The 288,358-nt window shown below is 35.8% G+C and overlaps 1 protein-coding gene and 3 long non-coding RNA genes across 6 annotated transcripts; 2 read left to right on the top strand and 2 right to left on the bottom strand.

Moving 5' to 3' along the window:
• Nucleotides 1-12,877: 12,877 nt before the first annotated feature.
• LOC149919426 (uncharacterized) lies at nucleotides 12,878-15,106 on the top strand. Of its 2 annotated transcripts, XR_016463568.1 has the most exons (4): nucleotides 12,878-13,014; nucleotides 13,535-13,621; nucleotides 14,693-14,768; nucleotides 14,863-15,106. It is a non-coding gene; the product is annotated as an uncharacterized LOC149919426 (long non-coding RNA). The 2 variants fall into 2 exon arrangements; XR_016463567.1 differs by lacking the exon at nucleotides 14,863-15,106 and having other exon boundaries at nucleotides 14,693-14,828.
• A 5,925-nt stretch (nucleotides 15,107-21,031) lies between these two features.
• On the bottom strand, nucleotides 21,032-26,367 carry LOC149919423 (uncharacterized). The gene is made up of 3 exons (XR_016463566.1): nucleotides 26,343-26,367; nucleotides 22,467-22,540; nucleotides 21,032-21,383 (listed from the first exon to the last, which is right to left on the bottom strand). It is a non-coding gene; the product is annotated as an uncharacterized LOC149919423 (long non-coding RNA).
• On the bottom strand, nucleotides 22,973-26,200 carry LOC149919424 (endogenous retrovirus group K member 5 Gag polyprotein-like). 2 transcript variants are annotated; one of them, XM_090136494.1, is made up of 2 exons: nucleotides 24,057-26,200; nucleotides 22,973-23,542 (listed from the first exon to the last, which is right to left on the bottom strand). In XM_090136494.1, exon 1 carries the CDS (start codon nucleotides 25,769-25,771, stop codon nucleotides 24,275-24,277), a length of 1,497 nt encoding a protein of 498 aa, XP_089992620.1. In that variant the 5' UTR covers nucleotides 25,772-26,200; the 3' UTR covers nucleotides 22,973-23,542; nucleotides 24,057-24,274. The 2 variants fall into 2 exon arrangements, with proteins under 2 accessions (XP_089992620.1, XP_089992628.1); XM_090136502.1 differs by having other exon boundaries at nucleotides 22,973-23,495.
• On the top strand, nucleotides 23,862-24,090 carry LOC149919425 (uncharacterized). Its single transcript, XR_016464564.1, has 2 exons — nucleotides 23,862-23,943; nucleotides 23,994-24,090. It is a non-coding gene; the product is annotated as an uncharacterized LOC149919425 (long non-coding RNA).
• Nucleotides 26,368-288,358: the final 261,991 nt, after the last annotated feature.

The following is a 288,358-nucleotide window of genomic DNA, read 5'->3' as shown; positions in this document are numbered from 1 at the left end:
GAGCGGGCTTTTCAAATGCTTTACAAAGCATATATTTACAAAGGACGTGTTATAAAATGCTATATAAAAAAGGAAGAAAGATAATAAAATGTGTGCTTTTTTGTCTATTTTTCTTCTTGTTGTTAACACAATGGAATCTAGTACCATTTTCAGAACTGTAAATAGGCATTAGTTTGGATCTCTGCATATGTTCATCTTCTCTAGATGTGGGAAAAATTCTTTTAGAAAGCATATATTACTCTTTCAAGTAGATATATACCAGCACTTAGATGCAGAGAGCATATTTGTCTGTATAATAGCGATAAATTATGAATTGTAAAATTCGAGGCTATGTTCTAGTTGTGTGCTCCAGCCATGAAAGTCACTGTAATGTGTCCTTATAGCTGACTATACAAAGACAGTAGCCCCTTCCCTTAAGGAACAAACATTTTAAACAAGAAAATTGCATTTCTTTTTCTTGCATTAAAGCAAGAAAATCGTATTGTCACCTCTTCTATCTCTGAATTTGAAAAGACAAAGAAGATCTTACAATCTTAGAATAATCATGCAACCACAGAGTACCCTGAGATGAAGGGGACCCACAAGGAACATCAAGTCCAGCTCCTAGCTCCACACAGGACCATCTCAAAATCAAACCCTGTGTCTGAGTGCACTGATCTTCAACAGGTTTGCTGACATGACCACTACCCAGGGAGCCCATTCCAGAGCCCAGCCACTCTCTTTTTGAAGAACCTTTTCCTGATACCCAGCCTCACCCTCACTCAATGCAGCTCCTTGCCATTCACTTGGGTACTATCACCGGAAATCAACATCTGATCCTCCACTCCCCTTGTGAGGAACCTGTAGGTTGTCATGAGGCCTGTCCTCAATCTCCTATTCTCTGGGCTGAACAATCCAGGGGACCTCAGCTGTTCTTCCTACACCCTGTCCTCTAGACTCTTCACCATGTTCATTCTAGAGTCTTACATTTGAATGAACAGATTCTCATATTTCTCACAATCTCAAGGACTGGCAGGATATCAGCACGCGGTGAGAAGTTGCATTATGGATAGACAGATAGATAGGTATCTTTGCTATTTTTCTTTTCTTCATTCATTTTCTCTTTTGGTAAATAGCTTTATTTTTTTTTCCCCCAAATCTGCTCCCCATCTCACTTGGAGGTGGAGAGTGAGCAAATGTCTATCTAGCGCTTAGGTGTCTGCTAGGTTAAACCACAACACTAATAAAAGTGTTTTAAATGACTCTTATCTGTAATGGATTTTTTTAATATACCTTGCATTTTAGGTTTTTGTGTTAGACATCATTGAAGTTCTTCTTCTACTCTTTCTGTTAACCTTAGCCTTTCCTTTATGTTTTTTATTACAATACTTAAAAAAAACGCATTTGTTTGCTCTGTGTGGAATTTATATTTCAAGTTTTAGCCATTGCCTTGACTTCTTTTGATACCTTTAAAGGTCTTTGCTACCTTTACAAGGTTTTTAATAAATACTAATATTAACAAAGTATGAGTCAAAGTATGCTATAAATCTTCCCTTAGAAATCAAATCAAATGTTAAATGTTTTGAGACCTCAAGTTCTTGAGCTCATGAGGGTACTCAAAGAGTGATAGTGTAAATATTGTGATAAATATTTGGAGATATGTATTCTGTTTTTATTCCTCTGTGTAAGAGGAAGAGACGTTCTGCTGGAGACACAGCAGAATCTAACTTATACTTGGCTCTAGTCGTATTCAGAAGCAAGCATAGGTCATGTACTAGCAATTTACCTTGTTATCTAGCTTAATTCCCACTGCTTACAGTCTATGAACTAAAGAAGCTAATCAATTTTTCTTACTACTAATTGGATAAATTAATAAATAATATTTTAGGTTTTAATTAAATTAATATAATTTGTTTTAATCTACAAAAGAACAATAGAGATAGTCTTCCAGCTCACTTCCTGCATAAATGAGTTTGTCTAAGAGCTGGTGCTTATTCTGAGCTCTTCTGAATGTGAATCACATATGCAAGTGTTTAAAACAGTCATCTTTAAAATTCTCATTACTTGGGAATAGCTGTTTCACACTCTTGTAGAAAATAATGCATACACCTTTTACATGCAGCTGCTTATTAGAAAAACACAAACAAATCCTTTTTGTTTGCTAATGTAATCTGAAAGAATAAACTACCTCTCTCAACATCATGGAATATGTTTTCTTTAAATCTAATTCAGGTAATCGAAGGCACTTCACTGTTGTATTTTTTTAGTATTGTTGTTATTGACATTACTTCACTGCCTCGGACCAGGTGCTATATGTATTGTACAAACATAAAGAGAACACCACCTCGATTCTAACATATAAGGTACAGTTAATAAATTGATAAAGACTTCAAGTAAACAGAGGCTTAGAATAAAATGCGAAAGTGGTACTAATGGTCAGTGACCCAAAACATGACAAAGCATAAAAAATCAGAAGTAATATAAAATTCTTGCCCTTTAAAGAATGCTCATAAAAAGTATCTGCTGCATTGCAAGAGAATTGGGAGACATAAACTTGAAGTTATAGAAGCAAAAAATAGCCTTTTGATCTTTGACTTTCCTTAGTTGCCTCATATCCTCCAGGTCTGTCTTCTCTTTTTTTGTGCTTATCTACCTGTCTTTTGAACATATTGATATTTTTTGCTTCACTGCTTTAATGGCTTCTCTCTTTATATTATTCCATATGGTAGACTTTCCAGTGTTTACATAATATGCACTTGCTTTTGTATTTCTTGTTAAAAGCAGTGCCTGGTAATTTTAGAAACAAATCTCAATGAATCTGTGTAAGAATTGTTTTATCAGTGATATCTCCTTGGAAGTGGTCATAATGATTTCATTTTAGTTCATTCTTTCTGAATCAGTATCGTAGAATCATAAAATCATAGAATGATTTGGGTTAAAAAGGACCTTAAATTCTATCTAGTTCCAATCTCCCTAGTGTATGTGGGGACACTTTTCACTTAGGTGGCTTAAAACATCATCCCACCTGGTCTTCAACACTTGCAGGGATGGCTGCATGCATCCACAACTTCTCTGGTCAGCCTTTCTTAGGATTTCTTCCTGATATCTAATATTCAGATACTTTCTTCTAGATTAAAGCCAGTATTCCTTTTCCTATAATTATACTCTCTGATTTTTAATAAGACAATTTCATAGTCACTGATTTTAGTGCAAATTCCATTCTGCATTCTGAATCACCATCTGAAATTCATATTCATTTAACAAAATACATTTAGTGTTTATATTCCGTGCATCTGCTTTAGATGAACAACCTCTTTTTGCTTTAGCATCTTTCAAATTTTGCATTTTCCAAACATAGGGTTTGCCTCAGAATCCACCAAACTATATTGAAAAGGTGCCTATATTCTTTTCTCCGTATGGAAATAGCCAGGCTCTGAAAGTTGAAATCTTATGTTTTTTGGTTTTTTTTAAATCATTATCAGAGTTACACTGCCTGGACTTTTCGCTGATAACATAGGTGGGTAAACTTTGATCCTAATTTACAGGTATGGAATGGAGAGGGAAATGAAAAGAACTTAGAAGGGATGTTCAAGGAGTTCTGGCTCAACAGTGATTAAATAAGGAAAAATCCTTCCACATGAGGCTGTCCAGAATGATGTGGTCTCATTACTGGGAGAGGAAAAGAGAGAGCTGGGTTTGTCAACTATAAAGCAGTTTTAAATCTAAATATAACAAAAAAATAGGAATGAGTTTCTTCATGACTTTTTGCTTTTCATGGTTTGGTTTGGTTTGTTTTTCCCAAATCAAATACACTGCTTCACAGGAAGAATGTACAGGGAATGCAGGGTTTGATAACAGAAAACCCAAACAAGTGGCAGCAGTTTCATTTGTCCTTGTTTAAAAGAACACTGACACTTTGTTCCTTCTCTTTATTGACACCTTTTCTTATCGGCCCTCAAGACAATTGTTTAGTTTTGTTTTCAATTAATCGGCCATCTTTTCTTGTCTCTTGTGACTGTTTGCAATAAACATTAATCTCTGATGTGGAATTTTAACAGGTGTTTCCAAAAATCTAATTTGTACCCAATGCTCTTCTCCCTTTACCATTGGTTAGCTGCTTTTGGCATATTTTTGACTTTTTTCTTATTTTCCCAAAATGCACATTAAAAATTTTTCATTAAATTTTAGATATTTTTACATTTAATTAATTGTTGTCTGGGCTGGATACAGTTTAAGCTTGTTAGAATTTACCTAAATTATTATTGTCTAATCTACTGTATTTCTTAAAATTCTTTCATAGAAGCTGAATTTCTACATACACACTTTTCAAACATTAATAATTGTTGCATAACAGCAGTTTGAATAATTTTTCCAAGGGCATTTTAAGATCTATATTGCCGATATCTACAGATTTTACTAGCAACGTCATAACATAGTTTATTTATTTTCTGATGGACCATTAATAAACTACGTAAGGATATTGGCATGTTTTAATTTTTGTGGTACCATGTCAGTTGTTTCTGTAAAAGAGTGAGCTGAATTTATTACTTAGGGCCTCCTTCTATTCTAGATACTGAATCTTCACTGTCTGGAGATGGCAATTATTTCAAGATCAGACTTACAGCTTTTTATTTGCTTTATTATTTTGATAACATTACATAACACATAGCAAAGAATGGAATCAGAAGGCTGATAAATCAGAACTAAGAGTGATCCTGCAGCCCTCTGTTTTCTTGCAGATCATGAGATCTACATGGAATTGAAGAGACCAGCATCACCACGTGGTTGGCATACATACTCTCTCCCATACATGGAAAATAGATAAACTGTATCAGTAGGAAAGAGAGAAGTGAAAACACCTACTTCCAGTGCACTGTAGCAGCTAAAGCAGGAAGGTACTCTCGATAAAGAGCTAGCTCAAATTAAATCCATTCAAGAAAAATGTGAACAAATGACTGGTTTTCTCTCCGTGAACATCCAAATATAGCTTCTACTCAATGACATATTAAACCTAGTTTAGTGCAAATGTTTAATTTCAGTATAATATTTAAAAATATTCATCTCAGTCTGCCTCTTGCACATTAGCTTGAAACAAGATATTTTTTATTGTCCAGCAAACAGAAATGAAGACAGGGCATAAGCAAAATGAAGAAAGGGCATAAGCATAGCCTGTGTCATCATGAAGATCAATTGGAACAGAAAGACCTCAATATTCTCTGCAGAAACTGTGGATAAGGAGAGAATTGGCTTGTATGTTTACAAACTGTAATACTGAAAATTAAATAGAACATTGTATATACATCTTCTGTAGGAAGATATAACTCTTCCCTATAAGTAACATTCAGCCTGAACTATATTTAATCCTGAAAATACAAAATACAGATCTCTGGACATACAGTCCATAATGAATACTCTGAAAGAACAAATGCAGAACAAATTCACATTCTCTTCCCAATATCTCAAGATAATACTCTGGAAAGCATACAATTCCAGATGAAAAAAAACTTACATTTATTCTTGACACAAGGCACTCTCCAGTTCTTTTGGCTGATGAAGCTACCATACGTGTTTTTCTGGCTATAGTGTAGATATGTTTTCATGAAGGAGAACAGCTTCTAAGACAGCTAGCATGGATAAGCATGCACATACCCAAACATGGCAGAGATGCAATTAATGTGCATCAGAGTAGCCCTTAGGCCTCCACAGAGAAATCAGCAAAACCGTGAAGTCAGACTTCTAAGTCTAGTCAGCACCTATACGTTGCTACTGAGGACAACACAACTGAAACCTGCATAGTGACAGATTAACTGTGGAAAATGTGTGGTATTCCTTTGAGATCTAACACAATAAGGCCGAGGTATGTTTATGTTTAAATGCTTTACAAATCAGATATTTTTTGTGAGTATTTCAGTCTTTCTAAAAACAGCCTTACACCCTCATTTTAATTCTGTTATTAAAAAAGAAAAAGAAAGAAAAAGGAAGAAAAAGAAAATCATCCCTATCCTTCCTAAACAAAGTTAAAATAACAACTGATGCTAGTTTATTGTGAGTTACCAACACCTGTTATGAATATAGCATTAGTTACAGAAAGCATACAGTTACAGAAACAGTAGCTGCAATGGTATATTGTGTATAAATCAAAAAGCTTCATTTACTAATTTATATTGAAGTATTTTTGCTATATACACTGCAGTGGTAATGCATAGAAACCATATATTTTCTTTTCCTTGGGTGTTATAAAGCTCTGTTAACAATAAATCTGGAGATACAGGTAGTACTACTCTTGTTAGCACATAAATTTAATAAACAACAGAGTTCCTAAAAAATATATATATATATATAGCAGATATAGAGCTCCTTTCAGACAGAAAAGCAATATGGTAAAAATGAAGTTCTTCGTTTGCACAGTCTTTTTATGATAAAGTATATAGCTCCTCATTCAACATATTCAAAATATTATCTTTCACTCTAAATCATCTGGCATAGTATAAAAAATATAAATTATATTATTTTGAAGTGATATTAAACAAAATGTAAGCAATAGGGTAATTATTACTTTAATATCAGTTTCTGATGGTAAAATAAAATATTTCAGAAATTTGATGCCAATTTGAACATCTTTACTGCATTAATCATATAAGTTAAAGAAAAAATCAAGTAAAAAGTGTAGGTTTATAAAAGGTTGTTTTAAAATACCCTGAGGGAAGGATATCTTGTTACACAGAAAATTTGCAGGTTTTTTTTTTGGTTGGTTGGTTACCTTTTTTTTTTTTACTATGATAAAATTGATGCTAAGTGTCCTCTGAATTCAAGTTGTCCAAATACCATTCTTTTCCCAGTGTTCCCCCCAAAAAACTAAACAATCCAAATGCAGAATATGGAGAGGAATTTGACTAATTGTGCTTCTACTGTTGCAGAAAGTTAGATCTATCTTAGACAGACTGCATCTTCAACCCTTCTTTCTCTATTTGGTTCCTCCTTTCTCCATATTTGTTAATACACTGGTATGTGAGCTAGTAGTATACATAACAGTAATTTACAGTTGTGTACATACAGTGGTTAATTACAGCTCACACTGGAGATCAGCATATGGTTTGGCTTCTGCTTCTGCTGTGCTTATGTAGTTCCAATCAGTGCAACAGGTTGCCCAGAGAGACTGTGCAGTCTCATTCTATCCTCAGAGATTTTCAAGACTGAGTAAAATCCTGAGCAATCTGGTCTGATCTCACAGCTGAGCCTTCTCTGAGCATGAGTTGAACTGAAGACCTCCTCAGGTTCCTTCCATGCCACTGTGATTCTGAGTGAGGTTTTAGTATATTCAGATATACACAGTGTACAATAGCATCACACTGAGACATGAGTGAAGCATATCCTTGGAGCACTGTAGTGTGCCAACTAGCTATGATATAGTGTGCCAGTTTTAAGGATATATTCCCAGGCTGGATGTGGCTCTGGGCATCCTGTTCTAGTGGTTGGCAACCCTGCACATAGCAGGGGGGTTGAAACTAGATGATCATTGTGGTCCTTTTCAACCCAGGCCATTCTACAATTCTAGGATATGTAAGTTGCTGATCTTTTGTGCCAGTAAGTAATTGCTTCATAATTTCAGAATGAAGCCTATGAGTTTAGCTGCCTTCCTCAAAGAAACTTGAGGCACTGTTCAGGAAAATTTGCTTTCGTTTCTTACATAAGTGCAATAACAATAACCACTGCTAGAACTGAAGGAGCTGCTCTAAATTCCAGAATTGAAACGTTGTTAGATAGGAAAAATCGTATATAAGGATTCCAATATTTATTTATTTTTACATATAACTTCAGATGTATTACTTTAGTATTGCCTTAATTAACTTCCAATGCATGTAATGGAAGTCTTCATTAAATAAATATCTGTTTTTATTTTCACTCCTACTTTGACATCTGGATTATAAATTTGGTTTTATTCATTTCACCATTTTCCTTGCTCTCAGTTTCTTATCTTTCTTCCTTTCATGTACAAAATGTAGCAGTACATTTTGGCCATGTTCCATCTCCCTTCTTTATGCTTAACTAAGCAATCATCCATTTTCTTGCTGCCATTACGAATAGTTTCTTTTGTTCCATTGCTTCCATTTAGCTCCTGACCACATTATTAAAGGAATTACAATTAATTGTCTGCTCTCTAATTCAAGTTATAATCTATATTAATTTTGGTTTATAGATGCAATTCAGCAGGGCTGAAAATACCTTGAGTGTTCTATCTTTGTTGCTGTTCCCTTGGTTCCCCACAAAATTTTCTGAACTATAAAAAAAAAAAAAAAAAAAAAAAATCATGGAAATTTTCAATGACCAAAGCAAGGTAAAAAATCTGCTATCAAATTGTGAGGATACCAGTAGAGAAGCATCTGTTTGAAGAGTTTTGTCTCTAAAGCTGATTTTTTTTTTAACTGAAGGTCATGCTCATCCATAGTGACAGTGATATGTTGCTCATTGTTTAGAGATTGCTCATGATAAAATGAAAAGGGTTTTGTGAGCTTCTTCTGTCTCACCTTGATCTTTATTTGTGTCAGAATTTGCAAGTGAAGCAAGACTAAATAGAATAGTCTTCCCGTGAAAGCCTAGTCTGCAGCAATGTATGGCGCTGGTAGTCTGTGGAACGCCACTTCTGTTTTTAACTCATTGCCGAAGCAGTGAAATGGCATGGCAATAAACTACTTTGTGTAGTGGAGATCTTTCCCTACCAAAAAAAAAAAAAAAAAAAAAAAAAGATAAAGCCACATTTACCCAAGAACACCAAGAGGTACTTCAAAAAATATAGTATAGCCTCCATGTTACAAATGTTTTATCTGAAAGGAGTTTTTAAAGATTAGTGTAAGCAAATGTACAGTGCTAAAATTTACACTGCCAAAATTCATTTGAATATGTAAATTTAGAGTTGATATAAGCTATATTTCAGATGCAATATATCAGAAGAACAATAATTTCTGTAGAAGCCAGACTGTGGATATAGAAAATCAACAGAGCCTTCAAAAAAACTGCGTATTTCTAAAGCAAGCTTCTCAACACAGTGGAAATAGCTGCTACTGTGAAGCTCCTGTTGACTATATTGTTTGTACATCCAAGTAAAGAGCTGATTGCTTTAATATAATTCAAATTAGCTTAAGTCAGTATATAATCTCTTCAAAAGACTCACTGCATTTAATCAACTGTCAGTAGTCTAAATGAACAGAAACCTTAGCTTTCATTACATGACCCTATCCATTTTATTTCTAATCAGGAAGTATTGGTTTTCCTACTTTGCTTTCCCTATAGCATTGTGATTTCTAAATGGAAACTAACCATTGTACTTCTGTTTTGTTGTTGTTGTTGTTGTTGTTTGTTTGTTTGTTTGTTTGTTTTTCCTGGTGACTTTTCCCTTAAAATCATATTATGGGTCTGATTTCAGCTAAATATTTGACATCATTTGCAAAAGTGAGTTTACACATGGCATATCAACATTTTCTATAGGTGCCCTGCTGTAGCATTTGGAGATATAATGTATCTTTTCTACAGGTTTAAAACTGATCTTAACTACATGGCTAATTCCAGATTTCAAGGAAAAGCTGCCTGAAACCTAACATAAACAGAAGGAAGTACAGTTTTTGATGTGCATCTCAGTGAGCACTCTTTTTTGTTATAAGTGATCCATACTTCTAGAAAGATCGATAATTTATTACAATTAATTATTCTATGATCATGTGTAAACACTAAGATTCAAGCCTACCCAGAAATCTTTGTAAAAATTGATAGATTATATTTTTCTTTTGTGTGTTTTGCTCTTCTAGGTTTTTATTATTTATGTTATTTACTTTTTATTACTTCAAAATTTGTGCTCTTGTAAAAGGTTCCTTGAAACTGGATGTTCTTATAAAATCCTTCCTGAGAAATAAATTCTGACCCATAGTTTTATGGAAGCCCGAGAAAAAGATATGGAAGTCTCTAGAAGATCCATATGGAAAGGTGTATATATTTACTTCAACAGAAGCCTAGAACTGAAAGATGAAGCTAAGGCCTTAGGAATGGCAAACTGGCCTTGTGAGCACAGAAGTCCTAATCTTTTTGGGCATTTAATTAACTAAGCAGTGGAGAAACAGTAGAAGTTAAGGGCTGTTTCATATATTACCAATTCCTACCTTGAATATTTTCTAAATTATAAGCAAAGATCATAGAGTGTATTTCAATATTAAGCCTAAGAAAATCAAGAGCTTAAACTCTGTAGGGAAGGGGCAGATTGATTCAAGACTAAAGTGCATAAAGCCTCTTTGCTGATTTCCAAAACTAATGCTGAAAGAATTAAAACTAGAGAAGATGAGTAGTTTTTCTGTCATCACTGATAGGGAACACAGGTAATAGAGTTGCCTGTGCATTTGTTTTAAATTACTTAATAATCTCACAGTGTAAATCTCAAATCATAAGGACTCTAAAGGAAACAGATCTCTGAGATGGAATGAAGCCCATGCTCACAGTATCTAAGAGTCAATGAGTGTTCACAGCACAGCTGTAGGTAGTACATAAAGACCTGGGAGCCATCAGTAGAGCACAATGTATCTTCTGACTTTCAGCCAGTCCTGAGTTCAAGTTATACTACACTGACAAGACATTGTCAACTGTTTTTTGTCAATTCTTCAGTGACTGCGTTGTTTGTGGGTTTTGGTTTTTTTCATTGTTGTTTTTTGGTGTTTTTTTTTTCAACCAAGTTCTACCCTTCCCATCAATATAGATCTTCCATTTCTTTAGTCAAAACCAGATATTCTTTAATAACTGTCCCACAGGATTCCTGGCTGCAAACTGTATAGCAATTAGTAAAATGGAGTAAAATTGCACATTACCATCTGAACAGTAGCCAAGAACTATAATAACTGACAGGGTTCTAAAATCTGAATTTGACTAACTTCCTTTTTCAATAATTACATTGTAACATATTGCTTAATTTGCTAATTGATCATATAATTTGTTTGACATGCACATACACATTTATCATTGGATTTCGTATGCTATTGTCATGGGCATACTTGCCACAATTTGGAAACCTTCTGACTTGAAAGAATATCTTGAAATGTAGTTACATATATGCATTTTACTGAGAAGGCAGTGAGGCACTGGCACAGGCTGCTCAGAGAAGTTGTGGATCCATGTTCAAGGCCAGGTTGGAGTTTATAATTGGATAGTCCAGTGTGAGAATCCTTCTTTGTTTTTTTGGCTCAAAGCTTGCTTCCTGAGGTATTTCTTGTGATAAGACTCTGATTAATTTATTGAGGAGGCAAGTGATGGGTGCTACCGTGTGACAATCCACATCACTTTGTGGACATTTGAAAGCACCTTCCTCCAGAGCTGCTTGCCTCTGGAAGAGCGTGCTCAGGAGTGTTTACTGGCGGATGATCTGGCCTGTGACTAAATAGCTTCTGCTTGGTATGGGAAAACTGGGGAATGATACCATCGTGTCCTGTGAAAAACAGGATGCAGGTGAGCATCCCTGCTCCCTCTTACCTGCTGGTAAGGCCCAGAAGATGGGAACAAAGGAGTTTCTGCTGAAATCCCAGAGCCAGAAGCTGCCACTCCAAGGAGAGCTGACTCAATCATTTTGGATTTGAGCTGTCACTCCAAAGACAGCTGACTCGACCACTTTGGACTTATAAATAAGTTGGTACTACCATTGAAAAGGGGCCGTCATCGCCGTCACTGTCAACAGAACAACAACGCCTGACGACCCACCACTACTGAAGATCAATGACTGAACTACGAACCACGCTGGATCCATGGTGGTGACTATGTCCCTCTTGCTTCTCATAAAGACTCCTTGCTTCTTTCCTATCTTTTCTATCGCCCTCTTTCCCTTCCCCATTACCCTAATTCGCAATAGTGTCCGTCCTCCCTTTCCCCATCTCCCTGATTAAGATTTGTAATAAACTGGTTGGACCAAGATTTGAACAGTTGTTTCTTAATCTCATGCCGAGTATACAGATATTAAAACAACCTCCTCTCCCTCCTATAAATTGGAGCAAGACATCCAGATGCATAAAACCTTATTTAAAAGTGAAACCTGGCTGTCTAAAGATTCCGTTTTTCTGGGTTTTTTTTCAATATCAAATGTAGTTTAAAAAAAATAAAATTTGCTTTTGCTGCTACAGTTGATTCTGATGATTCTTAGAAAATTCTAATATCTATGTGGTCAGAAAGAGAGAGTAAAGCGAAGTTAAAAGGTTCTTGAGGATGAGAAAGGAAGAGGTGAAAAGAAATACAGAAGAAAACAGGAAATAAGATTAAAAGCAAGGATTCTAGTGAGGCTTAGATTACCTGACAAATAGTCCAGGTGAAGACAAAGGGTGAAGAGAGGCAAGGCCAGAAAGGAAACACAAAACAGAGAAGGAGAGAGAAGTAAAAGACTAGAAATGGGAGGGAAGGAGTCAGGCTTCTTTTGTTTCAAAAGCTGAAATAGATGGAGGATGATATTACATTTACAGAAGTTGAATGCTTTTCTGGAAACCAAATTGTGTCTGTCTCTGCCATTGTGTATAAATGTATTTGATAAGTCACTTGATCTATGTATTTTAAAGGGGTGTGCTCATAATAGTCTGAATACACTGTACCTAAGTTACAGAATTATTGACTGTTCACAGATGTAATTAAAGTTGATTTGCTGTGCTATGAATATATGAGGATCCATTAATGCTAATATTATGAAAAATGAGATCATAGGTATTCTAGACAGAGATTTTTTTAATCTCAGTCTCTCACTGTCTCAGTTCTCCATCTGTATGATGTGACAGTACCTACATGTGAAATTGATTTTATTAATGTTTATGAAGCAATAAGACACTCTAGTAATAAGTGTTGTAGAAATGCTTATAAAGAAATTAATGTTTCCTTCTCCAGAGCAGGTTTTCAGTCTTAAAAATAAGTAATAGAAGGGACAAAATGGAGGAGACCAGACACTGGAAGATGGGGAGAATGTAAAATGTTGAAGAAGCGTGTGAAATACACAGTGATCTTGAGGATACCTGGATCCTAAGGAGACTAGAGGTAATTAGATAGCACACCATAGCACATATATACAATGGGATTGAATTACGGTTACAGTGGAGATCATTATTCCAGCTGAAGTTTTTGGTTTCTTTTTTTTCAATACTTGATACTTAATTTTTAACATCATTCACCTAGGGTAAATTTTTCAGTTAAGAAAACATCCTGCTGCTTCTGTATTCTATGTTGTCTGTTTTCCAAGACCGTGTATGATTTGGGAGGACAGGGGAACTTTGATTGTAGTTGTCTCCTGCTAACAGAACAATTATAACTGAAACCATTATTCTATTATCAGTTACGTTATTTGGCAACTAATATTTTGTAAAGCACTGCAGATAATTTTTTCTCAATTGTATAGTTGGATAAATATAATGACTCTCTTTGTGTATGGGAACTGTTGATCATGGCCTGAACCTCTGATTGACCACCTGAGGCAAGCAATGAGTCAGTCACGGGAGTACAGTTAAAGGCAATTCACCTGTGCTACCAGAAGGGGTGAACCTGGCTCCACCTCTCCTAGATCCCATTTAAGTGCTGACTGCTGCTAAGGAAGGATCTCTTTCTGGAGATTGTTCCTCATGGAGTTTCCTGTAAGCCTACAACACCGGTGAGCATTTCCATTTATTTTGATTATTTCCACTGTGATAATCTTACTAAACTTAGCTTCTTTATACCTATTGATTGTACTCCTTGTAAAAGTTCTGTAAGAAGTACTGTATAAGACTTGAGTATTAATTAATATATTAAACAGACCTTTTCTCTGAATTCATATTTAAATTAGTGATACATTAATTTCTATTTTCATTTGTTTTGATGCAGAATAATAAGTACTTATGTCCTTTTGTAGTTAAATAATGACTAAAACCAGTATTCATTTTACGGGGAAAAAATATTCTCCTTTCCCTTTCATGAGAATATTTTTTGCAAAAATATAGACACTTGAAAATCTTGTCTCTCTTGAATATAAAAACTCAAAATGTTTATCTCCTAAAATAATATTACTAATGAGTCACTCATTCTGTGGCCTTCTAGCCAATTCCTTATTCACTGCATAGTCATCTTCAAATCCATATCCTGTCAGTTTAGAGATAATGTAGTGTGGGACTATGTCAAAGGCATTGCAGAAGTCAAGGAACATTAGTTCCTTTTTCAGTATTGACTGAAGCTCTCACTTCATCATAGAAGGCTACCAGATTGGTCAGGTATTATCTGCCCTTGATGATGCTGCATTGACTGTCTCAAACCTTCTCTTTGTCTTAAATATGCTTTAATATCATCCATGATCTTCCCAGGCACAGAAGTGAAGCTCACTAGTCTGTAGTTCCCTGTGTCTTGGGACTGGGAGTGATGTTTTCCTTTCTCCAGTCACTAGAAATTTCACAAGCTGTGAGTTTTCCAATAGGATAGAGTGGCTTGGCAGCTACACCAGCCAGTTTTTTCAGGACCCTGCGATGCATGTTATCAGGCCTCATCTGATGGGGTCTCCACTTATTTGCAGGTGGCCCCTCTGGATTGGATGCTGTCATGGGCAGTCTGTTGAATTTATTGGCAGTTAACAAACTTTTGATCACTTTTTGTCTCTTGAGAAAAAGAAAATACAAAAATAAAACTACTTTCTTCTCCTCTTCAATCAAACACCTCTTTCCCTCCATCCTGATCTCAGTTTCTCTCATTTTAGGTCAGCACAGGCCAACTCCTGGCTTGTTCCACACCCTACAGCCCCGAACACAAAGACTCTTGCAGATATGTTCAATGTAAACACTCAAATGTTTCCTTTTTGAATAATACATGTACAGCCTATAAAATTGAAGAGGACTTTGAGATAGTTTTCCTTGCCTCTTTATCTAGCTTTGTGATGTCTCTTCTGAGGAACTGGATTATTTCATCTGGGCTGCAGACTGACAGCGTGGACAGTTGTCCGCACTTCTGTGAAGTACAGTTATTAAATATCTGAATGAGTTTTATCCTTATGCCAGGTTTCATCTCACTTCCTGGTGACGTTGCTGTGGTTTTCTCAGTTGCAATTATGAAAATGAAAATATAAAGTTAAAGGGAAATGTGCACAAAAGATAAATATCAAGTAACTGAGCAGAAGCAATAAATGAAATAAAAACAAATGATGGAAATGATCTGTTGGATTAATATGTAGCCATAGGCATGTTCTCTAAAGATGTCCAATACATTCCAAAATGTTAAATTGATAATCTAAAAAAGTAACTCACTATAGAATTTCTACAATTATGGTTACCGTAATACATTTTCTTGACTTTCTTCTTTTCTTTCTGAAAACTGTTGCAGAATCAAAACAAACAAAAAAACCTTTCTGTAAATTCCAGATGAAATAACTGGACAGGAAATTAAAACCAATTAATCAGAGATTAAGAAGGACCTACTGTATTCACAACCAAGAAACACTCCCTTATTCCAGCGAGTGGAACTATATAGCCTATGGTAGGAAAGCACTTGTTTGAGAGACTTCTCAAGAAGTGAAGTATTTAACTGATGTGTCAAAAGGAAAACACTTTAGGACTCTTTCGATGTTTTTGTCCAAATATACTCCATGACAGTATTTTCCAAAGCTTTGACCTCCCGTAGATTCTGAGTTTTCAGAAGACCTGGTAGTGGCCTGCTAAATTAAGGGTTCAAACCTTACCTCCTCTTTCACTGAAGGCTGGTATCTGTACCTCATCCACTAACCCCATAGGACTATATCACTTTTAAGTTGCTAGTCAAATGCTCGTGAAGAGCAATTATAAGCCTAATGTTTTGACCCCAAGGTGGGTACATAAAATTTACAAAGAACTAATGCAAGCGTTTCTCTTTGATTGTGTGAAATCCTGACAGTTGATGGCATATTGGCATAGAAGGCTGCAACTACTCTCACTGAGTTCTTTCAGCTCTAAATAAATTCTTGAGTATTTCCATATGGAGAAAATTGTACTTGTGCTATCACTTTCTTGTTAGGAGAGCAAAATGTTAAGCTGACGTTTACAGGTTATATTCTGATAATGTGTACTAATGGATTAATGATTATATACTAAAATCCTTAATAAGCTTATTTTGTCACACTAAGAAATTTTTAAGAAGTCCATACTTCAAAAGATGGTGTTCAGTCAATCCTTATAGCAAATTATTAGTGGAAGAATCATTTTGAGTGATAAATTATTCATTTACTGTTATGTATTTAAGGTTTCTGCACTGGAAAAGAAAATATGGCATGTAAATTCCTGCATTTTTATACCAGAAATACCCTTCCTCACATGACTTGTTTGTGTTCTATATTTCCTGAAATAGCTGGATAACATGGCAATTGCTCATGACAATTGTAAGATGCAATTACAAATTAAGAATGTGTACAAAACAAATTTTAAAATATCAAAATATTTATAAAAATGTATACATTATTATTAAAGAAACATCTTTTTACTTGTATGCTATTATCATTTAAAATGAGTTAAGTATTAAAGCCCAGTGGAGAAAATGTGTATAATAAAACATGAAGTTTAAAATCTTATGGTAGCATAACTAATATTCATTGGGAGGCAAGAGAAAACTGTATCCTAGGTTATTCAGTTTCTCTTAGATTAATTAATCAAAGTTTATCTTGGTTATTTTGACTTCTCTCCATACACAATTATTTTTTTTCCAGAAATTTTGTAATTTCAGTACATTCTGATGTAATTACTGGACTTTGTGTCATTCAGAAATAACGAATAAAGCAGATCAAACTCTCCCTTTAGTTAATTCCCTCATTTTAGCACCATTATTTTAGCACCTTACAAGCCAGTATCTGGAGGAATTCGAAGCTTTGACTTTCTGTGTTTCCATGACTAACAAGTCTTATTCAAGTCTGCATTCATCTGTATTGTGACATCATAAAGTGCAAATTAAAGTAGGATAAAGTTAACTATCTTAATGTTTCAGTTTGAATGTTTTAAGTCATTGAACAGACTGTCATGCTGAGAATGAGATGAAAAATAGTTTTTCAGCCAAGACAGTTCTAGTAACAACAGTATTCAGATAAATTGACAGTACATGAAGGAAAGAGTAATAACAAGAAGAAACTAAAAGCTTATGTCACAACAGTACTTAAACATTATTGGATTTTTTAAAAGAACAACAAGCATTGGAACAGAGATCAGAACCCATGTCTTGTCTTTCCACAGCCATGTCTATAACCAATGGGATAGAGAGTAAAACTCCAATAAATCCTAAATTGTTTTCTGCAAAGAAACTGCCTTCAGCAGACTAGCTTGATAATGCCACAATAACAGAGCAACTCAAGATAACATTTTTAGGAGTTTTGAGATGTGAATTTTGATCCTTACAAAGAAAATCGAACCTTGACATCTGTAGCATTATACTGGGGTGTCTCCAAGGAACAATTCTGTTTTCTTGCTATGCTTTTTCCTTTTGTTTTGAATACTTACTCTGTTGTTACTGCCTCTAAAGGCTTGAGTGGTTCTATAACAAAAAAAAAGAAGTTCATTTCTTGGCAACTTAGCATTCTGTCCTAGAATAAAAGTCATGCTAGTCCATGGTTAAGTTCAATTTCAAGGGAGGTGTATGATGCACTGAAGTATATTATATTACAGAATGGATACAGAATATATAGATTTGATAAGTCCCTGTGCAAGGTATTTGGTGTCACTTTGTACACAGTAAATATTAAAATTTCTTGTCTAAAATACTTACAAATTCAGAAAGTAGGGTGTTTCTAAAAAATATTACAGATCAGCATTTTTCCCTTTAAGAAAGAACCCTACAGTATTGGTTTGAGCAGAGTATCTGTACTTATTCCACTGCATCAGTAGGATAAAGACATGTATGCATTTGGGTAAATGCTGTGAATGCGGCAAGCAATTAACTAATTGACAAATGAACAAATTAAGACACAAAACCTGACTAATAAACCAATTGGTAAACTGGAAAACTGACAAATTGGCAAATAGCTTGGTAAGAAGGGAGACATGCTTAAGGTTGATTAGAAAGGGCAGCTAAGGCACTGTAGGCTGGGAAAATTGATTTAAGATCCTTTCAGACACTGGTTAGTAATCTTGCATGGAGATGATGTGAATGAGTAAAGGAATAAAATGTAAAGCTAGGAGGAAGGACTTAAGACATGAAAATCAGATAGTAGTCAAGAACTGGATAAACTTCTGTCAGAAAGCTACTACTTTCCTGTATGTAGACTTTTGATAAAGACAAATAACAACCTGCACTTTGATATTAAATAACTAAACAGTAAATTGGCTATAAGGGTTAGCACCTATGTAAATATGCAATCTTTTTAAAATATGTTGTCACAGAGTCACAGAAGCCCCCAGGTTCACTGTTGGCTTCAGCTTTGGCCAGCAGCTGGTCTGTTTTAGAGCCACCTGAAACTGGATGTCTGGCATGGGGGCAGTCCCTGATCTCACAGGGCCACTCTGCTGTTGAAACCTTACTATGTAAACACAATACAACTTAGGGTCACCCAGAAATCCCATCATAGCTCAAACCATGGGCTCTGTCTTCTAATTCCATTTATTTTCCTCGCTTAGAATCACTCAAGTTGAAAAAGACCTTGAAGATCATTGAGTCCAACCACAACCTAACCATACTACCCTAACAAAGTCATGTCCTTCAGCACAACGTCCAAACGGTTCTTAAGCACATCCAGGGATAGTGACTCAACCACATCCCTGTGGAGTCTATTCCATGCTTAACAACTCTTTCTGTAAAGAAGTGTTTCCTGATATCCAACCTAAACTTATCCTGATGCAACTTTAGGCAATTTCCCCTGGTCCTGTCACCAGTGAGAAGAGACCAACCCCACTCTTGTTGGAAGCATTTTTCATGTATTGGAAGAGAGCAATTAGGTCTTCCCTTAGCTTCCTTTTCCCCAGACTAAACAGCCCCAGTTTCTTCACTAGCTCAAAAGCTACATAAACAATCCCATACATCACCATAAACAAGCTGAGGTCATCTAATCCACCTCCCCTGCAATGACCAGAAACATGCACAGCTAGATCAGGTTGCCCAAGGCCTGATTCAGCCTCGCCTTGAAAGTCTTGAGGGACTGGGCATCTACATCATCTCTGGGCAACCTGTTACAGTGACTCACCATCCTTGCTATAAAGGACTTATATCTAACCTAAATCTAACTTTCCCTTATATCTAACCTAAATCCACCCACTTTAAGCCATTTAACCCTGTTCTATCACTACAGACCATGCTGAAGAGTCTATCCCCTTCTTTCTTTTCTTTTGGATAATGAAAGTCCACTATTAGGTCACATTGGAGCCTTCTCTTCTCCAGGCTGAACAGCCCCACCTCTTTCAGCTTGTCCTCATACGGAATTACACAGTAAGAGCTGTGTAATTCACACATTAAGTGAACTACACAGCCATACTAGAAGATATAGCAGGTATGGCCTCATTCTACTTTGATGTATGGGTGATTGCAGCAGATCCTGAGAAGAACAAATATTAAAAATGTTCCACAAAAAAATCATGTCGAAAAAAATGTAGGAGAATTCAAAAGATTAAATGCACTGCAAAAATCATTGAGTGTTGAGTTGTGGACTGTTCCCTTTACACCCCCTGCCATCAGGGCTCAAATGTAAGAACCTCCACTTAGGTGGCTCCATGGGAACGAGCAGAGCTTCGCTGTCAGCATGGCTTTACCCACGTTTGCATGAAAAGGCTGCGTACCACACCCATGCTAGGTATTTTCATGTTCCTTGCTTAGGCAGAGTGATCTGGCCTGCTTTCCTTTCTTACTCTTGGATAGGCCCAGACCATTGCCTTTAGGATGGATATTAAGAAAAACTTCTCTGGAGGAGTGGTGAGGCATTGTATCAGACTGCCTGGGGTGGTGGTAAGTCCTTGTCACTGGAGGTGCTCATATAGATGTGGCACTGAGGGACATGGGTTAGTGGGCATGGATATCGGAAGTTGATGGTTGGATTAGATAATATTAGGGTTTTTTTTTTCCAACTGTAATGATTCTATTATTCTATTCTATGTTTGAAAACATAACTCTGAAAGCACTTCTACAAAACACTGCTTCCAGTTTTACAATGGTTTCATGCTTTGATGATAATTAACTAAAGTAAGTGAAAATGGAAATACCTAGTTGAATGATATTGTAAATTACTTATAGGGGCCAATATTCTACCCTCCAGACTTTTTTTTTTTTTTAAAAAAAAGTGTGAGAATAAGAAGCTTCCAGAAGTTGACATAAGAATGCTGAATGGTGAGCTGTTTATGCTTGCCTTTAAGAAACACTGAACATCAAGGATGGATTCAGTTCACAGGACAAGGCAAACTCTGGTGGTTCATTTCTCCTGAGCTGTTTCCAAAGAAGAATTTGTGTCAAGATCCTACAGTCAGTAATGGGTCTTAGTGGTCCTGAACAGGCTCATCCAGGAACAGCAATGTCTCATTTCAGCTAAGCCTAGAACCATCAGTCCCTGCTTGAGATCGGCAGTAGAGATTACCAGCATTCAATTCCAGTTGCTTGAGCCTGGGTCTGGCCTGCTGGTGGCTTTGTCTATTGACTTCCTGTCCTGACACCCTTGGTGTCAAATACCCTTTTCAGCTGAGCAGTTTACTAAGCTGTTTAGTGTGGAGTCCACTAAACATGTGGGTTGATAGCAAATTACCCAAACATAAGAGGTAAATAATTTTAGATGCATATCTATTTTTCCTTTAAGTCTTTCTTTAGTATTTTATGTCCTGAACTGGATTTAATTATTAGCATACTGCTATTTTACAATTTTTCCTTTTTAGGAAACAGAGTCATGGAATTATACATTACCTTGTATTGGAAGAGATACTAAAGTTCACATAGCTCTAACCTGCTACTGTTCTTCCTTTAGATCAAATTGCCCAGGGCCCCATCCAATCAGGCCTTGAATGCCTCTAGGAATCAGGAGGTGAAGTAGTAGTAAAATAGCAGTACTTGTAGTAATGAAAGAAGACTACTAAATAAAGAGAAGCCAGGAATCACCTGTGACAAATTATTTATTTTATTCAAATGTGGCACAGATTTCCAGATGGTATCTGAGAACAGTATCACTTGGTAGCCAAGTTTTTTTTGATTTTCACATGAGTACTGCTTAGAAGAAGGTATTTAGAAGCAAGCATTTGGAGCCTTCTCCTGGGCTATGCTTCTGTGTAGATTATATAATTTGAGTCTGACACGCTGTGTCTAAGCCATGAAAGACCTTTGAGTGCTTCTCATCTACTAGAACTATGTGCATGACACTCCTATGGCAGCTCAGCATCATAGTGTTAGGCGATGGTTGGACTTGGTGATCTCATGGATCTTTTCCAGCTTAAAAGATTCCCTGATTCTGCGGTCATCCTTCCTGCACATCCTTCCTTCATTTATATGGGGAAAAAAAAAATTAAAAAAATATGCAGAAATCAAAACAATGAGTTTAAACAGTATTCCACTTTGCCCCCTGCCTTTCAGCAAAAACATAAGAGCCAGTTTTCTCATTTCAATGAGTCAACAAAATCCTACTACATATTAATTGATCAAGAAGTGATAAGCAGGGGAAATACAGAGATTTACTCAAACCAATTTTATATAGCTCCCTTCAGAAGTGATGTAAGTTTGATTGGTGTTGCTCCAACATATAAGTTGTGCGACTCAGAGAAGAATTACATGAAACGTCATGGAATAACAGTGTTTCAGGTTTGCTTTAATGAGTTCTGTTAGTATCAATTATGACCTCTGATTTTATATTGTTATCCAATATATCAAGAACACACATATTTGAAATAAATATAGAATACACTGGAATACACTGTGTTGCTGTCAAGCACTGTGTCTCCCCCAAAAGAAGATAACCTAATTGCAAGCTATAAATGTTTAACTACTCAGAAAGTTTGACAGTTCAGGCAAAGAATAAAGCAATATGATTATTGTTTCATTTATGCACAGTAAAGTGCTGAAAACTGGGATTTGGTCTCTGTATGGGTGCCTGACTATTGTTTTTTAATATTTTAGGATCCATGTTTGTTGATGACTTATCACCCTAAATAAACGCCTATCCTGAGAATCAGAACCTTATTTCAATTGCTGCAAGAGGCATTTGTTTTAATTATATTGAAGTAAATGAAACTATTTTATGTTTTCCTAGTCCAATTGGAATGACAGTCTACCCTAAGAAACAGTCTATAAAGAAAAAGAAAATATATGATTTGAAAAAGACCATAGAAGGAATGTAAGTTCCCAATAGATCTCAGTCTGCAGTTGCCCTTCTATGGTACTTTCTATCATTCAGTGATCCTCAGAAGAAGAAAAAAAGTATATTAAATGCATCCAGTGGAAAAGCTTACAGTTTAAATGCTTAAATGTTTTTATTTATAGAATTAACCACAGGTATGAATTTTACACAACTAAAGGAGGAGAAAACACATCATACTGAGAAATTAACTGTGGACTTACCCACTTACCTGAATATAGACACCATCCTTCACTTATTTCAAAATGGTATCACATGGTGGGGAAGAGTCATCAATTTTGTGAGCTAGAAAAAGCAAAAACAACATAGTTGCAGAATAGTGACCTGCATTCTTGCCTTATTATAGTCTTTCTGTTTCTTCTCTCAAAAATCTTTTGTGCAAATTACATAAAAATGAATTTTAGTAGGTATATTTATTGCAGCTTAACCCACTGGGCAACTAAAGAGAACACAGCTAATCATTCATTCTCCTTGCACTGAGATGAGAAAGAGAACTGGTAAAACAAAACTCATGGCTTGAGATAAATGTAGTTTAATAGGACTTTGAAGAGAAAATGGGAATAGAAAATAATAACAATAATAAAAGAATATACAAACCAAGCAATGCACTGTTGCCGTTCTCTCTGCAACACTCGTTTTCCACCCCATAAGGTGCTGCTTTGCCAGCGAAACCGACCCCATACCAGGTCGGGGCCAAATGCTCACACAGACCCCAAGTATAGGTGAAGCAAAATGGCGTTTATTAAAATGTAGCAGGCACTTAAATATTCTCGTCCCTGCTTTGTCTACACCCCTTGCATTCACGCTGTCCTATCGTGGGACAGCACCTGGCAAGCCCTGAGCATAGGGAACCTGACCCCGTCACACACCGTGTCCTCGCTACGCCTACTACATCTCCCCCTCCCTATGCTCAGTAATATCCCGTAACAGCGCGAACGCAAACGCTACAATTGTTCCCGATACCCGTGATACTCTATACTCTATGCATTGGTCCCTAAGCTACTACATAATCCTTAGCAAGCAATTCTGAAAGCGCATAATCACACACGGCAGAATAGTGGTAATACACACAATTACTAAAAGTGCTAATACTATGTCCTTAACGATCTTCGCAATCCAACTCCCGAAGTTGCCAAACGTCTTCTTGAACCCGTCTCCAATGGGGTTGTCGTCCACCTGGATCCTCTCCGTATGGTCTCGCAGGGCTTTCAGCGCTTTATGGATGGATACGCTGTGGTCGCTAAGATTGAAGCAACACATTTCTTCTAGGTCTTCACATTCATGCCCCTGTGCCAGGAGCAAGAAGTAGATGGCTGCTTTGTTTTGCAGCACCGCATGCCGAATGCTGTTTGTGTCCTTTAGCATCGCATTCAATACTAATGTTGTTAAATTCGCCTGCTTAACTGACCAACATGCTAGGCGTTCTATCTGAGCCAAGCTCTGTGCTGCAGCAACCCCAGAGTCGTTCAGAGATTTTATCAAACATGCCGTTTGGCTAGCTAGATCGGTGTTGTTACGGCAGCTGGAATGGTTTGTAGTGTACCTAACAAAGGCTTCTAACGTGTATTGAGAAATGCCCATTAGGCAAGTGCAAAAGAGTGAGGTAGCCGATTGCAAACTAAAGCAAAAGTTGTTTTGGCTCATCTTATTTACCTAAATAACCCGTAAATTCCCTGACAGTGACAAAAGTGAATACCCTGGCAGTGACAAAAGGTGAATACCCTGACAGTGACAAAAGGTGAATACCCTCGCTCCCTGTGATAAAGCAATAACCACCACACACACTAAACATAGCATTTGCCTGATAGAAACGCGTTTTCTCGTTGGCAGCAACGGTTGAGTCTTCCTCCACGCTTCTCCCGGCCTTCTTTCGGGGTTCCTGGGCTGTCTCCTTCTTCTTCGGTGTTAACAGGAGCCATACCTGCAAAACTCAGAGTCCCTTGTTACTGTTCACTTTCATCAGATCTGGTTTGACCTTTCTCGCCGGGATCCACATGACACTTCCCGTACTAACATGTTTTACAGCAGCATACCCTCTATTCTGGCCCTACACTGGGCCCTGATATGGCCCCACTGGCCGCACCTAAAACATGGGCCTTGAGCCCCTTGATCCACTGCCGGATAGCCGGGGTGATGATGACCAAAGCCCCCGTGCGCCATCATCACTCCAGTCACTGCGGCAGCAACCTCACCTGCCACAGACGGATTTGACTTTTGTTTCTCTACGATATACTTGATGGCCTCACCGGGGGTGTGAAACTTTTCCGGTGCCGCTCTTAGCAAAGCACGTACGTCCCCGTTCGACTTTTGATATAGGCAGTCCAGAATAACAGGGTTATGGACCGCCCTAGGAAGGTCTGACCCTTCTACGGCCTTTATCAGCCTATTTGCAAAATCTTGAAATGACTCCGTGGGGCCCTGTGTAATTTCTGTCCACGGAGTAGAGGGCTCTGCATTCCTTGCGAGCCTTCTAAACGCCTCTAAAGCGGCGTCAGATGTAGCAATTAATTCCCCAGGTCTCAGGTGGGCAACTTGTGCCTGGGCAGTTAACAGACCTGGTGCGCTACCCATCAATCTCTGAAGGTCGGAGTTATGTAATACGTTCGCTGGATCGTTTTGCGCTGTAACCAATAATTGTCTGAGCCGGGCCTGCCACTCCTCCTTCCACAATGTATACTGCACCGGCTTCAAAACCATACGCATCAAATTCTCTATATCATAGGGCAAGAGAGGCCCCTGTGCGGTAAGGTTCTCGAGGGCATTCATTGTCAAGGGGGATTTCAAACCCTTTTTCTCAACTGCCTCAAGCACCCTCGTGATCCCTTTCGGGTCTAGAGGAACCCAAATTGGGCCGTCTTCTGAGGCTACAACCGGAAACGCAGCTGGATTCGCTAAGCCCTTTTCTTCTGCTGCCTCTTTAATTTTAGCCCAGTCAGTAACCGGGCCCCCCCACCGGCGCGGGCTCCCTCCCGGGTGCGGGCTCCCACACCGGCGCGCTCCGCCTACCGCCCTATCGCGTTCTTCAAGGGGCGGTTCTGGCTGTGACGTTTTGTCCAAAGAAGGACATAAAGACGGAGCAGGGTAAGGCGAGGGCGGGGCTGTCGGCTCACATGACTGACTCGGCGACTCCTTCTTCTCCGTCTCTCCGCCTCTGCTCTCCGCCGTCGGCGCCATCTTTGCCTCGCTGGATCTATGAGAAAGCAAAGACCCGCTCCCGGCAGCCCCCGTCGCGCTCCGGTCCACCCCGAACCCTCCTTCTGCCTTTGCCGCTTTAAGAGCCTCAAGTATCAAGCCCCACGTTTTAAGCTCTGAGGCTTTTTGGTCGGACATGGCGCGCTGGCACAGCGCCGCAGTGAGTGAGTCCCACCGATTTGAATCGAGCACCTGTTTAGGGGAGTCCAGCTCACCCTCCTTTTCTAGCCGCGATAACACGGCCGCAATCTCCTTCTTAGAAGGAACGGTTTTACCGCAATAAGTTTTACAGAAATGTAAAAATACCTTAATTACTTGATCCATAATTACACACGCGACCTGCCGCCACCTCACAGGTTCCACCGCAGTGTGTCTTCCGCAGGCGACCTGCCGCCACCTCACAGGTTCCACCGCCTTACGGGCACGCCGGGCAGCTACTACTCACAGGGTGAATCACGTCGGGGTCACCATTTGTTGCCGTTCTCTCTGCAACACTCGTTTTCCACCCCATAAGGTGCTGCTTTGCCAGCGAAACCGACCCCATACCAGGTCGGGGCCAAATGCTCACACAGACCCCAAGTATAGGTGAAGCAAAATGGCGTTTATTAAAATGTAGCAGGCACTTAAATATTCTCGTCCCTGCTTTGTCTACACCCCTTGCATTCACGCTGTCCTATCGTGGGACAGCACCTGGCAAGCCCTGAGCATAGGGAACCTGACCCCGTCACACACCGTGTCCTCGCTACGCCTACTACAATGCACAAGGCAGTATTTCAGTCCATGCATAAACTAAATGCATAATCAATGAATATACAGATGTTATAATTATGAAATAAACAAGAGAGTTTGGCTAAGCACGTTATTATACCAACAAAAGGTTAAATAGAGTGCTTACCCTTGTCCTGGGCTCACTGTAAAACTCTAGAGAAAGGACCTCCAGATCCTTTCCCACTGGTAGTCAGCTCTTAAATGGGTCTAGGAGAGGTGGAGCCAGGCTCCACTCCTTCCAGCAGCACAGGTGAATTGCCTTTACCTGTGCTCCCAGGGCTGACTCATTTCTCACCTCAGGTGACCAATCAGAGGTTCAGGCCATGATTCAGTTCCTATACACTAAGGTACAGCCAGATTCTGAGAAGCAGCAGCCCCCCCCCTTGACCATCTCCCTCAGTTTTATTTTTTGACAGGATTCCATATTTAGCCAGTTTGGTTCTCATTCCATCTCCTCAGTTTCTTCTGCATCCCTAGCCTCTTTGCTTCCAGAACTCTGTGGTAAGATGAAAAGTCCTTGACTATTTCATGCTGATGCACCCTCACCTCAAGACCTGTGGGCAGTTTTGGGCATCAGAGTATAAGAAGGTCTTAAAACTATTAGAGAGCATCCAATGAAGGGCTTTAAAGATGGTGATGTTTCCAGAAGGGAAGAAGTGTGAGGAGCAGCTGAGACCCCTTGGTTTGTTCAACCCAGAGAAGAGGAGACTGAAGGAGACCTCCTGACAGCTGCATCTCCACACAGGAAGCAGAGTGGTATTGCTGAGATTTGGTGTCAGCGACAGGGCCTGAGAGAACAGCACAGAACTGTGTCAGGGGAGGGCCAGGTTGGGTATTAGGAAAAGTTTCTTCACCAGTGGGTGACTGGGCACTGCAACAGTTTCCTCAGGGCAGTGGTCATGGCCCTATGCTGCTGGAGTTCAAGCAACATTCGGACAATGCTCAGAAATATGGTTTTATTTTTGAATGGTCCTGTATGGAGGTAAGAGTTGGAGACAGTGATATTGTGTGTCCCTTCCAACTCAGCATATTTTGTAATTCTAGTTGTAACTAAATCTTCAGTGTAGTACCAACAGTATTATTCTCCTAAATCCAAAGAACTGCACCCTTCTAACCACTATGAAGGAAATTGACTATTCGAGCCGAAACAAGGACATTGTTTAAGAATAGAACATTCTTTTCATCAGTTTAATAACAATTACACTTTCCCAAGACTCATATCTTTTGATGAATTGTGACAAAGCTTCAGCAAAACTTCTTTTTCTGCATATTATGAGAAGAGGGTGAGTACAGTTCACTTCTTTGAAAAAAGAGATTCCTTGCACATACTGAAATCAGCGTCAGAAGGATAGAGATTTATGACTCAAGGCTGTGGCTGAATAGCTATGCCTAAAAGAAGTGGTCTTTCAGAAGCACTCTGACCTTCATGTTTTCTACTGCTAAGTGGTCAGCAGTGTCATAACATTAAGTATATTAAGTATCAGTGCTTTGTTTCAAACCCTATTGCAACTTGTATATTTCTCAAGTGTAGTTCAGGAAACTGACAGCATTCTGGGTTCTCTTCCAAGGTCCTATTTTTCTAAAAGTTTCAACATCAAACTGTTAGGAGAACAAGTCTTTTTGGATCTGATTCTTAAAGCAGAAAAGCATACCCTATGCTTCATACTTGTTTCAGTTCCTCATTATTAACTTTATCACCATTTCTGCAGTAACTGAAAACACTAGGAGTTTTTCTTCTATTTGTGTGGGAGAAGAAGGATAGCTTTGATTCCAGTGATATTCAGAATTAAGTAGAACACTTTGCCTTTCAGCAAAATTGTTTCTCTGGGAAATGTATCAATTAAGCAAATTCTCTAATGAACTGTGTCCCATTTAAGTGAAGACAGCCCTACTCCATCCTTCGTACAGGGTAAAAGAAGCAAATGCGATACAGAAACAATGGCACTGAAACTATTTAGTCCTCTAGGTGAATACAATGGATTTATTCTCTTATTCAGTGATCTTTTACTAGGTTAATTGGTTCACAACTGAATATGCATTGCTGATAGAAGTTTGAATATTTTCCAGTGTTTCCCTGATTGTAAGAACATGCTATTTGCCCTCTCTGCTAATTCTTTTGTGTTAAATGCCAAGCAATTATTGATGACTTCTTTTGAAGCTGCCATTGCAAGAACTGCAATGAATTCTTCTTTTGCAAGGTCATAAGATCTCAGAGATCTCTGTTTTTAAAGACTGTTTAAATCTATAATTAACACACTAGGTTGCCTAAGAATCATGCCCCTTGTGTATTCTTTCCCTCTCTCTCTTAAATAATGGCTTTAGTTGTTGTCAAAAACCATAGAAAAATGCATTTTGAAACATCAGTCTTGATAACCGCAGTGATAAAAAAACAAACAGGTCATAGGAAAAAATATATATATATGTGGAAACCTCAATTTGCATTATTGACTACTATTGTCTCAGAAGACTCACTTTAAAGTGACAGACAGCTTTTTCCCTGATAGCAGTATGTAAATGAGGGAAGTGTTGAAGTTATGTATTCATTTTCACCTCACACAAAGTCAGATGTCATTGTACTGTATGTCAAAAAGAGCAGATAGGTGCATATATACAGTCCGTAAGAATTCATATTTGCAATGACTTAAGGGTTTGCCTATGGCAGTGTATCTATATTTTCCCTGTGACAAGTTCCACCAAAGAAACAGTGACACATTTGATTATTACTTTTTTTCTAGGGCTTCTCTTGTTTTCAAACTAAACTAAACTAAGCTAAGCTCAGCTGAAATAAACTACACTAAACTAAACTAAACTAAATTTAACAAACTAAGCTTCAGGGCTGCACAAAATATCGAATGGTCTTTGATTTAATATAAGCATTGCTCAGCAACAAGTAAAACATTGGTATGTTATCAACTTTATTCTCATTCTAAATCCTAAACAAATTATCATTCCACTACTATAAAGAAAATTAACTCTGTCCCAGTCAAAATCAGAACAGGGATCTAGTTTTTCCCTAACATTAGATTTTGACTAACAATTTGTGTATGATCAACTGTTGCATCATAATGGCAGTTGACTTCATTTCTGATCATTGTACACACTTTTGGTTCTATGTGTAAAGTAACTATATTTGCAAAAGAGCAACCTAACACATGTAGGCATTCTTGGTCAGCAGAAGTCCTACTGAAAGTGTCTGCCCAGAAGAAGAGCAATTAGCTGATCTAATAGCAACCAACAGCTGCCTGAAGAGTGGTTGTAAGAGTAGGTCACCCAAATCCTTTTTTAATTGAAGCAGGTGATATAAGAAGGAGCAAAGGACAGAACTTGGTTTGTGAGGATCATCTTGGCCACTGGAAAATATGCTTTTTCCTGACAGAAGTGCAACATAATTTTTAATTATTATTATTATTTTTGTGCATGTACATGATCTAGGCCATGTCTTGTTTCTTTAGATTTAGGCAACGTCACGTTCATTTTGCAACAGAGGACACTTCTTGTCCAATTTGTTTTATTTGCTAATAATTATGTAACTTGCTAAGGTTTTCATCTTTTCCCTACCTGAAGAGAAGTCTTTTAATGAAGATAATGCACTTTAGATTTTATGGAAAGACAAGTGAAGTTCATTGTTATGTTTAATTTACATACACAGTGTTCTGAGAAATGTACAAAAAAAAAAAAAAAAGAAACAGTTACAATAAATGTTTTCAGGACTGCATACTATATGGATCTGTGGTACTCTAGAGATGTCCCAAAATCTGCAATGTAGAGGTAAATGAGTATTCCAGTGGTAGCATTCAGGCACTGTGCATTCAGGAACCATGTTCACTGTAAATTACAGGATCAAAATTTCTTCTCTTATACTGCAACTTTACAGTAACTTTACAGTGAAACTAATTAACGTGAAGAACAGATATGAACTTTTGTGTTTTAAATAGCCAAAATTAAATAATAGGGTACATTTTACATAAATAAAAATTCTTAACTGTGACTTATTCAATGTAATTTCTATTTATGTAAATAATATGTTAACATGCAATTGAAAATGTAATCTCTTGGAATCTGTGAATGCTGTGTCCAGTTTAGGGCTCTCCAGTTCAAAAAAGACAGGGATTTCCTAGGAGGAGTTCACCAAGAGATAAGGGGCCTGGACATTTCCCATACGAAAAAAGACTGAGTAACCTGAGTCTGTTCAGCCTGCAGAAAAGAAGACCAAAAGGAGATCTGATAAATGTTTGTAAATATCTAAAAGGAGGTGGAAGGCAAATGGATGAGGACAGGATCTTCTCAGTGTTGTGCATCCATAGGATGCACATCCATAGGAGCAATGGCCAAAAACTTGTACTTAGGAAGTTCCATACAAACATGCAGAAGAACTTCTTTATGGTAAGGATGACAGAGGAGTGGAACAGGTTGCTTAGAGAGATTGTGAATTTTTCTTCTATGGAGATATTAAAGACCCGTCTGGACACCTACCTGTGCAACCTATTGTGGGTTTTGGTTGCGTTTCTGTGATTCTGTGAATTTCAGAGGAGCTAAACAAGCATCAGATAATACCATTATCATTTCCTAAGTTTCTTTCAGTCACTTATCTTTTGAATAATGATGGTTGGACTGGATGATCTTGTAGGTCTTTTCCAACCTTGGTGATTCTGTAATTCTGTGATTCTGTAATAAAATTCTATTAATTGCATTTATGAAGTGCATCTGATACTTTTTCCTGATGACTTGGCAAGATTTGTATGGTGGAGAATTAACATGGTCAATATGCAAATATACTGAAATATTGTATAATCGCTCTTTAAAATATAAACAATGAAGAAAAATATCAAAATTAATTAAAATTAGCATCTTGTTAACCTGAATTCCCGCAATTAATGTATTCAGATCAATAGAAAGTTTACTTCTCTTTGGTGTTTGAATTAGAATAATTTAAACTGAGGAAACACATGTCTAAAATGAAAATGACTTGCATTTTCATTTTATTTGGGAAAAAAAAAAGGGGGGGGGGGGGGTGAGGGGGGGAAATACGTTTCACCATATCATAAATTATTTGTTATATAATCTTGCTACAGAACTTGGAACAGGTTTGGAGATAAACTTAATTATCTGAGCTAACAATTCAAAAGCACACTTCCAGTGCCCCAGACATTGCAACTTTAAGGCTGGTATATCACTATGCTACATTTAATGTAGATGGTATAATAAACTGTTGAATGTCTTAGATAATATTTGCTATGGAAAGGAAAACATTGTGTTTGAATACCCCTTTCCTGTGAAGAAAAATGATGTGTTATAGAATACCTGAATTCCATATTTGCTATGAACAGATGTTAACAAGAGCAGTCATTATATTAAGCCACATTAATTAAATATTGACAGAACAACCTTAGTAGATGAATTCATTAAAACAGCATGGGGTCTGATTAGCAATTAGAAGATGATGCATTCATGATTTTTCACATGTAACAGCAAACAATCAGAACAGAGAAAGAATATTTACCACATTATATGTAATTCATGTTATCCTTTTCTTCCCACTTGAACCAGGGAATTTCCCAGTGGATTAGCAAACTGATTTAATGGCTGTCTTAAAATGTTCAAAAATTTATGATAATTCTTACAACATTATGTTACCACTAATTCTGTTTAAAACTACCTGTCTAAACCTAACCAAACTGAAACTAACTTATAATATATTTTAGGGTAACAAATTCAATAAGATATATTGGAAAGAACGTCAAAAAAAATATATATATATATATATTTTTTGAGAGTGCTTTTCTCTCTGCAAAGAACATAGATAAATTAGTCTTACCAAAATAAGGTTCCTTTATTATGGGAAGACATTGTTCTCTTTGTTCAGGAAAATGAGCACATCCATGCAATGTTCTTTTTTTTTTTTTAATAACTTTAACCTTTCTCAAGAAGGTTGAGAGGTTTCTGAATGGTTCTAGCTGTGATTATAATCAAAATAATTGGGTACTAGCTGTTGCATTGATTTTAAAAAAAGGTAAATAATCTAACACAATGTTTCTTTGGAATCAACTCTCATTTGAGATGTCTCTGGAAGGTGAATAATTATCCACTCTTACTTTAAATTCATTTTTATTTCTTCTGACTGTAATAGTTTTAGTTATTGCAATTAGGCCATGCAGGAGTACAGCATAAACCTGTGTTTATATTGTTAAGCAAAACTTCTGAATGTACTCCTTTATTGCTGTGTTCATGCATATGCACCTATATGTTCACATCTTTGTTATCCTCTGTGTTTGTTTAAATGGCAATCAAAGCATTCAGTGCCTACTGACAATGTGCACGCAAGAAGCCAATCCACAAAGAGATATCTAGGGCTTCCTCTGCACTACAGATTTTCCTTTCATGGCTAATGAAGTTGCAAGAAAGGTGAAAATGGTGCAGAGTCCTAATCTATGGCTGGTTGCTCCTGAAAAGCGAAGTGTAAAGAGTTGAACTGATAAAGCACCTTCCCAGTTTCCACGAGCAACGTCAATTTACCTGAAGATCCTGGTCTATGATGATACCTCTATAGGAATTTGGATCCAAGAATCTAAATGGTTGTGTGTTTGTTTCTAGAGCAAGTAAGAAGATCAGTAGTTAAAGCAATTGGTGCTGAAGCCCCTGGCAGCTACACCACATGCAGTTCAAAACTTTACTTCCGTTCAGCCTAGATCTATTCTGATGCATTTTATGAAGTATCCCCACAATGCATATAGCTCAAATGTAATCAAAGGACCAATTAATGTTTAATCCCTATGTTCTTTTTAGGTGGTAGAGAGTATTCGGTGTCTACACAGAAAGAAATTTTCATTTCGTTTCTGCTTACTGAAATTTATCTAGAGCACAATAAAACTTCTATTGAACTAAAATGCTGTATAGTAAGGTTGAACATCCAGGAGGCTATCTCGCTCCAATATATAGGAGGGAGAGGAGGTTGTTTTAATATCCGTATACCTGGCATGAGATTAAGAAACAACAGTTCAAATCTTGGTCCAACCAGTTTATTACAAATCTTAATTAGGGAGATGGGGAAGGGGAGGGCGGATGCTGTTATGAATTAGGGTGAAGGGGAAGGGAAGAAGGGCGATAGAAAAGATAGCAATGAAGAAGCAAGGAGTCTTTATAGGAAGCAAGAGGGAGATAGTCACCACCATGGATCCAGCGTGGTTTGTAGTTCAGTCATTGATCTTCAGTAGTGGTGGGTTGTCGGGCATTGTTCTGTTGACGACAACAAGGACCACAGTGATGATGGCTCCTTTTCAAAGGTTCCAAAGTGGTCGAGTCAGCTCTCTTTGGAGTGGCAGCTTCTGGCTTTGGGATCTCAGCTGAAACTCCTTTGTTCCTATCTTCCTGGCCTTGCCAGCAGATAAGAGGGAGCAAGGAGGCGCTGACTTGTATCTTGCCTTCACAGGATACAATGGCATCATCCCCCAGTCTCCCATAGCAAACAGGAGTTATTTGGTCACAGGCTAGATCTTCTGCCAGTAAACAGTCCTCAGCACTATCTTCCAAAGGCAAAGAGCTAAAATTGTCCGCACAATGATGTTGATTGCCACACAACACCACCTGTCACTCATCTCCTAGACAAGTCAGTCTTATCACAAGAAATACCCCAGGAAGCAAGCTTTGAGCCAAAAAGCAAAGAAGGGTTCTCACAGAGGCTTACTAAAAACTTGCATTATTGCTTCAAGTTGAATTGTTAATGTCGTTGTTCAAACAATGTTCTCCGAATAAACTCCTTCCCCATACTCTGTTCAAAACAGCTACTTCAGTATCTATTCAGAAAATCGGGAATAACCAAATGTTTCCCTGTACACTCTGCAGTAATATGGTAGGATTATAGTGGAACTGGAAGAAAGTCAATCCAGGTCAAGGCCCTAACAGACCCTTCTTCATTTTGAATAGATTTGTGATTTATTATTCTATTTTGTTTTGCTACTGACTATATGCAATGAGAAGAAATGTCAGGTTGTGTCTTTGATTCACTTTTCTCGAGGAAAACTGTGAAACTTGTCCTATAATGACAAACAAGTGTAAAGGTTAGCCACAAAGAGGCATTTACACATCATCTTTAGAGAATGTGTATATTTACCAAGAATTTAAGACTTGAGAAATGTCAGTAAAATACTTAATAGTTATGCTAGATGATTTTAGGTGATGTCTGCTGGCTGGAATCCAAAACTCTGTTTGTAAATGTAACAAGGACTTTCAAGCCTTGTTCAAGATATATGAATTCTGAAGAATTAGTGCCTAAAGGTGGCACACCAGATTTAGTCACATTGGAAATGCTAGGTTTATAAGCAAGTTCCAGTATGCTCTCAGATGTGCTCTTCAGGCTGGTGCACAGCATCTCCATCTGCCTGGGTTCTACAACCAGATACTAGTTTCTACTTTACCTTTCACTGGAGAAAAATTTAATGTTTTATGATAAAGTCAAATGAAGGGGCTTTCAGCTTGTAAAACAAACACATTTAAACAGAAGCCATTTCATCTCAGACTTTTATCTACTGAAGTAAATGAAATTTACTTCTCGAGCCCCCACAGCAATGGCTGCCTGCAGGGGCGATAGTAGTAGTAGGTTCTCCATTTCTCTTGTTCAAGTCCTGCGAGTTAGACAAGAATTCAATACACTGTTTTATAAAGAAAGTTAAATCTAAGCCCTTCTGTCTCCAGAAATGCCACCTGCATGCTTAGAGAAGACAAAGACCAAGATTAAGTGCACAAGTGTCTTAATGTTAAACAGCCACTGGGGCTCAGCTATGTCCAAATTACATTGCAATAACAAAATAGATAAACCTTAGTTCAGTGAAAAATGAAGATACATTTTAAAATGACAAAACTATACTGAAACTTAGCTAAAGCAGAAGCTAATATGGCATATTTCTTATTCTGTGATCCTTTTGGCAGAATGACTGTTCTATTACATCAGTGTCCCACATCTCATTTCCATTTCTGACTGAAATTATCTGATTTTTTTTACTTGATCTGTGATATTTTATTAGTACCTTTAACTAGTCACAAAAGATCTATGAAGACCACAGGCATAACAATAAATAAGCAGAATTTGAAATTGTGGAGCTCATCATCTTTGTAATTAAAGGCTGCCATATCTTTATTCCTGTACAAATTTTGAAGCCCACTGGGCTAACTACATGAAAATCATTAATTTTCTTCTCAGTTTGGTTTTGCTTTTTAATAATTGTGTGAAGGCTGGAACTCTTCATATTTCTGTGAGATTCTTCAAAGTAGTAAGAGACGTTGTGGTATGTTTGGAACTCAGCAACAGTAATAAATATGTGTGTATTTTTAGTAGTTCTGGATAGCAGTGCAAACATATGTAAGTCTACGCAGGCTTAATCATTATACTCTACAAGAAACACTCTCTCACATGTACCTACCAAGAAAATACCAAGATAAGAAGAAATAAATGTCAGCAGAAGGTACATAAGCTGTACATAATCTGTAGTGCTCTAATCTCATTCAAGAACAACAGCTATTATTTTGTTCTACAGCCTACAAAATGTGATGTATATGATATGTTTGCAGGGGCAATGTCTCTGAATTAGGCAACTGACAAAGTGAATATTCTGTTGAAATAATTTTTTAATTAGTTCAGGAAAACAGGTGGAAAAAGAGAATTAAGATTTTAAAAAGTAGAAAGCTGAAGCTGAAATAAAATCTAGCTAGATGTTCCTTTCAAAAAGTGAAATTAGCTACAGGTTCTATCATTGCATTCACTCAGCTGTGCATTACAGTTTGATATTTCATGACATCAAAAATAATTGCATAGAATCATAGAATCTCAGAATCATAAAGGTTGGAAAAGACCAGTAAGATCATCAAATCCAACTGTGAACCCATTACCACCATGGACATTAAACTATGTCCAAAAGTGCCACAACCACACATTTCTTGAATACATCCAGATACTTCACCACCTCCCTGAGCAGCCTGTTTCAATGACTCACCACTCTTTCTAAGAAGAAATTTTTCCTAATATGAAACCTGAACTACCCCTGCAACTACTTGAGGCCATTCCCTCTCTTCCTATCTCTAGTTACCTGGGAGAAGAGGCTGACACCCACCTCACTACAACCTCCTTTCAGGTGGCTGCGAGAGCTCAGATGATTTGGTGTCATCTGCAAACTTACTGAGAACTCAATCCTTTTGTTCAGATCATGAATAAATATATTAAACAAGGTGGGCTCCAATACCGACCCTTGGGAACAGCACTTGTTTCCAGTCATCAGCTGGATTTAACTCCATTTGCCTCCACTCTTTATGCCAGTCCATTCAGCTAATTTTTTACCCAGAGAAGAGTGCACCTGTCCAAGCTGTGAGCTGCCAGCTTCTCCAGGAGAATGCTGTGGAAAGCAGTGTCAAAGGCTTTACTAAAGTCGAGGTAGATCACAACCACATCCTTTCATCCACCAGGTGGTTCACCTGGTCATAGGAGAAGATCAGGTTGGTCAACCAGAACCTGTCTTTCATGAACCTATGCTGTCTGGGCCTGGTCCTCAGACTGTCCTGCACATGCTGTGTGATCACACTCAGGATTATCTGCTCCATAACCTTCCATAGCACCAAGGACAAACTGACAGGCCTGTTGTTTCCTGGATTCTCCTTTCAACTCTTGTAGATGAATGTCACATTAACAAGTTTTCAGTTGTCTGGGACCCCATTGGTTGAAAAGGACTACTGATAAATGATGGCAAGTGGCTTGGCGAGCACTTCTGCCAACTCTCTCAACAAAATTATGAAAGAAGAATTCTCTTACTGTAAACATTACTTGCACTGCTAGTGTAATTCCCAAGCATCTTATAAATAAAGAATAAACAGAACTTCAATTTTTTTTTTTTATTTCTACCATTAAAATACTGGACATGTAAAATGTGAGTACAAATTATCAGTAGTGCATAACAAATGTAAAAGATGAACATTTATATTTTAAAATGAATTACAGTAGAGTCCTAAACATGGTAGGCAATCTGTCAAAATCAGCAAAGGTCAGATGTTGCATAGTGTAAGACCAGTATCCTTAAAAATAATAATTAATTTCAGTGTAAGCAATCAAATGGAACCTACAGGTTTCTCTCAGAGTAAATTCAATGAATTTAATGTATAGGTCAGGAAACACTCAAGATGTCAAGAAAAACTGCCCTTCCTTAGTTAAATAGGACAGGAAAACATATTTATGCATATTTGAATAGGATTATATGTACGTGTATATGTATAGTGATTGCCCAGCATTATATTTGATTTTGAAGACTGAGATTGAAGATTGAGATTGAAGACTGCAAAATTATTTATGCTTTTTTACACAAATATTATTGATGAATATCTTTAAAAATATAAAAGAATATCTGTTTCTTGCTCACCAAAAAATGATTTTGATGGAATTTGTTCTTTATAATTATCTTAGAGCCCCTTCTTGCCTTTACGCCACTGTTCCTATTGAAGCAATTATAACTCAGCTAATGACTGATTTTAGGTGTGCTAGAGTATAAACTGAAGGATATGAACAAAATATGAGGAGATTATTGTTTGCAATTTTATTTTTTTTAAAGTACACAGATTTTTCACTTTATAAAGTGGAGATAAATGATGAGTTTCAAATTCAGTATTTCTTTCACTTATGAATGAAATCTCTACAGTATTATCAAAGGTTTATATCTGAAAATACATCATTAATCGTCCAAATATCAGCCAGTTGTTTAAATGCTCTTACAGAATCAGAGAATGATAGAATGATTAAGGTTGGAATGAACCCCTGGAGGCCGTCCGGTCCAAATTCCCTGCTGAAACAGACAACTCAGATCAGGGAGCACATGACAATGTCTGGGCACCTTTTGAGGATCTCCAAGGAAGAGACTCCACAGACTCTCTGGGCAACCCTTGTTCCATGATCTACACAATCTTGAAAGGCTTCCTGATGTTTAAATGGAACCTCTTTTGTTTCAGACTGTGCCATTGCCTCTTGACCTGTCTGTGAGCAACACTCCAAAAAGCTTGGCTCTGTCTTCAATTCTCCCTTCCTTTGAGTACTTACATGCATTTATGATAGCCTCCTTTTCTGCTAGCCTCCTTTTCTCTGAACTGGACAATTCCATCTCTCTCAGCAGCTCCTCACAGGAGAGTTGCATCAGTCCCTTAATCTTCTTTGTGATCCCGCACTGGACTCTTTCCAGTATGATCATGTTTCTTATGTTTTGGAGCACCTAGAACTGCACACACAACTCCAGCTGTGGCCTCACTGATGCCAATTAGATTGGAAGAACCATCTCCCTTGACTTGCTGGCAATATTTTGCCTAATGCAGCCAGGCACATTTTTGACTGACTCATATTCAAACAAAAGAATTGCTGAATATAAATATATATATTTAATATATATTAAACTTATCCAGATTTGTTGATTAAAAGATGTCTCACTTCAACATTTGTTGTTCAACAAGTCCTGAATTACTGCCCTTATGCAAACTACTCCCAAATCATAATAAATACATATGCATATATATACAATTTGTCTTTTCCTTAACTACAGAATGGAAATATTGATTGAATAATATTATTATATTTTGTATCATTTTTCTCTGATAATTAGCCATTGTTAATGATTTATTAAAAATTTTAGTGATTTTCTCCAGATCCAGTGGCTATGCATTTCTCTCTTTTTCTTCAAGAGCATTCTGCAACTTTTAGCTTATAATTTATTCTATGTATTATCCATTTTTTTTAATTGATTTTTTTAACTGTTGCTTTCTCTTTACCTGCAAGGCAAAGATGGTTTTAACAACAGGTGGAACTGGTGGGGAATCTCGTAAAATCTTGATAAGCAGCTCCCAGATATTGATCATATTGTGGCATTTAGACTCTCTTTCAGTGTATCTGGCACATAATTGTTTTCCACTTTGTGAAATTGGCATCTCTAAAGCATAAAATGTGCATATATTGCCACTTGGGATTTAATTTTCTTCTGCATCTGGCAAATGTAGAAAATCCACAACCACTTAATTCCAATCAACCATGAACTTTAAGTTCTGTCATCTGCTCCCCTTTATTTCTTGGAAAAAGAATTGGAGTAAGATTCAGTAGTTACAGAACACGTAGATCCTAGTTTCTCCTTCGATGTAGCAGTTGGTTTATGTAAGTGTTTACAAATTGCAAAAAACCTAGCAATCTCAGGCTTTTAGCATGAACTGAAGCTCCTCATCACACTGTTATTTGTGAAGGTTTGTTTTTGTTTTATTTTGTTTTCCTATATACAGTACTTAATGCATACATCTTCTTCCCGATAGGATGTTGTGATCTTTGCATACATCTTCTTTAGTAAAGCATCGTTTTTATCCATTTGGTTACTATTCTGTAAATATTTAAGACTATTTGGAACTAATTTGTCAATGAGATAGAGATAAGGAATGCCATTTCTTTTATTTCCCATTTTACCTATCTGATCTTTTCTAAGCAGGTTATAATTTGTGGTTTTGACATTGTAGTCATATGATACTACCAAATGGATTTCAGTTAGATTGAATCTATGCTCAGAATTGAGCAATTTATGTGCTGAAATTGTCCTTGTTTAGAAGCCAGTGTTTTGGCAGAGATATATGGGAAATAAAATACAGTTTTCTTTTGATAATAGTATAATAGTGATTTAGTGAATTTTCTTCTTGATGTCTTGAGTCTATGCTGATGCTGAATGATTATTTATTCTTTTTTTTTTTTTTTTTTTTTTTTTTTTTTTTTTTAGTTATGTACCATGTTAATCAACTAGGTGGCCAGCTAGAAGACTTTTCTTCCTTTACTACAACTAAATCTTTTAAAAAATATTTTCCAATTTCTTAAAATAAAGCAAGGTCAACATACCCATGTTTTTTATTTACATACTTTCTGTCAGAACATATACTTCCAGGAAAAACATAAAGATGTCTGTGAAGATGTTCCGATGCTGCATTTCTAAATGATGAGGAAAACTCAGTATCTCAGCTGTTCGTTTGAAATGAATTTCAACTTCCAGTGTTTGCACTTGTAGGGAAGAAAAGACCTTGCTTCATTTTCTCAAATGCCTCTTTATGGTATTCTGAAGAGCTAAGCAGAGTGTGTTGCTTGTTTACAACATAAGCAGAACATTTTTAAGGTTTCCATGATCGTGTCCAGACTTTAAATAGCAGAAATGTAAGATGAAACTATCCTCTGATTCCTTAATCAAAATTTCTGTTTAGAATATACTTACCAGCAGAGATGGAGACATTTGTTATCTGTTCTGGAATCACTTAAATTTTGCAGAAGCAATCTCGGTGGTATTCATTACTTAGCCTGTAACTATTATGGACTTTGTTGTTTACATGTACAGGTTGGAGGTGAATCAATATAACCACCTTAGTTATTACTGAAATCCACGGTCTATTCTTCTCAATCCATTAGTTTTCACCTCTGGATCAATAGTGAGTTCTACAGGACTAAGGCCAGGAAGCTGCATGAATTCTCATACTAATCTTTGGGAGTATGACTGTGAGTCCAACAAAATATTATATTATAGACCTTTCTGATTGATATGCAGCTCTGAACAATTATGACACTTCAGCAAAATACTACCACTTAAGCCAAAGAGATCAGTTGTCACTTCCTGTTCTCTTTAGGCTTCGTTTATTTCTAAGATCTCAAAACTGAACAAAACAGATATTTGCTGGTGTAGCTGTATGGATTTTCTAATAGTATTTATTTACTTATTTTATTCCCACATTTCCTAAGTATTTAGAGAACTGAAACATCAATTCATGTTCTCTGGATATAAAAAGTTCAATTGTCACTTTGATTGACTTTGTTATGGAAACATAATAACTTAGGTCCAACGTTTAAATTGACTCAGGCACCTTATTTCAAATTGCTATCAGAAAAACCTGTTGCAGATTCTAAGGCAGAATGTGTCAAAAATCTGTAGGCAGCGTTCATTTTTTGCTTCATGTTTCAGTAAGCACATGGAATATTTTAAACATCTGCATAGGTTTTTAGTATACTCAAAGGACAGTGGCAAATTCTGTCTCTAATGTAACTATAGAAATTGTTTAGTAGGTGAGACTCCTCTTCTGAAAAGTTCTGTTTGTTAGAACATTTATTGGAGTGAGATCCAGAGTCAGTTACTTCCTTTTCCTGAGGCAGATTTTTTTTCCCACTGGCAAGAAAGGAATATTGTCTATTCTGTTGAGTCTTTTCCATCAGACAAGAAAAAAAGTCCTGACATAAAATACAAACTCATGAAGTGGTTTAAGGCACTGTGATTGTCAGGTGGTGGAAGATGTGGGAAAACCACTTCAGAACACAACACTAAGAATTTTCATTCCTATTTATTTATGTTTAATTACCTTTATTTAGAGGTATCTTGAGTGTGCTGATTTTATGTGTCTCTCAGCCCAGCCTGTTGATCCTTTGGGATCAACCTTTCTAAAATCTAAACTTCCATGGAAATTGTGGAAAATGTAAATAAATATTGTAAGGCTGTGAATTTCATTCAGATATACACTGCCTACATTTTCTACTAACTCTGACTCTCAGAAGGTGTCCATACTGGAGGTGTCTTAGGTCTAAAGCTATACTAAATGTCTTAAGTTTGAAGAAAATTTAAATGAAAATACAATTACATTGTTCTGAAAGACCTAGATTTGAGTTGCATTATTTTCTTTACTCTGTTGCACCATTTAATCTGTTTAAGCCAACACATTACTTTATTTACAATACATCACTACATTTGTCATTCTAATCAAATCTACAGCTGTTTTTCTTAACTGGAGACTACTGACTCCTTCATAAACAACACTGAATCTTCTTAAATTTAAATATAGTACTCAAGACAATATGCTCATAAAAAAAAAAAAAAAAAAAAAAAAAGACCATTCTGTTTCCATTTTGAAGGATGCGTTTGCTTAATGTTGAGTTCTGTAATGTTTTCCCTTGAAATATAATATAGACTGTATTTTGCTGAAAAATATGTCATAATGTTTTCTGATATTTTTAGATGAGCTAAAGTGTATATCTTTTCTTAATCTATTCCCTCTGCTGAGGCAATGTACATCCTCGGCAGCATATTTAACCAAATGGATTTTTTTCCTTAGCAGATCAAACTGAGTTCTGCTGCAGGCACAGAACTTCCTATTTAAATGACAAATGTCTGTGCTTGCGGATTTGAAAACTCACTTATTGACTCTTTCATCTTGTGTAAACAAATAATCAGCCCATCACCACTATGGTGGAGAAAAGGGAAAATAAAGGGGAAAAGAAATTTTTGGGAGTACTGCCAAATATTGCATTACTTGGAATGAAAAATGACTTGTTTGCTGTTAATGTTGCCATTATACACTGATAGTAGACAGCAGTGATGAGAAAGAACAAAGAAAAATCTACAAAGACTCTGTAATATGAAATATTTCTTTACACTTGGAAGGTATTGAAGATGTTGCGTTGTTAGTTTTTTTTTTTTGTTGTTGTTTTAAATGACATCAGAGAAGTTCTGATTTGTTGTAAAATAACTTAAGCTGCTTTCACAGTTAAACTCTAAGAGATGTATTTATTTAGGAATTTTTGAGCTTAGTCTAAATTGTTGAAAGAATTTAAATATAATATTATTTATGTTCCCCTTGAAAAGTCTGAAATTAGCCTGTTTCTGCATGATCTTTTTTCCCGAGAAAAACCTATATATAAACGTGAGTAATGAATGTGCAACATACCATATGGTTTGTTGTCGCTGTTGTTTTGTTTGCTTTCATAATATATTGTTATGAGGAAAATGAAAAGTCAATATGATCTAAAAAAAATAATGTCTGAGTCATCTTTTCACACAACATTGCTTTGAAAAGTTATTGCTGAGCAACATTTACTGGGAAAAAAAAGGGTAATGGAATTGTTCAAGGAGTAAGGTGCTAATCACTGTATGTAAAAGTGAGATAGGTCCATGAAGAAGAAAGGGTATACTGCAGGGTCATAGGCATATTACTGCCTAGTTTATAGCTGCTTTCTTTACAAGAATCAACTGCCTATGTTAAAGAAAAAGACTTTCAGGAGCTGGACTCATAGAATTGCATTGGTAAAAAGCATTTTGGTGATCTGGACCTATAAGAGGTTCCTCCTCAAACTAGGGCTTGTTCAACTCTTAAAAATATTTTTTGGCTATTCTACATTAAGAGAGAGACTTCACAACAACAAACTGGATTTATTCGTTACACCAGAATCACAAAATTCAACTATTCCAGCTGTAATATGAACTTCTGAAAACAGTGAAGAAACACAGATTTGCGGTTACAGTTGAACTCAGCTGCTTTCTAACAAGATTTGTATTCCTTATAATTTATGTTTACAAATGTAAAGCCTTACAAATGTAAGTCTTCTTCCACAAGTTAGTCCATATTGCAATAGATGGATATAGAATAACAAAATGGATGTTTGCCATAAAAAGCCAGAAGTTTACCACAAGAAACATGAGTCATTGCTATCAACTGGTTTATTTACAAAGTTGAAGAACTTAAACAATATGTTTGCTCTGAATCTTTTAGTAAATAAGTTTGCAAGCTAGGAGACAGCAATGTGTTCATTGTACATACTACTGGTCTATCTCTATTTCAGATTCATTTTTCATTTCTGAGTATGAATTGATTAGGCAGACATGTACATTTTAAACAAGGAAACACACACACCCGTACTGGAGGAAAGTAATAATAAATGCATTCTTAACTGCAAATGAAAAAGTTCTTGGCACCATGAAAAATGAATTAAGTGGAGGATGAAAATGTATGTACATATATATGGACATGCAAGCATGTATCTCCATGATGGTTAAAAGCACTTAATCAGAACATTCCTTGTTACTCTTTTAAACACTTTCATTTAATGTACATTCTGATTTTGACTTCATTGCTATTACTAATTGCAGTAATTTTTTGGAATAATTTTAAATAGATTTGTAACAGAGTTGAAAAGAACCTTTACCTATTATCCCCAATAATATTTATATTGTTAAAGAACTCTTGAATCCTCAACGTTAGTTATTTTTATAATTTTTTTTATCCTTATCCCTATCTAGCAGAGATTTTTCTGCCTACTTATAAATCTATCAGTATTCATACTAGAGGTTTTTATGGAGAGATACACACTAAAATGAGAAGAAAATAGAGTTTATGTAAAAAGAAATGTAACTAGATAACAAGTGAAATTCATTGTATAAAGTCAAATTATGTCTTTATCTCAAATGCATTCTGTCTATAGATGTTATACAGAATCAACAGGAATATTTTCCTATTTTCAAAGAGAGAGAAATAAGGTAATTTAAGGGAAAAGTAACTAAAATAAAGTAAGCATAAAAAATAACCATGGGCCAAGGTGTTTTTTTTTTTGTTTGTTTGTTTGTTTGTTTGTTTTTTCTGTCAGATGTACTGATGTAAAATCAGTGTAACCTCATTAGCTTCTTTCTTCATGCTGTATTTATCTTGGAATAGTTAGAATAATATTTTGCTCATAAGACCTGCTACAGCACTACAGCTCAATTGAAATGAAACTGATATATCATGTTAGCATGAGTTAGATCTGGAATATGCTTTTTCCTTTCAGTATTCTTAGAAAATGACAGATGCTAGAAAGTTATTTTGGTGTGTTTTGTAGTCTCTACAGAAAGCTGCAGATAAGCTGAAGAGTTTTACACACAGTAACAGACAGTCACTGTTACTGTATTGAGGGGGTACCTCCTCAATTTAAAATCCATTCATTATTTATACATGATTATCTTGCTTGCATGTGTTCACTGAATAAAGAAGGTAATCAAAAGCTTGTGTCTTTTGCTGTCATCACTCAAGGACTCCTGGACAGAAAGTAATTTTTAGCCTCATCGAGGAAAGTTGAACAACTTACATGACTGGCAACTCAAGTATCTTATTTCATCAAGACTGGAACTCATCTCCCTCTGCTTAGGCTAAATCACATGGGACATTATATATCAGATGCCAAATCTTCAGTTTATTCAAGCTACCTTCCTGCTTATGGGAAAGTGGTCTATGCTAATAAATGCAACAGCTAACATCAGCAAGCATTTTGCTTCAAAAGGCCCTCCAACAATACATTCTGCTAATATCTGTGTGTACACTTAAATCAGGAAATCTCTCAGTATATCTTAAATAGATGGCTTTTATGATTTAGGACTACTCATGCAAGTATTTACAAGGCTCCAAAGCATGGGGTGGAATTTGAAGAGCAGATTAAATAATGTGACTTCCTGACTAACTGTTCGGTATTAGTATTCTACCAGTCTCTGCTTGATCTCGCTCTTAAATAAATAAAATTTAAACATGGAGAAGGGATTTTAATTTTAAATGTTTGACTAGTCAGTTCATCAGTCACCAGCTACAATTTACATACGTTGTGCCTACTTGAATAAGCTCTGTATTAGTCATGCTAATTTTCACTAGGCGTTTTGGTCATCAGAAAGAATGGTAAGTGAAAACCAAGGAAGAGAGAGTTGTAAGTGAAGGGTTTTGTTTACCATTTCCTTTGCAGCATAACTGTGCTGTGTATGAATAAAAAATAGCCAGTACATTCAGAATCAGGAAGGCTGATGCTGTAGCGAACCCCTGAATATAATGGAAACCCATTATCCTTATTTATCTTTCCTTTTATTTCTAATGATTATCCCAACAAAGATATGAATCCCTTCCAAAATAAGACTTTGGTTACATTTGGTTTTCTGTCTGCACAAGAAAGCTTTAAATGCATGTCCTGAAAACAAAGCCATATAACTGAAATATCAGACTTACAGTCTGCACATAGGAAGGTTTGTTTTGTTTTGATTTTCTGTACATTAAAGTCTCAGAGGGGAGTAAAGTGATGCTAACATTTTGGAGAGGAATTGAAGACAACACACAGAGAAAAAGTGCAGATTATTTTTCCAGTGTTGTTTCCTACTCCTCCAAAATTTCTTTTAAGGAACTAAGGGCATGAATTCTGAAGTCTTATGTAAAGTTTATGTTATGTTCTCAATATCAGCTCTACAGTTACTACAATTCACTCAGAAGATGTTAGCAGTACAGAGGAGTTGTGAGAATAGTTTAGAAGTAATGAGTTATCACTTTTCATGAGCTAACAAAATATTATGGTTCAATATGCACTTTCAGAATCTTCACTATGCTCAAAACTCCCTTTTTTGAATCACAGTGTGTTCTTAAATTTTAAGACATTGGTACTTACAGTAATAGACTGTACCCAAAGAAACTCGAATAACAAATAATAGCATACTCTAGGACGTCTTGACATAATAGAATAACTTTCTTGCTTATAAAATGATATGTTATGGTGTCCTTATGCCCCTACCTTTCTTAAGAGCTTCACACAATTGTTGTACAAGTCAAATATTGCCAGGTGTTTATGTATTGGTAAATTAATTTCAGAAAGCAAACATTGCATGACATGAAATTAAAGTATTAAAATTTATTTGAAGTTTGGATAATTTTGAGAAACAATTTGAATGTTTAATGCTAGTTAGTAGGTATTGCTTCAGTGAACGTTCAAAATCTCAAGTATGGATGCAATCCCCTTGTGCCTGAAATTTCATGAGATAATGGATCCCTAGGAAATCTGGGAGGAAGAGCGACAATAAAGCGTAATGAAATCCTCACTAAAGAATATTGCTTGGGAGCATTTTTATATATTCTGTGTGTTGTGTTGCCCAGAGTGGTGCAGAAGTACCTGCACAATTATCTTCCATGGGAATTTATTATTCCAGGGCTCACTGAAACAGGGAAACATAGGCCAGAAAGTTGCAAAGCCCTTGACTGTTTTCAATTAAACAACAAGAAAACATTTTTTTTTTCTTATTGGTATTTTTGGCTGTGAATAACCTCTAGTGCTCTTGTTTTGTATGAGATTTCTCTCTTAAGCATCAGCTGTGTTGTGCTGCCCCTTCATAATTAATATGAGAAATAGAAATACAAATATTTTAGCAAGACTTACAAAGTTCAGGTAGAAGTGTGCCCCACTCTCTCTCCTTGTAAGAGCTTCTACAGCACGCACTTTAAACACACATCAAGATAGCTCCGTGCATTGGGGTAGCAGAGTGAAGAAGGCTATTTAACTACGACTATTTGCACAATTCCAGAGGGAACCAGCTGACAACTTAGTTTCAGTTACAGGTACTTAAATCATAGAGACGTACTCATCTGGCAAGAATGATGCAGAGGTTTGGCATTAACACAAGACCAAGGTTGGTGGCTGCTGAAGTGGAGGAGAGTGCAGAACATCTCCAGCCAGTCGGAAAGTGCTCAGATTTAATACCTTAAAGTTCAGTGCTTAATAAATTACTAGGTGTGTTATTCCCTGACTTTTCTTTGGAATTCTTTTTGATGATAAGCATATTCTTTTAAAATTCGTATAATAAGCTTGTTAGTATCCAATTTTTGAATACTCTTTCATCATTATTGGCAGTGATACAGAAAAATCTCGTAAATAGGTATGGGACTGTGTTTATAAAAATATGCAAAGTCATGAGTTTAGACATGTCCAAATAAACATTTGAAAGAGAATTTATTTCATACAACAATAAGAACTTTGCTGCAAAATTGATGTGCTCTGCATTCTGAATGTTATGGTCCTAGTTTCAGAGACATGTTGCATATCTTGAGAAAGAAAACAACCATGAATTCATAATATTCCTGTCAACAGTATGCTCTACTGAGCATACAAAGGAAGGAAACTTTCTGACTGTCCAGCAAAAGTTCCTTTTTTGTTTGATTTCTATGATCTCGGAAGGAATTAAGGAAGGAGAAAGAGCCACACTAATACTTAGGATGACTTAGGGATATAGTGTTCAAGCAGTATTTTACTCCCAGTTATAATGCAGTGATGCAGATAATGCTCTGTATCTTCTTCCTTGAATTGCTGTTTTGGTAGCAGCAACAAAAGCTTCATTATTATTTGCTGAAATCAAAAGTGACTGTATTAATATATTTTATCTTTTTGAACAAATTATGTGCCCACAAAACTCACTGAAATAAAAAAGTTTGTCTTCAGATACATTTGTAATGCAAATAAAAGCAAAAGGAAATTCATCAAATAAAATAATATATTCTCAGTAAATCATGTCAAATGTTGAAAAACAATGATATGGCAAATAATAAATGACAGATACTTGCTTGTGTTAAACCTGGAAGTACTTTATAGCTATATTTTCCATGTACATTTTCCACTTAAGACAAAAAGTAGAACACAAGTGCGCAGCTGCATGTGAAAATGGAAAGGAATTTTGGCTGTGATTTTATGAGGAGGTCATCTGCAAGGATTTATGAGAATTGTAGTTTATATCTTCTTCCTAAGCAGTTATAACTATCTCTAGCTATAACCACTTCAAATATTGAAAGATGAGAATAAAATTTATACTTAAAACCCTTCTTTGTTTAACTGAATGTTAACTTTTCAAATGCTAATGTATAAAATCTATAGTCTTTCTGAAGTCTGAGAAAGTTTTAGGGATGGCATGAATCAGTAGGTACATTACTTACCTTCCTTTATTGCGTATACATTTTATTGGGAAAATGAAATAAATAAAAAAAAGAAGCTGCATTATTGTTTCACAAAAAGGAAATGAGTATTTTCAGATCAGAAAGAGGAACACACAGAACCTGTTGGCTTATGTTCACTGCCATTTCACATACATAAGTTTTATTACTTTTACCTACAAGGACTCTGTTTGTACTTCTTTCCTCATATTTCACTTTGTATTTAGGACACAATCAAAGAAAATTATAGTGGAACCCCTAGAGATAGATTATTATTAACCTCATCTTGATGAGTTGAATTTATGCTAGTGTAATTTTATAGATTTTGTTATGGCAGTCAGGTTCACTGAGTTATTTTGGTTTCCATTAGAAACTATAAATCTTTCTTTAGTGCTAGAAAATCAGCCCAGGTATCTCCACATTCAGTTCCAATTCACTATCACATTTGCAAGTCAGAAAAGCTCTTTGCAATGAATGATGAATGAATCATTTTCTGTCAATCACATGATAAACTATCTGTGAAAGCCCAGTGTCTACACTTCTATATCTCAGACCTTCACAGCCAGCTTCAGAAAAAATCTAAGAGAAGGAACAAACCCATAGATTGTTGATATTATATGTGACAGTGAAAAGGAAGAAAATATTCTAAAAGTTATATTTTAAAAAAATCTATCTAATTAAGAGAGAAATCATTGTCATAGCTTCAATACTGCAGAAGCCCTTTGCAATACAGCCCCAATGATTTAACAGTTCTCTGAGGGCAGACCTGGTAGCGGAGTACTGCTTCTGCATGTAACCATCTCGGGGGTTCGCTCTGCTACAGACAATTTCGTGGAAGCATGGTCATAGATCTTTGCTAAGGCACATGTCTTTTAACAACAACTGAAGTATAAGAAAATATATAAGCTAAGCCATTCAACATAAAAAAAAGTAAAAACTACTAAGATATGAATAAGAATAGATAAAAGATGCACAGTGAAAAAGATTTACATGAGAAGATGCAAAGCCCTCAGAAGAAAAGCAGAAAAGAAACGGTCAGCAACACTAAGGATCAACTCACTACAAAGAGCAAAGGAAACCAGCCCTTCCCGTCCCTACTAATAACTGCGTGGCCAACACAGTCTCATCAACCATCTCATTGGAGACAGTGAATTTACTAAAACTTCACCTATTGGCACGCTGCAGCTCTGGTTAGCAGCTGTCTTAATCAAAAAATAACTGCTGTGTACACTTTGAGTTGCTAAGATCCTGCTTGCAGAATCTTTTTGTAAGTGGCAGAAGATCCAGTAACTAAAACATCCTGTGAATGTGGGCCAAAAGGGATAGGAGTTCTCCTGAATATATGTTCCTGGAAGAAAGGAGCAAGATGCAGGTAAATTTATTACTCTGTTTGAAGTCTGTACTGGGAGGCTGGTATAAGTCTCTAGAACCTGACTGCACAATTTACTGCAGCCACATATTCTGGGCTTTCCTGCAGCTTCTCCTTCTATATTGACTGGAGAATATAAAGATAATACACCACTTTAAACACCTTTTGCTGTGTCTTTTGGTACCTCATTCTTTCCACTTTTTATTTCAGTCTTTTTGTTTATCATTTCTTTCAGCCCTCTGTGTGTGTGTGTGTGTGCACATCTATCTACAGGAAGGTTCATAAAGAGGACGCAGGGATCTGCAGCCCCATCAGCCTGACCTATGTGCCAGGAAAGGTTGTGGAATAGACAATCTTGAATACGATCACATGGCATGTGCAGGACAACCCAGGGATCAGGACCAGTTATCATGGGTTCATGAAAGGCAGGTCCTGCTTGACTACCCTGATCTCCTCCTATGATTGAGTGACTCGTGGGGTGGGTGAAGGAAAGGCTGTTGACATAGTCTACCTAGACTTCAGCAAAGGCTTTGACACTGTCTTCCACAGCATTCTTCCAGAAAAGCTGGCAACCCATGGTTTGGACACGTATACCCTTTGCTAGATAAAGAACAGACTGGATGGCGAAGCCCAGGAAGTGGAGGTGAATGGAGTTCAATCCAGCTGGCGACTGGTCACGAGTGGTGTTCCCCAGGCGTTGGTATTGGGGCCTGTCCTCTTCAATATCTTTATTGATGACCTGGACAAGGGGATTGAGTGCACTCTCAGTAAGTTTGCAGATGACACCAAGTTGGCAGGAAGTCTTGATCTGCCTGGGGGTAGGAAGACCTACAGAGAGATCTGGACAGGCTGGATTGCTGGGCTGAGGCCAATGGGATGAAGTTCAACAAGAGTCCTGCGCTTCAGCCACACCAATCCCAAGCAGTGCAACAGGCTTGGAGCAGAATGAGTGGAAGACTGTATGGAAGAAATGGACATGGGGATGTCGGATTAAGCTTGTCTGAACATGAGCCAACAGTGCATCCAGATGGCCAAGAAGGCCAATGGCATTCCGGCTTCTATCAGAAATAGTGTTGCCAGCAGGAGCAGGGAAGTGATCATCCCTCTGTATGCAGCACTGGTGAGGCTGCACCTCGAGTGTGTGCAGTTTTGGTCCCTTCGATACAGGATGTTGAGGCCCTGGATCATTTTCAGAGGAGTGAAATGAAGCTGTGAGAGGTCTGCAGCACAAGCCTTATGAGGAGTGGCTGAGAGAACTGGGATGTTTCAGTTTGGAGAAGAGGAGGCTCAGGGAAGACTTTATAGCTCCCCACAACTGCCTGAAAGGAGGCTGTGGTGAGGTGGGGGTCATCTTCTTCTCTCATGCAATTAGTGATAGGATGAGAGGGAATGGCCTCAGTTTGCACCAGTGGATGTTCAGGTTGGACATCAGGAAAAACGTCCTCTCCAGTAGAGTGGTTAGGCACTGGAATAGGCTGCCCAGGGAAGTGGATGAGTCACTGTCCCTGGAGATGTTCAAGATATGTTTTGATGTTGTACTAAGGGACATGGTTTAGTGGGGAAATATTGGTGATAGGTGAATGGTTGGACTGAATGATCTTGAAAGACTTTTCCAACCTCGGTGGTTCTATGATTCAATGGTCCTAAAACATGATTTTATCTACTTTACTCTAACCATTCAGATTACAGCTTGTATAATCCTGCTTTTTTTTAATATGCCAAGTATTTTTTTTTTCTAAATTTATGTCCATTTCTTTTACAATGAAAATATTAATTTCCTTGGATTTCTTGATTTACTGAACACTTAAGAGCACCACAATTACCTTTTTGATTTTAGCAGCTGTCTTGCAGTATTAATCAAGAATCAGAAAGCCATGTGCTTTTGAAATTCTGCAGTTAAAAAAAAAAAAAACCATACCCAATGAGTCACAACTAGCAGTATTTCACTTTTTTTGAACGCCTGATCAAACAAATCTATAATCCATGACTTGTAGATTTTTTCTTTCTGTAAGTGTTCAAAATCTAATACATTACCATGTTTTCCTTTCAGAATGCTATTATAAAATATTCCCTCAGATTTTATCACCTCAAATATCTTACATGTGATTGTTTTGTTCCCTGTGTAGGATAATTAAATCTAGAAACATGAAGATTTATATATATATATATATTAATTTCAATATGAAATCCAAACTTACATTCCTAGCCAAAACCATATTCAATTAGCTTTTATCTATCTTAAATTTAAATATTTCAAATAGTATATAAAAATTTCCAGAGAATTTTATTAATGATTATGCTGCACGTCATTTGCTAAAATCCACAACTTACAATGTAGATGTCCAGACAATATGTGCTTTAGTAGAAAAAATCATAAGCTAAGATGTTAAGTGCATGCAAGTCTTTTGTGTGTTTTTGTGTGTCATACACCATTAAGAGAATGCTCAATCCAGAAAGCATGAAAGAGTATCTTTGATTTATCTGCTTAGCAGGACATTTATGTAAGAAAATCTATTAAAAAAACCAACCTCCATGATTTACCCAAATCAAAAAAATATTCATGCATTTATATTATATGAGAAGTGCACAATAGAAGTGCATAAGACATCACTTTTGGTGCTATCTTTATTGGGAGGTTGTTCACATTTTTTGTGGATCAATGTGCCTGGAGAATGCAATGGAAAAGCAATACATTGAGTGCCATGGTGGAGCTCAGATGGAGCTCCAGATCCACTGGGTGGAGATGACAGTTTGTTCTTTCCTCAAGTGCAAATGAATGTACTCAATCGAAAGAGAACTGATAGGTGAACAGAGAGAGAAATAGATAAATAAGCCTGAGAGGGTGTCGAGAGGAGCAGACCATTCCAAGCAGACAGTGGGCCTGGATGCACAGGAGAATAAAAAACAGAGAGATGTAACAACTAGTACAACTGCACTATCTCAAAAGCTGCTCTAAGTTGTTGTACTAAGAAAAAAAATAGAAGATTACTTCACATTTGCCTTGTCTAGTGGACCTAATTTTCTTCAATTTTAGAAAACTATGTTTTCTATGTATTGGGGTTTCTGCGGAATTTCTTGGTAGGCTCACTTTAAAGACCCAGTGCCCTCAGAGCTATAACCTGTTCATAAGTATAAATCCTGTTCATAAGTATAAATGATAGCATATTTCATTTAACTGATCTTTAATTTTTTGTTCTTGTACTGCGCAACATTTTGCTCAAACCATCCCTTTGCAGAGGGATGGATGAGAGAACTGGAAAAAAAAAAAAAAAGTAGAATTCATAGGCTGAGATAAAAACTATTTAGTAAGATAGAAAGAGAAGAGTAATTCTAATTTTATATATATAAATAGTTACAAAACAAGTGATACACAAACTAATTGCTCACTACCCACCAACTGATACCCAATTAGTCCCCAAACAGTGGCTGCACCCCAGTCCCCTTACATAGTGTTTTCATATGACATCATATGATATGGAATATCCCTTTGACCAGTTTGGGTCATCTGTCTTGGTTCTATCCCATTCCAGTTTCTTGTGCCAACCCAGCCCCTCTGCTGGCAGAACAGTATGAGAAGATGAAAAACTGAAAAATTCTTCATTCTGTTCAGCACTGCTCAGCAACAACTGTAACATTAGTGTGTTAACAACACTGCTCTTCTTCTAAAGCCAAAGCAACTATCCTAGCTGAAACCCGGACATAGTCAAAATATTTTAATAATTAAATTGTCAAATGGTAGAGAAATGTCACTGCAGTTTGAAATCTAACATTTGAGTAGCTGGAGCTCAGGCATGTTTTCACATTTTAGAAAGTATAGTAACTTTTTAATAGTTTAAGTGTTGACAGAAGTAAAATACAAAAGAGGCCAAAAAATGAATGAGAGAAACTTGTTGAAAGCACATATAATTATTATTTCCATTAGGAAATTCTTTCAATAATTTACAAGAGAAAAAGAAACAATGTACCCAAATTCATACTTTCGTCAAAGAGCAATGAAATACAAAGGAAATACAGGATGGAAGGAAGTAAAATTCTAGCCACAGTCTTTTCAGCTTAGAAATACTTTTCAAAGAATATGCACAAAAGCATAACTTGCCAAGCCATTAAAGTATGTTCTCAATGGCTCTCATTGTGGATGGCAACACTAATTTTCTAATTTGGAGTGAGACCTTAGTTTTAAATAGGGTTTTATGTTTCTATCCGCATCTTATTTTGCTGTATAAATTCAAAGGCTGCAAATTAGGCTCAGTCTGAATTAAAATAAACTGAATGGTATGCTCCAGCAGTACCATATGAACTCAAAGTGATGTTTGCTTGTCTCTTATCTTTCTCTTTTTCTCATTCTTCTGCCAGGAAGCACCACTAACAGGAAAAATGGAAGGTATTTTGAAATTTGTCATGGACACTCTGCCTTTCTGATAAATTTGTTGAGGCAAACACGACAGATATGCTCTCTACTTCCCCCATCACACACAAAAGAAGATATATTTTAGCCAAGTGGTAAAAATATTTGTTTCTTCTTTTGCTATGACCATCAGTGTATTTCATTTTCTTCACTAGAAAACAAGTTAAACTGAACTTGATAATGGCTGTTTCATTTCTTATTGTATGAGAGAGCATACACAAGAGGAGATAAAAAATATCAGATTTACTAATATTTAAAATAGCATCCTCTTTTAAATAAGAATAACAAATGTTTACATTGATCCTAATTTTCACAATTGTCAGCCTTTGTAATGCTTACAGGTAATACAGAACAATATTCCCATTGGATAATAGTTATTTAATGGGTTGTGCACTTGAGTAGTAAAGTTTAACATACAAAGCAGTTTGAAGCTGAAGACTATGCAAATGAGTAAACGATGACCTGTCAAGGTGCTCAATAACTAGCTGTTTTTGACAGTACCATACTATTTCTGCAGCATGATTTCACTGATCTTTTGCAGCCCGATAAATATTGATTTCTTAAAATAGTGAGTAATTCACATATAAGGCTCTATAGCAACATGTTTGCTGGATGCAAATAAGAAACAAATCTCGATGATGTTTGGTCTTATGTAGAATCTTAAGGAAAGCTAGAATGTATTGATAACAAATTGTAAGAACCTCATTGCTCAGTTAAAACAATACTCTCAAAATAGCAATAAAAAGACTGCATAAAAATAAACAAACAAGAATAATAATTAAAAATGTAAAAAAACCAACAACAAAAAAACCAAGAAAAAAAGGATAGTTAACCAAATTACCCATTTTTAAACAGCAGGGAGATTATGAGTTATATGCTAGGCTGTAATTACTAAACCTATTCATTTTTCACACATATAACCCTTCTGTGACCTTCAAAAGACACAATTCAGATCCTCCTCACTTACTAAGTAGATGATGATTTGCTCATTACTTTACTACAAAAATGATTCAAATTTTATTAAGCAGAAACAATGAAATGATAGCATTACACAGAACCTCTAAGAAATCAGTTCTTTCTAATATACTGCATTGGACTCAAAGCCATAATTTTATGCACCAAAGGAGGATGCAACCATGTTAGAAATTTTGTGCATTAACTTCGGCGATTTTATTGGTGTGATGAGCATTAAAAGTGTTGCAAAATTCTAAGAAGGTGACAGGTCCCTTAGGTGCTTGTCAGAAATAATTATAATACAAGTAGTGCAGGAGACAGTATTTGCACATACTGATGTCTTTATACTTCAGTGTGATAGCCAGGTAATTCAAGGTCCCTTTTAAAATGTAGAGTCAATGACTGGTTTGGCCCGGTTCCATGACCAGTGGGGCGGAGGGATTTCACAAAATCCACGCCTCCAGAAAAAGGGAACAGGGGACCCCAAAATAATTAAAAACAGCGGCAATGATCTGAGGAGAAACAAACTAATTTACTAAATATAGTATCAGAATGCAAGATAACACACCATAATACAATATAGTTAGAATTGAAGCTAACAAATCAAATATAATGAGAGAGAGAATGTCCGAAAGGCGGATAGGCCTCACCACAATGCTGCCGTGAGATGTGCAGTCCGGTTGAGTAGCAGGGAGACAGCAGGAGAGCCAACAAAGAAGAGCAGACGCAGAAAAAGAGCACATCAGATGACCTTGCCAGGACTTATATCTCCTCTCTGTGACCACAACGTCCCCTGGGGAATGTAATTCTTCTCTTCCAGGCAGGTACCCAGAACATGAGCATTAACAGTTAAACTCCCAGTGCCCTACATGATGTTATGATGTGGAATACCGAAAACCAAAAATCACAAAACCATGACATGTGGTTTGGTTGCTAGTTAGAAGATAGAACATCTGCAAATGCAGTAAAAGAAAAAATGTGTTCCCATCCTTCGAGACTTACCAAGCCAGAAGTTTTTCTATTGCACAGAACAACAAAGCCAAAATATTCTAAAGGATTTTTCAATTTGAGTTTGTAAAAACAATAACTACAATGTAGAGAGTAGATACCACTTCACAGCTGCTAGCTGATGGCTGGCTTGGAGTGCAGAATAAAAAATAAATATTACCAGTATGTTGGTGTAAGACTCAAATATCTGGCAAAATTGTGGGAAGCAAATGGGGACACCAAAAGCTAAGTCAGACTTCATCATTATTTTTTTCATTTTCTCTGGTATGCACAAGAGGACAAAAATATATGGAATTTTTGTTATACAAAACTATTAAAATTTAAACTGTTATTGTAACTATGATTTACAACGAGAATCATTTATCAGAGATTGAAGTAATTGACAGACTCCAAATAAATATACTTTCTAGAACTTCAATTCTGATGTGATAAGTATATCAAAGTTATTCACCCTACATAACTTGATCATCTTATTTCTATTTTTTTTTTGCATTGTTAAAAAAAAAATCCAATTAGTCCAAATTGTTCTTTTTAAAACTTTTCTTTTCTTTTCTTTTCTTTTCTTTTCTTTTCTTTTCTTTTCTTTTCTTTTCTTTTCTTTTCTTTTCTTTTCTTTTCTTTTCTTTTCTTTTCTTTTCTTTTCTTTTCTTTTCTTTTCTTTTCTTTTCTTTTCTTTTCTTTTCTTTTCTTTTCTTTTCTTTTCTTTTCTTTTCTTTTCTTTTCTTTTTTTTCCTCTGTAAAGGAAGGTCTTATTGCTAAAAACTGCTCTGATGATTTACTTGCACACATACAAAGACATACAAAGAAAGTGTGACAAGTTGCTTCCTTGGAAGGGACAATTAACCTGGACAAGGACAAGAGCCAGAGGTGTCAAGCTGGTACAGAAACGAACAGCTGAACAGCCTCACAAACAGAAACAGACAGAATCTTCTGTGATGTTTTGAATATCCAGACCTTAAATCAGTTTTTTGAATGTTTTAAATAAGAACTTTCATAACAAAAAGCTAAGTAACATTTTTGGAGGTTATTTTTTATGTATTTCTTATAGTTCTTATCATTCTTTTTTTCCTCTTAATTGTTTTTAATTTTATGAGAAAAAAAAAATATATATATATTAGAACAATAAGTATGTGGGGGATTTTTCCTGCAGTTTTTACAACTCTCATGTAGTTTGAACTTTTAGAAATGCAGAGCCCCCAGATATGGTGGCAGTCAAGAGAAACTCACGGGGTTTCTCAATGAGATCTTTAGAAGAATTTTGTGTATATACCCTACTAAATTATAAGCATGAGCTTGAAGGATGATACCATCCAATGCCTGTTAAAAGGTGGAAGACTCTTTGGATAATTTCATTGTATAAAATGGGATCTTCAGCAGAAAAATGACTCTGAATATTTGTACCCTCCCAGTATCGTTAAGTATATAAGAACATATATATATATATTCTGCCCCTGCATGTTAAATAGTTTCTTACATAGCTCATGAGTAGAAGCTTCATTAGACATGTTGCTATGGTTTGACCCACAGTGTTTGAAGCTTTGTCATGACCACAAGCAATCTGTTTGCAACTTGGAGAAGTAGCTTTTGAAGATCTCATTTCCAGTATTTACAGGGGATAATACAACTTGGTTTCCCAGCAAAAGGAATTCTGTTGATAATCGCCACTGTACAAATCTTCTGTAAAAAGTTGTCTTATTGCAAAACTAATTTGCATACATTTCATGGAGAAAATAAGAGGAGAACAAATAAATTTGGGATAAACATCATGAATCTCCTTGTCTATAAAACATAGTTGAGGAAGCTGCTGAAAATCGAGGGAAGATACAATAAGAGGTGGTATATGCCTTTACTCTGTTTTTGTTTTCTCTTTCCTTATGAACATGATTCAATATGGATAGTGTTTTGTTTTCTTTACCTTCACTATTTTCATAACATTAGTTAATTTCTGTTTAGAATACAGGATCTAATATAAAATTGGTATTTGTGGAAAATAACCATTTAGAAAAGAAATTTTTTAAAAATCATAGGTTTTGCAAAGTAGTTAGTATTAAAATATATCATCATAAAGAAACAAGCTAATTTTCAGAGATGCACAGAAGTCAAATTCACCAATGGCTCTCTAGGCAGTACAACATGTGTTAAACATTCCAGGACTTGCACAGTACTAGCAATATAAGAATCAGCTTTATAATAAAGACTAGATTCTAATGAAAAATAAATATTTCAAGGCCTTTTCTATTAAGATTTCTTCACAGTTATTTTAGATAGCTAACAACTCCAAAGAAATAAAAATCATTTACTGAAAATTAAGATCAAAAATATGTCACGTGTCTCTACATGCACATGTATATGCAAATCTATAAGTATACACACAATTCTGAAAATGGTGCAAACAAAGTTAATAAACATGTTTTATTTTAATAGACTTCCTGCCACATGTACAGATGCCTTAAATGTCGTATTAAATTTGTTGGAATGCATAGTACACAGTGCCTTACCACCTTAGCTGGACTACTTTGAGAATCCATCTTAGAATGTACTTTATTTCAGCCTGAAATAAATATTCTTTGTTTGCTTATTACAAAGTATTGTGTGCATCTGCAGGAAAAAAAGAAAAACCAAAAACATTCCTTTACAGTGCCATTCTCTCATTTGCTGCAACTGTGAGTAAATCTTTAAGGTTTCAGCTAAATTAAATATTTGTTAGTGGAACTGAGTTACACTTATACAAAGACTGCTGGCAGGGAAAGACTTGTGGGGCCATTCATAAAACAAAAAGCAAACAAATATTTTTGAAATCATGGACTTGTAAAGAGAAAAATTATTGGGAGTGACTGTTTATTTTGTCCTTTACAAAATTTGAAAATCAAAAGGCAGAAATTAGGGGAGAAGAAGCTGAACAGAGTGGGACCTCATTTCAAACCAGTCCTCATTCATCCATTCATATCTTTCCAGCTTTCTTAATTCATCCTGTGGTTCAAGTCCCTTCTTCAAAATTCGGGTAATATTTCTCATCCCCATATTTTTCCTATGAGCTTAAAATCCATTAATTATATAGTCATAAAGACTGTAAAGTTCACAGAGAAGAAAATATCAGCAGAAAAGTATGATGTGTTTATGCCAATAAAATATGGATGATTATTAAATTTGGCCATGACTAAAGAAAAAACTATCAAAATGAGTTGATTATTTTGGAAAACTTTTCTAGTTTTTTATGCATAACTCTAATACTGAGGATATAATTAAGACAGATGTCAACTTGAAGGAAAATTCCAGACTGGTTGTATAGGACCCACTTGTGGCAAATCAGGATCCCTTTTAATAGTTATAGTGAAATAGGTTATCCATCTAAGGATTTGAATTTTATCAAGCCTACTGTGTTTTGTTAGCATTGCCTTCATTTTATCACTCACTTAATTGCAACTAATATTTTTCTTTTATTCAGACATTAAATTCAAAATCTGTTGATATGAGGTCTACTCTGAAAGTAATACTTCCTATTTTATTGTTGGTCCACAATATCAGAGGCAGATGATAGTAGTATGGAGTAGAGGTTGAACCTTCCCACCAATATGCCATCACATTTTCCATCACCTAATAGAATTAATAAAAATCCATGCTATTGAACCTAGTTTTCAGTTGACAATTTATTAAATACCTCTGCTAAAGATTATCCCACCTTCTTGATAACAGTACAGCCATCTGTGCTTTATTTCACCTTAACTATTTTACTTGTATTTGTATACAGGCATTCACATTAGCTATCCTGCTTTGTCTCTGTGTAGTCTTCTTTATTGAAAACTGAGATGAAGTATGCATTTATTTTTTGAGCTACTGTCTTTTAGACACTACCCACTTTAAGTACACTGTTACTCCATTTTTTCCTGTTTTTTAGAAAACATTTTTAACTTGTAATTTCCTTTTAAAGGTCTATCTCTGCTTGAATTTCAGCAATTTTGAATTTATAAAAAAGAATAAAGTGAGGTCCACCCTATGAACAGTTTTATCCACCCACTGAGAGATAGTCCTGCCATTTATTTATCAACAGTACATTTTCTGTTACAAATCTAGTTGACAATGGCTCTTTTTATTCAATAACCTTAATCTTCAATTGCCTCCTGTTTATTATCCTCTCAGTGCCACACATTCTACATCTGAAACAGCAGGAACTTAAAAATTGTACTTAGCAGAGCCCAACTGAAAATAATATGGGAGTCACTTCTACCCAGCTGTTTTGAATTGTGAACTTTGGAGAATCAGCACTGTTCTCCATGCAGATGTTCTGCTTCAGCCTTTATCCACTACCTATTCTTGATTGCAGTTCAGATGTATCCTTTCACTGCTTATTTGCCTTTAGTAGAATAAGACATATAGATATGTACATATGTCATATATATGTATCTGTAGAAGCATAGATGGATATATAAAAAAACAATAATGCCTTTGAAACTGTTTGTGCAGAATATCTGTAATGAAGGAGTCAAAGAAGAAATTGGCTAGATGCAATAGTGATAGAAGATATCAGTGGCTACAGAACATAATGGCCACTGGAGTTATACTTAGCAGAGAATTTGAAAAAGAAGGAAGGCAAGCTAAGATGTTCCTAGTTCTCTGCAGTAGGTTGAGTCTATGAGGAAGAATCTATGATCTGAGATTGCTTTCATTCTGTGTGTTGCATCAGAGCAAGATCTGTGAACATTGACTGAGGTCTTAAATACTTTTACACTGATGTACATCAGGAGTAATTTCAATACAGTCAGATCAGACAGAGAGTGAGAAAGTTTTTGCAGTGACTTCTAGCTGACTAAAATCAAAAATTCTATAGCAAGTGGCAGAAACATGGTTTGGCCTCCTTGGAGGCAAGTTCTAAGCTGGAAATGGGAGCAGAGCACGGCAGCTTTCTGAAGTATGGATGTTCCCTTAGATCACTTGAGTGTTATGAAGCTCTAAGGTATACTCCAAGACTGGACATATTCGCTGTATAAGAACTGCTTCCTAATCTTCAGCCATTGGCTCAAGTATGCTCTTACAGAGAAGCATTTATTTTCTTTTTAATGGCATAGAAATGCACATCTCAATGGAGTTAATACTCTTTTCATCTTTTTAAATGTTATGTTCTTTAAAGTCAGTTATCCTAAGTAAATTATATGTAGTCTCTATATTCTTGTCCTATACATTGAAGAATAGGTATAAAGACTTTGATGTTTTGCTACTGAAAGGGACAAAAGTGTCTCAATATAACTGCCATTTCCCTAGTGGAAATGTCAGACAAATCTCTCTCTGTTTCTTTTTTTCCTTTACTTTCTAATAATACATTGAGAAACTTTTTAAAAGAGCTGCATATTCATCATCACAAATGAAACTTCACATTTTTCTGGCTGTGGAGACGGTAATTATAGGTTTGCACTTCTAATTGAAGCATTGATGAACATGCCCCACACTGTAGCAAATATAAAATAATTGTTAGGCAGACTATGTGGCTTTCTGGAGAGGGAAAAAAAAAAAAAAAAAAAAAAAAAAAGGAAGAAGAAAAAATGTAAAAAAAGTTAAAGAGGAATTGAAAGCAACAGCATGCATCCTGATAATGACTACCCCAGTGGCTTATTTCCTAGTATCATTTACTGCCAGGAGAAATTATACCAGTAGGGTCAGGATATTTTTGCAGAAAATGACAAGCTTCTGGTTCTCCCTTAAATATCAGTGCACTTGACTCTTGAGGGCCAGCTTCAACCACCTTACTCATAGGGCTGTATGATCACTCTTGAAGGTAAGTCAAGGGGGCAAAAGAAAAATATCTTTTTCCTCTCTGGTCAAAGGGTTCCCCAAGAGGAACTGTATCCCCAGAAAGATGGATTAATAAATTCACATATCTTAGAAAAACAAAACCCAATTTTCCACTTACAGCACAGAATATAAGAACTTTGGATAATATTTGATTTCTACCTTTCTCCTCTCATTGCTCACTAACATCTAGATGCTTTCAGTTTGTTCTTCAGTCTAGGACACTTGTTAGCAGCACACTTGAAGCTAACAAAAGAACAATAGCAAAAAAAGAAGCAACTCCTCCATGCTCCTTTTGAGAGAAAAGGAGCTACTGAATCCACAAGTATTCTCAACCAAATTACTTCATTGCACAGTTTGAATAAGGGAGATAGACTCCACCAATCTCTAAAGTTACTAGTAGAATCTCAACGTCAGTTTAACTTAATGAGGTTGCTATAGATTATGCAAAATTATGACAATTTAAATGGAAATCAAAACTCTAGACCTGGATTTTGTCAATTAGAGATAAAAACTGAAAAATATATGGTATGATATAGTTACCTAAAATTTTGCTTATATTTCATCCAAGAAGTTGGGTTTATACAATACTGTCAATATTATCACCACTGCATTTAAACTTGTTGAAATAGATTTGATTCAGAACAACAGAGAAAATAAATGTTCTCTACAATTCTGGCTGTTTCACATTTTCTCCCTTTGTCTAAAATAAGTGCAAAACTGGAGTAGTAACAGTCACAAGTAATTCTCCTGTATGATTACTAGTAGGAAAAAAAAACCAAAGCCCTTATGACTAATTAAAAAGAATAAAAATATTTCAGTACTATTTGAGGTAAAACTAACTAAAAAATCTTTGGAATTATGATGGGGAAAGGTAGGTGTTTTTTTCTGAATTTATCTCATGTTCAAAATTAAAAGTTTTTAAAAATATATCTTTTTTAATAAAAGAATTTCATAAAAAAAAGAAGTCTGGTTAAGTACCTTGAATCTGAAGAATCAGTTAACAAAAAAAAAAAAAAAAAAAAAAGAAATATATACAGTTCTTCCGTAATAAAGAGAAGAGATTGAGACATTCCTGACACTAAACACCATTTTCGAGTAGTCAAAATAAAGGCTCCTCTATTCCCAAGGAACAGCATCATGAAGCACTTCAAGCCACTTAGACTGAACCTCATTTGCTCAGCTGCATGGCATTTTTGACCTAGATAATTAATACCAATATTTAGCATAGGAGCAGGTGGTAAGAATAATGACTGATTTCTTCTCTCTCTTCCAACTCAACAACCACCACTGTCTTTCAAAAATACTGTTCTGCTGATTCCATTTCTTGTTGGCCTCACTGCTCCAGCACAGGGCTGAACAAGTTAACAGCTGCATGAAGCATTCTTCTGCAAGTGGAACAGCTTCAGTTTTGCAAGTATCTAGTCCTAATGTGCTCAAGTTTCCCCCTTTGATGGGTCAAGGATGTGAACTCCTCCAACATAAGGACCAAGAGTACACGTATTGCAAATGTCAGTAGTTCAATTTTACTACTGAATTAAGTAAGCAGAATTAGAAGAGGCAGAGAAAAAGAAGGTATGCATTTTTAAATTATTTTTATAGAATGTATAAGGAAAGAAGACAGGATGGATCATTAAATATCTGTTGTTGTGCAGGAGCTTAGCAGTATAAGCACTCATACAAGAAGATGAGGAATGTTTATAAATGTCTACCCTGAATTTGTATTAGTTAAAATTTGAACTTTTTCACTTTTCTGGATCCATTTGCTTCAATCTGTCTCTACTAAGTGCATTAGCGGTATTTAGCAATTTTGTAATTTATTTTTTGCTGATTTAAATAGTCTTTTCAGTGATTATATTTGTTCTGGTTGGACAAGTCAAAGCCTTTTGTGTCTTCTACGTCTTTAGTTCCAACATGCTCTACGGCTTATATAAGCATCATCTGAACTAAAGAACATAATAAACTTCATTTGAAAAAAATGTATGATCATAGGCCTACCTCCATTGCGACACACAAGAAATATCAATAGGGTGTTACAAGATCCTACTAATAGAAGTGTTAAGTGAACTTGCCTTCTTAGTAATTTAAGAGTGGGCAATTCACACTGGGTAACTGTTACAGGATTTAGTTCTCCTTTGGCCTTGTGCTAATCTCTGACTGGGAATTATCATAGAATCATAGAATTTTTTGAGTTGGAAGGGACCACTGAAGTTCATCTTCTCCAACTCCCCTGCAATGAGCAGGAACACCTACAGATAGATCAGGGTGCTCAAAGCCTGGTCCAGCCTGTCATTGGAAAGGAGGTACTTAATTGAAAAAGGGAATGAATTAATGTGAGTCCAAATTTTTGCAGGCTACATAGGTAGGAAGCTATTGAACATTCAATTTAATTAATTCTGCATAAGACAATTCAAAATTCACATTTTCTTCTCTATTGTGACCATGTGCAAAAATTAATTTCAGAAGAAAAGTTTAGTGAATATACTATTCACACATTTTTAAGTTGCTTTTAACATCCATCAGTAATCCAAAAGTCAAAACCTTCTTCCTTAAATGTCACAGGTTTTTGGTCTTTAAAAGTTTAATACAGAGCAACAGTTCTGAAATCTTGTCAATTATTAATACAGTATGCTATTTGTCAACCTCAAGTGGAAAATTTCAAGGCTCAGTTGATTCCTCAACTGGCATAAAATAATGGAAATTAGATGTATTATAGAAGAAAGATTCACAACACAGTGTTACTTGCATACTTAGGACTGTAAAGATCATATATATTTTTAATGACTCAAAAATAAGAAAGCTCTGGAAAAAAAAAATGCAGGACTATATGAATATATATATCCACATTACGGTATGGAATAACAATTTTGATTCCCTTAAGGACAGATATGCCAGATTCTTCCATTTTCTGACAAAATACTACCAGTTTTCCTCTTACTGTGAAGCTGTCTCTTTAGAGATAGATAACTCAGTTCACTGCATTATAATTTAGTGTCTAGTCATAATAATTCAGTATTAAAATCTGAAGTGTGGCACTGAAAATGGATAATTAATGACAGTTTATGAGACAAGATTTATAGCCCAGTCCTACAGTCAACATTCAACTCCAGCCCATTTTATCTTGATTGGCTTTGTCCAATTAACAAGAGCCCTTGAATCAGTTTTTGAATCTTTCATTCCCAAGACCTATATCCCTTGAGTTTATTCATTCTCTGCTCTTATACAACATGAAAATTATGTACAGTCACAATGTTATACTTCAGTCATTTTTTGATGTTGATGTTCTTTAGCTACTGAGCTTTGGAACTGCATGTCAGACACAGCAGCCACTTGAAAAACCTCTGAAGACCTCTAATTGGGTCTGTAGGCAACTATTGAAAAATAATGTGTTGTGATGTTTATTCCAGAATTTCATGGTATTATTTTTCCATATAATAAGTAAAAAACTTTTGTTAATGTCTAATGAGAAGGAAGATTTATAGGATTTTCAGCCTGCAGTCATAAATGACTGCATTCCAGGAAAATATTTTTTCACATTTGCAAAAAGCTTAAGTTAGTCACCCAAGAATCATTTAAGCAATTGAACAGAAACAATGCCTAATAACTTTAAAAATATAATGGTGGTGTAAATTATGACACGTAATATGTAGCATCAGAAGCTGTCCATTGAGTACGTATATGAAGTGACTAAACGGAAGAATAAAAAATCTATACTACTTTTTGTGTTTCTTTAGCTGTAACACTAGTTATGAATGCACAATGAAGGACAGTCCCATCTGCAAACTGAAATACTTTCTTTTTTATGATGCTGCACAACAGCATATGAGTGATGTATACAAGCAAGACAGGCATACTGTGGTAGAATAAGATTTCAGCTAGAGTCTTTAAGCTAACTTTCACTGCAGCATAAAATAATACATTTAATTTTGTAAAAGAACAGGAAATCCAGGGAAATCTATATAGAAATATAGAAATAAAACAGGTTCATAAATCAGCACAGATCTACCTCCCATGTAACTTTACAGAATTACTTTCTCCAGGGTTGCACTCAGGTAACAGGATTTACAGTCCCCTCCAGGACTTCCAGTGTTTATTTCCTTCTTATTGGAAGTGTGACTTCTGGTTCCTTGAACAGCTCCTCATCAACTTCAGGAGTCTATGTGCCCTGAGCACGCAGAGGTCTAGTTACTGGGAAAGTGCTTAGCATGCACTTTCCCTTAGTATTAATCCTGTTTATCATATCTATTTATTATCTGTACTGTTTATCTTATTTGTAAGATCTACTTTATCAGATTAAAACCAGCAAATGAAATATTGCCGTTGAATGGGTTACACCTATAATACCTTTTCACCCTAAGCTTCTGCACATTCATTCAACTGAATCCAGCTGGAAGATGTAGCATGTTCCATCATGCTGAGGTATGTATAAGCTAACAGAAATACAAGATCACCGTTTTTCTAAATGCGTAGTTAAACTGCTTTTATACTTTTATTAACATGATTAATCAGAGAGGATAAAAATGATTTTTGTAGTTAAATATCAATCTCTATAGTAGGCACACGTATACTTTGGATTATTGGTTGTCCTCAAGTGGATATTATATCACAACAGTCTAAATATATGGGGCTTATTATTGAGTGAATCAGTTAGGAAAATTCTGCAGATGGAAGATGGTGGTTCTATAGCAATTCTATGATTATTATCTGCCAAGACATCTATCTGCAAATACTGTTAACAGAGTATGCCAGATCAGAGATTGCAGAGGCTGCCAGTTCTATTTTGTAGTAATATTCAAAACTTTGACATTTGTTTAATTACACATTGGAATAAAAACAGGATTTAAAAAGCATTTATGTGAAAATGAAATCTCAAATTATAGATGAGATTTTTACTTGGTAAAGGCATATATATATCCTTATGACTTCAGACAGACTCATAGTCATGACATTTAGGTGCTGATTTAGAGCTAATTTTCCACACATCAATTTATACTGACAGGAGTGGTAACTTAAGATCTCCCATGTTGAACAACACAAAATCTACCATCATTTTGCAGAGCACTTAAGCAACTTGTATTGTTTCAGAAAAACCAGACTTTCCAGCAAAACTAAAAAATCACTGAAGCTCAAACACTGAGGCACCAGTCTCACTGCACATTTAGATGACATTTTAATAGTGTGTCTAATCAGTTCTCTCATTCAATTTCAGCTGAATAGAGATATACTTACACTTAAAAATAAGCTAAAATGCATGCAATTTCACTAAAACTTTGTAAATAATGATGTTAAATCTTTCTGTTTGTCTTGTACAATGTTTTTATTGCCTGTAATGCAAGAGTAGCACAGCCTCCCTGTTGATGATTCCTGAACTGTAGACTGTTTCTTCAGAGTAACAGGAATCTATTACAGCACTGTTCCATTTGATCCAACTTGCAGTAGAAATTTGAGATGATAACAAATCAGCCCCACAATTAATGGACTGACATTACTCTTAGTTTCTTGCAGAGTGGGTGTAGATGAGTCAAAAGCACTGTGAGTGTAGATGACTGCATACTGAGCTGTAAACATAGCTTGAGTTAACCTTTATCAATCCTTATATTTTGTTTCAATTTATTAGACTCAAGATAGCCAAAGACCAGAGGTTATGGAACAGTAACACATTTTTTCATAAAACCTTTATTAATGACTGCTAGAGCAGTCATTTATTCTTAAGATAAAATAATCTCTAGATAGAGCAGAAGGCACTGATGGTAAGATCACAGGAGAGTTTGGGTTGTGTAGGAGTCTGTTACCAATGGGGAAACAGTCAACTTAATTACTTGTTAGGGGTATAAGGGAAAAAATTATGCTAAACAAATTATATAAATAAACAAAACAAAAGAAAAAGTTGTTGCTAGCTATTAAGGAAAGATAAAACATTTTTCAGCTGAGCATTCACCCACAGAGTAGAGACAACAGCTTTGATTACTGTAATAGAAGAAACAAACTCATGAGCAAGAGCTAGCCATGTAGCCACTAAAATCTACAGTACCCTTATCCAAATGAAAAGAAAATATTTTTCCATATATGTCCTATTGCAACCAACATTTTTTTCTGTTTCTTGAATAAGTTGCCTTCCATTTTGTAGGCAATGAATGAGTAACAGATTTATAAAGTAAGCAGCAAACTTTTCTTTTTTGTAAGATAATTTCAGAACTGATGAGTATGAAGTTCTTTGGAGTTCTACTTCCACTTACCACTTTGAACCAGCCGCTGGCAGAAATAATTGACCATGCAATTAAATGTCATCTAACAGCTGTTATATTTTAAATATTAGTAGTTTTCTTCTTGAAAGGTGAAGAATGTAAAAAGTAGGATATGCTGTATCTGATTAGACAGTTGAACTGTCACAGTAGTTAAATGATATAATCTTTGCAAGAAAATCCCCTTTAACATGTGGCGAGTGAGTTATGTGATAATATTTATGTCAATAGGTGAAGTTCTGACCCATGAAACAATCAAATGACTTTAGACTGGAGATAATTCTGTCGCTGGAAAATCTTGCTATTTATCAAAAGATCATCTGTTTTAAAAAGTACAAGAGAGAGAACCACTGTACATGCACATCAGTGTGAGTCTTACTTTAATAGTATGTCTTTAGGACGTATTGTTCATTAGTTTGCTAAGCATTCTTCATTCATCATTCATAACATGCTATTTCATCTGAATGCATCGCTGCAAGCTCAGGTTACCTTCATATAAGTAAAAGAAATGTTTCTGAGACTGAGGTGTGCAAGTGTGCAACATTTTCCAGCACTCAGCCATACTGAAATCTGCAGGGGCAGTGTTTCTGTTTGAACTGCTTCACTACTAAATGACGAGTAGAGCACGGGCCAACTGATGTCTTGGAATGTTTGATGGTATGGCAGTATGAATCACTCCAAGGAAAAGTACACAAAATCTTTCCTTTGAGTGAGGATTTTTCCTTTGTCTCTGGGTCCTTCTGCTATCATGGTGACAGTTCGAGAGGAAGAAAAAGAGAGAGCACACGTGGGCTGACCAAGATCTCCTTGCTGTTACTTTCCTCAGGAGCCAAATATTACAACTGAGTGATCTTGCTGTTGCTACCGGCAAACTGCTTTGCTGTTGTGCACAGCTTGCTACACCCAGATAAGAGAGTGAGAAAAAAAAGAGTGCCACTAGAATACAGGCAAGTGAACTAATAAAAACATATACTTTCAGGCTGTTTGTTGTCACTGCATACTATAAAACAACAGTGCTGAACTTTTGCATCATACACAGTTTTCAAAAGCTCAGAGAGACTCACTTTACATCTCAACGACCTAGTTTTTCAAGAGGAATAACTTCATATCATTATGCATAACCCAGCAGTTCTGAAACCAGCTGTAGAAGAGAAATCCAGAGTAATGAGGGGAGGAAGTACTACAGGGATTCAAGTGTTAGTACACTGGTGAAAATGCAACTAAATATGCCTGCAGGCAGTAGCAGCTCTAATGGTTTTGCAGGAGTGAATTAAAACTCAGAGGCAGTCTTGATGGTTGTTAACTACATTATTCCCAAGTAAGATCTACTTTTGTCTACTATATACAAGGAAATGTAAAGAGATGGCCAAAGCACTGTGAAAAATAAATTTTCATCCTCTAGCTAATTTGTCACAGTCAAAAAAAACAGTACCTGTTATCCTCAAAAGACAAATCTATGAGCTCAGATTCATAAATATGATTTCTCAAGTAACATTAGTCTTCTGAAGGCTCCAGCTCCCCTGCAAATGTGTACAGTTATCTCCCTTTGAAAAAGTATAGAACTGTCCCAGCTTTCAAAAGGAAGTTCCATTTACCATCTCTTTGTCATTAGAAGATGCAAGTCCTTCTTCTGACTTGCTCTCTTTCTGCTATTGCACTTTGATCCTCAGTTTCTTCTCATGAGTGAGGATTATGCATGCACCTGGGTAATACAAAGCAATCTTCCTTGGTATGGATTTCTTTTGATTATTTTTCCAAAATGAGCTGAGACAACAAAGAAAAAGATAACAAAGAATGTGTTTAAACTTAGTCAAGTGGGAAAAAATAGCAAATAAACCTGAAAAACAGTCCCCTTTACCTCCCCCCCGCCCCGCCCCAAACCCTTGAGTTAACAAGAACTTTCTGTAATTTTGTAAGTAATTATTATTTTGAGTCCAAACCCATAGTTTGAAAACATTATTTTTGTACATGAAGAAAAAGGAGGGAGTGGGCCTGTAGACCCAGGTGCCAGGGTGAATCCAGTGATTGTTCATAATACATTGAGGAAATGTATTGTCTAAATTAAATTGTGTTAATATCCTGTTTCACTGACTCTGTTCAAGAATAAAGTATTTTCTTAGGTAATTTTATCTTACCTCTTATTTACAGACAGACACCTCACTGTGGAAGAGCAGGCAATACACTCTTCCCACTGACTGAGACAGGATGAACTCTACTTTCGCCTTTTTAACTCATCGCTTCATGGCTAACACTAATAATAGATTAGAACAAGGCTAAATGCAGTAGCTTATTCCTTTCTAACATCTGCAGGGCCTATGTTTTTAACCAGAAAGACAAATTAAATTGTAAAGTCTTTTTTTTTTTTTAGCCAAATACCGTATACCTGCAGTGTCGGAATTATTTAATTGCATTGGTTTAGTTACATCCTAGACTGACTGAGCCCTGCTCCTTTTCTTTAATGCCAAGGGTTGAGTGGGAGACTGTTTGTATAAGAGGCCCAGTACTAGACCTCTTCTGCATAAAAGAAATATAATTTTTGCAGCCTTTTTGTATGTCCTCTGTACTTGAATTGGAATGCTAGTGCTAGGACAAGAATCTTAAATATTTATTTAACTCTGTTCAAATGCCTTAAACATACATATATTGCCTATTTTATTTAAGTATATTATAGCACTGTAAATTCTCTCTGTAGCCTTTGCATTTCAATTTTTCACACATTTTATTTCTCATTTTGATTCAATATCCAGTGAAGCCTCATATTTTTCTGGTTGCTACAAGTTTGTATGTAAGAACTGCCTTTTCCAGAGTCATAAAGACAGGTGGCTTCATGAAAGGTCTTTTTCTCCCTTTTCACAAAATAAAAGTACATTCCATTGATCCTGTGCTCTAAGTAGGTCCTTTAGGGCTAAGCAGTGAGTTTAGAAAATAAGAAAAAAAGATGGATGGACAGAAAAGCAAAAGATTAGGAGAGCTGAATTAAAAATGAATAATACCTGTATTTCTGTTAAGATCACTGTCACTGATATAACAATCAAAAAACACCAACACATTGTCAGTGGTAGATAAGATCTGGAACAAACTCATCCAATCTGTTAATCATGGCACAATGTCCACTTTTCCTCCTACTTCATCCTTTTCATTTAATAAATTACCAAAAACCCTAAATGGTACATATAAAGAGTTTTTTGAAGCCTCAAAACTAATAGGTTGGTAAAGAGCTGCAAATGTAGGGAGCACTTTTTTTTTTTTTTTTTTCCTCCTAGCGAAGGACATTTCACTAATGTACCAGAAATGTCACAGTTTCTTAATAATAGCTGTTGTTGTTATATGTTTTCAGAAAGTCCCTTGCAGTCTGACATGCTAACTGCAAGGACCTGTAGAAGCTGTACCAGAAGCAATGCTGATTATAGTTGTGCTGATTACTGCATTGAATTTTTATGCCCAGATAAATGGACCACCATATCCATTATAACATTATCTTTGTGAAAAGAAGCAGTTGTCCTTAGAAAGGATGTTATCAGAAAGGTGGAAAATGTGTCAGAACTGCCAAATATTTTGATTTTAATTTTTAAAATTTGATATTAATTGTTGGAGTGAGGAAGAGTTTTTTATAATTCTATATAATATATATATATAATTCTTTTTTTCCCCCCCTATAATTATAGATAATCTGCACATCTCTAGAAAAGTTCAATTTTTGAATTATTCTAATTTTGTCTTTGACATTCTTATGTTCTTCCCTCTAGTATGTATGAAGACAAATGCCCTTTTATCAGCTTTTGAATGGATTGCATTTATCACACATTCACTCTTAATCATACTATGCACACAACCCAAAGGCAGTGCTTAGGACTAGGTTAGCCAACTGTCTATATCAATTATCTGCAGATGTGTCCCTATGGACAGTTTTGACTGTGAACAACTGTTGTTCCAAAGAAGTCTTTAATCAGCCTTGAGATCTTGTCATCGGCCTTCTATGTGGATACAATAAAGCAACCTAAAATTCAGAGAGAAAAAAAGGACAAATTTGAAGTTTTTTGTATAGATGAAAATCACTAATGATTTACAGAAAATCTTTAGCTCACTGTTCAACCAATTCATGTTTTATAGCCAGAACATTAAAGAATACAGTTTGACACAAGTCATTTAAATGAGCTTAGATTTTGAAAAAAAAAAAAAAAAAAAAAAAAAGAGGCTCTGTAAATCTTAATTCTTTTTTCTTATTCATTTTGTATGAAAACAAAAGAAACATCTTTTTTTCTTTTTAATAATAAAGTATCTATAATGGTTCTCCCAAGTTGTGTTCTGAAAGAGTAATACTTGAAAAGTGCAGTAAGATATGATAAAAATGAGACCTTAAGAAGCTCATTTAGTGCACGTTATTTTTGACTGTTCCAAACTATTTATTTATTGTTAGTCCTACTGAGCCAGAAATAAAAAGTACAAAATATTTGGACAGAAATTCTCATTATACTTCTTTCTAAAATGTTGGATGTTGTCTCTACATCTAGTTTGCTACACATGCTAAAAAATAAAATAAAATAAGAAAAGTCATATTTTTTTCTTCTTTAAACATTTTAATTTAAAACTGATTCAGGACTTGCATGTGTTTCAGCAGAAGCAATACACAATAATAATTTTTGTAGCTATAGGGAAAAAATAAAAAAAAAATGGGAAATGCTTTACATATCTTTGTTCAAGATGAGGCTCACAAGTACAAATAAAGTTAAGTGAATGCTTGTAAGTGTCCTAGTAAAAAAAACATGAGCCACTGCCAGAGAAAAATCCCAATAGGAAAGATGATTTTTAAATAAAAATTGAAAATTTGTTTCTTGAGCATAAACACAAAATCAAAAAGAAATCTTCAGTCACTCTTGGAAATGTAAGGAAACAAAGTTTCACAAAAGTGAAGTGCTTTAGACCATTTGAAAAAGAGATATAAGATATTATAGCCTCAAATAAGGGAAATATTTCAAAAGGGAAATATTCCCTAAACAAAGAAGTAGTAGATTAATTTAAGGTGGAACCTATAAAACGTCATTTTTTTCTCATTGGATAGGCTATTCTGAACTTCACACATCAAATGATATTAAGAATGTGGTATGCCTCCTAAAAATTTCTCACTTTGAAAAGGTAGCTACATTCATTTGGCTAAGTATTCTGTATTCAAGGTGTGTACACCACTTTGGCAAGGGGGATATGCCAATCTGATATTTAATATTGTTCTAAGTAGTAGAAGTAGTCTCCAGGGGAAAAAAGAAAAGAATTAAATTTAAATAATGATTGATGGCAGCATAAGATGATACAAAAATTAATTTCCTGATTGGTAAAAACAAATTAGTGTGTAATTTTTGGTACTGTTCTTCAAAAGCAGGAGATATTTAAGACTTGATCTTAGACCTGTAGCGTAGACAAAATTCTTACTGACTTTATTCATAGTTTCCGTGGAATTATAAAAACATAGAGTTGTCCCAAACTAGAAAGAAAATATTAGAGAATTTCATATTAAAAAGAATCATCTTAGTAGCTACTTTCATCTGGATAATTAACATACTTTCTGTAAATAACAAATAAATATGTTTGATTCAAGGACATTTCCTGAGCTCTTGTGGCCTTTAAGAAAACACTGATGCTTTCCACACTTACAGACTAACACATTACTATAAGAGACTCACCTGTCTTTGAGTGCATCTGCCTACTTGTAGAGGCAGAATAAATGTACACATATTACTCTGAAAGTAATGCCTCCTATTTATTTCCATGGAAACAACAGGTACAAATACACTTCAAACAGATACAAAACCATGATCTGATAGAAAAAAAATCTCAGCCACAAAATGCTGTTTTTCAACATAGTCACACTATGCATTTTTGCCAGTGATGAACAAGAGCCTGCCTGCTATGCCAGTCAGAATCTGCAAGGCGATTTGTAATATTATCACTATCAGTTCACTATCACCACTGATGAAATGCACCACTCACTGCCTCGGTGTGATCACATTCGCACATCTCCATAAGTGCTCAGCAAGTATCAGTGAATATTCACAGATGCCATTTCTTCCACAAGAGGGAATTCAGTGTGACCTTTGCTTCATACGCACTTTCACTGACACCATTCTCTCAGACTGCCCCTCTGCTGCTATCTGTCACATGGCAACAAAATGTGACGGAGTATTAGTGGGAAGGTTCAACCTCTTCTGCTGTATCACCACCATCTGCCTCTGACGTTGTGGATCAACACAGGAAAATGGGAAGCACTACTTTCAGAGCAGCCCTTTATTTCCATTCATCTAATATTAACTCTTCTTACTTCAGACAGAGAACATTTAAATGCCTCCTCTGGTAGCTAGGAAGTTACCTCATTGCAAAGACTTATCTTACATACTCAGTGATGTAACTTATTTGTGGGGCAAGAGGCTAGGTGGTACTTGGTATTTGGGACAGCGTGGGATTAGAAATAACTCCAATATGTTGGTTTAATGCCTTACTACATAGGAAAATCTCTCAACCTTTACTAGAAAACCAACTGAAAAAGCCATTTAAAAATGTTCTTAAATTTCTATAAAATTTGCTTTTAAATTTTGGATGATTAGTGGCACGCCTCAAAGCAAACTCTCACACTTTATTCCAATTCTTGAAAGAATTAAGTCTATTTTATTTCTCTTGCAAACTAGTAGGTCATTCTTTCAACAGAGAGAGTGGAATTTGGCCTCTATTTCTCCCAGGAGGTTTGCTTTGTTGAAGAGCTGTTTCTCACAGCCCTGGTAAAGTTAATCATAAAAACAGCTTCCTAATTAGCTGTAGGATAAATCGCCAAGAGAACTCAGGGATCTGTGAGTAGAAAAACCACTAAGCAGACAACCTGATTGTTTTAAAATAAAAGTTGAAAATGCAATCATCAGCTCACTGATGGTAACAATCAGGTTATCATGACTCCTACAGACTTTCAGCACAGGTTGCCACTGGAAAACAGAAGAGGAGATGTAGTCAACAGCAAAAAGAAACAGGATCCTTAACAGCACAGTATTGTTTCCATACCTTAGTATTTATCTTGATAATGGTTTCACATTCATTTTCCTTCAAAATTAATTATTTTTTCATTACTGGCAACAATTGGAAACTTCATATGCAATTTCAGCATCTTTGTTTCAAGGGGAAGTGAGTCCTTACACACTGTTATTAATATCTGGCTGTTTGTCATTACATAAGCAGGTGGAGTTGAGAATATGTAATGAGACTGAAACTGCCCATTTCTCTTCAAAATGGCCTCCTGCTGCCCTGTCCACCTGCTTTGAATTTACTTCCAGAATCATAGAAGTATTGCTCAAGTGTTTGCTAATGGGAGATTCCAACATGATCACAGTTTGTTTTCCTGAGAATATAGAATATGGATCTCCAAGCACATCATGCCTTTCTGTATTACTGTAATTTTTATTAATATAAAGTGAACCTCAACTGACAGAATGGCATACAGTCAAATCACACTATAAATAATATCAGGTAAGGGATTGCAAAACCAATTTTCAATTTTCAATTTTTATTTTTTTTTTTCCCAGTGTGGAAATATCTTAACCAAAACAGCTTTGCATAGGAACTTGTGTAACGCTTTTTCTGTCAAATCAGTTGAGTAGGTCTTTTCAAATCAAGGAAGCTTAATGGATGAGTAAAATGGGACTATGCATCTGAATTCATGTTGAATCAATCTGAATGAAGGTTGTACAGCATAGCCCAAAAATAACATGACAGAAAGGGATTTAAATTGAGAAGAGGCACAGTGCATAGCTAAAATGACCCAATTTAAATTTATTTCATAAAATGAAATAATATTTTGATTTCCACAGTCACTGACTTCTTAAATTAGAACATTTAACTTGCAGACTTGCACATCATTATGATTTAGCGTGGCAAATACTGTGTGATGGAACTATGCATCTGTATGTTTCAAGACAGGTAATTGTTACCTGACATGGAGACACAGTACTTATGCCGTTCAGCCTGACACAAAATTTGGAACAATAAAAGATTTTGAATTTACAGAATTATACAATAGGTCATTTTGTGTAACACTTTGCTTGGAGCAACTCTATGTAGGTCACTCTGAAAATAGTGCCTCCTATTTATTTCCAAGAAAATAACAACAGATACAGGGAGCACAATACCACTGACTGAACAAGTAGTCAGACAAATCCACTGTTTTTCAACACAGTAACCACTGTTAGCTGTGCTGTTTTATCACTGATGAACTGGAGCCCACATGCCATGCTCACAAAAATCTGCATGGCAATCCAAAACATGGCTTATCTTTCCTATTGCTGTCACCGCTGCTGAAACACCCTACCCACAGCCTCACTGTGGTCACATCCACTGTTTGGTTTCCCCGTAAATGTTCAGCAAGTGTGGTGAAGTCAATGGGTGCAATTGTTTTCTACACAGAGAAATTCAGCTACACAACTTTGCTTCATATTTTGTTCTCATGATAACATTTTGTCAGACTGCCCCTCTGCTGTCATCTCTTGTACAGCAACCAAATTTAATGTAGTATTGATGGGAAAGCTCAACCTCTACTCCCATACCACCAACATCTATCTCTAATGTTGTGGACAAACATAAAACAGGAAGCATTACTTTTGTAGCAGTCCTCCTACATGTATCAGACCATTTAAGGATATTGCTTGCTGACTATTTAACACCTCCAGTGGTGTTTTTTTCTTGAACAAACCAAAGATGGGTATTACAAAGCAAAAATTTTAATGGAAATACAAACTATAAAGACTAAGTTAGGCAGAGGAAGAAAAAATTGACACAAGTGGGATGAAAACATGAAATAAATGTTTCCTACGTGTGCTTATCTAATTGAATTAGTTTCTGTATTAGACTGAATTCTCACCTGGAATATGTTCAGAGCATAGTTCTCAATTTTTTTTTATTTTATTTTATTTTTTAATTGACTCCTCACTCTGTGTACATTGTTGATATTGCTATCAGCTGCATCCCAACAGAGACTTTCAGAGGTCATCTGAGCACATCAGAAGCAGTTGCATCTGTGCTATCCTTTTGTCTGTGTCCAGTTTCCAGAAGTCCATGACTGTCAGCAAAGAATTTTCAGGATATGAGAGTCTCTGTAATCTAGCACTCTGTAAATGATGCATACTTCAGCTGACATCATATAATCACTGCAAGATAAATGCAATAGCACCAGCTAATCTTTACATGCTTTCTATGCACTATAAAAGCACATAGTTTTCCTTTTTGAACAGGAGAACAGGAAGATCAGTACTTGCAGTGATGTCTGGGAATAGAATACTAGAGGAAAAGAATGAAAATTTTGAGGGAAAGTGTCTATGATAATCATAGAATCATAGAATGACTTGCGTTGGACATTAAAAATAATCTAATTCCAACCCCCTGCCTTTGGCAGAATTGGCAACCACTAAATCAGCACTAAGGATGGTGAGAAACAAATGTCTAAGTTTATAAAACAGACCAGTTATTTAGAGTTGAAAAAGAGTAAAATGTTTCTCACAAGTTCTGTAACTTTAACTCCAGGTCTTTAGTTATGATCTTTATATCACATGGATAAGTAGGAAGATTGATGTCAAGTGAAAGAGACACATTTCTGGCGAAATGGTGGGTCACCATTTAATGAACATGTAGCTTAAGGTAGCAGCTTAAGCTACATGTAGTTAAGGTAGCAGCTTATGCTGAACACATAATTAGTTGTAGTGGCTCAGCAACATGAAAATAAATCTTACTGAGCTAATGAGAAATAATCTTAGAAGGTGCCATCAATCCACTTTTGGATGATTTGTGGAAAACCTATGTCTAGGGGCTGGATCAGAAATTTTGCATTTGCACCACTGTTGAGAATGTTTAGATTTGTACTCAAACTTCACCATTGCTACCAATCTCAAATTAGAGGTATGTGTAGTTCTGCCACCTGTAAATCTGACATTCCAACTTGTGGTGTAATCTTCAGAGTTAAAACTGCACAAGGGAGAGAAAAAGTAGCAGATGGAGTCGTGTCACTTACAGTGAATTCTGCAGGAAAGGCGACCAGATCACTACAGATCAGGGTAAAAAATCCATTTTTGACACTAAGTAGTGGAAGAAAAAATATATCACAGATAGAGAGGGATTGATTTCCAAGGGACCAGCTATTAAATGTAGCATGGAAATTGGACTTTATCAGAAGTTTGCAGAATTTAACTTGACAAACCATATGCAACAGTGAATTATTACTTGAAACTCATAACCCAAGGCTGCAACGCAGGAATAGAGAAGGTAGAAATTAATTACTCAGCAATCTAAGCTGAGAGCAATATTCACTTTTAGATGCCTGTTGAACAGAAGTAAGGACACAAAAAGGACTTACATAAATTATCAGTCACTGGAGATAACAGCACTCAAATCTGTGAAGGTCTCAATGTTAAATGCGGAAGTGGTGTAACAAGGTAAATAAGAAGTGTTTAATGATAACAGAAAAACAATAATAACCTGCAATCAGATGGCTAATAAGTTACAGACAGATGGTAGTTGGAATCTACGCATATTTCACTGTCCCATCTGCCTTCATCTACTGGTATCATTTTAATTGAGATTCCAAAAAAGACTCTTCTATCTCCCCTTCCCATTTGCTTTTTCAAAATACATTATTAGCATCAAGTTGTGTGAACTTTTTCATAGTTTGTTATGATACATCACCAACATGCCTTTGTAGTTTACATCACTGGAAAAAATAAAAAAACAAAAAAACAAAAAAAACAGGGTAATTTCGAGTTTGCAAATTTTTATTTAAAAACAAAATCACAGTTAAACTTACTCTGTCAAGAGCATTTGTATTGCAGAGAATGTATTGAAAGGTTTACCTCAGTCAAACCATTGCATGATTTTGGAAGTAAAGTAGATTTCCCATTCAAATAAATACAATGTACAAACAATAGCAGATACCTCTACAAACAAATAGCATTCAAGGACAAAGTGTATATTCAGACACACTTAGCAACGTTGTCAAAATTACCAATTGATATTTAGCTTAGGTGGAGAACAGGAATTTTTCTGACTTGTAGTAAAAACATATTTTTTGGTTCAAAAGACTAAAAAATGTGTCCTTTAAAATAAATAATATTCTCTATGCATTTTTTTGTTTTGTTTTATTTTGTTTTGCATACATTGTTATTCTCAGCTGGAGTATACCAAACAATCCCTCTTCACTCAAGCCTTACTAGGAAAAAAAAAAAAAAGGAAAAAACCACACGTACTATAAATTTGAATTAATAGGAGAGGGCACTTTCCTTGTGGTACCACTCTTCCTAGAACCAGGAGGGGAAGGAAAGAAAGTGAGAACTTCTACTCATTTGAAGCAGACTGCCCATCAAAGACAACTGCAGTACCTCAGACTTAACCATTCATCATCACCACCTACTAGAAGAGAAAAAGCATTTTATAAGCAATTTAATGAGCTTTATTCCCAAATGTGATGGAGTTTAGCTCCAGGTACCTGAGCTCTGAGATAGTCTTCTCTCGTTTAACATCCTTTTGATCTTCTTGTAAAGTGGGGGTGGGGATTGGGAAAGGGAATTGCAAGAGCATCTCTTGTGTTCCTGTAGTATTCAAGGATAGTGGTTAAAGTTAAGAGTCAGTTTTATTTTGTGCGTACATTCATGCCAAACTAATATGCTAATATCTTATTTAAATCAAGGCATATGAATTTGCATACTGTAGTGTTTCCATATCCCACTGAGATCTTCACTGCCTCAAAGTTCTGAGTTCTCCTTTTGCTTCAGTTTCAAGGGCTTTTTAACCTCTGGAAGAATTTATTATGTGCCTTCCAGATGGAAAGGGGAAAAAAAATAGCCCTGTTATTACAACATATCTAAAAGAATTATTAACTTTTCACATGTGTGACAAGACAAAATCTATGCTATTCATACACCAAAAATCAATAAATTAAATTTTAATTTAAATTGGAAGGGACCTCTGTAGATCATCTAGTACGACCCCCTTGCAGATTCTGTAGAGTAAGTTGCGCAAGAAAGCATCCAAGAGGGTTTTGAATCCAGAGGAGACCCCACAACCTCTCTGGGCAGCTTGTTCCAGTACTCTGTCACCCATATTTTGGGTGTAAAAATGTTTTTTCCTCATGTTCAGTTGGAACTCCCTGGGTTCCAGTTTGTTCCTATTGTCCTTTGGTTTCTCTCTGGGCACCACTGAAAAGAGCCCGAACCCATCCACTTTATTCCCATCATTTATAAGTTTATAAGCATTAATACAATTCTCTTTCAGTCTTTTCTTCTCCAGGTGCAGGTACCTCAGCCTTTCTTCATAAGGGAGATGCTCCAGGACTCTAATCATCCTTGTAGCCTGCTGCTGGACTTTTTCTAGAAGTTCTCCATCTTTCTTGAGCTGCAGAGCCAAGAACTGGACACAGTACTTCAGATGTGGCCTCACTAGGGCAGAATAGAGGAGGAGGTTCACGTCTCTTGACCACATTCTTTTTAGTGTACCCTAGAATTTCTAGGCTTTTTTGGTTGCAAGGTCATGCTTCTGGCTCATGACCAACCTGTTGACCACCAGGACACCTAGGTCCATCTCTGGAGTTCTTCTCCTGGCAGGTCAGCTCCTAACCTCTATTGATGTGTACAATTATTCCTCTCCAGCTGTAAGTCTATATAATTGTCAATGTTTATAAGGTTCTTCTCTGCCTAGCTCTCCAGTCTGTTTCAGGTCTCACTGAATGGCAGCACAGCCTTCTGGTGTGTCAGCCACTCCTTCCAGCTACATATCATCAGCAAACCTACTGAAGGTGGTCTCTATCCCTTCATCCAGGTCACTGATGAAGATGTTCAACAACTCCAAGTGCAAGATCTTGCACCTGGTTCAAGGCAATCCCCAATACCAATACAAACTGGGGGATGAAAGGATTGAGTGCAGCCTTACTGAAAAAGAGCAGGGGTACTGGTGGATTAATGACATGAGCCAGCAATGTGCAGCCCAGAAAGCCAACCGTACCATGGTCTGCATCAAAAGAAGCATGGACAGTAGGTCGAGGCAGGTGATCCTGCCCCTCTACTCTGTGCTGGTGAGGCCTCACCTGGAGTACTGCATCCAGATGTGAATTACTTAGTACAGGAGAGACGTAGACCTGTGCATTCAGAGAAGGACCACAAAGATGATCCACAGGATGGAGTGCCTCTTCTATGAGGACAGGCTGAGGGAACTGGGGGTGTGAAGAGAAGGCTGTAATGTGACCTGATGGCGGCCTTTCAGTATCTAAAAGGGAGCTATAGAAAAGAAGGGGACAGACTCTTTAGCAGGGTCTGAGGTGATAGAACAAGTGGAAAAGGTTTCAAGCTTAAAGGAAGTACATTTAGGTTAGATTTAACAGAAGATGTCAGTCTTTCTTCTTATCACAATTTAATGTCCAGCTATTAAATCTTAATAATGCTGATCTTAGTTATATGAAGAACATTTCCCTAAATTTTTTCCCATCTTTGCTGTAGATATAATATTTTATGATGACAAACCTCATCATTTATTACTTCATTACTGACATTTTCCTTTTGTCACTAACTCCTGTGCCATGGGAAAACCTCTGATCATTCTTTTAGACTAAAAGAAATACGTTACATTCTGTATTTAAAATAGTTTTCTGGCTTAATTTATAGCCTAGATCCCTTTGAGTATAGATGATCTTCATATCAGTCCTGTTTAAAGTACAAATTTTATTGCAAGAGAGACAAATTAAGCATTCTCTGACCTAAACTTCTATGAAGCATATTTTAAAAGCAAGCTTAGTGATGGCAGTTTTTTTGTTTTTGTTTTTTGTTTGTTTGTTTTTGTTTTTGTTTTTCTTAATGCTTTTATACTTACCATCAATACTTTAGATTTTTCTAATAATCTGGCTGCGAGACTAATAATTATTTTACTCCTGATGTTTTGCTGTTTTTTTTTTAGTTACACTTTCCAGATAAACTAGTGAATAATTTGGTTAAATTTTGTGAAATTATATGTTATTAGTAAAACAATTTCTATTCTCATCTTACTTATTTCAACAGTAGAAGATTTTTTTTTTTTTCCCCAAGGTAAATATAGGCAAAATGTAAATAGGTATAAAAACTTTGATGTAATGTGACTATCATCAAGTGTAAGTCAAATTTCACTTCTATTTTGTGAAAATAGTCAAGAAAATCAACTCACAGCATAATTTTTGTGCAAGTATGTGTATATCTGGTCAGAGAATGTGATGGATGGCAAATGCATAATTGACCTATTCTATATATACTCCTGTATAAATTGGTTTGAAAAGTGATCAAGGAGATTCATGGAAGGAAAGTCCATCAAGAATTACTGTAAAGTGAAATGAAGACATAATCTGCAGGTAGGATTATAAGTGGATGAGAGTGGCTACTGGAGGAAACAGCACTCTATCTTGACCTGTTAACTTGCTCTCAACTTGGTAATAGCAGTCATTATCAGAGGAGAGATTGGGCTGAATGGATACCTAAGTAGACTGTCGAGTATTGTTCTCCTGATTATTTTTTTTACTATGTCTGCTGGACTTTTTCTCTGTTATTTTTCATTGCAGTCAAAGTAAATGCTAAAGCAGTAAGTAGATACTGATGCTGTGAGACCTGGAATGAACACTGACATGATGATATCATGACATTCAACTGTATGTCATCATGCTCATCTGATGGGTGGCAGCCCTATCCATGGCAGGGGGCTTGCAACTACATAGTCTTTAAGATCCCTTCCATCCTAAGCCATTCTATGATTCTGTGAAAATACTACTCTGCTATTATATATTTTATCCCATCTCTTTGCCAAAAAATCTTAAATAAGATAGATGTTTACATAGCTTCAAAGGGAAAAAACAGTGAAAGACGATTTCTTACATGGAAAAAATACGCTACTACTTACATGGAAAAAAAATTCTGGGTGAAGAGGCACAAATGGCTGAAGACCAGAACAGTTCTAGGATATATAAAACTGCCTTGTGTGTCTTCTAAGAATGTATGTATTTATTTATTTATTTTAATAACTAGAGGCTGGATACTGGCCCAGGCTGTTCCAGTATACTTCCTGAAATATTCTTCTGGGTCAGAAACAGTCTTCATTTCTGAAGAAGCTTGGATGTTGTATTTTTATTTTTTTGTTTAACTTGACACTATTTTCTCTGAAATTTCCATTAAGGATTATCTATAGAGAAAGGAAGTTCAGACCATAAAGTGCCAGGTTTCCTTTTCCTTTGTCTTACTTATTAATAATTGTGATGCAGCGCACAACCGGGCAGTCATCACAGAAAAGAGAGCTTGATTTCTGGAAAAGTTACATTCCATGAAAAATAAATAAGGTTTTTGAAGACACTGAGAAGTCTGAAAAACAAACAATCTGATTTTCGGCAGAAAAAAAAAGAAGAAAAAATGATGAGATGGCTTGTTTGTAAAATACTCTCTCACCCATCAAGAATCAAAGTTATACGACACATAAAATAAATGATGCAACAATCTGAATCCTATTGTTGAACACCTTTTCAATACTCTAAATAAGTTCTTATTCATCAGCATAACTTTCTCAGATTTCTGTTCAATTTTACTCATGCTTTCAAATATGAATCTCAAAAGCAACTCTAACTTACCTTTAATGAAAAGTATAACTTATCACAACCTAATTCTACCAGAGTGCCAAGTTTTTTTTTGAAAATGATCTTAATAACATTGCCTGTGCTTTTATGTACAAGATAAACTTCTATTTTGAGAAGTTTGCCAATGCAATTTAATGGATCAACTTAAAAGAATGTTGACATCAAAATAAACAATCTGAAGTCTGCCACTGTTTGCATCTATGTAGATGACACTTTGGCACCTGCAAAATAAGATTTTCTTCATGAGTAAATGAATAAATAGCCCTTTTAAACCTTTCTCTCATGTTGGTGTTTAAAGATTAATACATTTAGCCCTGCTCCTCAGAAAGCAAGCTATGAAGTGAGAACTGAGTGAGGCAGACTGTTGAACTGGGCTGTCATTGCTTCAGAAAAACATACAGCACTTCAAATCTTTAATCTGCATTTTGTATTCTTTTGGAAGAGATGCTCCATTCTTATTAAGTTGTGGTTTAGACATTGATACTGTACATTATAGATTTGTATGATTTTCAGCAATAGAACAAAATGTGCCTTAAAACCTACTACATGCCTTCCTTCCAATTTAATGCTTCACATACTGTTTAATACATATAGCAAACCAAGGTAGAGTAATTAAGACTTACAGAAGGAACAACTAGCACTGTAACAGTCAAGTAAAGAATGCCTAGGTAAGCATATAGAAACAAGCATTTATAGATATTTTTTCAACCCGCAACATTTTATGATTTGGATTTACACATTCTGAATATATTTGGAATTATCTTTCTTCAAGAAATTTATCTAATTAATTTTTGAAACCATTTAATCTTTTGGTAATCAAGCATCATGTAGAAAGAACTGTATTGTTTGATTCTTCACATCATGTGAATTTTCTCCTGATTATTTCGTTATTGCCATTTACATTTTTTGCTTTCTCAAGTAGGAAGTTCATATGAATGATATTCTTGATTTTATACAGTTCTATTACACTTCTCTTCACAATAAAAACTTGTAGCCTGTCTACTTTTTTTTTTTCCTTCAGTGGATGTAATCTGTAGAATTAATCTTACAAGGTCAGTGAAATGCTAATACCAGATGGTAGATTTTGGAGGTGTAATTTTCAGGCACTTCCAGTTCTTCTTGTGAATCATATTCCTTTTTCCCTCTCCCTCTGCAGTGACATTTCTATGTTCTTGTCCTGACCTATTACTTCTGCCATATGTGCAACCTCTCACATTCTAAAATGTTGTGTTTTGAGGACCATACATAGTCATTTTCTCTAACTATCTACCATCAATAGGCACATATAGATTATGAACGTCAGTGGCAATCTCAGTACTAATAAAAGTCTTACATTTGGGTGAGTATCAAACTGAGGTTTATGAATCCTTAAAGAGCCTAATGTTTGCTTCTGTTTAACAAAAGCAGTCACTCTCTTTGGAGTAAGTCCAAAGAAATAATGTAAATCTCAGAATACACATTTCCTTTTCCATTCATACATATTTTTACTGTGTAGAAATGAAGTCAGTCTCTTCTAATTTTTTAAAATAATGGATAATTTCAAAGTAAACCCATTGATTAATCTGTCATAGTTTGACTCATAAAGTTTCCTGTGTAGCAGCTTGCCTAGAAACTGGCTGTTTGTTTCATCCTGAAAAAATACACACCTCTCACTGTCTAAGACTTCTTTAAAAACCATGTGAGTCTGTCAAGTAGGAGGAAAAAGAAGGCTAAGTCCCTTCTGGGGAGTCCTTCTGTCAGGTGGTGATGCTAAATTAGCTTTTTTATATGAAAAGAGCTTTTCTTTCCCAGAAAGAGTAGTTGTTCTGACTTTTCAGACAAAATATCAAAAGTATTTTCATTCTATGTAATGCTGGGACTAGTAGACTTTTGCTATCTTTTGATTCTTGTTGCTATTAATTTTTAAAGAATTTTTATTGTTTTATTATTTCTAAGCTGTAGATTTAGTGTTCAGAGCCTGTCAGTGGGCAGACAATACCTTAGAAGTCATGCTAAACTGGGTATCAATGCTTTAGATACATCACATTGGGAACATTTACGTCATTTGAACTGGCAAAGAGCATAGTTTAAATTATCTCATTACAATAGAAGTCATATTCTTCTATGACCAAGATCCAGTTCCAATGAGTCCTGGCAGTGCTAAACTTGATGTCATGGTTACTCTGTCTTTAATTCAGTGGTATTTCCAATTTAAACTACATAAAAGCATCTGGGAGTTCATACTGACAAATAACTGCCTCGGATATTGAGTGTTAAGGACCTGAGGCTTATGTCTTCTGAACTTAGATTTCTAAATTTCACCTGCAGTACTACTGGTTGCCCAAAAGTTTTGCTGCATACCTGCCGAGATGTTGTAAGAAATGTAGAGGAGTAGTAGGTAAATCTTCCACATCATTAAAAATTCTCTTTTCCTCGTCAAATGACATTCAGTATTTCACCTGTGTATAATGTAAGTATGTATTTCAAGATATTTCCTCTCCTCACTTTGATAACAATTGGTCTTTTTATTATCTGAATTGTTATGATATACAGGTACTCATCTTTCTGCTACATCGGAAGAAAAACAAAAAAAAATTCATCTGAGCTGTATTTATTCCCATCAGTTTGGTTACTTTCCTTTTCTAGAGGGAAAAATTGAACTTTCAGAGATCTTCCTATTCTTAAAACTGCTGAAGCAAGGTCAAGCATTTCAATATGGAAATAAAAAGTTAATAAATAGGGACCATTGTCCCACACTTGAAAATTTATACACTATAATAATATGGGATCATTCTCTTCTTGGTTGAGTTCAGCTAGTAATTTCTGACTATATTCATTGCCTAGTGATATATTTCTTTACAGTTAAATATCACTAGCTGTGCATTCTGATAGAAGAAATGCAGACTACAAGTTATAACCTACACAATAATAAGTGAATAGAAAGCTGTCCCTTGGAAGAAATGCTACCAAGTATATAAAAATATAACATTCCATTCCACATGTTTATGCTGAATAGTACTGGAAGAAAACCTCAACTGGAATTCTAATGCTATTTCTGAGCTGCTTCATTGTTACTGCTCTAAGAACATAAAATTGTGATTTATTGACAATCAAGGCAATGCAAGATGAATTCAAGTGCTGCAGAAACCTTGAGTTCATTGAAATTTTGAAGAGCAGTTTTCCATATTTTTTATATTTCTAGGTACTGTGTTATAATAAATGCATTTCCCGTGATACCAATAATGAAAGGATCAGGACCAGACAAGTAAAATAACTGTTGCCCCTAAGATTTTAGTAATTAAATAGAAATCTCTCTGCAGCTATTAAGGCTCCAAAAACACTCTAACAAATTTATGAGATAAAAAAATGGAAGATAGAATATAATTGCTTATCTTGCAGTTGTATAAAAATATTTTTATTTTTTAAAAATAAAGTTGATTAAACTTAAAATTCAAATATGTATATGATGTGTGCTGTGATTCATACAAGAAGTGAGATAATTCTGTAATATCTAGGAACAAAACTTAAGAAATCATACTGCAACAATAGATTTATATGGGTGTGCTGGACAAAAATTCCATCCAGAGTTCCTGAAGAAGTGGTTGGAAAGAACCGCATATAGCAAGGAGATAAAGTGATCTTTGTCCACAAGGAAGAAAGCACATAGAGGTTTTCATTTCTTCTTACATTTGTAGAAACATATTTATGGGGCAATACTACATAAATACTAGAATATAGAATCATGGAGTCATGGAATGATTGGGGTCAGAAGAAACCTGTTTCAACTCCCCTTTCACAGGCAGGGACACATTCTAATAGATTAGGTAGTCCAGGTACCCATCCAATCTAGCATCAAACTCTTTCAGGGACGAAACAGCTCCTTTCAATGCCCCACCTCTCTCTGAGTAAAGATTTTTTTCCCTAAAATGTAGAATTCATTTTCTTTTAGTTTAAAACTATTTACCCTTGTACTATCACTATGCTCCTTCATAAAAAGTCTTTCCTGATCTTTCCTGTAGCCCCTCTTTGAATACCAAAAGTCTACAATAAAGTCTCCAAGGAGCCTTTTCTTCTCCAGGCTGAACAGCCCCAAATCTCTCATCCTCTCTTAGGAGAGGTTCTCCAGCCTTCTGATCATTCTTATGGGTCTCCTCTAAACTCATTCTAACAGCTCCACATCTTTTTCATGTTGGGGATCCTAGAGCTGAATGAGTACTCCAGCTAGGGTCTCACAAGCCTGGAACAGAGGAGAAGAATCATCTCCCATCTTTCTTTTGATGTAATACAGAATACAGTTGGCTTTCTGGCTTTTTGTACTGCTTGCTCATGTTGAGATTTTAATCCAGAAGTATTTCCCACTCCTTTTCCTCAGGGCTGCTTAGTATTTTCTTCTCTCCCAGACTACACTCATGTATGGGATTGCCCTAACCTCAGTGCAGGATCTTGCACTTGGCCTTGTGCAAGTTTTGAGGTCTGCACAAGCCCGCTTCTCAAGCATGTCAGGGTGAACCCCCTGGTATCCCTTCCCTGCAATGTGCAGACAACATCATTCGGCTTGCTTTCATTTGCAGTACTACAGCTGTAATAGCATATTTTACAATGGAAAGAAATGTTGGAAAATTATAGGTCAGAGATCTTCAGAGACACACACCAAAAAATTAATGTTCACAGAAAGCTTTAAGAGTTCTGTTGCAGTAGGCACTAACAAGGTATCAGATTGTGACGCAATAGGACCCCCTGCTGTGTTGTAGTAGGTGATGACAGGGTATCGGGTTGTGACGCGATAGGACCTCCCCCCCTCTGTGAGTAACACGTGACGCATGCTTAAGGGAGTTAGGTGAAACGGGATGTGTATTTAAGGAATTGTCGTGCCTTAATAAATTGTCATTTGCTTCTCTCTGATAGTTGGTGTCAGTGTTGCTATGGCCCTAGCGAATGCAGATCGCTAGCCCCCTGACGGTGCGGCCTCAGACACGGTGGTTGCCGGAGGTAACAAAGTTCAGAGAGTTTATTTAAATAAAAAGAGGACTGAGGAGTTATTTGATCACAGTTTCTAAGTATTTTCACAGGAAGAAAGTACAGGATATTTGCTAAAAGTCTGCTTATTCTATCAATAAACAACACTGTGGGAATAAAATATGCAAAAATTAAGACAGAATTAAATGAAACTATTTACTAGAACTATATATTTTTTTTTCATGCAAGGTGAATATCTACTACACCAAAATGTAACAGCAAGGGTAGATTCTCCATATCTGGATGTTTATAAAACAAGATTGTTTCCCTGCAGCTCTGTTCAGAGTGCCAAAGTTGAAGCCTTGATATAAAAACTAGCCTAGATTTGTTCTAATAACTTTTGTCTTGAAAAGTCCTTTCTCATTTGGAGTTCTAGATTACCTTATAAAATATTGATAATTTTTTCCTTTGCATTTCATTCACAGTTTTTAAATACTGCTCTTATTCTGTTCACTGTTTATACAGAGGTAGATGCAGAAACAAGCACAGAATCCATTTTCATATCTATTTTGTATTTTGGATAAGTAGATCTATGGATAAATACATGCACCTAAAAGCCGTGATTGTCAGATATTTACAAAAAAATGTGAGAATGTAATTGTCAGCTTCTAGTAGATTACTTAGAATAAGAGAAAATGACTGTTCTGATCCTTCTGATCATTTGATTCCATTATTTTCTGTAGATGGTTCTTACCTGCAGGTTACCTCCTGTAGCTGCTTGCAGTTGCTTCTGGCAAGTTAATGCATATTCATATGAATTTCATGAACTTCAGTTCTCCTTTACTCAGCTCCCTGAGATGTTCTGCCTATCTAAAGTGTCAGACACATAAAGATCCATGAGATACAGTCATAAAAACCGATCTTCCACACTTCTGTCTCCAAAAGCAACCTGGTCTACCAGCTTGTCCAGTCCATGCACCAGTACTGCATTGACCTGATGGATAAATTTTGAAGCAAATTCATCACTTCAGCATAATCACAAGTTACTTTCTTCCTAAAGTTATCTGTCAAGTTAGTCTAAGAAATCAGACCTTTCTGCAGAACAAATTTATAGCTCAGACACTAATGATTTTTCTGTTTTTGCCAGAATCACTTGCTTTATTCTTATGTACGTGCAATTCTATATGCAATTGTACCCTCATGCAGGACTAAATACGTACTCTTACACAAACTTGATTCCAAAAAACAGCTAACTGGTACAGAGCACTTCATGCTGAAATGAAATTAAACAGGTGTTAGCCTTCCAGTGCTCACTGTCCAAAAACACTCATGATATTCAAAGGTAAATTTATCATAATAATTTTTATCCTTTCTCCTTCCTCACCCTTTTCTCAACATCTCATTACCCAACTGCCTATAGAAATACTATTTTAAAATCTAAATAATCATACTACTGGATAAAAAAATATTTTTCTTCACTATGTGCCATATTACTGTCCAGCACCTTCCCTGCCCCAACACCCCAACCTCTCACAAAGCACATGTATTATTTTTATGCTATTTTCTATCGTCTTGTCACTCCCCACCTACACAGACGCCTCCAGAGGCACCATCATTAATTTTTCTTGTTTAGGAAAGGATTATGTTTCCATGTTTTTACAAATATTTGGAAAATATAATTGTGTACTTATTAATTAAAAGCTATAAAATGCCACAAATTATGACACATAGAAAATGGCAGCAAGGAGGAACAATTTTGTAAATACTGAGCTGTTCTCACTGACAGAATGTCATCCTTTTAGTGCAAATGAAAAAGAGGTAGTCCAGGTGTCTATAATCACAACTCTGTGTCTTGTCAATTTGACATTATTATTACAATTAAATAAGGTAATGAAATCCATAAGAAAGGAATGAAGATATGTTTTCTGTAATTACAGTATCTGCTCTTTGTGGTAGTTCTCTATAGCAGCAGTTTCCAGATTTGCTGTTATATAGAAGAAAAGGAAAGACAAAGAGAGGGCAACTCTTTGTCTGGTTCTAAATGTCATACCTCTGGTGTGTGATCAACCCATAATGATACAACAGCTATTAAGCTTAGATCAGAGTTCTCTATTAGATGGCAGACAGTGATATCTTTTAACAGTACTGCAGTGCAGAAAATTCAGTTAGCACCTAGATAGTTAGAGATGTTTCTCCCAATAGTATTACTCTTCTGATGATTACACATAGCTATTTTTAAAGAAAATGTAGGACAGTGCATTGGATTTCCCTGCTATGTTCCTAAGAATCCTATTAAACGCTTCTCAATATCTCCACCATCTGACCAGAGGCTCAAGATTATTACATTACTTGAGCTAACATTATGATTAATATCTCTTTGTGTCTGTTAAAGATAGATAGCACTTAGCCAAACAGCTCCTGATGTTCAGCAGCTCTTGATATTAGATTAGCAAACACCTAACTCTTTGTCCCTCAGATGTTGTTACTGCTCCATTGTGGTGCTCACCTGATGATGAGCCAGCAGTGTGTACCTGCGTCCTAGAGGGCCAAGTGAATCCTGGGCTGTATCAGAAGTGGGGTGGCAGAGGAGAGAGAGTTGATTGTTTCCCTCTGCTCTCTTCTCATGAGGCTCCATCTGAAGTACTGCATCCTGATTTGGGGCCCCCATCACAAGGTCTAGAGGAGGGCCACAAAGATGATCAGAGGATTGGAGCACATCTATGAAAAAACATGGAGGTAGCTGGGGCTGATCAGACAGGAGAAGAGAAGGCTCCATGGAGTCCTCAGCTTTACAGTGTTTAAAGGGAGATTATAAATGAGGTGGAGTCTGACTTTCAACATGGTCTGATAATGATAGTACACACTATCATGGTCTGATAGTACAGAAGGGTAACAGTTTTGAACTAGAATAGGGGATATTTAGATTAGATGTTAGGAGGAAATTTACTTAGAGTGTGGTGAGGCACTGGAACAACTGATCAGAGAATTTGTGGGTGTCCCATCCCTGGAAGTGATTAAGGCCAGACTGGATAGAGCCCTGAGCTGCCTGATCTGGTGACTGGCAACTTTGCCCATGGCAGAGGAGTTAGAATTTATGTCCCTTCCAACCCAAACTATTCCATGATTCTATAATTTTATGATTTCATTCATCAGACACAAATACAGATGTCTTTATTACTGTCCTCATTTGTCCAAGTTTCAGCTGCTAGCTTTTACATGTACATCCTTCTCCTCTCAGCTGTGACCCACTGCCAGGTACGTGCATTGTTTTCACATGTTGCATCTTTTCAGAACAGAAGAGACTAGTTTTACTGTCTGGTTGCATTGTCATTGCAGTCTTATATACTGTAACTGCCTTAAATGATTTTAAGCCCTTTGGAGACAGTGAGTCAAAGCATTAACCAGTGACCGAGCAGAACATGATTTTCTATCTATTGTATCTACCTTCATCTTTAAAACAAATAAAAAAAACACTACAATCTGATACACCCATCCTACAAATCATAAGTTTTATTATAAAACATTCTTCCAGTTCATAAGACTGAATATACACCTCTGATTTTCTTGTTTTAAGGTTACTCAAAGTCAAATATTTTCTGCTTGCAGAAGGTGAATCACCTGCACAGAACTGTTAGGTCACAGCCTGAACCAGAGATTGAGCACCAGGTGAAGAAGTGTGACCAACCTGGGAGCACAGGTGCAAGCTATTCACTTGTGTAATCGAAAGGCATGGACCCCTAATCTTATTTAAGGGCTGGCAGCTGAATTGGGAAACATCTTCCCTTGGAAACTGTTTCATTCTCAATGTTTTCTAGTGAGCTTTTATCTTTGGAGTGGGGAAAGATATTCCTTCCTTGTTATTGGATTGTGGCTACTACCTTTCTTTGGCTATCCAAAAACTGGTCAGAGGCAACTGTATACTTCTATTTCACACCCTACATTGCTCGATACATGTTTTGGGATTCCATGTCTTAAAGACAGAACACTCCACTTAGTAATGGCAGAATAGCCTGATATGTCATTGAGACTAACCTTTTGGAAAGCAGAAATAAAATTGTATGTGCCATACAACTATGTGCTGAAGTAAGAAAACAAGATAAAATAAGATAACACGAAACAAATTTAGTTTAGCTCTTTGTGTAATTGAAAATACAAGAACTTCATGACCTTATGCAGAAATTTCTCTCTAGGTTAGGTCACACTAGACCAGTGCACTTTTTCCTGGGTCAAGATTTGGTCTTTTTCCGGGTATTTTTATGCAATTTCTGTAAAAAATTTGTATTGTTATTTAAAAAAAAAAGATTTTTTATAAAATCACAGTAGCTTCCACATACAAATCTGTCTTAGATCAGAGCTTCTCTACAAAATCATTGTGAAGCTTTATTTGTAGTAAAAATATGAAATAAATACAGGTATTGATTCAATGGCATAGATTACTTTGTCTGATGTAACTTTTTTACTTGATTCCTGTATAACTCTGGGTGATTTTATTTGCAATTATAGTTTCTGGATTATGTGAGACTTCAAATCTATTTCTGCAAATTAAAGCCTATTTTAGATATTTCAATTGTCTTCCAAGATCTCTGAGCATTATCATCTGCATGTTGTATGATCTAACACATATGCATATTTATGAAGTGTCTTTGTTGCAAATGCTAGTAGATTTTTCTCAATTTGAACATCATTTTCTTTTCCATGGTAGAGCACGAGAGCCCTATGAATCAAAGCTTCCAGTTAGAGACAGACTATTAAATCATATTTGAGCTTGTTCACTTGAGTGGTGACTGTCTTAGTAGGGCCATTAAATGTAAGTACAGGGCATGACAGTGTTGTCTTCTTTTGTTGCCGTACTTTGTCACATGTTTCATGACTGTTGCCAAAATACGGTACACAAAACAGTTGTTTTAGAGGAGCTGTTAAAACCATTTCAGCAATAAAATACTGTACAAGTTCTCAAGGACCTTCTACATTGTTCTGTGAGAGTTTTTATGTCAATACCAGTTTTATTACATTCTTACCTCACTTGATGAGCATATGTCCTATGTGCTTGAGTATTTTTTGAGAATCAGTTTGGTATATTACCCTCGTTTTCCTTGTCATCACTTGCCTCAGTGTCTGAATTCAACTGGGATTGATACTGCCATTATGTCATCATGTGAATTTTTAAAAAATATATAGATACTTCTTTGTTCTTTAAAACATTATCTATGTCAGTTTATTGCAAAATGCAAATGGACAAACTTGTAGCTGCTGTGTGATGTTTGAAACTGTTACCTAGGTTGATCAATCATGTTATCATGTATCACCAGGACCTGTCTTTATTTCCAGTAAAATGTGTTGATCATCTTGTTGGTGCTGTATATCAGCTAATGCGCAGTTAGGATGATGCAAACTCAGGTTTACTACAAATCTGATATTTTATTGTAAATGTTTAATAATAATAATAATAATAAAAATCAGCCACTTCTCTTCCTAATTATGTTAAAACTGTTAACACATGTTGTCAATTTATGATGCTTCTGTAACATCTTCTTTCAAGTTCTAATCAGAATTTCTTCACTATTTTCTACTTAGGGTATTTTCAGTAGGAGCACTACACACGAATGGGCCATTCTTGATGTTTCAAAACTTGAATTTCCACTCCCCTCCATCCCTCTTGTAGCTTCATTGCCCCTATTTGATGAGGAAAGTATCTGATTATGATCAAGCAGATTGCTTTTCTTGTACTACAGTAATTCTTAAACTTTAGGTTTTCATTCTAAGTAGGACATTTTCAGTTTATTTCTAATAAAATTAGTTACTTGTAGGACTTCCTGGCCCACTGTGTACAATAAAATGAAAACTTGTGGGTCCTCTTCTCTGTTATTTTAATTGAAGGTATTCATATGGATGTGAAAACTTTGTTTCTATTATTTCCAATCTTCAGCAAGACTGCTGAGATGAAGATAAGAAAGTTTTCTAGATACTCTTTTTCCCCCACTTTCTTATACTGACAGGGTTTCAAATAAAATAGTAATTCCTTGCTTTGTGTGGGCAATGGCTGCTTTTGACAATGTGTTGTGCTGTCCTTTTTATATATCAGGAAGCCAGATTGTGACCAAGGATATAAAACTTAAAGTAAAGCTGTTCTATTAGATTCAGAGCACAATGCCTTCAACAGATACACTTGATCCAAGAACTCTATAGTAATTAAATATGATTAATTATAAGCAGATTTTGAAGAGATGTAACTTCTTAACTTCTGCAATTCTGAGATGTTTGTGAAATCCAGTCCAAGAAGACTTAGGTCTAAAGTTGCCTTCAGTGAGTTTTTGACCTTTTTTATAGAATTCTCTTGTTCAGTATCAAGATAGTAATTTTAGGGATAAATCCTACAATATGTGAGGCTTTATGATTGATAAGTACAGCTTGTTGTTAAAGAACATATTTTGCTAGTGGGAAGCTATTTTGAAAAATTCTACCAATGTATCAGATAGGTTCAGTTATTTTTGTGCATATTTTTACAGGTTTAAAATTTTCTAAAGGGAAAACCAAGAGGCAAATAACAAACAGTAAATATTCTCTTAAATCTGGAAAAACAAACAGCCTGTGAATCTGCTATTAAGGATGATATTTAAAGACCATTATATTACTGTTTTTTTTTCCTTCAGCCACAAACAATATCATCAAGGAAGAAAAGAAACACGCAAATGACCCCAAAAAGCCACAAACAAAAGCACTGTAGTTTAAAGGTGAAATTAACATTAAAAATCACCTAAGTACTTATTAAACTGCCTCTATTACTGTCTTGGTATGTATTCATGTCTCCTTTTTCTGATTGATCTTTCTGGCATTATCCTGTGGTCTCAAATGCATTTAAGGATGTAAAATTTGTAGGTCATTCTGAAGTAATGCCTCGTATTTACTTCCATGGAAATTACAACACAATGCACAATAGCATGTTTTGATAGATCAAATTTTAATCTACAAAACACTACTTTTCAACAGTTACCATCATTAGCTGTGCATTTTTGCCAGTGATGAACAAGAGCCTGCATGCCGTGCTCATAAAAATCTACACCAGTGGAAGTGACCCACTGTTTCACAGCTGCTACAATCATGACAATATTGTGGAAAGGAAAAATGCTGCCCACACAGTCCATCTTTCATTGATGCAAACAGATGGAAGTCAGAAAGTGCCAAATCCAGACTATACAGCAGATGTGATAGCAGTTCAATCAAGATTCGCAATGTTCACCGCAGTCTTCAAGTAAGTATAGGACCTGGAGATACTGTGTTTCAAGAGAAAGGTTAACATCTTCTCTGGCCTGTGTAAAGGATCAAAAAAGCTCTTCCTGACTTCCTGATGTGCATTTGGTGTGTCTGAAACAATTGCCATGACAACCAGCCAGCAGTTGATATCAGCAAGTATGAGATCCCGTTCTCTTATAGGATAGTCCTGCTTCACTGATAAACCAGCCTACCTCTTCCATAAGAAAGTTTTTGCTACAAAAGTATTTCTGACTTTTTATTGTGAACTTGCTTGTTTACAGCCTTAAGATGGTGTGGCTTTAAACCTAGCAGGCATAAAAGGATGCCCGAGAAGGTTTTCGTAGTCTTTTTGAGACCATGGATGCTGTTGTTTGCCAGTTTGAGACTGATCTACAGATGAATGCACTCCCCTCCCCACCTCCAGTCTCTCTCTGGCACTAGTTCTGGAACTCCTCAAAATAGACCTTCAAAATAGAATAGTGATCCTTTTTTTTTTTTTTCCTCTCTATTTTTTTGACTCACATTTTTTTTGTTTACCTTAGTTTTCTCTTTTCATTGTTTTTTCTCTTGTAAAATTAAGTAATTGCAAGACTTATTTCATCTTCTTAAAAGCTTTATCTCTAGTATAGTTGTTAAGACATAAAGTTGTGAAGTAATTGCAATGCTTATTTTGGTTCCTTAAGGTTGTATAGTTTAGCTGCACCATTTAAGATTGATTCTAAGTGTTAGAGTGCCAATATTTAGAGATAATTGTATACGAATATTTTTGGGATAATTATAGTATACAGATTCTCATTAAAATTCATGTTGTGTGTGGACACCTCTGTATCATTTTACTTTAATTTAACAGTGAGTATTCATGCATCTGGTCACATTTTCCCTCCACTTCGTGTGGTATGTGACAGATTGACTCTGGAAGTTCAAGTCCTCAGCTTAGTCAGTGTCATGATATAGCAATCAGAGCTTATGATTTGTTTGGGTTCTGTGAACTCCAGATGGATCACTCCTTTCCTCTCCCAAAAGACAGTGCATATCACTACACACTGAGGGCTGCATCTTGCACCTTTTCTTTGATGAGGAATTCACATCACCACCCCATGGACTGCTGTTTTGCCTCCAACTTGTAGTGGTGACATCACATCTGGTAACTGATAATGATGAGATCCAAGAAACTGTCATGTTCAGCCTTGTATTTGTTCAACAGGTGCTGACAAACTGGCATATGATGTTCTTTCTGTTTCCGTGAGATAACTTTGCAATACTCCAAGATTGCCACCATAGTTTCCAACACATTGAAGTTAACTTTCAGCTCCACACACAATTCCTGTGACAAAATCTACTTTTTTAAATGGATGAGCTGATTGAGATTCTCTTTATTTCATGGTGTGACAACTGTAGATGACCATCCAGAACATGACTTGTCTTTCACATCACTGTCACTGCTGCTGAAACTCACTACCTTGCTGTGCTCACATGCACTGTTTGGTGTCCATAAAAATTCAGAAAGCATAGATGAATGTCAATGGGTGCAATTTTTCCACATGAAGGAATTCAACGACACTTTGCTTCGTATGCATTTCCATGTCAGTTGCCATTTTGTCAGACTGCCCCTCTGCTGCCATCTCTTGCATGGCAACAAAATGTATGAGAATATTGGTGGAAAGGTTCAATTTCTGTTGGCATACTACCAGCATCCATCTCTGACATTGTAAGCCAATGTAATAAAATAGGAGGAACTACTTTCAGAGCAGCCCTCGTATATCTTGCAAAAAAATATTAGCTATGTTAGCATTTACTTAATCTTCTGCACAGTAGCCTCTCAGAGGTGAGCGTTTATTGTCAGTAAATCACTGTTTTTGTTGATGTGATGTCATTTTTACTGGAAGTTCTGATTTTCTTGAGATTTCTTTAGGACAGAATTTCTTAATAGATGATCCTTGAGCCTTTAAAACAAAGAGTCATTAAGTCAAGAGTCTGGCCTGCTCCAATCTCCACTGAATATGCTGTTATTTCTTATTTGGGATTTGATTCAGGTATGAGTTAAAGAAACGAGGTCTTGTCTTCTATCCCTACAAGTCACTTTGAAACATCTCAACATTCCCTTAAGTTTTCCACTGTTGCTTGTTTTCTTAGTTAAAATTATTACTATGGGAATTTCCAAAATGATTTATTTCATGCTACCACCTCAAACAGAAACACATTTGAGAATAAGAAGTCACTATTAAAGAGAACATAAGGGATTGTTTTTCTAATTGTTCTATATGGAATACTATATGATTTTTGTTGTACAGCATTGTTTGTTTTTTAAGTGGGTCATAAAACCAGGTAAACATATAAATATTAGAACAGTAAGATGGTTCGAATCAAAGATCTGGAGATAGGAAGGTGTCCTGAAAGCAGACACATGAGAAAGAATAAGAGCAGGAAAAGCATATGAAGTAGTTGTCCCTGTATACTTATTCTCAGTTGAGACTTCTGTAGTTTTGACATTCCATGAATGTCTCCTCTAAGCAATTACCTAGTCATTCTTTGAAGCCAGAGAAGCTGTTTATATTCAGCTTGGATATTAGAAACAATTTCTTCTCAGCAAGAGTGGTGAGGCACTGGCACAAGCTACCCAGGGAGGTGGTAGAATTACCGCCCCTGGAGGTGTTCAGGAAATGTGGAGATGTGGTACTTAGAGACATGGACTGATTAGAAGGCATGATGGTGACAGATTGATGGTTGAATTAGATTATCTTAGAGGTCTTACCAGCCTTAATTATTCTATGACATTCATGAAAATTCTTTAGTAAAGTGTGTTACAGGAATAACCATCTCCTTCCCTAATGGAGATCACTGGGAATAGGAATAGCACAACGTTTGTTTCTTTTATACATATACATATATATATATATATATATATGTATTAATGTTATCCAGCACTTATCTAATGCCTTCACAGAACTACGTAAAAAAAATCCCTGAAGTTTTGTTTCTAAGTGCTATTGGTCAGCTGAGAGCTTCTCATTTTGTATATGAATATAGAATTATTTTTCAATTCAATACATTGTATTGAATTGTATCTGTCTCTTGTATATCCAGTTAATCACTTTGTAAGATACTTCAAAATTTGCCATCATCCTTAGTATATTGAATTACTTTACATCAGTCCCACTGTCAGTTCTTCAACATTGTTTCCAGGATACTTATGAAAGTGATGGATTATTCCACTATTGATCTCTGTACACCAAAGGATGCTTCACTGCTACTTTCTATTTCTGATCTCTTAATCATTTATTCATTACATTTGCCCATGTAAAATTCCCCTTCACTGATGCAATGGCTGATTGTTTATCTTATGATCCTCCAATGAAGGGCACTGAAAAAAATCTTTGAAAATCCGGACAGGCTATATTAATTTAAATACTGCTACCTCTGTGCTTTCAACTTTGTAAAAGAGTATCTGTATAACTCTTGGTCAAAACTACTCTTTATGGAAGTCTGTGGGATTGGATTTTCTCAAACAGTTATGGAGATATCCTGTAAATAATGCTTTCTTATGCTCTATGCTGAGTTGGTATGAAAGTTAGTCTTTCAAACCTGTATATTTCCCACTCTCCTCAGAGTTGGTTGGGCTTTTTTGGTTGGTTGGTTGGGATTTCATCGTCGTTTTTAATATCAACACCATGTCTGCTACCTTCTTGATTTCATGTAATGAGTTTTGCATGAGAGTTTACATGCTACATTTAATAATTCATACTCCCTGTCTAGTTTTGGTGAGCTACTGAATTTATTTTGTCTGTTAGTTCAGTTTCAGGTATTACCTCTCCTGAGTTCCTCCATTCTCAAACCTGTTAAGATGTTCCAGAGAGAAACCACCTCTGTTCCTTTTACAATGTATTCAGCTTCTGCAGAATGATTTTGTCCTTACTACTCTCTTGTATATCATTACACATCACTACAGAATCCCTATTTCACCATTTGATCCCAAAGGATGGCAAGAAGTCTATTCCCCCCCCCAAGAAAAGGGGTTGATTCATTTTGCTATCTGATACCAGATTTTTTTTTTTGTATCAATGTCTATTAAATTAATTCTAGGATTAATTTATCATCTGTAGATTGTTAAGGTGCATTTGGTTGATTTCTTTAAATTGTCTGGTTTACATCATAAGTATATGCAATAAATTTATTTTTAGCAAATACCGAGGTTCCAAGTATTCAAATGATTCTAGGAATTTAAACTATAGCGAATAATATGAAACTCATGACAAATCCGTATGAAAAAAACCAAAATGGATAAAGTTTTTTGCATACACTTATATGGAAATATAAAAATAACACATACTTTGAAATAATTTTGTATACTACTTGGATTGCATTACACTATTTTCAGTCAGAAGTATTGTAACATACCTTAAGAAAATATTAGCTAAGCATTTCAGCGAAAGATAACCAATATCATCTTCATTAATTATCTTGACTCCCAACTGCGTACAGCTACTATTTTTGTCCATAAACACTTCAATGTACATTAGTTTGCCAAACAGATACACTGAAAGAAAATGTTATTGTCATTTCTTCCATCTTTGATCTCTTTTTCCATGATTACTTGTCATTTATTTTCTGCTGGACAAGATTTCCCACACTGGAGCTTTTGAAAGATATCACATGTGTATCCCTTATTGGCTTTAGTTCAAATTCTGACACATTAGTTGATGCTGTCATTGTAGTTAGTGTACACTAGTGGGAGTGACTTTGTGTTGAGACAGAACAGGAACTCATACATACATTCTTCCTCTCAGTCTTGTAAAGAAGTAGCTGGGATAAGAGTATTTTAAAATATTTTCTTCTCAGGCATCTATCAGCAACACAGTGAAGTTGAGAAGTTGTTGCTGATCCAAACTTAGTATATCACTCATTTTCAGACATTCATGCCTTCTTGACCTTAGATCAGTGTTATTTACCACTGAGGAGTCAGAGTTTGTTGTTTTTTTTTTAAACCACTCTCTGTCTGTGATCCTATTCCTACTTATCAGTTCTATGCAGTACGTTTATGGATTGTCTCTCATTGTCTCAGAAAATTCAATCTGCTTAAATTCCCTTTCTTGTCTTACGGCTTTGTTGCCTTTGATTTGTCTATGTAGTACTAAGGTAATTATATTCAACAATGTAATGCTAACTTTCATTCTGATTACATGCTAATAATGTAGAATTTATCTTTTTTTTTTTTTTTTTTTTTTTTTTTTTCCTGAACCACTGCAGTGCTGTGGAAGTGTTCATATCTATAAAGGAACATGAAGTCTAGCTTCTCCTCTAAATATGTTTACAAAACATCTGATGTAAATGGATAGTTAAAAATCAAGTTGCTTATCATAGCTGATCACTCAAAGTTTGGATAGAATTCCCATGTTGTTTCCAAACCATATCCCTTTCATGGAAGTAGGCAAACTGGTAGGGTAGAGCATATTATTCTGATTTGGCTACTTGGCATTGATTCACAGCTTCTAATTTGAGTTCCATCACTACATTTCAAATTTCCATTCCTTCCAGCCTCTCTTAGTCATCATTTCCATTACACTGATTGGTGTCATTTTATTCTGTTTTATTTATCTATTTTGTGACAGCTGCAATAGACTCCATCCTAAATACAATGCAGAACATCTCTTCACCAGCCATCTGGTAGGATTGTTCAGCTCCTCACTTCCCCCCTGTCCCATTACTTATGTCCTTTGTGCTATATCACTGTATTACACATCATACGTCCATTTCTATTTTTTTTCTTTCTGATCAAGTTCTGATTCCATTTATCAATCTTCTAGTGAAGACTCATGAAATAGTGGTTGGAGTTAAAGTTGATGAAAGAGGAAATCACAGATTCAACTAACATTGCTACATATATGCCATGATCCTCCTTCTTAAGTCAGTAAAGTAGTTTATCATAGTGTTTTCTGAATATGAAAGAAATCTATATTCATTTTAAAACATTACATTTAAAATATTTAAACATTTTAAAACAGTACAGACATAACTGTTCAGTCTCAAATAATTATTTAAAAATAAAGCAAAAAAAAAATGTGATTTAGAAATAAAGTCAGTAGGAATTATTATCTTTTCTATTTATCTACACATAAATGTTATCTAACTGACCCTATAGAACATGAGGGCACAGCTGTAGGTAACACAGGGGAGTAGTTTACATTGTTCCTGCTTAGGATCTGGCTGCTGTTTTACTTCCTAAGACCTCCAAAGGACAGCAAAGAAGAAAAGTGACACAAATATCCACAGAGAGTCTTATCTAAAGCAGAAAAAGTTTTCATTCATTTCTCTTGAATTTGAACCATGTAGTGTAATGTTACTATGACAGGCTATGATACAGACATTGTTCTTAGTGGGAGAAATTCATCATCTTTCCATGAAAGCTGAATATAATAAAAGTCCTGGAATCTGCCTTTGAAAATGACTTATTTATTTTGAGTTTTGCTGGGTTTTTTTCTGTTTGTTTGTTTTTGTTTTTGTTTTTGTTTTTTTCTTGTTTTGAATCAAGACATTCAGCTGGAACCTAGCTCTTAATGTTTCTTCATGTTTACTTGAATGGTTAATGAATAAAAAGCTCATCTTTTGAAATGACTCAGAAATTGTCAGAGACCCTTGCTTTGTACCTGTTAGTGTATACATAGAATTATCTTCAGACTGACAGCATTCCGGTTACCTAAATGCAATTTGTGCACATGCATACATTAGAGAAAATTAAATACCATATGGTGCTGAACCAGTCACAATTTGTACTGCTTGAAAATAGCACACTTTTGAAGCCTGCTGACAAATTTTATGGGTTTTCTCTCTTGATAATATGTGGAAAAATATCTCTTAACCATTTATCCACAGAATCACTGCCTAAGCTCTGGCCATAAAAATTCATTGCAAGAACTATTTCTAAGTAAATGACTGTCCATAAAACACAAAAGACCTATGAAAAAAAAGGTTTTGTCTCTTAAACATATAGAGGTTTTTTGCATTCTTTGGTCTCCCTAAGTTATGCTTTATTTTTACTGCTCATAACTATCCTAAGCAATGGAGGTAAATTGAGCTGTTACTTCTGCCCCTTGCACACACTAATGTCTTGATCTGTCAGAGGGGTTCCCAGGAAAGGGTAACTCATTTCCTGGCACAGTTTCAGGATGGTGATTGTGCCTTTGGCTGGTCAGCTGATTCATCTGGGTCATGTTAGCCAGAGGTTTTACTTAAAGTAGAATGTGGGACAGTAATGAAGTAGAGCTGCTATGAGTATCTGGGCAAAAGAGCATACTTGGCCCTTTGTACAAAATTTCATTGTAACATTTAATTTTTAGCTCAAGCAATGACTTCTTGTTTGCTATGTGCTATAGTTGCAAACGACTGAAGTAGCAAATAGTGCGTATGATTTGTAGCACATCCATATCCTATCTGAGACTGAAAGCCCTTCATATGAGGTACTGGTACCCATAATAAGAAAACTTTGAGAGTTTCTGCAGTTCTTGAAACAAGTGCTATGCTCTGATACCTTTGCCGCATTTTGCCCTGATCTCAGTTAGCCACCTCAAGGCTTAGGTTTCTCAAGCCATCTCTTGTTATCATTATGGCCATTCATCAAGGCTAAAGGCTAAAGTGTTATCATTCACTTCAGAAGATGGAGAAAAAAGACTTTGATATCATTTAATGATTGGTTTGTTTGTTTGTTTGTTTGCTTTGCTTTTTCTGTCTTTAGCACTGACTAGAACTTTAGTCATTCTGCACAGTCTTATGCTGCTGTTTTTCAGTGACTGGTGATCTGTGCTCTTTATTAGTGCTTGCTGTTTTCTTCCTTTCATCTTTACATAGAAGTGGTATGGACTCCATTAGAATAGAAAAGTCTGCTCTAAAAATGAGTTTGCAAATGTTTCAATATTACTCAGCTGTAGAAGGATGTACATGTCTGTCAAAATGTAAATTTTCCTTTTGCTCTTTTGTGGACTCTATAATATAGATTCTTTGCTTCATTTTCATTGAACAGAAGTAAAGATAATTTCCTGACAATGAAAGTGCTGAAGTATTCCATGTTTCTTAAATGGAAAACAAAATTCCAAAAGTCACTGTAAAACTTAATTGAAACAAAAGCTGTGGTCAAGAAATATAAGAATCTTTCTTGTAAGCTTTTATTTTCTTTGTAAGCTCTTTATTTTTTCTGAGACTTTTCATATGAGTAAATTCATTTCATTACAAAAGTGTTGTTCATCAATTTGATGGAATAATCCACACATAGAACATTTTAAGAGAACCCCAAGGAGAATAAAATAGACAGTATCCATGCTTTCTGAGTTAAAAAAAAAAAAAAAAAGTATCCCTTGAGCCTAAATATTTGTTCAGCCATATATCATTTCTCTACCTTCCTTGTGGGCCTAGGAATCATTCCCTCAATACTTGTTTTAAGGGTCAGATAAAGGATCTTCTTTAAAATATTTCTCTTCAGTGGAAACCATCTAATCTCTTAAAATATATTGCCCCACGTTGCCCCAGGATGTTTACGTGACCAGAAACTGTAGAAATGAAAAGGTATGGAACTCTCATTGGAAATCTGCTCAGAAATCAGGTCTTTTGAAGACACTGTCGTTTTTGTTTGTTTACTTTTTGTTCAGGATGAAAATCAGGATGAACAAATAAATTGCTATCTGCACTTGCCTGTAAGCTTCTTGGAGCTATTCTCTCCCTCCAAATTCTCAAAACATCTCTCTTTTCCTTAGTAGAGATTCCTATATACATAAAAGTTTGTTATTGTACACGCTTGTGATAATCTACAGCTTAACAAAGTTGTTCAGTTTAGTATTTAGCTCACGAATGAGTTCCATCGGTCTTTATGGTCAGGGATGAGATGTTTTTCCACCTATGTCAACTGAGAAGCTGGATAGAAAGCCTGAACATCTGTTCTTTCTTCCCTGACCCGCATAAAGTATAAACAAAGGAAAAGGAGGAGAGTGAAGATGTGAGCTCATAAATTGTATACTGACTATAAACTGCAGCAGGGCTGAGACTAGATCTCCTCTGTCCCCCTCTATTTACCTATTTACTACTTAGTTCCTAAGTGACTTGCTTACCATTTCATTCTCAAAGGTTTTCTTTGTTATTGTATAAGTGTTATAAAGATGGACTGGGAGCTGTTCCTGCTAGAAAATCTTTTGTTTTCTTCCCTACTGGGGATTCTCCCAAATGGTGAAAGATAGAGAATGGCAAATAAAGAACTGAACCTTCTGTAGATTCCTGTGAGTGGTACTACATAAAGTACTTCAAAAATTAACTATACTGCTAATAAAAGGCTGACTTGGGTGCTCAAGTGCGTCTAGTGAAACCTAGAAGAAACAGAATCCAGGAAGTCAGTCACAGTCGTGCTTCTAACTGATAATGCCCTCTTGTATGGAATGGATCTGGGTACAGCAATCCAGATAGCTCTCTGTAGAGACACTTCAAAGGTACATTTACCATACCTTTTTTCGTCCTAAAGCGTAACAAGATTAACAATGAATGAATTGTATTAATATAATGGAGAACTACAATTATTTATAAAGTAAACAAAATAACAAGCCATTATGCATTTGATCTGAAGAAGTAAATCTGCTGATCTCAGATCTCATTTCTGCCACCTGTATGACACTTGCCTCTTATCTCTGGATTTTGTTACACTGCACGTGTTGTGCGTGCATGCCATGATATAGTGGACCACAAGCATCATATCTCATTTTCTCTTCACCAAGCAGCAGCACTTTTTTTGTCAGTGGCAGTAAATATTATACAGCCATTTTTCTGTTAATGTTGTCTACCTATACATACATGATATAAAACATACCAAGAGATAGAACTGAGGTCTTTTTTGAAGTGTATGCTATTGTACCTATTTTTTGCTGGTACCTCTTATATACAAACCACTCTTTAAATTTTGAACTGACTACAGTTACAAGAGCAGCTATACCACTTTGCAGTTTTATCTGATATAAAAAAAGGTAATCTATGCATCACAAAAGGTAACCTATGCACCACAAAAGTATTTGGTATTGGATGTCCATCCAAGAATTACTCACATCATAGGCAGTGGAAGAAATTTAAGGAGTTTTGGCTGTATTCTTTTTAATATCAGTTAATATCTATTGATATTTGGTTCCAAATGTCTATCCTGATCCTTTATGGAATTACTCAGGGCTAACAGTACTGAGTTGTTATTGCTGTCATGTTGCACAACTCTGACAAAGCCCTACAAGATGGGTGACTTAACCCATAATAGTTTTGATATTTTCTACCAAATTGTGTTTGGCTATGTATTTTTCCACTGCTCGTGGCTTCATTTAAACTTCTTCAAATTGCTTGAGCTCATTATTTCACAAATTCAACACATTTTGCCAGATTTTGGTTCCAGTTGTCTCCCTAAACATTTGGTTTCAAATGAAACTTACAAGATACTATTTTATCACATTTATTCACTAAGTTCATACTCACAATCTTTCTTTCATAACCAAACCTGAAAGACTCTCTCTTAAGATTCTTGTTAATCATGTTTTTTTATTGTTGTTTTACTTTCCATTCTATATCTTTTCAGAGCTTTATACATAACTATATTGGTATAATTGCATTTCCAGCTGCTTACTCACAAATAGCTATAGTTACTTTAGTCCATTTTCATTTTTTTTTTTTTTGTCTTAACTTCAGAATGAGAGTTGAGAGGACAGAAATGCTTATTTTCTTGAGACTCTTTGTCCATTTGGAAGGGTAGGTAAGTTGATAATGTGAAGAAGCTACTGAATGGTAGCAGCACTGCTGTGAACAGAAGGTGAACACAGAGTTTTTGTCCGTGATTTCATATTGTTGTGACTCCATTTATGCAGGCAGCTATAGTTGCAGCAGCAAGCTGGAGAGCTGTCTGGTGCATGGTGGTGAAATGTCATGCTGTCAGGAGGGGAAGTGGAAGACATTTGTCTAAGTGAATGGTTCTGTGATTCTATGTGAATTAAGATACAGAAAGAAACTACAGACAAATTGGTAGAATGGTATCCTTCTGAGTATAAAATGTTACTGAAATGATGGCTAATATGCCACAAAAGAGTTAACAATCAACCATACATTCAATGTGTGTCTCAGTGTCTGCAAACGTTGGCAGTTTGTCTTGACAGGAGAAGTCAAAGTGAGGAAACAGAGAAAACACGGTGATTTCTAATCCTTATACAGCTTTTATAAATTGGATGCACTTGATTTTCTCTCCCCACTAAGCCTTTATTTACTGACTAAGAATGTACGGTTGCTTACTCAACCTTTGTTTCAAAGAGTGTGGGTCTCCTGAGGTGTGTTGTTACAGAGGTGCATTTGCATCAGATTAAGTCTCAGAGATCTGAATTTCCCAATCTCTCATTGTCTGTCATCTTCAACATTCTTCAGTAAGAAACTGTTTGTAATGTTTACTATAAATTAACCCTCTGCTCCATACATTTTCCCCTTGGTTATGCAAACGGTAGCCTGAGTTGTCTGCACCATTTTTGTCCTCATCAAGAAATACAATTCCCTGTTGCTGTTCAAGGTCAGCATAGTCCTTCTAAGAGATTTTACTGAGGGAACAAGTGTCACCTGACAGAGAATATGAAGGCAGGACACTTGCTGAAGTACACAGTTTTAGAAGCTTGGGTATGAAAGTCTTAACCTCATTCCATAAATTACAATGCAGAGTGCCCTCTGTGTTCTAAATTCATACCTTTTATGTGAGGTCAATATTTCTACAAAGTTTTACAGTGAAATAAGTCTTTAATGAACAACTTCCCTTTTTTTTTATTATTTCAAATTTTTAATTTAAAAGATAAAAGTGTTCAGCTGTTAACCTGATATTTATAAATACTCAAGGGCTGCATGCTGTGACAGTAGATATAGAAGCCACTTTAAAATCCTAGTAAAGCAATAGTTAGCAATACTTTTGGAGCTATAGTATCCACAAAGAGCAGTGGTTATGAGAAAGCCTGTAGAAGGGCAATCTTTTCAGCCTTAAACAAAAAAGAAGCACTTCATAGTCATTATGAATGACTAGAGCCATAGAAACTGAGGTTTTATAAAAAGAAATTACAAATATTGTTAGTAGTCATAGAACAGTCATGCTTGAAGTTGTCTCTGAAAGAGATGATTAAGAAAAGGTGAAAGAGTAGATTTATTTTAAAAGTAATAGTTCATTGCAGCTCTTTTAACTAGTAGAAAATGTATTTTGTTCTTATGTAAATGAAAGTTATAGATATTGTTATTACAGGTACAGAAAAGATGAGGCAATTATTTTAGAGATCTGGTACTTTCCAGCACGGGTTGCTTTTTGTTGTTTCTGTGTGAACAATGGTGAATAATTTTAAACAACTCTTATAGTTCTTAATGTATGAAATCTTATATTTGCTACTTTTAATATGAGTTAACATCAAGTATTGAACGATTGCATCAAACAAAATAATTAAAATGGGGAAGCATAGAATGGGGTTCTTCCTCATAGTTTGTTTGGAAATTTACTGTCCTATTCTGACACAATTTTCCTAAGACAAAATGAGATGAGACTGATTTCACTTTGCACAAAACAGTAGTTCAGAACCCCAAAGACTGGCTGATACAGCAGAAACTCTTAAAAAATTAATCAAGCTCAGTGATGAATTAGCAAAGGCATATTCTATCTAACCTGTAGGCACACAAAACTCAGGACAAACAGCTGTTTTGACATTTCTAGCTGGGAATCCTGCCCTCCACAAACATATTTGATGCTCAGACACGGTCTTTTGGCTGCTAGTACTCGTCCCCATCTGTCAGGATGGCACAGTGCCTACACACAAGGTGGTATGTCAGCTTCACTAGGGCATAGGTGCCAAGTAAATTCTGCTGTTTGCAGAGCTTTGCATGTGCTGGTTCTTCAGTAGGAAGCCTCTGCTCTGTCACAGCAAGGCTGCCTCTCAACATGACTCCATACACTTGATTACACCTGTTGACAGTTATCTAAAAAAGAATACATAAATACAAGCAAAAAAAAAAAAGTGCTCAGGAACAGATTTATGAATCTATATTGTACACACACCAAAAATCTATTACTACCATGTTTTTTTTTGTTTGCTTGTTTGTTTTCCTAATCCAACAAGAAAAGCCTATTTGCAGATTGGGGAGAAAATAAATTGGATTATAAGAGACAGATCGTGACTTTCTGGCTCATCTCTTCACTCTGGAGGGAATTGTACTGGCATAATTTATGTAACCATTATTAATACCTTCAATTCCTTCTCCTTTTTTTTTCCTGTCTCTTACTCAAAAAGAAAAAAAATTGATAGATCAGAACTTGACTAAACAAGAAATATAACACATTGCATGATGGTGGCTGGAGCAAGGAAGAGAAATTTGACTATTCTGTCTTACTGATTTTGCAACAGTAATATTGCATTTATCTCAGGGGGATAATCCTTACTTTATCCCAGTGTATAAACGATTTGGGCAGGGAAAAGCTAGGCACTTATATTGGGCATTTTGCCTAGGTGACTCTGTGATACATTTGTGCATTTGAAAAAGCATAGGATGGCTTTCTTAGCAAGAAAGGACATAATCACCTAAAAAGTGAGAAAACTGTGAGGCTTCAGAGACATTCCTGTATCGTCTTATAAGAGTCCACACAGCCATTCTAGAGAAAGAGGTTGAACTTCCTGTAGGGGAGACTGAGTAAGACCGAGTTCCGCTTATTGCTAAAATTATTTTATTTGGTGAAAAACTGACTGAACTAGCTGGGATCTTTCAAAGGGGAACTGTATCAAAAACAGTGCTTCTCATTCCTCTCATAATTGGTTATTCATAGCAGTCAGAAACAGTAGTCTTCATTATTCCCTTTACATTACATAGATCTTAGATTTCATACGGATGTTCCTGTAACAGTGGTGAGATTTTTAGCAACCTTACCAGATGCTCAGAATTCTTACATCTTTTCTTTTCACCTCGTCCCACCATATAACTCCATGTGTGACTCATCCCTCTGCGTCTCAATCTTTTCAGTTTCTGCTTGTTACATTGTAAGATTCATATAATTGGATTTTTTTTTTTTTAATTAAAAAATATAATTTCCAAGTACCTATCGTAATTTAAAATCCTCGAATGTCCTGATTAATCATGTCTGTAAAAAGATCTCTTAAAAGTAAGAAATAAACACAAATTGTTTGAAATCTTCCAGAATGCCTTTCTGTTCTCATGTATTTTTATTGTCTACTCAGTGGTTGTACAGAAACATGTAAATTCAGTAACTCAGAAAGATTTAATCCAAGAGAATGCTACATAAAATCCCATCTTACCATATTTATTCCCTTCCTTGACATTAAGAACATCCACAATACTACTTTTCTGACCTATCTTTTTGATTGGTGCAACTTATGTTTTGCTATATTTGCATAATTATCACTGCACTTATTTTTAGACTTTATATTGCAGCAAAAGTATTCCAATAACATATATTTTCCTATTTTTTTCTCTGCCCTCTACTTGATAATAGTGTTTGCCTGTTTCCTTTTTTGCCGTTGTTGTCTGTTTTGTGCCCTACTATAATATTCTCCAACCCTCCAGCACTATATCAAGTTTTTCTAACTACATGGTGTATAATTCTACCTCACTTGCCCTACCACTCTCTCTCTTAGCATCTTTGACAATTTATCACTATTATTTCCCTTCTAACTGTTCTTGTGCCATTCATCACCCATGACATTAAATAACTGCTCTTCTATCAAAATAATATGCCTACATTATCTAGGCAAGTGAATATTCATCCATTTTCTGTTAGAGATGCTCTGAGACTGACACATCTGTCCCACCTGGCTATTTACAGGTTACTGATCTGTCACCAAAAGAAAAAAAAAAAAAAAGAAAAAATTGAAAAAATATTGTGATGAGGTTAGTATTTCCAGTGAAAACTATTTAGTTTTCCCACAGTGACAATCCATAAGTGCTTAAAAAAAGTGAATTTCATTATGGAAAATGCTGTCACTCATGTAAAGTATTAAGAGTACTTTAACTCACTATTTTTCCATGTGAAGGACTAAAATTCGACTTTTTGTGTGTGTATATGGAGCTTAATATTTTAAAGGCTTGACCTATCATAATAACACCAATTTAGAAAATTGATCCATCTTTTTTAATACAAATTTATTTTCTGTATCTAAAAGAGAACTATCTGAAATAAAATATTCCACTAACACTTACATGGTAACAGTTCACAATGCATTTTAACTGCAACTGGAAAAAAATCTCTCCAAATTTCTTAAGCTAGTAAGAGTGTAAAAAGTGTTGTAAATATTGAAGCAGGAAAAAAAATGATAAAAGGAATGGTTTTTATGCTTTATATTATTTTATGATTTTATACTATTGTGACGGCATTCAGTACATGAAAAATATGTCACATTCTATTTAGTAAGAATAAAATACTAATATGTCCCTAATTCCTCTAGAAACTTTGATTTTATAAATCAAAATGTCTAGCAATTTCAATGGCACTGGACATTTAGAACTTTTAATAAGAAAATGAGTCAGGCTCTGAGTACTCTGAAAAGAAGCAGCTTTCTGTATTAAGGAAAAGTATTTTATGCTAACGCTTTTAAAATAGATGCTGTACCAATATAGGAGACCAAGTGAAAAAGATGAAGATTTTGTGAAGCTCAGTGCTAAGGGTCGTGAAAACAAAGTATCTTGTTATGTTCCCTGCCACAGATACAGCACTCAACAGGCTTGGATGAGGGAGGGAAATGGTGATGGAACAGCTACAAGTTCCAGATTAGCCACTAGCATATGTCAATGAATCTTGAATTCAGCTGACTCAGGAGCATTCATTCTGAGTGAGATGAGCATATGTTTTCTACCTTTTCTACATGATGGAATGTTTACTCAGGTCATAAGAGAAAGTGGAAACAGCTACCTAAAGAAGAGAATTTTAGATGTAAATCCTAAATTCATATAAACTTTTCTGCAACATGGGAATTAGATCATGAACATGCAAGATTTAAATGTTTGTCAAGGAATTGTCATCTGCTTAAATAAGTACAGATACCCTGAAAGAGGGGTGAGGCAGTGGAATAGGCTGCCTGAGGAGGCGGTGGAGTCACTGTCCGTAGAAGTGTTGAAGAGTTGAAGAAATGTGTAAATGTGATATTTAGGGATGGTTTGGTGGACAGTACTGGTGGTAGGTGGATGATTGGATCTTAGAGGTCTTTTCCAACTTTAATAAATCTATGATTATGTATATTGGTTACAGCATACTTACCATATTTACTTTATTTAGTCTTTTTATTCCAGTACAAGATTTCTGTTACTGAAACTTAGTAACCATTGTGAAGAACAATAAGAATAGTTGTATTTTCTCTATCCTGATTTAAGTCTGACTAGTTTATAAATTGTACTGCTTTTTAATTAAAATTCATGCAATTCAAATACCATCTTAAGCACTCCTTCTGAGTGTCATAGCTCATATACCCTAACGTAAACAGCTGTTCACTATTAATTTATTCATCTGAAAAAATAAAGATCAAATTAAAACCTGTTCATGATATAAAAAGTGTGCATCTCACCACTCTTTTCTTTTTTCTTTTTCTCTTCTTTGTCTTAGTTGTAAAGGGTAGAAAATCTGGACAAGAATTTTGTTTCTAAAAGTTTTTGAACCGTGATACCACACTGGGTTTTTATATTACTATAAACAGTCTTGCATCTGATAACATGGTGATATGGAGTTACAATCAAAGGCTGTATTCTTTTGTTGGTTACTGTTAATAGAAACATGCCAATCTCTGGAATCTGGAATCTGTATGGGTATTCTATGATTACTATAATTTTTCTCCTAACATGCAAATGGAAAGGCATTACTCCAAAAAAAAAAAAAAAAAAAAAAAAAAATCTGATTGCTTCGTGCTGTTTGCCATGATTGTTCTCTAGTAATGAAAGATGAGTTTTCTTTCCCATCTTCATACACGTGAAAGGAGATTCCATTTAGTGGTGCATCATTGAGTGACAGTGATGAAGCCATGTTTGCAGATGCACGTGTGAGAGATAGTGGAGAAAGGCAGAGGCATAGTTTACAGCCATATCCAGGCCTTCTGCAGCTAATCCTCCATGTCATCTAACAGAAGAAAGCCTCTTGCACCTCATTTTTTTCTTGACTTCCAGGTGTACTCCAAAGTAGACTGGTATCAGTCTGGTTACCTGTACTTATATAGTTGGAAAACTCAACTAAAGTTAACAATACAGAGAACTAAATACAATGGAATACAATATCATTCCTTCTTCCCTGTGGTGCTTGACCTGCTGCCTTCCTTCTCCTCTGCTATTATATCTGTCAGAGCTCTTTCTTGCAACAGAGCTCTTCTGTTCCTTATTTATTCCCCCAATGAGTTTATTTTGCTTCTCACACAAAACTTATTTTGAGCTATTCAAAATCTGAGATTGCTATATACAACTGTAAGAAAAACTCCTCTAATGCTAAAAGAATTCTGGAAGATACCTTGGGTATTGGTCACTGGGTTGTGATGGGAGACCTGTAGTCATATATTCTGTGAGTCTTTTGTTTCAGGGGAGATTTCCCTTTTAATATCGTATTGTGCCTCAATGAAGAAACTACATTTGAAAACAAACTAACAAACAGATTATTTCCTCTTTTCAACACGTACAAAAAAGCCCCTTTTCAAAGCATCTGGCACATCCACACAGACAGATGCAGGCAGACCTAAATTCATTCTGCCCACCCTGCAAGCTGCCTGGCTTTAATCCAGCTCCAATCCAAAAGCCATGTGGCTGTGATAGAGCATCACTGAGCCTGGACTAATAAACCCTACCTCTCAGGAGCTAAACATGACAACGTGCAGCTAATGCAGCAGTGCAGCTTTTGGCTAGGATGTGACTGGCTGTTGGCTTGCTTAGAATGAGTAGAATAGATTCAGGTCAGTCTGCACTTGTCCTTAGTAATTTGTTTCACGCTTCTTCTAGTTTCCCTTTTCACCATTACCCCATCCAAAATAATTAAATAAATTTTAAAAAATCCACAATTTAACCCTTGTCACACCCTTGTTCTCTGCATCTATGAATGTCCCCCATATTGTGCTGTTTACAGCATGGTAAGAAAAGCTGATTCTGATTGCAATTGCATCTTCAAGTCATTACTGCACATATAAACATGATCAGAAATTTGGCTAGCTAACTACAAATATAACAATATAAGAAATTGGAATGAGGAAGGAGAAAATAGGGATTTTGGTATTTAAATTTAATCCTTCTTAACATTTAATCTTTGGATCTAAATCAGTTAAAAGTCTCATATATTTTTCTGAAATTCTCCCATGTTTTACACTTGTTTCCATACAATGGGTCTAGAGGAAAAATAATATAGTACAGAATAGCTTGGGTTGGAAGGGACTTCAAAAGTCATCTAGTTCAAAACCCCTTGCTATCCACCAGCCCCAGCTGCCCAGAATCCCATACAGCCTGTCACTAAGTACCTCCAGGGATGGGGCATCCACAGTTTCTCTGGGCAGCTATGCCAAGGCATCATCACCTTCTCAGTGAAAAATTTCTCCCCAGAATCTAATCTAAATCTCTCTTCTTTCAGTTTAAAAATTTTCCCTCATCCTATCACTAAATTATGAAACACGAAAATAATGAAACAGAAATGAATTGAAAGAGATTTTAATGACTGATTCACATAATCTGTAGCAAATATCTCTGAAAGCCCATACTTGGGGCAGGGATTGAGGAGTTCTTAGAGTCGTTATTTTGGTTTTCCTGTGGGCAGGTGAGGTTTCATAGATATATTTGTACATCTTCACTAGTCGAAGGAATCACATTAATAATGACAGTAAGTTTTGCTGTTCTCTCCAAGCATGAAAAATGGATTGGAGCTCTTTAATATACTAGCTACTTCTAGAATGCTATATATATTAATAAACAAATAAACAAACAAATAAATATATAAAAAAGAGTGTGTGATAGAGGGTTAATCTTGCTTGCTAAGCTTAATCCTGAGCAGAAGTAATATAAAGACTTAATGTGAGAGAAGAGCAACAGAAAAAAGGAGGGGAAAAAAAGACAGTGAGACAGACATGTTCAGACACAGGTATCTTTGCATTAAAATCTAATAGGTTGTCAAGTTTTATGTGGTTTGCTGGTTTGTGTTACTGTAAGGTGGAAGGTCAACCTTGCCAAATATTCACAAGGTCTTCCATTAGTTCAGAGGGCCTTCACCAAACCTCTTCAAGTTGATAGATCTGGAAAAATCTTTTATGTATTACAAAAAATTCATAGAATTAGAACCAAACTCTTTTCAGTATGTGCTTAACAAAGACCAGTGAACTGTATGTGTACCAAGTCTTTGTTGGTATAGTTTAGACTGAAGCTGCTGCAACTTTACTGCATACTGAGACACAGATGGACTGCAGAAATATGCTGCATGCTGGAATTTCTGACCTTTCATTGTACAGTTATTTAAGAATACAGAATCACAGAATCACAGAATTGCCAGGGTTGGAAGGGACCTCAAGGATCATGAATCTCCAACCCCCCTGCCACATGCAGGGCCACCACCATTCCACCTAATGCTAGACCAGACTGCCCAGGGCCCTATCCAATCTGGCTTTGAACACCTCCAGGGATGGGGCATCCACAACCTCCCTGGGCAGCCTGTTCCAGTACCTCACCACTCTCTCCGTAAAGAATTTCCCCCTGACATCCAACCTATATCTCCCTTCCCTCAGCTTAAAACCATTTCCCCTTGTCCTGCTGTCAATACGAACCCGATTGCATTAAGATCTCCTTTCAGTTTGAAGAACATGGAAATGTACAAATATAATGTAAAGATCTCAAGTTCCTCAACTCTGTTGGTTACTACAGAAGCATTACAGAACCTCATTTCTGTACTGTGAGGGCTTTAGGATAATGTCCTGTTTTGGAGCTCTATCACAATATAAATTTTATTATAACTATTGTCTCACTCCAATTTATAGGAGGGAGAGGAATTTCTTTGATACATGTATACCTGATGTGTGATTAAGAAAGAATGGTTGAAATGTTGGTCCAACCAGTTTATTACAAATCTTAATCAATCAGGGAGATGGGGAAGGGGAGGCCGGCAACTATTACGAATTAGGGTGGTGGGGAAGGGAAACCTGGTGATAGGAAAGATAGAAAAGAAGCAAGAGTTACATAAAGCAGGAAAAGTCACCACCAAGATCCAGCAGTGTCCTGTTGCAGCAGCAGAGTGGCCAGCCCTAGGCAGCAAGTGATGGCCTTAGGCAGGTACAGTGATGGAGCAAGTCCAGGAGGAAGAGGCAGGTCTCAGGTAGCAGACCCGGGAGAGTCTGTAAGCAGGCAGGCATCACATCATGAGGCATCTGATGTCAGGCACCTACCCTCATGGTTGTTCATCTCTTTTTTATCCTCCTTCTTCTGCCAATGTAGCATTCCTGGACGCTTGGGTCAGTATGTGCACTGCTTGTATTATCACAGTCTGACAAACAGTGACCCAGTAGGGCTGAAGAAAGATCTCTCTTCAGGAGTGGGTAATTCAAAATATTAAACTGTTTAAGTTCTGGTACTTGTTTTGTTTGCTGCTTTTCTATTTTCTTTTTTAATTATTTTTATTTTTATTTTTATTTTTTGTGTGTTTACTTTGTTTTTGTTTCCTGTGGATCCAGACAAAGGTATTCTGACAGGTACAGATTGTTGGAGGGGTGGACTCTTGTGAAACAGTCATTTTTGGTACGCAACAATATATAGTGACACAAAAGCTCTTTAGATATAATTGCTCTTTGATCTTAATATAAAAAAAATAGCATTCCCGTCAAATCCCCAGGTTCAAAAGAAATAATTTTATGAAAACTTTTCAGGAAAGGTTCAGTTGAAAATGTTTGATATTGTACCTTTGCAGTAGAAATAAACTTTTTATTTGTCATGTTCCTCCCTGGCCATCCCTGGGGATGTGAACAATCATTTTGACAGAAGGTGATCAGGGATGGGATTCATCTTACATAACTTCAGTCACCCATAAGTAGGGCAAGTAGTCTAAGCTAGCTGTCTCAGCTCCTTCTGTAAGACAGCAGATAGTAATACGGGTACAATGAGCTCTGTCCCATCTCTCAGGTACTATTTTGGAGCAGCAGACCAGCAACACAGTTCCTTCAGATGAACCTTTGAGGGAGCAGAGATTATTAGTTTAGACAGCTGAAGTTAGTTATCAAATCTCCCTCGCAAAATGGATTAAACGCAGTAGAACAGGCAGTATTCCTAATATGTAGTGTGTCTTGTAGTCCTCACATGAATGCTAATAATCTTGAGACTCTCTATTGAATGGTTAAAGAACTCTAGATTTCAATGCCATGTAAACAGTGCTTGTTCCTCTACTGGTGTCAGGAGAAATTATTGTAGACACTGTTTTACCTTGGATTATCATAGATATCATAGGTTGTCTATTTCCTGACAATTCCCAAATTTTCTTTAGAAAACTGAAATGAGAAATAGGAAAAAGGTCTTCTGAAGAAATATCTAACTGTCAAAAGGGGTAACCATAGCTTGCTTTTTTTTAATAACCATAGCATTTTTTTAACAAAAGATTAACTTAAAAACAAAAAACAAACAAACCCCCCCCCCCCCCCCAAAAAAAAGGAAGTTAAAAAAATCATGTTAACTTCTATTTGTGAAATTTCAAACCTGATATTAGTTTTTCTGCAGAAACATATGAAGAGTATTTTTTAAGAGAAGATACTATTCCGGATGTCTGACGAAGGTGGAGGATCACTTCAGTAATATCCTTTTATATCGTTATGTAACTATTTTCAACAAAGCTTATTCAGACGAGTAAAGGAGAAATGTCCATCTCTATTACTGAATGTCAACAGTGTTGCTGAAAACATAGTCTCATCATCTTACACTGTCTCAAACTTTCCTTGACATTTCTATTTTGACTTTCTGAGCACATAAAATGTGCATTATTAAATTACCTCTTTCGGTTGTGGACGTTTTATGAGTTTAGCATATCAGCAAGTTCCAACCTCTTTCTATGGGTAAGGTTGACAACACCCCTAAATCAGGAACTGGATCAGGGTGCTCAGATCACCATACAAACTGGCCTTGAATGCCTCCAGGGATAGGGTATCCACAGCTTATCTGGGCAACCTGTTCCAGGGCTTCACTATTCTCTAAGTAAAAAATTTCCCCCAACATCTAATTTAAATCTCCTCTCTTCTAGCTAAAACCATTATCCCTTGTCTTTCTTGTTACTCTCAGATCATGAAGAAATTTGGTCTCCTTCCTTTAACCTATTGCCCTCCCCATCTATCCGGCCAGCTGTCCCAACAAAAGGCATTTATACTCATTCCTTTCTCATCAGAGAAATAGACTTAAAGAAAAAAAAAATTGAATTCTTCTAGAGGAGTATGTCTCTGCTAGTCTTTTTAAAAAGCAGTAAAATAAAAATAGCATCAAGACACGTACTCCATATAGTGCTTGTCATTACATTAATGAAAGCGTGAATTTAGTTTGTTTCATTTACAATGAAGTAATAAATTAAAATAGATAGCAGTTGTATAGCACATCTGAGAGTTTTCAATAGCAGTTCATACAGGTGTAATTCTGCTGCATAAGCATTAATTATTATTTTATTACTGTTAAAATTCTACAGTAATAAATTTTATTTTTAAACCAATTGTTTAGAAATTCTGTATGTATCTATACAGCTATTGTTGATATTATTGATGAATTTAATCCTAATTGCTGATCATATATCTAAATATTTTATCACTTCTAAGATTGTCTGACGTAAAAGTATGACTTTGAGCTACACTCTTTTGAGAGAGGAAAGATCAAAATATCTTTTGTGACATTTTTGTATTCAATTCAGAGCATGGACTATTATGAAGCTTGTTTCAGAAATATTCTACATTAGCTACTTTTATTTCTACATTAGCTATTTTTTTTGGAATGACGAGCAAATAGACAACATATTTTGTATTTGTAAACTTCTCGACATTTTAAAAAATACTCACTTCCCTTTATAACTTCTACTTGTTTTTGTAGTAGTGACAGTGAATTTTGAATGTGTCCAAAGAAAGAAACATTTTAAAGTGCTGAGGGAGCTGGCAGGGGTGATTACTGAACCACTCTATCATTTTTGAAAGGTCTTGGCAAATGGGAGAGGTGCCTGAAGACTGGAGAATAGCCAGTGTCACTCCAGTCTTCAAAAAGGACAAGAATGAGGATCCAGGAAACTACAGGCCAGTCAGCCTCACCTCCATCCCTGGAAAGGTGATGGAACAACTTATTCTGGGTACCCTCTCCATGCAGTTGGACAAAAAGGTTAACAGAAGTAGTCAGCATGGATTCACCAAGGGGAAAATCAAGCTTGAGGAACCTGGTAGCCTTCTATGATGTCATCACTGGCTGACCAGATGGGGACAGAGCAGTGTATGTTGTGTGCCTTGACTTCAGCAAGGTGTTTGACGCTCTCTCCCACCATATCCTTGCTATGAAACTTAGAAAATGTGGGATAGGTGAGCAGATGGTGAGGTGGGTTGAGAACTGGCTGACTGGTAGAACTCAGAGGATGGTCATCAGTGGTGCACAATCTGGTTGGAGGCCTGTAACTAGCGGTGTTCTGAAATGATTAGTGCACAGGATCTGGTCTTGTTCAACATCTTCATCAAAAGGCTGAAAATTTTGCTTATAAGCATACTTAAACACTGAAATGTTTATTTTGACAAATACGGCTATTACGTCTTTACTTAAGATCTGTGGAAACATGGATAGTATATTTGGAAAATGAACAATTTGCTGGTAGTTGCTATTGAGTACAAACTACAAGTGTATCTATTAACTTCAAAACCATGATTAATTCCTCAGCTTTCACAGGTCCATTTCACAGGACACTTCTATGCAGCTTTAGACACAAAATTATTCCTTGACTAATACAGCCAATGAAATCAATTTTGTTCCATAAGATTTTTGTCTTTTTATTTCGTGTCAGCTGATATTACTCCCTTATTATCATCTACTTGCTTAATCTTGACTTCAGAAAGTAATTCTGTGTTTTTATACAGACATGCATATATGCTTTTATCTAAGTTTTTGTCAATTGTAGAAACACCTAAAGCAATTCCCAAAATTTTTGTGCTACTGTAAACTTGTTTCAATTTATCTATCTGGAAATGTCTTATTTTCAAGATTTTTTTAAAAGTCTGTAAGACTATCACAGCACAATTTATGAATCAGAACATAGTGACATTTTTCCCAGATGTTAGTCAGTGTTTTTCTTTTTTCTTTTTTTTTTTTTTAAAGCAGATTTTTGTTGAGTAGATGGAGAATGTGAACTTCCCATCGCTGTAATTGTAATGAGATGTTTACAACAGCAGGAGCTTTAATCATGTTACAGACAAATAACAAATTTTGGAAGAAATGATACAATTATGCTGATCAAATATATGAATCAGATCCAAGAGCTTCACAGTTTTAATTTATCAAAATTATGGTATTAAAATGAGCCAAAAAAACAATTTTTCTGAGGCAGCTCAAGTCAGATGAATTAAGAAATATGGATCTTAATGAGAAGAAAATATTCTAGCTCTTTCTTGCATGCTTTACTTACAATGTCTTTTAGACTTCTATTAGCTTTGACTTCTAAAACAAATTCGTATCTTTCACATAGCAATGTTGAAAACTTCAAGTATGCACCTTTGCTTTATACTGTTCTCCAGTGTTCATGGTTATTATTTGTATATAACATTACAAGCAAAATTCTTTCAACTTACATTTTGAGTCTCCTTTCCTCGTTGGGAAGAAAATTTCCATTTATTTCTAGTGTGAAATTTTGCATTACATGTAAAAGTTCTAAGCTTTTAATTCTAAGCAATAAATTTTGAGAAGTTGCTGACCATGATTAAAACTGAAAAGGAGAAGTTAATCTCAAAATTTGAGAATCTTCAATCTAGTTCCATGTTCGTGGCAGAATAAGCATTTTATCAGTTTCAGATCCTTTATTTCATCTACTATGGCCTTTCAGGATAAAAACTATCAGTGTTATTTTCCTGAGCATCTTAATTCAGTTTCGAAGATGTAGTATGTGATTTATTGCTGTTTTCTTTCTTTTTTTTCCTTTTCTTTTCTTTCTTTCTTTTTTTTTCTTTTTTTTTTCTTTTTTTTTTTTTTTCCCCCTGATATAGGGATACGAGTTATTGATCTTAGATTTCAGATATCTTTTTTTTTTTTTTTTTTCAGCAACTGAATGAATATGATTGATCAATGTATTTCAGATCACATACCCTTGACATTTTATTGTCACACAAGCAGTATATCATTATGTCAAATGAAAATTGACCAACATTGTGATGCAGCCCAAGCTCTGGTGGTACTAGCTCCCTAAACCAATATAGCTGTTCTGTGGAAATTTATTTTCTCAGAAACAGTGAGTGTAACAAGTATAACCAGATTTTCAACTCACTATATTAAAAAGGAGATGAATGTGAAATAAAATAGCTGGACTATCTATCTGAGAAGCAGGTTTATTAAAATAACAACTTGTAGAGTTAAACTGAGAATAAACTAGAAAATTTTTCTGCATTCTAAAGTGCCTAAATCAAGCTTGTTCACTGTATATATATTTTGGTTTGTTATATACGCAAGAAAAAAACTCTTAAAATGTGTCTTCTCCAACAGGGAGGGCAGAAAATTTCAGTAACATTTCAAATAATTCAGTAGCTGATAGAAAATTTATCTGTTTAACTTCTTTGGCTGTGTAATTGCTTTTGATTCCTTAATCTGTTCAATATTAGAAGGAGAATTAAACAGAAATCTCAGCTGAAGAGTTTCTATTGATCTAATTTTAATGAAACGCTCAACAGTTTCAAATAAATTGCTATATTCTTTAATGTCTTGGGAAGATGGAGAGTGAATAAAAGCTGTTTTCTGTCAACTATCAGGTATAGCTCATTTGAAAACATAGGATAGACATTACAAAATTTGTTTTTATTATTTGGATTGAAAAAAGAACACTCAGATTTTTCTTATCAGAGAGAACTTTGGAAAAAGTAATGACTCAAACATTACTGTGTTCCATTTTGATAAATTTGCATTCTCAGGTAATAAAAATAATACAACACAAAGTAACAATTCATTGTATCACATTAAAATTCAACAATAAATTTCAAATGAAATATCTCTTTCCTACTGGAATAAATGATCATCATAAGATAAAACCAGAAGGTAGAGCCAGTTTATTTCACCCTTTTCCTCTAAATATATGTCTAATATATTGACACATCTGTATTTTCTGAGGAAATACTTACTATTTTACTTTTACCAATATTCACTGAGTAATTCCCTGTTCCACACAAGACAATTGAGATGTGTAAATTTGCATATATTTAAATGTGATGTCTTTCCCTCCATTTTGAAATAGCTTTTAGTGGAATTTGGACTAATTTAATTGCTGGTATTTTATTTTCTCTACACTTTCCTTTGGATTACTTTCCTTTGAAAGATCGAACCTTTTTCAGATATTTAGTATAACTATAGAATAAAAAAGAGATTGTTATTTTTTGACTATTTTTTTTACTAAACAATTACAAATCTTCCCAGTTAGTGAAAATCAATGGAATCAGCTGAACCCAATGGAATTTTTACCATATGAATCACATCTACTTTCAACAGAACTAGAATTAAGAACTTAGAATTTTTCTAAGTTTTATGTTAATTCTAAAAAATATATATATTTGAGGTGATTTTTTTTTTTTTTTTTCAGTTTTAACTAGAAGCTATCTTGTCAAAAATTAATCTCAGGAAAATAATAACTTTTTAAAAACAAAACTGAAGGAAATTTAAATATTAAAATGCAAAAGATTTTATATCAATAAAGAAATATTTAACCTTTAACTAGTGGACCTGGAATCACTTCAGAAAGCATCCAGCTTTGATTAGCCTACATTTTCAGCTACGTTTATATTTCACCTGAAACTATTTACCCTAATCTACTTCTAAGTTATCCCTCTAAACTCTTAAAATAAAGAAGCTTGACTTGCTCCTTTGTCGTGTCAGTTCCACCTCTTCCTACCTTGTTCAAATTCTTTGTCAAACAGTTCACCTGAGATTTTGTATAGCACCTGCACCTTAAAGTGTCCGTAGCCACAGATGCAAATGTGTGAGCTCCCATTTTGCAGACTAAATTGCTAACAGCATCCACAGACACTTCCCCCGTGAACATCACTGATAAACACATTTTATTTAGCAGGGAATTGATTGCAATGTCCTTTGAGGCTAGTTCTCTTAGTTCTTTAGTCTATGTGATTATCACTCTTGCAAAGCAGTTGGAGGCTGCTGAAGTATAAAATGAGACTGATTCACTCCATAATTCTATTGCAGACTCTGCTTGTTTTTCCTGTCAGGTTACTGGGGAAGAGTTAATTCCTCCTCAGTAACAATGACATACTTCATGGTTATGTAAAAAAATGGGTCAATTGTGTTGTTAGCTTTAGATGCTACAGTTGACTTGTAGCATGGCTTGTGAAAAATTTTGGTTTTAGAAATCTCCCTTCTTTATCATTAATGTTAATTGTAGTAGAAGTATATTATTCCATTCCACTTCTTCATTCTTCCAATAGCTTACCATTTTCAATGCCATTTTGTTTTTACAAGGTAGACTCAGAGTCAGTATGAGCTCTTCAGGCTTCATTCTCTTCTTCAGTACAATGTAAGATCTAGCAGGAATACTTTCTTCCCTAATTGGAGAGAAGAAACACAGAAAAGAGCATCTCCTGTGACCTGGGCCCAGTACGTAGAAAATGCCTGGTGGGAATGATCCTGAAAACAGAAAATTAAGATATTTTGATAGATACTAGACATACAATTGTCCATGAGCTAGTGTAACAAGGCTGGAAAAAGTCATTTAACTGTTTCTTCTACAAAGGCAATTACCACCACCTGATGCTGTAGCATTTGTTCCTATCTTTCTCACAGTGATCTAGCACTTGGGGTGCTCATTGAGGAAGTGGTGTATACGCATTACAGCTTCTGCTTGAATTCAAGGATGACTGAGACTTTTCTCTTGGAACCTTAACACTGTTACTCTAACCAAGCCTATAAAATATCTTAAATCAGACTTTACCATCCCTCCTGTGTAGGTTAAGCTTAGAGGTATAAAGGAAGGGAAGGGAAGGGAAGGGAAGGGAAGGGAAGGGAAGGGAAGGGAAGGGGAGGGAAGGGAAGGGGAGGGAAGGGGAGGGGAGGGGAGGGGAGGGGAGGGGAGGGGAGGGGAGGGGAGGGGAGGGGAGGGAAAAGGAAAGGGAAAAGGAAAGGGAAAGGGAAAAGGAAAGGGAAAGGGAAAAGGAAAGGGAAAGGGAAAGGGAAAGGGAAAGGGAAAGGAAAAGAAAGAAAAAGAAAGAAAAAGAAAGAAAAAGAAAGAAAGGAGAAGCAATCTGACTCTACTTGACTTTTTTTCTTTGTCAAATATAAAACATGCATTCAATATCAAGAACCTCTGAAATCTTCTCTTGCCCTTTTATGAGAGTTTTAGCCCATTCTGATTAAGTTAGAATATCTTCAGTAGTTTCAACAAGAGCAGTAGAGAAGATTTCATTTGAAGCAGTTCTATAGTCTGCAGATTTTGAATATTATAAGTATGGGTTCAATACCTTTTGAGATGAACAAAGTCTGGAATGCAAGAATTCCACATGTGAGACACTTCAGGGAAAAATCAGCCTGCAGGTAAAACATCTAAATGTAAGCCTGCATGTCTATAGATTACATAAGAATTTAAGCTCCACTTATCTTTAAGGGATAGAGCAGTCAGTGCAACCTAGAGCGTTACAATGAGCTGAATTGTTTTCCAGGCTTTCTTGGCTTTACTGCATTGGTTCTCACCATTAAACATCTAGTTCACTTGTTGATAACATTGTAGATGTTTAAAAGTATGTGTTTGAACCTGAACTGAATCTTACCGGATGTTTCCCTTTCGCCTTTTCCATTAAGTGTTTGAAAGTTAGCAAGTGCATTCCTATTTGTTCACCACTCCAAATTAACTTCTACAGGTTTTCAGGGCAACATGCTCTTCAGCTGTGGAGCCATTTCTTTTCCTATTCTACACTGTGAAGCTGAACATATTATATTGCATTCTTTTTCTGAACCAAAACTATTTGCAAGACTTATGCATAAATTCAGTAGATTAGATTCCTCCTTTATCGTGTAATATTCACATTTAAAATAGAGAGTGGTAGCTTTAAATGCAGTACTGCTGACGTACCTGCATTTCTGTTTTTTGTTGTTGTTGTTGTTGTTTGTTTGTTTTTTTGGTTCTAATTATTGTTGTTTTTTCTTCCTCAAGTATCTATATTTGAATTTCCCCACATCCTTATAATTCCCAAAGAATGTTTACTTGATTGCATACTTTTTGTGGTTTCATTTGGTTTGTCTCTCTCTAGTGTGAGGTCCTGAAAGCAATGTTAATAGACCATCCTCCTCAGAGGAATTTATGAGTAATTTTCTTTTGTTCCTTAAAGATTTTTGATCATAATATTAAACATGAATAGGGAACTGAATTAAATAAATCCCATCTCGATTGTATAGTTGTGTACTGATTCATTTATATGTGAATACAGCACCCAGAGACACCAGTTTTAATTTCAAGTTTCTAATGACATACATAGGCAGACAGCAGTTTCAAACCTAGTCAAATCTAGGTGCAAGAAACCTAGCTCACTAGCAACATGCAGTTCTTCTACAATTTTTGATGAGGCTTTTGGGGATAGATCCGCTAGAGTTTGTGCACTGTATCCATTTGAAATATTCAGACTACTTTAGGAACTTCATTTTGCCAAAGCAACACTTAATAGTATAGTCAGTGGGCCTCAGCAGGATAATCGAGTACACCTAAATCAGCAGTCCAGACTCCATAAATAGACAATGGAGATTGGTAAGCCTCTCTGAGGGTCTACAAGTACTTACTTTGGCTAGTAACCTACTTCTCTCCCTTGACTCCTTGGAGCGTATAAACTTAAAGCAGTGCTGACATGAACTGAGAAAGGGGCAACATAGAGCCAGCCAATTGGAAAAACAGAACCAGTCTCGGCTGAAAGCTTGAGGAGTAACTCTTGCCTGAAATAGTGGATAGTTTCTTTTTGGCATTAAAAAATTGTAGTAGAGGATAATCAAATCACATCTATTTTTGTCCTTTCTCACAGAAGTTGTAAAAAATTGACAATATACAGAACTAACAAAGAAGTGCTAATTTATTCTTTAGTAATTAAATTTTAATTTTATTTTTAATTTTATGAACAGTGGAAAATACCATTTTTACTTGGAAAAAATATCACTTTTACTTTACTTATCTTCTTACTTCTTCATCTTTATATATGGGATTTCTTCTGTCAATCCTCTCTGCCAGCTGTTGGTCTTTCCCCTGCTCCACATGCTTTGCTGTGTTATTTACGCTACTTTCCAGTTTCATTCAGCATTTGACAGTTTTCCCATAATGTTTGTTTTTCACTCATACTGTGTACAATGATTCTGACAAACTTTTAACAGAGATTTTAATGTTACTAACCTTTTTTGATCTTTCTTCTTGTACTTCTCCACTGTTTTAGTTGGCTCTTTTCATTGTGTGTGTAAACTAGACTTCAAACTCTCTCACAGCTAGTCTGTGTAGGGATCTCAGATGTCAGAAAGCTCAATTTTATTTAGAAATTTTGAGTGTTAACTCTGTTAATTTCCAAGCATGCTTCTCTGAATGATAATAAGCTAACATCCTGTTCTCAAAGACTCACTGCTTGTCAAGTTATTTATAATGCTGTCTTCTAAATGTACTCTGTAGTTTACTTTAACTCTTTGCAGGTCTTAAAATAAAGCTGATAGTCATTATTGGTATTTTTAAGAAGTAAGATTTTGATATCAATTTTAAAATTAAAAAGCAATTTAAGGTAATATTATTTAAACTAGGTATTTTTTCCTGTGAAAGAAAGCAAAAGCATTCCAAATAGTTCATGAAATGAGTACTAAGTATTCATGCTTTAGATAGTGAGTAAAGCCACCCAATTTTCTATGCTCCGAATTCTGCTCTGTTACTACCAACATTATATCCAAAGTAGAATTCAGGTTTCTGCTGTTTGTGTTCCAGACACTTTCCTGTTATCATGGATTTAGTTCATCTTAAAATGATCATGAATCTCAGTGGTGTTTGAGGTCTTACAGTAGTGATTAACAAAGGTCTGTTGCTATCCTGAAGTGCACTGAACTATGTAATTAAACTTTTTTGTTTTTTTGTTCTTGAGACTGGAGATGAGCTTTGAAATAAGACTGGTTTGATTGAAAACCCAATGAAATGGTTGAGTTCTCCCCAGCCAAATCCATGTTCAATAACTTTGTTGTTTTAAGCTTAAGCTTAAACTTTGATATGAAGACGTCAGTGCCAATATTGTCTTTAAGCTTATCCAGGTTCCTACAATATGTGTCAATTGCACATTCATTTCCACTATCATTAAAAATACAAGAATGCCTCGGCTATGTTCATTCTGTGGACAAACATCAAATCGAACATGAGTCAGTGATGTACTCTTGCAACAAAGTAGGTCAGTGGTATCCTGGTCTGCATTGTACAGAGCGTTGCCAGCAGGTTGACAGAGGTGACCCTTCCACTTTATTCAGCACTAATGAGATATTGTTGTGTCCAGTTCTAAGTTTCAAGTCTTTAGCTTCCAGTACATGAGCATACTAAAAACAGTCCAGCCAGGGGCCTCAGAGATGTTTAAAGATCTCAACATCTGACATATGAAGGGAGATTGTTAAATCTGAGTGAAAAGAAGATATGGGGGCACAGAGAGATGTTCATGGAAAACTGTATTATTAAGTCTTACAAGGAGAAAAAGAAGGAACAAATGATCTTTCTACCTTAAAATATCTTTGCAAACAAAGTCTTTCCTAAGAAAAATTCTACATGTTATGGCAAGTTATCCATGCTGATATGATTTGCTTTCTACCTGTAAGAGAATAACACATTTCTCAGTCCAGAGTTTCCTTCATGCATGATATAAGCCTCTTTGTTAAATTTCGTATGCACTTTGGGTCAAGTTACTAACATATGTATAGTTTAAAATATTTATCACAGAGAATCACATGGGGCTAGAAACAGATTCTGAAATGCTCTTCAGAACAAGTTAAGTTATTGTAAAAGGCATAAATGCTGCGGTATCATCTCTGTAAATAATAAGATTTTAGAAAGGAAGAAAGAAATAAATATATATTTTTTCTTGGCTAAATGTATTCTCAGTGGGTAATAATCTTCCTTTAAAATTTGGAATATTCAGAAGTAATAAAACAAGTTACATTTTATAAGCTCAAGTTCTTTGTGCATGCATGCTGATTCTGCCTTGCATCTATTGACATAAAAAAAAAAAAAAAGATTATGTCAGCAGCATTCCGTAACGGTCTCTATCTCTCTATTTTCTGCTTTTTTTCCTCCTGTTCAGGATTGACTGTTCAATTGATTCTGTGCTGTGACAAAAGTCAGCCTCTAGAGCACTAATTGAATTAGTGCTCTAAAATAGGTAAAGCCTCTTTAATATTAATAATAAAGGAAAATCACCTGTGAATAGTAGCACTGATATACAGTCATGCCTGAAGATTTAAAATGGAAGGATATAATGCAAGGAAGCACAATTTTTATATGATGCCATCATATGATTTCAAACATTATAAAACAAACATTTCAAATATTATAGCTTTCTTCTCTAATAAATAATAGCTTGTAAAATGAAATAATAGCTATAATATTGGATAAATGGTGTATCAGATGGAAGGTTAGAGGCTAAAACATGGCTCATCCTTCCTACACAGAAGAATAAATACCCTCGAGAACATGGTCTTACTGATAACTTCCTTGGGGAACAACTTTTTTACACTGACTCTAAACAGTGTTGTGACAGAATGACTGCAGTTGAGCTCCTGAGTATGTTGTGTCTCTCCTTGGCAGGGACTTCCCCCAGAAAAACGGCAGATTGCACCTCTGTGTGCATGTACAAAATTGTTATTATTTATGTCATTGTGCTTATTGTCAGATCATTAAGCCCACATGTTTAAAAACACATTCATCCCAGCAAGAAACAAACATACCAATCAGCATAAAACCCCTGTGGCATACATTCATGCACCAGAAGGAAAGACTTTAATGGACAACCAGAGAACCCTCTAAGGCAGAGGAAGTATACTGAATGATCTCTCTTCTTAGAAGGACTGCTGTGACAGTGTTCTTTGAAAACCAGAATCGGAGAGACAAAGAGGAAAAGCTCACTGTGCTTCAGTCCTTGGAGAAGTTCCAGGAATTGTTCCCTCTCTCATTTTATGTTGATAAAAGCCATGCTTCAAGGAACCCACTGGACTTTGTTGTGTGCTTTCCGTCTATAAAAGGTTATTCTATCTGGGCTTCCAGAGCACTGAAAAAGTCTGTGTTTGCAAGCTCTAAACAAAGATTGTGGTACCTAGTTGTACTATAAAGACCTGGCACCTTGAGTCATAAAAGCTTTGCTGTAGCACAGAGCTACTGAATGGTCGATCAGAACCCTCTCATGTTAATGCCAGCAGGCAGCAAGGAATGGCCCCTTCTGAGCCTTGCTCTCCTGGAAACAGAGACAACAAATCAATTTCACTCAAGATTTTTCTTACCTTTCAGTCAGAATAATCACAGTGTTAATGCAAACAGTTGTTGCTGCTCCTCTAATAGGAAATATCTGATCACATTTTACTTGTATCGTGTTTTTATTTATTTATTTTTTTAATGCAGTGTTCCCATATTAATCTGCTGTTGGTAGGACTATCATGGCTTATTCCATCTTCTAATTTCTTTTCAATTATAAACACAACTCCACTTCTGCTTACATTTCATCATGATATTAACAATAATGTTACACTCCCTATGCTTTTCATTTGCCTCTTTTCCATTCCCTTGACTGCTCATTGAGGCTTTCTGTTCTTGACTTTACATTTTCCCCCCTGCAGCTGACCCCGTGTTCTTAGAACTCACTTTCTCCCTCCCTCTCATTCACAATACCCCACTGTCTCTTAACTCTTTTACAGTCTAACCTCCATGAGCTCAATTTTCAGAAAAGACAAGACAGAGAAAAGAAAAAATATACTGAGAGATCACTTTTATTTCACTTTTTGTTTTAAAAAAATTTACACTTCTATTTATTCCTGCAGAGAAGTGGTAATTCTTTCAGAATAAGCAGAATAAAGTAATTAAGAAATCATATGCTGAGACACAGATATTAATGTTTTTCACAAAGCTTTGCTTAAATTAGCTTTTACACCAAGGGAACTGAGTAAAGCTGCAGTACTGTGAAAGGTACTGTGAAAGTTGTGATGCTCAGCAATGAACTGGTGCATCTTAAAGAGCAGTGGTACAGATTGCCATCTCCAGCTGGCACAGGCCCACTCTCTGGGTAGGCACTAGCTTGCCTTGGTTGCATCTGTACGCTTCTTGTGTTGTGAGTAGTGACTGTCACTGCTCACAGTGCTATGACTTTCAGGAAATTGCTTTTCAGGATGGCTGTCATAGCTATTCCAAGGACCTAGTGTTAACATGGAGATCAACAGTGTATGGGAGTTCTGCTTTCCTTGTAGGAAGTGTTATAGGAACATGGCAAGAGAGCAAGAAACATAGGAATTCCTTAAGCATGCACAGACTTCAGAAAAAAGTCTTATAGATTTATGAAAAACAAAATCAGGCTCTGAATACTGTCCTGCTTATCTCTTGTCACTGTTACTTCTGATTCTCAGGTCTATGTAGTATAGTGGACTCAAGGCTTATTTTTCAAAAACAACAACAGAATTTTGTCATTCACGGGAATTAATAAACTTCCAAGAATCTCTGAATCCTGAGAGGGCTGGGTATTCTTATATTATATGATAACTGAGGAATCCTGGCCTTTTCTAGTCAGTGTTCTAAAGCTCTGGAAAATATCCTTTGCAGATTTGCACTCAAGAAAATCATTTCAATAGATTATTAAATAAATAACCTATATATATATGTATATGTAGTTACAGAGAAGTGGAGTTTTTTCGTTGCTTCTGTAGTTCAAACTGAGGAACTTGCAAACATATGATAACAAATTCTGAAAAGGAAAAAAAAATGTCATGAAAAAGAAAAATAAAGACATACTAAAAACCAGGTGATTATATGAACAACTAAATGAATTTTATATATGAAAAACAAATGATATTAGGGGAATGGGAAAAAAGGTCTAAGATAGACATGATGGAGGAAAAGAAACTATGCCTTGAAATACTTTTGGAAATAGTAAATGATTTTACAATATCAATACTAATCATCTTATCTCATCCTTTTCTTCTTGAACTATTTTTAAAAGATAAAAGCAAGCAGATCAATTTTGAATCATTTTTATGATGCATTATTAAATAAGTTAACTCTGTTGAGTGTCCAAATCATGAAATATGTAATGCAGTTTATATATACAAATCACAACATTTCTTTTTTTATATTTTTAATTAAAACACACACACACACAAAACGAAGCAACAAAACCATAAAACTATCAAGTTAGACATGCATGCTCTATTGCACATTGGAAACTGATGATTGAGTATGAATACCTGGAGGCAGTCAACCTACTAGAAATCATCTTGACGCTGCCCACGTATGTGATTTCAGGATACCAATCATGATTTGGCAGATAGTGACTGTGTAGCATACTAAATTTCTTTACCAGCCATGATTGAATTGACTTGTATACAACAAAGATGAGAATAAATTAAACTTCCTTTACGTAAAATATACCTGAGATGTGCAAGCCAAGGTCCAATGTTTTAGAGAAGTAAAGAAAAAAAAAAAAAGAAATAGAATCAAAAAGAACTAGAAAAAATCATGAAGTTTGAATGACTAGTGACTGTAAAGTATAATTATTTGGTTATGACTTCTTGCTCTGTAAATCTAAACTGGCAGCAGTAAGATGTTATAATTCCTATTTAATTCTCCATAAAATGTCTACAACACAAACAAATATTCTTGTATTTCCTAATATCATGCATAGGTAGAATCAGGCAACTGAGAATGAAGTCCACAAAATCCAGCTCTGAAAAATCTCCTATATCTTCAATCTATACTAGAGAGGTATGTTTCTCTTTGTAACAACCCCATGCAATGCTACAGGCTTGGGACTGAGTGGCTGGAAGCTGCACTGTTTGTTCCTATTTGGCTGAACATAAGCCAGCAGTGTGACCAGGTGGCCAAGAAGGCCAGTGACATTCTGTCTTGTATCAGAAATAATGTAGTCAGCAGGAGCAGGGAGGTGATCATTCCTCTGTACTTGGCACTGGTATGGATACACCTCAAGTGCTGTGTTCAGTTTTGGGCTTCTCATTACAAGAAAGACATAAAGGCCCTGGAGTGTGTCCAGAGAAGGGCAACAAAGCTGTGAAGGTTGTTTGGAAGCAGCTGAAGGAACTGGAATTGTTTAGTCTGGAGAATAGGGGGCTCACAGGATACTTCATTGTTCTCTACAACTGCCTGAAAGGAGGTTATAGTGAGGTGGGGATCAGCCTCTTCTATGAGGTAACAGCACTAAGATGAGAGGTAATGGCTTGAGGTTGTACTAGGGAAGGTTCAGATTGGATATTAGGGAAAAGTTTCTTCCCAGAAGTGGTGACGCATTGGAACAGGGTGCATAGGGAAGTGGTGGAGGTGTTTAAAGAAAAGGTAAATGTAGTACTTAGAGACATAGTTTAGTGGGCAATATTGTTGGAAAGAGGACAGTTGGACTAAATGACCTTAGAAATATTTTCCAATCTCAATGATTCTGTGATTCTCAAGATCAACTTAGTTAATATTAGAGTAATAGTCTTAATCTTCTGCATTAGTCATTTGAGATGCATTATAAGATCAAGTCTTGCACATGGGTAGGGGCAATTCCAAGCACAAAGATAGTCTGGGAGAAGAATAGCTTGATAGCAGCCCTGAGGAGAAGGATTTGGGAGTGTTGGTTGATGAAAGACTCAACATGAAGCAACAGTGTGCACTTGCAGCCCACTTGTAGGCCATATTCTGTGTTGCACCAAGAGAAGTGTGACCAGCAGGTCAAGGGCAGTGATTCTACTCCTATACTCTGCTCTTGTGAGACACCACCTGGATTATTGCACCCGGTTCTGAGGCCCCCAACACAAGAAGGTCATGTAGCTGTTAGAGTGGGTCCAGAGGAGGGCCACAAAGATGATCAGAGGGCTGGAGCACGTCCCCTATATTGACAGGCAGAGAAAATTGAGGCTCTTCAACCTGGAGAGGAGAAGCTATGTGGCTACCTTAGAGCAGCTTTCCAGTGACTGGAGGTCTACAGGAAAACTGGGGAGAGACTTTTTATAAGGGCATGTAATGACAGGATGAGGGGAAATGGCTTCAAAGTGGAAGAGGGTAGATTTAGACTAGATATTAGAAAAAAAATTCTCTACTGTGAGTGTGGTGAGACACTGGAAGGTTCTGGATGTATTCAAAGCCAGACTGGATGGGGCTTTGAGCAACCTGGTCTAGTGGGAGAGGTCTCTGCCTATAGCAGGGGAGTTGGAATTGGATGATCTTAAAGGTTGCTTTGATCCCGAGCCATTCTATGATTCTATGATTATTCAAGCTGTATTTTCTTTTGAGAAAAAGGGGTGAACTAGTATATATACAATTAAGGATAATGTTAGCAAAGCAACACTTAATCCTTACTGAGAGAGACAGGCAACTCAGACAAGTAATACTGCTAACTGTTATAGCACTTTCTAAGACTCTCTCAACCTCAACAAATAGTTGGAACCAGGACTTTATGAGAGTTAAAAAGAAAGCAAACTACTTGCATGCTAGTCAGAGTCTGAATATGATTGATCTATTTCAACATACTAGAGACTCTAATGGTAAATTTCTGAAGTACAAAAATCAGCTTATAAATGGCAAAAAAAAAAAAAAAAAAAAAAAAAAAAGTCTGAAATATTTACTCTCTGTGTTACTAACGTCATTTAATTTATATTAATTGGTGCTGCCTCTTCTGTGCCAGATGGTGTATTGCAGGAAGTGAGCATTATACTCATGGATTTATCCAAGTTATGTATTTGGGGTTTAGATGAAAGCATTTTAATTTTTTTACTAGCTAAGCACCAAGAATAACATTTGTCTTCTTAATGCTGCTGTTGTACACAGGTAACAATATGACAACTGTAAATATGCTGGATTATAAGCAAAGACATTTATGACATATTTATGCAAATAATGTCTATCTTTCCATATATAAGTAATACAAGGAAGGCTTTGGCTAAAGTATTGCCATAAACATCTTTCTGATGCAATACTATTACAGACGATATACGGTTTCCTTACACTACGTATATACTGCCTGAAGGCAGTATGCTGATCTGTCTGCCAGTTACCATGATACGGCTGATCAACTGAGAACCAGACTCGCACAGGCCACTGACTGATCCCAGCATAATCACACCATGTCAGTCACACCGAGAAGTGCCTTTGGAAAATGGTGGAAAAAAAAGTACTCTTCAATTCAGCAAGAATTTGTGCTAGGGAAGGAGGATTAAACAGACTGCACCTTTGAGTGTTGGTTGCCACTCAAAGGGCAGAGATATTCCTGAAAATCCAGGATTTCAGTCAATTACCTGTTAGTCATATGGGATTTTACATGTTGGTCAATTTTTAATGGTCCCTTTTTTATATAAGTTAATTAAATAAAGTGTCAGTTTACTTCTTGTTATGTAGCTAAAAGCTTCCAACATAGACTTTTTATTAATTATAAGAACACAGCACATGATGTGTGTGAGAAGATCAAGAGCTGGAGACTCTGTGCAACTTAAAAAGTGTGATAAAAGGTGAGATCATCCACGTTGCAGACATACACTCAAAGTAGGGAGTGATAAAGGTAGGATGTCTCCTGCCAAAAGAACTGCAGTGAACCTAAACAGGAAGGTAAGTATAAAAGAAAAAAAAAAAGAGATGCCATCATAATCAACTGTTATTGAATAGCTACAACTTGGTGATTTCTACTACCTTATACTTACCTCAAAACATTCATCTGCTTCAGTAAGTGACTTGGGCTGGTCTGGGGTTAGCAAAGTCAAGAAATGTGAATGAGCATTAACTGTCTGCTAAACAAAGTGATGATTCATGAAATTTAAAGGTCACTAGGCCCAGTTAAACTGCATATCTAAGTCTTGTGTATCTGGCACACACAATATGCAGAACTGCTATAAGGCAATTACTTAAGTATTAATCAGCACGAATAATTCTGGTCTTGTATAACATAAAGCCATACTAAATCACATAAAGAAAATGAGGTATATTTCCAGATCCCTGGTCAGCAACATCTGCTAGCATGCAATGTCTACTTTTTACAAAAATTCTGATGCTCTTTATATCTTCTAATTCTCTTAGGAGATACGAACTATTTCTATAACCGAGCTCCAAAAAAATCGCCTTTGTATAGGTCTGTCATTTTGCTGTATGCACTCATTGGTCACTTTTGGATGGCATTCAGCTTAGTGCAGTACAACGGTTTTAGCACTTTATTCAGATAAGCTTTGTTATTTTAATTTTGATATTTCTTTTTCTTTATTTATTTATTTTTCTTTTGTTTCCACTCTTATCTGGCACTTAGAATGCCAGGATGGTTATTCTCAAGAAAAATAAAAAGCATTTTTTGTTGTAATCTTTCTCTTCAACGTTTATGCTTTTCAATATATAATAAATATTCAGATGTGTTTGCTGTCCAGCAGACCAACCTTCTTTAGAAACCTCCTTATGAAGCTAAGCAACCTGTTATTTTCATCAAAGGCACAACAGAGATCTCTAGAAAAAGCCCAACAACCTGGTCTGTGGGTGTGTTTGTGTGTGTGCTACTGAGGTTCTTCCTAGGGTAATTCCCAGAGCTCTTAAGCAGAATATATATGTACTGTTTATCCCTTCATGGGATATACAACACTATCTGTTAATAGACCATCTGTAAAATATGAATATTGGTCACAGTAACTGCTCCTTGAAAAATTATCCTAAAATGGTTCACAAAGAAAGCTACATATTAATCTCTACTATTAATTTGTACTGCTCAGAAATTTTACAGACACATTCCAAATCCAATATAATAACTTTAGAATAACTTCCTAGTTATTTTAAAATGTTAATTCTTGGCGTTTCTTTTTTTTTTTTTTCTTAATCCATTTATATGATATATTTTACATTGTAACTCAATTACAACTGACAAAATTAAAAATTCAAAACTTGTAACACTATTTCTTAGTAACGAGATACCATTCATTTATCATCATTGTAAAATCTTTAATACTTCATGGCCAGTGCTTTATTGCCTTTTCTTCTCTGTTAAGATTTCATATTCTTCCATCTTGTGACTACCAGCATTAAGTCAGGAGAAAAAGAGTCAAATTAGTGGATGTAACTTTGTTAAGCATGCAGTTTATTTCAGCATCAAGTTCATACCCAAAAGCAAGGATGCAAATTGAAATGGTATGGTCTAAATTTAATACATACTTTTTGTCCATGATTTCACTGATGTAAATATATGGCAAATTATGTTTTTATGGAAACAAAAAGCTTATTTTTCCAATCCCTATTCTTTCATCTTCTCTTTCTCTCTTCACTCAGCAAAATTCCTTTAGGAAACAAGATACTCTACTGCATATATTTATCTCCCTGGAGAGAACGACAAAAAAAACATGTGACAGATGTTAGTCACACTGCTTAATGCACTACTGGAACACATTCAGAAACTATGTTGATGAACATGATATAAATAGTCTATAGGGAGCAAAATCACAAAACCTTTCCTTTGAGAAAATGTCCATTACTTTCAATTAGACTTTTGCCTGGCAAATGATTAATATGGGATGATTCCTATACTGTAGATATTTTTAGTTTATTTTTAAATATGCATAATACCACCATTATGTTACTCTTTAACTTTGCTCCCAAAAAAGTTTTCCCTTTTTTTTTTCTTCTGAAATATAGCTGATTTTTTAAAGCAAAATGTGGTGATAAATACCTGCTTTTCAAGTAATAACAACCTTGAAATTGATACTAGCCAGTGACTTCATGCTGTCTGTTGGTCAGAATGGCTGTATGAGATCAGACCAAAGGTCATACGGCTGAAGATCCCATATATCTCTTTTCACCCTCCACTCCTGTTTTACCTATCCCCTCATTCTTTCTTTCCTTGACAGAAGAGTCCAAACTCATCGTTTGTGGCTCAGTTGTCTTCTATTTGAAAATAAATTCATGCCTTTAATTTTTTCTGCTGTTACTGTTTTAATTATCATTTTGCAAATCATTTCCTATTCAAATGTATCTCTATGGAGATGGTGCGAGGTTGGGGCAGGGACTCACTGCATGGGAAATTTTAAATGTGAACTGTGATTCATGATTTGAGCTTTGTCTTGTTCTCTGTTGAGCTTTGCCTTGCTCTCTGTTTTTCGGCATATCCTTTTCCTCCCAGTTTGTAACATTGAATTTGCTTTTATTTTTCTTCTTTTTTTTATTTTTCTTTTGCCTTTTATTGAACACAGGACTGACATTTTTATGGAAGGAACTCTCATTACCTCAAGATTATTATTGTCTCATGATTTTATATTTCTGTTGTTGTTTTTGTTTGTTTTGTTTTTAACCTTGTGCACCATTTCACATCTTTCTACACTGAATTTCATTTGTCATTTTGTATCTCAATCAGTCTGCCACAATTTCTTGCAGTCAGGCTGTGTTTTTTTCCTATTTGAATTTATATAGTATTAAAAGTAAACTTTCCCAACTCCCTAAAAGAGGACTTTTCTGGATCAATCATGAAGACTTGAAATAGTGTAAATCTCATCTTAGCTACACATAGAATTGTATATGCACCTCCCTCCTTGACAACAATTAATTATTTTAAAGTTTTCTTCTTCTGTCTCTTTACTAAATTCTTTACTCTGTGAAAATTTCCCCTTTGTTATCTGTGACTTCTCAATTTCTTTAAAAGGTTTAAAAGATGTCTGCTATCAAAAGTACTTCATTCTTATTTTCAAGTTTGATAAATTTGTCAAAAATCTAAAAGATTTACTTCAACAGAAGTTCCATCTACAGGAGTCGTGCTGATGAAATAGCTTGTATTTACCCAGATGTCTGCTAATTGAACAATATATTTTGGCTGCAGATTTACCTCATACAGAAGTCATCTTAGAGAAACTTGCTTCTGCAGTCTCCGCAGTAAGCCTTTGTTATATCATCTGCTGCATCTACTGAGACATGCATGTTCAAAGAACATGGAGGAAATTCTGACTACACTTTGCTAGGCAGATTCCAAGCATTTACTTTCCCAAAGTGAAATTTGAGTATCTAAAGATTGATATGTAACGAAAGTAATAACTCACTGAATATTTTGATCAGTGTGTAAATTGCAAAAGATTATTGCTGTCACATCTTGATTCTGAACTGTTTTTGAAGTAAAATGACTGTGATAATTCTATTTGGTTCTACATCCACATCCCATTTGCTGTCCAGTAAGGATACAAAATACAGAAGGCAGAGCACACCTATATGATTTGTTGTTAAAGTTTTATACATGAAGCCCTTGAAACAGGCATCTAGACACTTTACTAGAATGAAAGCATCTTTCAAGAGATACTAGAGCAGCTTTTCAAGTGGTCAATTGTATGCAGAATTACAGATCTGTGCAGTGCATGAGAGCTATCACTGTCACTGAAAACCATGTTAGGTGCCTATGAGCTATCCTAGATCCTTCTCCACTATTCCTTGGTTCCAGAGGAGGAGGAGGAAACCATGTTCTTGACTCTGGACAACATTTTACCCATATTAATATACTGTGTTCAGACTACAATTGTCCAACTATTTTCACTTAGAAGGCACAATTTGAATGCCGAAATTCAATATTGAAATTCTACTAAAAATACACATTCTATACCTCTAAAATGCTTGTTCTTCCACTGCTGGGAGGGTAACGAGATTTGTGACATATAAAGATCCTATTCCTACAGATTTTTCCTTTTCTAACAATTCCTATTGAGTGTACTGACATCTTGTGGCTGGATATCTGAAATGTGCCATTGTGTGTCAAAGTGAGGTAATTAATCCATGGCATGCTGGGATCTTCCACCCTTGGAGGCTTCTGTTAGAAGCCTCATGTTGAAGAACATCTTGAAATTGATTACACAGAGTTCCTGGGTTGTAATTTTTTTTCATGTCAAACCTCATTATTTTGGGGTGCATTTATTTTCTTGAGCCCAAGACAAAAGCCAGAGTCATGGGTAAGATAGCAATTATAAGAATTCTAGCATGTGCTTGGCAGAGTGAGTTGCTCTCTTTGATTGGTTCTTGGCTTTCTTTCATGGCCAGATGTGAGCAGGAGGGAATATTGTTCTGTTTTTGTTTTTGTTTTGTTTTTTTTTGGCTTTATTTTTTTTTTCCACTAAATAGAATGAAGAACTCCAGTTCTTTGAGGTTTTGTTTGTTTGCTCTTTCTAATAAATTAATCCCATGCAAATGCCCATGTCTCATCTTTTTACAGTTTAGAGATGAGTTTAGTTGATGTCTTGTATCTATTCTTTTATGCACGTTTCTCCTCTTTTGTGTCTATAATGTCCTTTCTACCTTACTACCTCCATGTTTTAAAACCTGTCTTTTTAAAACTTTGCCTTCTTTTTCTAATTATTATTATTCTATCTGTGTTCAAATTTCTTCAGCAGCAACCTCATTGTGCCAATCTGCAGCACAGCAACTTATCCCACAGCAAAATTTACCAGCTTTGATACCTTCATTCTATAGTGAGTAAAAAATGAATGGAGCAGAAACTCTATGTGTAGCTCAAGAGTTTCTAGAAAGCTGTTCACAATGAAGGGTTATTGCAAAGATAGTTGCATGCTGAAGACTCAGCAGATAGTAAGACTGGAGATGTCTCTAGAACATAGAGATTTACAGAGTGTAATGCAGAATCAGCATCTCTTTGGGGATTAACACGATACTTCTGAGGATAAGGGGGAGAGGTTTTGCAGGTTGTTCCTGACTCAGGCATAAGTACTTGGATCCACCACACACAGTGTTAGAGATAGGCACAGTAAGAGACTCTATGCATATAATCTGTCCCTCTCTGTTTATGGTTGTGATTCATCTGTGCCAACATACACTTGTGAACAGTATGCACCAGTATGTTGTTAAACAAGAAACTCTGTACATAGCTTCTGGGACTTGTATACACATCTCATAAGAATAGAAGGGCTTCAGTGATGTCCTGCCCGTATGGCAGATCAGCATATGTTAGTTCCCTTTTATTCTGGTGGGCCTGAAGAACCATTCACAGAATTTATTTACAGGAATTTTCCAAGCAGGAGAGTAAATATACACGTTTCATAAAGGTTTGATGAGATTTACAACAAGGTGATGTATCAGAAACTAGAAGAGAGACAATATAATCAAAATATGCTGTACGTTCAGCATATTATCAGTCTAAGTGCAAATCTTGTAGAAATTAACTTGTCCTGGTTTCAGCTGGGATAATTTTTCCATAAATTTCCAAAATAGAGTTAATTTCTTCACAATATCTAGTATGATACCATGTTTTGCATTTAGGAGAAAAAGTATTGCTAGTAGAACACTGGTATTTTAATTGTTGCTGAGCAGTACTTACACTAAATCAAAGATGTTTCAGCTTCTCACACTTCCCTACCGGCAAGGAGCTAGGGGTGCACAAGAAGCTGGGAGGAGACAGGACCAGGATAACTGACCCAAACTGGCCAAAGGAATGTCTCATTCGATTTGGCATAGTATCAGAAAGGGGTTGTTGCTGCTCAGATACTGGCTGGGCATCAGTCAGTGGGTGGTGAACAATTGCATTGTGTATCATTTTTTTTCTATGTTTATATATGTATATTTATTATTCTTATTTTCCCTTTCTTTTCTGTCCTATTAAGTTGTATTTACCTCAACCCATGAATTTTATCTTTTTCTGATTCTCTTCCCCATCTCACTTGTGAGGGTAGTGAGTCAATATCTGTGTGGTATTTAGTTGCCTATTGGTTAAACTATGATACTTGTGAAGGACATTTATTATTGATAATATAAATGGAAGATAATTTACTGACCTGAGAATCTTCTTCCTTTTAGGCCATAGTATATTATTATGAATAAACACAAGAAAAATCTTAATGCCTCTAAGAGATTTTCTAGTGCAACTGATTACAATGTCAGAAGTTATTTCAGAAAATTAAGAGAGAAAGTTGTTTCTGAGATTAGAAAATAAATAAATAAATAAATAAATAAATAAATAGATTCTATATATATATATATATCCCAACAAAATTGTTATTACTCATGAGAAAGTAAACTTGGATGTTTTCATTGCTGATTGATTGTATGATTAAGAACAAGCATGTCTAATATGGAAACAGTCAACTGAGAGACAGATAGAATATCCAGATAAGTTCACTTGAATTATTCTCTACAGTAAACGGTTTGGGTTTTTTTAGACTATATAATTAAAGAAATTTTTTCCTTTTACATTTCATCTATATGAGCATCAGGAAATTTAATCTATATCCCTGACTAACATGTATGATCAGAAGCAAAATAATCCTCATTTCAATGACTTCTTTCAAGATCCATGAACCACTTGAATTCTTTTAGAAGTATTTTAACAAGGTTCATGTGAGATTGCAGTCATTTTTATATGTTGTAGAAATCTTTGTCTTGGGAAAATGAACTGTATAAACACAGAAACAATAGTTTTAAAAGTTGTTTTGTAGGCATGTCTTCTTAACTGCTTTATTAAAGTTACCGTATTAAACCTTTTATCAACTCTTTATAATCTTTATCAGCTAAAAATGTCTACTTCTTTTATGATGCACAAACTGTAAGAAGATTAGAAAATGCATCTTTCCCTCTCTTTGCCAATATTTCATTGAGTACTCCTTATTTTATTTCCTAAGCTTAGTGCATTAGTTTAAATCATGTCTTATACTCTATTAATATTTACTTCAAGGATTTAAAACATATTTTTGGAAGTTGGCCCTCTAAAAGAAATAGTAGTTGAAAATTCCAGCACATCCTCAAGAAATTCATACTACCCTGAGGCTATGCATGCTGAAGTGAAACCAGTCATATCAATCCAAGTTGTGTCACACCTGGTGAGCTTTTCCTTATTATGATCCTGCAGCACTGAAGAAAAACAATTTTTGAACATTTTTCTACAGTTTTATGACCGGTTCCAGTTAAGGAAGTATTGACTCTTCCTGTACTTACAGCACTGAGAAATGTAAGTGCTATGTAGACATGGCTGGCTCTGTTTGTTCAAACAGAGAGCTGTGGCCACACTATTCAGAATATTCTTTTCTGTTCTGCAAATGAAATACTTGCAGATTTCAGCTTCTGCAGACTGTCGGTAATGTCTGTCCTGACCTAACTTTGCTGGGACCTGGTGAAATCAAAGCCAAAGATTTTGTCCTTCTGCTTTCTGCTTCTAGTAATTCCCTACAGCATCAAAAGTATTAAAACCCTGAAAGAACATACTTTATTTAAATAAAAAGCAGGAAAAAAAAAAAAAAAAAGTAGAGAAAAAGACTCAGATAATGAAAACTTGCTTGTAAACATCCTTTGTCAATTCTATACCTGGGGTATATTTCTTTTAGGAAGAATATCCTCTGAAGTCTTTCTGCTACCTGCTCCTCCCCACTGTAGTTGTTTAATATGCTGTTGTGAACTTCAAGCTCTTACTTGTGACCATTAACTAACTCTGCCGTATCCCACAGCGTTTGAGGTACTGTGCCTTAAATGTGCTCAGTAACTCCCTCAGGGGATGAAGAGTCTCCCTTCTTCTCCAAGCCAATAGGACACCCAGCTGCTTCATAAAAAGAACATAAAAATAACTACGGAAGAAGGTATGTTTCTTTGCCTGTTTGCAGACACAAAAGGAAGAAGGATAAAATTAGAATCTGGGAAGACTTTGTGAACATTGTGCATACAGTTTTTATTGTACATTCCAATACAGGCTGAAAAATGAAGGATCTGGAAATCATCTTGCCTTTCAGAAGTGCAAAGAGCTTTCCTAGTACTCTGGGCAAGCTGTAGGGTGTAGGTGCAGCCTATTTTCTGTAAGAGCACTGGTGATACATGCTAAAGGAAATCAGTTTCCAAGCATAAGACATTTTTGAGAGGTGCTATTTTCAATCCTTCACAGTGCACCCAAATCAAACCCAGTTTTCCCCGCAACACTTCAGTGCACTACTTCTCAATAAGCTATAAGTATCTACCTATTTCTAATTTTCTAGGTTTAGCTGATTCATCAGCAAGTAGTCATAAAGCAGTTTATAACAGGAGAAGTCAATTTTAGTTCTCTCATATTCCAGAGGACCGAACACCATTAATCCAAATACTGTGGAAAAATAAACAAATTGCAGGTTTAGACTAGACTTGGAAAATTTATTCTCCAAGGCTAACATTTTAGAGAAGTGAACAGTAAATGGATGAAAGACAAGGATTTTAGAAGGCAATATTTAGGAATCTACTGTTAGAATAACAGCTGTAACAAACATTTATTAGTTTGAGCTGTACAATAATCAGTAACTTCAGACAAACTGCCTTTTCTTGGCAATTGAAAATTTATTGAAGAATTGAAAATTTATGGAAAGAATTGAAACAGAAGACTGAAAGAAATTTTGCTTAATGAAAATTTTTACGAGGCAGAATATTAAGTTGTGAATACATGTCCTCAGATTTACTTCCAGGTATGACCTGGCTCAGCTATCTTTGATAGAATTGCTTAGGTTGGAAAAGATCTTATAGATCATCAAGTCCAACCACAAGCTAACCATACTACCCTAACTCTAACAACCCTCTGCTAAATCATGTCCCTGAGCACCACATCCAAATAGATTTTAAACACAGCCAGGGATGGTGATTCAACCACCTCCCTGGGGAGCCCATTCCAATCCTGTCTGTAAAGAAGTTTTTCCTGATATCTAACCTAAACCTCCCCCGATGCAACTTCGGGCCATTTCCCCTCATCCTGTCAGCTATTACCAGTGAGAAGAGACCAACCTTGCTCTCACTTCAATCACTTTCTTCTTTGGAAAATCAGGACAGAGCAGCGAGCCACCAGAGATCCAGCCAGCCACACTATCTATCTTCCCTCTCAGTCTCAGGACAGAGGAAGAAAAGAATTTGTGGGTTGTGACAGTATGGTTCTCTTGCTCCCCCCCACCGTCTTCCTTCCCTTAACTCCCTCCTTTCACCTATCTTTGCAGAGAACATCTTTCACCAGTGGTAACAATGAGCAACAGTACTCATAACACTCTTGTTAAGACAGATTATGATTATGCTGAAGATCAATTGAGTACGTGCCTAAAAAAAACCAAGAGCAACTTCTGACTATTAATCAATCATCTTAGTCCATAAATAGTGAGCAGCCCAAGAGCCTCCTCCCCTTTGATCTTTCCTACGCAGCAATAGGTTGTAGAACAGGATCTCCCCTTGCATAGGGATGCCTTTCAAGGTTATGACTGTGCAGAGATCCTATGCTTCTTGATGTTAAGATATCTTGCCAATACAGATCCTCAATGAGTGCGTAATTGTTTATTTTAGGCTTTGTTAGCCTCACTAAGACTATATCTTAGATTGATTGTGTATGTGTAATTCCTTAAACATAAACCATTGACCAAGTCTGGGACTAGGAGTGGATTCAGCTGCACCTAGACTCCTTACCTTCATGGTTAATGGAGTTTGGAAAGCAAAAAGATATGCTCTGATCCTTGTGAATCAATGGGAAAGCCTCCTATATGTGTGTATTTATCCTATACTCCCTATAGTAAATAACAAATTTGTATCCAGCCATATTGAAATGTGTTAATTCACTGTTCTATTTACAACTAAGCTTTGTTAAATCACTTTATTATATTCATTATCCTACCCTCTATAGAATAAATAAGTGTATCCAGTTATCTTGAATCTTGTTAAGGTGCTGTTGAAATACATTATATTAAGTAAAAAATGTATTCTAGTTTCTTTCTTGCAAGTGCAGTATATTGTAGTTTGTTTCTATCTCCAACATAGGTCAAGATAAAAACTTACTGATTACTTACCAATTACTATTATATGCAAAAAAAATACTCAACTTGTGAGAAATTGATTTCATTAATTGTCAATTAAATAGATTAAATAGTGATGATCAAAGATTAAAATGATAGTTCTGCCAATCTTTCAGTCCTTCATTACTTACTCTTCTCTACATTTCTCTCCATCGTGTGGTATAGTCACACCATTACTTTTTCTCTCTTCTTCCTCCTCCTCATACTTTTCACTGGTATCAGGCTGGAATATCTCCATGGACTACAGTCCTTCAGGACTAATCTGCTCCACTGTGGGTCCTCCACAGGCCACAGTTTATGTGTGAAGAACCTGCTCCAGCCTGAGCTCTCCATAAAATACAACTTCCTTCAGGGCATGACCACCTGCTCCAGCACAGTCCTCTGCATGGACTATGGGGATACATTCTCCAGTGTGGTACTCTTCATGCGCTGCCAGGAAATTCCCTTCATAGACTGCAGTGAAATACCTGTTCTATCATGGTCTTCTCCATGAGTTGCAAAGAAACCTTTGCTCTGATGTCAGACACTCGCTCCCCTTTCTTCTTTTCTGACCATTGTGTTTGCAGGACTGTTTCTCGCAGTCTCTTCTCCCCACTTCTCACTATTGTGCAACATTTTACTCTTGAATATGTTTTAAAATAGATTTTCATGGAATTGCCACCAGGATCATGTTAATCTCAATGATAGTATTTTGAAGAAAATAATCACCATCCTATAATTCTGGGAAAACGAAGAAAGGAAAGAGGTTTATCTCCATATACGGTAGATACAAAACACAATTTCACTCTGAATAAATCTGTAATGAAGTAGAAGTTAACTCTCAGAATGACAACTGAGTACATAAATTGAATGAAAATGACTAATTGGTGTTAGAAATGCTTAAGAATGTTTCAAAGAAGTTAAAGACTTGCATGAGCAGCCTACAGGATAGAATTTCTCGTCTTGTTATTCAAGTCATCACTGGCATGTTCTGTCTAGGAGTAGAAATTTTTCTTTCTAGTTGCTGTAAGAATAACATTGAAATCCTGCTTTCTCTTGAGATTCAGGAAATGGTAATGAACCCTTTCTGCCTGCTTGCTTCAATAGGACTCATATCTGAAGCAAGAAACAAGAGAGCTTTGAAAGCTGTCCCCAACTCAGTGCTAGTGATATTTGGCCTGGTACCAACAAAGGCAGTCTTTCCATGACTGGATCAACTATCTTTTGCCTTCGTGCCAGCTGGGAGCCACATTTCACTGTGCCTTGCACTTCATCTATACACTGGCAGAAGCCAGATTTCCCTGCAGGCTGCTTAACCATCTTGGCATGGCTCATGTCCAAATGCTAGCTGGGAGCTGGTTCCTCTGTGGCCTTCTCAATTCTCTTGGCACAAATATTGCTTAGACACCAACTGGGAGCTCAGTTCCTGAAGCCTGCTGTTTCCATCTGCTAATTCTGAATGGCAACAAAAAGAGAGGGGCTATCTTTCAAACCACCTCAGAATTTCTTTCTTTTATACATTTGGAACTTTCTGAGGAAAAAAAATCCTCAAATACACAGAAAACACTAGATTAGACATCTCATGAAAGCTCTTCCAAAATGAAATTAGAAGACCAGCCGCTCTATGTCTGGGTCAGCTCCACTTGGGCAATCAAGCTACATCTGGCTGTAATTAATCTGCAAAGCAGTGGAGAACTGGCCTGTGGGATACTATCTTTACTCTATCCACTAAGTACTGAAAAGTCACAGTGATTTCTGACTCTTTGACATGCCTCTTACAGATGAGTTCTGGGCTCTACTTCTGGAATTCTGATCTCTGCACTTCTTACCTTTAAACTTCTTTATAATTGCTTTATCATCTTTTATTTTTTAATTCAGTATAAGTAGCCCTAAGTACTGAGTGCATGTCCCAGTCTTAAGTTGTATTTCCATGAGAGATTATTTTCTGGTTTAATTGAAATCTGGACGTCTCTTCCTGACAAGTGATCTAAATTCTAGTAATAGAATGAAGATCTATCTCTATTGGAATTGAAATGGAAAATCCAGTTCTGCAAAACTCAAATGCTGAAAAATCCTGAGTCAGACGTGAGAAATCATGACACTTCAAAACATTATGATTTCATATATAAAATCTGCAAATCTCAACTTTATTGGGCATTTGGGGAGTGAAGGGGAGGTAGAAATGTAAAGGGAAAAAAAAAAGCTTTACAGTGTTTTGTTTTTGTTTGTTGTTTTTCAAGAGATGTTAGCAGACAGACTTGAAGATTAATACTCCTCCTTTTACAAATGTCTTATTATTTTTCTTAACTTTCTTTCTTGTCATTTCACTGACTGCATAAGCAGTTTTAAAATATCTGAAATGTAAAAGGAAGACAACAGGCAACTTTAACTCCTACAAAATTTATATTCCTTTAGTTAAGTGTGTTGCCTATTCCTTGCCTAATGCTTGGATTGCATATGTAGGAAGCTCCTGTAAATCCTATTACTCATTTTACCATCAGATAACTTGCTAATAACTTTAAATGAATGGATGAAATCTTGTGCCAAAAACATGATCTGAGTGAGAATCATCAGTAGACTGATAACCTCTTCCAAACACATTTACATTCTCTGGGCCTACAGGGACAAAAAAAAGAGTTCCTGGCTTGATACATACTCTTGCAATTTTCATGCTACTATTTTAAAATGCTCTTTGGGGAATTAACTGCAGCAAGAAAAGATATCCTGTGTCAATCTGTAAATATTTAGTATTTCAATGTTAAGTTTAAAAATGAATTCCACTTCTTAGTATCATAAGACATATATCCTATTCTGTAATACCATTCATGATCTATAAATGCATAGAACATCATACAAAAAGCTTTTAAAATACAGTTGTATATGAAATATATGTTAAAAATACAGCCCCTGGAATCTTATCAGTTTATCTGATTTGCAGAAGTATAGTTTCAATCTCTCTCAAATGAACTTTCATGAAATTAAAATGTGATAATTTCAAAATGCAATTATGAATACAGAATGACTACAGGCATTTTAAAAATTGGATTATTTGGATCTATTGTTTAGGCTACTTTTTTAATATGCATGTAATAGGAAAATGTGCATTTCGTAAGATGTGTGTTCTGCTCTGAAAATCAACTATGTGATTATGTTCCTTCTTACTCTATAAATTTATTTTCTGTGTGTATTTGGAGTCTATTTTCTAGGGTTACTACTTACCGCTGAGGGCTGTAAAACCAGCAAAATACTAGCAGAATTGACAAATTTACTTTTTTTTTCATCACTTACTGTTGATCATTCACTGCTGACAGAGTTGTTAATACTCTACTTGTGAGCCTTTAAGGGCATGTAGTTATGTCAATTGTTTACAGACTGGTTCGGCCCCGTTCCGTGACCGTCAGGGAAGGGGGACCGACTGACCTACGCCCTGAGAAAGGGGAAAAGGGTAGAGAGATGGCATAAAAACAAATGAGTGGCAATGATTTGAGGGAAAACAAACTAATTTACTAAATAAGATAAGCAATATAACACACTATAATACAAAATAATACAATATAATTAGAATTGGAGCTAATAAAACAAATGAAATGAGAGTGTCCAAATAACAAAAGGCCTTACTCTAATGCTGAGGACAGTCATCCAGCCAGACCGAGCAGAAGGGAAAAGAGGGAATGTCTTGTGATATGTGAACAGTTTTATCATTTCCCTCTGAATGGAACATGGAAACAGAACAATGCAAAGTCCTCTGGGGTATGTAGAATGTAATTCTTCTTCTCTTCTGAGAACCAGGTACCCGGAAATACCCCTGATCCATGGAACTGGAGCAATAACTCCTTAACTCCCAGTGCACTGTATGATGTCATGATGTCGAACACCGATAACCAAAAATCATACAACCATGACAAGTTATTTGTTGGTATTTTTAGTGGCAGCCCACAGGGGCAAGAGCATTTCTGTGAAGTAACTGAAAATGTTATTTGAGGACTGTAGGTTTGTATGAATATAAATGAAGACAGTTATCAATCTGAAGAACCTGCTAATGGCAGTGGTACACAAAGAGGAAGAACTGAACATTGTTTTCAGATTCCATGTTGGCTTTACAGGGTTAAAATAAAGAGATATAGATATTTTTACTGTTATTTTGATCTTACTTGCTCTGCAAATTATGCCATAAAAATCATTTCCTGTGTTACCAACTAGTATCATAATTGATGGATTCCCATAAAGGTAAATGTTTAAAGATGCCATTGGCATAGGGTTAAAATTGATCTTTTGAAATTCTTTCAAGGACAAGCTTGTCTTTATTTAACTATAAAGGCAGAGGCTACTCTAGCTTCCTTCTGCACACAGTCACCTTACGAATCCTCATATGTCTGAAATAATTTGACAGCAAAAATCTTCCCCTAAAGAAACACAGAGCCCCAAATGGAGCACAATACAAAAGAAATAAAATAAAATAAAATAAAATAAAATAAAATAAAATAAAATAAAATAAAATAAAATAAAATAAAATAGGAACAGAGAAAAGCCCCTTCCCAGGCTGTATTTTTTTCTTACTGAATATCTTTTGCAGGGATACAAGAAGAATACTTTGACAAAATGCATCATTTTATTTTTGTGGGTACACTGCTGCTTTGCCACTCTTCATTTTCTCTTCCAGCTCTCCCTATGTGTCGGCCTCTACATTGTTACAGAGACAGGTTGAAACAGCTTGTCCTTGTTTTAATTGATTTCTTGCAGGCATAATTTCACTCGCTTTCATTGTATTCTAATGCTGGTAATTTCTGAAGTTATGACAGTTTTTAAGTGTAAAGATTTGTGTAATCAACATGCACTGTAAAAACTGGCAGTAGCGCTAAAATAAGACTTCTGAAAACTAAAACTCATTTCTGACTGCTGGATTAATCATATTCTGAAATATAAATTCAGCATTTCAATACATAGCTACCCAGAAAACATGTTGTTTGAAAGAGCAGTCCCAGATGCTTCCATGGGCTGTCCCCTGTCCGCCTTGCTGCTGTGCCTCGCTTGGCAGCAGGGTCTTTCGTTCCCTGTCTTCACCCATACTGCCTAAGCTATATCTAGGCATACGGAGAATATTCAGGAGTGCAGTTCTTGCTTGGTCCTTGAGCAGGACTGTCTAAGGCTTCTGCTGGCAGGAGGTATAGAGGATAATAAAAATATAGTAGAGAAAACACAGATCTGAGGACCTCAACACTTTTTTTCAGATATCTTCTCTTTTAATCCTGTAATATATTGTCTAGATAACCCTTATTTTAGTTTCTAACTTACTTTAGCCTCTCTTGTCTTGTTAAAATATTAGCATTTGGGAACTTGGGAAACATCTCACAGATAATTTCCCTTGGACAGACCACGCTAAACTGATTTCTATTTATGCTACTATAAATCAAATAGCAAATGCAATTTAATGTTACATTTAAAATCTTTTTAAAACACTTGTAAGCCAGCCATTTAAGACTAATCAGAAGCAATTAAACATCATTCATTCTTCTTACATTTACTCAATTTTCCAATCCAATAGCACTTAAAGAAAAAGGAATCAGTATATCTTATAGCTCTACAAAAAGATGTGTACTACGAAGCACTGCATGTTAGATGGAATGTCTCTTTCCAGCACCGTTTTCATAGGGTATTGAAAATTATTATTGTTGTCATTGTATATAAATACTGAATCTACATGTACAACACTGATATTCTTTATTTTGTTTGTTTTCATACTTCCTTCAAAACTATGTCATGTGCTACATTTAAGCATAAACTGGGGAGAAAAATAGATTTTTTTTTTTTCTAGTAGAGTATCCATCCCCTTTAATATTTATACTGTACACTTTTTATATTCTTACAATTTTACAATTCTTATATTCTTACTTATTTGTTCCTGTTCCTGAGAATCCATATTACCTTTAAGTAGGTAGAGTTTACTCTAACTGGTTGTGTTTGGAAAGAGATTTGCTTTTGCTGTACTCATGCATATACAACAGGAAGTGTTTTAGTGCTGTGCTACCATGGCCTTGATTTTAGCAATCCAATGCAATTCCTACAGATTTTGAATTAATAGAGACTAGTTAGTTGTTTTGTTGTTGTTGTTGTTTTTAACCACTATTCAGTTGTTAATGATTATTTTGAGGTGTTTATTCACTATTTTACTTACTAGGAATATAATTTTATTGAAAATTCATCTGTATTTAATCTCTATTTTATCTGTGTAGAAGAGAGTAAAAGTCTTTGGATCCATAAAAGAGAAGTTGCATGTGAATAGAAAAATAAAAACAACCTGTGAATCACCTATGCCAAGAAAAATGTTTTTATGTCAGTAAAATATTTAAAATCTCATCAAGCCTCAAGCTCTTAAATGAGATTTAAGTTTTGCAAAGTCAATTCCATATTCTCGGAAGGGGATGGTTTCTTAATATATGTAACTACTGTTGGATTAAGTTCTTATTTCAAACAGTCTGCTAGGAATTTCTTCAGTGACACTCAGTAAATGTTTAAGTAGATCCTTCAGACTGAGATCTAGCACTAAGCTTTTTTTTTATACAGTCTTCAGTGTCCTATGAGAAATTTGTGTTGGAATTTCAGCAACAGTTATGAGAATTCTTTAAACTTATATGTATTAGTTAGTAACTTGAAAACCTGATTACTTAAAGTTAGTGCTGTCAATTTTTATCTTAAATAATGACATTTGATGCTTACTTAGTTATTTTTCAACTGATACTATATTAAGACCATGAACAAAGTCATATTTCATTCTAATACAAGACTCCTACTGTGTGAAGAATTGTTTGTTCACACTCTATTTAGTACTGCAATTGTAATAAACACATTTAACTATCAGAATAGTTCAAGGTATCAGGAACTACACTCTATTGAATAAAATTTTCAAATATAAAAGGCAAGAGTAGGACAATAAACTGAATCTAGATCAGGTTTAGATCTAGGCTCTCCCAAGTTAGCAATAGTCTTTTTAATTTGAATAAAAGAATATTTTAAAATTATTCTCGTCTACCAATACTGCTATTCTGTTTTCATGAATATTTTTACATTAAAAATAAAGGGCAGATTGTAGTATATTTTCATAGAGATGGCTAGTTTGCTACTAATTATATTAGAATATATTTGAGTGTTGAATGGAGTTGACATTCAGAAAGTTGTTTTTTAATAACTATTTGGCATTTCTATTTAAAAACAAAGATTGCTGTAGGCCTTGCTGTGTCGTGTGTTAATATATGAGTTTGTGTGTACTTTTGCTGAATGTTACCTTAAATAAGAATTATAGAATCTATGACCAACAGATGTATGCAGAGAGGGACTCACAAGGGTGGTACTACTGAAGGTAAAAGACAATGAAGTAAAGAAGACTTTTCCTGAGTTCAACATATATAATATATATATATATTTTCTGTTTTTCTGGGAAAAGGCTTACAAAAATAACCAAATATCTTTAAACGTTTGTAATAATGTATGGAGTTTTTTCCAGTATTAGCCTTTGTTATTAAATAATTTTCCTAACATAATTCATTTTCAAATGAGATCACTTTATGTACAGTAAGTACAGAAACTGGTGTACTGAATTGAATCAATACTGTCATCTAAAACAGTTTTCTCCAAACTGTCTTTGAAATTTCAGGTATTACTTTTCCTGTTCCTCGGTCAAGGTGGCAGTAGCTCCACTCTGCCAGAGAAGAGAACTGTAAAGTATTTGGCTACAGGTAGAAGCATTCACTCACCTACTCTGGAAGTTACCATTATTTACACTAGATTTTCATTTTCTTGCTTTCAGTATATGACTAGCATCGTATAATTAGAATCACAGTCTCTGGTAAGATACTTGACTAGCAGATCATCCAAGGTTAATTCAGTCCTATAACCTGGCTATACACTGTGCTTATTTCATTCAATAATCTATGCCCATGTCTTGGTTAAGAAATCTCTCTTAAGCCTCATAATCATTCTTCTGTGTTCATTTAGATTTGTACTTGTTTTATGCAGGCTGCCAGTCAGACAACCAAATTATAGTCCTGAATCTTGAACACTTTCCTTTTTCTCTGTGCATGGAGTCTGACAGAATCTATTGTTCATTTTTTTCCTTTGCATTTTCCTGTTAGAATTATCATCAAGCACATCAGCAGAGGATTAAGCATAAGACCAGAATATTTCTTCTATTAAACGTTATTACAAAAAGAAAAAGAAAAAAAAAAGTTGTTAAGTCTGCATTACAAAGATAGGCATTCTAAATAATACAGTAAGAAGCTATCCAGTTCTTATCACAATGTGTCTGCATCAACCTTTATATTTGAATTCACTGGATGTATTTTGAGCTCTAGTATCTTTTTTATTCTTATTCCTGTCTTTTGAACACCACTCAGGAAAACGTACAAAAGATGTATTATAGCACAGAGACCTTGGATTTAAATGAAAGTAGAGTACACTTTTAACATAGTTGATGCTGATGCGTATGGGCTAAAATAAGGAGTTATGTAACTGATAGCAACTGAGGGGTACAAGAACAAGGGTAGAGCAGTAAGCAGTCTTTCAGAAAGTTAAATTGAAGTGACATATGCTTTCATATAGAAAAAGATTTATTCTATTAAATACAATTATTTTTTCTTCAAGTTTTGATGAGGATGAAGTTGCTAGGAAACTCATTCTGTTTTTGACTGTGCCTGTGTTAATATGGCGTAATCAGTTTACACTGATGAAAGCTCCTGGCTTGGATGCTATAGAATAATTTTGTTGCTTGTTCATAACTAACAATTTGGAAACATTATGACAAAAGAGACAAAACTCAATGTCCAATTCCTTTTACCTTGTCTCTGAGCAACATCCTTGCAAATCTGTTTCCTTTCCAGTGGAGTTGGATGAAATTCCTGGCAATGAAAGGCATCTCAACAACTTGCATAATATTACTGAAGATTGTTTTGGAACATTGTATCCAAGTCTATGACTTTTATGAATTGAATTCATCTGCATTTAATGTTAGGAGAGAGCGTACAACTGGTTAATACTCTCTTTGCTGTGAATTCTAAAGGAATGATGATAAATACTGTAGCTCTCCTTAGATCTGTACTGCATTTGGTAGCAGTACCTAGATAAACAATTACATTTATAGGTCAGTGGTCATACAGTGCTTGTGTAAATGCTACTGGGAGTGTAATATCCTCACTATGCATACCTATGCAGCATTTTAGCAGGAACTGAATGAGCTGTGATATCTATATCATACTTTTTGTGTACTAACACTACTTTCTATGCCAGATGTGTGGCCAGTGTACTTTTGTGTGCACCTATCACAACAAGTTTCACATAAAGCACTCTCAACTCTGTATTGAAATTCCTGCACAGCTATGCTACCTGTTACTGCACCATGAGCATCAATTCAAGTCTGCAAGTAGATTTCATTAATCCAGATGCATTATGAGAAACAAAGAAATATGCTAATTCCTATTCCACTGACAATGGTGGAAATTCAGACTGTTCATAGAATCATATAATCATAGAATCATCTAGTTTCAACCCCCTTGCTATATGCAAGGTCACCATCCACTAGATCAGGCTACCCAGAGCCACATCCAGCCTGGCCTTGAATGCTTCCAGGGATGGGGCATCCACAGCCTCCTTGGGCAACCTGTTCCAGTGCATCACTACGCTCTGTGTGAAAAACTTCCTCCTAATATCTAACCAAAATCTACCCCGTCTTAATTTAAAACCATTCCCCCTTGTCCTATCACTATGCATTACCATTGTAAACAGCCATTCTCCCTAATGTTTATATGCTCCCTTCAAGTACTAGAAGAGAACATAGCGTTCTGATAGGAAAGCTGCTTCTGACTTCTCCTTGGACAACATACTTCATCTTTAGACAACGCTTGTCTTCCCTTAGTTGATCAGGGGCAACCAGTGTTAACTGATGATTGTAGACTATTGTCCTTAGCTGGTATGAAAAACTGCATGAAATGAATTATCTTCAACAGGGAACAATTTTCAGATCCCCCAAGTCTCTTCAACTCTCCTCACTGGTTTAATTTTTACCACAAGCAAAGAGGATTACAAGTAGAATAGAAATAACTGAAACAACTTTTTGGCCTTTTATCTGAGAAGTGAAAAGAGTAGTATAATGTAGATTATATATATGGTAATGATTTGGCAAGAGATATGGAACTAAAATTCAAAGTTGTATGTACAAAAATCTAGTTTTTCTTTAGTTAAAATTCTGATGCAGATGATAATTAAGGTTGTGTCTTTATATGCAGCTGGTACAGTTAAAACATTAACTACATTGTTGGTCCAGAAATTCCACAGGAAGTCATCTACACAGATGAAATATTGTCTTGTTTAGGAAAATGGATCTGACTCAAAACTGGGAGATTGACCATCTAGACTGCCCCTGCTTTATCAAGTGTAATTTATGTGTGGATTAATACTCAACGTAGAAATTTCCTAAGGTTCCCAGGTGGCTACTGCAGCAGAAGTGATCAAATTGTACATAGATAACACAAGTAAACAGTGATAGTTAAATAGTGAATAGAAACCATTCCTAAGGATGAATACATTGTTCATTGTAGGTAGAAAAGTTATTTAAGAGATGTTTTGTACACAATTAAAATAGCCTTAGAGAACAGATTCTTATTACTGGAAGGAGATCTGCAAATTAATTATTTTTTCTGAAGAAGCATCATGTCAGTAAGTAAAAGATTAGATAGGAATCCATGCTCTTCTTAAGAAATGTTCTCCAAATAATAGGGAAATAAAAGTACCCATCTAACAACCATAGAAGTTGTTAAAAATCGGCAGTCAGTTTTCAGGTTGGATATTTGGAAGCATTTTTTCTCAGAAAGTGGTTAGGTGTTAGAACAGGCTGCCCAGGGATATGGTGTACTCATCACCTCTGGAGGTGTTTAAGGAGATGATAGATATAGTATTTAGAGACATGGTTTAGTGAGTAATACTGGATGTAGGTAGACAGTTGGACTAAATTATCTTTGATGTCTTTTCCAACCTCAATGATTCTATGATTCTCAAGATCAGCTTAGTTAATATTAGAATAATAGACTTAGTCTCTTGCAGTAATCATTTGAGATGCATTATAAGTGCAAAGGAGCAGTATTCCTAACTCTGCCCAAAGGAGTCCAGCAGAGAGCCACAAAGATGATAAAGGGCCTGGAGCATCTCTAGTATGAGGAAATGGTGTGTAACCTGGATCATCTGGATCTGTTCATCTTGAGGAAAAGAAGAGAGGATCTGATTTAATGTTTATAATATCTAAAGAGAGGTGGGAGATAAATGGATGAGGGCAGGCTCTTCTCAGCAGTGCTTAGTGACCTAACACATGAGCACGGGAAGTTTTGTACTAACATGAGGAAGAACCTCTTTACAGTAAGGGTGACAGAGCACTGGAACAGGCTAGCCATAGAGAGTGTGGATTCTCCTTCTATGGAGATATTCAAGACTCATCTAGACACCTACCTGCATGACCTAGTATAAGGCAGCTTTCTTAACAGGAGGGTTGTATTCTATGATTTCTTGAGGTCCCTTCCAACCCTTGCAACTCTGTGATATGCCACTGCCTCCTCTTCTGCCTGCTTGTAGTCTGAGAGGAGATTTTGCACAGCAAATTTTCCTGGCTTCTCCTGAACATAAGTTTTTGGAAATACAAAGAACCTATAAGTGTTTACAGAAGTTATCAGAATCATTTAAGGTAAACAACAGAGAGCAAATTCAGCAATATTAACTTAGAGGAGTGTCACTATTTAAAAGTGAATGGTTATGACAGCTAATCTACCTGCATAGGAAAGAAGACCAAAACCCTTACTAAAGAAGTGTATCAATCTGCTTCTCCATCCCACACCAAATCTTATCAGCAGCACTATTGAAATCTCTGCCAGAAGAAGAGGAGCAAGTCTGACTGCTTGTTGTGAGAAACACCACATGCAGTGGATATATGTATTTTCTCTCAATATTCTGTTCCAGCTGATGAGTGTTTTAAGCATCAGAAGATAATGATCACCGTGTTATCTTTGAAAGAGGAGTGGGCATTTCTTTACTGGCATATTGACTGTTCCAGCTGTGCCTTCATTTTCTTCCTGATCAAATATATCTAATTGTGGTGTGGGGCGTGTCAGGGGTGGACTGCTTAAGTCATTGTAGGCTTCTCATGGAAATCTAGACTAGCTGGAGTTAATGCAAATTTTTACCTTTGCCATCAGTCCTCGTGATGAACTGTTCTGCATCCAATGATTTGTAATAGACTATTACACTGCTTCTTGAAGCCATGGGTACTGTGGGAAAAGATAAAGCAATGTGCACAGCTGTTTCTGTCCCTGTGTCTGGAACATGTGTTACGCGATGAAACAAACTTTCTGATTTCTTCATGATATCTAAAAAGAAAATCTTTCCCTTTAAACAAGAGTGACTATGCCAAACACTGAATCACATTTTGTGATCTGACTGTCCATGAATTAAAAAGGCTGAGAGTGGACCAAAGAATTCCTGGAGCTGTGCAGGTAGAATGATGATTCATATCTGCCAAATGAGTGTTCAATACCAAAGGATTACTGGGGAAGGAATGTAGATAATCTTCCATTTCACAGCTGCTGTATCATCTAGCCAGCCTGTGGCATGCTTGCTTCTGCCACTCCTGTCATTGCTTTTCTCTAGATAAAATCAATGCTGAGAGCAGAGAAAAGAATTCTTAAGCTCTGAACTCAATGCATGGTGTTGAAACTTGCTCATTCCTCTCTTATGACTGCCAGAGCCTGCTCTATATAACAAACAGCACCCATCCACTTAATAGAGTAAGTTAGGAGGACCCAGGTCAACTATAGATTGTCTACACTGCACCTTGGTATAGGATTTGTCTTTACTCCCCTCTCTTTACCCAGACTTCCTTGTCAAAGAAAACAGTGTACTTATACTAGAGAAGAGCTGTGGTGTGCATCTCCATGCAAATGATGTGGATAATGTTTGAATTTAGACTTAAGTACTAAATCAGAAGCACTGTAGTATGACCATGAGACATATTCTGTCACCAGGGAATTCCCAATTAACCTTCTTCAGCAGCCCATAAAAAAGAGCTATATGAGGCTTATAGATTTTATCCTAATTAGAGGTGTCTTGATTGTTCTTGCAATTAGTGTTATACCTGCTGAACATGAGCTGTGACTTGGATGTTGTAACTGTGCCAATAAATTTACACCTGTGAAGTGTATATGAGGTGCTGGTGGTAGGGAATTCCTGTACCAGTAAATTTACATCTGTGAAGTGTATATGAGGTGGTGGTGGCAGGGAAACACCTTTCAGAGTACATTTTTGATGGTTTGGCTGGATATAGGGAGGCTTGAGGGAGGCTGACATGTTTCTAAGATCTGCTTTTCTCTCTTCCAGCGTTTAGTGAGTACTCTGGCAGGAAGGTCATAGGAGTAATTCGAGAAGCCTCTCAGAAGGTTTGAGAACTGCTAGAAATGAAGTCCATTTCAGATATTGAAAATGCAGAAGTGAAGTGATGCTTTTTAATTGTCTTCTTTTTTTTTTTTTCTTTGTAGTATTTTACTGGATTTCAAAAACATGTATTTTCAGTCCATTCTGACAGGTTTTTTTTGTTGTTGTTGTTTTGTGGTTGTTTTTTTTTTTGGGGGGGGGGGGGGCATGAGGTTGGGAGGGGGGTTTGGAGGTATGATGGGAAGGAACAGCAAATGTACAAGCTTTTCCATGGCAAAATAGAACTGATTTTCAGAATATGGTCAATTGATGATCTCTGATAACTTAGTCTGTTTAAATGTGCACTTGATATATACACTTTCCATCCACAAAAAAGTATAACTTTATTTTTTAAAGGCTGGCTTTTTAATGAAAAATTAATTAAAGAATAGAGGAAGGGAGGGATATAAGGATAAATAAAGGATTCTCACAGTGAGTAAAGGGAGAGAAGAGGCATTGGGAATCAGATATCTACTCTTGCTTCCTGAAACAGAAAGATTCTTTATTTATTTGACCAGTAGAATGAAATATGTAACAGCTGCTGCAATTATGATAAATGTCTATGAGCACATATGCAGATACAGCAGTGCTGATAACTGCAGCAATGGTATCTTTGGTGAATACAGAGCTCCTTACCCTCCTGCTAACCAGACTACCACATTCTTATCTACTTTTTACCAATAATCTCATCTTGGATGGTTTCTAGCAATATCAGGTTTAACCTTCATCTAGATATATTCTTATTGGTTTAATTATACCAGCAATTATTTTAACCATTCTGTATTTTTTTTTTTTCCTGTATAAAATAAACTTGACTGCATGTATCAGAACTCATGACTTTTGTAAAAATTGGAAGACTATGTATTTCTAAAGAAAAGAATACCTTTCTCTACATAGTGGAAATATGTATTTATTTTCTTTACAGTACATATTCTGTCAGCAGCAACTCAGACTACCACTACCTGCTTGTTAAGTCCCTATTCTTAGACCATTCTTTGCTCAGTTCAAACCCTCACATGCTTTCTGCCAATTATCCTCGGCTAGATGTACAAGAGCACTCCCTTAACTCCCCTGGTTGTCAAATGTTAGTGGATATACAAGAAGGCCCTAAATACTCTAAATTAATTTGCAGCGGTTTACATCAATTTGATAGACTGAAAGAAATCTCCACTTTTATTTGTGCTGCACAACAACCATTTTATCTATTCTTATACAGTACTCCCAGAAATATTCACTTGTCCCAATAGTTTATCGTTGAAATTATTGATTAGTAAATTCTTAGTCATTATTTCAGACCAATTTATCACATTTATTATTAATAATTTTAATTACCTAGACTAACATCACACATTGTCTGAAACTAAATAATTATGTAGCAATTTGATAGTCATCCCTTGTTCTCCACCATGTCTCAAGGAAAAAGTTGAAGCTTTATTAACTCATTGCTTAAGACACTCATTATTTATGAGAACGGATAAACCACTTCCAAAACTTTCTGGTGAAATCTACATCTTTCTTGGAGTTAGTCTAGAGAATTTTTCCTCAATCAGCAGTTTTACACAAAGTCATAACCACTACTATTATTCTGGAAATCACATACATAGTTGGAGCTATATTCCTGTTCACTCATTAAGGAAATACATTTTTGGAGATCAGGTTCTTTTTGAGATAACTTCCACTCAGATTTTTCTTTTCCAAAGATTTCAGACATTCTACAGGATTGTGTTATTTCTGTTAATACATCTTCCTTTCCTAAAGTATGTCTGAGAAGAAAATGAAAGAGAAAAAGGGTCAATAGGACTAAAACTCCTTTGTAACTGAGTTGTATGTATATCTGAATTTTTTTTTGCAGTTATTACAGATGAAGAAATAAAAAACATATTAATATTTCTGCATCCACAGCACTGTTTATTGAAAGAATCTCAAGATTATTATATAGATCATTGTCCTTGACTGCAGAAAATATACTGAACTACCAAAAACAACTGAGTGAACCAGATATAAGAATTTGTTACTAACGAATCAGAAGCAGTGCTGTGGTCAAATCTGGATCACAGTCTCTTTCTCCACAGTAGGGAACAACACTCCTCATTATAAACCATCCAGCTTCCTGTCATTGTGCATTTATTTACAGTTTCCATCGATCTCTATACTGTGGTGTTAGATAAACAATGTCTTTGCTTTAGTTTGTCAGCAGATTTTAAACAGTAACACCTTGGAAAAAGAAAAAAAAGAAAGACACGAGCATTTAATTAATATTAATTAATAAATCAATTTAATCAATTATGAATTAACAGAGATCCCAGAAATTTCTTATTTTATATTTTTTATTATAATTCCAACCTGAAGTTATGTCTGTATAAAGATAATGATCAAGAGAGTAGGTGTTCACTTGTATTCAGTTCTTCTGGATATTCAGATGATGAGGATCATACTTGCGAAATCAATAATGAGATGGACTTTCAAGCCATTTTCTGTACAGTTGTCTTTTATTTTCTTACAAGATTTGTTTAATTTTCAAAAGCTATTGCTATACATAACTTTTTCTTGCTGATTGAAAGTATAGATTGTACAGGATTTGCAGCATTGTAATAAGCATTTATTAAAAAGGATTTTTTCCACTCTGAAAAAAGCAAGAAAACATATACTGAATCACCAAAGAAAACTGTTAAAATAATACTAAGAGTGTAAATGTAAACAACAAAATCCAATGATTTAGTGGTTTGTTTATTTTATTTTATTTTATTTTATTTATTTTATTTTATTTTATTTTATTTTATTTTATTCCAACTTTATTCTGTAATAAGTAGTAATAAGAGACTGAAATTGTTTCATAGTATCATGGAAATTTTGGTGGGAATCTCTTGCTTGAACCTGAAGTGTTGATAGCATGGTGTAGGAGCAACCACATAATTCTCTGTCTGTCTTCAAAGTGCCCAAGATGGAGAGTTGACAGTCATTCTGGGAGATTTAATGCAGTGAGGGACGGCTTTCCTAGTGACTTCTTGTTTGCTATGTCTGATCCTATTGTTCCAAGATGCAATTTGTTACCACTGCTGCAGTGATGTTGTTGGGTACTACAAGCAGGAGTTCTGAACTGTCCTCATTGTAAGAGCCCTAAAAACAGCTGGAAATAGCTATTGGATTGTTCTCCAGCATCCTTTTCAATTTTGAATTTGAGTGATTTCTGGCAAAGAATAAGTAGAAAGGATAAGATACTTTGTTTCAATATTATCTTAAGAAAATTTGAAACTCACTTAAATGTTATTAAAAAAGGAAAATCAAATTTAAAACTGTATTTTTTCAAATCTGTCTTTTTTTCCACCAGTTTTTCAGTTTTGATGCTGACTCCTCACAACCTCGCTCCAAGAAACTTCCTGTTATGAGTATTCCCCTTTTTATGTTGCCAACTTATTTTACTCTTTGTGCTTAGTGTCACAGTTTTCAAATGTTTAAGTTAAAATAAATAGAATCTTTGTCTGAGCATTTCAATTTCAGTGTTCACATAGAAAGTAAAGGGAATGTTTAAGTACTACAATGAACAGAAAAAAGATCCAAGAGTGCTGTTAACAGAAGAGAAGAAGATAAAGGAGATAATGGAAAGAAAATTCAGCCATTCAGCACTGACTTTTGCTCTCTTGGTAATAGTCATGGAATGGGGAAGCCTTGGAAGCAAATGCCCTCTGTCTTCCATGCCTCACTCAGATTGTTTTCATCTTTTGGGCTGAAACCTGCAGCAAGGAATACATTCTGACTATCTCAAGTGTTTAGCCTAAGTGTTAGTCTATCTAGTGAACCAACTACTTTAAAGCAAATGCTCATTTTCCTGTTTATCAATGGAAGATGAATTGCTGTTCTGACCCTGTGGACACCTATACCTCTCTTTCAAATGCATTGTCAGAGTAGGTGGCCTGGAACATTTGGTGTCTCACAACACACTCTATAGCCATATGGAAGCTGCCTAAGTCACAAAAATATCTATCTTGATAGAGAGTAAAAATATTCTCAGAATAGGAACATGAGCAGGGTCACTGTAGCAGTGACAAATGACCGTTTTTTTTTTTTTTTTTTTTTTTTTTTTTTTTTTTTTTTAGGCAAGAGCTCGTAAAATATCCCTGAAAATTTGATCAAGGCTTTTAGCAGAACAACTTAAATTAACGCTTATAAGCAAATAACAGCAGAGGAAAGTAACAAGTTTATTACAATTTAGCAATTACACATTATTGTTTTCAAAAACTTCCTGAAGACTACTAAGCCTTATAGTAAGTAATTATCAATTTTGATACTGTTTGGAGCACTAGTTGTGAGGAATATTAAAAAATGGTTCCAGAGCAAGGAGACCTTTCAGCAAATGTAGGTCTTCTTAGAGACCTTGGATTGATGTCTCTATTAAGGAGAATAATAAATGTGCATTTTAAAATGTTAGTCTTAGGCTAGTTAACAGAGGAGAGATAATTTGTATTTCATGTCTAGATCTCAACAATTTTAAAATTAAATATTTAATATCCTATTTATTATTTTTGGTAAATTTAAAAAATTACACAATTGCTTATTTTTACTTATAATCATAAAACTACAGAATGGCTTGCATTGGAAGGGATCTCAAAGATCATCAAACTCCAGCCCCCCTACAGCAGACAGGGCTGCCAACCTCCATATCTATGCATGGTCATATTTTTCAAATTTATGGGATGAAAGAGAGTTGATGAAACAGATGAGTCCATTTTGGAACAAACACATATACCAGACTGTAGCAAATTATAAATGCCTCAGAAACTGGATAATTTAAAGGAAATTACCTGTAGAAGGTAAAACTTATGCAAATATTCTTGCTATAATATAGTTCCTAAAGAGTATACTGAAATCTGTAGAGACCAGGAGGAAAAAAAAGTTTAGATAGAAACCTTTGGGACTTGTAAGGAAAATGAAACAACCATATTAAAATATGCTGATGTTATAAATAGAGTTATAGTTTACCTTTGCTGGCCTGAAAGATGACTCCAGAGACTGGAACTAAAGACAAATCAAAATAGCTGGCCTCTTCCAAAATCTGTTATGTTGCTACATTAGAAAGCGCACTACTCCTTCATTAACACATTTATTGCAACTATAAATATTTTGCATATAGGAACAGAAATGAAAAGTGCAGTAGCGTGGATACATAGATTAGTATAAAATCTACTTTTTAAACAAAATTTTAAAAAGACTTTTATCAAACATAGATTTGAATTTAGATGCTGGAAGACATAAGACTTCTACTTGTACAAATCTTCAATAACTATTTATGGTGATTTTGATCCTTCTTCCTTTTACCTCCTTACATCAACTTGAGAAGGTGTTTGTGATTCTCCTGGTGTCAACACTTACCCTGCTGGAAAAGAAATTTTATGCAAGATTAAGTAGGCCCCCAGAAATTCCCAAATTGAGATTCTTCCTTGACAGTTGTCTTGCTAGGAACTCTCAAAGTGTGATTAAAACTGAGAATTATCTGTTCAAGGCCAGATTGGGTGGGGCCCTGGGCAGCCTGGTCTAGCATTAAATGGGGAGGTTGATGGCAGGGGGGTTGGAGATTCATGATCCTTGAGGTCCCTTCCAACCCTGGCCATTCTGTGATTCTGTGATTCTGTGTGAGTATAGGTGAATTTTTATTGAAAGTGGGATATTTTCTGACATAAAATTTGTAAAAATCTTGGCTCCTAGGGGTTGTGTTAACATGTAGCATGGTTTTGCATTTTATTTGCTTTTTAAATTGCCTTTCATGTTATTTTTGGCTGTTCAATTTATCATAAATGTATGAACAAAAAATTAGTGAGGTGGAAAGATTTTGCATATCTCTCCATGAACCCTATGTTATTTATCTACAACTGTGCATAAGCAGCACATAATAGTTTATGTTCAGCTGTTGTTGCACAGGAAATTGTATGCAACTCCTGGCACATAAAGGTTTGTCTATTATAGCTTCTGGCATTTAAAGCTTTCACTACCCAAAGGTTTTATTCCTCTTCTTCTATAGAGAAATATACTTGGTAATCGTCTGGAAAAAAGTTCTGGGAGTTGTTTATCATTTCATGGATAATTCAGAAGTCCAGTGCCAGTGTTTTCTTCAGTGCACTTTACTGCTATCCCTGAGGTGTTCAAAACAGTAGAATATTTCATTCCCAGGCATGTATTTCTGATTACCCCTAACCTGTCTGTGTATGGATTTAGGAGAGGACTGTGCTAAAGGCTCGTTTGGCAGACTATATGTTAAAATTATATGTAAAACTCACACACCCAGTGTTATATCTGTTTCTCTCTGGCTTTTCTCCAAAGGGCAGGTGCCCCTTCAAAGAATTTTGCTCTTCACCACTCTCCTAGTGCAGTGGAATGCCTCTCACCACAAGCAGCAGTGTCCCTGCCTCTCTCCAAGCCAAAGCTCTGTCCTCCCTGGTGCAGCTGTAGAAATGGCTGAGGCCTTTGTCATCTTAAACACATTTGGAGAACTTTCATGGATTTTCAAGCAAACAGAATTCAAGCTAGACTGTAAGTTATCCTGTTGACTGCTGTAATCAGATCTACCTCTACTGAATTAACTTCCTAACCTCTGTTCTGCAGCCTACTTACTATATTACAGTGGAGTTTTAATGCCTGCAAGACATTGCTGAAGACAGTGCGATGCAGTGCTATGCAAAAAAAAAAAAAAAAAACCAAACAAAAACCCTCAGCAGAATAATTAAATAGTTATAATATGTAAAAAATGTCATGAAGTAATTAAAAAAACAAAACCCAGTAGCTTCTAGCAATGTAAATCAACCTGCAGTGTACTAATATCAGTGTGTATTTTTCTCCTTTCAATCTCTGCACAAAGCTTTGGTTAGGCAAGAAGGTGTAATTCATTACTGCTGATTTTCAACAGCTTGTCCATGGCATAATTTTTCCATTGAATTGGTCACTTTTTTAGGGTTTGTAATAGGCAAAGTAAGTTACTTCTTACTTGTAGTAAGTGGGTTACACAATTTGGCCAGATCTACAGATCTGTGGAGCTAAAATAAAGCTTGTAGAAAAACTTTCTGCTTACAAGCAGATAATTTATAGTTAAGAAAATTCTTCAAAGCGGTTTTGTTGAGCTGAAGAAGGGAAGTTACTGTGATCATGGTTTTAATTTGATTTCATTATCTGTTGAGATTTCTGGTCTAAAATGGAAAATGGATTTAGTTTCTCTGCATTCACATTTTCTATTATGGGTACTTCAAGTCTTTGCATATGTAAAGAGCTTATGTTTGTTCAGCAGGATGATTCAGAGCACTTTTCAACTGGAGATAGAGATGCACAACCTCCACAGTGTCTGAGGAGGTGTTAATAAGATGTTTGTCTCTATCCGTTGGCTTCATAAGGTTCCTAATACTGGAGAGAGCAATTGAAAATCAGTAGGAAATAAAATTAAGAGAAAAGCAGGAAAAAAGGAGAACCTTCTCTAAGCAGGAACCTTCTCTAACCTGGATTTTTGACCGTGTTTGAATTGTTTTCCAGGAGTTCACCAGTGCTCCTACTATGTCTAGACCACTCCACAGACAATTGATGTTGCCAGATGTACTTTGAGTGTTCAAAAATTGGGCTTCATCTGCAATAACTGGATCCAGATGGATTTGAGGCATATTGTTACTTTTCTTTGATGAGTCTTTTAGTTTAGAAACTATTTCCTGCTTGCACATGATCTATATTTTCTTGCAGTCCCCTATAAAGCTGTCAATTAAATGTAGTCTTGCAAGCTCTCAAGCTCTGTTTTCTGAGGATAGATTGCTACCCGAGCTGCTGCCTGAGCTCAGGACTTTGAACTTACTTCTGGTTACCACACTGCTTGCTGGTTTTCCTCTGAAACTCTGCACAACTTGATTCAAAAATTCCTCTCTATCTCAGCTGTAAGGCAGATATAATACTGGTTTGACGTTATGCTGCTTTGAGGATTAATGTATAAATAGTTAGCACAGCAAGTGCGATTGTAAGGTGAAAACTTGAATTCTGACATTAAAAAGAGAAAAAAAAAAGATAAAATTCATTTTTTTCCTACGTTTGTAGAATGGGGTGTTCAATTTTATTTAATAATAAAAAAGAAGGAATACAATATTTATTTTTGTTAGAGTGAGCATCAGGTCTTCATTTTCATTGCAATGCTGACAAATTTCAGAACTGAATTGTGAAGTCCAGCCATGCATGATTTTGCAGATTTTTACCTATTCCAAATCTCTCTTACATGAGAAATTAATTTAAACTTGATGCTGATATAAGTGCTGCTAATCAAAATTAATAAAACAAGCTAACATGCTATTCCTGTTAAAAAAAAAGAGAGCCATATGCTTTTTTTAGGCTTAAATACATAATGGTTTAGATAAGTACCGTACACCACATGATCAATTTTCTCCCAAACTTTTTTAGAAAGATAGCTGAACTTGTCAATCAATATCAATATAAAAAACATCAAAACTGGATGTCTGCTGCATTATTAGTATACTGATGCATGGAACAGCATGTGAACAAGAGTTACTTCAGAGAACTGTGACTATGTTGGATGTTAAATTGCTAAAGAGGAAAAGTGAACTGAGGAATTTCAGTTTATATAACCAAGTACAAGTTTTGAAATATATTTTCCATGAAAGAGAAAAAGGAGAAAATCATGATAAGATATCATATAGTGTGTGAAGACTCTGCATAAAATTTGAGAAGTTTCCACGAATTTATACATAGCCGACTGTTATCAGTATATCCCTTAATCTAAGAATATAGTTTAAACTGCCAAGTTCAGCTTCCAGTGCTAATGTACCAATATGCTTAAAATGCAATATCTTCAGTAGTAGAAGATATGTTTCTTAAATTTCATAGACTTAAGATCAAACGTGAACTGAGTATAGTTTATTGCACTAAAAAACATTTATTGTTGTTCATTATTTGAAGTGACTACTTCTGTAGCTTTTCATGAGCAGATAAATGTAAACGTCTAGACAAAATATATCTGCTGTCAACAAAGTCGAAATAAAAACATGCAAATCGTATAACTAGTACTGATAAACAAAAAGAATGAAGACTTTGTCCCGTATAAGTCATGACTTTAATAGTAACAGACAGCCACAGCATTAATTCAGAATGTAATGCAATGACATTTCTGCTTTTCCATATGTCCTCTTACCACTGAATGCACGATGTAGATGTGGAGCTGCTACGCATACTAAGCTTTGTCGTTCTCAAAATGTCACAGTTACTTATGAACTTTATACTATCCTATCTGGAAAGGAGTCTGCTCAATTTATGAGCTATGCATCCTATGGTTCCAAGAAACTAAATCTGAAGAGAAAAGGCGGATTCAATTTGTCTTTTTCAGACACATCTTATGTTTATAGGAATTTCAGAGTTTTTAAAAAAATTGTAATATCACCTTTCTTCTTGAAGTGATCTTCTGATATTACAAGAGAATCAGGCAACTGTCATGCAAAGAATGACAGCTACCTTGGGCACATGATGTCTGTGCTATAGCAAAATTTATAATCCTTGCTAAAATTTGTCTAAGACTTAATTGCCTCATGCGAAGTGAAGTGGTGTGGTTCTTGTATCAAGCCTGGCACCACTAACCTTTAAAACAATAAGATCTCACCAAAATGTGCACTGAAGCAGGAAATATACCACTCCGTGCAGCAGTGTTCATGAGGAATTCTCACAAGTCAAGCTTAATTTGAGCTCCCACTGAGTGTACACATTTATTTTCTGACCCACAGTTGTAAAAAGGTATTTAATCAAAATAATGATTGAACAGAAATGAATGGTTATAAAACTCTCCATGAGTTACCTGAATTTTAGAGAGGAACTCAACTAAAAAAATAATTCTGTGTAACTTTTGATACAGATACTTTATTCTTACTACTTAACTTCATGATAGAGATGGGCACATTTGTATGACCTATCACTCATGAGGCCAGACTAAGGGGCAGTCTGTTACTTCTGTATAATTTTTCATGCACAGACATAAGTTCATCTAGGTATGTGGTACGTGGTTCACTTTAATTAACCAAATATCTATGACACATATCTATGATAATAATTATACATTGTGCTACGTACTGTGCTTAATCTTGTCCATATGCATTTGAGACACTTCATCTGTTGATCTGGGGACCAAAGATCTGGGATGCTGGGATTGATACATTTAGTTGTGTAGCCACGGTGTCTTGATATGGGTACAGTAAACATGTACATCAACCTGCCCTGTGATCCTCATGGTAGCTGTGGAACATCTCTGGAGATCTCAGGATCTGACATGTCCAAGGAGGCCTTTTACCTTGTATAAATAAATTGACTATACTCAATAATTTACCCAGCCATCTAACCAATATTAGCAGGTTAATATAATGTAATGTCCATTTTGTGTTCTTTCTGCACCTGTAGTGAGTGCTTATGTGCACTTCTGCAGAACAGCAATCAAGGCAATGCTTATGTTTTCAGTTATCTACTTTGAGAAGAAAGACAGAATAGACTTGTGGCATATTATAGGCCTCAGTAACAGATAATGCAGGATAATTTTTTTTTTGGTTTGTGTTTTTGTGATGCTAAACAGGGCAGTAACAACGAGCAGATATACTGGCTTTTATTTATATTTCTCCACACAAAATAGTTGAATCAATAGCTCTCTCCATTTTCTGTATCCTTTCAAATCTTTTCCAACTCACACAAGTGGCCACAATGAAGTTTTGTTTTCAGCTCAGTCTAATTAACTAATGAAGTTGTAACTAAGAAACATTAACTTTTTCCTGTGCCGTGCTGAACTATAAATATACAAATCTGGAAAGACTGGAATCCTAAAACCTCACTGAAAATCCAAGCTTGGTTATTTTTTTCTGTTTTCCTCTATTATATCTAGTGTTTTTCTTTAAGTAACATCCACCCTCATCCATGTTCACAACTTCCCAGTGGTTCCGGATACAACTGATATAATGCTTACTCCTTCTCCTTTATCATCACTTAAATATTTAAGAAAAATAAACTCAACTAACTTTTCTGGTCCAGCTCTCCTGCAATAAACAGGGACATCTACAGCAAGATCAGCCCCAACCAGCCTGACAGTGAACGTCCCCAGGGGTGGAGCATCCACCACATCTCTGGGCAACCTGTTGTAGTGCTTCACTGCTTGTCCAATAAAAATATTTTTTCCTCCCCAAGAAGATTTTAGCTGCCTGCAATAACCAGACTCTTAACAGTTTGATATTAACATAACAAATGTTCTATATGAAATATAAAATAATTTCTTTCATTTAGTTTTTGTTTTGGGTTTTAGCCAGAACTAGCAGCAAGAGTTTTTGGCAAAATTGACGATGTGCCTCTTAGTGGGAGGTTGTGCAACAGTTCTGGAAGAGCCTTCAAGTCAATACTAACAGCTATTCAAGTACAAAAAATGCCTCCAGGTCTGTCAGAAAAGGAAATACTTTCTTGTTTTTTTAAAAAATGGTAAGAATACTTAATAGAAGAAATATAAATATCATTCATTACACTAAAGTTAGTTATTGTTGTTTCATTCTTCTCAGACCTAATCCATATTATTTTGTAACTTTGCTACATTTTTTTTTTTTTTTGTCTAAGCCTCACTGGTTAAACCAAATTAAATCCATGTACTTGATTTAATCCAATTTACTGAATATAATTTATTTAATTCCCTAAATTAAGGCCACTTCACACGCTATTTATTTCAAATCTAGTATGTTACTATATTTTGCTCGAAGACAGAATTTAGCATTGCTCTTACTTCATTAAAAAAAGAAAACTAAAAAACATTAACCTCTGATCTCCTTTGAAAGAATTAGTGGTTTTACTTCAAGGAGAAAAGAAGCATCCTGATAATGCAATTCTGTAGTTTCAGTTATGACTAACACTTCAACCTGTGCAGAGTTGTATAGAAGTAAAATATATATAAGTTTTCATGGCATCTTTTCTGTATAGCTTTAATTTTCATTTTGGTTACAGTAAATATGTCAACTTATCATATGTCAACAAACTTAACCTCAAAACCTCATTAGTTTTCAAATACCTTCTTCATGTTTCCTTTTTAGCTGTTTCTTTCAGGGCATTCTGTCCACAGCATCATGAAAATTATTTCACCAAGGACCAGGTGGGTTGAACTCCAGTCTTTAGTAAAGTTCTGCAGACACCTGGGCACCTACTTGGGAATTTCAAAAATCAGCTTTTGGAGTTCATCAGACCAAGTAAAAAAGCTCATGTGCTCTGTAGCCAGAGATCCAGCATGGAGAAAGTTACAACACACAAACTAAGCAGTAAATGTACACAGGACTTTTGGACTCATACAAACGAAGTAGCTAAGATGTTAAATGAGTATTACAACTGAATGCTGCTATTCTAGATAAGCCTTTTGTAAATAAGTACTTAGTTTTAGTAGCATGAAAAGGCCTAGAATCTTTAATGCTCCTCAAGAAAAGTTGACTGCGTCACAGCTGTGGCTGCTCATCTATTGTACAACATGCTATATGTCAGTGAGAATTGCCTATATCCTCTATTTTTGTTTTCCTGTGAATGGATTTAAATATGTGGATATGCTGAGTTAGGAAAGATTTCAAATGTTTATGTCTGTGAAAGAAAAACACTGGATAAAATATTTTCTCTTTTATCAATGTGGAAAAACATTTTATCTGTTACAGCAGAAGCTAGAGTTTGCTTTCAAAAGACTTCTGGAAAATTCAGTTTCTAAGAAATTTTAAAGGTTTGTGTTGTCTTACTAGCGACATGTATGTACATGGACTGTAAATCTCAATTATTTTAATTGGTTTGAATCTGCTGGAAAGAGAAAAGTCTGTTGTTTAGAAAGGTAACTGCACATTAGAAATGTGCAGATAATAACAATTCTGGAGGCTATGGAAAAAAAATTTATTCTAGGTTTATAATAACCAGATTCAAACTTTTAATGTCAGTTGCACTTCTGCACTTCAGCTCTAGGATTTCAGCCATGATACACACCTAAGATAAGGCATGATTAAATTCGACACATTGAAACTATTTTGGGTGAATTACCTCAACTATTTCAATGTACTTGCATGGATTTTAACTTCTACGAGTCATTGGTCGTATTAAGAAACACACTACAATGAAAAACGATTATTTAGATTTATCAATTTTTCAAGATTATCAATTTACCTTGATACAAAAGCATAGTTCCATATTTCTACTCATAGTTCCTTATCCAGGCACTTCCCAGAGGCAGGCTTTCCCCTTGTCATTACTTAAATGTCTTCAGAAACCTTCACCTTTTTCTTAATTTTCAATAACATCCTTTACTGTTGGTGTTTTTGTGGTTGTTTTTGCTGTTATGTTTTTTAATGTAATGGATTCATTTCAAATATGAGTTCTGTTTTGATGTATTTGGGAATGATCATTTAACAATATGCACAGCATAAGTGAAATGAACATGAAAATACATTGTCAAAAATATATGTTGAAATATCATTAAAAATGCACTATTTGTCAGAGAAATTGCTGTATCGCTATATCACTCTTTGAAAGTGCTGCTTCTGCGACATTTTCTGGGAAGAACTGATAGAATGTTGAAAGTTTTGCATCTGTCCTGTATATCAGTGATATATTTCTTACAAAACGCAATCCTGAGAAAGTTTATTCCTTTTTTTCCTACATTAATATTTCCAGCAGTGTTATTGTGCTTGTAGCATTAGTTAAAACAAAGTGGCACTAGAAGATCATCATGTTTTGAGATTTGGGCAAGAATGCTTAAAGTTAGTCCCTATATAAATACAAAAATAAATTGTAGTTTACAAAGGAGATGAAGGAAGGAAGGAAGGAAGGAAGGAAGGAAGGAAGGAAGGAAGGAAGGAAGGAAGGAAGGAAGGAAGGAAGGAAGGAAGGAAGGAAGGAAGGAAGGAAGGAAGGAAGGGAAGGAGGGAGGGAGGGAGGGAGGGAGGGAGGGAGGGAGGGAGGGAGAAAGGCCTCTAAAATTGTCCAGTAAACCATACAATGTTATCGTGATGTCTATGACCATCTGTCTACGATGATACCAAATTCAGTGTCTTATTCTAAATTTTCTAAGTTTGATGAATCATTTTAGATTTACTGCAACTACCACTGAATATAAGGACAAAGGGATCACAGATCCTTAAATTTAAAAATAGCTATTATTTCCGTCTAATTATAATCCATTGTTACACTACCATTTAGATTATTTCAGAGAGTACTTTAAGAAAAGAAGTATTACTTCTATTTCTCCTAGCTATTTTTTGTGGAATACTTTTTCCACTTACACCACATTTCTTTCATGAAAAAGAAAACATAATAAATAAAAGCTTTGTAGCAAAGGAACAGAGAGTGTTTTTGTTAGGCACGTACCAAAGAATCATGATACAGGTCAGCACTCTGTGAAAATAAATATAAGCAATCCAATAGCATGAGTGTAGTCTTCCGGTCTTTCATGCAGCACAGCACTAAGTCTATTAAGCTGTCTCCATTGCTTAAAATAACTAGTGAGAGAACAGGAATCTCAGTTAGCCACTGCTTACAGCAGACGAGACCTTAGGTTGACTCTAGCTTTGAGCATGTGAAGAGAATATGATCAGTTATTTTGTAGGCAGCTGCTTCTGTCCCTGTGCCTTTAAGCTCTACTCAGTTGGCTGAAATGTGAACAGAAACCCCACGGGATGCAATTTTTGAAATGGATCCAAACCATCATGGCTCACGCTGTGTTTCATGTAAGTTTTATTTTTGATCATGATGGCATAGGTTAAAAATAGCCTAGATGTTTGTACTGCTCATAGTTGAAATAGCAAATACTCTGGGTTTCTCACTGTCAAAACTAGACAAATCAAATATCTTTAGTCTGACAGCTGTGTTCCTGCTCATCATTCTTGTGTGAACTGGTACTGCTGTGGAAGAATCAGGTGGTATTATGAAAGAAAACTTTGCATGTTGACAGACTACGCTACAAAAAATGGGTGTTTTGACAAACTGATGTACAGTAGTCTTTGGAAAGTAGATTAGAGTGGAATTTTAATCCACAAAATTCAAAGTAACTTTGGAAATAACTGGAAAAAATTGAGGGGACCATGTTTCTCTCTTTCTCTTTTTTCTTTTTTCTCTTTGCCGTTTTCTCTCTCTCACCCTCTTTCCTTCTCTTTGTCTCTTTTTATTCACCTTCTTTCATTCTGCTTTTCATACTGTATTGTTCTTTATCTTCCCTTCTTCTCTCTCCCCCACTTTTCTTTTTTTCTCTTCCCTTCTTTGATTTGTCTTGTCATATCAGAATATGTTTCTAACTTAATATTCAGTACACTCTATTATAAATATAAGGGAAAAGCACGTTTGTGGAAAATTCAAAAAAAAATTAAATTGGCAAGGAAAGAACCTTGAATTTAAAAAAAAAAAAAAAAAAAAAACAAAATAAACCAAAATGAAATGGCCTTCCAGCTGGTGAAACAGAAAATTTTAATTTCTGATATTTGATTCTTCGTGTTTTGTTTTTTTATCAACCTTTGGTATTCCAAATCATGCATAAAAAAATAGTCATCAGAAGTGAGTGCATAAGGGGAATGATTTATATTTCCTTTAACTTTTGCTACGCTGTAGTCCTGGTCTGTACATTTTTTAGCATTCAAACTTTTGGTTGTCCACACAGCACAGTGAAGTGAATACTATTGCTTGTCTGCCCACTGAGGGATTGGTGTGACTGTACATCCAGGACTGGAATTCAGTGCCACAGAGGAAAGCAATGTCAACAGCCTGGAGAACAGCTGCTGTCTCTGTGGTATCCCCATCTGCTGAAAACACTTGAATCTTTCCCACCTCCATTTCTCCACTTAATTTCTGACTGCCATTTAAGCACAATGTTTTCTTTGGTTGCTCCTGCTTTTTCTATTCACACAGGCACAGAGAAGCAGGTGCCCTAAGTGCTCTCTCTCGCTCATTGATTGATTTCAGGCAACTCACTAAGCCTTATGAAATTTTAGTTTATGCATCTTTGAAACAGAATTAGGCAATAGATATCTAATGACTAAAATATTTTGTAAAATACTTTGACACCTTCAGAATAACAAAGCTGTTTAAAAAACAAGTGCCATCACGTTATTTTGCCCCTTCTAGTCTCCTGAAATATTAGTGAAAGAAAATGCATGCATTCAAAGATGCTTACTATGTAGTTTTGAAAGAGTGGGAAGAACATTCTTGAATTTTAATTGGTGTGATTGAAACTGCAAAAAATGTTTCACTGTATCATTTTGTGAGAAAAAGCTAAGAAATCAATCTGAAGGACACTAAACAACCACATGTGTGTATGTGTAGATAATTAAAGCCTGGCAGAAATTTTGCAGAATCTGACACTTAGATGAGTTTCACTGGAATTATTCCATTTCTCTAGCTTTATTCTTCAGCTGTAACAAAACTGAGGGACTTCTAAGCTTCACTCACTACATGATAACAGCAACTTAAGAGAATACTAACTTTTCAGTACAGCTGTACGATATTTCTTTTTAATTCTTCTCACCAATTATAGGGGAACAATGTGGCTCAGTCCCATTTGTTTTGTACCCTGTCTCCATTGAAAAAAAACAAACTCAATGCCAGTGTATTCTTTTTGAGATGTGTTTTTATTTTACTTATTAATAGCTCTGATCTACTCATAGAAATCTAATTATAAAAGGTAATCCACAGTAAGATTTAAGTGATTTTGGATGTCAGATTAATACTAGTTCATAAGATGAAGAAATAAAAATAGTGCGTTATTAATTAGGAAGCTTAAATCTTAAAAAAGGTTACTAATTTCTCAGTCTCCTTTATTTCTTCACTTGTTTCTTTTTCTCTTCTTTCTTCAGAAATATGGGATCAAACTTGAAATTTGCTTCTACCTGAAACCTGTGCTCTCCTCCATAAAAGAAATGATGTTGCTATCCTTACAATGAGACAGGACAAACTCTGCTCTTCTGTTGAGTATGTAAAAAACATCCCTAAAGGTGACTGTCTCTTCCAGCAGGAGTGAAATACTGCAGGCCCTGGAAAATATTTCTGTTTCTTGGTAGAGCATGGTGGAAGACTGAATCAGAAACAGATCTGATTCCTCAAAATTCTTCTTGTTAGAGTATGTTAAGTGGCTCATTATTTTAGTAAAAGATCATTGTTGTTATAAACCAAGATTTTTCATTAACTGCCACCTCTAAATATGATAAATCTGGACTTCTTAGTGCATATTTATTGTCTGTGATAATTAAGGATGTTTGTGGGTTTTTGTTGTTGTTGTTGTTTGTTTGTTTGTTTGTTAATTAAGTATTTTTAAAATTCCCTGAGTCTTCACAAGGAATAAGATACTCAGATTTGTCTTTGACAGTTCTGACCAAAGAAGTCTCTGAGGAAAATAGATTACAAAAAATACAGGCAGGCTTAGGTTGAGACCAGACAAAAGAGAGAGCAAATGTCACTGCAAAGTTGGCTCAATTTTCATGATAGAATTTGGAAACTGTCAAGAGGATGTAATTGTTATTGGAGAAGAAAAAAGAAATACTGAGGATAATGAAGAGAAATCTAGGCTGAAGTGGCAGAGGAAAGCAACACTGGAAATCAGCTGGGACAATTTAATAATGAAGGGAAGTGTTTCAGTAGCAAAAAAAGGGAACTCATTAATTAGTGAGAAGAAAGGAAGGTTGAGGAAGTCAAAAACATGGAGAAGAGGGGAACAAAAAAAAATATCAATGAATACTTTTAAATATATTACATAGAAATTATAACATCTGGAGATTATTTCTTTTCAGTAAGTCTGCTAAAGAAAATTCTATGTTTTCCCTATGAAGACATTTAATATTCTAACAAATAATTCACCCCTTACTTCAGAAATAAGCACATTCTTTAAACTGTTTCCATAAAAATAATGATGAGGTATTTAAAGTTTTGGCAGCTAGTAAATTTTGTGCATTAATTAAATAAAATTTCAGGCCACAATGAAAGAGTAAAAATGACTGCAACTTGATACCATATTTGGCTATGGAGATCTATGTAGCCTTCGAGATGGATGTCTCTTCTTTTACAAGCCATCCAGGACAATTAAAGCCATAAAACATCCAGCATATTATTGCTACCCTCTTGATTTCATTGTTTTAAGTAGCAAACCCACTCTCTAAATTCTTCCCAATTCAAAATTCCTCAAAACAGTCAATATTTACTTCTGATGTTTTGTAATGTGACTTTCCTATGAGAATAAAAAATTAAGAGAGATGTGTATATAAAAACTGTATCAATTACATTATTTGAATGCTTTATTAATTCAATTAATTAATTAATTAGTGGAGTTCATATTACCAAATTTCTAATAAGTGGTAAGACACCCAAATATATACTACATGAATTGCACTCAAAGGGTAGTTGTTTAAAATACATTGCTGTACTGCTGCTTTTTGAATAGAAAGTTGTTTTACTCAGTTATTTAAAAATGGAACTTTAAGCAACCTGGTCAAGAGGGAGGTGTCCCTGCTTATAGCAGGGAAGCCGGAACTTAATGAACTAAATGATCTTAAAGATCCCTTCCAACCCAAACCATTCTATGATTCTGTGATTCATAATTGCATCATATTTTATGTGGAAATGAAATGTAGAAATCCAGCAGGGTATTATTTCGTGAAATTTGGGCACTACTATTCATCTTCACAGAAACTATAATTTACAAGTCAGTGCTGAGCTAATAACTCATTTCCAAGTGTAGCAATTTTCTAACAAAAAATAAAGCTTTAAACTATGTAGTATTTGCTAGATATTTATAGAATAATCATCATCACCATATTAGTTGACTTAAAAGCCTTGTTCGTCAGTATATTTTGAACTTAGAACACTGTAGCAAGGTGAAAGCTGAGTTTGCTGCTATATTATAATTCAGAGGATAATATAAATGAAACCACAGGAAATGTTATTTAGAGGTATAAACCTTTGGAAATATCAATGTGATTGTCAAAATTTATATATATATACATACACATATACATGAATTTTATCATTCAGTGTGAGCATAAGAACATTTCTTGGTAATAAAAAGAGCATCAGTTAACATGCCACTTATCAAGACTTCATTTGCAATTAAGCCAAAACTAAGATTAAAACAATAGCAGCATTAGTATTGCATGGATCTTAACCATCTTAACTGTGACTTAGGTAGAAAAGCAACGAAGCACTCTTACAAAGGATGTACAGAGTCCTGCAGCCGATTGCAATTTTGAAAAAATATATACAATAAAACTTTCTAATATGAGGAATTTGCAGTTATTTAGATTTGTAAAATATGGTCTCTACTAGAACAAATCAGATTTTTAAGTCAAGATTTATTAAAAATCATAGTATAAAGCAATATATTGGTCAAATCTACTACCTTAACAACGAATTATCATAATATTTTTGTATCTAGCCACAGCAGAAAAGCCATGGGTAGCTCTCAGATTAGAAGGTAGAAGCTGCAAATAAAATGCAGCCTTCACATTAAATTTGGAGCCTTAATTTCTTATTTTTAGTATTTCCATTTCACTCCACACAACAGAAATTTGTGCCTGTGATTGAGCTAGTATCACTGCAAGACACAGCAAAACACCACACTGAAACAATAAGTCTGGATTTCAGAAACAAAAATGTTAAGTCAAAAATTTTTATAGTACTGAAATAAGTGTACTGCTTCTAAATCCAAGAATAGCTGGCTATGCCTCACTAAATTATATCAGCACAACAGTTATCCAAGATATTATCCCTGCAGTATTAAGAGTTTCATCGTTATTTGAGCATAATTGTGCTAGAAAGGAATACTGTGTTTATACTATGCTAATGAAACAATAAATTCATTGTCTGCAATCAAAAAAAGTGCATATACTTGTTAAGTATTGTCATCAGTTGTTATGGACCTGGAGACTGAATGTGCAACACATCTCTGTGTGAGACAGGTGAGCTATTTCTCTTTAAAATATAATGGTCCTTCCTGTCCTGGCCTCCTCAAATACAGTCCCCATCCTCACTGCACCTCTTTTCCACCCCTATACTGATGGTTGTTCTCATCATAAGACAGTAATTAGACTCCAAGAGCTTCAGCTATTTACAAATATACAGTTCGCAAAAATTTATGACATGAAATTCTGCAGAAAGCAGCAAAGGCCTAGAAGTATTCCTTGCTGTAGTTCCTCTGCGTCTTTTTGCTATTAAAATGACCAAGTTTTATGACTGAATGAAACTCATAACCAAGGCAACAAAATCTTGTGCTGAATAACTTCTCATTGCTGTCTGAAAATTCTTCACTGGAGTGCAGTACTTGAAGGGTGAGATCTGCTGACTCTATGACTGGTTTATGCTACCTGGGCCGAGACCCTGTAATTTAAACCATGAATCCTGAATATTCTAAGTAGAATTCTAACTGCAGTTCTGTAAATTAAATTTTAGTCATTGCTGTGACTTTTCAAGGTGAATGCAAGGCACAAAATTAAGCTTTGATCTTCTGTTCCTTTTCTGCAGAGCGCATGCATTCAGAAAATGGGCTATTGCCATCTTTTTGCAATTTTGGATTCATTGCAGCTTCAGGCCTTTCACCAAAAGGGCTGGCCCACCATGTTTTCAAGACTGCACTGGGCAGGATTGCTGTGCCTGGATTCAAGATTGAGAATCTGCCTTGTTCACCACAGCAGATCACTGAAGTTCACCATCTGAATTTCCACTCTCTTAGAGACAATGACAAGGTTATTTTGTGACCAGATTACTATCATAAGAGAGAGAATAAAAGGAGAATATTTCCTGGAACTCTCTGTATCATCGGCACTGGATCTTATGGGAGATTTTGATCTTCCATATATTTTCTGAAATGACAATGTGTTGAGATGCAAGCAGTCAAGGAGATTTCTGAATATTACAGAGATATAGGATGGGCCAACCAGGTGGGAAAGAGCTAGTTTTACTATTCACAGGCAAGGAATAACTGGTTGACAAGATGTTAATCTAGAGTGGTCTTGGACACGAAACAGTGGAGCTCAGGATCCTGCGGAGTTTGACAAAGGAGAGGAGCATGAATACCTACCCCAGGCCTCAGGCAAGTATCCTTAAGTATATTCTGGAAACTTCTCTATTGGATCCTATGAAGATAGCTCAGAGGGATAAAGCAGTGAGTACTGCAGGTATTTGTAGTAGGCGTGGCGAGGACACGGTGTGTGACATTGTCCTCTACCGTGTCCTTACATGTAAGTCACGACATGACAGTCTGATAAACAAGCAATCAGAGGAGAAAAATCTGGTAGAATCAATGGGTTCAAATAATTAATGGGTGATATTTGGCTGGTATGGAGGCTGGTAAGAAATGGAGTGCCACTGGGATCTCTCTGGGGACTTTTGAGTTTACTGTCTTTATCTGTGGCCTGGAAAAGAGAGTGGTGTGTGCTCTCATCAACTTTGGAGACGATGTTAAACCATCTGTCAATATGCTCCACAGCAAGACTGCCATACGGGGTAACTTAGGTGGAAGGAATGGGCTCACAGGAAACTTATGTTCAAGTTCAAGTTCTGATGTTCAATAACATCAGAAGTCCTGCACCTGATTTGAGTGTATTCCTATTCCATGTCTAACTTGTCAATTCATGTAAAATCAAGCTTTCCATTTTCTGCATTTTTTTCTTCTCCTGTTGACTTGATAAGACTGATGCAATTAAGCCTCAAGAAAACAAACAAGCAAAACACCCCCACAAAATAAACAAAGTAACATTGCTTCAGCAATAGGGATTAATTACTGTGTCTGTCATCTTTAGTCCTTGCAAGAAGTCTACTTTATCTTACTCTCATAGTTGGGGCTGCTAGAAATAAGAAATTCATCTACATACATAAAATACACGAACCATTAAATATGACACTGTCCAAATATAGCACAACACCATATCTTCCATCTCTTGTCCTTGACATTATCATTATGTGCACCAACTCCTGTGAAGATATCTTTATAAAGTGGGTGACCTGATTAAGCACTTCCTGATTGAACAGAGTGCTCCATATTAGCAAGCCTTCCGTTGTGCTTCTGCATGCTGAGGAACAATCTAAAAAAAGCATATAAAGGGCAAAGAACTGGAAAAAACTTGTGGTACAGTTACAGAATATCAACTGTGTGCTTCCACCTAAATCAAGAGAAGTAGAAATTCAGTTCTTCGTGTAAGGGAAAAGCAAGAGTCAGTTGCATATTGAAAAATCTTTTTCACTAATGACTCCCTAGAGACCTTAATCATGCAGCAATTTATACTAAATGTAAAATTTACCTAGGATATATGGTGCAACAATTATCATTGAAAGCAGGTAGAGAAGTGCTGTCAGTTCACTTTGTGAATACATCAGAGGACTGGAGATGAGTCCCAAGAGCAATGCCATTCCATAAACATTGACGCAGATCATATTTATACTAGACAAAAAAGAAATATTCACTTGATTCAAGTGCAAAAAACAAGACATGATTTGTAAGGATCATGTCATAAGACACAGACTAACAGGAATATGACAGAACCTAGGCACCAAGGCACCAGGCTATTAACACCTCCCAGTGAGGTTCATATGCTGGCTTATTGGACAGATCCTATGCTGGGCAGATCAGATCCATAGCAGGTTGGGATAGGAGCTGTACATACAGAATCAGAATTAAAATGTTAAAAATTGCACAAATAGAATTTTTCATGTTGCAGATGGTATAGGAGAATTAAAATTTTACCATTGCTGGCTCTGTGAGGAGAGGCACTGGGTCAATGAAGGACTAAGAAAAACTGGGTCCAGAATTAGAAATCTTTAAGATTAAATGCAACATTTACATACTGTATCCCTGGAAATTATAGACATTTTACATCCAATACCTTGAACTTATTAGGTGGTATGCAATACTTACTCCAACAGGTAAATTCTGAAGAATCTTCCATCTTGTGGTAAACAGCTATATAAGCTGGGAGATTTATATATATATAATTATATATCTAATATAAACTTAACTGTTTATCATAAGCTAGAAGTTTATTTATTTATAGTTTATTTATTTATAGTTTATTTTTTTTATAGTTTGTTCATTACTGGAACATCTACTGTTACTGAGTTATTGATAAAACATTATCTACTTGACAGGAGGGCACAGAGAGCAAAAACAGTACTGAAGAATGACAGTCTGGATAGTAGCTACCTAAATGTCAAAGTATTTAAGAAACATATCAAAGAAATATATAATATATGTTTCTTCTGAACTGTGCCCAGAAATGTCAAAATGATAATAAAAGATGACAAAAGAATTCCAGGCCCAGTGGGCAACACAGGTTCAGTGAAAATATGTATAAACACTTAACATAGGACCTTACCCTATTTTTACCTTTATGGTATATTTGTAAGTAATAGAGTACCTACAGTATTTTTTCTTTTCTTTTCTTTTCTTTTCTTTTTTTTCTTTTCTTTTCTTTTCTTTTCTTTTCTTTTCTTTTCTTTTCTTTTCTTTTCTTTTCTTTTCTTTTCTTTTCTTTTCTTTTCTTTTCTTTTCTCTTTTCTTTTCTTTTCTTTTCTTTTCTTTTCTTTTCTTTTCTTTTCTTTTCTTTTCTTTTCTTTTCTTTTCTTTTCTTTTCTTTTCTTTTCTTTTCTTTTCTTTTCTTTTTTTCTTTCTCCTCTCCTCTCCTCTCCTCTCCTCTCCTCTCCTCTCCTCTCCTCTCCTCTCCTCTCCTCTCCTCTCCTCTCCTCTCCTCTCCTCTCCTCTCCTCTCCTCTCCTCTCCTCTCCTCTCCTCTCCTCTCCTCTCCTCTCCTCTCCTCTCCTCTCCTCTCCTCTCCTCTCCTTCCCCCTTCCCCCTTTCCTTATCTTTTCTTGACATTTAATTTGTGCTATGACCTTTTTTTTTTAAGGAAACTTGCTTTCTTAACATCGTTCCTCTAAATTGCATCTCAGTTAGAGGCCTATAGTAAATATTGTAAGCACTAAAGTGACTATGCTTGCATAAAGGGCCAGATGTTTCATTGACACAGTGTCACAACACACCAAAAGTACTGAGTTGTAAAGTGGAATTCAGTGTCAACACATGTTGACAATGTTCTCCAAAACATATATCCTATATATCCCTTCTTTTTGGGGAAAGGAATCATAGGCAAGGAAACACTGACAGAATTTTCCATTTGATTTTCCCTGATAGCTAACAAGGGGATTGGAAATATACAATGAAAATGGCGTCTATCTCTATCTGTCTGAAAATTATTTGTCCCTTTTCCTTCTATGCAAAGTCATAAAAGGAGATTACTTGTTTCAAAACTTCATCAGAAATGTGAATTTGGTTGGTGAAAAAAACTGCTGGAGTTTGAGATGAAATTTTGTTGTTTTCTGTCTTCCAAATAAGCTGGATTAAGCTTTCTGACTAGACTGTAGTTTTCACGATACACTACATTTTCATGATCCCAATGAATCATTGGAAATTCTTCTTTTGGGAACAGAGGTCACAGGGGAAAATAAAGATAAAAAGCAACTTAAATGTGTCTCACATAAATCACTACAGTGGTATGGTATGTCATTTTTTTTTTCTGTTAAGAGTGAAGATAGGCCTTTCCTTGAAATAAAAATAGGTTTTCCCTAACCCTCATCTCCCATCTGTGTAGAGTAAGTTTTGTCTTTATTTGTCTTAGTGTCTTTATTTGCTTTAATTAATCTGAGAGCTGTGTATGCAATTAATGGAATTATGGTTCTGAAAAACCTACAGGTGAAAGCAACCTTTTTTTCAAGAGAGTTGTATTTGCTAGCCTTTCTTGTATGGTAAGTAAAGTAGTATGTAGTAATACATAAATGTATGATGACCTGCTTTATTTTGTTACGCTGTTCTACTTGACCATGCACAATAATAAAGGCTTCACACAGATCTTTGGGAAATACTGTCCTTTAAAGAAGCACTACTCAATACTGCAGTATGCCATGGTTCAATAAATGCATGTTTGCTATATTCTTTTTGCGTTGTCAAAATATATGAACAATTTATCTAAATCTTTTGGCATCAGTAGTTTATGTTGCATTGTGAGCAATGATACAATATTCACATCTTGAATCTCAAGATCACAAAGATCTCTAATCTTTTAGGCACTTACAACTTGACTGCAAGTTAAAGGCAGCACAAGTGGGGGAAATTCTCTGCTGATACACAGTTAAGTACTGAAATCAAAGCTTGAAGGTTCATAGATTAAAGTGGCAATAATAGACTAGCAACAGTTCTATGCATTTCAATCCACAAACAGTGCCTACTGTTTTGTAAATATTAGCATTTAACATTATGGACAGTTTATAGTACACATATGGGACTAGCATTTCAGTGTATAAATATCATTCAACAGTTACAAAACAATCTGAAATTATTATTCTTCTGTAAAATCTAAAAAAGAATTTTTCCTCATTCTTTTATTTATGAATTTAAATATCAGAAGAACATTTTATGGATTATTAGACCTGGATATATTAGCTCCAAGCATAGTTTCCTTTTGAACACCGTTTACTATCTTCTTTAAAATTCATGAAACTAAGGATTAACAAATCCTGAGTCTGAAGATTTCGAAATAGGTTGCATCTAGTTCCCAGACTGCTCAGTCAAGATATGTGGTAGCTATCTCTTAATTAGATTGAAATAAAGAGTTTCATCTGATATTTCTGTATGTGATAGACACATAAAATCAAAAAAGGAAATTGAGATCATTTAGTCTGACTTTCTATATAAATTTCCTACACTAATTTCAGTGTTGCAGGAAATAATTTAATTTTCATTTTCACATTTGGTCTATTGTAAGCTCTTTTGACCTTAAAATATTATTCTCATTTCTAAAAATACTTTTTCCTTTCTATTTCCCGACATTGACTTGTTTTACTAGATTGAAAAGAGCTCTCTCTTATTACACTTCCTATGGCAATATCAGTAAAGAAATACAGAAAGTAACTTATCCTACATATGCAAATCCTCTGATTTCTTCAGTTTTCAATGGTTTTTCTCATAGGTAGATTCAGAACAGTATTGGTTGAATATTTCTGCTTAAGACTAGTTTGATTTACAGCAACTAACTTGCCGAATACTTCCAGTCTTCTTCAATCAGTTTTGAGATTTTCTTTGAATTCTTTCCAATTTAATAACATAATTATTGAATTGCAAATACTAGAACCAGTAATGCTGTGTTAACAGAAGCTGAAATTGTATAGAGTAAACCAAATATTTTTTATCAATCTTGTCTTTTACAGGCTGATAGATTTTAGCAACAGTGTCCATATTCTCTGTTCATATTTACCTGGTTATCCAGTGACCTCTGTGTCTCACTCAGAGACAGTGGTTCCCATGGCAGAAGCCCAGCACTCATTGCCCCAGAGTGTTATATTTTATGTCTTCTTATTTTTCTACCTTAAAATGTTTGCAAGTGCTTTGTTTACAAAGTAGCATTGTTTAGTTTGCATCCCTTCTGGTTCATTGTCTAACACTCAAATTTCGTGTTTGAGTTCTATTGAATTTCAATCCATGTAACATGTTTCATGGAATTAGTTACCACTGCAGCATGTTAATTAGCTTTTCCATTCTGTACCAATTAAATTAAATCAAAGAACTTGACTGAACCACTATACCAGGAACTACCAATATTACTTAGATGATGATATAAATGATATATCTATCTTCTTTCCATAAAACATTATAAACGACAGGAAAAAAAGGTGTGAAGTGTGTAAATAGGGCACAGCATCAAATGAGATGCAGCTAGCAGAGAATATAAAGGCTTATAGGCAGAAATATTTTACTTTTTAGAAGAGATAAGAAAAGTGAAGAGAAGATGGCCCAAAACTTTTCAAGTAAAGAGAACCTTACAGATAATGTGAAGAAGGCTGGAGAGTTTAATGACACTTCAGCTTTATTTTCACTAAAAAGGTCAGCAGGGATTAGATAGGCAACACAATCACCATCTCTGATGACAGATGAAGAACTGGGAGGTAATAAGAAGAGAATAGTTTGGAAATAACTAAGTTAAATAATATCAGCTCATTCAAAGAAAAGAATCTTGTGTTTCCTTTGCTTGAGTACATGTGGTAGTTGTTGTGGGTACCAACCAAATTTGGACTAAGTGCCATTTAAGGTAGCAAAATTAATCATATGTATAAATTAGCAGTGATTGCAAATAAATGCTGCTGCATTTATTTAGCTATTCAAATAAACACATTCAAATGAGCAGCTACATTGATCAGAATAGTAACAGCACTTGTATAGCTGCTTAGACCTTAATTCTTTTATTTTCACTTAAGTTGTTCCTGGGTAGCCTAGAAGTTGAGGGTAATTATTTGTATTAAAAACATAGTAATATTCTGTCTTTTTTGGGTAAAAGTTTTGGATAAAGATTTGGCATGTAAATTCTTCAAATTCTAAAATCCAGAATAGTTCAGGAACAATTTCTGTTCTGAATGTGATATTGTCCATTTAAACTCAAAAAATGACAGTATTGTGTGCAAGTATCAGCTATATTAAGTATCTATCTGATCCACAGCTGTTGAGGAAGAAACAGTAGGGGATTTTATTTTTAGAGAATGTATTCTTGATCCAATTGATTTTAGAACTGCTTTCATAGCTCAGCAGAAGATAGGCAGTACTTAATAGGATATTGTCACCACTATTCATAGGAATGACACCACACTTTTTGATAACTTCCTTTTAAAATTTTTAGACAACCTTTCCTTAACTAGTATAGCTTGGTTTCTTTCATGTACTGTTCCCACAACATCTCCCTTCTTTTTGCAGTATGATCTTCCCTTTTTTCTTCCATACCACCTCACTGCAATACCACTGTGCCCTTATGTTGCCCTTCTGTTCACACAGAACAGGAAAACCCGCAGTTTTCCCGGATACATGCCACATATGTGTCCACACAGTTTGCCGTATTTATAGTGACATAATTTCTAAAAGTTAGTCAATTTTCAGTACATTTGCTATTACCCTTTAAATCCCTTTTAGGGGTAAAAAAGAAACAATTTATATATAATTAAAGCTACAAATCAAATTTAATATAATTGAACTTTTAAGAGTCCAATCATCATTAGTCCAGATTTGTTAAAGAAAAAAAAAGATAATAATGTAGTTGAAATTTCTCTGCATATACTCTTACTTTCTACTACCACTCCTGGTGTTATGCTTACTCATTCCCTTCTCCCCATTGAATCTAAACACTGGTGGCTTCGATCTAGCAGGTGTGGGGTTATAGTGAGTCACCAGCATCTTGATTTCTGTGCCAGAATAATACGATATTTATGTTGACTTCTTCCTCCTTCTCCAAGACCCACACTGGGTCTTATTTGTATGTTTTTTAACATGATTTTATATCTTTGGCCACTGTCCTGCAGCTCTATTTTTCATTGAAATTTTGCTGAGTAGGGCCATTTCTATATGTTTGATTCCACTTCTTTGTTCTCCTTGTTACCATTAAAACCAGTTTTCTCCAGATTCAGGTTTGTATTTCTATAGCTGACTGCTCATCAGCTGCTAACAGATCTGCTCTCCAGAGCTAAGTCCGTGCCCCATCTCTTACAATCTTATTCCCATACCCCTCCATATCACACAATGCATCTCCACTTCTCAGGCTGCTGCTGTTGTACCAGGCCTCTATATTATGTCATTGTGATAGAATTGCAAATATCTTCATCTGTATAGAATAACTGCTTATTTTTTCTATAGACATAAAGCTCTGATTTATGATGCAAAGATAAACAATTGATAGAGGGAAATACAGCATGTCAGGTCTGACAGCCTGAGAGAGGCAAAATGCAGCAGCTCCATGACTGCAGGTCTAATGAGTAATGAGGCTTAAAATGTGTTCCCAACAGGACCCCACATCCCACGCACAGATATACTTCACATGTGTATACATATATAGAAATATACATGTAATATATGTGTCTTACATATACATTTATATATGTCCAGCCTCACAGATAACAGAAAAACAAAGAGCACTGTGAGATGGTGATCAGGTGCAGGGTATAGTTAGACAAGTGTACTGAGAAGCCCTGCTCCAATATAAATGGACATTATCATTCCCTTTTTATTCCCCAAATCACCAGAATTTACCTCTTTTCCCACCTTTTTCCCTCCCCTAAGCATTCTACTCAACTTTAATCTGTCCTATTCCTAATGCTATATATTCAGCAATCCTAAAATGCTTTTTCCATTCCTTCTTTATACCCAACACTCCTTGACAGTGACCCCCTTTATTCCAAAAGGCAGTAATAAATCTTTTCTTGATGGGAAAGTCCTGAGAGCAGCCTAGACAGAGCTTCTTCTGTCTTTAATTTGGGTTCCCAAGGTACAATGATGCCCCTGATCTCTGGGTTTATGGAAATTATGTTTTGATGGGCTGGTGTCTCCCTGTTGATGGGCCTAGGAGCAGCTGTCAGAGTACTACCTTGACCTCCCAACTTGTCATTATCTCTTCACTCCTTTGTGGATGTGTAGACATGATTTCATCACATAACCTATAGAAAGGTACAGCTAGATGGACTAGAAAAATTGCCATCATTGCTAAATCAAGGGAAACAAAACTTCAGGTAAAAAAAAGTTCAAATAGAGTAAGCTTTCTAAGCCTCTATCCTGAAGTTTTAGAAACTTCTCTGAATATACAAAGCTATAATATTAAAGTGATAGCTGTTATAATCAATGGCTATACTGTGTTGCATATATGGTTACTGTAGGCAATTTCAATCTAATGCTAATCCAGTTATTGTATACTGACACTTCTGAGTCATTGGTTTTAGGCCATTCAATCACAGAGGCGAGTTTGAGAGCTGTGATGCAGTATCTCCAAGAGTATTTGAAGCATCTGGATTAAAGCAGGTTCAAGACTAAGTAAAAAAGCAGAATTATATATCTCTATTTCTAGATGGATCGCAGTTTCTATTTAAAAAAAAAATAAAAGAGAGTACTTTATATATTCTGATAGATTGATTTTATGAAATCTCAGTAGGTTATCTTGAAAATACAGAGAGCAGGTTTTGTGTTATATAGTTTATGTGTTCTTACTGCTATGATGTATAATAAATTGGACATTTTAGAATTAATTTGGTATTAAAATTATTCTGCTTAAAAACATTTCTAGAAAGAAACATTAAATAAAATAAAATAAGAGACAAATGACTAGAAATCTTTCTAGCTTGCCTCCTACCTAAGGAGACTATGAGTCCCTTTGTTACACAGTCTGCTTCTCTTTAACTTGCATATATCCATGTATATAAGTATACTGCTTATATATTTGTATATATATATACTATATACAAATAAATAATTTTCCAGTTAAGTCTTATTTCTTAAATTCCTACTGGGCAATTTTTAACCGAAATGGGCAGAAGCCTTAAAGACAGTCAATTCTTACATTCTTTGTGAACTTTTTCACTGGGAGAAACTCAAGTGCTCTAACTGGTTTTAAGGACAACAGGAATGTGTTACTGGAATTGTGAAAGCTTCATAGATTTCACAGTTGTAAATGTCCATGTTGAACAAGAAAATTTAGGTCTTTCTTCTAGTTGATAAATTCAGTCACCCATTTGACAAAAAAGAAGCTGATCATTGACCTTCTTGCTGCACTCAGAGCCAAGTCTGCTTACTTGTCCATTTTGGATTTAATATAATGAAACTTCCTGGAGTAGAGATTACATCCCCTAAACCTTGTTCTTATATGAGTTTACTAGTCAGCAAGATAAAAACTGGCCCTCACTATGCCTTGCCTTAGAAATTGATTTGTGGCATACTTTGTAGTAATGATTTCTCAGCCTGACCTCAACAGCATCACCTTCACTTTTGAAGACAAGGTTGTGAATTCTTACTTGAAGAAAGTTCTCTGTTTAGTCTAAGAAAAAATGTATAACTGCCACAGGATACCAGAAACTCAAAAGTACTCATCTCTTGTATTTCATCACCATTTGCAAGTCATTTGTTTAATGCTACAGATTAATGCACAGTTTAATACTGTACAATCATAGTCACATCTTAGTCACAGGTTGGAGCAGTTTCTCTTGCTCTTGGCTCCACTTTTCTAGGGAGGATGAGGCATGTGGCAACAGAAATTGTGCCACTGATTTCAGAGCAGAAAAAAAATTCTACGGAGTATGGAGAGCAGAAAATTCTTAACCCATGTTCCTAGTAAGAGTACTGAGAGATAGTACAGTGGATAAGAAGGAAATTTGCTCTATTTTTCTGTTCCACTGTGGAAAAAGAATACTCTTCATTCTATGCTGCTATAAAAATGTAAGGAAATGTTAGGGAGAAGATTTTTTCCTTTTTTTCTGCATAGCTTCCAGGAAAATTCAATTATTCATTGCCCCTTGGAATATACAATTGTAACTCAGCATACAATATTTGAGGAGGAAAATCTTAGAATTGTTTACACCTTTTTTTTTTGAACTGAAAACTCCCAGTATTCATTTGGGATGATATTCTGAGCTTCAGTGAGGTTCTCAAACATCGTTAATCACTGCAGATGGCTACAGATCCATTAAATCTTTTAAGCACCTGTTTGCTTATCAAATGCTCACATGGTAGGCTACCCTATGGTTCATGTAAGTACATTAGTTTTAGAACATATAATTAGCTTAGAATAACTGTACTTGTGCTAATTACCAGTTCTCTGAAAGAAAGAAGAGACTCCTATTGAGTAATGGAGGTAGATGAAATTTAAAAACAGAGCTTCTAGTCTGAAAAACAGGACTGAAACACTCAGTGTAAAATGTTTGTCTTACTTCTAGTAAGTCTGGTTCAACTCCACAGTTAATGTCTAAGTGCAATAGCTTGATTTCATCTGCCATCAATCACAAGAGAACAACACCACACATAATTTATTACAATTTCTCTCTTTTGAGGAGAGTTTCAGGATAGAAATAGCATAAAGAACAAAGTTATATATAAATAGCATAAAGAACAAGTTATTTCTCACTCAAATTGACTACGTTGTATTTTAGAATTTGCTGTTGGCCAGAAAATGCAATTTTCTGTGGTATGTTAAGTCTTATCAATATGAAGCTCTCTCATACATCACATGTCAGAGGGTTAAATTTACTATAAATATTTTGTGGTAATATCATTTATTCACAAAGTAATGGCCCTTTTGTTTGATAAAGGTATGGTTTCCTTCCGTCCCACAGAATGTTTCAATTAATTAAAAAACAAGGACAGATATAATCAGGTGAGCTTATACAATAGACGCTGAGAGGCTTATTTCACTGAGAGATTTCTGTGCCATGTATGCCTGCATCATAACAAAGGCACAGGAAAATTCTCAACTTATTTAAATGATTCAGTTTCACTGGATTTATGCAGGTTTCTACCAATTTCTCGTAAACTATTCTAAATATAGATTTAGTGTGAAGGACTATATCTTGTTGGCATACTACAGAATATCATGTGAGGTGATCACATCATCTTGACAATGTTAAATGTTAATGAATGCTTTCATAAATCATTTCACGGACATCTATCTCTGTATATGAATATCAGTTACTGTATACTCTCACTGTATATATCTGCATATACCTACTGTATATACTGTATATACTGTACATACCTGCATATATATACCTGTATATACCTCCATCATATTTGAAAAGTTGTGGCTGTCAGGTGAGGTCCCGGATCACTGGAGGAAGGGTCACGTCACTCTCATTTGCAAAAAATGGAGCAAGGAGGACCTGGGGAACTACAGGCCGATGAGTCTCACCTCTGTACCCGGGAAGATGATGGAACAGATCCTCCTGGACGACATGCTTGATCACATGAAGAATGAGCATGTGACCTGAGACAGCCAGCATGGCTTCACCAGTGGAAGTCATGCTTAACCAATCTGGTGGCCTTTTATCATGGAGTGACGGCATAGGTGGAAAGGCAACTCATATCATTTACTTGGACTTGAGCAAGGCCTTTGACGTGGTCCCCCACCACATCCTTATCTCCAAACTGGAGGGATGTGGATTTGATGGGTGGACCACTCGATGGATAAGAAACTGGTTGAAAGGCCGCAGACAGAGGGTGGTGATTAATGGTTCTATGTCCTGGTGGAGGCTGGTAATGAGCGGCGTCCCCCACGGGTCTGTCTTGGGACCGGTGCTCTTTAACATCTTTATCAATGACATTGATGATGGAATTGAGTGCACCCTCAGCAGGTTTGCTGATGACACCAAGCTGAGTGGTATGGTTGACACAGTGGAAGGAAGGGATGCCATTCAGAGGGACCTCAACAGGCTTGAAAGGTGGGCCCCGGGTGAACCTGATGAGGTTCAACACAGCAAAGTGCAGAGTTTTGCACTTGGGCCAGAGGAATCCCAGGCATCCATACAGAGTGGAAGGAGTGGTCCTTGAGAGCAGCCCCGCAGAGAAGGACCTGGGGGTCCTGATTGATAAAACCCTGAACATGAGCCAGCAATGTGCTCCTGTACCTCAGAAAGCAAATGGCATCCTAGGCTCCATCAGAAGAGGGGTGGCCAGCAGGGACAGGGAGGTGATTGTTCCCCTCTACTCTGCTCTTGTGAGGCCCCATCAGGAGTACTGTGTCCAGGTCTGGAGCCCCTAGTATAAGAAAGACAGAGCTGTTGGAGAGGGTCCAGAGGAGGGCCACAAACGTGATCAGGGGACTGGAGCACCTCCCTTATGAAGACAGGCTGAGGGAACTGAGCTTGTACAGCCTGGAGAAAAGAAGGCTGTGGGGTGACCTCATTGCAGCCTTTCAATACCTAAAGGGAGCCTACAAATAGGAGGGGAATCAACTCTTTGAAAGGGTTGATAACTGCAGAACAAGGGAAAATGGTTTGAAGTTGAGGGAGGGAAGATTTAGGTTGGATGTCAGGGGGAAGTTCTTTACATAGAGACTGGTGAGGTGCTGGAACAGGCTGCTCAGAGAGGCTGTGGATGCCCCACCCCTAGAGGTGTTCAAGGCCAGACTGGGCCCTGCGCAGGCTGGTCTAGTATTAAATGAGGAGATTGATGGCCCTGTATGTGGCAGGGGGGTTGGAGATTCATGATCCTTGAGGTCCCTTTCAACCCTGGCCCTTCTGTGATTCTGTAATTCTGTGATTCTATGATTCTGCATAACCCCACCTCAGAAAACAGGCAAGAAAACATTATAGAACTAGACTGTCATGAGAACACTGCCATGCTGTACACTAGAACTTCAAAGAATATCTACTATAGTCATACTGCATGAGCAACTACAACAAAATTCAATTTACAAACCTTGAATTAGCTCTGATTAACTGAAAAATCTAAAAAAAAAAAAAAAAAACAACCCACCCACCCACCCAACCAACCAAAAAGAAAAACAAAAAACAACAACAACAAAAAAAAAACACCATATGCTTTTGTTTTATTTTCTGAAGTGTCTTTTCATGCTACAAGATTAAGGAATTTGAAAACCAAGATACAGTAACAGAACTGGGTAGCTCATTTTGCTGAAATCAGTCAGCAGAAATCTTAACTGTGGCTATAAATCTCATGATTTTCTCTAGGGTGGTATATATTGATGCATCTATGTCCTTGTTTATCTGAATGGTTATTGTTCCTATTTCATTTGAAATACAATCTGGACTAATTGTCCAGATGTCATTTTTTTCTGAAGGACATGCTAAACAGCATCGTGAAAGAAGTTGAACTGTAAAAGTCTGGGCTGTTGACTAGAGGTTTATAGGTTGAAATATGTTTCCTCTGAATCTGGTACTGCCTGAAATATTTTTAAAAATAGTTCTACATGTAGCTGATTAAAATACATGCTTTTGGGAAGGCTGTATAAGGTCGGATAAGAGATTCAGATAGGAGATACACAGTGAATTAAAACTGCTTTTAAATATATCTCATTAAGGACTAAAATGAAGGACAACAACATTTGCACACACTCTGAACATAAGACATTCATATCTTCATTCTGCATTGTGTTTTGATAGCATGCGGTTAAGAATAAAAACATAGATTAATAGTAAAATGTTATTAATATTTTTGTGCATTAATTGCAATTTTCACAAAGGTGTGAAAAAAGTATTGCAAAGTTATATGAGCATAGGCAGAGGTGTGAGGACCCAGATTCAGAATGAGTCTTGCAAATTATACATAGTATTAATTCACTGGTCCTACTTGTTGTGTGTTGGATACAGAAAGTCAGGATGAATCTCTCTGATAGTAGGTTTCACCGTACCATCTCTAATGCTTTTTATTTAACAATTGTGAGATTGGCATAGTATTCACATTAACTTCAATGAAAATATATTATTAAACACTTTGTGAAAAGCTTGCAAAGTGTAATTCAGAAGCTAAGGTGTTGTTTAAAGAAAGTTTCTAGTCTTCTAGTTTCAAGATAATCTTCACAATATAAATCAATCCATAGAGCCTTTATGGAATTTGTAATAAGACAGCCTAAAACTGTATAATCAAATCAAGAGATATTAAAGAATAATCTTCTGTCTATCCAAAAGATCCAGTTCCCCCTGCAGATTGTTAAAGACTTAAGTTTGTTGTAGCCTCTAGAGATGACTCTACAAAATGCTCTAACTTGCTACAGCAAGAATTTTCCTTTGAAGCGACACCTGATAACCTCTTTGACCATGAAAAACGGTTCATAGAATTTAAGCTTATATTTTAAGATCATCTTTGACTGATTTCGGAGTTCAAAAACTCATCGTACAATTTAATTACGGATGATAGTTCTAGCAATTGTGTATGGAAAAAGCTTAAAGATTTTAAGGGAGATTTAAATATATAACATAACATTACAACTAGTTGGAGCACTTCCACTTGACTGATATTTTGATGAAATACACTGGCCTACGAGATCCCTAATATTCCATTGAGATATGAGAGATATTATTCTTTCCATACAAATTTCCCCAATAAAAAATTTGGTTCAAGAAGGAAAACTTGATAAGCTCAAAGCAGTATTTTCATGCAAGATAAAGGTGTAGGTTTACATCTCTGTACGTGTATGGAAACATCTGCTATGATGCAAATACAAACGTGACCTGAAATTGACATTAAGCCACTGCTATCTTACCAATTGAGCTACAAAATTCAATGAAAGCAAAAACAAAACAAACAAACAAAAAAGATGCATCTAAAAAACAATTATGTGTTTAATATCTATTTTTTTTTTAAGTAGCCATCAAATAAAAATACTGAAAATACTGGGTGTGAATGACTGATAACATCTCACATGCTCAGATATTGCAATATTTGTAATCCAAGAATTATTTCAAGTAACTTGAATTGCAACACATAAAATTTAGCTTACTTTGTCACCATTTTCCAATTCAGTTGCACAAAAACTAATAAACTAAAATTACATCTGCTCCAGAGCTAATTGAATGAAATGCTCATGTAATAAAAAGTGCCCAGTCTCATCTTGACTAAAGTCAGTAGAAGGTTTTAAGTCAAGGCTGTAAACTTAATGGAGGGTGTATTATTTTTCAAAGTACAGAGTTATTGATAAACATAAAAGAAAATGCTGTGTTTAAAATTTGTACATCATGTAACTCTAGAACATATATATATTTAATATTGTTTTTTAAAAACATTTTTTTTTTCTAGGCTGCTGGATAGCAAAAGAAGTTTACAGCCCCTTCTGCAAAGAGCTCATGATTAAATGCAGCAAATAGATTAAGTTTTGTAATGAAGAAAGAAAAGTTTCAGGAGTCCTGATTCACATATCTATAGGCACGATACTTAAAAACATTTCTAATAGATATTCCCTTCCCTATATACTCAACAAGAGAGGAAATACCTGTGAGAAAGAGGAAAGGGTAGGTGTGGTTCATGTCAAAGACAAGGTATTTTCCTCAATGAATGCCCCTTTATCTCACCAGAGTCATATATAAGAAACCTGAGGCATTCAGGAATGTCTGCCAGATGTTTAGTCCGAAGAGATGGAGATGATCCACTAGAGGAGGTAACGGCTATTCAGTCAAACAACAGTGCTCTCTTTGGAAATAATGTCTTAATCATCCTGTCAAAGACCATGCTGCAAGGTAGCATGTCAGAGGTCTTACAAATACTATAAACCTGTAAATATAAAGATATATCCAGCTTTAAAGAGAGTATGATGACAAGAGAGTATGAAAACAATTGCCAACATCAGTAGAACTAGTCAACAGCCTGTATTCTTACTACTGTTGTCACAGTATGTTCAAGTGTTGAGGGAAGGAAAGACTTTGACTTGATGTTAGGTTACTCCATATTATTTGGGAATAACAACAACAAAATAAGTGATAGGTTTGGAGCTTCTATTGTTTCATTTATAACATTCAGCTATCTGTACGATAAGATCCCAGCAACCCATGTGAAGGAAGGGGAGAGACAGTTGTTGTCCCTGCCCTTTCCTTCTTCTTAAATCTCTAGTCTCTGTTTCAATGATTTATTGGACATACGTGGCTGCTATGCTCTTTTACAAATTATTTGCTTTTTTTTTTCCTTACTTCTACCTCTTTGGTCCATGTGATTTATTTTGTCACTGAGTTTCCTGTATTGCTAATGCCCCTGGAACCATCCCAATCAGAGGAATGAGTCATGAACAGAAAAGTGATACAGAAAATGAAGGAAGGTTTCTAACCTGACATCCATAAACATTGTAGAGAGGCAATTTCTCTACAGATATTTACGCCATCACTCCTTGCAATTTCAAGAAATAATTATTTCTGCTACTTCTGAATAATTGTAATTTCTTGGGAACCAGATTATCCTCAGGTGCTAATTAATGAGATAACACCAGAGATGGATTTTTTTTCTTCTCGATATTTAAAATGCATTTTGAATACAAAGAGACTGGGGATATTTGTTCTTTTAAAACATGCATTAGAAAAATCCTAATGTCCTATTGATAAATGACTTTCATCAGCTCTTGAATAAAGTACTGAGTCTACGTACTTTTCTCTTGTTAATTGTATGTATATTTTGTATACAAACACACATGCATAAGTATATAACGTACAGCTATCTATAGTTACATTAATAGCAAAATGGAAAACAGCTAAAGGTTAAATATTCTTATAAACAAGTGATTTATTAAAAGAAAGAAACACAAGACTAAAGAAGGTTCTGCAAAACACAGATGTAATTATGTGAATTTAAAAGATTATTGAAAAGAAGAGTCAGTTGCAGATCTTGTACCTGGGTTGGAATATTTATCCAGTGTGAATAAGAATGAGAACAACTGTGCCTAATGCTGTGTTTCCACATCAAAATTATTCTAATGGTGGAATAGAAGATTTCACTTACAGTAATTCATAGAATCAAAGAATGGCTTAGGGTGGAAGGAGGATCATCAAGCTTTAAACCCCCTGCCACATGCAGGGCCACCAAACTCCAGATCTGGCACTAGGCCAGATTTTACCCAGGGATGCATCCAATTTGGTCTTGAACACCTCCAGAGATGGGGCATCCACAACTTCTCTGGGCAGTGTGTTCCAGCACCTCACCATTCTCTCTGTAAAGAACTTTCCCTGATCCAATCTAAACCCTCCCTCCTTGAGCTTGAAACCATTTCCCCTTGTCCTATGACTGTCTACCCTTGTAAAAAGTTGATTCCCCTCCTGTGTATAAGTCCCTTTTAAATACCGGAAGGCTGCAATGAGGTCTCCTCTCAGCCTTCTCTTCTTCAGGATGAGCAAGTCCAACTCGCTCAGCGTGTCTTCACATGGGAGCTGCTCCAGCCCTCTGATCATCTTCATAACCTTCTTCTGGACCCTCTCCAACAGCTCCACATCTTTCCTGCATTGGGGCCTCAGACCTGAATGCAGTACTCCAAGATGGGGCCTCACGTGGGCAGAGTAGAGAGAGACAATCACCTCTCTGTCCCTGCAGCCATCCCTCTTCTGATGGAGCCCAGGATAACATTGGCCTTTGGAGCTGCAAGAGCACACTGCTGGCTCATGTTCAGTTTTTCATCCATCAGGAACCCCAGGCCCTTCTCTGCAGGGCTATTTTTATATGTCACGTCTCATCCTTGATGGCCTGAGGCCTGATGGGCTCACAGAACTAGAAATAATTCACCCTTGTTTTGCCAGTCCAGGTCAATTTGAGCCACCTCAATTTTGGCAGCTCAATCTACCCGATAATTATTTTGTTGTTCCTCAACAACTGGTTACATGAGCATCTACATGGTGCACCTTTACAACCATATTATTTATTTGGGCAGAAATGTCTTTCCACAGTTCAGCAGCCCAAATAGGCTTACCCCTCTGTTGCCAGTTGTTTTGTTCCCACTGCTATAACCACTCTCATAAGGCATTTGCCACTATCCATTAGTCAGTATGAAGATAAAGCATTGGCCACCTCTCCTGTTAAGCAACATTTAAGGCCAGTTGGACAGCCTTTATCTCTGCAAATTGGCTTGATTCTTTCTTTTCCTTCAGTGGCCCCTGCAACTTGTCGTGTGGGGCTCCACACAGCAGCTTTTCATCTGCGATGCTTCCCCACAGTACGACATGATCCACCTGTGAACAGGGCAAATTTCTTTTCATTTTCTGGTAATTCATTGTATGGTGGGGCTTCTTCAGCACATACCTCTTCTCCTGGTGATGTTCGAAAACTAGCCTATGGTTTATTTGGACTGAAGGCAGCCTTTTTACTTGCCCTCCTTCCCTATCTCTCTCACTTAACATTTGTGCAAAATTTTATTTATTTATTTATTTATTTTCTGAAGGATCCAGGTGCTACTTCCTAAGCAAAACTTATTCTTTGAACAGTTTGTGATGAATTTTAAGCCAGTCTTACTCCTTCTTCCATGTTCTGTAATTCTGAAACACTAGAAGTTAGCAACACTATCTTGAGTGATAGAAAAGAGTATAAGCATGGATATATATTCTTCATTGATTATTTAGTTCCAGGAAAAAAAGTGAGCTACTTATTATTTTTCTACTTTTACCAGTGTCCAATTTGAATGTAAAAAACTCCGCCTGTGAGAAAAAGAAGGTGGATGGATAGATGGATGGATGGATAGATAGAGCGCTGCAGCAAGAGCTGGTTTAAAAAGAAGGTAAATCTTTGTCTGAAAGAAATGGCATAACTGAAATGAAATACTGAACACATTCTTTTGTCCCTGGAGAGACAGGCATTGGCCAAAACATACATTGCCATTAGTTTTAAAAGCACAGGTTTTACTGTCTATCTGCTCCCAGTAACACTGGCATGTAGACTTCTGTCTGTAGCACTAGCAGAGTAGGGAATTGATATTAAGCTGATTACTCCACATACATCAACAAATGCATCCCAGCTTTTCTAGGCACTAATAAGATAGCTGCTCTGAAAGTAATGACTCCTATTTTATTATGTTGACCCACAACATAGAGGAGGATGTTGGTGGTACGGCAGTAGAACCTTTCCACAAATACTCTTACATTTTGTTACCACACGACATATGGCAGCAGAGGGGCAGTCTGACAAAATGGCGGCTGACATGGAAGTGTGCATGAAGCAAAGGTGTATCATCGTATTCCTTCATGCGGAAAAAATTGCAGCCATTGATGTTCATCAATGCTTTCTGAAAGGGGATGGAGACCAAACAGTGGATGTGAGCATGGTGAGGCGGTGAGTGGTGCATTCCAGCTGCTCTACCAAATAGTGTTATTGTCTGTTTCTATCTGTTCCAGTTTCCATAAAAATAAATAGGAGGTATTACTTTTGGAGTTACCTACATATTTTTGAGAGAATTAACAAATAACATTGGGATTAAAAGGCCTCATAATTTCAAGCCAAAACTTCCACTATCTAAATAACAACTATCCAGAAAAAATTATTGGTTCTATGGATAGAGCTCATGCTGGTGTTGCTGTATCTGTAATATATCTTCTCCTGACATGACATTCTAGGGATGTGTTAGCATTTTCACAACATTTTTCAATGCCACCATGACATGCAAGCTGTGAATTTTTCCACAATTAAATTATTTAACAGAATTGCAATAGAAATAAAAATAAAGTATAGTCACAATGCCTGGAAAACTTGTGATCTCCTGAGGCCCGCTTCTATCAGTTATGCAGCACTCTAAACAGTATCATAAATAAAGGCAATTATCCAAATGATGTTATAAAGCTAAGTCAAATATGACCTCGTAGAGAAAACCCTTGTAATTAAATGGGAATAAGCCCTGTAGAATTGTGTAGGGAGGAAATAACCACTTTTAGTTCATTTTGGCAGAATGTTATTGCTTAATAAAATATGTGCTACAGAAATCATAGAAAACTGACTGTTTTCTTTCAGAAAAGAAAAAAAAAGGATTTATTTCAGGAGCATGTTATGATTTTCTGTAGCTGGTCTTTGATGTTGTCTAATCATAAAATGCACAACAGTATTTTTGAATGACAGCTAATTGATTTAAGTTAAAATCCCATCAAAGACAAAGTCATTCACAAATGCTCACAGTTCAACTACAGTTTCTGACTCCTATGAAAATAATTGGTTGCCTTGTTTGACTGGCACTTTATGCCAGATAAGAGGAGCTGAGTAAAAAGCTGTGTTTTCTCATGGTCAGAGCATGTTTTGTAAGATCTCTAAGCCATTTTTTTCCCATTCTCTATTGTTCATGAGATGTCACGAGAGCGAAAACTTGATAGCAAACAAACTCTTTGCTGGAGTATCATCCTGCTGTTGTAATCTCTTCTGAACTAATCTGTTGGTGATCTGTTGCTGCAATTGTGTAGTTGAACTTTCCAACTTGGATCATCACAGGCAGCTGTCTTTCTGAGGTGCTCACAGACTCATTGACTGAGCAATGAATGACATTGTCCAAAACAATCCAGATCTCACTCAAGACAGAGCCAGTTTTCACCTAGTACTCACTGCTCTCCTTTCCCTTTTGTTTTCCTTTCCCTTTTTTTTTTTCACACTGGAAACAGAAGTGAAGGTGTGATAGGAAAGGGACATCCTTGATGCCTGCAACTGATACTGTGTTATTTCTCTGGAGAATTCCAAGTTAATGCACAGGACAGAAGTACAGATTATGAGAGTGAGTGAGTTTCCTGGGCCTCAGGTTCTTGCTGCCTTTTTCTTGAGGGGTGTTCCTTAGTTATACACTTATAAGCATAAAATTAAAGTTGGTGAAACTCCACCTGTAAATACTTCTAAAGATCTCTACTGTCTTGCAATTGTCTGCAAATGATATATCTGGTGAACAAAAATAACAATAATTCTTCTTTACCGTTCATATTCTCAGAACTTCTTTTAGGAGTTACATAAGTTTCTTTGCTATTACAATTTTCATCACTTATTCTTAAAAACAAACAAATAAATAAATAATGTACCTGGCTTGATTTGGACTGACACTCTTTGTCTTTTCTACCTTTCCTAATTCAAACAACACCTGTATGCATAATTTACCCCTTGTCTTTGTAGTCCTTTAGCCCTTGAATTGAACTGAATGGGGTAGACAAATTAAATGCAATCATGACTCCCCTGGATATAATAGAGTTACAAAAATTATGAGCTTGTTCTAATGAGAAATAATTGTACACATCTGAGCACTGCTTTTCAAAGCACCTTCAGTATCAACATAGACAGCAATGTAACCTCTCTAATGAGTGGAGTTTAAGACCTCAGATTTATGTGGTCACAGATTAAAAGTGGATGCCACCAACATTATTGCTTTACATCTGCATCAGAATGCATCAATGACAGATTGCAATCCCTGTAGGATGGATGACTGGATGGCTCACGAAGACTCCAAGAGAGAGATAACATGAGTGGCTGTTCAGTTTTAATCTACTGTCCCATATGTCCCTGTTCATTGCAGGGGATTTGGACTAGATGGCCTTTAAAAGATTCTTCCAACTCAAATGATTCGATGCATACAAACCTTTGAGATCTACTGTGAATATCCAAATTCTTTCACAGTTCTTTTTTTGTGTCAGATGCAAACTTCAGGCTCCTTCTCAGATGCCATATTTAGTGTTACACAATACAAACCAATTGGATAGGGATTTCAACAGTAGCATGCCATGTTTTTACTTTTTTATTTCTATGAAATGGGGAGAAGTGACTGATTCCAGAACAAAAATTCTGTAGTCACTTCAGGTTCTCAGTTTGTAATGGGGTATGTGCAGATGGATTTTATTCAGCATCATTTATGTGACTGTGAAATATTTAGATCCCTTGATAATGAGAGGCTTGAAGTCACCTGCCTTCAGTAACACAATCAAATGCTCCTGTAAACATCATCTCAAAGTAATAATGCCCTTCTTCTTTGAGTCTAATTTAAAGATAAATAATATCCCTGAAAAGTGATATATAAAGTTTTAAAAGGTAAGAGCTTGTGTTTGTCTTGAAAACAAAAAGGAGGAAGGAAAACTTACTATGCTTTCTAATTTGAGTTTACTTTATATTTGAAGAATGTGGGCTAGTCAAGATTCCATGTCTACTTTAGTTTTGGCTTCCTTTCCCAGACAGCAGGAATACCAACTGTGATAGCAGGCTATGCAACAATTATTGGCATTGTTAAGTGCTATTAAGCAGTTAACTTCTGCAAAAAGTTATCACACATTGGTATCTTAGATACCAAAGCTATTTGATTGTACATAGCATAATATATTTCTCTGAGATTTTATGATGTGGTAACAGTTGGCAATTTGTGATTACTTACAGCAGCAAGTGGACGTATGAAATCATCAGTTCATTTAGCATCAGTGTGTCTCTTGTATATTATTCTATCAATATGAAATGAAAGGACAGCTGTGCACTGGTAAAGACTTCAAATAAATATATAAATGAACATGTAAATAAATAAATAAAGACAAGGTACAGTTGAAAACTATTGCCTTTGATAGTTTCTGAGTATGTAAGTCAGTTAAAGTCTTCATTACCATCATGGTGGGGTGAATATTTTTTTGGTGAACAGTTCACTTTCCAATAAATAAAGTTTCAGTCAGCCTTAAAGTCATGAGAAATCTGGATGAAATTCTGTAAATAATTTTGGCTGAAACAAAACTGGTGTAATTTTAGAAATATTCTAGTACTCAGGAAATCTGGAAAATTACAAAAACAAGGTATTATAAATAAGGTAAACTAGATTTGCATGGGAATTTCACTGTTGATAAACCAGATCCACTGTAGTAAGTATGATGTGCATCTGAAGTAACGCAGATCGATTTTTATCCATGTTCCTCACCTTCCATGGGAACATCTGAGTCATTTAACGAGATGTGGTTCAGATTCTACTGCCATCTCCTTCCTGGGTTTAGGAATTGGTTCTTATACCCTCATGTTGTTGGCTGCTCATACTGCAATGAAACCATTTGATTGCTTTTAAACACAAGTAATTAGCTGTGAGCCAAACCAAACATTTATTTAAGCATCACTGAAATGGAGAATGCCATTCACTTATGTGTATTCTTCTGTAAACCCAAGGTATACTATACAACAAATGTATTCCACAGTACATTTTATTTATGAAAAATTATAGTTTTTGATGCATCAGTTAGAATGGGCATTTCTGGTAGAAAAGACAGCTTCTATCTGTGGTCTACAGAATATTTTCCAGTGACAGATCTCAAGTCACCCCAGATGCAGTTGATGCCTTGGACAATTTCCAGATGGATGTACTGGAGGAGCAAGTGTTGATGCAAAGTGATGCGGAGATTACTTTCATTCTGTCAGCAGATATAGTTACAGTGCATGTCATTTTGAGATGATGCTACTTAAAAGGTTTTTGACAGATTTTATAATTTTTTTTTTATTTGTTTTGCTTCATTTTTTTCCAAAAATTTGCAAAGTATATGCATGACTCATTAGATACATTATTATTTTAGGTCAGCAAAAATACTCTACTGTAATCAAATTTGCATATAAGCAAATTTGCATATAAGCAAAAATGCATATCAAAAATGCATGATTTTCATAGTATTGAGGTTAACTGCATGGTTAGGCAGTGCAAACAAGTCTCAGTATAGATTTGAATTTGTCTAGAGATGTGGTGGGCTAGACAATAGCCCATAAACAACACCTGCCCTCTGTTCACCAGTGCACAGTTATTCCAGAGACTAGCCTTAAGTTACCTCTAGGCTTTTGTTCTCTGATTCCTCATTTACTGTGATGATTAATAATGAATTTATTTCAATTTTATGGTTATAATGAAAGAATTTCCAGCCTGAGCTTTTCCACATTTTCTCACAAATCCTATATGATTAGATTATGTAAAAAGATGCTATTTTTCAGAATCTGAAGAATGAAGAGAAGCTTTTTACTTTACCACTCCTCAGCACTGTCATGATTCCTGCAAAGCTTCAAAAAAGTACCCTCAAGCTTCCCTACTGCCACACTGCTACCACCAAAAGAATGTGACAGGCACAGCATGGTATGCCAAGAATGAGTTCCAAATGTAGTTCTGAATTATTTATTGACTGTTATAACAGAAGTTATACGTTGAATATTGATGTCACAATTTTTCATAATCTCTGACTTCTTTGATATCACTACAAAAAAAAAGGCTAGGCAGTGCAGTTTGTATCTCACCTTAGAGTTGGATGCCCTTGATTAGGATTCTGATATTTCACTGTGAACATGAGAAGTGTTTTTCAGTGAAAAACTTGAATTTCACACTCTAGAGATGTCTCCAGATCAGTTATTTCTACTGCATTTTAGACTCTATCTCCACTCTACAAAATAAACTCAAGAATAACAGATTATCACAAGAGGCTTACATGCAGTCTTTTCTATTCTGCTTGCTCCTGCTTAATCCTCTCTATCCAGCACCTTAATGTGCTTCTTAGGATATTTCTTGCTCTTAAAAATACAATAGGGGTCACAATAAGAAAGAGACTGGTGCTGATGAGAACCAAGGAGGTTACATTATGCCACAAAGAATGGAGTCATTTTGGCCAAGCTTTTCTTTTATGACAGGAGTAGGATTTTTTTGGCTATGTGTAGAAAGACTTCTGCAAAATTAGAAGAGGGAAGAGATAGAGAAATGAACTTTCCTACTTTTTGTTGTAAATCCAAATAAATAGAAGTCAAAGATGATAAGATTTTCTAGTCTATAAAGTAAGAAGTAATTCCTTAATTCTTACATGATTAAGGATCACTGGGCAAGATTATGGTCTCTAAATGCAAGGAGTATGGAGTTGCAGGGAAGCTAAGGAAAAGGTAGACTTCACTCAGACTTCATATTCTCCTGCTTTCTAGTCTGTTGTAAAAGAAAGGGTGACTTGTAGCATAATTTACACTTTTTGTTCTGCCTGTACTCCCTGAAGAATCTTAAATTCATCAGTAAAGCCCAGAACTCTCACAAGGGTTTATGTTAGAAATCTATCATGTCACACCAAACCTTCTGGGGTGTCAGAAAAACAACCTACCGCTTTCCCCTGCATTTTCTCATGAGTGAATTCTCCCAGGATTAAACTAGAATTTCTAGGAATCTATTTCTACTGGTCCAATAATTAAACAAGAAGCCATTTCCATGTCAGTTCAATATGAAAATCTCTGAAAATCTTATATTGGGACATATTAAAATTTATTTTCATCTAATTCATTTTATGTTTTGGATTCCTTACATAAAATTTGTTCAAGGTCACATAGGTTTTGCAAACTCAGTGAAAGATTTATTAAATTGACCTATTACAGAGTGTCACAATAAATCTTGGGAAAATTTTTGCTACTGGGTAAACATTGTTAGGAAAATGACCAGAACTGTTTTAGGTCAAAACTGGGAGCACCAGTAAACTAGAGAAGGTAGGGTTATTACGTATTCTGGTCATTGTTCCTCTTTCATTTTTGATGACCTCAAAGAGCTTACTACATATACCTAAACACATTCAGTGAAGGAAAAATGCAAGCTGTTTTACTGACTGTTGTGTTTCCCTTGGGCTAAGCAGGCCATATATATCATATTTCTATTGAAGCTCTTTTTTTTACAGCTATGTTATAAACCACACAAAGTCATATATTACTTTTTATGAAAATGCTGATATATATCTCACAATATTGAGCTGTACCATGTTCCTGCAGCTAAAACACACACAGAAAGAACATTCCAGTGAAGAGACACAGAAATAAGGAAAAAACAGTGCTTAAATTTAGGTATATGTATTACTTCTAAGTAGAGATTTATGTAATATGATATCAGGAATTCAAAGCCCTACTGTTTCTATACCAGCTGTCAGAAATGCAGACTGCTGTTCTGGAATACATAGAAAATCACCAGAGAAATTAGGTTGTTTTTCCATTATTATTATTTTTTTCCTCAGAAAGCTCAGATGGACCTACTTTTCTAAAACACAGCAGACAGTGAACAGCAGTGATAGCTTTGTAGACTTTCTAAATTATGCTTTACTATTTTATATATTATCCCAGAATAGGCAAAATTCAAATTAATTCACATGTTTTTATTTGAAAATATTGAAGCCAGCACTCCTCTCAACATGTTGAGTAGTGCCTTCCCCAGCAAGCCTGCTCACTTCTTCAGCATAGTGAGGCACCAGCCATCATCGTAGCTATTGAGCTTTGCAGAAAGGGATGTAGAAGTTGCCCAGTAAAAGACGAAAATATTTTGTTCATAGATCATGGAATTCATCCAGCAAAAGAGTCCTGGATCTAGATGCTGCTGTTAGAACTGTTTGTTTCAAACTTTATACAATATTTTCTTCAAATGATATCCTTGAATTCACTGAGTAAATTTTAGCTTGAATGACCGTTCCATTGTTAGGCACTCAGCGAAGATAATTTTTATTTTAATGAGAACTGTTACAAATATGCACAAATAAATAATTAAATTCTTGTGTAAGAAATGAAACAAATCTCTTAGGGGTTTAGGGTTTTTTGTTGTTGCTGTTGTTTGTTTGTTTGTTTGTTTTGAGGAGAAGTTTACACAGCTTATCTTGGCATCCTGAACTTGCCAGAAACAAATGGGTATACAATAATCTTTGCAGTTATTGTCAGTAGGAAAGAGGAACTAAGCATGAATGGAGCAAGGAAATATATAATGTTTGCCTGGAGATTAATGACAATAGTGAACCAGAAGTGATATGAAGAATATGTCACAGCTGTGTCTGGAGATTAGCACCCTGAAGTAATACCACAAAGAAAACAATAGTTGGTGAAAGAGATAATGAAGTCAACAGAACTAATGTTTGATTGAACATCCCATGTTATGCACAGATGAGGAGACTGCTGACACACACACACACACACACACACAAAGAGGCACAGAAAAATTCAAAAAAGATTCTCCAAACACCCTGGATGAGCATATAACGGATAATCAACATGGCCAACCATGGAACCTCTAGGAAGGAAGACTTGGAGCCTCATTCTCATTGACAGACCCCTGAAAAAATAATCTTCTCATTGTATCTTCTTCTGGACTGTGGCTCTGTGCTTATCAGTTACTCAAGGCAAAACAATAATTCTTCTGAGGTTCCATATCAGAATACAGCACAGAAGCATTAATTCTTGTGTGATCATGGTAGGAATCAGAGGTGTGGATGTGTTTTTAAGCACTGTTATTTGTTATTATAGGAGTTTAAATAATGTTTCCTTAGTATTACACCTCTCATAATACTGAATATTGTTTCTTATTTACCAGAGTCTTATATATTTCTCTAGAATGACCACAACCTCATTGATTTATCAGCAGTCGCATTATACTATGGCATTATTTGGTGTGAAAAGTGTTGGTAGATAGCATATTAAAAATACTAAAGGCAATGAACTGAACCTCATGTGCTAGCACCACATCTGCCCTACGAAAAATTGTTGGATTAAGTATGCAGTGGCAGTTGGATAGTAATGACCTAGTTTCTGGCTGTAAAATTTGATGAACAGTTTGAAGATTTCTTCATTAAATTTGTTAATTGAACTGTAAAACCTGTTAAAGTTCTTAGAAACTAAATAATAATATAGTGCAGTAACAAAAAATTTGTCTTCTTTATGTAAACAGAGAGGTAGAATTCATTCTTCAGATGTACCATACTACTGCATGTAATGCATCTATGATAATTCTTTGAAAAGTTTATGAAATTCTGACTAAAAAGCTTGCTTTAAAAGGAAGTATAGTATCTCAGTAATACTATAAACCATTGCACGGGTAAATTAAGTAAAGTTCAAGAATGTGTCTTTATTCTTCTTTTAGTCTTTTTTTCCTCCTTTCTACTTAAAAATATGCAGTAACACTGCAGATATTTATGTAGTGGAAGAAGAAGAGAAATCCCAAAGCACATTCCAATTATGAATATGTGATTTATATTTTATGTGGAAAAAAAGAGATATTTCCCAAAGCACATTGTTTTCTTTTATCTGTGTGCTTCCTTTAATCCTGTCAATAACCCAGCATGCAGCTGCATTCTGCTCATAGATTTTTAGGAAGATAATAGAAATAAGCATGCATGCTAGATAGAACTGTTCATGGGTAGCATAAAAATACCTGCTGTTCATCAAGATTTCTGCTTGCTAATTAACTAGAAAAATTGGGCTTTTTTTTTTTTTTTAAACTGCGGAAATTAATAGCATGAAAATAAAAATCACTTCTTCATTAAAGTTATAAAGAAATGTGAGACTTACATTTATGTTCTGAAGTGCACAAAATGTGTATTTATTATTCAAGGCTGGAAGAAGTACCTTATTATCTGTATTATTTTAAATATAAAACTGTTCAGCAAGTTGCAACATATAATGTGATGCCATCCAAATTAAAATCATCATGGGCAGAACAATTCATAACTAAAATCATACAGGTAATAAATGAGGAAGAAAATGAACTGATTTGATACATTTTAATTTCCATACTTGCTATATGGCAGTTTGTAAATAATGTCCCTTTATGGAATAAAGCAAAGAATCACACTGTGGGGTGAGCAACTTCGTCAGATTTGAAAGGAAATTGATAATTGTGGTTCTTTATTAAGAAAAATCTCAGTGGTGGTTATAATTGTAGATATTTTTGCAGTTAACTGATCAAGGCAGAATAATATGTCAATGTCATTTCCTTATTTTCCTGCGGGATTTTTGAGCAATTGCATCACTCTCCTCAAAGATTTAGATCCCTTTCCCTAAAGAATACTAGAGAAAGCATTCCCCCACAAATGGTCAGGAAATAAATCTGCTTAACTGTGTTTCTGGCTGTGTTCCATCTGTACATCTTCTCAAACATCTGAAGCAATAAATAGGCTGGGATACACACAAGGTTATCTAGTGATCTGGCTTTATAGGATCTATATATATTGAAATCAAATGACCATGTGTGTCTATGGACCGCACAGATAGCCTCTTTGGGATTCAAGTTCACATATCTCTTACCTATGGTTTTTTATCATTACACAATAGAATATTTTGGACATTTTGCTCAAGGAAAGTAATAGATTTTGCCATACAAATTAAATCACTTCATAAAGTCACAATATCCTATAATTCCTGGTTCCTGTCAAATATTCTCCTACCGCAGATTTTGAAAAGCTATACAGGATTTTTCCTCAAATGATAAAATATAAAATATTTAAATATTGTGTGACTGGAAACATTTTTATCTGTTAGCTTTTTTTTTCTTTCTTTCTTTCTTTTTCTTCTTCTTCTTCTTCTTCTTTTTTTTTTTTTTTTCTAAAAATTATAAAAACACTGCTTTGCTTAAGGATAGTAAGATTTTTTAATGAATTATCAAAAAACTTTCAAGCCTATTGTTCAAGCAATTAATTTGTCACAGCAGAAATATGTCTGGAAATAAAACTGGTTCGGAAGTTATTCAGCCTAAAATTTTGACATTAATTTTTTTCTTAAATTATTTATACAGAAGAAATGTATTTTCAATCAAAATGTTTTTATCTGAATTTTCATCTGTTACTAATTACTTAACTGAATTTGAAAATCAATGATCAAAGTTATAGAGTACTATTTCTGGGAGTGGATTCCTATGAATACAGGAAGGATTTTATCCAGTCATTCTTCCAGCACTTAGGATTCTTGATTCTTCTAGAAAAAAAGATTAAATGTGAAAGACAATGAAATAAATTCTATTAAGACTTTTTTGTAATGTAGCTTCCTAACGTCAGCATTGAACTACACATTTCAGGACAGCCAGAAGCAGATTTTAGAGACAATGTATAAGCATCTGAAAATATGGAGTTATTACAGAAGAGTGATACAGCTTATATTTCAGTATCACGAGCAGAGCTCTTATAATAAAAATTTGAAAATCTGCAGCCATTATTACTACAGTTCACAGCAGCATTTTCATTATTTTGTAACTTATTGCATCTTTTATGCATATTAATTGTCACAAAAAAAGATTACAATCTGTTTTGTATGTCAAAACACTTCTAATATTTGAAAATGCTATTTAATAAGAAACAATTTTGTTTAAATTTTACCATTATAAGCCGTTTTTGGTTTATAACCAAATGATAAACTGTTTAGCAGTAAACTCAAATTTCATTTAATACAATTTTGTGTCCTGCCAATCAACTTGAACTTGTTTAAAAACATAGTATTTTCTCACAACCCAAAGTAGAGTAAATTAAACCAGTATCAATATTAACATGTAAATAGTATATATAAAAATAATTGGTAAAATATTTATGGATATAAAAAAGTAGCTGATGATACAAAATACACAAATATATATTTTCTATATTGTGATTAATGTCTTTACATTGATCAATGCATTTAGATTAGGTTGACAAATAGAATGTTAATACATTAAACCTCTTAAATCTAATTTTCAGACACATTGAAAGAAAATAATGGAATTCTTGGTGACTCATGAACCAAGATTTTGTTCTGTATTTTAAATTGTCAAGTTTTTTCATGTATACTAATTTATCACGTATTTGATTGCCAACATATATATATATATATATCTTTTCTCTCAATTATTATGTCATCCTCAAGGAGAATAAAATTATTTGCAAGAACAATTCAGTAACAGAACATTCATTCATCTTAGGCCTATTTGGTCACAATAAAAAAGATGGCCTGAATGTGAAGACACGAGGAATTGAAGCTGAAAAATTTAGACATGGTCAGAATCTCCAAAACAATGACTTGTTTGCCACCAAATGCTGTGAATAACTAAATATTTTCTGAGAAGACAAATTTACATGAGTTGTTGCTGACTGGTTTGGCACTTGGTCTTTGAGGCAGAGGTGTTCTACCTCTGCCTCTGCAATTGGGTTTGTAAAGATTCCTGGAGTAAGTTCTCTCAGAAAGGACAGAAATGTGAAGGATATAAAGGTCTGGGTAATGAGAAATTAGGAGTATCATGTTTACTTTGGAGGGCTTTGGTCAGTGACATAAGAATAGGAGACACCTGTCCCAACTGTGAATGTTGTTATTTGATGCTGCTTTAAGATAAAATGTGGAAGCAAGTTATCAGAATTCAAGTCTCATTTTGCTTTATCTGTTGTCATGCCTATTTTTACTTGCTTCCTCTTTGCTCTCAGAAGTATTATATATATTACTGAAGTGAAATACTTTATGGTATGGGTGTAGTATTTCTGTGACATTATTGATATAAAAATTAGTTACAGAAACAGGTAATATACGGAATAGGTTTATGTGAGAAATAAACTCAGAACTGTAATGCCCCCCCAATGATATAAGTGCCCATATCAGTACAGGAGTATTCACTCAGTTTTCAAAGGTAGTAAAAATATGGGCATCTATAAATTTCCAAGCACCTAAGAGGAGGACATGTGGCTGGACTGGGTTGCTTGAATTCTCTGACAGTGCTTCTTTTTCTACCTAAGAACTTTTGTGAATCTACCTTAAAATGAAATCTGAAAACAGAATCTCTATCATGCTAAAAAAACGTTCTGTAAAATCAACTTACAGAGGTCACTGGCAAATTCAAGCTAAGAACGGCAGTACTGTAGTCCTCTGAGCAATTGAAGAAGGCTGCACCATTTGGAGTACAACATGCTATTGGCACAGGAAAATACTGTGACAGCAAACACTGTCAAGGCTGCCAAGTAAAGCACTGTGTCACCAATGCTGCATCTGCAACAGCAGAAGCTAGATGTTGGTCTGTCACCTGGAACATTTGTGAGATTACTTTTGACTAATGCACTGAAGAAGGAAGAGGCATTTAATTACCTTTAGTGCTTTTAAGAATCTTGCTCTGCTTACCACATACTGTGAGCTGTAGACCTTCCAATAGCATTCTTTGTTAGCAGAATACATCACGTAATGGAACAGCTATGAGTCTTAGTAGCCTTCAACAGAAAGCAAAACAAAACAAAAATATGGCAGAAGTCTGAAGATATTGCAGTGATTTTTCCAAAAATCTCCTGATATTTCTAGTATTTAGTAAATCTCCTCTTCTCCCAGTCTGCAAGTTGGTAGCAAAAGTGTCTCTGTATTAGAATATCTTTTAGTCTCTTGTGGTTATTTGACAATATCTTGCTCTGCAGTTTGTGCAGTACTATTAGCAATTGATTTATTTGTTTATTTGAAGTGAAGAACTAGAGTCCTCTCACATGTCAGAAGACAGAACATACAAATATCTGCAGAAACCTACAGTTCCCTTAAAGTGTACAACAAATAAGATCTCTTCTGTTGTGTCCTAATGTTTAAGGGCCCTTCAAGTGATGATTATAAAATATGAAGATGGCAACAACTAACTCCAAAATAAGAATCCCCACCAATCTCAAACAAATCAAGCTGACAAGTCCTGACGGGGTGTTTTGGTTTGGTTTGGTTTTTTTGGGGGAGGGGTGGGTGCAAGGGAGGGAGAAGGGGAGTGCGGTTGGGTGGTTGAGGATGGAATATCTTCATCTTGACAGCTTGAAATAAAGAAGAATCGGCTTTCAGTTTTTGAAGCGCCAGTGCAGTCATATACTGGTATGAAAATGAAAAAGCAATGACTTTTTTTTCCTATAAGATTTCATGAATCATAATTTCACTCAGTTGCAGAAGATTTGCCTTTCTGTAGCTTTAAAGATCAATGTTTTGTAAATTGTCATCATTACATCACTATTAGAATACATTTGGTCCTATGCTGACACACATGGGAAAACTAGCTTCAATTACTACCCAATGGATCTTATCCCTTGGGTAGTTAAACACACAGTATGCATCCACTTCAAGTATGTTTATTGCTTGAGAAAAATTCCATTTTGAAACTGAACAAACCGGTAGATGAGGCCATTGGTGAATTCTTCCCCAAAAAAGTTTGTCTTCAAAGTAGCTAAAGAAAAAAAACAACTAAAGAACCAGGCAAAGTCAACATCAGACATTTTGCAAGGGTTGGAAACAGAAGGAAGTCTCTTGTGTTGATGGGTCCAAAAAATACATAGCACTGATTTCTTGATATCTGTGCTTTAATCTTTTCTTCTCCTTTGAGGAAGATTCTATGCCCTCATCTGTGTACAGCTTTAAAGAAAGTGAGCATTCAGCTAAATACTTGGGATATTGCAGTTCACCTTCAACAGAAAGCCAGAGCAAAGAGATGTTATTTGGGACTCTGGTTAGATATGAATCTGGTTGTAGGTAAATATGTTTTTGCTTCAAGCCAGTTCCCAGAGACTTACTGACTTTTACCTCTTTTAACTTTATCTTTTAAAATGTGGTTAGCAGTTTTAATTTTGCACATGTATGTTAGCATCTTGTAGAAATGAGCAAAATGCTCTTTTTTTTTTTTTTTTTCTCAGAAAAGCATCTTAGGCAACTTCCCAAATGAATCACTCTCTATTATGTCATACAAAATAAATACCTGTTTTTTACAGGGCAGGCAAGGAGAAGACTGAATGAAAAAAAAATAAGCAAGCAAATAAACAAAGAAAAACCCGTACATTTAGTATATTCATGCAGAAAGTGAGAGATAAAGTCTTTGGAGTAGTTTATGTAAAGCATAATGAAATTCAAGCTATGTATGTAGCACTACAGACTGAATTAAATAGTAAAGTTCACCTAAAATTCAATGTTATTTATTCTTTTGATGTGAACCACAATGAAATTAAAATGAAAACAAAACCAACCAACCAACCAAACCTTCACAAATTTTGTGTCTTAAAATTGTGAGACTTTTTACTGTCAACATGCCCTGGAATTAGACAATGACCTTTTTTAGCATTTGTTTAATTTCCTCTTTCTCTTCCCCAGAGATTTAAGGTATCTTGTTTATGTAGATTTGGAGTTATCCTAACCCAGCTATTGCAGATGTTGACTTGAATTAAGAAGAAAAAAGCTAAGATGTCTGTTCTTTTCAGTGAACAAGCACAGTTTAAAAAAAAAAAAAACAACATTTTCAGGCTAGGAGAGCATGGACATGACAATAGTTTTTGTCTCATCCAAGCTGCTGACAAGATTCCTTAATGTGTTGACTTCATGAACACCTAGCACTTAAAGAGAGTATAGCGGCTCATATTTTATACACAAGGTCAATGAACATGCCTCCATTTAAGCTCTGAGTCATTCCATCTGCAACAGCTGTTCTTTGTGTGATAATCCCCTTGTTACTTAAAACTAGTTCTTCAGTCTACGCTCAGCTCAGACCTCCCTCCTCTTTTACCCTTTGCTCTCTCCAATTTTTAAACGTCAACTGGGCTCATTCAGAACTGCCTTTGTGTCCCAGTGACAGCATTTGATCTTCAAAGCATTATTCCATCACTTTGGCATCTGAGGGCTGTGCAAGTACTGAAGGCATTTTAAATTGATGCTGGTGCATTTCACAGGCTACTGTGCAAAACAGCTGTAGTTCAGGAAACAAACAAATGAACAAACAAAATGAGAAAGAAGAAAAAACTCTTCTCCTATTGTTGGGAAAAGATCCTTCCATCTTTTTTCTTCTTGTTTTATCCCCAGTCAGTATGCACAATCCTATGTGACACAGAATCACTGAATGGCCATGGTTGATTCCACTCTATACAGAACAGAGGTAAGGCCATCTTGATTCTAAATCAACTTCTCAATAAGGGTGTTAAGCAAGCAAGACACGAAAAATGTTTAACCCTGTGTTTACTATAGGTATAGGAAGTTCCTGTTTTAAATGCAGATCTTTGTGTGCGTATATTTTTAATGGAATCTTGAGGATGGCAGGTAGACGTAACACAGACTGTCATTTTTACTCATTACTGAGTAGAGCTTCTGCCTTTTTTCAGAACTAGAATCATCCACCTAACTATTTTGGTGCTTCTCCTTTCCTCTGATGGCATTTCCTAGTGGCTTTTGCTCTCATGCGCATTTTAATAATCAGTTATTAATTTCAGATGACTTCTTAATCTTTTAATGGACTGAAACATTTTCAAAAAAGTCTGGTGAAGAGGATGAAACAGGCAAGAATTACCTTGCTGTCCCTCTCTTGTTCAAATGAAGGCAGTCTGCAGATGACTCCCAGAAAAAGTATGTATGGGAACCCATAGTATATCTTATCATTGTGTTCTAGAAGTAAAAACAGTGAGCAGGATGTCTTTTCATGCACTACAAAACCTACAAGACTGCTGCTGAATTACTCAAGTACAGACTTTCTTTCTTATACCAAGTACGTGAGTGACTTGTTTGGGGCTCACAGGTAAAAACTGGGACTTACAGAGAAATCAGGTCCTTTTTGACAGGAAGCAGGAGCCACCTACAATAGTGATGGATTTTTAGGCAACTTATTACTCTTCTAAACATGCTCTAAAATGTAGGTACAAGTTTCAGGGAGAAAGTACGTGATAGATCAATATAACTTTTTTTGTTTTGTTTTGCTTTTGGTGTTTTTTTTTCTAGTTATAAAAAAAGCTGAAGATATAAGAAACCATTAATTGTGCTATATATATTAAATGAACAAACTGGAAATGCATAATATCATAAACTTCATTTCCTTCAAAATGATTGAATTTTGTGGTTAAAAAAAAAAAAAAAAGCATGTAATTTCACTGGAACTTGCAGAATTTTGTTTTAAAGTGTTCGTGAAAAATTCTTCTGGGTTTACTATGGTTGAGACCTTCAATGTATTCATTTTATTTTATTCATTTAATTACATTTTTCAGAGTAAAGTAAACCTTTGAATTAGCACTGAGTGAAAAAAATGCCTGTCATTGCATTATGAGGCAATCAAAAAGCTCAGGTAATTAAATATTTTGGTGACAAACCTTCTAATAGTGGCTTAAAATTTCTGGGAAGTGGACTTTCGAATGTGAATAAGAGACAATATGTTACTACATATTAAGTACATTAGGATCAAAATTCCTGAGCTGAAAATATGGCTCTGGTTGATGCATGGCTTTATAAAGTGGAATGAAATAGACAAATTTATTTTGCAAAGTATCCTTCTAGTTGAATACTGAAGGTAAAATATTTAGAAAAGTTGAATAATACTTATGAGAGGGAATAGCATACATATTTTTCATAGAAAAATCAGTCAGAATTTGTAATTCAAAACATAAAATCAGCAGTGCAAAAGTCACAAAGGTTTGTTTTTTCTTCTATGGATGTTGTCCTTATCTATGTTTACATCCCTCATCTTCTCCTTTAACAAAATAGTCATTACAATGGATTTCTAGATGTTTTTCTGATCTGTAATAAATCCTACAGGTTAAATTCTGATTTAGTTGGGATTACTGCATTTTTACTCTAATTTTGCAGATACCAAGATCTGCTCTTGTGGATATAAGATATTTCTACATATCTAGTGTTATAATTTAAGAATTTCCTTAAACGTAATTTAAATCAATTAAGAACCTAAAGAAGCAGTTATGGAGCTACCTTTAAATGTATATAAGACTAATATTTTTTAGATTCTAATGTTTTTACTGTGTTGTCAATACAGCATAGACTTCTTTATGAGCCAAACAGTGCTTTTTATCAGTTTCACCAGGTGCAGAGCAGATAGCTAACAGTGAAGATTATGATCATCTCTAGAGTGAAAAGAAAACAAAATAGCTTCCTAACTTATCTCACATTCTTTTCATACTGGCAGGAAGAATGATACTTGTGTAATTACTGCTTTTGTCACAAAAAAAAAATTTAAAAATCATTTTCTGAATCAATTGCAGCTTGCTCATATTTCTACCATAAGAAAATGATCAGGAAATCTACATTTTATTCTCAATAATGTAGTTAAGTTATTCTTGATTATATTTTGAAATGCCATCACTTTTTTTTGAAATGGTATCACTTCAAAAGTTGAATGACAGCCTATGTTTGAAATGTTTGTGCCTGTGAACAAAGTTTTAGCCTCTACTTCTTCAAGAACTCCAGAAAAAAACTAGTCTGCCAGCCCTGTTCCACTTAGGTTCTCTTTGCATCAAATGTATAAAACTTACGTTCAGTGCTTTACTTTACAAAGTACGTGTATATCTTTATTTCAAGCCAAACTCATATTTTTCAGCTAACTATACTCAGACCCTTAGTGTTTCTGAATTTCTTCTTAAAGATTTTGTTATTATTGTTTTCTAAAGTGTACATATACATATATATGTATATAATTTTTTTTTTTTTTTTTTTTTTTTTTTTTTTTAACTTTAGAAGCTATTGATGCAAGAAACCAGATGTTTCATCACTTCCAATTTACAGAAAAATCATTCTGGAATCTTTCATATGGTCCTTATTGGAAAGAAAACTAATTTTATGTAATGAAGCAGAACACCTGCTGTGCAGAAGGTCTGGCTTTCAGACCTAGCTGGCAACATCTTTGTGATATTATTAACAGTGAAATGTTGTTTCAAACAGCAGCAAAATTACAGAATTCTTTCAAACAGTTCAGGTGAATACTGCGATTTTAGAAAAAGAAAATGTTCAGTATAATTTTGGGGAAGTTGGGATGTAGATAAATGTGCCAATTCGTGAAAAATTCATTGGGAATAATGGCCACGTGGTGCGTTCGAAACATCTCAGTTTAAGTAGTCCTGACATACAGAAAAACAGTTATCTAAAGCAATTGTGCAATTATTACCTCAGCAGCAGTAGATTTCAACCCGTCCTTTTGATTTTCTTTTCCCGTTCCTTTTTCTCTTTCTTTTTCCTTTCCTTTTTTCTTTTTCTTATTCTCAGAGGGCTTCTAAGTCAGTCAGCTTAATTAACTTGTGGATTAAACCAGGTGTAAACATCTTCAGCCTGATAGCAATTTAGTATTAAAATAACAAGCCTGCTGCTTTGGATCTAAAAACCACGGCATATCACACTTTGCCATTCAGTCATGTGTAAATATATGAATGAACATGAATCTGTAGATACATAATGATCTTAATGACACACAGAAAAAAAACACGTAAGCACACATGAATCAGATGACAAAAATATTGTTAATTTTTTTTTTTCACTCATCTTTTTTGTTGTTGCAAAACATTTTTCGGACTTTTTTTTTTTTTTGGTGGTTGTTTGCTTGCTTTTATGTTTTAATGAATTTATACGACATGCCATGGTTGTGATGAAGCAACTATTAGTAATTACTGTGTTAACTCTCATAGAGAGTTTGTTTGTTTGTTTGTTTATTCATGTGCATAGCAAGGGGTATTTTCCCATCAGGAGACTTTGGTCCTCTGTGGTCATCATTTAAATGGTTTTCTATTTTATCTTCTTCTTAATAGCTCCCCAAGAATGTGAGAATTCTTATATTCCTTATACCCAATTATTTTCTGGTATTTTATAGAGAATCTAAAATCTAAAATGTCTTTGGTTAGTAATTTTACCTTTTTGGGGAAGAGGGGCGGAGTTAAAACTCTAATCAGACCGCTACTGAATTGATAATGTAAATTTAATGTAAATTTAAGTTTCAAATGTGAGAAAGAATATAAACCAAATCCAAACCAAGCTCTAATAGTTCTTCTAATGTACTATTTTGTAAATGCAAGTCAGGTCCCTTCGCCCTATAGCATTTTTTCTCTGTATCCAACAACATTAAATCACTTTTCAAGTACCATCACTTAAGAGCACAGAAGCAGGGAATTCCAAAATGTCAGAAGTCAAACTGAAGTGGAAGGCCAGCGTGGCTGAACAATGATCTTCTAGAGCTTAGACAAAAAAGAAGAGACCTCGGGCAACAAGGGAGGACTACACAGATGATGTAAGGAAAAGATTTCTGCTAATAAAACTCAATTAGAGTTGAAGCTGGCAAATACTGTGGGGGACTATAATTTTTTTATTATTATTATTTTTAAATATGCTAACAGAAAAAGAATTACCGTAGATCACGTTGTTTTGTTATTTAGTTATGACGGTCAACTCTCAAATAGGGATGCAGAAAAGGAGAGACAATTAACTCCTTCTTTGTGTCAGTCTTCAACACCAGTGATGGGCCCGTGAACCCCCAGAATCCTGGTTTGGAGGACGATGACTGTGTTAACAAATAAACTCCCAGCCAACCACAAACTTGTGCAAGATTTACTATTCCACCTTGGATAAATATAAGTACATGAGGTGCAGTGGAATTCAACAGAAGGAAATCAAAGAGCTGTGTGATGTCATTGTGAAACCTCTTTCAATTATTTCTCTTTCAATTATTTTTCAATGATCTTGGGAATCTTTAGTTGACTAGAAGCTGGGAAATGTTCCAGCTTATAAAAAAAGCAAGAAAGAAGATAATTACAGGCCTGTCAATTTCACCTCAATGCTTGGTAAAATTACAGAAATCATTCTGGAATTATTGAAAAATACTTGAAAGATAATGCAGTCATTGGTTGCAGCCAATACAGGTTCATGAGGAGAAAGTCCTGTTTAATGAACTCAATTTGTCTTTATGAAAAAGCAAATAATGCCATGCCTCGTAGTATCCTTACGCACAAAATATCTAGCATTTAGCTAGACAAAAACACAGTGTGACAGTTGAACAATGAGTTCATGGGTTGAACTCAAAGGCTTATAGCAAACTGGGTTACAACAGGCATGCGGACAGTCTCTATTAGGGTCCCGAGGGGTCCATTGCAGGGCAAGTTCTCCTCAGCGTTTTCATATATGACTTGGATGAAGGACTCAAACGTATACTGTGTTTCTGAATAACACTAAACTAGGACGAATTGACTCACTTGAGGGTAGAGAGACCTTATAAAGAGATCTTGAGAAATTAGACTGTTGTGCAATCACCAAACACATAAAGCTTAACAAGAGCAAGTGCTGGATTCTGCACTTGGGAAGGGACAACCCTAGCTGTATCTACAGACTGAGAGATAAGGTACTAAATTTGTATTTGGCCTGGGTCTTCATTGGCAGCCAGGATTCTTGTATTTCTCATGTCCCAGAAGCTCGCATCCTTGAGCTGCTAGGTGGGAACTGGATGAGTAAATCCATCCAACCCCTCCACTGTAAGGGCAGAGCAAGTCCAAGACTGCCTGATGAGACTAATGTATACAAGATGATGGGATCGCGAACACCCTCAGCAAATTAGCTGATGACATCAAGTTGAGTGGTGCTGTTTACCTGTTAGAATGAAGGGATGCCATTCAGAGGGACCTCAACAAACTCAAAAAGTGGGCCCTTACAAAACTAATGAGGTTTAACACAACAAAGTGCAAGGTTTGGCACTTGAGCTGGAGAAATCCCAGATATGTATACAGACTGGGAGAAGAACCCCTTGAGAGTAGCCCTGAAGAGAAGGTCTCGGGGGTCCTGATGGATGAAAAACTGAACATGAGACAGCAGCGTGCTCTTGCAGCTCCAAAGGCCAATGTTATCCATCAGAAGAGGGATGGCTGCAGGGACAGAGAGGTGATTGTCTCTCTCTACTCTGCCCACGTGAGGCCCCATCTTGGAGTACTGCATTCAGGTCTGAGGCCCCAGTGCAGGAAAGATGTGGAGCTGTTGGAGAGGGTCCAGAAGAAGGTTATGAAGATGATCAGAGGGCTGGAGCAGCTCCCCTGTGAAGACACGCTGAGCGAGTTGGACTTGCTCATCCTGAAGAAGAGAAGGCTGAGAGGAGACCTCATTGCAGCCTTCCAGTATTTAAAAGGGACTTACACACAGGAGGAGAATCAACTTTTTTTCAAGGGTAGACAGTAATAGGACAAGGGGAAATGGTTTCAAGCTCAAGGAGGGAGGGTTTAGATTGGATCAGGGAAAGTTCTTTACAGAGAGAATGGTGAGGAGCTGGAACAGGCTGCCCAGAGAGTTTGTGGATACTCTCTCTTTGGAGGGACCTTCAAGACCAGATTTGATGGGGCCCTGGGCAGCCTGGTTTAGTAGCAGATCTGGAGGTTGGTGACCCTGCCTGTGGCAGGAGATTTCAAACTTGATGACCCTTAGGGTCCCTTCCAACCCAATCCATTCTTCAATTCTCTGAGAGGCTGGAGAGCAGAACTGAAGAAAGGGATTCTGGTTGATGGAAAGTTGAATTCAAGTCAGCAGTGTGCCCTGGAAGCAAAAAGGGCCAACATAGGGTGCAAATGTATTTCTACCTGGTCAAGGGAAGAGATTGTTCTACTTTACTCTGCAGTGGTGTACCCTCATCTCTGCACAGTTTGGGGCACCAGAGTACAAAAAGTACATAAAATTATTAGAAATCATGTGAAGAAGGGCAACAAAGATAATTAAGAGTCTAGATGTCAAGATGTATGAATAGCACCTGAGGTCCTTTGGTTTGTTCAGCCTCGAGAAGAAGAGACTCAGGGAAGCCTCATGGTGGCCTATACCTCCTCACAGGGGGAACAGAGGAGCAGACACTGATTTCTATATTGCAGTTATAGGACCTGAGAGAATGACATGGAGTTGCATTAGTGGCAGGATCAGGTTGGATATTAGGAAAAGGTAATTCACTGGAGGGTGGCCTGGCATTGGAAGAGGCTCCCCAGGGAGCAGGTCATGGCATCAAGATGCTGGAGTTCAAGAAGCATTTGGAAGATGATCTTAGACATAAGGTTTGATATTTGAGTGGTCCTGTGGAGCCAGGAGTTGGACTTAATGACTCTCATGTGTCTCTTCCAGATCAGGATATTCTGATATTCTATGATTTAGCCTTTCTGTATTCTCATAGGGTGATATTATATTCAGTTAAATCATCAGTTATCATCAATTCCTGTGAGGCTTGATAAATTAAAAAAAAAAAAAAAAAGAAAAACTGGTTTCTTTTTTGCAGGTGATGTAAGCCCTCCTGCCTCTCTCTGAAACCAAGACGACTAAAGATTTAAAAATTCATCTACAAAATCATGATGCGTATTGTGAATGCTTTAAAGGCAAAGAGTATAAGAAATAAGTGTGAAAGTCAAATCTTAACTTTCTTTTCTTATGGCCTCAAACACTATTTATTTGCATCTCCTATGCTCTTGTTCAATGCTAAAAAAAGTGACATCAACCATCCTCAGTTGCAATCCTACTATATCTGTAAGGCATATTTAAAAATAAGTGTCCTTTTACGTTTTAAAAAATAAAAATGAGCTTATACATGCATATATTTCAAATCTGAAAATAATACCTTTGAATAGAAAAACTGTGACAGAAAATTTTTGTTTGTACCATGCTGAATACAAGAGAGATGTCTGTGTGTGGGTTGCAACTAAAGAAAGTTATAAAAGGAATGCTACAAATAGAAATAAATCCAGCATAGTATCACAGAAGTAAAAGGTTACTGTCTCTTAACAAGATGAGAGAACTGGGATGACTATGTAGGTAAATCCAAGAACTCAGAGGCATAAGGAGAGAATACAGGGCAGAAGTAAAGCAAACACACTGTGTTGTTAGGAAATTCACCAAAAGGAGAGGAGGAAGTAGGCTTCTGCACTTCTGTTCACCTGCTAAATTCCCCAGAAGGAGCAATGAACATGCCATATGGAAATATGAGAGGTCTTGTCTGAAGAGCAGAAAAATTCTGCTACTGAGATTGACTTGTGTGACACTGTAAAATGACAAGACACCATACTATAAAGATGTGACAAGTCCCACAGTCTGTTCAACTCTTTATCCAGAGACTGTGAGATGACTCCTTATCTTCTTTCCTGACAAGTAGCCTAGGCTCTCTACTGTCTGATAATTTCTTCTGCAGAGGGGAGACTTCAATGCTTGCATACTCCAAGGAGAGCCAGTACCACCTTAGTAACTTGGCATGCTTATGACATTTCCAGCATGGAAATAGTATATGCACATTTCCACAAAATTATGAAGCAAGATTCAAATATGAAAAGGAAGTTACTGAAAACTGCACTTGTCACACAATGCATATTGCATTAGTCTTGAATACAAACTGTGGACAATGCAGGATGATCAAAGTTAACATTTTCAGACTATCCTTAAGTTGCCTGCTGCTTAAAATTCAATCAGTACCACTAAGAGTGCCACAGGCAATTCAATCAATCACAATCACACAAAAACTTTGAAACAATCTAATCAGTCCAATGTTTCATCTGTAACATTTCTACTACATGGCTCCAAATGAAACTGATACCTTAAAAATACACAGTTTGCTCCACAGGTAATGACTCCTGTTTATTTCCATGGAAACTATCACAGATATAAAGAGCACAATAACACTACTCAATAGAGCAAATTCTCATCTATAAAAAGCAATTTTTGGAAAAAGCAACTACCATTAATAATGCATTTTTGTTAACAATCAACAAGAGCCTGCATGCCACAATCCTAAAAATCTGCAAGGCTGTCTGAAATAGGGCTTGCCTTTCATACTGCTGTCACCACTGCTGAAACATACTACCCATCATGTCACTGTGCTAACATCCACTGTTTGGTCTTCAGAAATATTCAGAAAGCATTGATGAATGTCAATGGGTGCTGTATTTTCTGTGTGGAAGAATGGAATGCAATTCCACACCTTTACTCACAGCTTTTCTCCATACACACTCCCATGTCAATGTCACTTTGTCAGACTGTCCCTCTGCTGCCATCTGTTGCATAGCAACAAAATGTAACAGAATATTGATGGGAAAGTTCAACCTCTACTGCCTTACCATCCACCAACATCTGTGTCTGGCGCTGTGGGACAGCAGATTAAAATCAGAGGCATTATTTCAGAGCAGCACTCAAAACATTCACTCCTTATTTATTTATAAAGAGTAACAGGCAGTTACAAGAATAGTCTGTGATGAGATACAGACTAATGAAGTATACAGCTTTAAGAATTTGACAACCTAAGACACCATATACACAGAGAAGAAGTGAAGAAAAAGGGTTGAATATATATAGCAGACCTGCCTTCAATATGTTGGAAGTGATGCTATATGAAGGGACCTGGACAAGCTTGAAGAGCAGGCCCATATGAAACTAATGAGGTTCAACAAGGTGAAGTGCACTGTGTTGCACTTGGGTCAAGGCAATCCCAGGTATGAGTACAGACTGAGAAAAGAACTCATTGAGAGCAGACCTCAGGAGAAGAACCCGGGGGTCGTAAAGGACAAAAAACATGAAACAGCAGCATGCTTGCAGCCCAGAAGACCAACAGTACCTTGAGCTGAATCAACAGGGGCGTGGCCAACATGGTGAGGGAGGTGACTGGGCTGCTCTTGTGAGGCCCCATCTAGAGTACTGCTTCCAGGCCTGGGGCCCCCAGCATAAGAAGAATGGGTCTAGATGAGGGTCATGAGGGTGATCAGAGGGTGGGAGCACTTCTCTGACTGAGGGAGTTGAGCTTGTTTAGCTTGGAGAAGAGAAGATTCCAGGAAGTTCCAGGAAGACTTCATTGAAGCACTCCAGTGCTCAAGGGAAACTTATAGCACTGACTTTTGACACAGTCTGATAATGATAGGACAAAGGGAATGGCTTTAAACTGAAAGGGAAAATTTAGGTTAGGTTTTAGGAGGAAACTCCTTACTCAGAGAGTGGTGGGATACTGGAACTGGGACATACCCAGAGAAGCTGTGGGCACGCCATTCTTGGCCAGGTTTGATGGAGCCCTGGGCAGTTTGATCCAAGTAAGTGGCAACCCTGTACATGCAGGGGTGATGGAACTACGTGATCTTTAAGTTCCTTTCAACTTGAACCATGATTCTGTCACTCTATCCCATGTGCCTTTGCAGCCATGTTCCACAGCACATGACAGACAATTCAGGAGTGGAGCCCCATGCAGAGGCACGGAGCTGTTACGTGCTGCTAGAAGAGGAAGGAGTCGTAACAGGTCTTACTACTATAGAAGATGAAACAAATACACTGAATTAAGTGCCAAGTGTAGACAAGTTCTTGTTTTTGTTATGATTTTTTTTTTTTAAATTGGCTCTTCTCTTTGCCCATTATTGTGTTGAATTTTATTATTTTACGGTTGTGAAAACAGACAAGATGATGAGACTAACATAGATAACTGATAAGGTAACTCCTTGCTTTTATCTCCCCACAGAGAAAACTGTAGCATGAGATGTTTCATGTAATTAGAGTTTTTGATCTTATTATCATTTATAATTAGTTTTATTTCCTGATGTTACTGAATATGTATATTATGTACTTGTATACTTTCTGACAAGTACAGTACATACTTTTCCTATGAACAATCATGGTGATATATTTCTCTGGTTGAGGTAAACACATTTATTTCTAACTATGGCCCCTTAAGTACAAAGAGAAAAAAGAGAAATACAGAGAAAGAAATGGGAAAATAAAATGTTCAGAAAAAAAGGTAGATTAGAGGATTCTAGTTGCTGATTTTCTAGTCATAAAAATATTATGATGTACACACACATGCACACAATAAATAAAAGGAGATGAAAGGAAGGATTGCTTTGACAAACAACACATGGCTAGTTTGTGAAATGCAGGATACCAGTAAGACCAGGACAGTAACAGTATGTGAAGAGATTAAGACAAATTTGAAAAGAGAAAACAGCCTTGTCTGAAATGCAGTTTGCAAGCACAACTAGCATCTAGGCTACTAACACAGATCTTTTATTTTTTCCCTCTCTTCCAATCAAGATATGGTTTTCTTACTTCCAAATAAGGTTTTCAGTACTGGGTGCTGTCAGAGTATACTACAGAACTTGGAAATCTAGAGTCTGATGCCAGATAATGATTACTATATGTGTGTGATCCATTCTACCTTTGCTTGTCTTGCTATAAGTTTTCAGTTACCTCTCTTTCCACTCTTTCTTGGTTTTAAATTCTCTGCTCAAGTTTTACACTTATGACTTGCCTTAGCCTTATGTCTGCACCCATTACTTTCCTTCTCTCCTGTGTCTTCCCTTTATTCTGTTTCTGTGACCCTAGTTCTGAATCTCTTTATTTCCCACATGGTTTGTCTTCCTGCTCCAAACACTGACCAGAGTAAGAGAGAGACTACTAGAAATTAATTCCTTCTCTTCATGGATTTACCCTCATTTCTTTAGTAACAAATGGCTTAGGAACTGCTATAATTGAACAATATACAGAGATCTCCAGGATACAGCGTAAAGTATGTAAAATATTTTCTTATTAAAGGAAATTATCAAATCCTTTTCTACTTCCTAAAAATTCTTTGTCTGCCTTCACCAAAGCTGACTCTTCTTATAGAAGATACTTACGTATCCCATCCAGAATAAGATTCTCATATAATTTACATCTATTTTACAGATTTTTACATAAAATTATGTTTATATATATTTTGCTATATCAGGTATAATCTTCTCTCCTTTTAGTTCTGTACTCAAAGGCTTATTAAGTGAAAAAGACATTTGTAATGCCATTCATGATTCAGAATACCATTATCATACTCCCTACTGGTAGTCATGCCTCTGTTTGTGAGCACTGAAATCAGTACAGACACTTTGCTTGTCAGTGGAACTTGATTGCCGGGACAAAGTTTCCTTAACTAAGATCTTTTTTATATGGAATTCAATTGAAAAGCACATCATGATAAGCAAGATATCTACAGCCCTGTTAGCATGCTGCAAATCTCACTTTTATGAATAGATTTTTTAAAATATTTTGGTTTATCTTGTTTTATTTGAATAAAGCCTGATTTTTATGAGGAGAATGAGTGACATAACTCAGCTAGGAAAAGCAGCAGAAGTCAGTGGACTGTGCCAAACAACACCTGGCCATGACAGGTCAGAGCAAGATGACGCTCCAGGTGTTTGATTTCCTTCTCTATTTTCTTTCAGAAGGGAGGTGACACTGCATAGGCACATACTAAGAGGAGTAAATGACAGCAGCCAGTAACTTTGGATCCAGCTAGGTGGCAACAAAGGTTCAAGATGTTTAGATCAATAGAAACAATAAAATAAATGATTAAAATATCACAGGTGGCTACATCAATTAAAGGCAATCAATTAAATAGCTAAGAGATCACAGATGGGGGGATAAATTAATAGTAGAAATAAATCAAGTTTTCAGGATGCTCAGAAGGAATGTAACTTGAGAATATAATCATGGGGTGAGTGTTGGTGGTTATAGTGTTTAAAGGGATGGCTGTGTAAAATCTGGTGTATTTGTGAGAACATGTGCTATATTGCTTTGCAGTTACTCCCTGTATGGTTTTTTACTATGCTGTGATTCAGCTTTCCTGCTGGTCTTAGAGGTGCTGTTGTTGATTTTGCCTTTGGAGAAGATTTGTCTTTGGAAGCATACAGTATGGAGATCTTGAATATCAGTCTACAAACACCTTTTGAGTCTATAATGAATGGTAGACTGAGTAGTCAGTGAAAAGAATTCTATCTTCCTGTAAGTTCTATCTGAGGTAAAAGTAGTGAATCAAGTAAAACTCTGTTTGCTTATGCTGTAAATCTACAGATGAACTTGGTTTGCATGTGTAGGTGTTTTTATGTATAGATAACTGAAACAAGACATTATATGAAGGAGATGATGCCCCTTTGATGTCACTCCATGTGGTTCATCATATCAGTATTGATATCATTAGTGCTTCACAACCAAAAACTGTCAAGGAAAAGTTACTGTTTAGGATTTGTTTTTTGTAGAACTTGTATTATTTTTCCAGCTTTTTCAAAAAAATACAACCACAAAACAAAGATAAAAAACAAAACAACAACAACAAAATACCAAAAATACAGCCGTACAGTCAACAAATGTACAGTTAGAAGAATAACATGGTTAGGATAGTGTTTTATATGTTTATAGCTAGAAAAATTATCATGGTGGAAAGAGACAATAAAAAATGAAATGCTCACCCACATCCTAGTAGAAAACTCTAAAGGAAGGGATCTCCACAAAGAGATCCTTCCCTAGTGACAGTCAGCCCTTAAATGGGATCAAGGAGAGGTGGAGCCAGGCTCCACCCCTTCCGGTCACACAGGTGAATTGCCTTCACCTGTGCTCCCACAGCTGACTCAGTCTATGCCTCAGGTGATCAATCAGTGGTTCAGGCCATGACTCAACAGTTCTCATACACCAATCCAATGATGATAGCAGATAACACTCAAAATAAAAACTTTTACAATATATATTTTCTTAATTCTTATCTTCACCCTTCCATGTTTTTGTTTAAAATACCTCTGTATTGTGTTAATTCTTAATTTGGCAAATAAGCTTGTAACTTTCAAAAGCAGATAAGCATATTAGCAGGAAGATTTATTTGTCTTGAGTTAGTTTGCTCCATCCTACTCATGAAGGATGAAATGACTTAAAAGATCTAATCCAGTGACTTTTTTTTTTTTGTATTTTTAAATAGCAGAATATGCTTTATTTAAATAAAATAAATATGTAATGATACTAGGAGAAAGAGAAGTTTTAACATGTTATTCTATGCTATTATACTTAAATTGCCTGATGCTTGTAAATGCATACAGTGAACAACAGAACACAATGACCCTAGAAAGGTAGGGATTGAAAGGTGAACTGAAGAGAAATTTTGATAACAATGAATGAGGACACTTAGAGCTTTTTGTGCACTGCATTAGATGATGAGAATTGGATAGCTGGATCTCTCCACATGAAATCGTCTCTGAAAAATAAATAAATAATACATACATACATACATATATATATGAGATCCAAACTGCTTGTATGTGACAGATTTCTGTAGCCTTTTCTAAGAAATCCAAGGCTTAAAATGATGATGTTCAACATCATATGAAGAAGTAGAGTGGAAGCAAATCAACTATATTCAGCACTATGTCTCTTTTGCTCCTGATTTTAAAGGAAGGAATTTTTATTTTATCATTGGTTTTGTCCATTCAGGTGGACAGGACCTTTCAGTATGTATTATACAGGAATATTTTCATATGATTTCCAGTAAAAAGGATAAACTAAATGAGAACGCTAACATACTACCCTACTGAATTTAAAAGTACAGAAATATTCATCTGTTTGATCTTTCATTCTATTAATGTTCACTGAAGAAATGCTTCTGTGAAGCTGCTCTGTACTTTTCTTTAATTACCTATGTCTAACATATAATTTTTTTTTCTGCGTACTGTTAAAGACAACAGCTATGATACAAAGATATACTTCTTGCAGTTCTGTTCAGTGCTTGTCCAATCTGACTCTTTGCCATTTACTTAACAATAGTTGTATAGCCTTGACATTTTCAAAGCTCTATACAAGCACAAACTAATTAATCTTTAGTTTGCCTTTGAGGCAGATGAGTCAGTATTATTTCTTCTTTCACAGATATAATAGTTGGAGTAGAGGGGGTAAGTGAATAGCCTGCAGTCCTACAGAAAATTGGTGTCAAAAACAACATTTTAACTTGGGTCCTCTTGGAGGAGAATGTGTTTGACCCTGGAGTATTTCCACTTTCCCACAGCAACTCTCTAAGTGGTATGTTATATTTTCATTATTGAATGAGTTAACTGATCTCAGTGCACAGAGAAGTTGCACAGCTGTTTGTGTACAGTGTTTGTTATGTACTCTAGAAGAGATGACAAAGGTTACAGTGGTATGAATGTCCACTTCTGAAGCTGTGTTTGTACACTGGGTGTTATCTCTGACTTACACATTGAAATGAACCCAAAATGTTTACTCTCATTGTTCCCTTGTGCTGGGAAATAAAAGAAGGTCTATTCACGTGCTGCTGCTATTCTTAGCATTACCTTGCTTACATTAAAGAAGTTAAGCTCACACTGGTTTCTTTAATTCTATGTACTCTTTGCTGTGGACAAAGCAGTATCTCCCTAATTGCTAGTATGATGCATTACGCATCACATGAAATATTTAAAGAATATGTACCCATAACACCTACTCTGTCTCATGCTATCTTAGTTTAACAGCAGGAGATGGACTTTCTCACTTTACCAAAGTCTGGTCTATTGATATAATGACTGTGCTAAAGAGAGTTGAACAGAATTGCCAAATATGCTTGAGTCAAGAAAAGAATACAGCTAATATTTCATGTTTTCATTGAATGACAGTATGACAGTGGTATACATTATGTATTTCTACAAATTTTTCTGAGCCTTTTCATTTGAAAAGAGGAAAACTCAAGTTGTGGTTTAGAGGTTAGATTTCTCTTGCAGGGGTCAGATAACGCTGCATGGAAACGTTTGTCATATATTACATGTTCTTAAATTATTTTTGATGAGTAAATGTAGCTATTTCTTCTGGAAGAAATGTGAGAACTACTGTGTCACTTCTTTAGTGGTATAATGAAAATAATTAAATATAGTCCTTTAAAAACTTGGCAATGGTGGTCAGGCTCTGATGCTCCAGCATGCTTCCTTGGAATCTTAGCTTCAATCTTATGGAAGCTAATGTTTCTTGATAGTGAACTGTGAAATAAAAAAATGATTGGCTACAATACATCAAGGAATAGAGACACAGTGTTTGTATTGCTCTCAAGCTCCCTACAAGCAAAGTCTCAGATAAGAAATGCATTCAGCAGTTCCAAGATAATCTGTCATGCTAATCTGTACTCAAGGTCACAATCGTTCCTTTTCTGGTGCCTTTGTTATTTCTTCTTCCAAGTGAGATGAAAAAAAGTCTAAAAAATAATCTCGATACATTTAAGGTGAATTGCCTCTAGTGTGTTCATAGTGTTTAGTGATTTTTTTTTTACTTCTACACTAGATGTGTAGTTGCAGCCCAGTCACCAAAGATATCTTTTTTCCTTCCTTCCCTGAAGTAATATTGCATTGACTCTTTTTCACTTAAATGTTATTTGTTCTGTTTGAAAATATCAACTGGCTTTGAAAGTGGGACTATAGATCCATGAGGGAGACATTTCTGGGCTCATGAATAAGGAACCAGAAAGAATGAGGTACCTAAGAGAGAATTGTCCAGAAGGTAAACCTGCTGGAGGGCAGAGGAGAGTCTCTTGGAACAATTTTTGTGGTGTTTTCTGTTATTGTTTTTAACAGCTAGCTCTTGTTAGTGAGCTAATGGTACATTCCACTTGCATAGATAAAACTCCTTTATTAATCTTTTTGGCCCAGAAGTCATCTAAATTCTCTCTCCAGCTAGGCTCTGAAGTGTTATGACCCTCTGAGAGGGGCACCATATGGAAAGTGAGAAGCTGCTTCTCACCATTTGGGAAAGGAAACTGAAGTTGGGTTTTTGTTATGAATGATCTAGGAAAAACGGAACTGTCATTAGTCCTTATTACAATATCTGAACTAGGGAATAGTGAATGAAATGATGAGGCATGTGTCTTACTAAAGTGAAAATATTAAGTATGTTGTCATGGAGCGCGGGTTGAAATGTCAGAGAATGTTGTAAATATAGGAATATGTATGGGTTCAAAAATAATTGGCCAAATTCAAAACAATTCTCTAAGGTTATTAAACCCAAAGGCCTTGTCTCATGAAATCAATCTGAACGTTTCTGGAAGCTGTCAAGGTATTACCAAGTGGAAGGGTCATTGTTCATTTTTCATTTATCTGTAAAGTGCTTAGACCTATCTCTCATCAGAGGGAGGATGTGAAATTATTGGTCTCTAACTGCTTCTTCTATACTTATTTTAGTCTTTAGTATTGTGACTCCCATGGGGGAGAGTATGGAAGTGGCCAGGTAGTGCTTTGTTTCCTGCCAGGGCTACCACATTACAGAATAAAACCCAACCAATTTTTAACCATTTTTATAGTCAAATATTACTAACTTTCTGCTCACAATCTCTTTTTAAAACAGTGATCAGTCAGTGGTGAGAATTTTTTTTTTTTTTTTTTTTAGTTTTATGAGTTCTACTCTGAATTGCCTCAGAGTATCAGTCAGGAATGGTTCATATATGTGGTGCTTGTGGATTTGCAAGCTATGCAGTTCAGAGATGCTTGGTGCTTCTGTAGGCGGAATGGTAACATCTACTGTGCCTGTACCCCCTTGTCTGTTGCTCTTTCCAAAATTTTCTGTTTTCATACATTTCTACAAAATCTTCCACGTAGTCACAACTGAGTTGTGCCATTTTGCTCTTCATTCTAATGTCTTTTGAAGGACAAGAGATTAATGTTATACACAGATACAAAAAAAAAAATAATTATAAAAGGCAAAGATATAGTATCAGATCTGAAGTCAACATCCACAATACTACTGTTATCCCTAGATGTCATATATTCCTTACAAATAAAATTCACAAAACCAAAACTTACTGTGAATATTAACAAGAAAGGAAAGCCACTCACAGACTAATGAACTTCTTCAGTGGGATGTGGCTTTCCTGACCTTCATGAAGTCTCACACAATGGATCACACAATTAGACATAAGGAAGAACTTTTTCTCTCTGAGTGTGGTCAGACACTGGAGTGGCCTGCCCAGGGAGGTGATGGGCCACTCCGTCCCTGGCAACATTCAAGAGGCATATGGATGAGGAGCTATGAGATATGGTTTAGAGGATTGTGGTGGCAATGGTAATGGGAGGATGGTTGGACTAGATGATTTGCAGGTAGTTTCCAACCTTGTGATTCTATGATTCTGTGATTCTGTGATTCCATGATTCTATGAACTAGAAAAAGAAGGGAAAAAAAAACACTCTAAAACAAGAAAAATCTTGGTCAAGTGAAGTCTACATCTCTGGTCCTGGGATCTTAAAGAATTTCTTCAAATTTGATCTAAATAATTGCAGGTCTTATATCTGTTCCTTAAATTCTTTGGTTCCTGACATTTGTGATAGAATGCATTGGGTCTGTGGCAAAAGAGGGCCTAACATCCTATTAAACAGGAGAAAATACTAGAACAACATTTTGCTTCTATTCTTTGGCTAAATATTTTAATGAATGCTAGATCATTTTTGAAACACTCTTTAGTGTGTTGTCATAGCTCTATTAAAATAGAAACAATACTGGGGGGAGGTGTGAAACGTATTAATAAAAAATGGTAATTAATATTCAGAATTGTAGAGCTATAGAAGCAAATAGTAAATATTGAAATATTCAAGTTCTGTTAACCAAGTTTAAGTACTCAGTGAGAATTATGAATAACGTGAAAATTATAAAGATTTAAGGAAAGAATAATCTTAAACATCATGAGATAAGGAGCTGCAGAGCAAAGAAGAGGAGTAGGGAAAGAAGTCTGTACAGTGATTTATTTCTTCTGGAAGGCCAAAAGGCTGTCTGAGTAAAGAACAGCAATAGCAAATCAGAAATGGATAATGCAGAGTATAATAGGACAAGCTAGAAATAAAGGAGGATATGAAATCAGGCCTGTGAAATAAGAAAGGAAAAAAAGAAGCTGACAATTGACTGAGCAGGACAAGAAGGAAAAAGATGCTGCCACACAAGGAAAGAATGGCACAGAAAACTACTCATGCAAGGCATGAAACTGAATTCAATTAGGATTAGAGAGGATTAGACTGTTACAGAAGGGAGATAACAGTATTGGCAAAAAAACTGTTAAAAAATACAGGGGTTGATGAAATTATAAGGAGTTGTCTGTAAGCAGACAACTGGCATCACATAGTATGTCTACATTAAAAAAAAAAAAAAGGAAAACATAACAAAATACTTTTATGAGAAGACACTATGGAAATATTGAATTATTTTGTGGTATTTCAATAACATGACATGTTTGTATGTCCATGAATAATGAAGTCATTTCATTCATACTGCAGAGATGTGCAGTGTTTCTGTTAAGAAAACAGATCTGAGAAGCAATAGCACTTCTACCAGATAAAATTCAATATATATTACTTAAATTTCCAGCTAGATTCCAGGTCATGTTACACTGTTTTAAGAAGCAAGTAGATGGTGATGACATCATTTTACAAAGAAATACTCTGGCAGTTTTTTGGTTGGGTGGGTTTTAATCTTGTTTTCTTCTTTAAGAATACTACATATTATCAATCTTCTTATTTTTCTATACTAGAACAACATTTCGCTGAGCATAATTAGTACCTGAGGAATTTTGTCATTCTTGTTATAGAACATGAAATTTCCCTTCAAGATTTTTAAAATCTTCCTTGAATGGAATCTCGATGTTGATTTATTTGAGAACTGCTAGTGTAAAGTACTTTTTTTTTTTCTCAAGTATGAATATCTTGCTACAGCATACAGTTCACAGAAACTGCATTCTAATTCAGCAGGAAATAGTAATCCATTAAGAGAACTTCAGACTCAGTTCTTAGAAAACAGAAATTGTTTCATTAAGGGCAATTGTGGAAATGAAAACAAGGCTTGAGTTCTACTTATTCTCTGAGCTTGATGTGCTGTCATTAGCTGTTTCAGTGACCCTGAGATTGCTCCTAATAGAAGTTCTCTAGGAATATACAAACAGGACATGTCTCTAGGTAAAAAATGAATGCAGATTTGCCAAGTTAAACATCAAATTGTACATGTGCAAACACAACATACTTCTCTCATTAGAAAAGCATTACAGGTGCACAAAAAGTTACTAGTTTAGCAATTAGTGTTTATAGCAATCAGGAATTCTCACATCAAGGTATGTCTGACCAGCTATGAGAGGCAAGAGTAGAAAAGTGTGAAGATAAACTCAAAATATAAGCATCATAAGGAAAAAAAGAAAGCCATGTAAACTTATAAAAGACTACTGCATGTACAATTTGATGTTGATTATATTGAAATGATGAGTCTTATGTGGGAAGCTAGAATAAAAAGACAAAGAGGAAAATCAAAATCATTTCAATAACAAAGTATCCTATCTACAAATTCATATTGAAAATCATGTAAAATTAATAAACAGCATACTAAAAATAGATCAGAAAGAGGAACCCTGTAGTGATTCAGGCAAAGGATGTATCAAAAGCTCCCTGATCGGGTCAGGAAGCTTATTAGCATGCATCTTTCATGCATATGACTCTGTAGCTCTTGGAGGTGTTGTGAACATCCATTATTCAAGATCTACTTATTCTTTTGCACCTGAAAAGAGTTATTTCCTTATATAAGTTCCCAGCTGTAATTTTGTGGTCAATAGTTCTTTCATGGAATTTCCCTTCCGAAGTGCTCTAATATCTCCCTGTGTGACTTCAAGGGGATGAATATGAATGTCTGCATTGCTTAGAAGGGCTTTTCTATCCCCCGTATGAAGAGGAAATGTGGAGAAACCAAAATCCACTAAATAAGTGAAAAAATTGACCTGTTTGTATTTCAAGGGTCTGTGTTGTTTTCATACTTATTAAACAAAATAATAAAAGTAGACATAAAAGTGACAAACATAAATACATATAAATACATACGGTAAAAAAAGGTCTGAATTTAAAATAAAGAATTTAGATAAAGAAAGAACAGGAATCTAAAGATAAAAGATCTAAAGATAAACCTAAAAATATTACTTCATTGTTCAGGAGAATTGCAGATATTCATGATACCTAATGCATTACAGAAAATTAAGGAACAAACTTCCGAAATTTGATATATTTTTCCCCTGAAAGTTTACAAATTACTGAGATACTGGAAGAGACTGGCTATTGCAATAATTTCCATGCATGGTAGAGTCCTGCATACTATCCATGTGTGTTCTGTCACTACAGCAATTGATGATATTTCATTTTGCTCTTTTTCTTTCTTTCTGATATTAGAACAGCAATAATGGCACACCAGATTCATCACTGACTTAACTTTGCAAACCACAGTAAAGGTTCTTGTAAAATAAGCTTTTTTCACTTGAGGAAGTGATTATTTCAACTGAAGTTGATTCTCATTCATTAAGCTGTGCATTGTTTTGTCTCTAGGAGAAAAACCATGACATCATACCAAACACTGTGAAGGAAATCAGCTCCATCCCAGCTGAAACCAGGATACATGGATACCAAAGAGGAGGAAGAAGAAGTACTAAACTGATACAATTGCACTATTCATACTCCCTGCTGGCTAGGAGAGTGGGAGATCTGACAGTCTGACAGTCACCTGCTGAATGTTTCTGAGATGTCTTCTACAAACATCATCTGGCTTCTTTTCCTCATTTCCTCTCCCTACCTGACTAATTAAGGTACAGTTAAAATAGGGACAGTGCATTGTGTGTTTTTTTTTTTTTTTTTCTTCCCCCCCCCCGCCCCCCTCCCCCCCCGGACGTCATTATTAAATAAATCAAGTTGGAAATGCAAGGTCAGTTTCTAATTTGCAGAATCAGTTGATCTTAAATATTCTATGAAGATATAAAAATAGTCATATTTGGGTTTGGTTGTTGTTGGGTTTTTTAATAACAATTCTGATTTAATTTCATTTTCTTAAATACCAGTGTGATTGACAGCTTAGAAATTCCATAGATCAATCTAAGGAGCTTAAAAAACATAAATAGGATGCATTACTTAACTTTGCTATCCTGATAATGAAGCTACCAAAACAAATCTATTTTGATTTTTACTTATCAAATAAAAATATTTAGTTAATAAGATTGGAACAGACACAACCAGGAATCAAACAGTGTGTTAGAATCCCCTCTGGGAAGTAGTGTTTCACTCCTATCATTGGTAATTTTCCTTTTTCATCCATACTGACATCTGGACCACACAACTTGAGGCCCTGCCTACAGCCACTATTCTTTTATTAAATTATGAAACATTTACTTCTCTTGCCTGCCATTCCCTACCAAAGATAAAAAGGTCAATAAATCCTCAAATACTAATGGAAAAATAGAAATTATCTGATGAAAATTTTCCTCTCACCTCCTGTGGATTTTCTTTTTTATTCATGAGTTTTGTCACTACTTGGTCTTTTATTACTGTTCTTCACCTTACAAGTGCACAGTCCCTGTATGCAACTCTATATTTTTCTGGATCTGATGAACTGCATTGCAGAAATTAGTGTCAAAATCAAACCTCATAACTGGATCTTGGGAATTTGGACCATTTAGGAGGGCATCCGAGAATACCATAAGTTAGCCTTGAGTGAAATATATAGATACATATATATATATATATATATATATATAATTTAGTAGAAACTGGTTAAGACCACAATTGTAGTTAAAGAACATTAAACTTTAAGTTAGACTTGTTTAATTAAAAAAAAAAACCTTTAAGTTTGTGTAAACCAAAAAAGAAAGATAAATCAGTACTGGAATGTGTCTTCTATACAAGAGTTCAGACAGAATTGATATTATTGATTTAAGCAAACAAACAAAAAACAAACCTTGTATGGTTATTTATTTACTATTTCGGTAGATTGAATGATATTTCATTAATGATCCATTAGGAAAATATCATTATTCATCACTTTACAGTTTGTGTCAAAGTTATGAAGTTTATAATATGGTTAAAGAAGATATGCTTTTAATATTTAATAGCCTTCTGGGCTTCAGCTAGGAACACTGTTTGAGTATTTTCTGTTTTCTTTTTTTCTTAGTGTGGACAGAAGGCTCTTCTAGATTTTTAGAAGCTGAATAATGCTTTACATTCTGCCTGTGACATGGAACTCGGTAGATATATGATTCTACAGCAGTAGGCTATAGAAAAACATCAAAAGAAATCACTGATTTTATGCACAATAGTTTCAAATTACATATGACTAAAAGTAAAATCACTTCTAAACTAAAATGGTATAATATTCTACACTGGAGTTCAGTAAACATGAATTCTGGAAGTAGTAAGGTAAAGTATTTAATCAAATTTTCATCTGTAGTGTACTGAAACAATAAGGTCTACTTTTCTTTAACATGGATGCAAAGGACTAAACAGATTTACATGGTCCTGCCCAGTTGCCTCTAGCAGAAGGGATTTTTGTCTAGGTTAGATTAACATTTCTTAAATAATAAAGTTATTTATTACAAGGAACTTATAATGAGTTGTTATAAGACATACCTATTAACTGTGATAATATTTTGAGTGTTGGTGAGAAATATCATTACAATATTTAAATTTTAAATATATTTCAAAAAGAAGTAAAGACAACAATAACCAACTATATATTTCAAAGTGTAAAAAAATATCAATATTTCAAAGCATTGCATTCTGTTTTTCCTGTAACCTGATGCATTAATCTAATATCTAGTTGGTTTTGAGATTTTTTTTTTTTTTTTTTTTTTAATAAAGACGAGATCTGATGCTCTGTAACTGTTTACTGGATAGACCTGTATGTGAAATAATGATCTAGTGCACATTAAGGAGTAAGAAAATGTAACCTGTGGTTTGTACTTCCAGAGTTCATGATATTTATTATGATCCCTTTTATTAATCAATGCTAGGTCCAATAATTTCACAGGAACCTTTCCTATACCACATACTCTGCTGTCATTTAGCTATGTTTTACTTGCTTAGGTCTTTTTTGTACTCCATCATAAACATTCCCTGGGACCCAATTACTATTTGAATATGCTTTGAGAAGTCTTTCTTATTCACCTTGCCACCTTATTGACTAAAATGCCAAGAGCTGCCTAATCTTTTCTCTATAAGCTTTCTATTTATTTTACCTCTTTTTTTCTAGCTCTTCTCCTACACAATTTCAACAATTTCTTCCTGCTGGGGTGCTTTTAAAGCATTTTCAGTCTTGAATTGTAAACATATAAAAGCAATTACATTTTCAAAACATCCTTAAAAACTGAATATGCACTGTCTTTGTTACAGTATTTTGAGATTTCAAATGTTTTCAAGGTTTTATAGTTGAGAAAAAAAAAGTTCCTACTACAGATACACCTATGCAAGCGTCCTGTGCTTCTCCAGAAGCCTGGATTCCTTTACCTATTTAAACCTGTTTCCTTATATTACCAGCCTGAAAAAAAAAAAAAGTGTACTGTGATATCTAATTACCTCTACCAGAATTAGCAAATGTGTTCTGAATATGATGACTTACAGGGAGATTAGATGTGATTTATTTATTTATTTTATTTTATTTTATTTTATTTTATTTTGTGGTGAGTTTTCTTTGGTTTTGTTTGATTTTTTTTTAGTTTGCTTTAAACTAGCATGGTCTGTATTAGTGTGAATGGGTAGAGAAGAATATTTATCTGCTTAAAAACTGCTTTCTTAAGGATTGAATCCTGACTTGCAACATATTGCATGGAAATGTCAGTAGAAGAAATAATCCCTTATCGCATAAACAAAGATGATCAGTGGACCTTTTGACACTCGTGCAGAGCTTTGTAAAAATCTCTGTCCTGATTTCAGCTGGGACAAAGTTGATTTTCTTTAGTATCTGGTTCGATGCCACGTTTTGTCTTTAGTCTAAAAACAATGTTGATAACAACCACTGTTTCAGATGTTCCTGAGCAGTGCTGCACAGAGTCAAGGACGTTTTAGATTTTTCAGCTTCTCTTCTGTCCTGCCAGCAGGGTGCATGAGGACTCACAAGGGACTGTGAGGAGACGGAACCAGGACAGCTGACTCGAACTGGCAAAGAAGATACTCCATACCAAATGACATCATTCGGAATTATAAAACTGGAGAGTTTGCTGGGGGAGCAGCTGCTGCCTAGGAACTGGGTGAGCATTAGTTAGAAGGTAGTGAACAACTGCATTGCAAGTCACTCAATTTGTAGACATACATTATTTCACTCTTCCTTTTCTGTCTTAGTTTTTATCTCAACCCAAGAGGTCTACTTCTTTTTTTCTTTTTCCCAGATACTCCCACTGGGAGTAAAGGGGGAGTGAGTAAACAATTGTGTGGTGCTCAGCTTCCTGCCAGCTTAAACCACAACAGACTCAGAGGCCAACGGTGGAGCAGGCCATCTCCCTGAAGCCTGTGGACACCTCGTGAAGCAGATCTCCACATGCAGCCATGGAGAAGCCCCTGGTAATGCAGTGGATGCGACTTGAAGGCCACAGTCCATGGAGAGACCCTGTAGGAGCAGGGCCTGGTCTGAAGCTGCAGACCCAGGAAGAAGAGCCCATGATGGGGTAGGAGGGCTGGAGGAGCTGCCACTTATTGAGACCCATACTAAAACAGTGCCTGAAGGGTGGGCCCCATGTTATAGACTCACTTAAAGAATTGCAGGAAATTGTAAGAAATCCACATAGGATCAGCTTGGGAAGAATGGCATCCAATGGGAGTGACCCCATGCTGAAGCAGAGGAAGAGGGCAAAGCTGAAGGAGTGGCAGAGACAAAGCACTACAGGCTGACTGAACCTCCATTCCACATTGTGTGCTACTTGTGGTTGGAAGGGAGCAGCATGGTGTAGCTTAGCTACCCATCTGTGTGAAACTACTGCAGTTTTTCTTTTTTAATTGAAGACTCTGCTTAGGTCAAGAAAAAAACCGTATCAGTGGATGGAGAAAGTAGTTTAGAATTGTATACTATGAAGAAATTTGAACCAGGTGAAGTAATTCTTTTTTTTTTTCCTTTTTCCTTCATACTAGAAAATACAAAATATTCATCTTCCACGACTCAGTAGAAAAGATTTACTGATGACAACTTGCAGCCTGCAGTGTGCAAGTATATGCATTTTACCATGGAGCCTTATAATGGATCTGATTATAGATGCCAGGTTATTTCACATACGCCCACGTAATATTCATCAGATGTGAAAATCTAGGTATTGAGCAGCAAGTAGAATTCTAAATCAAACTGTGATCTTGAAACTCCCTGAAAGGAAAATAAAAAACATTGTATACATTGGGCAGATTTTAAATATATGGTTAAAGTCATGTTGATAGTTGGTAAAGGGCAATCGATGCAAGTATTAACATCTCATTTCAAAGAATAAATTATTTTAATAAAAATCTATAATTATGCTGATTGAAAGAAGTGTTGCAGGAGGTAAAAGGGAGCTAGAACATAGATCTAAATAGAATTGAAATACATATTTACCTCAAGAAATACATTCATTCTTATTTATTGAAATTTAGCAACTTGAAATAGTGCTTCAGAAACCCTCTAGGTTCTCAGCTTGTACAAGTTGACATTGCTTCGTATATATTTTAATTTTAGCAGTTTTTTAAACTCAAAACTGTAATTTCCATTCATAGTAATATTTCTTATTCAAGTAAACCCGTGTTTATGAAAATATATCATTTAACAAGTGTTCATGTTCAAGATTATGATTTTTGTGTTCAGATCAGCCTGTCCAATGTTATTTCCTTGATTTATGGTTTACAATTTAAAACAGTACTTTATTACTGATATAGTTAGACTTTTGTTTTGCCTAACTCAGATTGAAATCTGAACCCTAGCTTCACCAGGGTTGAGGTTTATATCTCACTATGCCTAAATAATTTGACTTTATTACTGTAATCATCTGCAAATCAATTGTACTGAAATTATTGTTGCATTGTAATGAAAAACCCCAGGCGTTATATTCCTTGCCATTATTTATTAATTTATTACTGTTATATTAAAATGGTGAAATTAACAAATATGTTCTTATTAAGTATTTAAAATATAGCTGATGATTTTAAAATATTTATTACATATAACATTTTAATGGTCATATTCATTCATTATTTTATTTAATTAAATTGAGTCTTTGAAAAACACCTACATTTGTTAACAGTAATTGATATTGTGGTGTTTAAAAATATAAATAAATTCTCTAATAGTATAGAGAGCTACTGAGGAAACTTATAAAATAAAAATAAGGGGTATGAACAAAACAAGTAGTTTAAAGAATGACAAAATGCAGTTTTGTCATAAAGTGTAGGGTCACAGGCTTCTGGTGTGCACTCATTTTGAGAAAAGAGAAATCCATTTTTAAAACAATGAAGAATGTGTGCTCTCTCTTTTTTTTTTTTTTCCAACTTAAAAGACCTCAACTTTCTTTACGGTAATATTTAAAAGGTTTGAATTAGCTAATAATTACTTTTTTAATCATTAGTTGTATAGCTTAACTATATAATGCATTTCTAATTTTTCCTAGAACATCATGAGAAGATCTATTACTAGCATACATTGACTTGAGAGTTTATTCCATGCGAAAAGGTTACTTCAGTGACATTTGTGAATAGAAATAAAAGTAAAGGAAGAACAAGTTAGAGGTACAGTTCATGATACCATGCAGCATTTTTGCAGATAGGCAGGATCAAAGTGATAATTACTCACATGGATCTTTTATTTGTTTAATGAGTCATTAAAAGGACTTGCATCTCAACGTTTAATGCATCTTTATGTAACAAAAGCCCTTTCTAAACTTACATTAAGCATGTAAAGAAATTTAGTAACTCAACATTTTGTGAACGAATGCTTTTGCATTAGCTAGGCTTCTTTCTAAAGATTATTTTAAATCGGTCTTTTCAGAATCCTTCATGTTGTCACTGCACCAATACTTTCAAATGTCACATCACTTACAATCATCTGTACATGTGAATGCATGCTAGAAATAACAAGTGTTCCTGGAAATTTAAAAAGACGTACATTTTCTTTGCCAAATATGGATGTTAAAGAAGGTGAAGTAAACATTTTGACATCTAAGTGTGATATAAAAAATCCTCGTCTTGACAAATATTCAGGTAGGTTTTTTTTGCAATATGGAAAAGATGGTGATAGAAAGTCTAATATCATAGACATAATGCCATATGAGTAAGAATGAAAAAACATAAAATCTCTGTCACATTACAGTCTTGGGACCTGACTCTGAAATTCATCTTAGCTTTCATATAAATTGACTTTCTGACCCCACAGAGCCTGTTACAGTTCTTAAAATTAGACATAGACAGAATTTGAGTCACTGTCAAAGATTATGAACTTCAGAATTACAAACTGTTGTGAAATGTAGGTTGTGTAAACACAATATGGATGATGCTGATAGAGCCAGCACAGATCTTCCTCCAAAGGCTGCGCTCAGAAATCCGCTGTCCAAAAATATTTCATACTATAATGTGGAAAGGATCACATATATAAGCTTAAGTGTAAATACTGATTAAAAACTTTTAATTTCCACTCTATGTCCTCTGTGTGGTGTTGCAAATAAATAAATACTTGTCAGTGTTAGAATAGATGTTTTCCAGATTTTAGTGGCAGTGTTTTTGTATATCAGATACATGTACATATCTTACATACAAAAACACATGTCCTGGATTCAACTGGTGTAGAGATAGAGTTAGTTTTTTGTTTTTTTTTTCATAGTGGCTGGTATTGTGCTGTTTTGGAGAAAAATAGTGCTGATAACCCAGTGTTGTTTTCATTTGCTGCTGAGCACTTGCACAGAACCAAGAACATTTCAGCTTCTTAAACTGCTTTGCCAGCAAGGAGACTGTTAGTGCACAAAGAACTGAGATGGGACAGATCTAGAACACTGACCCATGCTGGCCAAAGGGATGTCTTATTCCACATGGTGTCACGCTTAGCAATAAATCTGGAGGTGTTGACTGTGGTAACTGCTGCTGCTTGGGGTCTGACTGGGCATCGACTTATGGGTGGTGAGAAATTGTATTGCTTGCTTTATGTACTTGTTTATCATTGTTATTATTAGTTTCCCTTTCTTTTTTGTCCTACTAAACTGTCTTTATCTCAATCCATAAGTTTTACCATTTTCTGATTCTCTGTCTCAACCCACTGGGGGGAGGGGTGGGTGAATGAATGTGAAGTTAAACCACAGCAATTAAAATATGCTATAGGTATTAACTAATACTTTGTAATAACAAAAACAGACTGAACATCCCATGTTGCACTGCTAACTTACCTATCTGTGGATATTTTGAGCTTAACAATTCTATGCTGTTTGATTGTAAACTGTTCATTTGTTATTACTGAGGCGCTACTGAAATCACTCAGTTTTAATAATGAAGAAAAAATATTTTCATATGAAAATCTGTATAGGTAATTAGCAACTATTTCACTTGTCTTAGTCTCTAAGCTTGATAATGAAAAAGAAAATTGAAATATGATGAAATCTAAAATCTTTATTCTGCAATGAGGCAAAAATAGAGAAATATTGTCTTAGTTCATTTCTGTTAGTATTCAGTGGGACACAAGAAAAAATTCTTAAGTGTTTATCTACCTTGTTAGCTTAATGAAAATACCCATGCCTTAGCATTTCAGCCCTATTTTATTTTAGACAGAATTCCTTCAGTGAATTTTTGGGTGAAATTGGAACATTTTTGTTATTGATATAACCAAAGCAGTCTGAGCAGTCTTCTACTTTGTGTGGGTACAGTCACACGTAGTAAACCTTGACACTAATACTATAAAGATACTCTGATGTGGGTTAGTTAAAAAAAAAAAAAAAAAAAAAAAAAAAAAAAACTAGTTTTAAAAGATTTGCATTTTTCTTAAGAGAAGCCTACAGTTCTTCAAATCACAAAAGATCTCTTTCATGCTTCTGTGACACTGCCTGTCACTTTCTAAGTAAAGATGTGGTTGTACAAAATGTAACAAACCCAAATGATCAAAGCTTACTAGCTAGATCACAAATTTCACATAACAGGACTATTAATATTTTTAAAGTTCATCTTAGACAGAAAATTCCTTTTCCTGTCATCTCTGCTAGTCCTTCTGCAAGTAACTGCATGTACAGCTTGTGAGATGTGAACTGAAAAATTATGCAGTATTTTAATTGTGGGATACTGAATGCTGTTGTTAGAGGACACTGACATAACTACTTTCATAGTAAACATAGAAAAATGTTTTCCCTCCCTACCTGTGTTTGTATCTGCACTAAAATTTGACAGGCTCTTTTTCATTTCTGCTCCCTTTCACTTGGATGGATACAGATTTGTGAGTACTTTAAGACCCTAACAAAGAGGAAATACAGAGCTTAGATATGCTAGCCATTCTGAGATCATGTTAGATGGTCTTGTGAGAAAAACTTGGAAACCAGACTACGTCATCTAACTGTTTCTTTTGCTGTAATGGAAAAAGGTTCATCTTCTGACTGTAGTTGCAGAAAGAGCACTTCCACGTTGTGTATCAAGATGAATACAATATCTCGTCTCTAATCACAGCTACTCTACCACTCCAGTGCTATATATATATACTTGGGTATGGTTTAACACATGAGAGAAAAATGTTTTTGTCCAGTTGGACATTAATGCATATATTACCATTGTTTCAGGAAGAAGGAACTGGAGACAGGTCAGATAACACTGTAGTCAGGTAACTGCTGAAGTCTGCTTTAGCTAAGGATTGATGACACTGCTTAATGCTTATAGAGCAGCAGAAACTCCCCCTCAGTGAAGCAAACATTAATTAAATCCATTAGCTCCAACATGAGGTAATGCTTCTTTAGAATACATCATGTCCCTGTGATTAAGGTACCTGCCTAAGAGGTAGGAGAAATGACCTCAAATTCACTTTCTCCCTACTTCAGGGCTACAATTTGAACTCCAGTCCTCTAACTCACAGGTGAAGTTTTTACACACTAGGGTCTCAGGTTTTCTGAAGTAGAGCTCTCTTTTGCTGGAGCTATCCCAAGTTTTATAAAATACATTAATAGTCCTATACAAATGAAATGGCCCTATTCTCTGATAGCTTTGAATGTTTAATACAAGGCTTTCTGAGTGGCTACTTCTACCAAACCTTATTCTAGATCAGTTCTCTCCTGTCATCTGTCACAATTCCAGATCAGTGATATTCAACCACGTATTCATCATTTCAGTCCCAAAGGGTGTATAAACACATAGTAGATATCAAAGGCCATCTGGATGTGAGAGACCATCTGCTTACCAGTCCCTTCTCCACTGAGGACAGAGAACTCTTAAAGTACAGGAAATCAATCCCTTAAAGAGGGAAATCAAACCTTTTTCCTTTGCAGAAATGTGACGGTTAAGGTATCTCCAAAGAGGCAGATTCAGATCCACTTGTTTGAGGAGAAAAATATCTATGCAGAGTGAATATTTTCAATGTTGTGTTTCAGAGAAGAGAGGAGGAAAATTCTACTCCTTCATGGAAAGTCAAGCCTTTTTTATCTTCTGCCTTCTTTTTACTCCTGACTTGAAATTTTTTGAGTCTCATGGAATGTTGCATGTAGATAATAAGTAGTTTTTGTACTTTCTCATTTCAGCAAGAAAAATAAAAAGCAAAACTGCATTGAAAGTAAATATTTTTGTTCATTTATTTTTCATATTGATGCTGGTACTAGAAGCTAACTGATAATTCTCTGGATTGCTGTTTTTTGTGTTTTTTTTGGGGGGGGGTTCTTTGTGACACTATGTTGGTCCTATATGAAATGAAAGTTGGTGGAAACTGTTGAGAGGAAATTAGAAGTGATAATTTTCCTTCTAATGTTAAAGAAAAATTGTCTTAATATCAATTTTTGTGCTTTATACATAATTCATTAGACACAGATTGTTTGTTTTCCTTTCCTACTAAATATAATTATCCCAAAAGTTGAGTATCATGCGGAACTTTTCTTAGTTCAGATTTTATATCTAACTGCCTGGAAATTATGTTATGATCATACTTTTACTAAAAATAGGTCTGATAAAAATATATCCTAGTTCAGTTTATCCGTCTTACTCTCACAGTTCTCTATGATTTATACAGGTTTTTCCTCAACTGGTTGTAAGCCAAGTTACTAAAATACATTTTTAATGTCATTTTTTGTGTACAGTAAGAACAAGCTGATGAATCAAATTTAATATCACTGTTATCCTGATTTAGCCATCTGTTTTTGCATTCTTTCTTTGCTTAATTGGTTTCTTGAAGCAAGATCACAGTTCAGGCATCTAGAAAGTGGAAACTTGGTATAACAGAATATATTAGAAAGATTGCTCTGGAGCCTTTCAGGAATTTCTTTGTGCTGACTTGAATGTATATGATTGTAAGCTTTACAATTATTTTGAAAAGATTTAAATGGTCAATAATTCAAAATCTGTTTTCTTTTCTCCTAATTTTTCATGGTATTGGCTTATTGGCTGAGCAAACTGGCTCTGTTCAGCCTTGAAAAAAGAAGACTCAGAAGGGATCTTATAAATGTGTATAAGTATTTTAAGTGTGGGAGTCAAAGAGACATGGTTAACCTCTTGTAAGCCATCTGTGGGGACAGGACAAAGGGAAATGGACATAAACTTGTGCATAAGAAGTTCTGCACAAATATGCCAAGGAACTTCTTCACAGTAAGTGTGACAGAGCACTGGAAGAGGCTGCCCGGGGAGGGTTGTGGATTCTCCATCTCTGGAGATATTCAAGACTCACCTGGATGCCTACCTATGCAGCCTACTGTAGGAGCCCGCTTTGCAAGGGGGGTTGGACTAGATAAACTCTGGAGGTACCTTTCAGCCCCTAAAATTCTGTGATTCTGTTATCATCTCTCTGTGTATTTTAAGATAAATATGATTATACCATTTTAAAAATTAATAACTTATGAATCTAAACGTGTAAAAGTTCTTATGCTTTCCACCAGAAGCCAGTCTGCACTATGAACAATTTTGCTATAAATAATTTGGAAACCTTTCTGCATTGTTAGAAATGCAGTTCTGATGGAAGATGCATTTCTACTAAACATAGAGAAATGAATGTTAATTAATGTCATGAGTGTGAATAAATATGTTGCCACATAAAATACAGATGAACTTCAAGAAAGAAATGCACTCTCAGCACATCTGCATCAAGAAATGTTATTTACTACTGCACTTTCAAAGTCTAGCAAACCTAAAACAGCTTGTTTTTTCCTGCATTAGTGGAGGTGATGTGCCTGGGTTTCAACCACTTTTTTTTTTTTTTTTTTTTTTTTAATCTCTTCTCTAACCACCATCTAGTCAGCAAGGAAGGAAAAGCAGATATGTTTGTTAGTTTTCCATTGCCACCAACAGGTAACTGTAGAATAAGAAGTCTTTAACACAGCCAAGCAAAGAAACTGTGCATAATATTCTACTGAAAGACCATAGTGAAAGTTAGGATTAAGTCCACAGATGTGAACTTAAAAGAGTGTCTGGTCCTTGATCAGCTAGAGTAAACACAAATAAGATATCTATTCTACTAAATGCAGGAACTAATCAGATATCTCATTTGGATGTAAAAGATATTTTATCTCTTTCTTTTTATGCTTTTCTTATATGTCCTTGCGAGCATTTTTTCACAAGGTCTGTTGGTATGCAATAAGTACATTATGTTACCTTAGTTTTTACTGTCAAAATTAGAAAAGCAGTAAGATGAACTTAGAAAAGTCATTTTGTGCTCCAGTTTAACTAGGCTACTTCAATATGACTTACTATATTTTCTAGACCTTTTGTGAAGATTAAAGCTTTCTAAATTAATATAGATAAGCAACATAGTATATCAAAAGTGAATAAACAAAAATCAAATCACTGCGTCTTCAAAAAAATGAAAAAGCAATGTATTATTTAAATTCTCTATTTCTAAAAAGATTAACAAACTATCTAGTATATGAAGTCAGCATTATCAGGCAAAGCAATAGGAATTGGATGAAGTAGTGTAGACAGACTGAGAAAAGAATAGAGGTGCTTTGCAGCATTCATGTTGAGCTGGAGCAGCCAAGTCCCACTTGGTTTTCAGAGATTACTTAATTCCCTGCTTTTTTGCCACAGTCATTTGATCAGAAGTTTCCAAGAGCAGCTAGACTTTCCTTATTCAACCTGAAACCTATGTTAGCTTGAGATCTGTCATAGATTCAGAAGCAAGACATATTAGTACATGCATCTCAGAAGAGGCTTGATTTTCCTGTGCACACTGGAAAGACATCTGACATGCACAGACAGGATGCAAGAAAAAGCATTTGTAACTGATTCATTTTAAAATGTAAATATATGGAGAGGAGTTGCTCTTTGTTTTGATGAGTGAGCTCACTTAAGAAATGAGACCAGATCTTCTAGTTCCTGACAGTGATGTACCCCTACCACTGTTTCTGACCTGGTACACAGGGAAGAGAGAAACAGGCATGTCTGCCACTTCATGACCTAAGCTAGAATGCCTATATCCTGGTTTAACCACTGTGCCTATTGTAATCTATTCAATACTTAGTATTTTGTATACTCAGTTTAGTAACTAAGTAAAATAACATTACCAATATTACAGGACCATACTACAAGCTTCTGCTGCGCCACGTGTTTCTAGGACACTGAGGTGGTATTCCTTCTGGCCTATGACCTTCTGCAGTCTAGGCTTAAGAGGCTTATTCTATCAGCTGGAATATTAGTGTTGTCATCCTAGATTCTTCCCAGCACTGCCTGCATGCATTTCTCCAGACAGCAAACTCTCTGACGCTGAGTCACATCCAGATTTGGAAACTGGAAAATTTTCAGTGCTTTTGTTACTTTCATATCCTTCTATTCATTGACAACACCTATCATGATCATATACAATTAAAGTATTGACAGCAAAATGTCTTGTGAGTTCTACTTCCCTTTTTCCTTGATTGCAGCAAGCTGTGTTTTTGACGAGGGTAATTCTGGAGGTGAGTAGTGAGAAAAATGTTGAATGTTAACACTTGTTAAAATATCTCTTTATGGTGAAAAAACTTTGTTGAAGATGGGGCACTTGAGTTTTGACATTCACTTAGCCTCATTTCCTGAAAAACTCATTCTGCAATGAAACTTCCTGCCTGCTTTTGTTTATACTTGAGTCATTGCTTCATCTAGGTCACTGCAAAAAAAAAAATTGCTGAAAAAACAACCTGCCTGGATTTTATGAAAACCTGCACTGTATTTGTCAGCTGGAAAAATATCCTTCTATCTCTACAAACACTTTAGCTTTTCAGTGGTGATTTTGCCTCTACAATAAAAAGTACTAAGATGGCTCTCTCATCCTGGCACAATATGCCATGGGATTTTTTTTTAAGGTGGTATACCAATTGTATAATGTGTTCTGGTATGAGGAGATAAAAATGCAAAGCAAAGGGAAAACAAGTGAGTCTTTAATTTGGCTCGAGAGACTGAAAACATAGTGACACTCCTGTCACATTTGTGAAGGGAATTCTTTACTGAGTGATAACTGATTGAATTAATAGCTGTTCAGCTATGCCTGTTTGGAAAACAGTAAGGGAAAAAGGAGGATTAATGAGATGATTCATCATGAATAATTTAACTGGCACATGAGAGGAAATGCACAGATTCATAGTCCAGCCTATAGGACTTTACCATTCAGAATTTTCACTCACATTAAGGGAATTTCTGCCTGAATAAGAATTGTGGAGATTAGACTTAGTTTTTTTTTCTTTTTCTTTCTTTCAAGGATTTATATTTCTTGCAAACCATAGACTCTTTCTACTTCTCTGTATATCTCTATCTATCTGTCTGTCTGTCTGTCTATCTATCTATCTATATTCTTTTAGACTCAGGTTACCACTTTATTTTCTCAAGGTTCAATTTAGACTGAAACAACATGGAATGCACTGCTATTCTTTCAGTAGCTCTGTGAATATTGCTGAAAAAATATTCACCTAGCCATTATACAGTAACAGAATACAATTTTTCCATTTTAATTCCCTAAAAAGTGCCTTAGAACAGTACACTGATTTTCTCACCTGAACAGACTGGAGGATAGAGCAATCAGCTGATCATTGATTCACTTTACTGTGCATTGTTGGCAGAGAAACAGAAATGAGGAATAGCAAGAACCATTATTTTTGCTCTCTGTTTTGAAATGTACCCTATTCGTCTGGTGCAGCTTGTGGATTAAATTCCCAGAGTAGTTGATGTATGGAAATAAAGACTTAGGGAATTACAGAAATGAAAATCATGCCTAGAAAGAAAAGTAAATAAACTCAAAGTTTGTACAACCCTTTCTACCCTAATTAATTTGAATTTCCACAGCTTTAAAACTAGCACTGAGAGAGAAAAATTTAACCATTTAGAGGTAAACTAGAATCAGATCATGGCAGTAGATTATAAAATGAAATAGAACACATTTGTTCTGGAAATAAAAATACATTAAGGAAAACTGCATTTGTAATCATGAGTGGAAAATTTACAGTGCAAAATGTAGGCACATATAAAGTAAAATTTTTTCCAAGAAAGGTTTAATATGCAAAATGACACTGGTTCATAGGCAAGCTATTTTATATGTATAGTGAGAATTTGTAAGGAGAAAAAGCAGCTGAGTAAATATATTGCAAAACTGATCATGCACTTCATTTCAGAATTCAGTGCAATGATGGTCTGCCAGCATGGAGTTTTTAAAATTATTTTTAAGCACATGCAACTCAAGCTGGTCTGTAATCTTCCATTTGTTATGGGATTCACTGTGACACAAAATAATCACAGAACTTAGATTCTAAGTCAGTGTGAGGGAAATACTAAGAGACTTTTTTGATTAGTCTTTCACATACCGATGAAAAATACAGGGACACCTATAAGCAAATAAAGTGCCTTTTGATTTCACAGGCAAATTTGTTTCTGCTACTTCTTTCAATATGAAAGCCTTGTTCATGCACATTCAGCATTTCTTTATGGATATACAGAACTTACTGATTATCTGATTATACTGTAGTTATTCCTACAAAATTCCACTCACAGTTCAGAATCTCTTTTGTGTGAATTCTTCTGTTTCTGTCTTAATTTTTTGGTTAAAGAGGTTTTTTTGTTTGTTTGTTTGTTTGTTTGTTTGTTTGTTTTTTGTTGGTGATGGTGGTTCTTTTTTTGTTTGTTTGTTTTGAATTTTTTTGGTTGTGAGTTTTTTGGGATGCATGAATCATTGGATTAAAAAAAAAAAAAAAAAGATGAGGCCATTATTTCCTTCTCAGATTGCATTTGGAGACTTCTGACATTACTGCTAATCTAGGGGAAAAAAAGAAAGAAAGATGCATATATAAAGTGAGTACCTTACTTACACGCCTGTTGCTCCAAATCTGCCTTTTTCTCCCTCAGCTCTGCAATGTCTCCCACAGACACACACGTCTCTTCAATGATCTTCTTTTGCTCTGGACTCACATGTGTTCTGAAATTTTCTTGCTGATATGCTCCTAATCTTCATGAGAGATCCCTGAGCAACAGCAGTCAGGCTACAACTCTAACCCTTTGACTCTACCCTTCTTTTGAATGCTACTCAGGACTGCTTCCTTCCTCTGTTGAAACTGACCATTTGTCAGTTCCCCTCACCCCCAAATCATTTGATACATACACCAAGGTTAGGCCTTCTTTCTTTCAATTTCATCTGCTCAGTCACACAAGCTCTTTTCACCTTATCTGTATCCCTGATTCTTCATCTCTGACACAGTTGGCCAAAATGGAGCTTCACAGCTAGCAGGCAAGGACCACAGAGAAACAGCTCCCCCAGATGGTGCGAGAAACCTTAAAAATGCATACTCTCACACTCAAACATACTTAGTTACCTCTTATGTCTGCAAACATTAAAGCTATAGTATGACCTCATTTTCCAAGGTCTAATATTTGGCATACTTATGGAGTTAGATTAACAATTCATAACCATAATGAAATGCAGAGCTCATACTGCATGTTCTTTCACAGTATGAAAACTGACACAGATGCTGCGTTTACTGTTTGTTAAGATGTTCTCATATGTAGCCAGGAGGAGACACAAGCTCTATTTTCCTTTAGAAACATGTAGGAACTCTTAAGATTCTGAAGCCAGAAGTCTTTCCCTGGAGAAAAAGTCTTCATTACTATTTTGCACTATGGTAAGAAGTACTGTTTTCAGCAAAGAGATCATACAGCACATATGCAATCACAGAATATGTAGTATTAACACATGTGGGCAATGTGTAATAGATAAACCCTTATGCCTTGGAGCTCTCCTTGTCCTGCTTAACTGCCTCCTTATTTTAACCAGATAGTTTCTAGATTGCTTCTTCCCTTAAAGGGTTAAAAGGGCTAATTCCCAATAGCAAGGTCATTGCTGTCCCTTGCAAAACTCACCTACTGTGGTGAACTGTTTAGTGCGGTATGAGAAAATTGTACACAACAATAATGAATATATGTTTCCTTTTACTTTTTATTGTGGTGTGTTTTGCTATGTGGCTCACATGTTAAAAAGATCTAGAATTTTTGTTTTAAAGGCGTAACAAAAATCTTTTTCAAGACTGAAGATTGCATATTTCATGATTCTTTGCTCCATTCTTTCTTGTTTTCTTAGATGAAAGTAAGGCAGTTAGGCCAATAAACCTGAAAAGTCATTTTGGACAGATATTCTGCTTCTTGCTTTGTTCTTTTGTTCATTGTCACTAAAGGAAAATAGCTAATAGCCCTGAACTTTTCAGCCTCTGAAGGATGAAACTATGTGGTTCATGTAACTCTTCAGCACCAGAGTCATTCTTCTTTTCTTTGCTACCAAGGGCAGTCATTACAGCTCCTCCCCATCTCTTTCTCTGCCTTCGCTACATCTTTGTTAAACTGTCAAGGATGCTTGAAAGCAATATAGTTCTCCTTTTTTCTAACTTCAAAGTTTGCTAGTAGATTGATAACAGACTTTGTATTGATCTCCTCTGTACCAACACAATTCTTGCTTCTTTGTAAATACAACACAAGAGAATACAGTATAGTGACAGACAGCTAACCAATATATACTTCTTTTATCCTTGTAGTCAGGACTGGATAACAGAAGTTATCTTTTTAAGTCAGATGTTTTAAGGAAAAGGATAACATTTTCAAATCTGCCAAAAGTCAAGCATTTAAATCCTTTCTTTTTTTCAGATACGAAAATAAATTGATACCTGCAATTCCAATTTATTTCATCACTCTATGCTGTTCTATGGACATGATCCAAAATAATGGATTTCCAAGGGTTTAAGTTAAGATGCAAGGAAAGACTGCCTCAATATATGTTCATCTTTGGATTCAGGAGTGAGACAGAGAACTGGCATAAAGATTACATCACCATGCCATAGTTTTAAGCAATCAAGTCTGAGAGAATAATTCAAAAGGGAGGTAGATCCACAAGTCCATTGTAGAATATGTCAGATAGGATATCTGGAATGCACTGTTGGACTCCAGAGCTAGGCTTCTGCTGTTGTCTCTGCTTTTGTCTCTCTCACTGTCTGACATCCTCTCCTGTTTTTCTCTCTCTCAGGCCCCATTAATTTTGCACTATCCACATAAGGGTATAAATTCAGCAGGATGGATCTTGCCCTCCTGTGCCAATGATATAACAGTCAGGCCAGTTTTCTGAGAATTGCACATCATCAGTCATGAGCTTTCTCAAATATAGAAACCCTAGAATGAAAACCTATCGCTTCCTAAGGGTTCCAAGGATTGAATCTTTCTGATGTATATTTCTTTTTCCTATTTACTTTGACTGGCCAGCAAAATCTTCTCTTAGTGGTCCAATCAAAAACCTATCTTACTTTTTTTCTGTTGAAGGATAACTAACAGACTGAGCTGACATCCAGTACTAACATCAAATACATAGCCATGTTTAGTGGGATTCATTTCAGATTTACCACCTTTGCCAAGTGATATGGTTCTTTTCCTTTCTAGCTTGGACCAAGTGACAGTATGGTGCACATGAACTATTATTTTGTTTACATTTACATAAAACATGGTTTTAAAAGTAAAAACTTGTATGCATCAAATATTTTACATGTTTTTTAGTGAGGACTTAGTGAGGACTACTGTCTGATAAGGGAAGGTAAGATCATAAATACTGAAGTTCTCTATAAGCATCTCCTAAGTCTGACAGTGAGCATTTTCAAACAATGAATGAGATTCCACAAGTAATACAAACTGGGGTATATTTTGTCCACTACCTTGATGTTACTTCTCTACAATGACAAGAGACCAGAATTTAAGTCTCATTTTGAATAGATGTAGTCTCATTCTGAACCTTATCCCACTTTTTCATTTCACTAGTCATATTTCCAGCAACAGAGCCCTGGAAGACCAGGTTTCTAAACCTGACATCCCTTCTTAGCCTCTCAAGTTGTCTCAAGCAAATCCTGATCTTTGTGATCCAAAGCTTTTTATTATTCACAAGAAATCTGGGACTTTTGGCAACAAAAACAAAGGTCTGGCTTTATTAAAAAAGATAATTAGATACGGACCCTTGATTTTAAGGCAATCTAAACAATATTTTTTGATTTGTAATTTTTTGCAGATTTAAAATTTCATCACTTAATGTCAGAAGTAACTACTACTGTGAGGTCAACTACCAGAACAGGTGTAGACAGCATGGATTCATGAAGGGCGGGTCCTGCTTGACCAACCTGATCTCCTATGATGGAATGACATGCATGGTGGATGAGGGTTGATGTAGTAAACTTAGGCTTCAGCAAAGCCTTGAGACTGTCTCCCACAGTATTCTAGAAAAGCTGACAGCCCATGGTTTAGACAGGTACGCTCTTTGCTGGGTGAAGAACTGGCTGAATGACTAGGCCCAGAAAGTGGTGGTGAATGGAGATGGATCCAAACAGCTTGGAGCAGATTGAGTGGAAGACTGTGTAAGAAATGGACCTGGGAGGTGTTGGTTGATGCTTGTCTTAACTTGAGCCAGCAGTGTGCCCAGGTGGCCAAGAAGGCCAATGGCATCCTGGCTTGTATCAGAAATAGCGTTGCCAGAAGGAGTAGGGAAATGATCATTCCTCCGTACTCAGCTCTGGTGAGGCTGCACCTTGAGTACTGTGTTCAGTTTTGGACCCCTCGATACAAGAAAGACATTGAGGCTCTGGAGTGTGTCCAGAGAAGGGCAGTGAAGTTGTGTGGGGTCTTGAGCACAAACTGTATGAGGAGCAGCTGAGATAAATGTGATTGTTCAGTTTGGAGGAGAGTCAGGAGACCTTACCTCCCTCTACAACTACCTGGAAGGAAGTTGTGGCAAGGAGAGGGTCAGCATCTTCTTCCGCAACACTGGAGATAGGACTAGGAGGAATGGCCTCAAGTTGTACCAGGAGAGATTCAGGATGGACATTAAGAAAGATTTATTGTCCAAAAGAGTGGCTAGATGCTGGAACAGGCTGCCCAGGGAGCTGGTGGAGTTACCATCCCTAGAGGTATTGAAGAAATGTTTAGATGCAGTATTAAGGGATATGATTTAGTGGGGAACTATTAGTGATAGGTGGACTGTTGGACTGAAACTTGGAGGTCATTTCCAACCTTGGTGATGCTATATGATTGTGTATGACCTAAAATAAGTTCTTGCCAATGGATGGATTAAGGTAAAATATTTTATTTTTGCTTAATGTTTCTGAATTAGTTCTTTATGGAAAAATTCTGATAGATTATTACTTTATTGTATATTTTTCTATATTTAAAAAGCTTGTATTTGGCATATGTGAGCAACGAAGCTACCTTCTCTTCCATCTCTAGTTAGTTATAACAAGTTGTCTTTTGAATAACAAGGATTTCTGGCTAGTTAAGAAGGAAATGTAATACTTGATAAACATTTGCAAAGAGGCTTTTCTGAAGATTTTTGTAAAGGGCTCAAAAAATAGGAGTTCCACATATGTGCAATAAAACATTTATCTCTATGATTATACAACAAATGATTCAGTAATATTGAAAAAGAGAGTGTTCAAGACTATTTAAGATCAAAAATGTAAAGAAGACTGAGATGATCATATATGACTTACACTGATTAGTGAATGATAAGTTGGCCTTGGTAGCACTATTTCCTGCAGCCAGAACTTATGCAGTGAATTAACTTTATGTAAGTAATTATTTTTACAAGGATCAACAGTTCTTGAACAATTCCTCCAATACTGGATAAGTAAGGCTTTTTTGGGGTATTGGTGTAAATATTTTCATTCAATGACCAATTTATTCCTTAAGCAAATAGTTTTGTAGTTATAAAACATAGATCTATACATATGTACATTTTTATATAGTTTTTTTTCTTTATTTAACTGATAGTGAGATATGAATCTCTCCATTTTTTTCAGAGGTGTCTTAAAGATTAAATTAGAAAATGTAAAGTATTTTGCAACTTAGGTAAAGAACTTGGCAATAATAATATATAAACTATATAATAATAATAATAGAAAAACTAATAATTATTATGTCACATGCTGAGTCAAATCCAAGATTACCATACCCTATATATTTTCTTAGAAACAAAAAGCAGTTATGTAGGGAAGAGTTGATAGAGGAGGATGAGAAAAAATGCTTCCTTGTCTATCTTCTGATTTGCAGAAATCACAGCAGCAATTATTCAGTGCCTTAATTGACAGATTGATGTATTCCAGGTTGCTCTCTTTCTTCCTTCATCTCTTTACATTTGTCTTCTCTCCCTTTATTCTTTCTAATGGGTTTCAAGTAATAATTTCTCAGTGGAGAATTTTTATCCGAAAGACAAACTAGTACTGTGGCAGAGGTGTTAAAATCTACAGAAAACACTCTTTTGGCAGATGTACTGGGCTTATGGGGCAAGATTTTAGTGCAGAAGGGCTACTGGGCTTATGGGACAAGGTTTTAGTAGGGTGAAGGGGGATGCTACAGGAGTGTTCCCTGTGAGCAGAGCTCAACACTTCCCCTTGTCAGATCAGAGCCAGCTTCAGGTGCTTCAAAGGGACAAATTTCTGGCCAGAGCTAAGCCATGAGCAACACTGGCTTCCTCTGGGGAAGCAGATTTAGGAAAGGGTAAAGAAACTGCTGCACTACAGCAGCTGGGAGAGAGGAGTGAGAAAATGTGATAGAAGCAGCCCTGCAGCCACCAAGGTCAGTGCAGAAGGAGGCCAGGAGGTACTCCAGGCACGAGGAGAAGTTCCCAGCTACCCTGGAGAGGCCCATGGTGGAGCAGGCTGTCCTCCTGCAGTGCATGGGCACCATACGGAGCAGATCTCCACGTGCAGCTCTGAAAGAGCACATGCTGCAGCAGTGGATATGACCTGAAGGCGGTACAGCCCTTAGAGAGCACTGCAGGAGCAGGACCTGGGCTGGAGCTGCAGCCCATGGGGAGCAGCCTGTGATGGGGTAGGAGGGCTGGGGGAGATGCCACTGTATGAATCCTCCTTTCTTTCTGGCTCACAGCTTGCTTTCTGAGGCATTTCTTGCGATAAGACTCTGACTTATATAGGAGATGAGAGATGTGTGTTGCTGTGTGGCAATCAGCATCACCATGTGGACAATTTTACGTTTGAAAGCATTTCTTTGGAGTTGTTTGCCTCTGGAAGAGAGCGCTCCGGAGTGTTTCGTGGTGGAAGATCTGACCTGTGACTAAATAGCTCCAGCTTGGTATAGGAAAATTGGGGAATGATACCATTGTGTCCTGTGAAAAACAGGATGCAGATGGGCACCTCCCTGTTCCCTCTTATCTGCTGGTAAGGCCCAGAAGATGGGAACAGTGGTGTTTCTGCTGAGATCCCAATGCCAAAAGCTATCACTCCAAAGAGAGCTGACTCAACCACTTTGGACTTATAAATAAGTTTGTACTACCACTGAAAAGTCGTCATCGTCAACAGAACAACAATGCCTGATGACTCACCACTACTGAAGATGAATGACTGAACTACAAACCACACTTGGACCCATGGTGGTGACTATCTCCCTCTTGCTTCCTACTCCTTGCTTCAATTTCTTATCTTTCCTGTCACCCTTCTTCCCTTCTAGGAAAGAAAATTCCCGACTAGGATTTGTAACAAACTGGTTGGGCTAACATTTGACCCGTTGTGTTGTAATCTCGCCATTGGGTATACATGCTGTCTCTCCCTCCTATAAATTGGAGTAAGACAGCCACCTGTGGGGACAGCGCTGGAGCAGTGTCTGAAGGATAGGCCCTCTGTTATGGGCCTGTGGGAAGATTACATAGCATCAGTTCAGAATCAGTACAGGACTGCATACAGTGAGAGGGACCCCACACTTGAGCAAGGGAAGAGTATTACCATGAAGGGGTGACAGAGAACAAGTGTTATGAACTATCTCAGTCTTCATTCTCCCGCTACTCAGAAAGAGGAGTCATAAAAGGGTGAATTAAGGCAAGGTGGTTTTAGTTTGCTTTTAATATCATAGAATCGCGAAGGTTGGGTAAGACCTACAAAATCATCCTAGACCAAGAGATTTGAGATGATGTGGCCTCACTAGAGCTGAGTACATCAGGAAAACCACTTCCCTCCTCCTGCTGGCAACATTATTTCTGTTACAAGTCAGGATGCCATTGGCCTTCTTGGCTATCTGGGCATACTGCTAGCTCATGTTCAGCCAAGCTTCAACCAACACCCCCAGGTACATTTCTTCTTCACAGTCTTCTAGCCCCTCTGCTCCAAACTTTTAGTTCTCATTGTCAGTAGTCAATAAACTAGGTCTAGTCTACTGTCAGTAGGCAATAAATTATGTTATGGTCTCATACCATGTCTGTTCTTCCTATAATGGTAACTGGGGATTGATCTTCCTGTCCTTATCTCAACCTGAGAGCTTTTTTGTTGTTGGTGGTGGTGTTTTTTTTCCATCTTATTTTCTGCCCCTGTTCTTTGAGGGGGGAAGTGAAAGAGAGGAGTGGTGGTTCCTAGCTGCTTATTAGTGCGAAGCCATCTCTGTGTGTCAAGAAATTTCTTAAGCTGGAGAAGGGATCTTGGGTCATTCTTTCTGATATTTTTCTCCTTGTTGGGAGTGATCTAGCTACTGGGTAATTATGCAAAACAGAAATTTGCTTACGCAAAAGGAAAGCAACCTTTGGGACATTTATAAACATACCCCCTATAAGGACATTTACCGAACAAATTCATGGAGGGCATGCATTAAAAACAATGCCTATTTTTTTTATTTCTTTCTCTTGGGAATCAGATATGTTCTGAGTGGTTTATTATTTTGAGATCTGAGTCACTACTCTATGTCAACACATTTTGGCACAGCTAAATGTGGCATGTTGTAGGGTCCATGTTGGTAAGGCATTGCCTTAATGAAGTGGTAGTTTCCCATGCTGTATTTTTAAAAGTTATTCCTCAAATTCTGATTTCCTTCCCATTGAAATATCTAAGTCCTCTACCAGTATGAACACACATCTCCAGATGATATTGAGGCATACATTATCACATGTCAGAGAACTTGTATACACAGTATATTCTGAACACTGTGGAAAGAGCTGAGATCCATCTGCCAAATACACAAAATAAAGTTCTTTCTGTCTCTTTGCACAAAGGTAGGACATTAAAGAGTTCAGAAAAGGACTCTTCATAGCAAAGGAATGAGATATCAAACAGTTGCCTTGCTAGAAACAGTCACCATACCTGTTTTGAAGAAGTGAACTTCTTTGTATCTCACAGCATTCATCCTCTTACACTTCTATACAATATCCTTTCATTTTCTCTGGATAGAAACTAATTTCTAGAATCTCTTTGAAAGCTTTTCCCTTGTTATTGATTACTAATTATCTTGTGAAATTTCAAGCCAGAGCAGGTTTTCTGCATAATGTCACTAGTCTTAAAAATAAGGTCTGACCAAACCTCACTTATTTTCTTTTACAGACTGTCTAAATTTCTTGTATACCACAGTACAGTCATTTTTAAATTTACCTATGATACCACAGTTTAGAACCAATTGGGCCTGGGGCCTACTGTCCTTTTTAATAAAACCTGTGTAAGTTGAAACACTTCTAGATAAGTAATTAAACTTATAACTTTTTTATAAATATACAAAGCTTTATAACTCAGAAGAAAACTGAAAGCCCAAGAAATCAGTCTGGCTAATAGATATAGTGCTTTGTTATTTGCAGTGCACTGTAGAAACGTCCATGTTCTTATAAAGCTAGCTGTTGGTAAAGATTTTTCTAGTAGTTAAGAAGAACAATACTTACCTACATCCTGTTTTCATAATGTTGTTCAAGGAGGCAGAACTGCATATATACAAGAAAATCACCAAAGAGAAGATGGAGAAAAGCAAACTGCATATCTATTTCAGTGGGGCTCTAATTTTTAAGTTATTCTACAGCAAAGATGTCTTCTTTTAAACCTCACAGTAAATCTGAGTATGCCAATTTATTTCCAATCCACCAGCACCAAAATGAATCTGGAGTGTCCCAACTTTAACCAGCAGCAGCAGAATAAAGAGATTTGACTATGCAGACAAATCTTTCATACTTTTTTTCAGTGGATCGGATCTTTAATAAAGACTTCTGTAAGAGCATTAGAAAACCTAAGACAAAGAATTGGCCATGCTTGACAAAGAATTGCAAAGAAGAGCCGCAAGCTCATGAGGAGAGAAAAACAACATCTGATGTGTTTATACTTTTTAGTGAAATGATGAGAATGCCCCAGGCCGAATATTTTTATTAGATTTTTGCTTCCCTCTGTCCTCTTCAGGTATTAAATAAGTAATAACATGAGAACATTCTTGTCTCAAGTTTCAGATAGCCTAATTTACATGTGAATTTATGTAGTCTGATTAAGAAGTTTGTCCATTATTTCCTTATAAAACTCCCTGAGGCACTCTAACTCCATTTAGAATTTGTTCATGTGAACTTTCTGAGTGAACTGACCCTGTTTACAGATAAGTCTCAGTGTGCTCTTGTGAGTTCCCAGACTAGTTTGTTTTCAACCTTATGAATTCTGAATAACCTCTGCAAGCCACAGAACAGTTATTAACTGAGAGGATGAAAGAGGGAGAATAACTGTGAAACATTTTTTACACATTCTCTTAATAATAGATAGTAGTTTCTAATTTATTTTTAATGGAAATTTTAAAAGAAAAGCTTATATTTTCTTGTTTCTGGTCTAATATAGTCCAATATTTCTCCACATGCTGAATGCACTAGTCACCACTGTAATGATGCTGTGGCATCTGTCCTCAGAATGTGTAAATATGTACACAAAACCTAACCCTAACATAAAAAAAAAAAAAAAAAAAAAAAAGGAAGAGAGAAAGAAAAGCATTGAGGGAGAAAAGGGGAAGGAAGAAACGAACAAAAGAAAAGTCACTCATTAATTAAGGAAGGTATCACAGAATCACTGAATCATAGAATCATCTAGGTTGATTAAGACCCTTAAGATCATCAAGTCTAGCCATCATCTAACATTACAAAGTCCACTACTAAATCTATCTGTATATCTCTTAAGTATCTATGGGGCTGATGAATCCACAACTCTAGAGAGACTGTTTCAGTGTGGTCTGTCCCTTTCCAGATGCAGAATACACATGAACAGTCTAATCTGTAGGAAGTAAATGTTACCTTAAAGTTCTTTTAATTATTTCCATATGTAGGATGCTACAAAAGTAATGCCTCTTATTTTATTACATTAGCCCACAACATCAGAGGCAGATGTTGGTGTGATGGCAATAGAGATTGAACATTCCCACCAGTATTTTGTTAAATTTTGTTGCCATGTAGCAGATGGCAGCAGAGGGGCAGTCTGACAAAATGGCATCTGACATGGAAGAGCATACGAATAAAAGGGGTGTCTCTAAATTCCTCCATGCAGAAAAATAAAATTGCACCCACTGACATTCATTGATGCTTGCTGAAAGTGAACATTTCTGGAAACCAAATAATGGATTTCAGTACAGTGAAACAGTGGATGGTGCATTTCAGCAGTGGCGACATCAATGTGAAAGACATGTTCATGTGAAAATGCAGGTTTTTATGAGCATGGTATTCAGGTTCTTCTTAATTACTGGTGAAAATGTACAGCTAATGGTGGTGAATATGTTAAAAAGCAGCGTTCTGCAGCTGAGAATTTGCTGTATCTAATAATGTTATTGTGCATTTTTTTTATCTGCTCTATTTCCATGGAAATAAATACTTTAAAATAAATACTTTAAAATGAATGCATTACTTTTGGAGTGGCCAGTATAGCAGAATTTCCAAAAGTTTCTTTAGCAGTCATAATTTTATGGAATCACAAATTTTCTTCCCATCTGAACTTTTAATGGTAAATGTGACTGTGTCCATGGAGAACATAAAAACAAAAAACATGAGCAACTCACAATAAGGTTATTTACTTGAATCTCCTAAGCCTTGTAGAGATAAAATGATGAAAGTATGATTCTATGTGAAAATATTATATATGATATATTTAATCAATATTTTTAGATGAAAGTAATGTACCATTAGAGAGTGAAAATTCTGTAGAACAGTAGCAACAGAAGGTTGCTCAGTGGTTGCCTTTGCACAGGTGTCTTTAAAATATGCTTTGTGTCAAGTACCTAAAACCTCAACCTGCTTTCATTGAAGATTATGGCAGTATTCCCACTGACTTCAGTGGGGGCAAGAACAAAGTTCTTACTATGCCTTCAGAGTAATTAATCTTCTCTTCAATTCCCGTGTAAAATACATATACAATCTACCACTAGAAAAAGCCATCTTATTATTGTTTAGAAAAACACATTGTGAATATCTTTAGGTGTCCTAGTTTAATAAGAATTACATAACATGACATCACACAAATTCTTTAGTGGTGGAACATAGGGCTGGAAAGCTGCATTTCCTGGTGAGCTCCTAGCTCCTAGCAGTCTCGGACTTCCTGGGTCTTAGCAACTGGCAAGCTATTCTTCTGTGAGTTCCAGCTCTCCGAGAGAAGAATATGCTGAGAAGAGATACTCCCTACATGATCTCCGATTTGGGGTGTTTGAGGTGAAATGGTCTCTTTTACTTCTGGGCAACACATTAACAGCACTGTCAGAAAATCTTTCTCTCCCATTTGTTTGATTTATTACCTGTAGCTCCTTTTTTTGTATCAATATCTTACATTCCTTTACCATTTGTAGTAAATCCATTACCTCTCTCTTTCTTAATTGGGTTGTTTTTGTTTTTCTTCTCCCTGAAAAGGAAATAGGAGTGTGAAAGGGGCCTGGGACGGTCTTTTCTGTTCCACTGACTCTTGTTTAGCTACCCGTTGACTATGTTTAACATGTCTGCTATTAGACACCTCAGTATCTTCAGCTGAATTCCATCTCTGATTGGATTCTTACATAATGACTCAGTCTACATCAAAGAAGTGTATGACATCTGATAGACTTTCAATATAATAAAAAAAAATCTATTAAGATCTATTTAAAAATGAAATATTTGCTGCAGTTGATTTTCTTCATTTATACATTATGTTATAGTTATTCAAAGGAAACTTTTAGGTTTTTTTGGTTTTGGTTTTTAATTTGATGAGGATGCACAAAGCTTTTTGTTTCTCAAACTGAATAGAAGGGAAAATAGGCTTAACAATCTGGATAATAGTTCTGCATACTCATCATACATATTTCTTATTAGATTTTTGAGATAGAATACTACAATTTAATGTGTATAATTATTATTCTCATATCAATCTAAGCAATGACAGTTACATTGTGACTAACATTGTGATTGAGATCTGTCAGTTTCTTCCTTTTTCTGAGATGTATTTGAAGAGTTATCTTTCTGGCTGAAGTCCTGGTACAGATTTATCATACCTTTAAAATCTTGTACTTCATGTTTAAAATATAATATCTGAAGATGTTCTTAAGTACTTAAAGCAGGGCACTGTGTACTTCCTAGACTGATGCAGCCAAAGGGAAAATGCTCTTTGCAATCATTGAATTTGAAAGGCTGCTAAGACTTCAGATTTGCTGAACTTTGGCCTAAAAAAAACATCCCTAGAAATCTAGGTACTTTTAACCTCATTTCTTTCCAGAATGAACCGACTGTGAAAGGGCTAACGTTTTGTTTCCTGCTAATTGCTAATCTGGACCTCGAACATAGCAATACCTAGACATGGAATATTTTCTGTATTAGTTTAAAAGATGAGAGCCTTGGGTCTATCACACTTCAAGCTAATCTAGTTAGAGATGGAGGAGAAAATGGAGGAAATCATATATTTTTCCTGTTCATGTTTTATTATGATGAAGAAAATAATCCAGGGATATGAAATAAAAAAAATAAAGGAGGGGGGAGGGCACAAATTCAACTGCAGTCTGGTGATTCCTAGGTTACAGTCTCTGCTTCAGAGTTGCTTAAGTATTTTACAGTCACCAGATAAACAGCAGGAAGAAAACTGGAGGCAGAGACTTAAACTCACCATTTTATCTCACTGGAAATGCAAAACTTAATTATTACAAAAGCAGGATCTTGCCTGCAGGATTTCATTCTTCCACACTAATTTTGTATTTTTCTTCTGCACAGAGACACAGTCGGTAGAAAACAGAGCACCTACACTCCATCCTGAATACTCCATTGCCCCAAAGAAATTTAAAAACATAGTCTTGAATCATCTTGGACAGAGGGATGAATTCAGCTTCCAAATGCAATTGCAGCTGTACTAACGTAATGGAATAGTTTGACAATTCTGCTCAATAAAAAATAGCTGTGAAAAGTTTTACAAAAAGGTCACCTCACTTTTCTTTACAAGAGGTATGGCTTCTACTCTATGTATTGCAAAAAAAGTATTGGCTTGTGCTATTAATTCAAGAATTTTAAGTTGTGGAAAGTTGTGTGATTTTGACATACTTCTGTAACCATAATTGCATGCTGGATGAAACAGTTCTATAGAAGGCTTTATGTTCACTACGTGTATCTTGAGTTTACTTATTGAGCTTCTTAACTGTAGATTGATCCTAGTTCTTTAGATCTGGCTCTTCATACAGATAAGATGGACAAGAGTATCTGATTCATAGGCATTTAAGTGAGTCAAAAGATATAATCTAAAATGTCTTCAGAATTTAAGATACTTGATTAAGAACTGAAGTAAAGTCAACCTATGTTAATATACATTTTCATGTGAACCTTTCAATGAATTAGAATGCCTCTATGAAGTTAACGCTATCTGCAAAGAAACAGCTAATACTTACACTATTATTATAACATTATTTTTTTCAGCTGTCTAGATGTTTTGAGTCAACCAGGATTTAGATGATAACTTGATTCTATCAGTCTGTGCAGCTGTCTTTCAAGACTTGTGATGATTCAGCAATAAGGAAATTATCTGAGTAGTCTTTTTATTTACTTAAATGACAGTTTGTCAGCAAGTTGAAAAGTAAAGATCCTATGTTCACTCATCCCAGCATTCTGTGAATTGACTTCATCTCTCTTGGAGTTTGAAGTTACTGCATGGCTATCCAAGATATACACTGAATAATATGTGCAATTATCACATTCAAATTCTAAATGCCTTTCCAATTTTTTTTGTTTTTAAAGTATAAATTACATTTGAATTTAATTGCACAAAATGCAACTATTTCATAAACTCTACTATCAGGTAAATTGTGCTTCACAATTACACAATGGAAATGTGGCTACATCAATATATAACAATCATTTTAATTGACTAAAATGTAAAGTAATAAAAAAAAAACAAATCAGTACTGTGAAAAAACAGGTCATCAGGGATTACCTACAAGATTTCCTTCTTCTTTCAACTAACTTTAAATTTTTGCATATTCCTTTCAAATAATTTATAATGAATTTTTATTAAATATGTATTTATACTTTTAACACAAAATAGCCACAGACTATCTATATTTACTGTTCTGCTTTTCTTCTTATTTTACACTTTATAATAACGTGTATATTAAAAGTCCGTTGCAATCTTTGAATTTCACTGCCGTGTATGACAGAGTGACACCTAGTTTAAAATCAGGAAATCTGGGATCTCTTAGGTCAGTCATTGTGCTTCTTTATATCTTTGGACAGTTGCCTTAGCCACATCACCAGTGAATTATCTCCTGTTGTGTGTCTTTTTGTTATCACTGAAACTGTTGCCAGTAGGTAGAGATAAATCTTGTAGCCACTCAGTGTGAAGAAGGAAAAATTAATGAGAAATGGACAGGATTGATGTAGTTCAGGGAAAAGTAAAAGAAAGGTTTGAATGCATATATCAATAAAAATGTGACCAAAGCCCACAAGGAGTGGGCTAAGCCTTGGCCAGAACATGCAGGCATAGGTGCCCTCAAAGAACATTTAGCCAGTGATTAAGAAGTTATAAGAAAACAGAGACCAAGCAAGTGTAGAATTTGTTTTGCTGTGCACATCAGGGAGAAGCTATTGGATGCTGCCTTCATAGGCCTTTTTGGCCTGGCCATATTGTTTCCCAGGACTGACATTATTATTATCATTATAAGTGAGTGAGCATTTTCCCAGTGAATTCAATGTAATTCTGCCTTCAAATTTGATCAGCAACTTTGAATAAATAATAAATTGAAAATGGCTTGTATCTAATTAGCTATTCCTTTGGGTAACAAGATTATTGGAACAGGTGTGGTCTCCTACTATGTATGCATGTGGTATCATGCTCATCATGCTGGAAGCCTATAATCACTAATGTTTTACAATTAATGAGCAAGATCCAAGTGAGAGATGAGTCCAGGTAAAAATCATCTAACTATAATGGATCTTAATCTGATCTCAAGTACAACATATATCACTGGGTGGAGGTAAAGGACATGGTTTTGACCACGTTGTCACTAACCTGTGTATAGATGAAATGACAGTCTTAAAACTCTTGATTAGGTATGCAGATAATAAAATTCTAATTTCAACTCCAGATGGAGGTTTCATCTGAAAAATAGCATAGAATGGAAAATCCATTGCTACTCTGTTAAATCTAATGTTCGTTCACTTTTAATCGATTCAAATACTCTTCCATTTCCAATCGTTGTTGATTCTTATTATCACCTTTTCTGGATTTAATGCATTAAATGTGTAATTATGAACATAATATAAACATTTTAAGAATTGGAAAAATGATTTATTTTTCTTTATAAACATATATTATCTTTTTTTTTTAAAAAAAAAAGTTTATTCATTTAAAAAGTTATTCATAAATGTTTTATCCTTATGCTTGTAACTTATTTTATGCTTATTACCACAGAAGTCAGTAAGAAAATTTTCAGAAGCTTTACTGAAAACAGAGCAGTTACTCTCTCTTGATTTCTGTAGACTTTTGAGTCCTCTGCTAGTTCTGAAAAAATACATTATTTAGGACATTCTACCTCTTCTGTGTCATTTTCAGTAGTACATTTCGTAACAAAATAATACCAGATTTGTCTGTTCCTTAATTTCCTGATATGTGGTTCATTTTATGTATAATTTATTTTTGTGTACATGAAATTCACCCACCTAAAATTCCTAGACGTGGTCATTTGTTACTATGTTTAGTCATCAGCTCTTTAGATGGAGGAACTGAAGTGGGCTTCTCTTGTTCAGGCTATGTCATTCAGTTGGCATTGTCAGCAAGGAAGGACTGCTGAAACATAAGACAATGAATCACTCAAATTATGTGTAGTCCCCTGTTTCACTTTGGAAAGATAAGAGACTTAGGAAGCTACTATGCCCTGGATGTGAAAAATCCCAGAGCTCCCCTCTCCATCAGCTCTTGAGATATCTTCTGAAAGGAGAATTAAGATATATCTTTTGAAATGGAAATTGTTATCTTTTCTTCCTGTACAACTTACAAAGTTGTGAGGAGTGGTCTATTCCTGTTCTACTGAAACACTTCTCATGCTAACTCTGCAGAATAAAGGAGTATTTTTGAACTAAAATGCTGCATAAACCAGAAAACAGTTAATGGAATGGGGAAATGTAGGAAAAACAACAACATCAACAGCAAACAAGTAAACAAAGAAACAAACAAACAAAAAACCCTAGAAAATATGGAAAAAGAATGTAAATGCAGGATCTCAGTACCTGTTGGTAACACATTTACTTTTATCCAGCTATTCATCCACATTGCTGAAATTATAGATCAGAAAAATTTCTCAATATTGTGAGTAATGCAAAATAGAAAGAAGTAATGCAGGAGGCTTTTCCCACTATTCTGTACAAATGTAAAAAGTTACACAGCTCTCTAAATGGACTCATTTCAGTAGGGTACCTTTAAATTTTGACAAAGTTCATTATTTTAACTTTGAATACTCTCTCCTGGGATGTTTTAGATTGTACTAGCAACAATATGATCTCTTTTGCCAGAGCATTCAATTTCTCCTCAAATTAATTTAAATCTTCCCTTGTAATTTAAAATTTTTATTTGTCATTGTCAATGTAACATCAATTATTTCTGGCTCTGCCCTCAATTTGGCTGCAAGAATCAGTCTCTTGGTGCTGTTTAAAATCTTGTTAGGAATTTTAGGAAAGGAATTGAAGCAATCTAATGATAATTATTTTTGTCATTGTCAGTTTGAATAATCATGTAGCCTTTTTGTTGGAGTTTGATAATAGTGCTATATTCTACAGGAATGTGAGTTGTATAAATGAAAAACATAAAATATGAATTGGGTAGGGGTCTCTAAGTAAATATCTGGTCTGAATTAACAGATGTGGAAGTTCTGCTTTGTGGGCAGGGAGTTAATTTTCATGTCTTTGTTTTGTATCTCCTGAACATCAGAACCTCATCTATTTTCTTTTATTATATTTTTTGCCTAGATTGATTTTTTTTAATTTATTTTCTTTCTTCCATTGAATTTCTAATGCCATAGATATATCACAGTTCAACAACTATTCTGCAAGTGCTCGGATAACTCCAGCACTCACTCTTATCCACACTTCAAATTCCATATTAATGACAACCATATTCACTTCAGGTTTGCTTCTCTCTCTGTCAGTTACTTTCCTTGAATATGGGTATGATCATAAGTGCTAATGTAATAAATTATGAACAATTTTATTGTTCATAAAAATATTGTGAAATATTGTGAACAATATTATAAACACTATAAAGTTTACTGTCTTAAATGTCAAACATATAACTAAATGCAAACTGTAGAGTTGCTTCTACTGATATGTATACTAAGAAAAAGTTTAATTGACACACTTTTTAGAGTAGAACAATTATTACACTTTTTGCTATAAATGCTTATTTTTAAAATAAAAATAGTTGAAACTAATCTATAATGCCTTTCCTTTTTAAAAAGAAGTACCTAGATGAGAAAGAGAAGAGAATGATAAAACAGTAACTGAAATTCCATGTGTATCAAGTTCAGATGAATTTAATACTGCTCAAATATTCTTATAAGGACTTCAGCGGAACCAGTGGAAGATCTAAAGAGGCTCACCTTAAGAATTCAGGATCTATCCAACCTAAGGACTTGAAGGATCATTCTTCTGAATCATTGCTACATGAGAAAAAAGAGCAACCCAATGTCTTTGATAATAGGACTAAGTTTGAGTTGATTTCTCAGTTTTCAAACAGATCTCTTCTTCCAGTAAGCTTGGATGGAGTAATTACAGAAGATAATATTAATATTAATAATATTATTATATTAATATTAATAATATTATAATATTATAGTAATATTAATATTATTTTCCCATTTTTTCATCAGTCTCCTAATGTGGCAAGGGCAGTTTCTTCCCTGCAGAGATGTGTATAACAAATTCAGAAAAAAATAAGTGACAAGGAGACGAACATTCACAATCTGTGGTTCTGTCCATCTTGTTCTAGATTTAGCACAAATCCTATATGATTTACATTCTCAGCACATATCTTTGCTTTGCACGAAAGTGCTGCTAAGTCAACTGTTTGCTTTTCTTTAATCAGTGTAGAGCTGAGTTTAGGCATGCTCATAATTGGCTGGAAAGAAACTAAAACAAGTACTGCAATTTTCATTTGAACACATAAAAGCTAGAGGATAATCAGGAACCCTTTGCCAAGACTCTCTTTTAGCACTTTGCAGCCATGATAGACTTTTGGAAAAATAGCTTCTTATGGAAAAATGAAGCTGTTTAGATAAAAATTAATTCTTCATGTGGCCATTCATGCACCTCAGATAGAGTGAGAAGAAGACGACACTATAAGTATTCAGACAATAAATGTATGTAAGGTATTTAAAGGACAAGGAGAGAAATAACTTGATAGACAGGCTGAAGTCAAAGAAGTCTTCACTATAATACTCACAGTATTTTTTGAGGGCAACAATTGGCCTCAAAATTAGCTACTAATAGTTCCCTTCAAAAACTGTGTTGCCATCACTTTTAACAGACCACAGGAACAGTAATGAGGCTTTCCATTTGTTGTCTGAAAGTACATTGGCCTACCATGAGCCTTGTTTTAGCTTCCTCAAGTGTAACAGATATTTTCTAATGATCACGTAATGAGCAGTTGTTTCCTGATTAGTTCTAATTTTGCTTATATTAGCAGAATTTTGTGATAAAAAAACATTTTTATATTTTTTTATGTCTGTTCTGTGTAGACTGAAGTATTCAGCATAGAATGAAAGAGTTTTGACTCTGGAATAATGATTTATTGTAGAAAAATGCAGTCATGGTATGATAGTGAGGATACAAAATTTGATATTGAGGACAAACTGCAAGAGGATAGGTGAGATGTAAAATGACACTAGAGACCCTAGAGATGTAACAACTTTCCTACAATCATCTGAAGAAATAGAGGTGCAGAAACAGTGCAAAATAATTTTTATGGGAGCAAACGGGACAAAAAAATAGTGTCCAACATTCTTAAGACAGGATGTAACTAGTAAATTCAGATGTAACATAGAGATATACATTAAAGAGAAACATTAAGTGTGGTAGAAAATATAGTTTAAGATCTCAAGTGCCTTTTTATTCATGCTCATCTGAGCAAAAGACTTGAGAAAAGCCTAATTCCCATGCCCAACCTGCAGCCAAAGCTTTCAGATGCCCTCAGAAGCACTAGAAGTATAAGTCTATAAGAAGAGAGAGTATGTACCAGGAACGAGTACTCTTAGATAGAATTTCCACAGTGCTATTCTTTGTTTTCTTTTTCTTGAATAATAAAATTCAGAGTAATAATAATTCTTAATTAAATTGTTAAAATTTCAATTACACTAAAAACATATCTTGGCTTTTCACGTATGTGTTTCATTTTGGCTTAAGAAGATGATTTGAACATAACCTCAGTAAAGAGTTTGAATCAGTATTAGCATCCAGGATGAATTTTTAACTCTTAAAATTGTAGGATAGAATATCTTATAAATCATTGGTATTTCTGTTCTTAGAAGATGCTAATATGAATAGTTAATCACAAGAAGAGATGTCATTTAGGGTATTACAGGATGTATTATATATCAGTATATGACATGCCTATCAAGGGGAACTTCAGGATATCTACAAGACATCACATGTTAACATTTTTAGATTTGTACTATGCTTCAGCTTCAGGAATACTGAACATTTGATTAGTCTGTTTTGAACAATTGTATATTATAGTAATAATGGTAGCTCAATTATAGTAATAATGGTAGCTCATTATCCTAATTCAAGTCCAAGCTCCTTGTCACTTCTTCCTTTTCTCTCACAGAAAAACAATAAAGCAGGAAAGTTAACGCAGTATTAGGAGCAAAATATGCACTACTGACAGAAATGTATGAAGTCAAACAAAATATGAGGAACAAAGCTGAGAAACAAAATAGAGAATCATTGTAGAAATGCTTGCTTGCATCTCATTTTATCACAGTCCACAATTTTAAAACATGAAAGACCTACAGCCCAACATAAACTAGTGGTTCTACTGGAATTTTTGGAAGAAAAAATAGGATATAGAAAGGCACAGAGCAAGAGTAAGCTGTGACTGTTTCTGAATTGCTCTACATTGCTGTTTACTTAAACATAGAAGAACACATTTCTACATATATATGTTTCTACATAACTACATATTTCTCTTATTTTTCTGTGATGACGTATTTCAGGAGAAGAATAGTCTTGAGTCATACAGTGTTCAATTGCGTTCAGTAACAGGTAGGCTAGAAATAATGCTGCTGCCCACAAGACTACCCTGAGGGACTTATTTTGTTAACTCTGAATACAATCTGTAGAGGTAAATGGAAATGTGCCATCAGCATCTTTACAAACCCTGAACAGTGTGAATTAGAATGCGGTCTTCCAAAAATCATTCCATTAAGTTCAGCTTTACTACTAATATTTTCCCATAGTTAGATACATATCTTCATATCATGGAGAAAAACAAAGTTCCTTGTGTTTTTCCAGTTTGACATGAGGCTTTTAAAATATAGTTGGTGAAAACACTCAGTTAACCAAGTTTTGTTAAGGGGTTAACGTATATTTCTTGATTTTATGACAAATGACCTTTTTTTATGTAACTTATCTATTTACATTACTGCTAACTGTTCAGTCTATACTTAAAGTATTCTTTCATAATCATTTCAATCACATATACATCCTCATGACATAGTTCTTAGGATCATAAATGGGTTAACTGACTTAGACAACATTCTGGTGGTTTTCCTGCCAACGGCAATAAGGTGTACGGATTCCTCAGCCCTCAAGGTAGGAAAGGAGTGAAGAATGCTACAAGTAATGGAATTTAATAGATTTAGATCTGACCTCAGTCTTTGCCTTCTCTGCTGTTTTGTTTTCCAAGACTTCATGTCAGAGATGCTGCTCCTTGTTACATCTGTCACAGTGGGCTTCTTGGTCCCTTCGTAGTGTCTGTCACTGAAAGGACATGTTATCAAAAGTGTTGAGAAAGATTTCATCTCTCTGTTGCACAGCTCAGTGATTTAGCAGGTTCAGCAATGTGACATGCTGAATCAGCCCTGCCACTGATGTTAGGAGTCTTGGACTACTTGGTAATTATGTGCAGATTGGCTGAAAAGGTTACGCTATGTAGAAGGAAAATGAGGGTAGTCAAGAACTGTAGTACCCACTTACAGTGAAGTGGGAGAATCCCAATAGTGCACTACAATATACAGTTTTATCAAGCTGCATACAGCACACTTTCAGGGAACCTTGCTTTCAAATGCAAACCACCCTCCTCAACAGGACAGGGTGGGAGGAAATATTGTTAGTCAAGATAAAGATAAAGGAGCTCAATTTATCAATTACTACCACTAACAGGACAGAAGTGACAAGTGAAGTTGTTGACAATTAAAAGAGCTGGATAGTGAGAAACAAGAAAAAAAAAATAAGGTCCCCCACATCCCCAGCTTTTCCCAGAGTTAACTGAACTCCTCCATTCCCAACTCCTCTACCTTCCCGCTGCTCCCCCATCCTGAGCATCCTCAGAAGGATCAGAAATACTAACTCTGATCATTCCCTAACAGCTGCTTTCTGCAATTCTTTCCTCCTCACACTTTTACTCTGCACCAGCATGGGTTCCCTCAACAAGCTGCAGTCCTGAAAAAATCTGCTCCAGTGTGAGCTCATCCACATGGGCTGCAGTTCCTTCAGGGCATGTTCATCTGCTCCAGTGCTCTCCCTGAACTGCAGGGGAGTCTCTGCTCCAATGCCTGGAACACCTCCTTCCTGTCCTTCTCTGACCTTGGTGCTTGCAGGGCTGCTTCTCACTCATTTTCTCCCTCACTTCTCACTGCCCGTGTAGTATTTTGCCCCTTCCTAAGCACATTTCCCTTAAGGTGACAACAGCTTGGCTGCTGAGCTCAGCTGTATACTGAGATGGGGTTGTTGGAACTGGCTGGATCTGTCTCTGTCTGGCATGGGGAAATTTCTTTCAACAGAGACATCCTCCCAAATGCCAACACCTAGACATGGACACCCAGTCCAACGATGTATCCGTGACTAGGATACAGCGGAGGAGACCTACCCTTATTAACTATTATGGTACCATACCGACTACATATGGTTTTGATACACTATGATATTATACCTTGAAAAATGTTTTTAATCGCATTAGACCTATGTAATAAACACCGATTGGCTACTAGAGGCCAAGAACTGCAAAATCAGAGCTGATTCCTACATTAGCCATATTCTTCTTAAGTGACTTTGTACATTTAATTTTTAAACCATTATGCAGTCTCTCTGTGCCACTTAGAAGGAAAGGCTGTTAAAATTTTGTAGTAAAGGTAATAAGAAATTATAGGAAAGTGCACAATCTGCAGCCAGAATATATTCACTGTGTAGTCTTTTAGTCACGTTGGTCTCTGGAGACAGGTATGATCACCAGTACACTAAAGCCTATAGGATTTATTAATTGCTTGTTTGTCAGTTCATTGAGGTAATATTCCAAACAGTGAATTTTAAGTTGTCTATCTTTTGTTACCTTTGTTTCCTAAATAATATGTATGCAGGGTCAAACTGAGTTTAGAAGCTGAAATAATGGTAAAAACTTCATATATTACATACCATAAATTTATGTTTCTAGTTTTATTCAACATTTAAGTCAGGGAATGCTGTCTGTTATGTTACAGTTTCAGTCTGTTCAGGCCGGGGTTGCTCTGAGACTTCAGTTACTTCTTGTATTTGAATCATTAAAAAACAGCAGCAGAGATACAAATGAAAAAATACAAAGTTTTTAGAGACAGATCATATTCCCCAGATGTGGAGAAATAAATGTAATTCTCTATGCTACATCACAGTCCAAAACTATTGAATCCCCATGAAAACATGTTGGTCTTCACCACTGAGGAAGGCTTCCTAACTTTTAAGGAAAAAAAGAAAAAGGGAGATGATGAAATACAGGCCCAAGTCAAGTCAAATCAGGACTCTCGTAATTCTGAAAATCCGTAATTTAGAAACAGCATTTTGAATACAGCGTCCTGAGGTTTTTATGCAAGCACCTAACTATTCAAGCAATAGTTATGTGAACCCTCTAGAGATATCTGAAGATTCCTATGGAGAATCACTTAGAAAACTTAAAACAAAACTGACATGTTAACTATATGGCCTCTAAATATTTTAGTTTCCTCTTAGCCTATTCTTAAACATACCTCAAAAATAATGGGAGACTTAAATTAGGAGCAAGATTAAGAATTAAATGTGTCTGCCTATTTCCTTGAGGATATTTGGTCGAAGTCATGTAAAATTACATTCCTAGTACATGACAGTTTAGATAACTTACAAACAATAGTTAGCAAATCATGATAAAAATAGTTTAAATCATTTTTGCTAAACAAAGCAGCTTATAATTTAGGCAAATTTTTCAAAATTGAATCGCAGAATTGTAGGATTTGGAAGGGATCACTGGAAATCAGCTAATCCAACCTCTCTGCTAAAGTCAATGCCAGGTTGTGTTTTATTTGTTAAAAAGCTGGCTGAGTAATACAAAAATATTCATCCAAGAAAGGGATAAAGCTAATATTTCCCTTGTAATGCAGGTTCTACCAGACCAGGAAAATCAGGCAGCAGGAAAGTATCACTCCACGAGATGTCCAGTATTGGGCATACCCCTCTGTGAGTGTAGGTGCCTTTCTTTATCCTCTTCTGCTAGCACGGCATTCCTGGGCACTTAGGTTAGAGACACGAGCAGCACCTCTGGGAATGAAGGTTCTCTGGATGGTTATCTCCCTCGAGATGTGCCCAGAAAAGGCTGCTCATCGGTTATTTAGCTTATGTCTCCAAACTTACCTTAAGTAACCATTTTGTCATGATATTCCTCTTTTACTTTAGCAGTATGAACATGTCTGTACACATATACACAGCTTGCTTCCAGTGTATATCTATCTCTTGACAAAATACAATGTAAATAATTTATAGCCACAATTTATTTTGAGATAGAAATATGCTGATAAAAAAATTCTGAAAATGTCTTCTATCCAGGGAAAAGCAATACAGTTCCCAGTGTTGTAATAAACTGCATATTTTGTTAGGATATATAATTTATTGATTCATTTTTCACTTGCGCATTGTAAGTTTTCTATAATTCAACTCTTGATTGTTATTTTTGATATAACACCTTGAGTTACTAGAGGAGGAAATTAATTTTTACCACTCTTATCTTTGGTATGAGTTGTCTTTAAATGTGAGTAAAATATCTGTACTCACCGTGTAATGATCCTCCATTCATGCTGAGTTAGCAAAGAGAAACAAAATATCTGTTCAGACATCAGCCTGCCTGATGGCCTTCTCAAAAGGGAATTTATTTTATGTGTACATATAAAATCACCTGCTTGATATTGACCTCCACATGCTAAGTCCCACTGCAGGCAGATCTTAACAACCATTTATCTCTGACAAACCTCTGGTGCCGACTTTCCCGGAGGGCAGCAAGAAACATTTAGCAATATAGGATGTTGCTTCCTCAGTAATTAGCAGTCCTCTAGGCAGACTGGTTCAACTTTCTCCCTCAGTGCCTCCTGGGTGTAGTGACCTGCCTTCCCAGCCTCAGCAATCTCTGCCCCTGTAGGGATCCAAGCCAGTGGCTGCCTTCCGGGGAGAGGTGAGCAGATGCATATCTGTATGAGATAAAGTCACTTGTGGGTGACTTGTCTACAGTGCAGTTTTTAGCAATAACTCACCTAGCATTCCTCACCTTTTAAAAGATATCCACTTTCTATTTTATTTCATGTAATATATTAGCAACTGGGACTAAATAATCAAAGCATAGGGAGGACATGTATAGATGCAATCTGAAATAAAAACTATCCTGAGAATATAAAAATATTAAAATTTTGCAGCTAAACTGATATTAAAGATGTGGAATCTGATTATTTATTGGCCTATTTACCCTTGTGTATAAATAATTTATTTAGCAAATCCAGGTGATCTCCATGCAGATTTTAAAGTGTATAGGAGCCAACATCTCTTTCACATTTTGCAGAACTGACTTAAATTATCTCTCAGAACTGAAGATAAATTGGTAATGGAATAATGAGTTTTATCAGGGTTTAACTGAAAAGAAAAAAACACATGTAATGGAAATCACATTTTTTCAGGAGGCATAAAACATAATATACAAAGAAATATATTTGTAAAACACAGTTGTAAACTGGCTGCCCATGGCCTGGACAAGCATACTTTTCTTTGGGTAAGGAAGTGGCTAGAGGGCCATGCCCAACGGGTGGTGATTAATGGAGCAAAGTCCAACTGGAGAGACATTACAAGTGATGTCCCCGAAGGGTCAATACTGGGGTCCGTCTTGTTTAATATCTTTATTGATTACCTAGATGAAAGGATTGAGTGTACCCTCAGGAAGTTTGCAGATGACACCAAGTTGGGAGGTAGTGTCGATCTGCCTGAGGGTAGGGAGGCTCTGCAGAGGGATCTAGATAAACTGGATCGCTGGGTTGAGGTGGATGGAATGAGGTTCGACAAAGCCAAGTGCCGGGTCCTGCATTTTGGCCACAACAACCCCATGCATCGCTACAGGCTTGGGGCTGAGTGGCTGGATGACTGTGAAGAGGAAAGGGACCTGGGGGTGTTGGTTGATGCTCGGCTGAACATGAGCCGACAGTGTGCCCAGGTGGCCAAGAGGGCCAGCGGCATCCTAGCCTGCATTAGAAATAGTGTGGCCAGCAGGAGGTAATCATCCCCCAGTACTCAGCACTGGTGAGGCTGCACCTTGAGTACTGTGTTCAGTTTTGGGCCCCTACAAGAAAGACATTGAGGCCCTGGAATGTGTCCAGAGAAGGGCAACAAAACTTTGTGAGGGGTCTGGAGCACAGGCCTTATGAGGTGCAGCTGAGAGAGCTGGGATTGTTTAGTCTGGAGAAGAGGAGGCTCAGAGGAGACCTCATTGCACTCTACAGCTTCCTGAAGGGAGGTTGTGGTGAGGAGGGGTTTGGCCTCTTCTCCCAGGCAACAAACAGGACCTGAGGAAATGGCCAGAAGTTGTGCCAGAGGAGGTTTAGGTTGGACATGAGGAAGAACTTTTTCTCTCAGAGAGTGGTCAGGTACTGGAATGGCTGCCCAGGGAGGTGGTGGAGTCGCCGTCCCTGGCAGTCTGGATGAGGAGCTGTGAGATATGGTTTAGAGCTTGTGGTAGCAATGGTAATAGGAAGATGGTTGGACTAGATGATCTTGCAGGTCGTTTCCAACCTTGCAATTCTATGATTCTATGATTCATTTAATTGCTAACTGGCGATACTTAGGTCAAAATTAATTTACAGGACAGAGGTAATACTAGAATGATGTTCCGACTGGATTCATATTCTGCCTTGCAAGATAACATGCTCTAGAAATAGAGCAGCATTTATGCCCTTCAGCCACAAGAAGAAAGTAAAAATACACTCCAATTGTATGTTTTGATTCTATTATGGAGGTATCATTATATCACATAGTCTGGTGTTGGGTTTTTTTTTGTTTTTTTTTTGTTTTTTTTTTTTGTTTATTTGTTTGTTTTTTTTCTCAGCTAGCTATTATAACATCCCAATTTTTTTAAAAAAAAGCAAACACAGAAAGAGGAAAACAAAAACCCTTTCTGCCAAAATAAATGTAGGTAAATAGAACTGTGGGGTTATTTCACATAGCAAAATGGTCAGAACACAATCAGAAAGGGCAAGTTCTGTTTCTATATTCTTTCTGTACCTGTGCAGCACCTTTAACTCCAATCTCTTGGAGTGTATGGACTGATGGACTAGAACTCTCTAACTGCCTCATTTTAAAAATACATCCGTTATTTGAAGAGAGATTTCACATGCTATAGCGAGATGTTTGAAGCATGAAGATAGTCATATAATAGCCATAATAGTCATATTTCTCTCACTCTTGATGTGAGCTTTCATTACCCTAAAAATAATGGCTGAAAATCTTCTGTAGGTGCTTGTTGTTGGAGGGAATTGGTAATATATGAGTTAAACCAACTCCCTTCTATTTATCCTCATGTTGACACTGCAACTGATGACTCCTAGAGTCTAGTTTTCTTGGAAGCACAAAGTCCCAACAAACTTCAAGAAGAATAGAGCATGGGTGCCTGCAAGGGAGAGGTTCTTTTAGTCTCCCAAGAAATATGAATCACAGTAGTGATGAACTGTTAAATAGGCATTGCCAAATCAACAATGGATTAACTATGTATAATAGATTTTTTACTCTTGAACACCTAATCTCTGTAACTGTGTAATTCTTTTATTAAACACTGGCTTCCATTTATTTTGTATGATATTTTTCTCAATAAAACTGCATGTTATTTCAGACTAATTCCTTTAATAACAAACATCTTCTAAAATGTGAACTCTTTACTGCATTCCTGCTCTGTATATTTCTTCTTCAGTTAATTTAAACCAGAATCTGAAGTAGAATTCTTCAGAACTCTTCAAGTTTTTTTGAAGCCTATCTACTATCAATAGACCATATAAATAATCAGAAATGTGTGTATTTCAGAAGATGAGTTTTAGGGCTATTTTATCTTTTCTTCTATCTGCAGTCTTGTGCCTTATTCTGAGCCTTTAAGCAGAGGATATCGCCATGACATGCAGACAACAGTCAAAAGAGAACATAAGAAGATTGCCTAAATTAAGATTATTTGTACCAGCTTAGTGTGGCTGTTGTTCGCAAATGTAAAATGATACAGACCTAAGCGGCAAAATGGAAAACTGTAATTTTCAGAGAACTTTTCTTACATTCACTGAACAGAATATCTTCTCCATTAATGAGCAGATAGTCAATATTTTGTTTCTTTCTTTTTGTTTACTTGGAGGTTTCATTGCCCATTGTCTCGCTCCAATTTATAGGAGGGAGATGAGGTTCTTTTGATATCTGTATAGCCGGCATGAGATTAAGAAACAACGGTTCATATGTTAGTCCAACCAGTTTATTATAAATCCTAATCAGGGAGATGGGGACGGGAAGGAAGGCGATAGAAAAGATAGGAAAGAAGCAAGAATCGTGTAAAGCGGGGATAGTCACCACCAGGATCCAGCAGCAGTCCCGGTGCACGATGTTTCGAAGGTCGGAGGCAGAAGCAGCAGGGGGGGAGAGCAGCAGCGTGGAAGGCCTTGGGCAGCAAGCAGGTAGCAGGAGGCAGTTGCAGAGCCAGTCCTGGGGGGAAGCAGCAGGACTCAGGTAGCGGGCCCAGGAGAGTCCATCAGCATGCAGGAATTCCGTAGTGAGGAATCTGATGGCAGACACCTTTGTTCTTCAGCATGGTGGTAGAGCGCAGAGCAAGTCCAGGAGGGAGAGAGGCCGGTCGTGAGGCTTCTCATAGCAGAAACCTCTTCTTCTTCATGAGGAATCTGTTGCCAGAAAACCTCTGTTCTTCATGAGGAATCTGTTGCCAAAGAACCTCACGACTGTTTACGATTGTAGGTCCCCATTTTATCCTTCTTCTCTTTCTGCCTACATGACATCCCTGGGTGTTTGAGCAAGAGTCATGTGAATACCCCCTGAGATGGCCATCTTCCTCGAGATAAGTCCACACAAAAGACCACTTCACAGCTATTAAGCTGCAGCTTATCTCTCTCGTTGCCCCTGGCCTTGTCCATCTGTGTCCCTCAGATAAAGGATTTCACAACCCTTGCCCAGGACTTGTCCATCAATGTTCTCCAGACAAAGGATTTCTCAACCCCTGCCCAGGATTTGCCTGAACTTGTTCATCTGGGTCCTCAGCAAGCTTTGAGACAATGATGTAAAAGAATAATCTCTTACACCCATTTGCTATGCACTGTCCAAATCCTGCTGACTGGAGAATTACAGTTCTGATTCAGAAAAAGCCTCTTGCTAGGTTCTTTGTAGACACTTGCTTCACAGAAAAATATTTTGCCTCTGTAATATTCTTAAGAAAAGAAATTACATGATATGCTATAGGAAGTTTGATGTAAAAGACATTTGAAAACTTTTTATCAGTTCCTACAGTCCTGAACAATGTTATACGTGTTCTGAACTCCAACAATAAAAGTAGTGTTTCTACAGAGAGTAAAGACTCTACCAACACAAAGTCAACACTATCACAGGTTCAGTTACATTCACAGAACAGATGATTCAAGGATGCCATAGAATAGGGTTTACAAAGATATACAAACCAGTGTTATCACAAAATACACAGAGACAAAACATGAATCTGCACAAGGATTTTTATGAGACATTGAGGGTAAAAATGTGGAATCTTCATTTAAATGTGAGTAAAACCTAGTTTATGACAGCTGGCGATAACAATTGCAATTATTTACCTAGGATATAGGAAATACTGGTCTGAATGTAGATGTGTACCAAAGTAAATGGGTGTATGTAGATGGCCCACAGCCTGGGTGAATACTCTGTTTCTTTTGATTTTTTTGTAAAGAAACAGCAGTCTTGAATTTCACTCAGCCTCACTTCTGTTACCCTTCTACTACTTCCTTGTATAACTTCTTCTTTGTACTGGCAGCGAGCCAGCAACTCCCAGTCTATTTCAGCATCCAGACCTGTCTGTCCACTGCAATAGTTTCAAATATCATTTATTCTGTGAAGACTAAAAGAAGAATAAATTCAGATAGCTGTAGTACAAAGAGGATGTGGGAGCACATATGAGGAGGAATGGTCATTGTGCCTGACACAGTACTAAATAGGAAAGAGCAATGACTAATGCCGCTTTTTGTGAACACAAGGAGGCTGATGGGAATGTCATCTTGAACACTTTCATCCTCTGACGGTGATTTATCACTAATGAAAAAGTCTCTGTTGCAAGAGAACATGCTCTGAGAATGCTGTCAAAGGTCATTCGCCTTCAGCAAACACGCCTGTGGATCTGCATCCACTGCTGGAGTTCTTAAGTTTCAGACCCACACAGGGAACTTCTTCATCTGTTTTAAACTGGTTGTCTCAGTTTTATCATTAAAGAAACTTGTTCCTCATTCCCTGCAAGCTGCTGCCATCATTCAACTAGGTTTTTGCCCATGACAATTTGTAGAAGGAAAAGGAGCATGGTCAGACATAGTCCTGATTGATTTTAAATTGCACATGGTGTTATCTAGTAACTAAGTGGTCTGTTAAGGGTGATGTTTTGCTCTGTGGGACAAAGAACTATGATGGGAAAGACAAAGTAGCAGAAATTGGAGCAGCAAGAAAATAAATTTCTCTCAAGATTCACATATCAGATTTCTTGCTTAAAATCTTCCCTCGGGTATCGTAGCAGTACAGTTGCACACATGAATCTTATGTTTTCTGATTTTTAAGATACTCTATTGTTCAAAGCTTCTAAATTGCATACACTAATCTTACTCTTCAAAAAGGGAATTGAGAATCACTCAATGTTAAATGCTTACTCTTCTTACTTTCCTGTATAAAGAAAAATATACCTCAAATTAGGAAAAAAAAAAAACAAAAAAAAAACAAAAAAAAAAAACAAAAAAAAACACCATGAAGGTATTTTAAGTGAAGATGATTTAACTTTTGGAAAATGTAAGCTCAGTTAGATAGCCCTAAACAAGGGAAAATGGCAAAGAGGTCAAAGAAAAGTAAAACATATTTCAATTCATTTACAGAGATGAAAATATGCTTCATTGTAAAGTGAATGCAAGACAGTATTGGAAGTAAAACTATCTGTTTATTTCACATTTTGATTGTACAAAAAAGGTGGTGATACTATGTCATTTTATTTCTAAAGATTCAGCATTTGAGTTTTGTAGAACATATCACATCTTTCCTAAACCTGTTCCATTCGATCCTGCTTTGATGACAGAACAAACTACTTTATACTTTGCAAACAAATTCAGAAATTAGCTCTGAAATTTAAAACTTAAGAAATCAAAACCTCTGTGTTTTCAGCACTTTCTCCTTCCCTATAAATGATCATTATATTTAATGTCTGCGAGCATAGAATGTACATCAGAAACAAGATCTTGACTGATTTTGAGTTGGATACCTTTGTGCTGTTACAGAATATTCATGCAATCAACTGACCTTGAGGATTACCTTGCGTGTAGATTACCCTTCATGTTGTTTGCATATAAAAACATTCTGTTGCCTTTAATGATGCAAAGGAAATTGGTCCCGTATGTTGGAAAGTTTTATTAGTGAGCAACTAACGGAATAGTAGCTGCATTTTAAAGTGCTTGTGTCTACACATTAACTTGGGAAGCATCCCCCTGGTACTGTGTATTTAAACAAAACCAATGCTGGGGAAATAAAGCAGTAGATGAGACAGCCTGTTTTGGTCCATGTGGGAATAATATGTGTCTTTAGGTATCAAATAAGCGTATAAGAGAAAATACTGTAATGACTATGATGTTGATCTTCTGTGACAGGATGACTAAGCAGAGTTAAGGTCAAATCAGCATCTTCATTAAAAGTGCCTTTCCTAAGATCTTAGGGCTTTCCTTAAATTTCAACTTGTGAATTTTCGTTTAATGATTCTTCTTATTTTTGTGACTTATATGGAAATGTTTAAAAATTAAGATATTAATTCCTGCTCTTATCCTCAGTTTTTGAAAACCTCATTGCTTTGCTCTGCTCTTTTCTGCAGTATTAAGTTCTGAAACTTAACTGCAACAATCAATATATTAATAACCTCAGTAATGCCTGTGTGAGGAGTTCCTCTGGGCTCTATCTAAGTATTTTGAGGGGTTTAGATGATCATATAAGATTTAGTGGAGATTTTTCTTTAGTCTAAAGGATAACAGTCCAATCCATTATAAAGATCTGAGAAGTTTACCAGTTATTTACATAAAAGCCTGAAAGGCCCAAGATACAGTGTTTCTTTGATCTCAAAGTTTTAGGGTGATAACGAGTTAGTATTTTTAGACTTTTCTTTGCAGGAAGATCAAATAAAATACAGATGTTTTGTATGTATGACTGCAATCTGTTAGAGTGTTATTTCTGCATTGTATAAACACTACATTGTATCTTGGTTGATTACTAATAACACCTAAATTTAATTTTAACATAAATTATATAAGTGTTTGAGTAAGAAATGCCAGATTTTAACTTCTGCTTTTAATATGCAAATATAAACACTCATAATGTACACTAGTATATCCAAAGTCTTACTGAAATACCTATTTTATCCATGCAATTGATATTAGGAGCAATGACAAGCAGTATGCTTAAATGTTTGTGTGCTTGACTTTGTAATCCCAAAATATTCCTTGACGTAAGCAAAATATTTTAAATAGATGAATATTATATATGTACTAACTTCAGCCATTAAAAATTATGTTATACTTCATTATTAGCCATTCAGAAGAATAGTGAGATGTAGATATTTAAAGCTGAGAGATTTTCATAGATAGCAAATTTTGATTCTGAGAGCTTAGTTTAGAAAATTATGCAGTTAGTTGTTTCAGTATGATATCAATTAACTTTTTGAATTGTCTACATTATGTGAAAATTGGCACATATAGACAAATAAGCAAGTAATTTACTGTAGAGTTAGTGTGATTTTTGTAATAGGAACCAACATTTTTTCTTTATATGCTTCCCTTTCAGGGAAAAGGCAAAAAATTTTTAGTAATTACTACAGGAAGCATCATTACATAAACCCTATAGCTCTTTCTGAGGCTACAAATGGATGAAAGTCCATTGCAAATATTCAGAAGACTGTGTCCATTATTCAAAGTACATGTGTACAGTGTTGTACTTCAATCCAAAATATTTTATAATTACATCTTTTATTCACAAGTACATAATAAAAATAACAATGAAATAATAATGACCACATGTTGGAAAGACAATTTTTTTCATAACTTCTTAAAATGTGATGAATTCTTTATTCACGGGCTGCTCCAAATGTAATGCCTCCAATTTATTTGCATGGAAATTATAGCAGATACACAGAACAAAATAACATTGTTTGATAGAGCAAATTCTCAGCTACAAAACTTAATTTTTCAACATATTCACCACCACTAGCTATGCATTTTCATCAGATGAACAAAAGCCTGAATGCCATGTTCATAAAGGTCAGCACCATTGGAGGTGACTCAGTGTCGCTGTCAGCACTGCTCACACACACCATCCACTGCCTCACTGTGTTCACATCCACTGTTTGGTCTACATAAGCATTCAGGAAGCATTGATGAATATCAATGGGTGCAATCTTCTCCACATGGAGGAATTCAGTGGCATGTCTTTGCTTCATACGCTCTTCCACATCAGAATCCAGTTTGTCAGACTGCCCCTCTGCCACCATCTGTTGCACAGCAACAAAATATGATGGAATATTGGTGGAAAGGTTCAACCTCTATAGTCATACCACCAACATCCACCTCTGACATTGCAGGACAACATAATAAAATAGGAGCATTACTTTCAGAGTAGTTGTCCACAAACTTCATCTATAAATTTAAAAGTATGATTTTCAGTTCCTGTAAGCTTGAAATTATACCAAGCAGCTTTGTTTGGTTTGTGCCTTCATGTAAGTCGTACTCTTATTCTGCTGAGCCTGCTGCTCTGCTCTTGTGAGCCAGTGGGGCTCTCAAACACGTAGACCATGCACACAGCAGACATCAATAGCAAATACTGGACAAAAGCTATTTTGCAGAGTAAGAGACTGGCTTCTGACAGATTCTGTGACCTATTAATATTTTATTTATGTTTTGTTTCTGAATTATTGTTTCCAGATGAAGGAAGAAAAAATACTTTGAAAAATAAACAAGGAGATGCTGCAGGTGTTTCAGTCTAAAGCAAGCTCTACCTTCTGACTTTTTTACCCTTGTTTTGTACTTATGTTGTATCTTTATCAGAATAAAAGCTAAAAAGAGGGCAGTAGCTCTTGTGGAAGTGTAGACATTACCTGCTTTTTTTGTTTGTTTTGTTTTGTTTTGTTTTCAAAGTTTGTTTAAAGGTCATAACCAGCAGTGCTGGGAACAGTTTCAAAAGAAGCTGTCAGCTGGGAAAGGTCATGAGGTGAACAGCATATGTCTCTGCCATTTTTTGTGTTCATCTCAGTTTTACTTACATGGAAATGAGAAGAAAAAGAAAGATCCTCTATAGCTTGAGTGATCCCAAATCATTTCAGGCAGGAGCAGAATAAATTCAGCCATAGCACAGAGATAGAGTTTCAATTGATTTAACCACCTCAAAATGGAGCACAAGTTAAAAAAAACACATATTTTTGTTTTATAATGTTAGGATTTCTAATGTTATTTTGATTTCTGAAGAATCTCTTTCATTTTGCTATGTTTTACTGTTAGTTTTCTCTTGACTTAGGGATCTTGCAATCCGAAAATATCTTCATCCAAACATCACATTGTAATGTCAACCTGTGGTTGAAAGTCACAGATCTCAAGGATCCCTTTTCTAGAACTGTTTGAGAAATCAGATGGACGTTTTTATTATGCACATGCAAAATAATGTGTACATCTAGGATAGTGAACACTCTGGTGACTCATAGTACTCTGGTCTGCAGAGTACTATGAGATATTGCCTCATGTTTCCCTCTCACCTACATTAAGAGCTCTAAAATGCAACCTTAGTAATGTGCTGAACACAGACAGGTAGGCATAGCTGAACTTTTTTCATAAAGGGCAATAAGTGTCTTTGGCAAGGAGATCAGTAAACTTGCATGATTTGCTGGATAACCTTATGTTTTTCAGACATCTGTAGATGCCTTTCACTTATAATTTCACATGTAATCTAATTTTTATATATTCTATAAATCACCTAAGGCCCAGTCCATTTCCATTCCTTTAAAAACACTTCACTGATTTATTTAGGAAGTAGATCCTTCCCTTGGAAGAGAAAAGAATCATAAATATAATTTTAATCTGAGCAAATATCCACTTTGTCATCTGGTGTGAGCCAAGGGTGAAATTCACAAGAAATATATGCAGATAAATGAATTATAATTGAGTGCAAAACATATTTCTCAATACTACTTTCCTCTGATTTCTATATACATATATCTCTGAGCATGTCTGTATTAAAGAGTTATACCAACCTAATAAAGTCTATTATAGAGCTGATCTAGATAAATCTGTAGAAATCTTCTAAATATGACATGACTTTAAATTTCTGTAGAATCAAATCAATTTTAGCAACAATTAAATTATTTAGGTTGAACAATTATCAAATTATACTAATCCTTGGGCCACAGGAGTTTATAATGAGTTTATTTTGTATATATAATAATTATCTAGCAAAGTTTAGAAATTCTTTAGATAATAAGCAAACTAGAGTTTGTTTAAACTTCGTTTTTTTACATGGGGGAGGATAAAAAAGGTTCCCAAAGCTCAAACTTTGTCACTGACTTTGCATTTTTCTTTGTGCTTTGTAGGATCATATATATCCATATAAAATAACTCTCACCTGTAGTTTTAATTCCACTTTGGACAAGGACAAAGAAGGTCCAGGTCAAGGCACTAGAGTAAGAGGTTGCTGATATTCTGGAAATGTGAAGGTAAAAAAGGAAGTGGTGACCTTGTTTTCTTTATCACAGTAACTTTACATGTTTGACCCTGGTATTTTGGGTTCAAACAAAAGAAAAATCTGTGTGCCTTAAATTCACAGTAAGTAAACTTTATATAACAGACATCTAACAAAAGCATTAGAATCCTTGAGGAATTAGGGGAAAATTATGAGATTCAGTTTGGTTTTGAATGTGTGAAGTGCAAGTTCATGATCAACAATCTGAAATAAATCACAGATCATATTCTATTGCAAATTATAAGCAAATCATCTGCTTTAAGCACAATTGAAAGTATTTCTTCTACCTTCCTTGTACGTTTGACTTAGCATCATATTGCCTAGAAGAAAATCTTACTCTTCAAGAAACTGAGGAACAAGAAAACAAAATTCACTGTAAATCACTCAAAGGCTTAAATTCACATACAAGAATGATAGCACTTGACCATCTACTTTCTATTGAGGAAAGACAACAATCTATAAATCATCCAAACTCTCTACTGAGAAGTGTTACCAAATCACTGTCACATATTTTCCAGTCCTGGATGTGCCCAACATGTAGGGAATACATAAGCAAGTAAAGCAGTTTGTCTTCCAGTCCAGTCCAGTCCACTTTTATAGACTGGTTAACATCAGGAAACCTTCACGCTCATATTCCCCTCAAATAGGTTTCCTTCATTTCACCATTGGGTACACCACCTCCCAGAGACTGGTTTGAATTCTCATGAAAAACAAAATTCATTCTTTGATAGTCTGCTAAACATTTATCAGTTTGGCATGCATGAAGTCAAAAGTCAACATGTGAAACAATTCTCTAAAGTCAATTCTTGTCAAAGGCAAAACAAAGACATCAAAATCAAAACTGTTTATGCCTTAATCTGGTCAGATTTCACAGTGTATTAACAGAAATGGCACTTCTGAGAGATACAGATATTTA

This window comes from Phasianus colchicus, chromosome 1 (assembly GCF_987193195.1).
Source record: "Phasianus colchicus chromosome 1, bPhaCol1.hap1.1, whole genome shotgun sequence".
Classification (NCBI taxonomy): domain Eukaryota; kingdom Metazoa; phylum Chordata; class Aves; order Galliformes; family Phasianidae; genus Phasianus; species Phasianus colchicus.
The sequence above is the reverse complement of the archived record's forward strand: the minus strand, read 5'-3'. Positions and strand labels throughout refer to the sequence as shown.

Excerpts from the sequence above, each read along its gene's own strand:
- LOC149919424 (XM_090136494.1), bottom strand. The coding sequence starts at position 25,771 with ATGGATCAAGTAATTAAGGTATTTTTACATTTCTGTAAAACTTATTGC.